This window comes from Pleurodeles waltl, chromosome 6, assembly GCF_031143425.1.
Source record: "Pleurodeles waltl isolate 20211129_DDA chromosome 6, aPleWal1.hap1.20221129, whole genome shotgun sequence".
Classification (NCBI taxonomy): domain Eukaryota; kingdom Metazoa; phylum Chordata; class Amphibia; order Caudata; family Salamandridae; genus Pleurodeles; species Pleurodeles waltl.
In genome coordinates this window covers 26,464,496-26,669,582 of record NC_090445.1, presented here as the reverse complement: position 1 = coordinate 26,669,582, position 205,087 = coordinate 26,464,496, and the positions used below count along the sequence as shown (strand labels likewise).

The 205,087-nt window shown below is 48.7% G+C and overlaps 1 protein-coding gene across 4 annotated transcripts; it reads right to left on the bottom strand.

Annotated features, from left to right (window-relative positions):
- Positions 1-23,292: 23,292 nt before the first annotated feature.
- On the bottom strand, positions 23,293-128,763 carry PRRT1B (proline rich transmembrane protein 1B). 4 transcript variants are annotated; one of them, XM_069237090.1, is made up of 5 exons: positions 128,587-128,763; positions 105,402-105,538; positions 36,514-36,932; positions 27,514-27,651; positions 23,293-24,774 (listed from the first exon to the last, which is right to left on the bottom strand). In XM_069237090.1, exons 2-5 carry the CDS (start codon positions 105,451-105,453, stop codon positions 24,628-24,630), a joined length of 756 nt encoding a protein of 251 aa, XP_069093191.1. In that variant the 5' UTR covers positions 105,454-105,538; positions 128,587-128,763; the 3' UTR covers positions 23,293-24,627. The 4 variants fall into 4 exon arrangements, with proteins under 4 accessions (XP_069093191.1, XP_069093190.1, XP_069093192.1 ...); XM_069237089.1 differs by lacking the exon at positions 128,587-128,763 and adding an exon at positions 122,961-123,124; XM_069237091.1 differs by lacking the exon at positions 128,587-128,763 and adding an exon at positions 123,016-123,124.
- Between the last annotated feature and the right edge of the window lie 76,324 nt (positions 128,764-205,087).

The window sequence follows — 205,087 nt, the reverse complement described above, 5'->3', positions numbered from 1 at the left end:
CAGCTGATCTAACTTCCAAGAAATAATGGAAACTTACCTAAATGTAATTTTTGCCCATCTTCTGCAGATTCCCAATTATCCTTTGCCTAATTTTGAATTTGTCAGACTGAGTAGTGTCCATCGGGATGGCAAAGAACATTACTTCTGCCATCCCAAAGGTACACTGTCCACCAAATTTAGTGATGATCGCAGGTCCAGTGGTCATTTCTGTAAATTGAAAGGAACCGCTGTAAAGGCCTTTTATTGTAGTAAACATTTGATGGGTGGCCACTGTTGGTTTTGACTGCCATCCACCAAACGTTTTACATATTTTATTGTTTCACAGAATATCACAGTAGGAGTTTGTTGCGGATATAGTTTTTTCTGTCCCTCACCCCCAGGATTTTCCTGGCAGTGACAGACAAGAAAAAAATACATTACACCGTCCAGTCTAAATAGGGAAGGGACTGTAATGTCTTTTCTCTGATGGCCCAACTCTAAGGGCCCGTTGGCAGAAGAATCCCTTCAATAGCATACTTAAGATCCAACCATCTCTAAATGAGGTGGGCGGACCGAGGGTTTGGTGAGCAGGGTACTCCATTTATTTTTGCTATGGACTAAGGTGACTTTCAAACTCTAAATCAGGCCCATAGTTTCAGAGGTCCTAGATCTCCCTAAATTACACTATCCTTCCAAAGACCTACCGCCAAGATTCTGTCACCTGATGGTGAGCTAAAAGGACTAAACAAAGCCCACATACACCTTCTCCATCTTAACCCTCAATTGACCAGGTACCTCATTGTGCTTTTGAGAGGGACCTCCTGGGAAAGCTCTGTGGATCTACACCCCCCATGCATCCCAGTTCAACACTTTAGTAGCGGGTCTTCTGAAATCGATCAGCTAACCTCCCCTTCTCTTCACTGATCTGCCCCAGTGGCTTCCAGGAGTTTTCCAGCCCCCACCCTGGTGCCTGTTGTGATTTGTCCTCAGTGCTCTTTGGCTTCAGCCTCATCTTCAGTATTCCCAAGTTCCTTGGTATTTTCAGTGGTTGATACTGTTATATCCTTGTCTTTCCTTTTGAGCTGTATGTTCCTTAGGTGTATCTGCTGCTGTCAGATATGCCGGTTGCTGAGCCCTGTATGATTTGAAGGATCACTCTTCTCCTCTGGGTTGTGCTGTGGCTTGGCTGTTGCTGTAGACTATTTTCCCAATGGACTTTTCCTGAGTTTGATTCTCTCTTTAGATGGTAGATAAGCATCTTGGCTAGAACATCGCCTGGACAAACCTCATCGATTTCATTCAACAATCAGCCGACAGAGCTTTCTGTATAAAGGTGTAAGTAAAAAAACGCAAGACAACATTTTGGGGTACATCCTAAACATATAGAGATCAATGATGAACAAGTGTTGAATGTTGGTTCTTCCAGAGGGGTAGCAAGGAGGGACACTTTGTTTTTTTATTTTTGTTTTAGATGACCAGTGCCTCAGGGTGCTTGACAATTGCTTCATGTCTGAGGTAGCAGCATAATTTCTCTGGCTTTTTCTCGAAAAAATCCAAAAGGTTACTGTTAGCAGTTTGTCGAACCATGCATTCACCATTGGGGCCTCAATTTTCTGCGGTGACCCTGCTTCCATACTGAAAGTCCTGAGTCCCGATGAGGGTGTGGCCAACCTTCTCGTCTAGTCTGCTTAGTGCTTTGCACCAGAGAGCTTCCAATGGTTCCTTTGGCATGGCTGTGGGCACTTTAATGAGCACAATATTCTTTGAGTTATCATGAATTGTCTTGAACGTCTTCTGATTGACACCATCAGTGGGTCTGGGGAGTCACAGACCTGTTCATCACCTTCTGGTCCTGACCATGTTCTGAGCATAGCATCATTAAGATCCTAGCATCCTTCAAGCGGTTGTGAATTTTAATGTTCCCCATCATCCCATTCTCCAGAGACTTCGCTTGGGAAAGTCTGCTGTGCAATCAAGGTCTGGGTAAAGGTGGTATGGGATAGCTATTAACAGACACCGGGGCGGGGGTTGAGAGAACGAATGTGTGCTTATCCTTAGCGTGCTTCCCATGCCACTGGATTCAAGCTAGCCTGGCTGATGAGGGGTGAAACCCCGAAACCGGTCCCAGGATGCTTGTTTCCAGTCCAGGGAAGACCTGGCCTAGCAGTTCGGGCTGGACTGTTCCCATGGGGAACAGGGTCAAGACTGATTTGCATATGGCTGGGTCCAAACTGGAATGGCATGGGCAGCAAAAAAACGATGGATTAAACCCAGATCTGTGACTGGGGGTGAATGTTTGACAATGTTCAGCATTCCGTCCATCACTTGTTGTTTTTGCATTTATCCTTAGCGTGCCCATTCGTGGTAGTTGGAGGGTGATCTACCTGAGCAGGTGGGAGAGCTTTCTTCGAACTTGAGAGGCTTTTTTGAGTCACTTTGATCTGGGAAGCCCTAGTCGTTTGAGATGGTTTTGCCACCAGCTGTTGGTGGATGGTACTGTTTTCCTTCTACACCTTATGGCAGGGCTGGAATGTTGTTGTTCATGCTTTGTGGGATCTGAGCCTTGGTCTGTGATAGGGGCTGCAATGGAAGAGGTCCCCTGCCCCTGCTTTAGGGGCATATTTGCAAAGAATTGGCGTACAGCAAAGAATTGGTGCATAGCAGCACTGCAAGCCTGTTTGCTGTGTTGCCCTTCGCTAATTCAAAAGGGCAGGAATGCACCATAACTACGAGATATGGTGCATTCCTGTCCTTTCAGCCAGCTCCGGTGCACAATTATGGACCTAGCACCAACACAGGCACCTTGCACCATGGTGCAAGGGTCTCTGCGTTGTTGGCAGGATTGTTTTTGTGCAGGAAGGGACAACGAGGAGAAAGTTTTGACACATTCCCATGTTTACAAATCCTTTTGAATTCTTCAAAATCCAGTGAGGTTGTGTGGGAACACCTACTTCAATGCCCATGGTACCCCTCCCTGATGCAGAGTAATGCAACGCATCGACTTGTGCCGTGTTGCCTTACTCCATATCTACGAGACCATGAAAAGCCAAGCAGAGTGGCTTTGTGTGGTCTCGTAGATATGGGTCTGCACTCTGCGTCACCGGTGCATCAAAGAAAGGGACGCTCCAGCAGAACAAGCGGTTTGTAGATGTGCCCCTTAGTCTATCTGGACCGGTGATCCACCCTGGTGATTGTATCCTTAGTAGTTTTTTACAGGCGCCCATGGAGGTGACCTAACAGACGGACGGGTCACATTCCAGAAGAGGAGCCCAAGGCCCCACTGTGCACGTCCTAAGTCCACTAGCTGTGCTCACTGTACCGCTCAGTCCCCCACTGCGCCTTCCCAATACCCGGCAGGCCTCCCTGGCTGTCCACCACTTGACCCAACTCTTGGATCCCCTGCCAGACTGCTCCTTCTGGCCTTTACTCCAGGGATCATTGTTCATCCTCTGCCAGGAAGTGCAGTCTGTCCCCCAACATGGCGTCATGCTGGGCCTCCCCTTCGGGGCACCCATGTCAGTACAATGCAGTTGTTGACCTGAGTCAGGGATGGAACCTTCCATCTTGCCTCTTTGGTGTTCTAGGCGTTGACTGCCTTGCTCCTGCCGGTGCAACCCAGATTCATGAGACACCTCCTGGGAGCATCCATTAGCCCTCATTTTGTCTTTGAGTTAAAATGAAGACAGGGGCTTTAAATTCCAAGGGCCCAGTCACAAACTGCATTTTATAGTATTTAAAGTAGTTCTACTCACACACTACAGGAATGCATATGACAAACCTACGGCCCCCCTTCTCCTATCTTTTCTGTGCATAGATCTCTGCATGCGTAGGTCTGCAAATGAGTAGTAAATGTGGAAGGCACAAGGGAGGATGGTGGAAACGAGGAATAATCAATACTAAGTGGGAGGGTTTAGGGAAATTTAAGTCGGGCTTGGGAGAGAAACGCTAATGCAAACATACAGCCTCAAATGAGTAAGACCATTGCTGTTCCAACACAACACTTCTAAAGTTACTACAGCCCCAAAGGTGTCAAACAGGAGTAAATTTACTCCAGCCATGCTTTGGAGTAAGTCGATCACTAGACATGGCAATTCATATGTACACACTTCCATACACAATAAAGGAGGCAGGGAAATAAAAAACACCACATACGATCTATGGTGAAAATAATTAGATTATTGTAACATTTCAATTATATATATATTTTTTAATATATATATATATATTTATATCTATATCTATATATAAAATACTCTATAGTTTAAACGATTAATAAGCATATTTAAAAAAATCAAATTAAATCTTAAGACTTTAATTAAAGTAATTTAAATTAATTCAACACATACAATTCAAAACAATTTGTTGAAAAAAATAATTCTTTTAAAAATATTTATATAGTCAATTAATACATTAAAAATAATTATGTAATGCACACTTTAGTTAATATGCTGTAATAAATAGTATGTGATAGATTATATGGCAAATGTGGTGAATCGATATTTATGTGAAAAACACTGCAGCCGCATAAATGCATATTTCCTGTGGCCCTGGTATTAAGTCCCATGACTGTTCCATATTTTTCCATCATCCAAGGGGGAGCTGTGTTCCAGTGTAGCAGAGAAAAGATGCAAGGCAGGGAAAGGGCCATGGTGGTGGACGTCCTCTGTCCAGAGTGAGCAGATGTCTTGGCCTAACCTGAAGTGAATGCTGATGTTGCTACTGTAGGAAGAGTAAGACCTGAGGAAGAAGCTGTTTTGCCCATTTTAGGAGGAGTGATCGACTGCAAGCAAGGTACAGAGCCCAGCTGACCGAGAGGACCTGTGGGAGACGGCTGCCGGATTACACCTGCTCCAGGAAGATGAGGCTGTCCCCGCCCAGCTGGTCAGGAGTCATTGACTGCTGCCTCATGGTGACATGGCCCAGGAGAAGGGCCTTCACACTCTGCTTCCATCAAGGGAGAGCCTACTTTGTCCCCATCACCCTACACCATCAGCTCCCCCCTCCTTCCCCAAATTGTGGCGCAAGGAACCTGTGCACCTTTAAGTTACCCCAAAATACATTACATTTTAATTAATTTGACCATGCCCCCCACCCAAAGATTCAATGGGTAGCTGTAGAAGGTTGCCCTGATTCAGGAACTTTTAGAATTGTGGTTCTGGTCCAAGTGGTTCCAGAGATATCGACAACTGAACACCCAGGTCATAGTTGGCAGTGTTGTCCTGCTCATCCTGTGCCCAGTGGGGAGTGCCACTACTCTAGTGGGTACCCCACCATAGGATTTTGTAGACTTTACTTATGACACACAATCTTCCTCTGTTTAACTGCTTTGTCATCAAACCTCCACTCTTATCCCTGGCTGTCTTGCCACCCTGAGGCAATAGAGGGCGTTTCTGAGGCAGCAGTTGTTGCATGCACAAAAACCACCTGGAGGACCTAACATAATCACTCAGTTGCAGTTTTAGCTTAAGAGGGTATTTCATCCCAGATTTACAGGTCTGAATGGGGAATAATGTGTTATTGAGGTGTACTGCGTGCTAACTTCGCATGCTTTCCTCTGCACAGAGTTGGACGTGGAACATCTGGTAATGGTGCAAGTTTTTTCTAATTAAGAATGAGCCTGTACATGTGAGAGCTCTCCTTCTAGAGGCCATGAGTTTCCTCCAATTTTTGACCCTTCTTCCTTCCTTCTCCCATCCTTTTTTTGTCTTGCCAACAGACAGCCTTTAGCTGTGATTTCAGAAGACCTGTTGTTGATGATACCAAAAACGTACAGTTAGCTTAAAGTCAGCCGTTTGCTTACCATTAGTTGGCTTTCTTGTCACTTTCATTTGCTTGCTTCTTATTTGATGGCTTTCCTTCCTCTTCTGCCGTTCCTCCCCTGGAACAAAGACTCTTTACCATCCTTTTGATTGGCTGACTTTTATCCTTCTTCTACTGTAGTTACATTCAGGGAACTACTTTTTCGGTCTCATTGCAAAACATTTTTTTACATTGCAGTGGGCATGGAGCCTGTCCAATACTTACCAATGCTTGCTTTGTCGGGGCTCTCATTTGTATGCATTCAAATTCATCAGCTTCCATAGGCTTTAATTCCTTTTCTTGTGTTTATCCCTCCCCTGGAGCATGGATTAATTACGGTGTCCTTCTACTGCTTGCTTCTTCAGTTGCAACTTTTTTCTTCTATTTAAGCACTCTGTGAGAGTATGTGTGCTTTCTAGTCATCTTCCTTGTCTATTTTCTCCAACCTCCATGTTCCTCCCTCATTCCCAGCATCCACCTTCCATTGTCTGTGTGCTTCCCCCAGCCCTTCATGCCCACTCTCATTTGTTTGTGTCCTTCCTCTAGCCCCTCCGCCACTCTCTGGTTTCCGTGTGCTTCTGCGCTTGCTTCTTCTACCCTCTGTTGTCCACGTGCTTGCCCCAGTCCCTCGTCTACCCTCTGTTGTCCGTATGGTTGTCCCAGTCCATCCCGCCTACCTTCTGTTGTGTGTGTGCCTCCCACAGCCCCTCCCGCCAATCTTCTGTTGTCCATGTGCTTGTCCCAGTCCCTCCCGCCTACCATCTGTTGTCCGTGTGCTTGCCCCAGTCCCTCCCGCCTACCCTCGGATGTCTGTGCATTTGTCCCAGTCCCTCACCTACCCTCTGTTGTCTATGTGCTTGCCCCAGTCCCTCCCACCTACCCTCTGTTGCCCGTGTGTTTGTCCCAGTCCCTCCCACCTACCCTCGGATGTCCGTGTGCTTGCCCCAGTCCCTCCCGCTTACCTTCTGTTGTCCGTGTCCTTGCCCCAGTCCCTCCCGCCTGCCCTCTGTTGTCCGGGTGCTTGCCCCAGTCCCTCCCGCCTACCCTCTGTTGTGCGTGTGGCTTCCACAGTCCCTCCTGCCAATCTTCTGTTGTCCGTTTGCTTGCCCCAGTCCCTCCTACCAATCTTCTGTTGTCCGTTTGCTTGCCCCAGTCCCTTCAGTCAACCTCTGTTGTCCATGTGCTTGCCCCCGTCCCCCGCCTGCCCTCTGTTGTCCGTTTACTTGACCCAGTCCCCCGCCTACCCTCTGTTGTCCGTGTGCTTGCCCCAATCCCCCGCCTACCCTTTGTTGTCAGTGTGCTTGCCCCAGTCCTTCCCGCCTACCCTTTGTTGTCAGTGTGCTTGCCCTAGTCCTTCCCGCCTACCCTTTGTTGTCCGTGTGCTTGCCCCAGTCCATCCCGCCTACCCTCTGTTGATCGTGTGCTTGCTCCAGGCCCTCCTGCCCACCAGCCCCAGCCCCTCCCACACATGATCTGTAGTTTGTCTGCTCCCCCAGCACCACCCACCCATCCTCCATTGTCTGCATGCTCTCTCTCCCATCTCCCCCGTCCTCTTTTCCCACCTGCATCCTTCATCCAAAGAAGAGAGGGCAGGAGAGAAAGCAGCGGGAGGGGAGAGAGGACAGGCGAAAGGGGATGGAGTACCACACAGCTAAAAATAAGAATGATAATAAAAAAGTGCTGTGACGCGGCCAGCTCGAATTCACTTTAAAAAAAAAAAATCACATTAGCACTGATCGCACCATACCTCGTTTAAAAAAAATATGTTTAGCACTGCTGTACAACGCGGCCACAAATCATTGCCAAAGCTCATGGCTCTCATAGACGAGACCTATTGGTTTTGTCGAATCTTGTTTCTTTTGCTTTTAGCACTCCATGGATGTGAAGGTGTTTTTTTTCTCTCTCCCACTCATTTGTTGCTTCCCCAATGAAATGCGAGACTCCTTCTCTCCAGGGTAGTAACATCTCCTTGAGAATGACCCAACAGACAGACCCCCAACAGCTCACCACCACAGAGTGCATCACCAAAGCATCCTCCACCCGACCGAAGGCAAAGAAACATCCCTTATGTGTGCTCCCAAACGATGAGTGACATGTATGTGCTGTATATTCACCAAGTTCCCATGGAGACATCTTTTTGAGGATTGCGTTTTGGGGAGGGGCACAGCGATCTGTAAAATCACAGCCTTTTAAACTTACTTCATTTCACCCCAAAACTGGGGTATTGTAACTATGGAAATGCAGTGTGCGGCCTTGGAAACCCAGGGAGCAGGGTTCTCCCCTGACGCGCGGTTTGCTGGAATTTGTGGAGATATGTACGAGCCCCTTTGCGTCGCTTGTGCACCACACAACGTGATGCAAGAGTGACACAACTTAAAAATAAGATTTATGAAGCCACGCACGACTGCTTTGCATGGCCCTGTGTGAATTCTGAAATCTTGAGTAATGTATCACAGCACAAATCGCGTTGCATGGATGTTCCCATGCAACACCCATGGATTTTGATGCATTCTGAGATTTACCAGAAGTGGTAGACCCGGGAATGCTCCAAAAACCTATGCCTCCCCAGGTGAGGCGTAATGAGGGGAAATATCTTTGTTTCTCCTCGTTTTTCCTCTTTCTATGTGTACTGCATTCTGCAGCCAGAAGGGTGCCCGCGCAGGGGAAAAGGCAGGAATGCGCTGTATTAACTTAAATACGGGGCATCTCTGCCATTGTCATGTCACACAGCAGAGCACAGCAAGGTGGCTTGCTGGGCTGCATGTCTTGGCCATAAATATGCCCCTCTGTTTGCAGCCCGGGGTCTCCAGCTCTGCTCCCAGCTGCATGCTTTCCCTCCCCCACCCTGCAGGCCTCACTGGGCGGGGGAGGGAGAACGCCTCTGTTGCAGCCCGGGGTCTCCAGCTCTGCAGGCCTCACTGGGCGGGGAGGGAGAATGCCTCTGTTTGCAGCCTGGGGTCTCCAGCTCTGCTCCCAGCTGCGTGCTTTCCCTCCCCCACCCTGCAGGCCTCACAGGTGCTGCTAGGAGAACAGGCATTACAAGGCAGATAAGAGGCCGGCTGTGGTTTCACTGCTGTAAAGAAAGCACCAGTACAGACAACAGTGTGCAGCATGTTATCTGCACAGATATAATGCAGTGTGCTTTTAAATTACACCTTTTGTGCAAACGTTTCTCAAAAACCCAATAACGCAGATGAAGCGGGGATTGCGTGTGCCAGCTGATCTGTGCACAAGAGGCAGCGAACAATTCATGTTTGGATAAAAGACGTGCGCTTTGAGGTAGAAAAACACCTGCTGAGTTCCGCCCACATTTGGGTTGACAAATACCCGCCACGTGCAGCCTTTTGTGAGTACAGCGGAAAGCTGCCCTGCCAAGTTTCTGAGTTCCATGCGCGATTTGCTGCTCGAGTCCAGCATTTTTGTTTGATTTCTGGGACGTGTAGTTTTATTTATTCCATCATAAAACAGGACTACAAGTCCCACAATTCAAAGGAAAAAACGTGCATTGAAGAAGCATATCATGCATGAACCTGGGAAACTTGGCAGCTATGGAAAGGTTTACTCAATTTAAGGCACAAGCAGATATATGGTTGGGAGGTAAGCCCCCTCACCCTCCCTGCCGGAGAGCAAGACACTCCCTGACACTTTATTTAGCCAACAACACAGCTCATGCTGAGACTGAAGATCTTTCCTTGCACGTAGCTGGAAAAGCAAAACTACAAGTTCCAGATTTCAAAGAAAAAACCTGGATTGAAGCAGCACAGCTCACATGTACCTGGGAAACTTGGCAGCGCTGGCTGAGACTACAGATCTGCCCGGCACATAGCTGGAAAAGCCAAACTACAAGTCCCAGAATTCAAAGAAAAAACCTGGAGTGGAGCAGCACATCTCTCATGGACCTGGGAAACTTGGCAGTGCTGACTGAGACTGCAGATCTGCCCGCACACGTAGCTGGAAAAACAAAACTACAAGCCCCAGAATCCTCTGTCATGTTGGTGCAAAACATCTGTGCCGGATGGCCGTGAATATCATAAGAATATGTACACTTGACAGTGATGAAGATGTCCTGTTCGTGACACTTTATAACCTTGTGTGCAGCCATCTCTGTGGTACAAGACATGCTTTTACATACATGCTCTCATCTCCCTAGCAACCCATCCATGGGGCAAAGTAGTTTAAAAAGCAGACGTCCTCGCACACTGACATTCATCCTTCTTTAAGTTCTTTTCTTCAGTGTGCACCAGCCCAATTGTCTGCAAGGTTGCACACCTTGTTCTGATTTCACTATATTGTAGAACTACATCTAATTGTTAATATCTGACTATGAATTAATGAGGTCAGTACTAAGTAAGTACATTACAGGCTTTTCAGTGGCACCCTGCGCTCAGAAAACAACATTCTTTCTCTTTTGTCTCAGCCCTGCCAAGTTTCCCAGGTCCATGTGTGATGTGCTGCTCCAGTCCAGGTTTTTCCTTTGAATTCTGGGACTTGTAGTCTTGTTTTTTCCATTATTATAACAGGACTACAAATCCCAGAATGCAAAGAAAAAAGCTGTAGTGGCGCAGCACATCACACATTAACTTGTGAAATGTGGCATCTATGTTGGCTATCCCACCTCTGAGAATGAATTCAGCCTCAATACTTGTTCAGTGGCTTTCTCTCCTCTTCTTGTGTTTGTCCCTCCTCGGAAGCAGCTCCTTTAACAGCCTTTTCATTGGATGACTGTAAGCGTTCACTGCTTACGTTCAGGACACTGTTTTTTTCTTGTTCTATCAGTACTGCACAGGAGCGCGTGTGTTTTCTTGCTCTCTCCCTCGTGTGTTGCTTCCCCCCTCAAATCTAGGCGCCCAGCGCTCTCAGTGTTGCTTTCCCCCCCTGACTCCAGCTCGCCTGTTTCTTCCATCACCCCTCACTTTTCTGCATTTGTTTAAACCCCTCAGTTTTTCTACTGCTTCCCTGCCCCACACGTTTCTTCAGCTGCTCTGCAGCGGTAATTTGCTCCATGTCATTCCTTTCTTCTCCTTTGGTGTATGTTGCTCCCCCGCTCAATTGCTTTATTTTAAATGCAATTTGCTACTAGATTACTCTTTTCCCTATGATGTGCTTTTGCAAACTTTTTTTTATTCACTGCTCCAAGATTGTTGTCAGCCATCTTGGAATGGTATATTAACCGTAATAGCAAAGTGTCCGCTGCTTCTTGACTCATCAGTGCGCGGTGATGCAGGCACGCATATACGTTATCACCCTGCAGTGTCTTTCTATCTTTTTTGCCAGTGGTGTTAGACAATGGCAAACAAGCATTTTTTTCTTTTTGTCAGTAGTGGACAGCATGCGGCAAAATGTACTGACCTAGCCAGAAGATCTTGGAATGATATTGAAGGTGAGACCTAAGAGCTTTCTTTCTCCTGACCCACTCTGTGTGTCCCGCAGCATAACAAATCTAGGAGCTGGTTTTGATGCCAGGATGCAGTTCAAATCTTTTGCCTCTAATTGACATCACTTGCATACCAAAAACAAGCATTGGTATAGGCAATAGGTCTCGCCTTTGGGACCTTATATGTATTTACCCATGCAGCACTTTAACCCTTTGTCAGGAACAAATTGTGTTTGGGACCTTATAAGGACTTAGCCATGCGGCACACTAAACGTTCATCAGAAATAAACGGTTTGTGCATTCCTTCATACACTTGGCATTAGACACTAATGGTCAGAACATCCCCTAGAGGACACCACAATAAAAATAACATTTGGAAGAAACATGGTCATGTAACCATATAGTCAGCCCCTAGAGAGGATAACCGCAGGAAAAGAGAAGAGAGGATCACATCGCATTCTGACACTTGTAGGGTACAGGAGAGAAAACTGTTGCAGTCTCCCTCTACCAGCTGACAACCCCCCACCCACCCCACACACAGATGCTTCCAGGCCAAGTGGAGAGAGACAGTTTAGATAGGTAGAAAAGGCGAGAGGGGGAGAGGGAGAGACAGGGAGGGAGGGAATGAAAGAGAGAGAGAAAGGGAAAAAACATGATTTGCCCACAAACACACAATATGGAGCAGCTGAGATTAGAACTCAGATTTCCCATTTTCCGACGTGACAAGGTAGACCGCAGCTGGTCATTCATTTACAGCAATAAAAGTAAAATGAAAAATACCACAGCAGGGTGCTGTGAACTGAGGCAATGCCTGGCTGACCACCACACACCGAGGTGGAGGTGGAGTGTGGTGGTGCCACGCTCTGTCTGTAAAATACCCACAAGATGGAGTAAAAGAGGGGGGGCTAAAGGGGTGGAGCTTCCATCTGCAGTGGCATAACGAACCTTGAGGGGGCCCCCCTGCAAAGTACATGGAGAGGCCCCCTCCAACCTCACTCAGGAGCGCTCAGGTCAGGGCACTATGCTGAGGGGGCCCCGTGGAGCTCGGGGGCCTCCCCACACCGCAGGGGTTGTGGGGGCCTTTGTTATGCCACTGTTCATCTGTTAAGAATTTCACCTAGAACCACTGTGATGCTTTAAAACAGAAAAAGTGGCCTGTGTGTGACTGAAGGAGAAGGGACAGCAGGGCACGTGTGCGCAGACCATCAAAATCACTCTGTTCCAAAGCTTGGGTTTCAATGATATCAGCAGGGAGGGATGACGTCATGCTCTGCGGCACTGTGATCCACAGACTGCTAAAAGATCTCTTCACAAGGCCCAGATCATTGAGAAGGACAACCTGAGAAGTTCATGTCACCAGACTCATCCTCGACCTTCCCCCACAAACCCACATCACTCCCCACCTCAGGCAACTCCACTGTCTCACCATACAGAAGAGATGACAATTCAAGCTGCTGACCCATGCACACAAGGCTCGACGCAACCAAGGACCCAGGTACATTAACCGCCGCTTGAACTTCCACCAACCATCGGGAAGACTACGCTCTGCCTCCCTTTCACTTGCCCATACTCCCCGCATCTACCAAAGCAGTAGTGGAGAACGCTCCTCCTCTCACATCACAGCAAAAACCTGGAACAGCCTCCCCACGCACCTTGACCATCACCCACTTCTGGAATTCTGAATACCCCTCAAGACCTGGCTGTTCGAATAAGTCTCTAGGAACTGCAAGCACCTGGATACCCTATTGGGTGATTAGCCACGCTTTATAAATCCTGATTGATTGCTTGAGGATATAGCTCTTCAAACCCTCGCCTTTCCCTCCATGGAGGCCTCCTCACCCCACCTCACCATGGCCCCTATTTCCCATCCAGGGCTTTCGGTGTCACCCTTACACATTCTGAGTGATGTGGACTCCGCCTGCTTCCACTGAGGCAACCAGACTAACACGCCTGCTGGCAGTGAGTGGCAAGTTCAGGGCTGGTAATGGTGCCCGCGGTGACACGGAGAAAGATTGCCTTCTTACTTTTAAAGGACAAACCATTATCAGACATTTCCCAAAAAAATATTCCTGTCAGAAGATACTGCTTTACAAAAAATTAATTACTTACATGTTTTCCTCCCTTTTCTTCAGCTGAACTGAACCAGGACTACGATTCCCAGAATGCTTTGATTTATTGACTGACAGCTCCTGCTTTTCTGGCATGGGGTCATCTAGCGACCTTAGTACTGAGGAAGCTGGTACAGCTGGCAACCATGCAGAGTTTGCGAATAAAGAAGTTGACTTTATATTAAAGAGCCTAGTGGGAAGACGACCTGCTTAGTTTATGAAAGGCAAGTCAATGGTTAGCTCTCGGTAGGTGTACATTTTATTGTGTGGGATTAAAGCAATGTTACAATAACCACAAAGTAATGAGTCAATTTAGAATAATCTATAATTAAAACCAGCCCAGGGCTCCATCGCTGTAAGTCTTGTCTGTGAATGAATCTGGACTACCATTAGCCTGTTCTACTGAGACTTTCTGTCAGCTGTCTTTCAAACCTCATTAGACAGCTAATGATGCAATTGTTTTTACAAGAACATCCAAGTTGGACAGCGAATTAGAGAGAATTGCATGACTGGTCAATAATATCTAGACGCAAATATATTTTACTGGGTCCTAGAAGTGCTGGGTAGATGCAAGTTATGTGACTTTAGGTTTCTAAAGTTCATGCTCGAACGAGACGATGATGACTTTACTTTGAAATTCTGCTCCAAGTGCTTTCATGTGCCAGGGCTGGGATATGCCGGAAGTAGAAATAAAGAAACCCCCACTCTACGTGTGTGCGAGTTTAGATATGTGCTGTCCGATCCATACAGCATCCCATTTGCATACAGTGCTTTAAATTGTCGCTAGCCTCTTTCTAAGCACCTCAAAATGTTCTCATAATGTGCTGAGGCATAGGAAAATCACAAGATGTGCCCAGGATCAGACAACTTTGTGAAGTGGTGACGTCAGATTGTCAATTAAGGCTCTTGGCTCTACCCTCATAACATCCACCACAAGACAAGGGGCACACCCTCCAGATTCACCGCAGCTCATTAAAACCAGCTGCTGGCTACTCGTTTCATAAATATACTGTTAACATAAATAAATATAAAGAAGACACGAGAAACACTCCAATCACGGAAGCCAACGGGACCTGCCCTAAACACTAAGGCTGGAATGCCCATACAGGAGGAGGGAGGACGGGCCTATCACACGCTGTAACAAGAGGAAGCGTGAACGTAGTGTGATGGCCAACAAAGATGTTCTGTTAGTGAAATAGCCTGGGAGGGAACTAAGCACATAAAGGAGGGACATTTAGAAAAATGCACCAATAAAAAGGAAACATTTAAGACAAGCACAACAAAGAAGGAATGGCAGTAGTGGGCGTGGTTAAAGATGGAATACAGCATGTCTTGCAGACAAGGCATGCGCGCTGCCTAGGCTCGACCTAATGATGGCCCCTCCCCGCAGAATGTGGTGGGGCTACAGGGGCCTATGTTATCTCCTGGCCACCACAGATATATCAGCAAAGTTTAATCTGTGAAGTTTGCCCTCACCTGTCCTTCCCCTCACATGTACAGGGACTAGCTGACTCAGAGGCGCACACCTCGAAGGACTGACAGGATCCTATGTACACAGACCAAGAGACATACAGGCACACACCTTGAAGGACTTACAGACACTCGTGTATACAGACCAACAGACATACAGGCACACACGAAAGACTTACATGTACACGGACCAACAGATATACAGGCAAACACCTCAAAGGACTTAGAGACTCCTGTGTACACAAACTAACGGACATACAGGCACAGACCTCAAAGGGCTTACAGGCTCCCGTGTAGACAGACCAACAGGCACACACCTCGAAGGACTTACATGTACACAGACCAACAGATATACAGGCAAACATCTCAAAGGGCTTACAGACTCTTGTGTACATAGACCAACAGACATACAGGCACACACCTCAAAGGGCTTACAGTCTCTTGTGTACACAGACCAACATATAAACAGGCATCCATGCACACAGGACAACAGACATCCACATATGGATACAGGCACATAGACTCCCAAATACACAGACCAACAGACATATACCTCAACAGACTTACAGTCTCCCACGTAAAACAGAGAAACACAGGCATCTATGTACACAGGATGAAAGACAGACACCCATGGATACAGATATGTAGGCTCCTATATGCACGGACTAATAGACAGACAACAAAATACAGATGCCTTCTGGTACGTAAACTCGACCCGAAGGTATTGGAGCACTGTACATGAGCACCAGTTACATCACACAAGGACACATTCATTTTTGTAGGCAGAGGGAGATTGGGTGATTTGCCCTGAATCACAGGGTGTTGAGCTGACACCGAGACTCGAACCTGGTTCCCCAGTATCAAAGTCTGCAGCCCTAGCTGTAATGTGATATCCTCTCCCCTTCCATCCTTGGCCTCTTTGCTAAAACCATACACCTTTAACACTACAGTTCAATACGTCATCTCTCTGGAACACTCATGTAACACACAAAGGCCAGCACGTGTGCCGAACAACGTGTATCCAATGCTGAGACTTACTTTTACATACATCTGCTACCTTGTTTATTAGTCCACCTCAAACGAATGACTTAGATAATAGCAGAGAACTAAAACATGAAGGTATATGACATTTGGTAACCCTAGTTATACTACACTCTCCAGATTATACTGTATCTGCTTTAACTTTCTATACAAATCCCACTTCTGTTTTTTATGTTCTCAATGTCACCCTCTTTCACAGAAATTAAGGGGCATATTTAAGAAGAATGGTGCTGCACACAGTGCAGCGTCACTTTTCTTGCACCCTTTACCCCCCCCCCCACCATGTGTGCGCCGTATTTAAAATACGCCGCAGGTTAGGGGGCAATAGCACCATTTTTTATGACCCTATTGATGTACTCTGCAGGAGTAGTGCCCAAATTTAGGCGCTACTCCTGCAGTAAAAAGTGCCGGAAAAAATGACGCAAGGAAATCTGTTAGATTTCCTTGCGCTATTCTTTGAGCCCCCTAACAGGGGAACGTCCCCTTTGCATACATTATGCCTGGCCCAGGCCTAATGTAGCACAAAGGGTTATAAAGTGTCTCAGTGCATGCATTGTGCCACTCTGTAAATATGGTGCAGGGATTTTGGCCTCGTTGGACCACATTAGCGTCAAAAATTATGACGGTGATGTGGCGCAAGGAGGCGCTAGGGGCTCATAAATATGTCCCTAAATGTTTCCCATTGCCATTCTGCAGTGGCACAGATGAAAATGGCAAACAGATTCACAATGCCTTTTATTGGCCTGTTTTGCGTTTTGCTGCCTCCATCTGCCATGAAATAAATTGGTTTAATGGGACCCGTGGAATAAGACCATCTGAGCTACTTTTAAACTAGTGACATGTCATTAAGGCAGTGCAGTGGAATACAGGCAGCCCAATAGACTCCTTACCAAAATGTTTTTAGGCGTAGCCTAGAGAAACCTTTCTCAGTATGGCCAGCCTTATGCTGTCAAAGCTAATCCAATTGAGGAATACTGAGGCTTTCAGTCAGCCTTCCTAACCCATTGGTCTGTTTAGGTGTCGTTCTCATTTAGCTTCCACCCACCACAGCTTACATCATGAGTCACCCACTTCAACCATTATCAGCTCCCTTCACTGAGTGACAGCATTTTGCTTGTCCGTATGTGAACATCTGCCTAAAATGCAGTCCGGTCCCGTGCCAGGGCCAATCTGCACTTTCATCTCATGTTTTGTTTTGCAGACACATGCATGGCACTTTTAGGCAACAGCACTTTTACGTTTTATAATTATTGCACTCTGAATGAACAAGGTGCTTTCCTTTGGTAACGCTCATTCTGGGGGATGCTCTATCTAACCACAGATTCCTCACCTTGTGAATACCTCCCGGCGCCAGACTGGATCTGGAGATGTTTCTTCAGCAATTCTCTCACATGTCGGTAGGTGGTATTGTGCTGCACCACATCACATCTTTCTTGCGTCAGATGTGATGTCGGCGTCCTTACATAGTCACCACTTCCACATGCTGACGTCAGTTTATTTCTGATATCTGCCTGCGCTGTCGGGCGTGGAGCAGTAGTAATTGGATTGTGCCAGTGCGTTGATCTCTCGGATGGAATGGTATGAGCATGGACTAGGAGAGCCCATTCCATAGAACGGAGAGGAGGATGGGTCTATGAAATATCTGCTGTTAGATAGAGTACACATCAGGAAGACTGTTACCAAAGGTAAGTAATGTGTTCTTCTGTGGGATACTTCTAACTGCAGATTCCTCACCTTGTAAATAGATACCAAAGGAGTAATCCCCAGGTAGCTGGTCTGTAGAATGGCTCAGACCTGCAAACTATGCAGGACAGATCAGGCAAAATGCCCTCCCATTGGACCTGGCTATCCAGACAGGAGAGCTTTGTGAACATGTGAACTGACACCCATGTAGCAGCCCGGCAGATGTCTAACGCTGGTACATTGCACACCAGCACAATGGTTACAGCCTCTGTTCTGGTGGAAGGAGCTCGTAGGACTTCCGGAGGCTCTTTCTTGGCCAATCCAATGCGGAATTTCATACACATGACGCATCTATCTAGGGATGGTTTCCTTTTGCACAGCTTTTCTCTTCTATGCCCAAAAGAACCTCACAAAAAGCTTATCGTCCATCTGGTAGACCTTGGTATGATCAATGTGATAGCACATAGCTCTCGTTGGGTCTAGGCGATGGAGTCTCTCCTCTTTTGATGGGTGAAGCAGGGCGAAGAAAGCAGGCAGGATAATGAACTGTCCTATGTGGAAAAGTGTTAACATTTTCAGAAGAAATGTCGCTTTAGTCCTGACCATGTCTTGTCCAGGAAGAAAGTTGTATATGCTTGCTGGATAGAGTACCTGTAATTCACTGATGCGACGAGCTGACATTATTGCTAATGAAGAATGCTGTCATTCAGGTGAGCAGTCTGAGATGGCAGCTGTGTATTGGTTCAAATGAGGTGCATATACCAAAGGTGAGAACCAGATTGAGATCATACTGAGGCATCACAAATGCTGTTGGTGGGAACCTATCAGTCAGCTTTTTTAGAAAACGCATCACAACAGGTTGTTTGAAAAAAGATGACTGATCGGTTAAGAGTAAACAGGCCCTGTGCCAGCTCTGTCTGCAGTTGCCATTCACGATCCACACAAGGACGTTGGCTAAGTTTGTCCGCCTTGGTTTTTGAAGATCCCTCCAGCTGCTGTATGAACAAGGGAATTCCCTGATGACCCAGCCATTTCTAGAGGTGCAGGTCCTCCTGGCACAGGACCTATTAATCCACTAAGTGGTGTTTTCCATAAGAACCTACACACAGTCCCCCTCAATGGATGGGAGAAACGCTTTCAATGCCAAGTGAATTGCCAGCAAATCCATCAACTTTATGTGAGGGCAGGATTTTGCCGGAGACCAGAGGACTCTGATCTCCACCTCTCTCAGGTGACCTCCTCAACCCAGCAACGATGCAGCTGTCACAACCATTAGCTCTGGGTAGTGTGTTATCTTGTCTGCAGCTGTTCCAATAGTAGTGCAGAAGCCAGTACTCCTGATATCTTGCAGTCCCCTCAGACAGATAGAATCCAACAGCTTCCCTTGGTGCTGGGCCTACTGAGACTTCAGATCCCACTGGAGGGTGTGCATGTGCCACCCGGTCTGCTCCAGAAATAGGAGGCCAAGATGCCTCCGAGCCAAGCTCACTGAGACGAAGGTTGAAACATCTGGATCATAGCCGAAATGTCCTTGACTTTTTAAGGTGGAGAGAAGGCTAGGAAAAGCATAGATGGAGGGTGGCACTAATGAGGGGGAGCCTCTGTGAAGTAGCCAGGTGTAACTTCAATGCATCAATGGAAAACATAGGCAATGTTAACAAGTTGGCCATCATATATAGGTGGTTCCCGACCATTAGGGTCAAACTTGCTTTTAGCAACCAGGTGTTGAGGTATGGTGAGACTGCTATTCCCAACCTCAGAAGGTGGCCAGGAACTGCCACCATCCCTTTTGGGAAGTCCTAAGGTGGACTAGTAAGGCTGAAGGGGAGTGCTGAGAAATGAAAGTGTTTGCCACCTACCTGAAATCACAGGTAAAACCTGTGGGACTGCAGGATGGGGATGTAGAAATAGATGTCCTAAAGATCCCGTGCCAATCAGTCATTTTCCTGGACAGACAGAGCTTGGGCCAGAGTAAGCATCTTGAACTTGTCCTTCCTCAGGATGATGTCCACAGGGTGTTGATCAAGGATAAGGTGGAGGTCTCTGTCATTCAACACCTAGAAGTAACAGGAGTACCCAGCAGTCCCGACTTCTGGTGCTGGCATGCTCCCTAAGGCTTCCCTATCCACCAAGTCCTGAACCCCCCTCAGAACGGGCAAGGGGTCCTCCAGGAGGTATTGTGGATGATGTGGAGCACCCAGTGGTCTGATGTGATGATCTCCCACCAATGGAGGCAAAGGTATATCTGCCCTACTAGCGGACTGTGTGCCCAGAAGGGAAAATAAAGGTGGCAGATGTGGAAGGGGCTGGGAACTGACTAGTTTGTTACCCTTGGGAGACTGGATGCTGGTGGCTGGATCCCCGACCTCTGCTGCGAAAGACCTGTGAGGTATGCTGGTGCTGAGGCAAGGTCCGACATGGCCTCTGCTGGAACCCTCTTCTGAAGTCTTGAAAGAGGTGAAATTGTTGGGGTAACTAAACTGATGTGGTGCCAGTCAGAGTGAGCATGCTGTTGCCTTGCTCTCCTTAAAGTGTTCCAAGGCTGAGTCCATCTTGCCTCTGAAAAGACTGGTGCCATCAAATTTGCTGTCCATTAGGGATTGTTGTACGTCAGTCGAGAACCCTGTTAAGTGAATCCAACTGTTGCGCCTAAGCACCACACTGGTCCTACTGCTGTCTCAACCACTTGAGAGTGCCCAGTCCCAACGGTATGACACATTCTGTTGCATCCTGACCATCATGCATGTTTCTTGAAGTTTGGTTAGAGTGTAAGGTGAGGCTGGTAGAGGAGAACATACATTAGGAAAACTTCATGCATTTTGACTCTATATGGTGGGGGGGGGGGAATGTTGGGGTTAAGCCTGGTGGATGAGGCCTCGACCACCAGACTGTCTGGTGTAGGGTGTTGCAGGAGAAAGGCTGGGTCTCCAAGAGCAGGCCTGTGTCTCTTATCAATCTGTCTATTAACTAGTGGCAAGATGGCAAGATCACGACTTCGCCCTGCTGTCCAGCAGTGTGTTGGTTAAGGGCTTGTTAGAATGCAGGAGAAGCTCCTTTGTCTGGGTTGCCTACCCCCTGCAGCTGCCAATTCCTGAGGTCCAAATGTCTATTTTGACCTCAGGGTGGGCCACTGTAGGTCTACGACCTCTCCTGCTCTCTGAAGTACCAGGGCAAAGGAGGCAGACTCTTCCGGTGATGTACCAAAGTTAGATGATTGAGTGCCAGTGTCATAGGAGGTCTCCAGGTGACTGGCATCTTACAGGTCTAAAAAAAGATTCTGATCATGATAAATTTGTGAAGTATTGTCATCATCAGGGTCAGGCAGTCTGTATTGTAAAGGAATCATCTCCAGTTCTGAATAAGCAAAGGGCAGGGCGGTTGCTACTTCGGTGGAGCTCACTGCGGATTAGCCTCCATGTCTGAAAGAGGCAAATCTACTGAGTCAGCGGTGTCGGTGCCAGCATCAACACTCGGGTCTCTGGTATCAGTTGTGACATCGGAAGGGGTATCAGTCTTGGTGCCGACCCCGGGGTCCGGCTGACCCAGGAATGGGATTGAAGGGCACAGTCGGCATCAGGGATGAATCCATGTGGGAGGGGGGTGGGAGGCCTCCTAGGGGGGCCTCAAATGATCCCAGTGGGGTGCCAGGCTCTGGCCAAGAGAAGTATTACGCTTATAACAGGGCTTTGTTTCAAGCTGAAAAAACTGAGCAGCAAAAAACTACTCAAACAATCAGTGATTTCTAAAGCGCAGCTAATCACCCGTAGGGTCTCAGGGTGCTCTTTGTGGGCGTGCTGCTCAATCGAATTGCCAGCTCTTGAGGTCTTTCCTGAACTTCTTCAGAGATGCGGTCTGTCTGAGTTTGAGAGGGAGCGTGTTCCATGTCTGGACTGCGAGGTAGGAAAAGGATCTTCCTCCTGCTGGGCTTTTCCGGATTTTGGGGATGGCTGCAAGGGTGAGCTGGGAAGAACAGAGTTGTCTGTTCAGTACTTGAAGGCGAGGTGGTGGTTGATGTATGCCGGTCCTAGGTTGTGTACTGCCTTGTAGATATGGATCAGGAGTTTCTATGTGATGTGCTTGTTGACCGGGAGCCAGTGTAGGTCCCTGAGGTGGGAGGCGATGTGGCTGTGTCGGGGATGTCCAGGATGTGTCTGGCTGCTGCATTCTGGATTCTTTGTAGTCTTGATTGTAGTTTCTTGGTGATGCCAGCATAGAGTGCGTTGCTGTACTCCAGCTTGCTAGTGACGAGTGAGTGGGTGACTGTCTTCCGTGTGTCAGAGGGGATCCACTTGAAAATCTTTCGCCGGAATTGGAGGGTGTGGAAGCATGCCGACGAGACAGTGTTGACTTGGCGGGTCATGGATAGAGAGTAGTCCAAGATGATGCCCAGATTGCGTGCGTGGTCCGTTGGAGCGGGGGCGTTTCCCAGTGTGTTTTCCAACTGTTCTGTAAAGGGCCATCATTACCATGTTTTGTCATTTATATCCAAGCTGGGAGTATGTGTCAAAAAGGAAGGGCCTCCAAATACTCTTCAGTCCCCCCCCACTTCTAATAATTGCACTCTGGATACTTTTATATGTTAATAAGACCTGACAGAACAGAATAATACGTTTGGCATCATGTATTTGATTGCATTTTTAAAACAGAACTTAACTCAAATAAGTCTAGACATATTTAAACTTTGCCAATGTAATAGAATAATTGTGAAAAATTCGGGGAAGGGGCAATGATTTATTATTTTCCCTTCAGGATCAACATTAAAAAGTTTTAAGACCACTGCTCTAGAGGGATCTGGTAGGGTACCAAACAACCCAAGCATGGTTTCTCTAAAACTTTGGATTTGCTGAGGCATCCCCTACGGACCTGGGAACTCAGGTTGCAGATGGACCAGGGCTAGGATCGGTTTCGAGGTTGGGGACTGAGTCTGCAGATTGGGAGCTCCCTGGATGGGAGTCACGCGGCACCTTGTGGCAGGAGAAATAGGAGCTGTGTTTTGCCTTCTCATGTTTCTTCATTTTAAACTTAACTGATGATTTGATCTTGAGAATGACCTTGGGAATGAGAAAGTGGCCGAACCTCAACTTTGAGCCGGGCAGGACCTTTCACACCTTTTGGCGATGTTCTCCAAAGTAGAGTTTGGCTTCTTGGTCCTAGAGTCAAGTGCACCACGCTGAATCGTGTGAGGAGCCCAAACACACAAGACAGACCTCATAGAGGTCCTCACCGACATTTGTTCATGACAGTCCTTATAAGGTGTGAATCTTATTGCTTTTGAAGGAAACTTGTTCCTTGCACACTGGAAAAAAGTTTTAAAATAGTGCTTGTCAAGCCTGACAGAATTCAAGGGAGCAAGCTCCCGATCCATGCTGGAAAGCACGGAAAGAAAGGAACTGACTTCAGCACCCTGGAGTGGTGACTACGTAGTGGCCCTGATGTCACCTCCAGGGCAGGATGGATCTGTCGCAGAGCTGCATGACGCTGCCTACTGAGGCACAAGGGAATTGCTGAAGAACGTTAACTGGATCCAGTCTGGGGTCCGGGGGGTGAGGAATCTGCAATTAAAAGTATCCATCAGAAATCTATTGCGTATTTTTGCAAAACAAATTGCACAGTTGCCAAAACCAGACCTATTGGCTTTGACAATGCTTATTAAAGAGTGCCAGTTATAAAAACAGCATATATCAGATTAGTATGGTGCAAACTCCATGCGCATTGAATGCCTTCTGCGTACCTCTTGTGCTGCAATTTCACAATGCACAAGCAAGCCCATTCTTCAAGTGGTAATCACTGACCACCTAAATATTTGAATAGGAAAACAACTTGTGTTTGAAATCTGAACACAGTTGTTCACTTTCCAGTGGTTTATTTTACAGGAAGATGACAGAAACATCAGAATGAAATGCATGAAAACTCTTAACATTGAACTGGCTCCAATGCTTATTTGAATGTAGTTGTTTGTGTTCTGCAATATATATCTCTCTATATACATCCTTATATACAACTGGTTCACTAACATAAGAGGCTTGCTTTTATGGAAACAATGTGATGTGTTTTAGACTGAGTTTGTATGTCCTGATTTCCTCTACCTCCTGCTGCTCTAGTACTGGGATGCAGAGTGCAGGTGAAGCATGCATCTGAAAATCTACCTCAATTCTGACCCCCAGCACTCCTGTCCTTCCAGTACTAGACCTCAAAGTAAGGTGTGATAGCACGTGTCAGCCCTCATCTGTAGCCCTCACTGCTGAGCTAGTAGTAAGACTCACCCACTGCCCTGCCAATGCACCTCAGTCCTGACCTTCAGTGTCTCTTCTTATTCCAATACTGAGTCACATACAGCTCTGCAAATTCATCTCAACCCTCTAGTGCAGTATCCACTGTTGTGCCAGTGATGGGAGCTCCCAGTACCCCGCATCTCAAGCTTTTCTGTGCCCTCTACTGATTTAGTCCTGGTGTCCTACACAAAACAGTAAATGTGCTTTACAGAGAATCCTAGACCTGACCACAGCAAGCTACGCTGACACAGTTCTGATGAGAGCCACATGTTCTTCAGTGTTATAAGACTCACAGGATGGAGGTGCTAGGCCAAAGACTAGTTGGGTAGATGAGGGTCTCTGACATCAGGAGCACAGCTGTTGAATACCTGTGAATCCCAGTGCTACACTGCGCTTCACCACTACGGTGGACTCTACCACAGCAGGCTTGCAGCAGGGCTTACTTCTCTCCTTTCCCAAGTGATGAAGTTGTCACCTGTTTTGTGCGCCACAGGGCAGCAGTGTCCTTACTTTTCACAATTCAGCACACTTCTGCTGGCTGTGTACACTGATTCTGCCAGAGGTGGTGCACATGTATACCACAATCAATACTATTCTTCACTAGGGAGGACGCCACTAAGTTCATGGTAGAGGTGGAGGACCATGATGGTCCAAGGAGCGCTCCTTTTTGCTCACCACGTAGAGATGAAGCCACTGAACTCAGGAGCCCATGGGCCTCACTTGTTGACCCAACCTGCACTGGATGGTCAAGGAGTAGGGTCTTGTAGGTTCTTCCTTCCATAACAGTCCATGCTGGGATGGTGGTGTTTGCTGCTTGTGACCTTCAAATGTGGACATTGTCACCTCTCCAGAAGCTGTGTACATCACCCCATTTATGTCTCCAAAGCTGGGGTATAACCCCTCAGACGTAGAGTGCAACAACAACATAGATCACCCAACTGATGGAGACGAAGACCCCAAAAAGAAGACTGAAGAGGACAAGGGAGCGTGCCTTCCTGGAGGCCTCATTCGCCATGTTGATGTCACCACGGTTCAGGGCGGCACGGGTCTGTAGGTAGGAGAGAGGACAGATGTTAGTTATGGTAGACAAGGAAAGGGATGGTTGGCAGCAGGGTAACCTTAGAGTACCAGCCAAGAGGGGGCTGGCACAGACAGGCTGGGCAGTAGCTATTGCTTGCACACAGAGTTTGTAGTTATTTATTGTCTGAGCATTCTGAACAGAGCTGCAAGACTGTGGCTACTGCAGAGGGGATCTAGGAACCCGGCTGTTGATGGCAACGAAAACATTGTTAGGTTTAAGAGAGAAGGTGGAGTATGCAGCGCAACTAGGCACCTGCTACAGACACAACAGACATTTTGCTACGGAGTGCAAGTACTGCCAGTGATGTGTTCTGCACTGAAGATGTAGCCTGCGGTTGTGGGTGGGCTGAATGTGTGGGAACTCTAAACTGAACAGGGCTTGGGCAGGGAGGGTTTGAGGACCTCTTTAAAGGACCTGTAGGTGCTGGTACATCAGAAGCCCATCAGGGTGCAAGATCGAAGCTTAGTGAGATAAGGACAGGTTTGTAATACAAGGGGCAGCAAGTGGGGTTGAGTGTCTATCCCCTTGCAAGGTTAAGGGCTGTGAAAGCATGCATGGAGTAATAACACCTGTGTAAAAACCTGTAGAGGGCCCTGTGGGTAGCATACATGATCCCTCTAGCCAGTATCATCTGCTCTGAGGACATCAGTGTCCTCTCTTACGCTGACTACACACGACTCAAGATCAGTGCCTGAATGACTGAAATCGCCCACTGGATAAAGACCAACTGTCGAAAGTCAAACATCGACAAGACCGAAATCACGCGGAACAGAGCTGCCACCGATACCCAACCCGACCACCCATACCAAGAGCCTTGGGATCATCATCAACAGCCAACTAAACATGACCATCCAAGGCAATGCCGTCACTCCCTCGTGCTTCTATACCCTGAAGATGCTGAGGAAGATTTTCAAATGGCTCCCAATCAACACCTGGAAAACCGTCACACAAGTAAGCCGGACTACGGGACGACCCTCTATGCCGTGATCAACAAAAACTCACTATAAGGCTGGGAACCATTCTGAACCTGGTGGCCAGAATCACTCTTAACCTCCCACGCGGCACTCAAATCACACCACACCTAAAGGAGCTCCACTGGTACCGCATGCTCAAACTAGCACAATTTAAACTCACTACCCACAGTTTCAAGGCACTACATTACACTGGCCCAGCATACCTCAACATTAGCATCTGCTCTCACAACCTCCCAGACACTTCCACTTGTCTGGACTCCTACTTCCACAAATCTCCATGGAAAATCAGATCTCGTGGTCGAGCTTTATCCTACACTGCTCCTAAAGTCTGGAATGTTCTGCCTTTACACATTATAGCCTACTCCTCACTTCTTGAATTCTGCAAGATGTTAAAGACCTGGCTTTTCGCGTAGAGCCACTAGGCCCTAAGTATGCCTAGACTCACACCTGCTCAGTGCCAGGATAGCCTCCCAGGTGATAGTGTGCTCTACAAATCTGCATAACATAACAACATATTGTAATAGGGTGTCCGCAGCCTGATATCTGTTGCTGAGGGCAGTGAACCTGGAAAGGGAGGGACCCGTTGCAAGTTGAGGTACTTTTGAGGGTTTTAGGAGATCCAAGGGAGGTCCATGCGGAGGGTGTAGCAGAGGAATGATTGTGGAGGGTTGGAGTATTGCAACTAGCTATTCTTCCCTCATAAGAGGTGTGCCCCTCTTACCTTGAATAAGGGGCCCCTTGACACCCCATGCAGGGAGCCCCTCCCCCCTGTATGTTAAGAGCCCATCTTGACCTTGTTCAGACATCCCTTCTAACCTGTCTACAAGGAGCCTGTTTTGCCTCCTACAAGGAGTTCCTCTAACCCCCTACAAGCAGCCCTACTTACCTTGTATGTGGAGCTTTTTCCACCTAGTGTGAGAAGCCCTTCCCGCCGCATGCGAGGGACCCTTCTAACTGCATTCAAGGACCCATCATACCATGTGTCACAATTCATTCTCACGATTCATTCTCACCTCAGTCAAGAAGCCCTCCCACACCTGTTTGGAGGATCTCTCTTTGTGCAATGAGTGATACCCACCTCCTGCGGGCACCCTTCATTGCTCAAGCAAAGAGTCTTCCTCTTGTCGTGCAAGGAGCCCTTCCCAGCTCATGCAAGGACCTGCATCCCCTCTTACCTTGTGTGGACTTCATTTACCTTGTGAGGACCCCCTCTTACCTCGAGCGAGGATCTATCCACACCTCATGCAAGCACCCCTCTTATCTCGTGCAAGGACTCCTTTATCTCGTGAGGACCCCCTCTTGCTTTGTGCAAGGAACCCTCCTCACCTCATGCAAGCACCCCTCTTACCTTGTGTGGACCTCCTTTACCTTGTGAGGACCCCCTCTTACCTCGAGCGAGGAGCTATCCACACCTCATGCTAGCACCCCTCTTATCTCGTGCAAGGACTCCTTTATCTCGTGAGGACTCCCTCTTGCTTTGTGCGAGGAACCCTCCACCCCTCATGCAAGCACCCCTCTTATCTTGTCCAAGGACTCCTTTACCTCATGAGGACCCCCTCTTACCTCGAGCGAGGATCCCTCCACACCTCATGCAAGCACCCCCGTATCTCATGCAAGGACTCCTTTACCTCGTGAGGACCCCCTTTACCTCTAGCGAGGATCCCTCCACACCTCAAATGAACACCTCTGTTATCTCATGCAAGGAGTCTAACTCGTGAGCACCCCCTCTTACCTCGTGAGAGTACACAATGGCGATGATCCCAGTGAGCAGGCAGCAGAAGATCATCACCAGCACAGACTCCACCATGTAGTCCTTGGGCGGCCGCCTACCCTCTGGCCTGGGTGCGTGCCCCATTATGTGCTCGTGGTACTGCAAGGAGGAGGGGAGAGGGACACCTGGTTAGTGGCAGGGGCAAAACAAGAGCACCACAGTAGCCCCAGACAGGAGTCTGTCTGTGATCCAAGCCCTTTAAATTTCTCTGAGGCGGTCACTCACCATGCAGGGAAGCCCCTCTGATCCAAGCTCTTCAAATGTCTCTAAGGTGCCCTCCACATGCAGGGGCCTCCCTCTCTTCCACACCATTATTTAAAGGTCTGTGAGGGGGACACTCACCATGCAGGCATGTCCCTGTGATCCAAGCCCTTTAAATGCCTTTGAGATGACTCTCCCCAGGCATCCTTTCTCCTGCGATCCAAGCCATTTAAATGTTCAATACAGGGGCCTCTGTCTGATCCATGCCCTGTAAATGTCTCTGAGGTTGCCCTCCCCATGCAGGGTCCTGCCTCTGATCCATGTACTGTAAATGTCTCTGAGGTGCCACCCCCCCCCATGCAGGGTCTTGCCTCTGATCCATGCACTGTAAATGTCTCTGGGGTAGCCCTCCCCATGCAGAGCCCTCCCTCTGATCTATGCTCTGTAAATGTCTCTGAGGTTGCCCTCCCCATGCAGGATCCTCCCTCTGACCCATACCCTGTAAATGTCTCTGAGTTTTCCCTTCCCATGCAGGGACCTCCCTCTGATCCACACCTTTTAAATGTCTTTGAGAAGGACACTCACCATGCAGGGGCCTCCCTCTGAACCAAGCCCTTTAAATGTCTCTGAGGTAGGGAGGGCACTCACCATGCAGGGGTCTTTCTCTCTTATCCAAACCCCTTTAAATGTCTCTGAGGGGTGCATACCATGCAGGGGCCTCCTCCTGATGTGAGCCCTTTAAATGTTTCTGAGGGGGACACTCACAATGCAGGAGCCTCCCTCTGATCCAAAACCTTTAAATGCCCTCTTCTGATCTATGACCTTTAAATGTGTCTGAGGAGGCCCTCTCCATGCACCTCACCTCCGATCTAAGCCCTTTAAATGTCTCTGCAGTGGCCAAACCCATGCAGGAGCTTTCCTCTAATCCAAGCTCTTTAAGTATCTCTGAGGTGGCCTTACGCTTACAGGGGTATCCCTCTGATCCATGCCCTTTACATTTCTCTGAAGTGGCACTAGCCATGCAGGAGCCTCCCTCTGACCCGAGCCCTTTAAATGTCTCTGTGAGGGACACTCACCAAGTAATGTTCTCCCTTTAACCAAGCCCTTTGTAGGTGTCTGAGGGGAGACCTGAGGGGGACCAGAGAAACCTCCCTCTGATCCAAGTCTCTGAAGTAATCCGAGTGCGGTGAACAAAGCGAAAGAAGTATACAAGCTTCCTGTACACAAGTGGGTGATCTCCTTGAGTGGAGAATGGGGCACCCTTGAGTACAGTACGTAAACGTGGGATCTGCCAGATTATAGCGTTTCTCAGGTCAGGATGTCTGTTGTGCAGTGAGGATGCCCGCTTCCTTCTGGCCACCACTGTTGGCAAGCACAATGTTAATAAGTTAAGAATACAATCTTGACTCCACTTGTGACATGACCAGCTTGCTTTGAACTTGGTTCAATGAGTTTACCAAGTAAGAGAGCCCCTGACCCAGCCTTTTCTTTTGTTTGGGTGTGCCAAAGACACCGGGTGCCACTGGGCCAGCCTAGGTCTTATTTGACACTAGGTCATGGGGTGGACATCAGGAAGCTTACCAGCAGTGGTTAGGGCCAGACTCGACTAGTAGTGAATATTAGTAGGTATGGACAACAGTGTACGTCAGATGGCTAGACTACTAGTATATGTCAGGAGGATCGACCGATAGTGAATGTTGGGGCGCTCGACTAGCTGTGAATGGAAAGGACTTTACTAGTAGTCATCATTGGTGGGCTTTACTAGCAGTGGACTTCAGCTGGCTTGACTAGAAGTGTATATCAACAGGCTCAACTAGTACTGGATATCGATGGGTTTGACTAGTAGTGGACGTCAGCAGGCCCAACTAGTAGTGGATGTCTGCAGGCTCAACTAGAAGTGGATGTTGGCAGGCTCGGCCAGTACTGGATATCAGCAAGCTTGGCGAGTAGAGGATATTGGCAGTCTCAACTAGTGGATTGATATAGGCAGACCTCACTAGTAGTGAACATTGGTAGGCTTTACAAGCAGTGGGCATTGAGTGGCTAGACTACTAATGGATGGCAACGGACTCTACTAGTTATCAGTGGATGTCATAGGCTCAACTAGTATTGTATGTCAGCAGACTCAGCTGCCAGGAGGCCTTACTAGCAGTAGATATTGAAACACTCGATTAGCAGTGGACATTGGTAGGCTTTACTGGTTCTGGACATCGGCAGGATCAACTGACAGTGAACATTGGTAGGTTTTAATAGTAGTGGACATCAACAGGGGTGACCAGAGGTTGCTATCTGCAGACTTGACTGGCACTGGACATCAATGGGGTGTGGACACCAGCATGCTCAACTAGCGCTGGACACCAACAGGCTCGACTACCAACAGGCAAGGCAAGATCAACTAGCTGTGGACATCTGCAAGCTTTACTACCAGTGAACATCAGTAGGCTTCACTAGTAGTGGATACAGACTGGCTCTACAAAAAGTGGCCATCTGCAGGTTTGGCAAGTAGTAGGCGTCTGCAGTAGACTGGCAGTAGGCGTTGACAGGGTCAACTGCGTGTGGATATCTGCAGGCTCAAGTAGCATAGGACATCAGCAGGGTCAACTGCCTATGGACATTGGCAGGCTTGACTAGCATTGAACATCGGCAGGCTTGACTTGCAGGGGAGATCGGCAGGGTCAACTGCCTGTGCACATTGACAGGCTTGACTCACAATGGATATCGGCAGGGTCAACTGCATGCAGACATCGACTAGCTTGACTCGCATTGGACATTGGCAGGGTCAACTGCATTGGACATCGACAGGCTTGACTAGTATTGGACATCAATAGGGTAAGCTGCCTATGGACATCGGCAGGCTTGACTAGCACTGGACATCGACTTGGTCAACTGCATTGTACATTGACAGGCTGTAAGGAAATGCCTCCTTGGCATGGTTACCCCCTGACTTTTTGCCTTTGCTGATGCTAAGTTTTGATTTGAAAGTGTGCTAATGCCTGCTAACCAGGCCCCAGCACCAGTGTTCTTTCCCTAACCTGTACTTTTGTTTCCACAATTGGCACACCCTGGCATCCAGGTAAGTCCCTTGTAACTGGTACCCCTGGTACCAAGGGCCCTGATGCCAGGGAAGGTCTCTAAGGGCTGCAGCATATCTTATGCCACCCTGGGGACCCCTCACAGACACACTGCTTGCCAGCTTGTGTGTGCTGGTGAGGACAAAATGAGTAAGTCGACATGGCACTCCCCTCAGGGTGCCATGCCAACCTCACACTGCCTATGCAGTATAGATAAGTCACCCCTCTAGCAGGCCTTACAGCCCTAAGGCAGGGTGCACTATACCATAGGTGAGGGCACCAGTGCATGAGCACTGTGCCCCTACAGTGTCTAAGCAAAACCTTAGACATTGTAAGTGCAGGGTAGCCATAAGAGTATATGGTCTGGGAGTCTGTCATGCACGAACTCCACAGCACCATAATGGCTACACTGAAAACTGGAAAGTTTGGTATCAAACTTCTCAGCACAATAAATGCACATTGATGCCAGTGTACATTTTATTGTAACATACACCCCAGAGGGCACCTTAGAGGTGCCCCCTGAAACCTTAACCGACTATCCGTGTAGGCTGACTGGTTTTAGCAGCCTGCCACACTAGAGACATGTTGCTAGCCACATGGGGAGAGTGCCTTTGTTACTCTGTGGCTAGTAACAAAGCCTGTACTGGGTGGAGGTGCTTCACACCTCCCCCTGCAGGAACTGTAACACCTGGCGGTGAGCCTCAAAGGCTCACCCCCTTTGTTACAGCACCACAGGGCACTCCAGCTAGTGGAGTTGCCCGCCCCCTCCGGCCACGGCCCCACTTTTGGCGGCAAGGCCGGAGGAGATAATGAGAAAAACAAGGAGTAGTCACTGGCCAGTCAGGACAGCCCCTAAGGTGTCCTGAGCTGAGGTGACTCTGACTTTTAGAAATCCTCCATCTTGCAGATGGAGGATTCCCCCAATAGGGATAGGAATGTGACGCCCTCCCCTTGGGAGGAGGCACAAAGAGGGTATACCCACCCTCAGGACTAGTAGCCATTGGCTACTAACCCCCCAGACCTAAACACGCCCTTAAATTTAGTATTTAAGGGCTCCCCAGAACCTAGGAACTGAGATTCCTGCAACCTAAGAAGAAGAGGACTGCTAAGCTGAAAAACCCTGCAGAGAACACGGAGACACCAACTGCTTTGGCCCCAGCTCTACCGGCCTGTCTCCCCCCTTTTAAAGACACTGCTCCAGCGACGCTTTCCCCAGGGACCAGCGACCTCTGAATCCTCAGAGGACTGCCCTGCTCTAGAAGGACCAAGAACTCCTGAGGACAGCGGCTCTGTTCACCCAAGACTGCAACTTTGTTACAAAGGAGCAACTTTAAACCAACTTGCGTTTCCCGCCGGAAGCGTCAGACTTGCTACTCTGCACCTGACGCCCCCGGCTCGACTTGTGGAGAACAAACACTTCAGGGAGGACTCCCCGGCGACTGTAAGACCGTGAGTAGCCAGAGTTGCCCCCCCTGCGACGCCTGCAGAGGGAATCCTGAGGCTCCCCCTGACCGCAACTGCCTGCTTCTCAGATCCCGACGCCTGGTAAAGACTATGCATCCCCAGCCCCCAGGACCTGAAGGATCGGAACTCCAGTGCAGGAGTGACACCGAGGAGGCCCTCTCCCTTGCCCAGGTGGTGGCTACCCCGAGGAGCCCCCTCCTTGCTTGCCTGCATCGCTGAAGAGACCCCTTGGTCTCCCATTGATTTCTATTGAAAACCCGACGCGCGTTTGCACACTGCACCCGGCCGCCCCCATGCTACTGAGGGTGTACTTTCTGTGTGGACTTGTGTCCCCCCCGGTGCCCTACAAAATCCCCCTGGTCTGCCCTCCGAAGACGCGGGTACTTACCTGCTGGCAGACTGGAACCGGGGCACCCCCTTCTCCATTGAAGCCTATACGTTTTGGGCACCACTTTGACCTCTGCACCTGACCGGCCCTAAGCTGCTGGTGTGGTAACTTTGGGGTTGCTCTGAACCCCCAACGGTGGGCTACCTTGGACCCAAACTTGAACCCCGTAGGTGGTTTACTTACCTGCAAAAACTAACAAACTCTTACTCCCCCTAGGAACTGTTGAAAATTGCACTGTGTCTAGTTTTAAAATAGCTATATGTGATTTATGTGAAAGCTGTATATGCTATTTTGCTAATTCAAAGTTCCTAAAGTACCTACCTGCAATACCTTTCATTTGAAGTGTTACATGTAAATCTTGAACCTGTGGTTCTTAAAATAAACTAAGAAAATATATTTTTCTATACAAAACCCTATTGGCCTGGAATTGTCTTTGAGTGTGTGTTCCTCATTTATTGCTTGTGTATGTACAACAAATGCTTAACACTACTCCTTTGATAAGCCTACTGCTCGACCACACTACCACAAAATAGAGCATTAGTATTATCTCTTGTTGCCACTATCTTACCTCTAAGGGGAACCCTTGGACTCTGTGCATACTATTCCTTACTTTGAAATAGTGCTTACAGAGCCAACTTCCTACACAGGCTTAACTAGCATTGGACCTCTGCATGCTTTAGACTTTAGAAGAGGCAGGTATGACTGGCTGTTTTTTTTCAATATTTAGTGTTAGTCTCAGGAGCATGCTATCTGTAAGCATGGAGTGAGTCAATGTTGACCAAGATGCCATCTATATATGGAAAGGGGCATAGCTATTTACAGATTTTTGAAGTTATTGCTTATTTTTCACTCACTTTCAGATTGCCCAGTGACAGAGACCAGTCAATAGGATACTTTCTTACTTCTTTATATTAGATCCAAAGATTGAGAACCGAATATTAAATGAAATCACTATGAAGGAATTTATTACTAGTATTGGTACCCATGACTAAGTATGTATAATCTATACCATTAACATATATCATAAATTAGAGGCCTTGTGAAGGGAAAGTCTATGTATTGGGCCTGATTCACAAAGGTAAACGTAGACCAAAAGTCTAATTTCAGATCAAAAGTCTACGTTTAGACCTAAAGTCTAACTTTACTCGTAGTAAAGTTACACTTTTGGTCTAAGTTTAGACTTTTGGTCTAAACTTAGACTTTTGGTCTAAGTTTACCTTTGTGAATCGGGTCCCTTGTGTTTTCCTGTATACGTACCTCATACAAGAAAGCACACTAGAAAATTGATACTTTAATTGTTTTGGAGTAATATTGAGGTTATCATGCCTGGTAATAACAATTGCCAATGTTAAACTCTCACTTAGATGAGCAACACCTTTTTCACCTATAGATATAGTTACATGATATGTAATTTAATGACTTGGTTCTTCACCCCATTATTGTTGGTTTAATAAATCAAATTGTAATACTTGATACAACGAGAAGGACTATGATTTGGGATAATTACATAGGATACTGTTTTTAGAAAAGTATTGTTGACATTGCTTCTGGATATCTGTTAATATTCCAACATAAAAGCAGGGTATTGGTTGGTGGATCTTGTAAGATAGACTTGAAACAGAAGCTGAATTTTTTAACTTACATTCATATTGGTTTTTGTTTCTTTTATGTATTGTTTTGTGTTTTTAAATGTTATCAGCCTTGAGTGAGCAACCCTAAGCCTCAAAAACATGTAATACTTATACCTGGAACATGTATTTCAATTGCTTTTGATGAGAACATTGTTTAACATTATATTTTTGAATGAATTGCTTATGTGTTTATTAAAGAATACTGTATAAGGGAATAGAAGAATTATTGACTGGATAAATAAAATCAGTAGATATTGATATCATCTTTCTAGGGTCATACTTCCATGTGTAGAGTTTCATCAATGGTGTCTTTTTAATGTCTTTTGTAACTTGTAAAGTCCAGAAGAGGAATTTGGCTTACTTGACAGCATTGCTGAACTTTAGCAATCCCTTATAACTAAACCTATTGATTAGCCTTAAGTTATAAGACAACTGTATTCAAACTCCACGTTTCTGCACATTCTTGGGTGTTTTTGGTGTTTATCCTCATAAGTCCTTCTTGGAGGCTGGGGACCTGCTGGTCGTGCCTTATTTACATGCATGGTATAGATTTCTACACAATTTGCTGCTCGTTGTAGGATCTCACAAAGCTTCAGTTCCTTTTTAGGATTAACTTGTAAGAAGGACAGTGAGAGTAAGTCCACAGACCTCACCAACCCATGAACCTGGTATGTACGATGGTGTAGGTCTGTAATTCCTTACTCAGCCCCTCGCAGTGGTACATATGATAGTGTAGACCTGCAATCCTTCACCCAACACCTCATCCTGGTATGTACGATGGTGTAGGGCTGTAATTCCTTACTCAGCCCCTCGCAGTAGTATGATGGTGTAGACCTGCAATCCCTCACCCAACACCTCATCCTGGTATGTACAATGGTGTAGGGCTGCAATTCCTTACTCAGCCCCTCGCAGTGGTACATATGATAGTGTAGACCTGCACCCCCTCACCAAACACCTCATCCTGGTATGTACGATGGTGTAGGGCTGTAATTCCTCACTCAGCCCCTCCTAGTGGTACGTATAATGGTGTAGACCTGCAATCACTCACCCAACACCTCATCCTGGTATGTACGATGGTGTAGGTCTGTAATTCCTTACTCAGCCCCTTGCAGTGGTATGATGGTGTAGACCTGCAACCGCTCACCAAACACCTCATCCTGGTATGTACAATGGTATATCGATGCAATCCCTCACTAAGCCCCTCATTCTGTCATGTATGATGAGGAGGGCTGAAAGCACTCACCCAACCCCTCATCCTGGTACTTACGATGAAGTAGAGCTGCAATACCTCACTCATCCCCTCATCCTGGTACTTACGATGAAGTGGGGCTGCAATCCATCACCCATCCCCTCGTCCTGCTATGTATTATAGTGTGGAGCTGTGATCCCTCACCCATCCCCTCATCCTGATAGGTTCGATGGAGTGGGCTTCAATTCCTCATTCAATCCCTCATTCTAGTATGCACGATGGTGGAGGCCTACGACCCCTCACCTAGCCCCTCATACTGGTACTTACTATGAAGTAGGGCTGTAATGCCTCGTTCACCACCTCATCCTGCGATGTATGATGGAGTATGGCTGCAATTCCTCATCCAACCCTTCACCCAGATATGTATGATGAAACAGGGCTGGAATCCCACACCCATCCTCTCATTCAGCTATGTCTGATCTCTAATCTCTCACCCAACCCCTCATCCTGGTCTCTACGATTGTGCAGTGCTGCGACCCCTCACCAAACCCCTCATCCTGGTATGTACCACTCTGTAGGGCTGTAACCCCTCAACAAACCCCTCATCCTGGTACATAGAATGGTGTAGAGCTGTGATCCTTCATCCAACCCCTCATCTTGGTACTTATGAAGGAGTAGGGCTGCAATCCCTCACCCATCCCCTCATCCTGGTATATACGACTGTGTAGGGGTGTGGCCCCTCACCAAACCCTTCAACTCGATGTGTACAATGGTATAGTGCTGCGATTCCTCACTCAACCCCACATCCTGGTATGTACGATGGTGTAGGGCTGCGATTCCTCACCCAACCCCTCATCCTAGTCTGTACAATGGTGTAGGGCTGCAATCCCTGCCCAACATCTCATCCTGGTACGCATAATGATGTAGAGCTGTGATCCCTCACCAAACCCCACATGCTGCTATGTACAATGGTGTAGCGCTGCGATCCCTCACCCAACCCCACATCCTGGTACGTACAATGGTGTAGGGCTGCGATCCCGGTGGGAAGTTCTGGTTCTGGAACATGACCTGGTCAGAGGGGCCTGGCTGGTACATGACGGGCACTTGACCTGCATAGTGGCTTTGGAAAGGTGGGTACAGTAGGTGAACAGTTTTGGGGTCTGGAGGGGAGTAAGGGGGTGGCTCGCCTACAAAACTTGGGTTTACAATTCCGGTGGTTGCCTTGGGGACTTGAGTTGTGTCTTTGGATTCCGTGGAGGGACTGAGTTCAGCATTTCCATCGATCGACGTCCCAGCACTGCCTGTGGGCACTGGCAGGCACTCAGGTGGTGCAACATGAGGAGCATGACCACTGTCTCCGCTGGCCTCGGCGACTGTCCGGTCAGGGCCAGCAGCTTCACTCGGAGTAGACGATGGACCAAGACCAGCTGCAGATTCTAGAGAAAGAAAGACAGAATCTTCAGTCCATTCTTGCGGCAGAAAGACATACATGACCTACACAATATGTTCTGCTATGACCAATTGTAGCGCATGCGTCCCATCCAGGAGGGTATCAAGGCGTTAGATAAGGAGGTAAGTGTGCGAGCTGAGTCTGTGACCTAGGGAAGAGCCAAGACTTCAGTTTCTTGCAGAACTCAAGGACTGAGGAGGATGCTCTGATGTGTATGTGGACGTCATTCTAATATTCTCAAACTACACCAAAAGGCACCACTGGGGCAGCCGCGGTGTCTGGATTTTCATATCCCTGCTAAAATGACACTTTGTCATTTGGGCGCTGACAATCTCCTAGAACCAATGGTAATTTTGAGACTATTTAGTCTAGTTTGGTGCCCTCTTCTGGCCTTTTGTGGTGTCACCATAAGGCAGCTGCCACAGTGACTGTAACGCATCCCTACCCATGCGTCGGGGTGACAAGATTGGGCCTCGGGGAGCACCTTAGGTACGAGTATCTCCACACAAGAAGCTGACCGCGTGCAAGAGTAGGGAGACACTGGCGGACATCCAACCAAGGCCCTGTTCAACAGTGAAGTGATGAGTGAGGCAGTAACAAGACATGAGGACATGGGAGGAGATAGTTCAAAGACAGCGGAATAGATAGTGATGTGTCTGATGTATTGTCATTGGCTGATTATCACAATTCTGACATCCAGATACTTGAATCAGAGAAACACTGTAAATATGCTGCAGTGAAGGACCAATCATGTGAGAAGGTTGACTAAATTATGAGGCAAGGAAGTGCAAGTTATGCAATATGCAATGGAATTAAAAGCACATTTTGTATCAATCTTATTTGCATTTTAGCACACAATTACATGAGGAGTTGCAGTACAATTTTGTGTTAACTTTTCCGGAGTCTCGGGGCAATTAGTGGAAACTGGGCTCATTTGGTAGCAATGGAGGCCTATTGTCCAGTGCTTATTTTGAGACGGTGGTTTCCGGTGCTCGGCACCAGCACTTAATTGTCAACACCTGGACACTTATGACAGCTGCCACATGGTGGTGCTGTTGGTCTAATTTAGAGTTAAACACAACAGCAGTTGTTTATTAGTTCACTGTACGTTAAAAATGACTGATACATGCAGCCCAAGCCGTTCCTATAGTTGTGGGGGCCTGGAATTGTCTGAATTGTCGCACTTTTCGGAGTGATATGACTAGTGGTTGTGTTGGTGCTGTCATTTGGCAGCGCTGGCAGGGGCAATGGGTGGTACAAGATGCCAAGTCTTCTTGATGAGGGTCCTGGCACTTGTAATTTTTTTTTTTGCAAATCAAGCGCTTCTTTTACCACAGGGCTTTACCTTACCCAGGAACACAAAACTGAGCAGCATGTACAATTCCTTAGTACTAGCTGCTCAGGGTAGTGCAGCTGAGCAGGCAGAGGCTTACTCAGGGAGGCGGTGTAGTGTAGAAACTCAGAACGCGCCGAAGCATATAAGACCATTCAATCACCACCTGCCCGCCACTGCATTCACTTGAGAAGACACTACACATGAAATGCTCCAGGCAAAAGCAATCTACATGGCTAATCCTGGGAAATGACTGCTGCTCTGATATTACTGCAAGGGGTCACAGCAAGATCTGGGTGCAGAGACATCCACCTCCTGAGTCTATGGTGAGGGGAAAGTTCCTGAGTAGCTTCCTTACACTTTCCCCACGCACTGGTAAGCGCTAGAAATATGATCACAGTGGAGGGGCGTAGCTTCCATTGGTGCAGTAGGTGCAGTGGCACTGGGGCCCAGAGGCCTGGCGTGCCCGCTGAACCCTGATTAGTGTGTATTTCATAGTCCAAGAAGTGGTTAGGGGCCCATTTCTTCCTTTCGCTAGGGCCTGTGGCTTTCTGGCTACTGCACTGTCACGGTCAGTGGCTTCTGAGTTCTGTTATAGCTACACCAGGGTCTGTCGATTTATGTGTCCTCAGGTCCCGGTTGCGTAAAGCACTTTCTTTGGTCTGGTGAGTGTGGACCTCCTGTGATGCCTCCATCTCTGGGCCTGGTCTTTGCTACTGGCCATGTGGGCATTTTCACACAGTCTCCAAGAGAGTGGCAGCGCTTGTCTCTGCTCTGGTCAGATGGTCTCCCCCGCTGCCTTCTGGGCGGTCATGTCTTAGTGTCTGATGAGGAGATGTGGCACGGACACACCTAACAAAGGGACCATGTTCACTGATACCGCCTAGGGGGAGTGATAGCTCCCTACTGGTCCTTCCTCAAGCTCAAACCTCAAGCCCACCACCCAAACAGCCCACCCTGGGTTGCAACTGTGATCTTGCTGATACTAAGAAGCACCAAACATGGTCACGGATTACTGTAGCACCAAGTCATCCTCCATGCTGATTCGCCTGGTTAAACATAAAAACCCCTGAGGCCGCGGCGAGTTTTCCAAGCACAAAGTCATCGCTGAGCTTCTTTGGCAATTCTTTCATCAGTCGCAAAGCTCTGCGGACCGGGCTGAGAAGTTCATGACCCCAGTGTAAGCACAGAAAGTGTTCTTGCTCTGCAGTACACTGCAGGGCACCAGGTGCATTAAGACCCCACCGAAGGGCCCAAGGGTGCAGATCCTTCCCTTGCTATAGTGGGCCAACTTCAGCTCTTCCTGAACATCTTCTAGGCAGCTTTTCCTTCATGGAAGGGCATCTCCAGCTCCGTCTTTGGCAGTCAGTGGGCTCCTTCCTTCAAGGTAGTCTGAAGGCAGCTCTCCTGGTCGGGATGCAGAACTTCCAGGTTCCTGTTCTCAAACCCTGGCAAAAGGGAATTGGTAGTGTGCGACCTCAGCCCTGGGGCACAGATGTCTTTCCTGGTCCCCACTGTGTGGAACCCTGGCACTGGTCAGTGAGAAAATCCTGGCACACACTTACACCAAGTTCGCATGCAGTGATTATTTCACAGGTCCAGTTCTGGGACCTGGGTCAGAAACTTTCTGAAATTTGCATATTCCTGGAAACCCTTGCCATACTAGGCTTGTTCTCTAGGCGCAGCAGGAAATGACGGATGTGTCCAGGAGTTCCCTGTCAGTGGGCCCCAAAACAAAGGCTCAAAAGAGGGAGAGGTTTCCCCATTCAGCCACCTCTGAACCAGCTGGGGGTACTGTGGCAGAATGCACCAGGAAGAGGTGTGGTCTGTACCATCACTTCAGAGGGACCGTCTGTCTCCTACTCTCTACACCCTGTTCCCGCAGCACAGCAAGTCACCTTGCAACGCTGTCCTGCGTCAAAGGGAAAGGGAAGGAATGCATCGTATCTATGCAACACCGTGCATTCCTGTCCTTTCCCACTACGCTGGCGCCATTTTGGCTGCCTAGCGCTAACACAGGCAGCCTTGCACCATGGGGCAAGGGTGTCTGCGTCATAGGCAGGATTGTTTTTGTAGAGGAAGCAGCACCTTCCTGCATAAAAACAATCCTGGGAGGCTTTTTCCTTTTCTAGGTGTGCTGCAGAATGCAGCACACGTACAAAGAGGAAAAACCAAGGAGAAAAAATTATATTTCTCCTTGTTGCTCCTCCCCTGGGAGGTGTAAGGTTTTGGCGCATTCCCAGGTTTACAAGGTCTTGTAAATCTGGGGTGCGTCAAAAAATCCATGGGTGTTGCATGGGAACACCCACAGCAACGCCCATGGAAAGCCTCCTTTGCGCAGAGTAAGATAATGCAGCGATTTGCGCTGCCTTGCCTTACTCCATATGTATGAAGCCGTTCAAAGTCACGCAAAGTGGCTTCATACATGAGTTCAAGGTTTGCTCCACGTCCCATCACTAAGAGTGACGCAATGGCAGTGCAAGGGGCTCATACCTATGCCCCTGGATGTCTGGCCCACCCACGATAAGGATCTCAGGAAGGCTTTTGAAGAGCCCCGCTATTCACACCACTGTCTGGGAGGTTCTCTCCAACCTCGGGGTGAACATGGCTTCCTGGACTGCAATACTCAAAGACAGCACAACTCTCCAGGCTCATCCGACCACATGGGTGCACACATAAACATTCATGTACCCAGGGGGCATCTTCAGGTTTCAGGGGTGCTCTCTGGGGGTTACATGCCCCAAATAACTGTATTTTCAGGAAAATGATTGGGTAGAGGGGCTTTCAGTCAGATATTGTGCGGTGCTAGTTGGATTTCACCAGGAAGTTTCCCATACACACAGATAAAAACCCACACACACCCCTCTCCTGTCTATATTCTGAAAATCTTCAATTTTTTTTGTTATTTTGCAAACTATTCTTTAGTTTTCACTCACTTAGGAGCAGATTTATGAGAAGTGGTGCTGCACCGAGTGCAGTGCCACTTTCCCAGTGCCCCTTAGCGCCCCCCTACCGCCACCATGTGTGTGCTGAATTTAAAATACGGCGCACCATGGCGCAGTGTAGGGGGCAATAGCATCATTTCTCATGAGGCTATTCATGTACTTTGCAGGAGTAGCAACAAAATATTGGCCCTTCTCCTGCAGAGAACATAGGGGCCCATTCTAAAGAATGGAAGCCCCCTTTTAACGCCTGCTCCTGAGCAATCGTTAAAAGTGCCGTAATAAATGCCGTAAGGAAATCTATGAGATTTCCTTACGGCATTTTCCCAGCTCCCCTAATGGGGGAACGCCCATTTGCATATATAATGCCTGGCGCAGGCATAATATAATGCAAAGGGTTACAGAGTGGTGCAATGCATGCATTACGCCACTCTGTAAATACGGCGAGGGGATTTCGGCCTCGTTGGGCCACACTAACGTAAAAAATAATGAGCTTAATGTGGCGCAAGGTGGCGCTAGGGCATTATAAATATGCCCCTTATTACCTCTGCCAATCTGCATTCATTTCTCTTTCCACTGCCCCCTTAGTCCCTCTCATGTGCCCTGCTTGTCATATAATGTATTTTAACATTATATGGCGGCATGATTGTTGGAAAACCTGCAGCTCATGCCTCCCCACCCCCAAACACACATCTTACTGACCATGCTACACCCCTGAATGTATCAAATGTATAGAGTAAACCTGGCTGTAGAGGAAGGTGATGTAAAACAGAAGAGGCCTATATTTTATAATGGAATAAATAAAACTACAAGTCCCAGAATTCAAAGAGAAACCTGGACTGGAGCAGCACATCACGCATGGACCTGGGAAACTTGGTAGGGGTGGGTTGTCTCCAGGCAGAACAGCTGGAGCATGTACTGCCCTCGGGGCAGGGCAGAGGTCAGAGATGGAGTGAAGGACAGCTTTCTTCACACCTGAGGACTTCCTTCCCTGCCCGCTGTGACATATACCTACACATAAAATACAAAACGGTAACCTAAAGTGCCCGGACTGGAGAAAGCCCACATAAACCGACATGCAGGGTGCCTCTATTGTGACAAACGGTGGAGTCTCGCGATACCGAGAACCTGAAGGAAGGTACCGCCCATGAAACCCACGGCAGAGAGTGTAGTTTACATCATCACCAGGCTGTAAAAGTCTCATTACACATGCAGAGGAGCCCTGATCGTGTATCATTATCCCGGATTCAGTGGTGGGGCCATCGGCCGCCACCAGTGCTGAAACACTCCAGCAGTAAAGTGTGCAGTGCAGTGGTAATCCCGCAGTGGAGTGGTAATCCTGCAGTAGAGTGGTAATCCCTGCAGTGTAGTGGTAATCCCTGTAATGTGGCGTTAATATCTGCAGTGCAGTGATAATCAGTGCAGCGAAGCAGTAATCCAGCAGTGCAGCATTAATTCCTACACGGCAGCAGAGTGGTAATCCCTGCAGTGCAGTGGGAATCCTGCAGTGGAGAGGTAATCCATGCAGTGCAGCAGTAATCCCTGCAGTGCAGCAGAGTGGTAAATCCTGCAGTGGTGCAGTAATCCTGCTGTGCAGTGGTAATCCCTGCAGTACAGTGGTAATCCCGGCAGTGCAGCGAAACTGTAATCCCGTAGTGCAGCAGTAATTCCTGCAGTGCAGCAGTAGTCCCTGCAGTGGAGCGGTAATCCTGCTGTGCAGTGGTAATCCCTGCAGTGCAGAGGTAGTCCTTGCAATGGGGCAGTAATCCCTGCAGTGCAGCGGTAATCACTGCAGTGCAGCAGAGCGGTAATTCCTGCAGTGGAACGGTACTCCTGCTGTCCAGCGGTAATCCCTGCAGTGCAGCAGTAATCCTAAAGTGGAATGGTAATCCTGCAGTGGAGTGGTAATTCCTGCAGTGCAGCGGTAATTCCTGCAGTGCAGCACAGCGGTAATCCCTGCAGTGTAGCAGTAATACCTGCAGTGTAGTGGTAATACCTGCAGTGCTGTGGTAATACTTGCAGTGCAGTGGAGAAGTAATCCCCGCGGTGCAATGGTGATCCCTACAGTGCAGTGGTAATCCTGCAGTCGAGCAGTGATCCTGCAGTGCAGCAGAGCTGTAATCTCTGCAGTGCAGCGGCAATCCCTTCTGTTCAGCGGTAATCCTGCAGAGCATTGGTAATTCCCGCAGTGGAGCAGTAATCCCTGCAGTGGAGCGATAATCCCTGCAGTTGCACAGTAATCCCTGTAGTGGAGCGGTAATCCTTGCAGTGCAGCCGTAAACCATGCAGTGGAGCGATGATCCCTGCAGTGCAGCGGTAATCCCTGCAGTGAAGCGGTAAACGCTGCAGTGCAGCAGGAATCCCTGCAGTGGAGCAGTAATCCCTGCAGTGCAGAAGGAATCCCTGCAGTGGAGCAGTAATCCTGCAGAGCATTAGTAATTCCCGCAGTGCAGCAGTAATCCCTGCAGTGGAGCGATAATCCCTGCAGTTGCACAGTAATCCCTGCAGTGGAGCGGTAATCCTTGCAGTGCAGCAGTAAACCCTGCAGTGGAGCGATAATCCCTGCAGTGCAGCGGTAATCCCTGCAGTGGAGCGGTAAACCCTGCAGTGGAGCTGTAATCCCTGCAGGGCAGCAGGAATCACTGCAGTTACATGTAATCTCTGCAGTGCAGCGGTAATCCCTGCAGTTGCACAGTAATCCCTGCAGTGGAGTGGTAATTCTTGCAGAGCAGCAGTAAACCCTGCAATGGAGCAATAATTTCTGCAGTGCAACAGTAATCCCTGCCGTGGAGCGGTAAACCCTGCAGTGCAGCAGGAATCCCTGCAGTGGAGCAATAATCCCTGCTGTGGAGCGATAATCCCTGCAGTGGAGCGGTAATCCCTGCAGTGCAGCAGTAAACCCTGCAGTGGAGCAATCATTTCTGCAGTGCAACAGTAATCCCTGCCGTGGAGCGGTAAACCCTGCAGTGCAGCAGGAATCCCTGCAGTGGAGCAATAATCCCTGCAGTGCAGAAGGAATCCCTGCAGTGGAGCAGTAATCCTGCAGAGCATTGGTAATTCCCGCAGTGAAGCAGTAATCCCTGCAGTGGAGCGATAATCCCTGCAGTTGCACAGTAATCCCTGCAGTGGAGCGGTAATCCTTGCAGTGCAGCAGTAAACCCTGCAGTGGAGCAATAATTTCTGCAGTGCAACAGTAATCTCTGCCGTGGAGCGGTAAACCCAGCAGTGTAGCAGGAATCCCTGCAGTTGAGCAATAATCCCTGCTGTGTAGCGATAATCCCTGCAGTGTAGCGGTAATCCCTGCAGTGCAGCAGTAAACCCTGCAGTGGAGCAATCATTTCTGCAGTGCAACAGTAATCCCTGCCGTGGAGCGGTAAACCCTGCAGTGGAGCAATAATCCCTGCTGTGGAGCGATAATCCCTGCAGTTGAGCAGTAATCCCTGCAGTGGAGCAGTAATCCCTGCAATGCAGCAGGAATCCCTGCAGTTGTACGGTAATCCTTGCAGTGCAGCAGTAATCCCTGCAGTGCAGCAGGAATCTCTGCATGGAGAAGTAATCCCTACATTTTTGTCCCCAGTTTGCAGTTTTTTCATGAATAAATTGTTTCTAAATGAATTGATTGTCCTTTTTCACAAATTATTTTCTGCTTGTTTGGGTGCGTTGTTAGGAGAAAAAGAGGGCTATTCTCAGATGGCATCAAAGTGAATTCGGTGGCAAAATTGCACTGATTTCTCTATTGTGTGAGTGTTGCCCAGCACTTGGTGGTCCTCCTGCAATCTACAAGAAACCACTGGGGCAAGCTGAGGAGACTCTGATCCCCAAAAGAACCGAATTAGTCTGAGCTCACATCCACTTATGGCTGCCTGAGGCAGAAACTGTTCCTTAAAACACGCTGTCGCAGAAGGTACCCCCTGACCCTAACACTGGTGTGACATTCTAGGGTCCATCTTCAACGTGGTCTCCTCACTGGTGACAGGAAGCTCTCAAGGCTTCTCGGGCCATCTAGGGCTGGAAGCCAATGAATCCCTGAGTTGTGACGCCCTACAGGTTGAGTCGCCAACAGCACCGATTGCTGATCCTCCGTGATGGCGGCTGGTTGACCTGGTAGCCAGCCCGGCACTCACTCAAAAGGCCGTAATCACAATCAGCTCTTGACCGAGTCTCCATCTTGGTGGAAACCACATGGACCTTCTGGTAAATGTTACATGGATACCCTGGAGTAAAGTACATGGACATCCTGGGTGCAGGCTATAGGGACATCCATGGTGCATGCTACATGGAAGTCCCAAGTCAATGCTACATGGACATCCCGGGTGCAGGCTACAGGGACATCCCTGGTGCATGCTACATTGATGTCCCAACTGCATGCTACATGGACATCCCAGGTGCAGGCTACAGGGACATCCCAGGTGCAGGCTCCATGGATGTCCCAAGTGCATGCTGCATGGGCATCCCGGGTGCAGGGTACAGGGACATCAGTGGTGCATGCTACATGGAAGTCCCAAGTCAATGCCACATGGACATCCTGGGTGCATGTTACATTGACATTTTGGGTGGAGATGACATGGGCACACTGGGTGTTAGTTCAGTTTCATCACAGAAGTGTGTAGCCCCCCTTCCATTCCACTGGTTCCAGCACTGCACTATCCCCGGCCCCGCACCCCTCTGAGCACACCAGCTCTTACTAAGACAAACTACTCATCACCCCTCGATTGCCCAGAATATTTTAGCACTCGGTCCAGCCCACCACCCAATGAAAATGCCTGTTACAACCTTTCCCTTAGCCTTGCAAAGACAGTCAGTCTTAGGGCTTTAGTAACTCAAACCCTAAGGTGCCTATTCAGAAAAGTAAATTCTGTCCTAAATGTGTGTACATTTTTGGGCATCCTAGAAGTCCTCTCCGGACTCTTCCCACCCTGGAAATAGTCAGAAATGTACTGTGTCACAGGGCTGGAGTAACTACCGTTCTGAGGTGCGATGGAAGACAGATCATTTCCAGATTTGTTGGGGTACAGACGAAGTTCTTATTCTGCAGAGAAAATATTTTCCCCATGAAGAAAAAAAACAGGCTCTAATGCCCCCCGTGCGAACATCTCCTTTATGGAAAACTCCAGAAAGCAGGGATAGGAGTCTGTGGAACAAGTCGCATAACCTTTCCACTAGTCCAGAAATCTCCGCCTGCACTTTTACATTTATTTTTGTGAATAGGTCTCTTAGCATTCAACAAGAGATCTAACCAGGGGCCTGATTTACAAAGCTCTGTTCCTGTCTTAAGACTGTCTTACGTCAGGACAATTACTTAGTAATTCACACCCATCTTTGCTATTGTGAAAACTAATCTAAAAAAAACTCTGTGAATCCAGTTAAAATTTCTTTCCTTAAGATAGTCTTAAAATTGCCTTAAGCCAGAAGTAAGGTTTTTCAAAATAGGCCCAAAACGTTTGAGTATTTATCCGCCAGCCTGAGATTCAAAGACAACCCATGGTGGGCTTGGTTGCAAGAGGCGTTTTTAGGTTGAAGCCTTTGAGACAGCCCAGCTGTCTGGTTTGCTATAGACATATTGGGAACATTCAGAAAGCTGTCCTAGCAATACTTTCCACAAATTTCTTACCATTGGCTTTGTAGTTTGTAACTCACATATCCTGGCTTTCTGTTTGCTGTCTTTATTTGCTGTAGGCTGTCCAGTTTGAGTTTGTACCTCCTGTTGCCCAAACCTTGTTTTCTGTATTGCTTCACAAACTTGCTTTCTGTAAACAGGCCTTTAAATTTTGTTGTTATCAAATTTGGTATACATTCAGACACAGATGTCAAGTGTCAATCTATCTTTTCCCAAGGGAGCTAGGTGTTTAATTTTCTTTCTCTTACTTAAAGTGAGAGAACTTGTGTGACAATCCTGCTGAGTGTCCATGTAGGAGTAGAGGGTATGGTATTTATTTTTTGTAGCACACAAAAAATGAACTGTGCTGATGTTTCACAATATATTAGAATTATTACAAATGAAGCAAATTTTTTGTAATTCTGATGTGTAGTAGAAACAAGTATTTAAACACAATCAAAACAAATCACTAGGTGATGACATCTGCACACATTATCGTTTGTATGCAGTAAAACTGTATGTTGGTGCAAATATAATGGTCATTTCAATTGAAAATGTGTTGTCTCTAATGGGAGTGTGATTCTACACCATGTATACTCCACTCTATGTCCTTCCAGTCTGTGCCACGCCACTCCATTCTATGACACTCCACTCCACTCTACAACATGCCACTCAACTCTATGCCCCTAAACTCTAAGACACTCTACGACACTCCATGGTACTCGACTTGACGCCGCTCCAGTCTATGCCACTCACTCCACAATACACCACTCCACTCTACGCCTCTCCACTACACACCCCACCACTTGCGCCACTCTACTTTACCCCACTCCAATCTACCCCTCCTCTCCAATGTACCACAATCTACCCCATCCCACTCCCCTTTGCTACAACCTACCCCAATCTACTCCACTCCAATCTACCCTACTCCAATCTACCCACCCAGCTTACCCACCCCAATCTACCCTACTCCAATCTACCCACCCAGTTTACCCACCACAATCTACTCCCACTCCAGTCTACCTCAATCCATCCCACCCCACTAATATGCAGTCTACCCCCCTTCACTACAATCTACTCCACTCCACCCCACTCCAGTCTACTCAACTCTACCCCACTCCATTCAATCTAACCCAGTCAACCCTCCCCCACTCCACCCCAATGTACAGCACTCCACTCAAATCAATCCCACTCTGCTCCAATCTACACCAGTCCACCCTACTCCACTCCAATCTACCCCACTCCAATCTATCCCAATCCACCCCACTCCAATCTACCCCATCCAACCCACTCCACTCCAGTCTACACGACTCCACTCCAGTCCAATCTACCCTGTCCAATTTACTCCACTCCAGTCCAATCTACCCCGCTCCATTCTACTCCACTCTACCCCACTCCATTCAATCTAACCCAGTCAACCCTACCCCACTCCACCCCAATCTACAGCACTCCACTCAAATCAATCCCACTCTGCTCCAATCTACGCCAGTCCACCCCACTCCACTCCAATCTACCCCACTCCAATCTACCCCAATCCACCCCACTCCACTCCAGTCTATGCGGCTCCACTCCAATCGGCCTGACTCCACTCCAGTCCAATCTACCCTGTTCAATTTACTCCACTCCAGTCCAATCTACCCCGCTCCATTCTACTCCACTCTACCCCACTCCATTCAATCTAACCCAGTCAACCCTACCCCACTCCACCCCAATCTACAGCACTCCACTCAAATCAATCCCACTCTGCTCCAATCTACGCCAGTCCACCCCACTCCACTCCAATCTACCCCACTCCAATCTAACCCAATCCTCCCCACTCCACTCCAGTCTATGCGGCTCCACTCCAATCAGCCTGACTCCACTCCAGTCCAATCTACCCTGTCTAATTTACCCCACTCCATTCCAATTTACCCCACTCCAGACTCCAATGCAATCTATCCAACTCAACCACAATCTACCCCACTCCGATCTATCCCAATCTACTCCACTCAAATCTACCCACTCTAACCCAATCTACCCCACTCCAATCTACCCACCCCATCACAATCTACCCCACACCACTCTACCCCACTCCACTCCAATCTACCCCACTCCAATCTACTCCACTTCAGTCCAGTCTACCCTACACCCAATCTATCCCACTCCAATCTACCCCACTCCACTATACCCCACTCCATCCTAATCTACCCCACCGCACTCTACCCCATTCAACCCTAATCTACCCCCCTCCAATCTACTCCTCTCCACTCCTCTCCAGCCCACTCCACTCCAATCTACCCCACTTCAATCTATTCCACTCCATTCTACCCCACTCAACTCCAATCTACCCCAGTACATTGCACTCTATTCTTCCCCAATCTACCCACTCCCATCTACCCCAATATATCCCACTCTTCTCTACCCTGATCTATCGCATTCCAATCTAACCCACCCCACTCCAATCTACCACACTCCGCCCCAATATATTCCACTTCACTCCAGTTCAATCTGCCCCACTCAGCCAACTCCAATCTACCCCAATCTACTCCACTTCAATTTAATCCACTCCACTCTACCCCAATATATCCCAGTCCACCCCAGACTACTACACTCTACCCCACTCCAAACTACCTCAATCTACCCTCCGTCCATTCCAAATCTATCCCACTCTACTACAGTCTACCCCACTCCAATCTACCCCAGTCCATCCCACCCTTCCCCAGTCTACCCCGTTCCATTCCAATCTACCCTAATATAACCCATCCCACCCTTCCCCAGTCTACCCCACTCCACTCCAATCTACCCCAGTCCATCCCACCCTTCCAAAGTCTACCGTGTTCCATTCCAATCTACCCTAATATAACCCATCCCACCCTTCCCCAGTCTACCCCACTCCACTCCAATCTACCCCAGTCCATCCCACCTTTCCCCAGTCTACCCCACTCCATTCCAATCTGCCCCAGTCCATCCCACCCTTCCCCAGTCTACCCCGTTCCATTCCAATCTACCCTAATATAACCCATCCCACCCTTCCCCAGTCTACCCCACTCCACTCCAATCTACCCCAGTCCATCCCACCCTTCCCCAGTCTACCCCGTTCCATTCCAATCTACCCAAATATAACCCATCCCACCCTTCCCCAGTCTACCCCACTCCACTCCAATCTACCCCAGTCCATCCCACCCTTCCCCAGTCTACCCCAGTCCATCCCACCCTTCCCCAGTCTACCCCACTCCAATCTACCCCAGTCCATCCCACCCTTCCCCAGTCTACCCCACTCCATTCCAATCTACCCCAGTCCATCCCACCTTTCCCCAGTCTACCCCACTCCATTCCAATCTACCCCAGTCCATCCCACCCTTCCCCAGTCTACCCCACTCCATTCTAATCTACCCCAGTCCATCCCACCCTTCCCCAGTCTACCCCACTCCAATCTACCCCAGTCCATCCCACCCTTCCCCAGTCTACCCCACTCCAATCTACCCCAGTCCATCCCACCCTTCCCCAGCCCACCCCACTCCACTCCAATCTACCCCAGTCCATCCCACCCTTCCCCAGTCTACCCCACTCCATTCCAATCTACCCCAGTCCATCCCACCCTTCCCCAGTCTACCCCACTACCCCAGTCCATCCCACCCTTCCCCAGTCTACCCCACTCCACTCCAATCTACCCCAGTCTTACCCCACTCCACTCCAATCTACCCCAGTCCATTCCACCCTTCCCTAGTCTACCCCACTCCACTCCAATCTACCCCAGTCCATTCCACCCTTCCCCAGTCTACCCCACTCCATTCCAATCTACCCCAGTCCATTCCACCCTTCCCCAGTCTACGCCACTCCACTCCAATCTACCCCAGTCCATCCCACCCTTCCCCAGTCTACCCCACTCCAATATACCCCAGTCCATTCCACCCTTCCCCAGTCTACCCCACTCCACTCCAATCTACCCCAGTCTTACCCCACTCCACTCCAATCTACCCCGGTCCATCCCACCCTTCCCCAGTCTACCCCACTCCAATCTACCCCAGTCCATCCCACCCTTCCCCAGTCTACCCCACTCCATTCCAATCTACCCCAGTCCATCCCACCCTTCCCCAGTCTACCCCACTACCCCAGTCCATCCCACCCTTCCACAGTCTACCCCACTCAACTCCAATCTACCCCAGTACATTGCACTCTATTCTTCCCCAATCTACCCACTCCCATCTACCCCAATATATCCCACTCTTCTCTACCCTGATCTATCGCATTCCAATCTAACCCACCCCACTCCAATCTACCACACTCCGCCCCAATATATTCCACTTCACTCCAGTTCAATCTGCCCCACTCAGCCAACTCCAATCTACCCCAATCTACTCCACTTCAATTTAATCCACTCCACTCTACCCCAATATATCCCAGTCCACCCCAGACTACTACACTCTACCCCACTCCAAACTACCTCAATCTACCCTCCGTCCATTCCAAATCTATCCCACTCTACTACAGTCTACCCCACTCCAATCTACCCCAGACCATCCCACCCTTCCCCAGTCTACCCCGTTCCATTCCAATCTACCCTAATATAACCCATCCCACCCTTCCCCAGTCTACCCCACTCCACTCCAATCTACCCCAGTCCATCCCACCCTTCCCCAGTCTACCCCGTTCCCTTCCAATCTACCCTAATATAACCCATCCCACCCTTCCCCAGTCTACCCCACTCCACTCCAATCTACCCCAGTCCATCCCACCCTTCCCCAGTCTACCCCACTCCATTCCAATCTGCCCCAGTCCATCCCACCCTTCACCAGTCTACCCCGTTCCATTCCAATCTACCCTAATATAACCCATCCCACCCTTCCCCAGTCTACCCCACTCCACTCCAATCTACCCCAGTCCATCCCACCCTTCCCCAGTCTACCCCGTTCCATTCCAATCTACCCAAATATAACCCATCCCACCCTTCCCCAGTCTACCCCACTCCACTCCAATCTACCCCAGTCCATCCCACCCTTCCCCAGTCTACCCCAGTCCATCCCACCGTTCCCCAGTCTACCCCACTCCAATCTACCCCAGTCCATCCCACCCTGCCCCAGTCTACCACACTCCATTCCAATCTACCCCAGTCCATCCCACCTTTCCCCAGTCTACCCCACTCCATTCCAATCTACCCCAGTCCATCCCACCCTTCCCCAGTCTACCCCACTCCATTCCAATCTACCCCAGTCCATCCCACACTTCCCCAGTCTACCCCACTCCAATCTACCCTAGTCCATCCCACCCTTCCCCAGTCTACCCCACTCCAATCTACCCCAGTCCATCCCACCCTTCCCCAGTCCACCCCACTCCACTCCAATCTACTCCAGTCCATCCCACCCTTCCCCAGTCTACCCCACTCCATTCCAATCTACCCCAGTCCATCCCACCCTTCCCCAGTCTACCCCACTACCCCAGTCCATCCCACCCTTCCCCAGTCTACCCCACTCCACTCCAATCTACCCCAGTCTTACCCCACTCCACTCCAATCTACCCCAGTCCATTCCACCCTTCCCCAGTCTACCCCACTCCACTCCAATCTACCCCAGTCCATTCCACCCTTCCCCAGTCTACCCCACTCCATTCCAATCTACCCCAGTCCATTCCACCCTTCCCCAGTCTACCCCACTCCACTCCAATCTACCCCAGTCCATCCCACCCTTCCCCAGTCTACCCCACTCCAATATACCCCAGTCCATTCCACCCTTCCCCAGTCTACCCCACTCCACTCCAATCTACCCCAGTCTTACCCCACTCCACTCCAATCTACCCCAGTCCATCCCACCCTTTCCCAGTCTACCCCACTCCAATCTACCGCAGTCCATCCCACCCTTCCCCAGTCTACCCCAGTCCATTCCAATCTACCCCAGTCCATCCCACCCTTCCCCAGTCTACTCCACTATCCCAGTCCATCCCACCCTTCCACAGTCTACCCCACTCCGCTCCAATCTACCCCAGTCTTACCCCACTCCACTCCAATCTACCCCAGTCCATTCCACCCTTCCCCAGTCTCCCCCTCTCCATTCCAATCTACCCCAGTCCATTCCACCCTTCCCCAGTCGACCCCACTCCACTCCAATCTACCCCAGTCCATCCCACCCTTCCCCAGTCTACCCCACTCCAATATACCCCAGTCCATTCCACCCTTCCCCAGTCTACCCCACTCCACTCCAATCTACCCCAGTCTTACCCCACTCCACTCCAATCTACCCCAGTCCATCCCACCCTTCCCCAGTCTACCCCACTCCAATCTACCCCAGTCCATCCCACCCTTCCTCAGTCTACCCCACTACCTCAGTCCATCCCACCCTTCCCCAGTCTACCCCACTCCACTCCAATCTACCCCAGTTTTACCCCACTCCACTCCAATCTACCGCAGTCCATTCCACCCTTCCCCAGTCTACCCCACTCCATTCCAATCTACCCCAGTCCATTCCACCCTTCCCCAGTCTACCCCACTCCACTCCAATCTACCCCAGTCCATCCCACCCTTCCCCAGTCTACCCCACTCCAATATACCCCAGTCCATTCCACCCTTCCCAGTCTACTCCACTCCCCTCCAATCTACCTGAGTCTTACCCCACTCCACTGCAATCTACCCTAGTCCATCCCTCCTTTCCCCAGTCTACCCCACTCCACTCCAATCTACCCCAGTCCATCCCACCCTTCCCCAGTCTACCCCACTCCACTCCAATCTACCCCAGTCCATCCCACCCTTCCCCAGTCTACCCCACTCCATTCCAAGCTACCCTAGTCCATCCCACCCTTCCCCAGTCTACCCCACTCCATTCCAAGCTACCCTAATATAACCCATTCCACCCTACCACAATCTACCCTGATCTACACTACTCCTATCTACCCCACTACAATCTACCTTATGCTACTCTACACCAATCTACTCTACTCCAAACTACCCCAATACAATCTACCCCACTTCAATCTATCATGCTAAGCTGCCCAACTCCCCCACTCCAATCTGCCCCCTATGTACCCCACTCCATTCCACCCCACTATACCCCAACTTTACTCTGTGCCAATCTACACCGCCCTACTCTACCTCAGTCTGTCCCATTCCACTTTACCCCAATCTGTCCCATTCCACTCTACCCCGATCTACCCCATCCCACCCACTCTGTGCCACTAACTTTTAACCATGCTGACCAGCAGCCACACTGGTATACATATTGACTAAAACACATTGCCAAAGCCAATATCTCTTGCGTAAGTGAGACCTATTGGCTTTGTCAGTGCTGGTTTACTGAGAGTATCCAGATCTCCCCAACTGTTATACTTGGGGGTTGCCTGCAGACACGGGTCCAGCAAAAATTTATATTTGTACGCTCAACTTATATGTTTTTCCTCCACAACGAAATGTATATTTCCATGGGAAGAAAAGTCTTTGTCTACAGCCCCTGAAAGGTCTGAGGCAGTTTCATACTCTATTTCCACATTTGCTCCAGCATTTCTGCACTAGAGCTGAGTGCACAAAATATGTGTGAAAAGCTACTAAGAAGATTAATGAATATGCAGTTTTTGTGTTTCCCCCAAATCCCGAAGGTCACCCTCTAGGTATGTATGTATGTATGTATGTATGTGGTATTTCTATAGTGCACACCTAGCCAAACCCCATCTCTGGGTAAAACCAACGTTCCCCCAACTATCACTGAAGGATGTCCACAATTTAGTAATATTGGATTGAATTTGGAGTCAGAACATTTGAGAAATCCTAATAATACGAACCAGGATGTGGCAATTCCAAGGTGTCTTAAAACCACAAAATGTTGTGGGAATCAAGCGAATAACATTTCTCAAATTGTGCCAAACTTGCGGGGATTTCTGGGCCTCAGTGTGCTTTAGGGGGTCAGAGAGAGCGGGGAATGGAAGCGAACCAAATTAAAATGACATACACAAGAAGTGTCAATATAGATAAGGCGTCACGGCTTACGTCACTATCTGCACACTTACGTCAGGTTTGTGTCCGCCCAATGGTGCGTCGGTCTGTAAATGTTTGCGCACGTAGAAATCTTTGACACGGTTTCCCAACATTTGTTGGTAAGACGCCTTCCGGAGTACTCAGTACTTCAAACAGTGACAGGTAATAGTGACAACTCGTATTTTATACATAGACCACCTTACTGCCACAAAGGGTGGCAATCAGTGGCGTAACAAAACTTGAGCGGGCCCCCTGCAAAGTACATGGAGGGAGGGCCCCAACCCAGTCAGGAGCTCTCAGGCCCGGGGCCCGCCGCCCAGTGCACTCTGCCAAGAGGGCCTCCCTGGAGATGACCCCCATCACTGACTGGTCTGCGGGCGCTTTTGTTACGCCAGTGATCACAATATTACTCTATTTAGAACCTTATTACAAGTTGCATAGCAACTAAATACCGTGCAGTTAGGGGGTAAACTACATGTAATTAAGAATTACCACAGAGGACCGGAATAACTGGTCAAAAAACGCAGAATTCCCAGTTCTGTGCGGTTTACCGCATACATTTACTAAGTGCTCTGAGCTGGTGGCAAATATCTGTGTGAGGTGGAGAGGAGGGTGGTCAGTGTGGGAAGGAGAAGCAGAGAGGTAACTGATCTGTGGGGGCATGATATGCACATAGTTTTTTAGTTTAAAAAAAAACAGCTCCCCTACTTTTTGTTAAAAGAGAACCATCCCAGGGTGGTTAATTCAGGCACTGAAGATGCTTCACTTTATTGGAAGTGAGAGAGCCTCCTGTGCTGTGAAGCTGAGTGGGTTTTCTAAATCGGGGTAGAGCCCTTGAACCCCACTAAGCCTAGATTATGAAGCAAAAACAATATCAAAATGTCATGTAGTAGGGAAAAATACACCAATAATTACAGCATCAGTGAAAACCTCAATTAACCACTGGGAAAAACTCTCATTGCTTCCATCAACAATTCTTTTTGGAATTTATTGCTTGTCACCCACTGCCCCACCCTTTACCACGAAGGCATAACTAGGGTCCTATATATGATACAAAAACACGTTTTACACATAGAAAATCCCATATCACAAAAACTTACAATACGAACACATTTATGTGCCAAAGAGATGGCTTTAACATACAAAATGAATAAAACATGGTGGCACAACCACCGCACTTCAGTCTTTCTGTGCTACACATACATGGAGTGGTTGTAAGTCCAGTTTGCCAAACACAGTCCACAAAACGCGGTATTAGTGAGTACCGCAGGTGGGAGATATTTTTAATCTGTAATGATTAAATGCAGATCAATCTTATTTCATGAATCTCATTATTAAATTCAGAATACTCCTCAATGTATGTGAAGCTGAGTGGGGGGAAACATTTAAAGAAGAAACAGCATTCTTGCCCGGGTGCCTGCTGTCCGGAGGAACTGTAAATGTGTGCAATTGGCAGGGACGTAGCTTGGGGGGGTGTTTACACCCCCCTAACATGTATTTTCTGGTACATAGTTGGATGTAGGTGCTTTCAGTCAGGTATTGTGAGATGTCAGTCCTATTTCACCAGGAATTTTTACACACACACGGACAAAAACGCAAGCACACTCTCCCACCTGTTTGTAAAGTCCTCAAAAATAGTTATTTTGCAAAATATTGTGTTTTCTCTCTTAGTACTCCTACTAATCTGCATTCCTCTCCCTTCCATTGCCCCTTAGGCCTCTCCCATGCACTGTGCTTGTTGTATATTGTATTTAAACATTATGGGGGTCATTATGACCCCAGCTGTGAGTGTTAATGTGGCGGTGGTACCGCCAACAGGCTGGCGGTACACACCGCCACATTATGAGAATGGAAGGTTGACTTCTCCACTCATACCACCATGGTGGTATCAGCCGCCGGGTAGTAGATGTCAATCTCCAGCCCTGCGGCCGGCACAGTACCGCCTGTGGCATTATGAGCCTGTCTACCACCATGGTTGCGGTAGGCCCTACCGGTGACAGGGAATTCTGTCCCTGTCACTGGTAGGCGGCTCCCCCACCCCCCTAACACTCACCAGATGCCCCCCACCCCCCTCAATCCAAACTCCCCCTCACCCCTCCAATCAACACCCCCACCCCCTCCGATCCACAAACACCCCTCCACCCCCTCTAATCCACAAACACCCCCCACCCCTCCGATTAACAAACACCCCTCCAACCCCCATACACGCACACACCCGTAGACACGCACACACCACACAACTGACCCCATAGCAAAACACGCACACATCACCTCCCTCCCCCCACCCTCACCAGTCACAGCCCCCCACACCCATCTCCCCACATACACGGACAGACACTCACATGTACCACGCATACACCCATTCACTAACAAGGCCATACACGATTCATACACACACTGCATACACGCATTCATACACGCATACTTACAGACATACTGACACACATTCTTACACATTCACACTGACATGCAGACACGCACTCACTTCACCATTCTTACACGCATTCACTCACACGCATACAAACACGCAAACTACACAAGACACACAGATGCATTCACACACGCACTCACACACTCAGACACCCCCACCCTCCCAGCTCCCTCCCCTGTTGGACGCCCGACTTACCTTGTCGGGTGAGGAGGTCGTCCGTCAGGGAAGGGGCACTGCTTCCACCAGCAGCGCCCCGCCAGCAGAACACCGCCAGGCCGTGTGAATTGTCATAATATGGCTGGCAGCGTTCTACTGGCGTGGCGGTGCTGGTGGTAGCAGCGCCAGCTTACCACCATCCACCAGCATGATCACTGCCGGATTTCCGCCCTTCAGTGATCATAATATGGCTGACGGATGGTAGCCGCAGTGACGGTATTTTGGCGGCCATCACCGCGGTGGTAGGCGATTTTCACCGCCAATGTCAAAATGACCACCTTTATGTCAGCATGATTGTTGGAAAATCGGAAGCTCACGCCCCTGCCCCCAGTCTTACTGGCCAAACCACGCCCCTGGCAATTGGTTACTCTGCAAATGTAAAAGCTGCTTGGGAGTCGGTGTTGGCTTTAATTGAGAGAGTCACTTGCAGCTTCCTGATGACAAACTCTTTTAGAGAGGTGTTGTAAGCATGTTACCAGCTGAGCTGTGAAGTCTGTGCTTTTAATGGGCAATTATAAAAACTGTTTGCACTAGATACAGTCTAAATATTTCTAAAATCTAGAAACACTTTTTAAAATCTTAAACCTAATTTTTTTGCACATTTTGTGGCAGCTTATCTTATATTGTGTTAATGCAACTTTAAAATAATAACATATATATTCACTGTGCTTTCTGCCACAGGCTGCGACCTCGTAGCTTCAAAAATACACCAGTCACTAGTCCCCACTGCACAAATCAGAGTTTGACTCCATGGCTATCTGGCTACCGACACAGACATCTGCAGTGATCACTTAAACAACAGATGTTTCATCATATAAAACAGTGCAGTTCCCACTGACTAGCTGAACTTGCATTAATTTTTCAAAGAATGCGTGCAATGTTTCACATTTAGTTACCTGAAGGTGAAAGACCAAAAAAATAGTTACAGAATATTCTGGGATTCTTTTAGCCATGCTTTTGATCTCATGCCCACACTAACTGACCCTGCCCCAGTTACACTCAGCATCCACAGTTCCATACTTTTTTTAATGCATTTCGCTGTAGGGAAGGGAAGTCTAAGTTTGGGTGGGGTGAGGGAGAGAAACTGAGGGGGCACCCCAGTTCTTCCCCCACACAGTAATATCAGTTCAGTGTTTTATCACCCAGCAAAACTAGGTGAAAGAACACTGGCCCACTCAAATTTAGGAGGAGTGAATTCCATCTGGTAATTCCACTCTGCGTGATACATAATCAGGGGCTGACTGATACTCAGTTCAGTGACCTCAGAAGGATGACAGGTGGAGTTAGCCATGCTGGGATGGGAGCAAGTGACTAGGATAACACAATCTGCAGACATTACTGAGGTACAATAAGTTTAGAAGGAGCTGCTTTGGCTCTTCTCTTACCCGAGATACAGATCTTGAATTGTATGTGTATGTAGGACAGAACTCACTTTACACATCCCTTGCTGAGGGGGAGCAGTGGTAGGGAAGGGGACAGAGGGGGAGTGGGCAGAAGGGATGAAGAGTTACCATTTAGGACATGGGGCATGGGTACAGTAGGGGAGTGGTTGAAAAGGATGGGATGGTGCTATCGCAGGCTCCTCCAACCAGCAGCTCGTGTGCTACCAGTAGCTCTCCAGTTACTCGTAAGTAGCTCTCCTCTGTGCAGCCAGCTACATTAAAAGCTTTTGCTTAGCTGAATTATTATATTTACACCAACATTAAAAACTGTGTAATTAAGACAAAAATGTGTATATTGTCAGATCTCGTAAACTGATTTTTGGAGAAAAATAGTTTAATTTCCAAGATAAATTTAAAATCGATATTTCAGTGATAAATCATGTGGCGTTGGGGAGACTTATTACTAATGTTATTACCTTGGTGCCAGGTGTGTTTCAGCAACTGCCGTCGTGTATCACCCATGTAAACAAGTTCCATATTGACAAAGCCTTTTGTACATTAGTGTCAGGAACCTTGCCTGATGCACTGAGGTGATTGCTTCTGGTAATCTCACATATAGGCCCTAATTATAACATTGGCAGTAAGTGCCGCCTACCGCCGCGGTGACGGCCGCCAAAAGATCGGGGGGAGCGTGGATGGAGGGGGGGCGTCTGGCGAGTTTAAGGGGGGGTTGGTGGGCCTCCTACTCGTGACAGGGAAGGAATTCCCTGTCACTGGTAGGGCCTACCTCCATGGTTTTCGTATCATGGCGGTAGGCAGGGTGAAAATGCCGCCAGCAGTACAGTAGCAGCCGCCGGGATGGAGATTGTTATCTCCAGCCTGGCGGCTGCTACCGCCATAGCGGTTGGTGTGGTACATTGGCGGGTTGCAGGGTCATAATGCCGCCGCCGGTACAGTAGCGGCCGCCAGGTTGGAGATTGTTATCTCCAGCCCGGCTGCTGCTACCACCATGGCGGTCGGTGTGGTATATTGGCGGGTTGGCTTCAGCCAACTCACCAATGTAATAATGTGGCGGTATGTACCGCCAGCCTGTTTGCGGTACTACTGCCACATTTACACTGATCGCCGGGGTCATAATGACCCCCATTGTGGCCACTAATATAATCTTTTCTAATATAACTCTAACATTATTAGTAGCTCGGGATGATTTTCATTGAACATAAGTAGCGTGTTGGAGACGCCTGTACTAGAAGGTGGAGGATAAGGGCGACTCTAGGTGGGTGTGAGGCCTTTGCTAGGGGTTCTGCACAGTTAGTGGTTACTGGGCAGTGTACGTGGTGGGTACGGTTATTTATCACTCGTATCCCAGGGCACATTACTACTGCACCCCAACTGGATAACCAAGTTACTCCCTGTGAGCACTCAGAATAGTGACACCGAGTAGTCAAGGCTTACTCGATGTTGAGGTAGTGCTTAGAAACCCAGGAGCTGCTTCACACAGTACATAAAGCTCTATGTCACGCAGGAGCTACATTTTAAAAGAGAATGTTTATACAAATTAAAGAGCAGTTAACTAGGTAACAGCAGAAGGCACCAACAAGAAAGAAGGGTGTTAGCACCTTCTAGGGCCAAGATATGTCTCCAGTCTTCATGGACTAGTCACTTGCCCCCGTGACAAATGTCATCCTCAGGCTGCTTTAGGATGCAGGACTTCAGGACTTTTTAGTTTTACTACAGAACATACTAACTAGTCTCAGTCAATGGGACGAAGGTGCCTGACAATGTGATCTGTGTATCACTCTCTTTCAATGGTCCTTGGCCACACCTGGGCTGAATGCTCAGCTGAGGAGCGACTGCTAAAAACACAGAGTGAAAGCCCCTGGACCACCTCTTAAACCACTTTTGGTGGGTGCATTAGTTAAAGGAGGTGAGACCTGCCCCCTTTGTTGTCACTAGATGGGCCTGCTCTGCCCTCTGCTACCGTTCGAATGTGTCAGAAAAGACAACTGCCCCAGCTGACCGGTAATGTATATTGTCTGGCTGCTCCAAAATGGGTCAGATACATTACAAGCAGAGACAGCAGGCGCTCCAGAATGTGTCAGATGCACGACAAGAAGGGCAGAGACAGCTGCGTGTCAGACTGTGTCAGATACATGACGAGAAGGGCAGAGACAGCAGGTGCTCCAGAATGTGTCACATACATGACAGGAAGGGCAGAGACAGCAAATGCTCCAGAATGTGTCAGATACAAGCACTCCAGAATGTGTCACATACATGACAAGAAGGGCAGAGACAGCAAATGCTCCAGAATGTGTCAGATACATGCACTCCAGAATGTGTCACATACATGACAAGAAGGGCAGAGACAGCAGGCACTCAGGAATGTGTCACATATATGACAAGAAGTGCAGAGACAGCAGGCGCTCCAGAATGTGTCACATACACGACAAGAAGGGCAGAGACAGCAGGTGCTCCAGAGTGTGTCACATACATGACAAGAAGGGCAGAGACAGCAGGTGCTCCAGAATGTGTCACATACATGACAAGAAGGGCAAAGACAGCAGGTGCTCCAGAATGTGTCACATACACGACAAGAAGGGCAGAGACAGCTGGTGCTCAGAAATGTGTCACATACATGGCAAGAAGGGGAGAGACAGCAGGCTCTCCATAATGTGTCACATACATGACAAGAAGGGCAGAGGCAGCCTGTTCTCCAGAATGTGTCACATACATGACAAGAAGGGAAGAGACAGCAGGTGCTCCAGAATGTGTCACATACACGACAAGAAGGGCAGAGACAGCAGGTGCTCCAGAATGTGTCACATACACGACAAGAAGGGCAGAGACAGCCAGCGCTCAGGAATGTGTCACATACATGACAAGAAGGGCAGAGGCAGCCTGTGCTCTAGAATGTGTCAGAGACACAACAAGAAGGGCAGAGGCGGCAGGTGCTCCAGAATGTGTTACATACATGACAAGAAGGGCAGAGACAGCAGGTGCTCCACAATGTGCCACATACATGACAAGAAGGGCAGAGACAGCAGGTGCTCCAGAGTGTGTCACATACATGACAAGAAGGGCAGAGACAGCACGTTCTCCAGAATATGTCACATACATGACAAGAAGGGCAGAGACAGCAGGTGCTCCAGAATGTGTCACATACACGACAAGAAAAGCAGAGACAGCAGGTGCTCCAGAATGTGTCACATACATGTCAAGAAGGTCAGAGACAGCAGGTGCTCCAGAATGTGTCACATACATGACAAGAAGGGCAGAGACAGCAGGTGCTCCGGAATGTGTCACATACATGACAAGAAGGGGAGAGACAGCACACGCTCCAGAATGTGTCACATACATGACAAGAAGGACGGAGACAGCAGGCGCTCCAGAATGTGTCAGATACATGAAAAGAAGGGGAGAGACAGCTGGTGCTCAGGAATGTGTCACATACATGACAAGAAAGGCAGAGACAGCAGGTGCTCCAGAATGTGTCAGATACACGACAAGAAGGGCAGAGACAGCAGGCGCTCCAGAATGTGTCACATACATGACAAGAAGGGCAGAGGCAGCAGGTGCTCCAGAATGTGTCACATACATTCACTAGAAGGGCAGAGACAGCCGGCGCTCAGGAATGTGTCACATACATGACAAGAAGGGCAGAGACAGCAGGTGTTCCAGAATGTGTCACATACATGACAAGAAGGGCAGAGACAGGAGGCGCTCCAGAATGTGTCACATACATGACAAGAAGGGCAGAGACAGCAGGTGCTCCAGAATCTGTCACATACATGACAAGAAGGGCAGAGACAGCCGGCGCTCAGGAATGTGTCACATACATGACAAGAAGGGCAGAGACAGCAGGCGCTCCAGAATGTGTCACATACATGACAAGAAGAGCAGAGACAGCAGGTGCTCCAGAATGTGTCACATACATGACAAAAAGGGCAGAGACAGCAGGTGCTCCAGAATGTGTCAGATACATGACAAGAAGGGCAGAGACAGCAGGCGCTCAGGAATGTGTCACATACATGACAAGAAGGGGAGAGACAGCAGGCGCTCCAGAATGTGTCACATACATGACAAGACGGGCAGAGGCAGCAGGCGCTCCAGAATGTGTCAGATACATGACAAGAAGGGGGAGACAGCAGGTGCTCCAGAATGAGTCACATACATGACAAGAAGGGCAGAGACAGCCGGCGCTCAGGAATGTGTCACATACACGACAAGAAAAGCAGACACAGCAGGTGCTCCAGAATGTGTCACATACATGTCAAGAAGGTCAGAGACAGCAGGTGCTCCAGAATGTGTCACATACATGCCAAGAAGGGCAGAGACAGCAGGTCTCCGGAATGTGTCACATACATGACAAGAAGGGGAGAGACAGCACACGCTCCAGAATGTGTCACATACATGACAAGAAGGACGGAGACAGCAGGCGCTCCAGAATGTGTCAGATACATGACAAGAAGGGGGAGACAGCAGGTGCTCCAGAATGAGTCACATACATGACAAGAAGGGCAGAGACAGCAGGTGCTCCAGAATGTGTCACATACACGACAAGAAAAGCAGAGACAGCAGGTGCTCCAGAATGTGTCACATACATGTCAAGAAGGTCAGAGACAGCAGGTGCTCCAGAATGTGTCACATACATGACAAGAAGGGCAGAGATAGCAGGTGCTCCGGAATGTGTCACATACATGACAAGAAGGGGAGAGACAGCACACGCTCCAGAATGTGTCACATACATGACAAGAAGGACGGAGACAGCAGGCGCTCCAGAATGTGTCAGATACATGAAAAGAAGGGGAGAGACAGCTGGTGCTCAGGAATGTGTCACATACATGACAAGAAGGGCAGAGACAGCAGGTGCTCCAGAATGTGTCAGATACACGACAAGAAGGGCAGAGACAGCAGGCGCTCCAGAATGTGTCACATACATGACAAGAAGGGCAGAGGCAGCAGGTGCTCCAGAATGTGTCACATACATTCACTAGAAGGGCAGAGACAGCCGGCGCTCAGGAATGTGTCACATACATGACAAGAAGGGCAGAGACAGCAGGTGTTCCAGAATGTGTCACATACATGACAAGAAGGGCAGAGACAGGAGGCGCTCCAGAATGTGTCACATACATGACAAGAAGGGCAGAGACAGCAGGTGCTCCAGAATGTGTCACATACATGACAAGAAGGGCAGAGACAGCCGGCGCTCAGGAATGTTTCACATACATGACAAGAAGGGCAGAGACAGCAGGCGCTCCAGAATGTGTCACATACATGACAAGAAGAGCAGAGACAGCAGGTGCTCCAGAATGTGTCACATACATGACAAGAAGGGCAAAGACAGCAGGCGCTCCAGAATGTGTCACATACATGACAAAAAGGGCAGAGACAGCAGGTGCTCCAGAATGTGTCAGATACATGACAAGAAGGGCAGAGACAGCAGGTGCTCAGGAATGTGTCACATACATGACAAGAAGGGGAGAGACAGCAGGCGCTCCAGAATGTGTTGCATACATGACAAGACGGGCAGAGGCAGCAGGCGCTCCAGAATGTGTCAGATACATGACAAGAAGGGGGAGACAGCAGGTGCTCCAGAATGAGTCACATACATGACAAGAAGGGCAGAGACAGCCGGCGCTCAGGAATGTGTCACATACATGACAAGAAGGACAGACACAGCAGGCGCTCCAGAATGTGTCACATACACGACAAGACGGGCAGAGGCAGCAGGCGCTCCAGAATGTGTCACATACATGACAAGAAGGGCAGAGACAGCCGGCGCTCAGGAATGTGTCACATACATGACAAGAAGGGCAGAGACAGCCGGCGCTCCAGAATGTGTCACATACATGGCAAGAGGGGCGGAGACAGCAGGTGCTCCAGAGTGTGTCACATACATGACAAGAAGGGCAGAGACAGTAGGTGCTCCAGAATGTGTCACATACATGACAAGAAGGGCAGAGACAGCCGGCGCTCAGGAATGTGTCACATATATGACAAGAAGGACGGACACACCAGGCGCTCCAGAATGTGTCACATACACGACAAGACGGGCAGAGGCAGCAGGCGCTCCAGAATGTGTCACATACATGACAAGAAGGGCAGAGGCAGTAGGCGCTCCAGAATGTGTCAGCTACATGACAAGAAGGGCGGAGAAAGCAGGTGCTCCAGAATGTGTCACATACATGACAAGAAGGGCAGAGACAGCGGGCGCTCAGGAATGTGTCACATACATGACAAGAAGGGGAGAGACAGCAGGCGCTCCAGAATGTGTCACATACATGGCAAGAGGGGCGGAGACAGCAGGCACTCCAGAGTGTGTCACATACATGACAAGAAGGGCAGAGACAGCAGGTGCTCCAGAATGTGTCACATACATGACAAGAAGGGCAGAGTCAGCAGGTGCTCCAGAATGTGTCACATACATGACAAGAAGGGCAGAGACAGCCGGCGCTCAGGAATGTGTCACATACATGGCAAGAGGGGGGGAGACAGCAGGAGCTCCAGAGTGTGTCACATACACGACAAGAAGGGCAGAGGCAGCAGGTGCTCCAGAATGTGTCACATACATGACAAGAAGGGCAGAGGCAGCAGGGGCTCCAGAATGTGTCACATACATGACAAGAAGGGCAGAGGCAGCAGGTGCTCCAGAATGTGTCACATACATGACAAGAAGGGCAAAGACAGTCGGCGCTCAGGAATGTGTCACATACATGGCAAGAGGGGCAGAGACAGCAGGTGCTCCAGAGTGTGTCACATACATGACAAGACGGGCAGAGGCAGCAGGCGCTCCAGAATGTGTCACATACATGACAAGAAGGGGAGAGACAGCAGGCGCTCCAGAATGTGTCACATACATGGCAAGAGGGGCAGAGACAGTAGGCGCTCCAGAATGTGTCACATACACGACAAGAAGGAAGGAGACAGCAGGTGCTCTGGAATATGTCACATACATGACAAGAAGGACTGACAGCAGGTGCCCCAGAATGTGTCACATACATGACAAGAGGGGCAGAGACAGCAGGCGCTCCAGAATGTGTCACATACATGACAAGACGGGCAGAGACAGCAGGTGCTCTAGAGTGTGTCACATACATGACAAGACGGGCAGAGGCAGCAGGTGCTCCAGAATGTGTCAGATACATGACAAGAAGGGCAGAGACAGCAGGCGCTCAGGAATGTGTCACATACATGACAAGAAGGGGAGAGACAGCAGGCGCTCCAGAATGTGTCACATACATGACAAGACGGGCAGAGGCAGCAGGCGCTCCAGAATGTGTCAGATACATGACAAGAAGGGGGAGACAGCAGGTGCTCCAGAATGAGTCACATACATGACAAGAAGGGCAGAGACAGCCGGCGCTCAGGAATGTGTCACATACACGACAAGAAAAGCAGAGACAGCAGGTGCTCCAGAATGTGTCACATACATGTCAAGAAGGTCAGAGACAGCAGGTGCTCCAGAATGTGTCACATACATGCCAAGAAGGGCAGAGACAGCAGGTGCTCTGGAATGTGTCACATACATGACAAGAAGGGGAGAGACAGCACACGCTCCAGAATGTGTCACATACATGACAAGAAGGACGGAGACAGCAGGCGCTCCAGAATGTGTCAGATACATGACAAGAAGGGGGAGACAGCAGGTGCTCCAGAATGAGTCACATACATGACAAGAAGGGCAGAGACAGCAGGTGCTCCAGAATGTGTCACATACACGACAAGAAAAGCAGAGACAGCAGGTGCTCCAGAATGTGTCACATACATGTCAAGAAGGTCAGAGACAGCAGGTGCTCCAGAATGTGTGACATACATGACAAGAAGGGCAGAGACAGCAGGTGCTCCGGAATGTGTCACATACATGACAAGAAGGGGAGAGACAGCACACGCTCCAGAATGTGTCACATACATGAGAAGAAGGACGGAGACAGCAGGTGCTCCAGAATGTGTCAGATACATGAAAAGAAGGGGAGAGACAGCTGGTGCTCAGGAATGTGTCACATACATGACAAGAAGGGCAGAGACAGCAGGTGCTCCAGAATGTGTCAGATACACGACAAGAAGGGCAGAGACAGCAGGCGCTCCAGAATGTGTCACATACATGACAGGAAGGGCAGAGGCAGCAGGTGCTCCAGAATGTGTCACATACATTCACTAGAAGGGCAGAGACAGCCGGCGCTCAGGAATGTGTCACATACATGACAAGAAGGGCAGAGACAGCAGGTGTTCCAGAATGTGTCACATACATGACAAGAAGGGCAGAGACAGGAGGCGCTCCAGAATGTGTCACATACATGACAAGAAGAGCAGAGACAGCAGGTGCTCCAGAATGTGTCACATACATGACAAGAAGGGCAGAGACAGCAGGCGCTCCAGAATGTGTCACATACATGACAAAAAGGGCAGAGACAGCAGGTGCTCCAGAATGTGTCAGATACATGACAAGAAGGGCAGAGACAGCAGGCGCTCAGGAATGTGTCACATACATGACAAGAAGGGGAGAGACAGCAGGCGCTCCAGAATGTGTTGCATACATGACAAGACGGGCAGAGGCAGCAGGCGCTCCAGAATGTGTCAGATACATGAGAAGAAGGGGGAGACAGCAGGTGCTCCAGAATGAGTCACATACATGACAAGAAGGGCAGAGACAGCCGGCGCTCAGGAATGTGTCACATACATGACAAGAAGGACAGACACAGCAGGCGCTCCAGAATGTGTCACATACACGACAAGACGGGCAGAGGCAGCAGGCGCTCCAGAATGTGTCACATACATGACAAGAAGGGCAGAGACAGCCGGCGCTCAGGAATGTGTCACATACATGACAAGAAGGGCAGAGACAGCCGGCGCTCCAGAATGTGTCACATACATGGCAAGAGGGGCGGAGACAGCAGGTGCTCCAGAGTGTGTCACATACATGACAAGAAGGGCAGAGACAGCAGGTGCTCCAGAATGTGTCACATACATGACAAGAAGGACGGAGACAGCAGGCGCTCCAGAATGTGTCAGATACATGAAAAGAAGGGGAGAGACAGCTGGCGCTCAGGAATGTGTCACATACATGACAAGAAGGGCAGAGACAGCAGGTGCTCCAGAATGTGTCAGATACACGACAAGAAGGGCAGAGACAGCAGGCGCTCCAGAATGTGTAACATACATGACAAGAAGGCCAGAGGCAGCAGGTGCTCCAGAATGTGTCACATACATTCACTAGAAGGGCAGAGACAGACGGCGCTCAGGAATGTGTCACATACATGACAAGAAGGGCAGAGACAGGAGGCGCTCCAGAATGTGTCACATACATGACAAGAAGGGCAGAGACAGCAGGTGCTCCAGAATGTGTCACATACATGACAAGAAGGGGAGAGACAGCAGGCGCTCCAGAATGTGTCACATACATGGCAAGAGGGGCGGAGACAGCAGGCACTCCAGAGTGTGTCACATACATGACAAGAAGGGCAGAGACAGCAGGTGCTCCAGAATGTGTCACATACATGACAAGAAGGGCAGAGTCAGCAGGTGCACCAGAATGTGTCACATACATGACAAGAAGGGCAGAGACAGCCGGCGCTCAGGAATGTGTCACATACATGGCAAGAGGGGGGGAGACAGCAGGAGCTCCAGAGTGTGTCACATACACGACAAGAAGGGCAGAGGCAGCAGGTGCTCCAGAATGTGTCACATACACGACAAGAAGGACAGAGGCAGCAGGGGCTCCAGAATGTGTCACATACATGACAAGAAGGGCAGAGGCAGCAGGTGCTCCAGAATGTGTCACATACATGCCAAGAAGGGCAGAGACAGCAGGTGCTCTGGAATGTGTCACATACATGACAAGAAGGGGAGAGCCAGCACACGCTCCAGAATGTGTCACATACATGGCAAGAGGGGCAGAGACAGCAGGCGCTCCAGAATGTGTCAGATACATGACAAGAAGGGGGAGACAGCAGGTGCTCCAGAATGAGTCACATACATGACAAGAAGGGCAGAGACAGCAGGTGCTCCAGAATGTGTCACATACACGACAAGAAAAGCAGAGACAGCAGGTGCTCCAGAATGTGTCACATACATGTCAAGAAGGTCAGAGCAGCAGGTGCTCCAGAATGTGTGACATACATGACAAGAAGGGCAGAGACAGCAGGTGCTCCGGAATGTGTCACATACATGACAAGAAGGGGAGAGACAGCACACGCTCCAGAATGTGTCACATACATGACAAGAAGGACGGAGACAGCAGGCGCTCCAGAATGTGTCACATACATGACAAGAAGGGCAGAGACAGCCGGCGCTCAGGAATGTGTCACGTACATGACAAGAAGGGCAGAGACAGCTGGCGCTCAGGAATGTGTCACATACATGACAAGAAGGGCAGAGACAGCAGGAGCTCCAGAATGTGTCAGATACACGACAAGAAGGGCAGAGACAGCAGGCGCTCCAGAATGTGTCACATACATGACAAGAAGGCCAGAGGCAGCAGGTGCTCCAGAATGTGTCACATACATTCACTAGAAGGGCAGAGACAGACGGCGCTCAGGAATGTGTCACATACATGACAAGAAGGGCAGAGACAGGAGGCGCTCCAGAATGTGTCACATACATGACAAGAAGGGCAGAGACAGCAGGTGCTCCAGAATGTGTCACATACATGACAAGAAGGGCAGAGACAGCCGGCGCTCAGGAATGTGTCACATACATGACAAGAAGGGCAGAGACAGCAGGCGCTCCGGAATGTGTCACATACATGACAAGAAGAGCAGAGACAGCAGGTGCTCCAGAATGTGTCACATACATGACAAGAAGGGCAGAGACAGCAGGTGCTCCAGAATGTGTCACATACATGACAAGAAGGGCAGAGGCAGCAGGCGCTCCAGAATGTGTCAGATACATGACAAGAAGGGGGAGACAGCAGGTGCTCCAGAATGAGTCACATACATGACAAGAAGGGCAGAGACAGCCGGCGCTCAGGAATGTGTCACATACACGACAAGAAAAGCAGAGACAGCAGGTGCTCCAGAATGTGTCACATACATGTCAAGAAGGTCAGAGACAGCAGGTGCTCCAGAATGTGTCACATACATGACAAGAAGGGCAGAGACAGCAGGTGCTCCAGAATGTGTCACATACATGACAAGAAGGGCAGAGACAGTCGGCGCTCAGGAATGTGTCACATACATGGCAAGAGGGGCAGAGACAGCAGGCGCTCCGGAATGTGTCACATACATGACAAGAAGAGCAGAGACAGCAGGTGCTCCAGAATGTGTCACATACATGACAAGAAGGGCAGAGACAGCAGGTGCTCCAGAATGTGTCACATACATGACAAGAAGGGCAGAGGCAGCAGGCGCTCCAGAATGTGTCAGATACATGACAAGAAGGGGGAGACAGCAGGTGCTCCAGAATGAATCACATACATGACAAGAAGGGCAGAGACAGCCGGCGCTCAGGAATGTGTCACATACACGACAAGAAAAGCAGAGACAGCAGGTGCTCCAGAATGTGTCACATACATGTCAAGAAGGTCAGAGACAGCAGGTGCTCCAGAATGTGTCACATACATGACAAGAAGGGCAGAGACAGCAGGTGCTCCAGAATGTGTCACATACATGACAAGAAGGGCAGAGACAGTCGGCGCTCAGGAATGTGTCACATACATGGCAAGAGGGGCAGAGACAGCAGGTGCTCCAGAGTGTGTCACATACATGACAAGACGGGCAGAGGCAGCAGGCGCTCCAGAATGTGTCACATACATGACAAGAAGGGCAGAGGCAGCATGTGCTCCAGAATGTGTCAAATACATGACAAGAAGGGGAGAGACAGCAGGCGCTCCAGAATGTGTCACATACATGGCAAGAGGGGCAGAGACAGTAGGCGCTCCAGAATGTGTCACATACACGACAAGAAGGAAGGAGACAGCAGGTGCTCTGGAATATGTCACATACATGACAAGAAGGACTGACAGCAGGTGCCCCAGAATGTGTCACATACATGACAAGAGGGGCAGAGACAGCAGGCGCTCCAGAATGTGTCACATACATGACAAGACGGGCAGAGACAGCAGGTGCTCTAGAGTGTGTCACATACATGACAAGACGGGCAGAGGCAGCAGGTGCTCCAGAATGTGTCAGATACATGACAAGAAGGGCAGAGACAGCAGGCGCTCAGGAATGTGTCACATACATGACAAGAAGGGGAGAGACAGCAGGCGCTCCAGAATGTGTCACATACATGACAAGACGGGCAGAGGCAGCAGGCGCTCCAGAATGTGTCAGATACATGACAAGAAGGGGGAGACAGCAGGTGCTCCAGAATGAGTCACATACATGACAAGTAGGGCAGAGACAGCCGGCGCTCAGGAATGTGTCACATACATGGCAAGAGGGGGGGAGACAGCAGGAGCTCCAGAGTGTGTCACATACACGACAAGAAGGGCAGAGGCAGCAGGTGCTCCAGAATGTGTCACATACATGACAAGAAGGGGGAGACAGCAGGTGCTCCAGAATGAGTCACATACATGACAAGAAGGGCAGAGACAGCCGGCGCTCAGGAATGTGTCACATACACGACAAGAAAAGCAGAGACAGCAGGTGCTCCAGAATGTGTCACATACATGTCAAGAAGGTCAGAGACAGCAGGTGCTCCAGAATGTGTCACATACATGCCAAGAAGGGCAGAGACAGCAGGTGCTCTGGAATGTGTCACATACATGACAAGAAGGGGAGAGACAGCACACGCTCCAGAATGTGTCACATACATGACAAGAAGGACGGAGACAGCAGGCGCTCCAGAATGTGTCAGATACATGACAAGAAGGGGGAGACAGCAGGTGCTCCAGAATGAGTCACATACATGACAAGAAGGGCAGAGACAGCAGGTGCTCCAGAATGTGTCACATACACGACAAGAAAAGCAGAGACAGCAGGTGCTCCAGAATGTGTCACATACATGTCAAGAAGGTCAGAGACAGCAGGTGCTCCAGAATGTGTGACATACATGACAAGAAGGGCAGAGACAGCAGGTGCTCTGGAATGTGTCACATACATGACAAGAAGGGGAGAGACAGCACACGCTCCAGAATGTGTCACATACATGACAAGAAGGACGGAGACAGCAGGCGCTCCAGAATGTGTCAGATACATGAAAAGAAGGGGAGAGACAGCTGGCGCTCAGGAATGTGTCACATACATGACAAGAAGGGCAGAGACAGCAGGTGCTCCAGAATGTGTCAGATACACGACAAGAAGGGCAGAGACAGCAGGCGCTCCAGAATGTGTCACATACATGACAAGAAGGCCAGAGGCAGCAGGTGCTCCAGAATGTGTCACATACATTCACTAGAAGGGCAGAGACAGACGGCGCTCAGGAATGTGTCACATACATGACAAGAAGGGCAGAGACAGGAGGCGCTCCAGAATGTGTCACATACATGACAAGAAGGGCAGAGACAGCAGGTGCTCCAGAATGTGTCACATACATGACAAGAAGGGCAGAGACAGCCGGCGCTCAGGAATGTGTCACATACATGACAAGAAGGGCAGAGACAGCAGGCGCTCCGGAATGTGTCACATACATGACAAGAAGAGCAGAGACAGCAGGTGCTCCAGAATGTGTCACATACATGACAAGAAGGGCAGAGACAGCAGGCGCTCCAGAATGTGTCACATACATGACAAAAAGGGCAGAGACAGCAGGTGCTCCAGAATGTGTCAGATACATGACAAGAAGGGCAGAGACAGCAGGCGCTCAGGAATGTGTCACATACATGACAAGAAGGGGAGCGACCTCTGACCTGTTTCAGGTCCTGAGCTCGCCCCCCACGACCGCAGCACCAACCTGCTGCCTCCTGCCTCTGTCCCCTGACCACACTGCTGTTTGCGTGTTCGAGGCCCTCCTCCACCCGCAGGCATCCTCCTGCGCCTCATCCCTGGGGTCTAGTGGGCTCTGAGTAGCTTCGCTTGACCCGTGTGCCGCTTCCGCCGTCCCGTAAGTGTTTTTTCAGTTTTCTCGCTTTTTCAGCGCCTCGCCGCCGGCGCTTCTGCCCCCTTTGTGCCCCCCTGATTGCTGTCTCCCCGATCGTAAATTGTGCCATACTGTTTTTCTGTTTGTGTGATTTTTCTTATTGTATCTGCTCGTATTTTGCTCGTTTTTCAGTGTTTTTGCCCCTTGTGCGCTCCTCGTTCCCTGCCGCTGCCTCCCTGCGGCCCGCCCCCCTCGCGCCCCCATTTGCCGCTCCCTCCCGCCTCCCGCCTCCCAGCTGCTCCTCCCTCCCCCCTCCCTTCTTAATGGCTGGCGCTGCACGTCGCGAGTGAGCGACCTCTGACCTGTTTCAGGTCCTGAGCTCGCCCCCCACGACCGCAGCACCAACCTGCTGCCTCCTGCCTCTGTCCCCTGACCACGCTGCTGTTTGCGTGTTCGAGGCCCTCCTCCACCCGCAGGCATCCTCCTGCGCCTCATCCCTGGGGTCTAGTGGGCTCTGACTAGCTTCGCTTGACCCGTGTGCCGCTTCCGCCGTCCCGTAAGTGTTTTTTCAGTTTTCTCGCTTTTTCAGCGCCTCGCCGCCGGCGCTTCTGCCCCCTTTGTGCCCCCCTGATTGCTGTCTCCCCGATCGTAAATTGTGCCATACTGTTTTTCTGTTTGTGTGATTTTTCTTATTGTATCTGCTCGTATTTTGCTCGTTTTTCAGTGTTTCTGCCCCTTGTGCGCTCCTCGTTCCCTGCCGCTGCCTCCCTGCGGCCCCGCCCCCCTCGCGCCCCCATTTGCCGCTCCCTCCCGCCTCCCGCCTCCCAGCTGCTCCTCCCTCCCCCCTCCCTTCTTAATGGCTGGCGCTGCGCGTCGCGAGTGAGCGACGTCTGACCTGTTTCAGGTCCTGAGCTCGCCCCCCACGACCGCAGCACCAACCTGCTGCCTCCTGCCTCTGTCCCCTGACCACGCTGCTGTTTGCGTGTTCGAGGCCCTCCTCCACCCGCAGGCATCCTCCTGCGCCTCATCCCTGGGGTCTAGTGGGCTCTGACTAGCTTCGCTTGACCCGTGTGCCGCTTCCGCCGTCCCGTAAGTGTTTTTTCAGTTTTCTCGCTTTTTCAGCGCCTCGCCGCCGGCGCTTCTGCCCCCTTTGTGCCCCCCTGATTGCTGTCTCCCCGATCGTAAATTGTGCCATACTGTTTTTCTGTTTGTGTGATTTTTCTTATTGTATCTGCTCGTATTTTGCTCGTTTTTCAGTGTTTCTGCCCCTTGTGCGCTCCTCGTTCCCTGCCGCTGCCTCCCTGCGGCCCCGCCCCCCTCGCGCCCCCATTTGCCGCTCCCTCCCGCCTCCCGCCTCCCAGCTGCTCCTCCCTCCCCCCTCCCTTCTTAATGGCTGGCGCTGCGCGTCGCGAGTGAGCGACCTCTTACCTGTTTCAGGTCCTGAGCTCGCCCCCCACGACCGCAGCACCAACCTGCTGCCTCCTGCCTCTGTCCCCTGACCACGCTGCTGTTTGCGTGTTCGAGGCCCTCCTCCACCCGCAGGCATCCTCCTGCGCCTCATCCCTGGGGTCTAGTGGGCTCTGACTAGCTTCGCTTGACCCGTGGGCCGCTTCCGCCGTCCCGTAAGTGTTTTTTCAGTTTTCTCGCTTTTTCAGCGCCTCGCCGCCGGCGCTTCTGCCCCCTTTGTGCCCCCCTGATTGCTGTCTCCCCGATCGTAAATTGTGCCATACTGTTTTTCTGTTTGTGTGATTTTTCTTATTGTATCTGCTCGTATTTTGCTCGTTTTTCAGTGTTTCTGCCCCTTGTGCGCTCCTCGTTCCCTGCCGCTGCCTCCCTGCGGCCCCGCCCCCCTCGCGCCCCCATTTGCCGCTCCCTCCCGCCTCCCGCCTCCCAGCTGCTCCTCCCTCCACCCTCCCTTCTTAATGGCTGGCGCTGCGCGTCCGCGCGCAGCGGGCGCGCCGCTGGCGCGCCAGAGGCGCGCCAGAGGCAAGCCCGTCTGCGCCCGTCCGCGCCTGGACCGCGCCCAGCGCCACACTCCCTGGCCCTCGCGCCCCCCGCATCCGCTACTCGATCAACGAACTCCGCGCCTTCAACCCCGGCCCCTCCACTGAATGCTACCGGGCATCCCTGAAGCACACGAAAGGACCTTTTTCCTGCCGTACCTGCAACTTCTCCTGCACCAGAATGACCATTCCAACTACGAAAACATCCAACCCCAACCACCTGAACTGCATCCTCATCAACACCCGCTCCGCACGAAAACACGCCATCGAGCTCTGGGATTTGCTCGACACCACTGCTCCTGACGTGGCTTTCCTGACCGAAACCTGGTGGAACGACTCCTCGTCTCCGGACATCGCCATCGCCATACCGGACGGCTACAAAATCACCAGAAGAGATCGAACCAACGGAATCGGCGGCGGAATAGTCATCGCTCACAAAGCTACCCTCAAAATCCACACCCACTCGGACGACACCCTCAGGACAGCAGAACACCTCCACTTCCAGATCCACACGGACCCCAACACGACCCTCAGAGGAACCCTCATTTACCGCCCACCAGGACAAAGAGCCCCCTTCAACGACACCATCGCCGACCTTGCAAGCACCCACGCCCTCGCTTCCCCGGATTACATCCTCCTGGGAGATCTGAACTACCATCTGGAAAATGCCAACGACGTCAACACCGCGTCACTGACCTCCAACCTCCTCAACCTCGGTCTCCGACAGCTAGTCAACACGCCTACCCACATCGCCGGTCACACCCTTGACCCCCTCTTCACCTCTAGCAACCACATTTCCTTCAACCACACCTCCGAACTCCACTGGACTGACCATCACTGTGTCCATTTCACCTATAAGAAAACCACAGAGCAACACCGCATCCAGCTACCTCCCCACCGCCGCTGGGGCAAAGTCACCCAAGAACAACTGACCAGCACCCTCAGCAACAACCCTCCACCCGACGCCATCGACTCGAGCACAGCCGCCATCAACCTCCATCAATGGATCCTCGACTGCGCCAACACCCTTGCCCCTCTCAAGAAACCCACCACCATCCAAGGAAAGAAAAAACCAGCCTGGTTCACAGACGATCTCACCACCTCCAAAAGCAACTGCCAGAAGCTCAAAAAGAAATGGATCCAAGAACGCACACCCGACAACCTCGCCGCCCTCAAAAACGCCAACCGCGAACACCACCAACGGATCCGCACCGCCAAGCGCGCCCACTTCACCGAACGCATCAACAACAACGCCCACGACTGCAAAGAACTCTTCGGCATCGTGAAGGAACTCTCCAATCCGAAAGCCAACTCCAACGACATCCCGCCCTCCCAGAAACTCTGCGACGATCTCTCCACCTTCTTCCACCAGAAAATCACCACCATCCACGACAGCTTCATCACCGGTCCACCGCCAGACCTCACCCCTGACGTCTCCTCCCGTGACTGCCGCCTCACCGCCTGGACCCACGTGGACGAGGCAGAAACCATAGCAACCATGAACACCATCCACTCAGGCTCCCCCACGGACCCCTGCCCCCACCATGTTTTCAACTCAGCCAACGCCACCATCGCCCCCGAACTCCGCAAGATCATCAACCTATCCCTCACTTCTGCCACCTTCCCGGACAGCTGGAAACACGCAGAAATCCAACCCCTCCTCAAAAAACCCAAGGCTGACCCCAACGACCTCAAAAACTTCCGTCCGATCTCTCTCCTCCCTTTTCCAGCGAAAGTCATCGAGAAGATCGTCAACACCCAGCTCACCCACTTCCTCGAAGACAATTCCATCCTGGACCCCTCACAATCCGGATTCAGACGAAACCACAGCACTGAGACTGCCCTCCTCGCCGCCACAGATGACATCAGACATCAAATGGACAACGGCGAAACCTCAGCCCTCATCCTCCTCGACCTATCAGCCGCTTTTGACACCGTCTGCCACCGCACCCTACTGACCCGCCTCCAAGAAGCCGGCATCCAAGATAAAGCCCTCCACTGGATCTCATCCTTCCTCTCCGACAGAACGCAGAGAGTCCGTCTCTCCCCTTTCCGCTCCAAAGCCACCAACCTCATCTGCGGTGTCCCCCAAGGTTCCTCCCTCAGTCCCACGTTGTTCAACGTCTACATGGCCCCCCTCGCTCAACTGGCCCGCCAACACCACCTCAGCATCATCTCCTACGCCGACGATACCCAGCTCGTCCTCTCCCTGACCAAAGACCCGCTCACCGCCAAAACAAACCTCCACGAGGGACTAAAATCCATCGCCGATTGGATGAACAACAGCCGCCTGAAACTCAACTCCGACAAGACGGAAGTCCTCATCCTCGGACGCACTCCCTCGGCCTGGAACGACTCATGGTGGCCCTCCGTCCTCGGACTCCCACCCACCCCTGCCAGCCACGCAAGAAACCTCGGCTTCATCCTGGACTCCGCCCTCACCATGTCCAAACAGGTCAGCGCCGTCTCCTCCTCCTGTTTCAACACCCTTCGAATGCTCCGCAGAATCTTCAAGTGGATTCCAACAGAAACCAGAAAGACGGTGACCCAGGCCCTCGTCAGCAGCAGACTTGACTACGGCAACGCACTCTACACAGGCATACCAACCAAAGACATCAAACGCCTCCAACGTATCCAAAATGCCTCCGCCCGACTGATCCTCAACATACCTCGCCGAAGTCACATCTCCCCTCACCTAAAGGAACTCCACTGGCTCCCGGTAGACAAGAGGATAACCTTCAAACTCCTGACCCACGCTCACAAGGCACTTCACAACACCGGACCCTCCTACCTCAACACCAGACTCAACTTCTACACTCCAACACGTCAACTCCGATCCACCAACCTCGCCCTCGCCATCGTACCCCGAATCCAGCGAAAGACATCCGGCGGCAGATCCTTCTCCTTCCTCGCCGCCAAGACCTGGAACTCTCTCCCCACATCTCTTCGCCAGACCCAGGACCTCCTCACATTCAGAAGGCTCCTCAAGACCTGGCTCTTCGACCGCTAATCCAGCAGCGCTCCCCCCCCCCCCCCCCCCCTCAGCGCCTCGAAACCCTGACGGGTACATAGCGCGCTTTATAAATACCATGATTGATTGATTGATTGATTGATTGGAGAGACAGCAGGCGCTCCAGAATGTGTCACATACATGACAAGACGGGCAGAGGCAGCGGGCGCTCCAGAATGTGTCAGATACATGACAAGAAGGGGGAGGCAGCAGGTGCTCCAGAATGAGTCACATACATGACAAGAAGGGCAGAGACAGCCGGCGCTCAGGAATGTGTCACATACATGACAAGAAGGACAGACACAGCAGGCGCTCCAGAATGTGTCACATACATGACAAGACGGGCAGAGGCAGCAGGCGCTCCAGAATGTGTCACATACATGACAAGAAGGGCAGAGACAGCCGGCGCTCAGGAATGTGTCACATACATGACAAGAAGGGCAGAGACAGCCGGCGCTCCAGAATGTGTCACATACATAGCAAGAGGGGCGGAGACAGCAGGTGCTCCAGAGTGTGTCACATACATGACAAGAAGGGCAGAGACAGCAGGTGCTCCAGAATGTGTCACATACATGACAAGAAGGGCAGAGACAGCCGGCGCTCAGGAATGTGTCACATATATGACAAGAAGGACGGACACAGCAGGCGCTCCAGAATGTGTCACATACACGACAAGACGGGCAGAGGCAGCAGGCGCTCCAGAATGTGTCACATACATGACAAGAAGGGCAGAGGCAGTAGGCGCTCCAGAATGTGTCAGCTACATGACAAGAAGGGCGGAGAAAGCAGGTGCTCCAGAATGTGTCACATACATGACAAGAAGGGCAGAGACAGCGGGCGCTCAGGAATGTGTCACATACATGACAAGAAGGGGAGAGACAGCAGGCGCTCCAGAATGTGTCACATACATGGCAAGAGGGGCGGAGACAGCAGGCACTCCAGAGTGTGTCACATACATGACAAGAAGGGCAGAGACAGCAGGTGCTCCAGAATGTGTCACATACATGACAAGAAGGGCAGAGTCAGCAGGTGCTCCAGAATGTGTCACATACATGACAAGAAGGGCAGAGACAGCCGGCGCTCAGGAATGTGTCACATACATGGCAAGAGGGGGGAGACAGCAGGAGCTCCAGAGTGTGTCACATACACGACAAGAAGGGCAGAGGCAGCAGGTGCTCCAGAATGTGTCACAGACATGACAAGAAGGGCAGAGGCAGCAGGGGCTCCAGAATGTGTCACATACATGACAAGAAGGGCAAAGCCAGCAGGTGCTCCAGAATGTGTCACATACATGACAAGAAGGGCAGAGACAGCAGGTGCTCCAGAATGTGTCACATACATGACAAGAAGGGCAGAGACAGTCGGCGCTCAGGAATGTGTCACATACATGGCAAGAGGGGCAGAGACAGCAGGTGCTCCAGAGTGTGTCACATACATGACAAGACGGGCAGAGGCAGCAGGCGCTCCAGAATGTGTCACATACATGACAAGAAGGGCAGAGGCAGCATGTGCTCCAGAATGTGTCACATACATGACAAGAAGGGGAGAGACAGCAGGCGCTCCAGAATGTGTCACATACATGGCAAGAGGGGCAGAGACAGCAGGCGCTCCAGAATGTGTCACATACACAACAAGAAGGAAGGAGACAGCAGGTGCTCTGGAATATGTCACATACATGACAAGAAGGACTGACAGCAGGTGCCCCAGAATGTGTCACATACATGACAAGAGGGGCAGAGACAGCAGGCGCTCCAGAATGTGTCACATACATGACAAGACGGGCAGAGACAGCAGGTGCTCTAGAGTGTGTCACATACATGACAAGATGGGCAGAGGCAGCAGGCGCTCCAGAATGTGTCACTTACATGACAAGAAGGGCAGAGGCAGCAGGAGCTCCAGAGTGTGTCACATACATGACAAGAAGGGGCGAGACAGCAGGTGCTCCAGAATGTGTCACATACATGACAAGAAGGGCAGAGACAGCTGACGCTCAGGAATGTGTCACATACATAACAAGAAGGGCAGAGACAGCAGGCGCTATAGAATGTGTCACATACATGACAAGAAGAGCAGAGACAGCAGGAGCTCCAGAATGTGTCACATACATGACAAGAAGGGCAGAGACAGCAGGCGCTCCAGAATGTGTCACATACATGACAAGAAGAGCAGAGACAGCAGGTGCTCCAGAATGTGTCACATACATGACAAAAAGGGCAGAGACAGCAGGTGCTCCAGAATGTGTCAGATACATGACAAGAAGGGCAGAGACAGTAGGCGCTCAGGAATGTGTCACATACATGACAAGAAGGGGAGAGACAGCAGGCGCTCCAGAATGTGTCACATACATGACAAGACGGGCAGAGGCAGCAGGCGCTCCAGAATGTGTCAGATACATGACAAGAAGGGGGAGACAGCAGGTGCTCTAGAATGAGTCACATACATGACAAGAAGGGCAGAGACAGCCGGCGCTCAGGAATGTGTCACATACATGACAAGAAGGACGGACACAGCAGGCGCTCCAGAATGTGTCACATACACGACAAGACGGGCAGAGGCAGCAGGCGCTCCAGAATGTGTCACATACATGACAAAAAGGGCAGAGGAAGCAGGTGCTCCAGAATGTGTCAGATACATGACAAGAAGGGGGAGACAGCAGGTGCTCTAGAATGAGTCACATACATGACAAGAAGGGCAGAGGCAGCAGGCGCTCCAGAATGTGTCAGCTACACGACAAGAAGGGCGGAGAAAGCAGGTGCTCCAGAATGTGTCACATACATGACAAGAAGGGCAGAGACAGCCGGTGCTCAGGAATGTGTCACATACATGACAAGAAGGGGAGAGACAGCAGGCGCTCCAGAGTGTGTCACATACATGACAAGAAGGGCAGAGACAGCAGGTGCTCCAGAATGTGTCACATACATGACAAGAAGGGCAGAGACAGCAGGTACTCCAGAATGTGTCACATACATGACAAGAAGGGCAGAGACAGCCGGCGCTCAGGATTGTGTCACATACATGGCAAGAGGGGCGGAGGCAGCAGGAGCTCCAGAGTGTGTCACATACACGACAAGAAGGGCAGAGGCAGCAGGTGCTCCAGAATGTGTCACATACATGACAAGAAGGGCAGAGGCAGCAGGCGCTCCAGAATGTGTCACATACATGACAAGAAGGGCAGAGGCAGCAGGTACTCCAGAATGTGTCACATACATGACAAGAAGGGCAGAGACAGCAGGTGCTCCAGAATGTGTCACATACATGACAAGAAGGGCAGAGACAGCCGGCGCTCAGGAATGTGTCACATACATGGCAAGAGGGGCAGAGACAGCAGGTGCTCCAGAGTGTGTCACATACATGACAAGATGGGCAGAGGCAGCAGGCGCTCCAGAATGTGTCACATACATGACAAGAAGGGCAGAGGCAGCAGGTGCTCCAAAATGTGTCACATACATGACAAGAAGGGGAGAGACAGCAGGTGCTCCAGAATGTGTCACATACATGGCAACAGGGGTGGAGACAGCAGGCGCTCCAGAATGTGTCACATACACGACAAGAAGGAAGGAGACAGCAGGTGCTCTGGAATATGTCACATACATGACAAGAAGGACTGACAGCAGGTGCCCCAGAATGTGTCACATACATGACAAGAGGGGCAGAGACAGCAGGCGCTCCAGAATGTGTCACATACATGACAAGACGGGCAGAGACAGCAGGTGCTCCAGAGTGTGTCACATACATGACAAGACGGGCAGAGGCAGCAGTCGCTCCAGAATGTGTCACATACATGACAAGAAGGGCAGAGGCAGCAGGTGCTCCAGAGTGGGTCACATACATGACAAGAAGGGGAGAGACAGCAGGTGCTCCAGAATGTGTCACATACATGACAAGAAGGGCAGAGACAGCACACGCTCAAGAATGTGCCACATACATGACAAGAAGGGGAGAGACAGCAGGCGCTCAGGAATGTGTCACATACATGACAAGAAGGGCAGAGACAGCACACGCTCTAGAATGTGCCACATACATGACAAGAAGGGGAGAGACAGCAGGCGCTCAGGAATGTGTCACATACATAACAAGAAGGGCAGAGGCAGCAGGTGCTCCAGAATGTGTCACATACATGACAAGAAGGGCAGAGACAGCAGGTGCTCCAGAAAGTGTCACATACATGACATGAATGGCAGAGACAGCACATGCTCCAAAATGTGCCAGATACATGACAAGAAGGGCAGAGGCAGCAGGCGCTCAGGAATGTGCCACATACATGACAAGAAGGGCAGAGACAGCAGGCGCTCCAGAATGTGTCACATACATGACAAGAGGGGCAGAGACAGCAGGTGCCCCAGAATGTGTCACATACATGTCAAGAGGGGCAGAGACAGCAGGCGCTCCAGAATGTGTCACATACATGACAAGAGGGGCAGAGACAGCAGGTGCTCAGGAATGTGTCACATACATGGCAAGAAGGGGGGAGACAGCAGGTGCTCCAGAATGTGTCACATATATGACAAGAGGGGCAGAGACAGCAGGTGCTCCAGAATGTGTCACATAGGTGACAAGAAGGGGAGAGACTGCAGGCGTTCTAGAATGTGTCACATAGGTGACAAGGATGGGAGAGACAGCCTGTGCTCCAGAATGTGTTTTATAGTTGGCAAGAAGGGGAGAGACATACAAACAAAATGCAATGTCAGAGGGTAGGGGCAGCATGGAATGATGACATGAGTTGCAGAGGAGCACACAGTTTGGTTAAGTGGAGAATGGGGCATTGGAATCCATGGCCTGTAGTTCACAGGTGACAAGCCAGTCGATCTCTTATCTTTCCCAGTGTATTACCTCATGCTGCCTTTGGGGTATATAAAGACCCCCCTGCGTAGGAAGAGGATAAGCGAGAGAGGGTAATAGGGCAATTGGGAATGCGCACAGATGCCCACTATGCAAGACCCAGAGATGCTGCATAACTGAACACAGGACAGAGAATCACAATAACCACAGTTAATTTTGAGTATATTAAATCCATCCAAAAATTAGCAGGGTGGGGGGGCAGACGGGCAAAGTAGTGGCTCGTTCCTCAAGCGACAAGACCCTGCATCACCTGAGGAACAACACTGCTAACTGAGGCCTGAACCTTTAATATCTCTGAAAACTGAGAGATAGCTCTGCTGTTGAGTGTCAAAGCCTGAATCTTCTGTGTTACTTGGTGGACAGGAGACTGCTGCATGAGGTATAGGACAGTGGGATTTTTAAAACCTAAGGTATAACTGTGGGGTGTAGGACCTGTCTAACCTAGGGGATAACTCTGTTGTCGAACTCCAACACCTATACAACCTGTGTAACCTGAAGGAGTGCTGTGGTGCATGAGGCCATATCCTGTAGATTCTTAAACACCTTGCTGATAGCTCTTCTGTGTGATGCTTGAGCCTGTCAAATCTGTCGGTCTTGTTTAGACTTCAGTGGAGAGGGTACTCTGTCACAGCGACAACAGAACACCCCCTCTGTCAAAGCGAACTTCCGCCAACCTCCTTTAGAGATGGGCAGACCTTCAATAAGTAGATGGCTCTCCGCGCCTATATACACTTCTGACGGCCCGACAGAGAAAGGGCCGTCGGAGGCTTGGTTGTTTGTCCGTCCTCCCTATTTAGAGTGGGTGACCACATGGCCAATTTTCACTGCTCGTCACCGCCACGTAAAACCTGGCAGTAAGGGACACAGAAAACTGCTAAATGACCCCCACGCCTTGGGAGGGGACAATTTTTTATTTTATTTTCAAAAATATATTCCCACTGTAGGATTTTACTTTTGAAGATTGAAGTTTAAAAAAATTCTCCATCATGTTGACAGAACCGTTTGTCATACTTCCAATGCAATAACAGAAACTGTTGTATCAGTGGTTACTATAACTGCAAGAGATGTCCACTGGGCAAGCAACCATCTATGAATTTGGTGGGATGGGTGGAGTACCCTTGCCATGCAGGAGTAAAGTCATCAACCATGACAACGATGCTTGATCAAAGTCAAAATCAGTCCCCGCATCCTGAAGGACAGCTCTGCTGTCCCAGGCTGAACCCAGGAGGTGCGCCTGCTGTCTGATGACAAAGGTCCAGATTTACTCAAAATCAGGCAACGCAAAGCTGCATGAAAATCTGCAGCGCTGCATTGTTCAAACTGCAGCAAATTATACAGTGCGATATGTACAAAAGCCTTTGTGTCAATGATGTCATCGTCCCGAGAGCACAACAAATATTTTTTAGAGCAAAGGTAAGCGTCGGGCCACACACACAACGCAAGACTGCAAGGTCTTGCATGATGTCTGTACTCAAAGCACACCCTCCAGCAGGGCAGTGCTTAATTTGTTAATATATAAGTGCCAGGGCCCTCGTCAGGATTCCCGTAGCTTGCACCACCCATTGCACTGCCGATGACAGTACCTACACAACTACTAACCATCACACTGCTACAAGTGGGACCATTCAGACTGTTCGAGACCCCCAAAGATATAAGAATGGTTTGCGTTCCAGGTATTAGTTGTTTTTAATGTATATTGAATTAATAAACAACTGTTGTTCTGCTCATCTCTGAATTATACAAACAGCGCCACCACGTGGAAGCTGACATAAGTGCTGGTGTTGACAATTAAGTGACGTGCCGAGCACTGAAAACACCGGCTCAAATGAAGCACTGCAGCGGGATGACAAACATGTCTGAAGGCAAGCCGCATAAAATCTGCAACTCCCTCGAACTTACACGTTGCACATGGGAATATCACACAATACTCTTGTGGGTAGCTTGTGCATAGTTCCATTTGTCAGTATGATTTCACACAATGCAGGTTGTGACACTTTAGTAGAGCTGTCTTTTCATAACTTCCTAGAGCTATTCAAGCAGTTCACGCCCCTCTATGCCCCTTGTGCATTAATTACCAGAGTTTAGGCGCTACACGACTCGAAGCCCTTTGGAGTTGTGTTTGCATCAAATGTTCGGTGTAAAACATATTTAGCTTGGTAAGGATGATTAACGCTGCTGTTTGCAATGCTTTGTGTCACACAAGCACTTGCTCAAACCCGTAGTGAATCTGTCAACTAGTTTGTAAGTTATATGCAGGGCCACTGAAATTGTGCAATGTGCGGCTGCAGTTATTTTCGCATAACTATACATTTGCCACATTTGCTGCATAATACATTATCTGATGCATAACCTGCAGATTTTGACAAACAAAAAATTGTTTCTAGCTCAGACGGATCAAAAGTTTAAAAAAATGCTACGACACATGTTGCAACACAGTGGAACCGTTTGCAAAGCTGGACTGGCCCCCTTTCTGTTGCTTATTGCTCTATTTTGGTGTTAAACTGGTACTAATGAAGTGCAACCAATGCCCAGACAGTGTTACTAAGTTTAGAAATGGCAAAATGAAGTAATACTATTATGAAATGTGCAGCATTATGCTGCATAATTAGCAGTTTCTTGCTGCATAATCTACTCAACCCTGCGGCATAATTTGGCCCTCTCCTGCTGCATAATTCCAGTGGCTCTAGTTATATGACATCTGGGGGTAACTCTTGTGTAAGGGGCCTGCATTCAGAGGTTCATGCACAGCTGTGCATCACACATCAATCATCAATTATCAATGTTCATCCACTGTTATCAATATTATCAGATATGTTATCAATAATCTAATATGAGGTGTCATCATTGGTGCCACGTGGGAAGTCATGAGCAGGCCATGCCATGGACATGAGCCATGATGTGCACAGCATATTAGAACTGTAGAATTTCAGTGGATTTTATATTTTGCACTGTAAACGTGACAAACCATCGCTGTGTTATGGAAGAAAATTTCTGAGATTTTTTATTTTTATAGATAAGAATTCATGTTTATATTATTGGTTAGGAAACAGCTACCTTTTCCATGCCTAAAGCCTCTGGAGGCCCATTTGCATTTGCTCTCCCACTTCAGTCATCCAGGAATTAGCATTTGAATAGGTGTGGATGGGTGTGAAATTCGTCCCAGGAGCAGAGAATAGACTGACCTGATTGGGCAGAGATGACTCCTCAGAACCCAATAGAATATGCAGGGTGGGGCTGTGAGCATCCTTCAGCTTGGTAATGAGAACCATCATTTATCACAAAGATTTATGAGTGATTTGTTTGTGGCACACTGCACCTAGCCCTTCCCACCCACCACGTATATTACTCCTTGTGAACTATTGATTTTTAGATATTTACGCTGCTGCATTTGTGCAACTTTTCTATAAAGTGTATGGAGATGTGTACCGTGTAATATGGTATAGTTTTCATTGTGAGTGTGGAGAGGTGCCATGACCTGGCGATCCAGCGAGGGCAGATATCACAGCCCGCCACACTTATCCTGCCATTGCACCCCCCTGCATGATACACATATTACGCCTGCTGTCTACACCGCAGCACCATCCGCTTTTATTTGAAGAAGAGACCAACTTGAGGCCATTGTCAACATATTCTTTTACACATCGCATACTCCACAGATACCTGCTTTGATTTTGCAGAGATACAAAGCGGACTAAAGCTTTTATATGGCCGCCTGGGCCATACCGGTGTTACTTGCTTACATCCATTGTCCTGAACCTCGCCCGCCAAGAACACATCTAACAAAACTACTCACCCACACGTACGAGGCCCTGTACAACATCGGACTGGCCTACCTAAATCATCGCGTCTCTTTCCATAACCTCACCAGACCTCTCCACTCCGCCCAGCAGGCGGTAGCTACCATCCCACGCATCTGGAAAACCACAGCCGGAGGAAGATCTTTTGCATACCTTGCAGCTAAGAGCTGGAACAACCTGCCCACGCACCTCAGACAAAGCCCATCTCTCACCATCTTCAGGAAGAACCTCAAAACATGGCTCTTCGAATAAGGCCCAGACTCACCACTAGTGCGTTGAGACCCTCAGGGGTGAGTAGTTGCGCTTTACAAAAACTGATTGATTGATTGATCCATTAGGAATCATTTACATGGGGATACATTGCGAGGGTCCCCTTGTATGGAGGTTTTATATTTCTGCACCATTGGTGTTGTGCACTTGGTGATTGGTTTTCGTTGTTAAAATCAGATGTCCTTCTTATTTATTTAGTCCTGATGAGACCCCACATTAGTTAGAGGGTTGAAACGTAATTGACTATGCTTTAACGAACCTTATATTGTGACTCTTTGAATCTAATTGGGTCAAGTGCATGGACGTAGGTTTCGGGAGCCAGAATACCGCCAGTGCTGGCGGTATGGCTGGCTCCGTATTTTGACTTTTCCACTGGGCCAGCAGACGGTAACAGAGTTACCGTCCGTTGGCCCAGCGGAAAAGGCACATCAACATTGCCGCCGGTTCGTAATTGAGCCGGCGGCAATGCTGATGTGCAGCGGGTGCAGTAGCACCCGTCGCGCATTTCACTGCCCAAAATTCGGGCAGTGAAATGCGCGAAGGGGCTCTGCCTGGGGGCCCCTGCACTGCCCATGCCAAGTGCATGGGCAGTGCAGGGGCAAACCGCCAGAAACAGGCTGGCGGTAGGGGAGTCATAAGCTTGCAGCGCTGCCCTGGCGGATTATCACCGCCGGGGCTAAAATGGCGGAATACCGCCGGCCCCGGCAGTGCGACCGCGGCGGTACCGCCGCGGTCAAAATATGGGTTTTTGTACCGCCAGCCTGTTGGCGGTACGAACGCCACTTTAACCCTGGCGGTCACCGACCGCCAGGGTTGTAATGACCCCCTTTGTCTTGTGTGTCATAATTTATATATGTGTCATTTTTCTGTAAATTGTAGGTTTCAATCCACATGGGACATTTTGCAATTGTATATGTACCTTGCACAAATATATTTGTCTGAAGATTGATCATATAGCCTGATTTGCTACTAGTGGGTGAGGTTGGCTTCCCTTCTTATCTTTCAGCTGTTGTGTTAATAATGCAATTTGACAAGAACCACTGTTTTCTTAAGAATAATGACTCGTGAGGCGAAGCCTTTAGCTGTTTATGTTATGGTATTTTAATGTATATTTGTATTAAAACAAAGCCAGTGTGCAAGACAACAGATCTGTGCAGAAGGTGAAAGCACACTGAAGAGGCTATTCCCTGTTCCCTTTTGAAAAGTCATTGCAGTGTGCCATATGGGATGCAGTAAACAATTATTTTCTCTCATCATTTCCCAGGACTGTGGTAGTAACACAGAATCTAACCTTCACACTCTTGTTATGAATGTGTGAATCTGCGTTTATTAGTACAGCTGCTCTGGAAGCCTTGGTATTGGGTCACATTTATTTTCACTCCGATGGCAAAAATGTGTGTTTATTTATTTGCTGGCACTGTAGGTAGGCTCTCACCTGTCCCCAGAAGGTGGCAGGGGGGCATTATATCCTGACACATAGGGGGTCATTCTGACCCCCGCGGGCGGCGGGAGCCGCCCGCCTGGAGGGAGCCGCCATATGGCCGCTCTGCGGTCGAAAGACCGCGGAGGCCATTCTGGCTTTCCCGCTGGGCTGGCGGGCGACCGCCAGAAGGCCGCCCGCCAGCCCAGCGGGAAACCCCTCTCCACGAGGAAGCCGGCTCCGAATGGAGCCGGCGGAGTGGGTATGTGCGACGGGTGCAGTGGCACCCGTCGCGTATTTCAGTGTCTGCAAAGCAGACACTGAAATACAAAGTGGGGCCCCCAGGGGCCCCACGACACCCCTCACCGCCATCCTGTTCCTGGCGGTCGGAGCTGCCAGGAACAGGATGGCGGTGAGGGGGTCGGAATCCCCCATGGCGGCGCAGCAAGCTGCGCCGCCATGGGGGATTCCCAGGGCAGCGGAAAACCGGCGGGAGACCGCCGGTTTTCCTCTTCTGACCGCGGCCAAAGCGCCGCGGTCAGAATGCCCTGCGGGGCACCGGCAGCCTGTTGGCGGTGCTCCCGCATCCCCGGCCACGGCGGTCCTTGACCGCCGGGGTCGGAATGACCCCCATAATATTTAAAGTCAGTGTTACATCTTTCTTTCCTGTGGGAAACAAGCATATCAGACAGGCAGCTTTTCTTTAGAGGCATGCATATATTTGGTCCATTGCAACCAGTGGGCTATTTAATTACATTTTGCGCAGGGCCCAGTCCTTAATTTGTGCCAGTGATTGCCATTGGTCAACCCCAGCACATGTTAACACCAGCACGTACTTATGACAGTCCACCACATGATGGCACTGTCTGTTTATTTGTGTACGGGGCACATACGTTTCAAAATTAAATACAAATTAAAAAAACTAAGGGCCAGATTTTCAAAACTTTTTGCATGTCGCAAACAGAGAATTTAGCTGTTTGCGACGTGCAAAAAGCACATCGTGATGCCCAATCCCCATTTTGCGAGTCGGTAACCTGGTTACTGATTCGTAAAACGGGACTGCGAGTCACAATTAGGAAGGGGTGACTCCCAGCCCATTCTTATAGCTTTGGGTGGCCTGCCTGAAATTGTCCAAACTGTTACATTTATAGGAGTGTGATGTTCAGTAGGGAGCATTTATACCGTCACATGGCAGTGACATCAGTTCCAGTCAGTAGTACAACCTACAGTGGACTCCAGAGCAATATCATGGGCCATGGCACTTGTTTATTTCAAAATGCAGCACGCATGCGTGCCCTTGCGTGACACAAAGGGACCAAAAGCATTGCGATGATTTACTATTAATAAGGCTCGTGGCCACACAGAGCAAAGCTCTGCAGTTCCGCGCAAGAGTCCACACAACCCTTAGTAAACATAGCCCTTGTATCCAACACACAGGCTGCTCAGAAGCACATGCCTGATTCACTGCTATGGAGAATGGGCTCATGCTGAGATATTGTTGTGAAATGTGATGTGAGAGGCACCTTCACCTTCACTGAGGTGAGAGCTCTCCCAAACCCCTCAAGAGCAGGGCTTGCTCACTACTCCTTGCTGGGTCCTCTGTGGGTGATATGAACTTACCAGAATCTATTAGTCATATTGTTAGACACTGACATATAATTTCCATATGTGTCAGTTAGAAGTCCTTCACCTCAATCTGTGTCTGATTCCAGAAAGCGCACTGAAGCACTGGCCGCTAGGAACTCACCAAAACTTACACTGTGATTCCGAGACCTGGGCCTGCGGTAGACAGCATTTAACAAAACCAGACTTCCCAGAGACCTGGTGCTTGCAGCATGCGCTCTGTTCAGAAGGGACCGGGAGCAGAAGCCTTGTCCAGGGCCTGCGGTCTGTGGTCAGCAGCACAGGGACAACCTTTTCCAATGACCATCCTCTGAGCTCCTACATCAGACACTTCCTAGAGCTCGACTACTGCAGGCCTCCTCCCAGCATGCACTAAGCTCAGACGTCTGACCAATCAGCTGCGTCCGCCTGTCTATGATAGTACTCTTGGACAGGGCTCAGCACCCTAGAACAGTGCGAACATTATCAATGACAGAGGCAACATGCATTTACAAAGCCAATAGGTCTCACCTATGGCAGAGCGATTGCCTTTGCCAATATGTTTTAGTCATGTTGTGTACCAGCGTGGCTGCTGTTCAGCATGGCTAAAAGTTAGTGGCGTAGAGGAGAGTCGCATGGAGTGGAATGGAGTGGAGTGTCGTAAAGAAAGGTAGAGTGTACTGTTATGGAGTGGTCTAGAGAGTCATGAAGTGCTCTAGAGTAGAGTAGACTTGAGTGGTGTAGAGTGCATTGGAGTGGTGTAGAGTGCTGTGCAGTGTTGTGTAGGACGTAGAATGTCGTGGAGTGAGGGATAGAGTGGAGTAAAGTTGAGTGGCGTAGAATGAAGTAGATTGTCGGAGTGAAGTAAAGTGTTGGAGTGGAGTGTCATACAGAGGAGTGGCACATAGAATGTCATGGAGTAAATACAGAACAGAATGGAGTGTCAAAGAAGGTGCTGTGTAGAGTGGCGTAGAGTGTTATAGAGTAGAGTGAAATTGAGTGGAGTAGATTGTCGTAGAGTGGGTTGGCATACAGTGGAGTAGTGTAGGAGAGTGGAATGGCATAGAGTGGAGTAGATTGTTGTAGATTTGAGTTGTGTAGACTGGAGTGGCATAGAGTGACAGAGCGAAGTGGCATAGAATGGTGTAGTCCAGTAGTGTGTTGTACAAAAGAGTGGAGTAAAGTGGCATGGAGTGGCATAGAGTGAGTTGTATAGACCGTTGTAGAGTGAGTAGTATTGTAGAGTGGAGTAAGGTAGTATTAGAGTGCAATGGCATAGAGTGGAGTAGATTGTCGTAGAGTGGGTTGGCAGACAGTGGAGTAGTGTAGGAGAGTGGAATGGCATAGAGTGGAGTAGACTGTTGTAGATTTGAGTTGTGTAGACTGGAGTGGCATAGAGTGACAGAGCGAAGTGGCATAGAATGGAGTAGTTGAGTAGTGTGTTGTACAATAGAGTGGAGTAAAGTGGCATGGAGTGGCATAGAGGGAGTTGCATAGAGCGTTGTAGAATGAGTAGTATTGTAGAGTGGAGTAAGGTATTGTTAGAGTGCAGTGGCACGGAGTGGAATAGAGTTTAATGAAGTAGAGCATCATCGAGTGGAGTGCCATAGAGTAGAGTAGAGTGGCCTAGAGTGAAGTAGTGTAAAATACAGGGGTGCAGAGTGGCATAGAGTGCAGTGGCATAGTGTGCATTGGCTTTGAGTAAAGTGGTGTAGAGTTCATTGGCGTAGAGTGCCGTGACATAGAGTAGAGTGGTGCAGAGTAGAGTGGTGCAGAGTAGATTGCAGTTGCATGGAGTGCAGTGGTGTAGAGTAGATTGTTTCAGAGTAGAGTGAAGTGATGTGGAGTGGAGTGGAGTGGTGCAGGGTAGAGTATAGTGCAGCGGTGGCTAGTAATTCCAAATATGAGGGGGACAGGAATGGGGAGGCACACACACACATGCACACTCACTTAGAACCATGCATTTACATGCAGACCCGCACACACACTAATTCACAACACTCACTCAAAAACACACATACATCCATACATACACGCGTACACCAAACAGTCAATAAAAAACAATACTTACCTGCACTGCAGCTCAGGAAGAAAAGTCTCCTGGTGCCAGGAGGGATGGGACTGCTGCCCCCCCTCATTGCCCAACATTATGTCAGCCAATGAGGGGAGGCTGGAGTCCCTACCTCATCACAGAGCAGGAAGAGATCAGAGAGACTGCTGACCCCACCTACTCTGTGATGAGGCGTCAGTGATAGACACTCAGCCCTGGGCACTTTAAGGGTTAAACCTGAAGAGCCCAGGTACGAGGCTATCACTGACGCTCTCCCTCTTCAGGAGGAGGAGGGCCTTTGAGTACGTTTGCTGAACTGAGGAGGTCACGCCCGCAGGAGCTGTGACCTCCTCAGCCCAGCATTCAGCTCAGGCAGCTAGGCGTCTCCCCATTTAGCGCATGTCTCGCTCCAGGCTGCCTGACCAGACAATAAAGAGTGTCTGTCAGGCCGACCTTTGCTCAGCCTGACAGGCAATCTTTATGTCCAAAAGGTGCAGGGGTGTGGCCCCTTCGCCCTTAAGGACGGGCCGCTGCTAGTATAGTGACGTAGAACGTAGTGGTGCAAAGTAGATTAGCTAGAGTGCAGTGATGGATTGGTTCACTGATTTTGAGTAAAGTGCATTGGAGTAGAGTGCAGCGGCATAGAGTGCAGCAACGTAGAATAGAGTGAAGTAGCAAGGGTAAATTGCAGTGGCATAGAGTGGAGTGGCGTGGTGTAGAGTGGAGGGATGCAGAGTACAGTGGCTTAGAGTGGAGTGGCATACAGCGCAGTGTTGCAGGCTGGCGTGGTGTCGAGTGCAGTAGCAAAGAGTGCAGTGGTGCACAGTAGAATGGGGTGGAGTAGAGAGCATTGGCATAAAGTAGAGAGGCATAAAGTGAAGTGGCGTAGAGTGGAGTGGTGCAGAGTAGAGTACAGTGACACAGTATGGAGTGGCGTAGTGTGGAGTGGTGCAGAGTGGAGAGTAGGGTGCAGTGACATGGAGTGGTGCAGAGTAGAGTGGAGTGGTGTAGAGTGGAGTGGCGTTGAGTAGAGTGGTGCAGAGTAGAGTGCAATGGCATGGAGTGGTGCAGAGTAGAGTGGAGTGGTGTGGAGTGGTGTAGATTGGAGTGGCGTAGTGTAGAGTAGTGCAGAGTAGAGTGCAATGGCATGGAGTGGTGCAGAGTAGAGTAGAGTGGTGTAGAGTGAAGTGGCATCGAGTGGAGTGGTGCAGAGCAGAGTGGAGTGATATAATGTGGAGTGGTGCAGTGTGGAGTGGTGTAGAGTGGAGTGGCGTAGTGTAGAGTGGTGCAGAGTAGAGTGCAATGGCATGGAGTGGTGTAGAGTAGAGTGGTGTAGAGTGAAGTGGTGTAGGGTGGAGTGGTGCAGAGTACGGTGCAGTGACACAGTAGGGAGTGGCGTAGTGTAGAGTGGTGCAGAGTAGAGTGCAATGGCATGGAGTGGTGCAGAGTAGAGTGGAGTAGTGTGGAGTGGTGTAGAGTGGAGTGGCGTAGCATAGAGTGGTGCAGAGTAGAGTGCAATGGCATGGAGTGGTGCAGAGTAGAGTAGAGTGGTGTGGTGTAGAGTGAAGGGGCATAGAGTGGAGTGGTGCACAGTAGAGTGCAGTGACACAGTAGGGAGTGGCATAGTGTGGAGTGGTGCAGAGTAGAGTGCAGTGGCATAGAGTGGTGCAGAATAGAGTGGAGTGATGTAGTGTGGAGTGGTGCAGAGTAGAGTGGAGTGGTTTGGAGTGGTGTAGAGTGGAGTGGAATAGTGTAGAGTGGTGTAGAGTAGAGTGCAATGACATGGAGTGGTGCAGAGTAGAGTAGAGTGGTGTGGTGTAGAGTGAAGAGGCATAGAGTGGAGTGGTGCAGAGTAGAGTAGAGTGGTGTAGTGTAGAGTGAAGAGGCATAGAGTGGAGTGGTGCAGAGTAGAGTAGAGTGGTGTGGTGTAGAGTGAAGAGGGACAGAGTGGAGTGAGGCAGAGTAGAATGCAGTGACACAGTAGGGAGTGGCATAGTGTGGAGTGGTGCAGAGTAGAGTGCAGTGGCATAGAGTGGTGCAGAGTAGAGTGGAGTGGTTTGGAGAGGTGTAGAGTGGAGTGGAATAGTGTAGAGTGGTGCAGAGTAGAGTGCAATGGCATTGAGTGGTGCAGAGTAGAGTAGAGTGGTGTAGAGTGAAGTGGCATAGAGTGGAGTGGTGCAGAGTAGAGTGCAATGACACAGTAGGGAGTGGCGTAGTGTGGAGTGGTGCAGAGCAGAGTGCAGTGGCATGGAATAGTGCAGAGTAGAGTGGAATGATGTAGTGTGGGGTGGTGCAGAGTAGAGTGCAGTGGCATGGAATTGTGCACAGTAAAGTGGAGTGATGTAGTGTGGAGGGGTGCAGAGTAGAGTGCAGTGGCATGGAGTAATGCAGAGCGGAGTGGTGTAGGGTGGAGTGGCATAGAGTGGAGTGTGCATGGTGTGGTAGGACACTGCCATTTTAGACAATACATCCTCAATTGACATGATGATTACATTTGTACAGCCATACAGTTTAACTGGTAAAAGTATGCAGCGCACAAATGATGTGTGGAAATGGCATCACCTTGTGTATTGATTTGGTTTAAATATTTGTTTACACCACACATCAGAATTACCAAAAATGTGCTTCATTCGTGTTTTTCTAATTCAGATATAGCTAAGAACAAGATTTAAAGGCTTGTTTACAGAAAACGAGTACTAGTGGAAGAATACAGTAAATGGGGTTGGACAACAGAAGGGGCGAACTCAAGCTGGACAACCTAAAGCTAGTACAGCCAGCAAATGAAAAGCAAGCAAATGTGAGTTACAAACCACAAAGCCATTGGTAAGCAACGGGTGGATGAATTCCCAGGGAAGCTTTCCGAATGTCCCCAAGATTTTGACAGCAAACCAGATAGCCCTGCTGTCTGGTAGGATTCAACCCAAAGATGCCTGTTCATCTATGAAGCTCTTTCTCTCCTCCACTCCAAAGTTCACCAGCCTTTGCTGCCGCCTGGTGGTGTGCACTTGCTGTTTATTTGTTTTAATGAACCTGGTGTAAGCTACATACGTATTGTCAGATTAGGGACAGTAAGTATGTTTTCCCCATTTTGGCAGAGCAGCTGACCAGAGACTGCAGTGCTGCTTGCTGGAAAGGATATAACTTTACCACATGTTACACTTTGGTAAATACACCATGAAAGCCGGTGTGATGAAACACACAGCGTCACAGGTACAGCAAACAGTGTCAGGTCTCCCAGTGCAGCAGGCGGTAATACTGTAAATAAACAGAAGCCTGTAGTGCTCTATGTACACATCCGCCCCCTAGAAGGACATTCTCGAAAGGACTCGCAGTAGTAGTATTTGTAATAAGTCTAGCAGCAGTATTGTGATAAGTGTAACAGCAGTACTATTTGTAATAGAAGTACCAGAAGTATTATTTGTAATAATAATAGCAGGACTAGTATTTGTAATAAGTGTAGCAGCAGTATTGTGATAAGTGTAACAGCAGTACTATTTGTAATAGAAGTACCAGAAGTATTCTTTGTAATAAGAATAGCAGGACTAGCGTTTGCAATAAGAGCAGCAGCAGTGGTATTCGTAATAAGAGTAGCAGTAGTAGCATTTGTAATGAGAGTAGCAGCAGTAGTATTTGTAATAAGAGTAGCAGCAATAGTATTTGTAATAGGAGAAGCAGCAGTAGCATTTGTAATAGAAATACCAGAAGTATTATTTGTAATAAGAGTAGCAGTAGTATTTCTAATAAGAGTAGCAGCAAAACTAGTATTTGTAATAAACATAGCAACAGCAGTATTTGTAATAAGAGTTGCAGCAGTAGCATTTGCAATGAGTAGCAGCAGTAGTATGTATAAAGAGTAGTAGTATTTGTAATACCAGTACCAGAACTATTATTAGTAATACGAGTAGCAGCAGTAGTATGTTTACTAAGAGTAGCAGCAGACATTGTATTTGTACTAAGAGTACCAGAAGTACTATTTATAATAAGATTAGCAGCAGTGCTAATAAGAGAAGTAAGTTTGAGTATAGTTTCAGTTTAGTGGGAGTAGCAGCTGTAGCACTAGCAGCCCAAGCAGTAGTAACTGCAGTAGTTGAATCAATAGTAGTAGCAGCAGTAATACTAGCAGCCCCACCAGTACTATCTGTAGTAATTGAAGTAATCGTAGAAGCAGCAGTAGTACTAGCAGCTTCACCAGTAGTATCTGTAGTAATTGAAGTAATAATAGAAGCAGCAGCAGCAGCCACAGCAGTAGTAACCAAAGTGATTGAAGCAATAGTGCTAGCAGCCCCAGCAGTAGTAAATGTAGCAACTGAAGCACTAATAATACCAGAAGTAGCACTAGCATGCCCAGCAGTAGAACCGGTAGAATTTGGAGCAATAGTAATAGCAGCAGTGGCAGCCTCAGCCGTAGTAACTGTAGTAATTGAGGTGATAGTAGTAGCAGTAGCAGCCACAGTACTAGTAACTGTTGTAATTGAAGCAGTGGGAGTAGCAGCCATAGTACTAGCAGCCACAACAGTTGTAGTTATAGTAAAAGTTGTAACAATAACAGTAGCAGCTTACTTTCTGGTTGTTTTAGCAATTCTAGAGGCAGTAGTACTAGAATTGCACAATAAACAGAATCAATGTACACTACTGTAATATTAGTACTAATTATATTAATAGGAGTACTTGTGTTACCGGTAAGAGAAATACTAGTAATAGTAATAGTAGCAGTACTTATGGTGGTAGCATTAGTAGTGATGCTAAAAGCATTAGCAGCAATAGTAGTAACACCAGCAGCAGTATTTGTAGCAATGGTCATAGTAAAATAATAAGAGATAGTATTGCTAGTAACTGTGTGGTAATAACACTAGGAGTAGCATTAATAGTAACAGCAGCAGTAATAACATAGTAAAAGTTGTAGCATCGGTATGCATTGCAGCATTAGTAGCAATAGTAGTAGCAAAATTAACAGCTGTGCTTGTTACAGTAGTAGTATTTGTAGTATTAACAGTAGCAATAGTGTAAACAGTTGGAGCATTAGGAATAGTAGCATTAGTATTTATAGTGGCAGTTGGCAAAGCAGTAGTAGTATTAGGAGCAGTAGTAGAAGAAGTAGTATTTCTAGTGTTAGTACCAGCAGTTTATGCAGCAGTATTAGGAATAGTAGTAGTAGTAGTATTTCTAGTGGCAGTACCAAGTGCAGTAGTAGAATTAGGAATAGTGGTAGTAGAAGTAGTATTTCTAGTGGTTGTACCAACAGTAGATGCAGCAGTGGTAGTATTAAGACTAGTAGCAGTAGAAGTAGTATTTCTAGTGGTAGTGCCAACAGTAGAAGCAGTAGTATTAGAAATAGTAGTAGTAGAAGTAGTATTTCTGGTGGTAGTGCCAACAGTAGAAGCCGTAGAATTAGAAATAGTAGCAGTAGAAGTAGTATTTCTAGTGGTAGTGCCAACAGTAGAAGCCGTAGTATTAGAAATAGTAGCAGTAGAAGTAGTATTTCTAGTGGTAGTGCCAACAGTAGAAGCAGTAGTATTAGAAATAGTAGTAGTAGAAGTAGTATTTCTGGTGGTAGTGCCAACAGTAGAAGCTGTAGAATTAGAAATAGTAGCAGTAGAAGTAGTATTTCTAGTGGTAGTGCCAACAGTAGAAGCCGTAGTATTAGAAATAGTAGTAGTAGAAGTAGTATTTCTAGTGGTAGTGCCAACAGTAGAAGCAGTAGTATTAGAAATAGTAGTAGTAGAAGTAGTATTTCTGGTGGTAGTGCCAACAGTAGAAGCCTTAGAATTAGAAATAGTAGCAGTAGAAGTAGTATTTCTAGTGGTAGTGCCAACAGTAGAAGCCGTAGTATTAGAAATAGTAGTAGTAGAAGTAGTATTTCTAGTAGTAGTGCCAACAGTAGAAGCAGTAGTATTAGAAATAGTAGTAGTAGAAGTAGTATTTCTGGTGATACTGCCAACAGTAAAGCAGCAGTATTAGAAATAGTATTAGTAGAAGTAGTGTTTGTAGTGGTAGTACTGACAGTAGAAGCAGTAATAGCAGTAACAACAGGAGCAGCAGCAGAATACTACGTGCTGGAGCAGAGGCATTAATGTTCTTTTCGGTGTAAGGCGCTGTTGCCAGCTCTGTGTGCCCTACAGCCCTAGGGCAGAGCTGTACGTTGATTGCGTTTATTGTGTATGCGTCATTAGTGAGACACGGTGCAGAGTGCCAGGCTGGCTCTGGGGTGGAAGTCTTATCAGTCTGGTTAGGCATTACTCAGTTATTGCTCCAGTGACAAGTACCAGGCAGTATCGAAAGGCTGAGGTTACTGAACCCCCACAGCCACCACCAAGACGGTTCAGTGACTGACCACATGCGTAGGATCAATGGGACCGAGTCTTGCAGGACTGACTTTCATCCTTTGCGATTGCTAAAAAGGGTGTTTCTAAGCTGCCATTTAGTAGTGCTCTACATTGATTGCTAATTTCCTCACATCCATTATAATTAGCTTCGTTTGATTTCATTCTTTCTCCTTTTAACTAATACTTGCTGGTTTGCATTGATCCTGCCTTAAGCTACACCAGCTTTAAACTACAGATGCCTCAATGCCTCCAAAACGTAATTTCTCTTTGCTTTCAATAAACCTCCTCCCATTGCCTCCAAAAACCCAACTTTCATCACATCCAAGAATTTACCTCTTGTTCACAACATCGCACCTCCCTTTGCCTCCAATAACACACCTCTCATTACCTCTAACAACTTTACTCTTGGAACCTCCAGCAACCCAGCTCTTGAACCCCTTCAATAACTCACCTTTCGTTGCCTTCAACAATCCAGCTCTTGTTGCTTTCAGTAACTTGCCTCTTGTCACCTCCAGAAACCCATATCATGTCACCTCCTATAACTCACCTCTCGTCACCTCCAATAACTCAACTTTTGTCGCCGTCAATAACCAACCTCTCATTGTCACCCAATAACCCCTCTTTCTCCACCTCCGGTAACTCATCTCTTGTTACCTCCAATCCAAAAACCCACATCTTGTCATCGCCAATAATTCATCCCTGGTCATGTCCAATAACTCAGTTTTCACCACCACCAATAACCCACCTCTTATCCCGTACAGTAACCCACCTCTCATCGCCTCAAATAACTCACCTTTCATTATCTCCAATAACTCACATATTGTCCCCTCAGATAAGTCATCTTTTGGTGGCTCCAATACCCCAGCTCTTGTTGGGTTCAGTATCTCACCTCTCTTCACCTCCAGTAAACCATTTCTTGTCACCTCCAATAACTAAATTTTCATCACCTCCAATAACCCACCTCTCCTTGCCTCCAATTACCCACCTCTTATCCCCTTCAATAACTCACCATTCATTGCCTCCATTAACCCACCTTTTATTGCCTCCAGTAACCCACCTCTCATCCCCTCTAATAATTCACCTTTTGTTGCCTCCAATAACTCACTTATCATTTCTCTCCAACAGCTCACCTTTTGGTGACTCTAATAACCCACTTCTCATCACCTCCTGCAACTCACCATTCGTCACCTCCAATGACTCACCTCTCGTCACCTTCAATAACTCACCTCTCATTGCCTCCAATAACCCATTTTGTCACCTCCAATAACTCACCTTTTGTCACCTTCAATAAACACATTTGGTCGCCTCCAATATCTCATCTCTCATCACCTCCAGTAACTCACCTCTCATTGACTTCAATAACCCACTTTTTGTTGTCTTTAATGACTTACCTTTCAATGCTTCCAATAAATCATCTTTCATTGCCTCCAACAACTAACATTTCATCACCTACATTAACTCATGTAGTATACCCTTAAATAGCTCACCTTTTGTCACCTCCAATAACTCACCTCTCGTCACCTCCAATATCCCACTTTTGTCACTTCGAATAACTCACTGTTAGTCACCTCCAATATCTCAACCTTTGTCACCTCCCAATAAATCACCTTTCATTGCCTCCAATAACTCACCTTTCATCACAATCAATAATCTACCTCTTAGAACCCTACTCTCACCTCTCGTTGAGTTCATGAATCCACATCTTGCCACTTATAATAACTCACCTCTCATCCCCTCAAATAGTTCACCTTTTGTCGGCTGCAACAACCCACCTCTTGTAACCTCCAATAACACCTGTTGTCATCTCCAATAACTCACCTCTTGTTGCCCCCAATTACTCACCTCTCTTCACCTGCAATAACTCACCTCTCATTGTCTCCAGTAATGTACCTTTCACCCCCTCATATATTTCACCTCTCGTCCCTTCAGATAACTCACCTCTCATAATCACCAGTAATTCCTCTCTCACCATCTTTAGTAACTCACCTCTCATCCCCTCCAGTAACTTCTCATTACCTGCAATAACCACTTCTCATCCCCTCCAGTAGGTCACTTCTTGTTACCTCCAGTAACTTACCGCTCACCCCCTTCAAACTCCCACTTCTCAATTCTTTAATAGCTAATAACCACCCTTAGAAACTACACAAGTGCAGTTGGAAGCAACATATAAAAGACAAGTTCTTATTTTTACCAACCACTGCTCTGAGAACTGAGTGCTGTGGTTGATTACTTGTTGTGTAACAGTGTCAAGGAATCTATTCATGCAATCATTTACAGACAGGTGTTGCCAAGAGGCGTGCATCAACGCCACCACCTCTGTAACACAAGTGTGTGCCTAGCAATCCCTACTTACCCAGTCTGGCAACAGACAACAGTTAACCAGGTCAATAGATAAATTCCACCATAAGTACACACTAGACAACTGTCTCACACGCTGATCCAAACAACACCACACCAGATGCGGTGTATGTCAACCTGAAGTTCTCTGAGCACAATATAACACAAGTCTGATACAAATTCTGCCCAGATCCAAATTAAAGTCAGTGGTAACAGAGGTCTGCCTGGTCACCCCTAGCTAGCACAAGTTCACGAAAAAAATAAAAATAAAAGTTCAGTGAATTAACCTATGGCTGAAACATGTCGACGGCCCTGAAAAGAGGATTGATAAATGGGAAATTGAGATAAAGTACCTCACATTTTTTAAAGAATGGAGACAAACGTTGTAGTCCAAGGTAGGTATAGCCTCTATAATCTGTCAAAGCCGCAGAATTTTTGGGTTGTGCTATGAACAACTTGACAAGGACTCCATTTGAAATAAGTTAAAAAACCACAGAATGTATTTTGAAACATGCCTGTGTTATTTAAGTACAGCTGTCTCAGCTTGTGCAACTGAAGATGAATAGACCTGTTCAATGAAGGCAAAGTGTTTGACATGGTGTTTAGCAGAAGTAAGGCGATCCAATAACTGCTGTATTTTTTTTTTTTAATTACCCATTGACAAAATGTGCAAGAGATAACAACTAATAGTTCATATATATTAAAAAAGAGAGACTGAGTCTCAAGAACTACTCTTATTTTTATTTTATTCTGAGCCAACTTAACCCAGCAAACAGGTGATGCCACACAACACACAAACAACACAGCACCAAAGAGCCGTACTGCTGGCCAAGTAATGCTCATCAACAACCCCACATAAGCAGGCAACACACTGGTGTTGCCTAATGGAAATCAGATGGTAAAGTACTATAAGGTAAATTTCGCACAAAGCAAAGACAGCACCAAAGGGCATATAGAAGGCAACATGGTGCTCTCCAAAAGCACAACCCAACACAGCCAATCTGAAACCACCCAAGGTGCAACACAGCACAGGATGCAGATTATCCCGCTTCTTCGCAAAATAACGCCACACCACACCACACCACACAGGGATGTTATTGGGTTACACAGCATAACTTGCACTGCAGTGGACACCCTAGATCCAGAGAGAAACTCCTAGGGGCACATGCAACAAACAACATACCAGCAAAAGCCATGTCAATGACAGAGTGGCATACCCAGCACTACAAAACCCACCAGGCAGTGAACAATCATCACCCTTGTGGCAGAAAAAATTAAGTGGTAAGGTTCTTTGACTTACATACACAAAAACAGATTCACCCCCTCTCCCCCACATAAACACACACAGACACACCCCTGTGCACCTAAACAAACATATGGGGGCACAAACATATGCACACACACTCCACAAAGATTAAGGGGGTCATTCTGACCCTGGCGGTCACCGACCGCCAGGGCCAACGACCGCGGAAGCACCGCCAACAGGCTGGCGGTGCTTCCATGGGCATTCTGACTGCGGCGGTACAGCCGCGGTCAGAAACGGGAAACCGGTGGTGTCCCGCCGGTTTCCCGCTGCCCCAGGGAATCCTCCACGGCGGCGCTGCTTGCAGCGCCGCCATGGGGATTCCGACCCCCTTACCGCCATACTGTTCCTGGCGGTCTTCACCGCCAGGAACAGGATGGCGGTAACGGGTGTCGTGGGGCCCCTGGGGGCCCCTGCAGTGCCCATGCCAATGGCATGGGCACTGCAGGGGCCCCCTAACAGGGCCCCACATTGATTTTCAGTGTCTGCCAAGCAGACACTGAAAATCGCGACGGTGTCACTGCACTCGTCGCACGCCTTCAACTCCGCCGGCTCCATTCGGAGCCGGCTTCCTCGTTGAAGGCGCTTTCCCGCTGGGCCGGCAGGCGGCCTTCTGGCGGTCGCCCGCCAGCCCAGCGGGAAAGCCAGAATGGCCGCCGCGTTCATTTGACCGCGGTGCGGTCATTCGGCGGCTCCCTCCGGGCGTGCGGTTACCGCCGCCGGCGGGAGTCAGAATGACCCCCTAAATGCTAGTCCAGATATATATGCACACAGGCTGGCGGTGCTTCCATGGGCATTCTGACTGCGGCGGTACAGCCGCGGTCAGAAACGGGAAACCGGTGGTGTCCCGCCGGTTTCCCGCTGCCCCAGGGAATCCTCCACGGCGGCGCTGCTTGCAGCGCCGCCATGGGGATTCCGACCCCCTTACCGCCATACTGTTCCTGGCGGTCTTCACCGCCAGGAACAGGATGGCGGTAACGGGTGTCGTGGGGCCCCTGGGGGCCCCACATTGATTTTCAGTGTCTGCCAAGCAGACACTGAAAATCGCGACGGTGCCACTGCACTCGTCGCACGCCTTCAACTCCGCCGGCTCCATTCGGAGCCGGCTTCCTCGTTGAAGGCGCTTTCCCGCTGGGCCGGCAGGCGGCCTTCTGGCGGTCGCCCGCCAGCCCAGCGGGAAAGCCAGAATGGCCGCCGCGTTCATTTGACCGCGGTGCGGTCATTCGGCGGCTCCCTCCGGGCGTGCGGTTACCGCCGCCGGCGGGAGTCAGAATGACCCCCTAAATGCTAGTCCAGATATATATGCACACACACACACAGAATATACCCTCCCCCACACACACATACACCCACCACACACACACACACACATATTAGTATTTACATGTATTTTAGTGGTTTAAGTAACAATGACACAAAGGGGGTCATTCTGACCCCGGCGGGCGGTGGGAGCCGCCCGCCTGGAGGGAACCGCCGAATGACCGCACCGCGGTCAAAAGACCATTCTGGCTTTCCCGCTGGGCCGGCGGGCGACCGCCAGAAGGCCGCCCGCCGGCCCAGTGGGAAACACCCTTCAACAATGAAGCCGGCTCCGAATGGAGCCGGCGGAGTTGTAGGGGTGCGACGGGTGCCGTGGCACCCGTCGCGATTTTCAGTGTCTGCTTTGCAGACACTGAAAATCTTTATGGGGCCCTGTTAGGGGGCCCCACGACACCCGTTCCCGCCATCCTGTTCCTGGCGGTAAAAACCGCCAGGAACAGGGTGGCGGGAAGGGGGTCGGAGGATTCCTTGGGCCAGGGGTAAACCGTCGGGAAACCGCTGGTTGCCCTTTTCTGACCGTGGCTTTACCGCTGCGGTCAGAATGGCCCAGGAAGCACCGCCAGCCTGTTGGCGGTGCTTCCGCGGTCGTTGGCCCTGGCGGTCGATGACCGCCAGGGTCAGAATGACCCCCAAAGTTGCCATTAACACATCATCTGCTAATGGAGAAGTTCAGGGGAAGTTGCCATCCTGGGTGCCACGCACCTACACACACACCACCAAGTTTATCACTCTGATAGGCAAGTCCCCGTTTTGGCAAGCGAAAGTTCTCATAAGTGCATTCTAGTTCAGCCCAAGGAAACGTCAACGGGTTTGGGTAGCATAATAGTGATGGATGGAAATGATTGAATCAACATGAAAACTTATCATTTCTGGGAGTGCCACCCATTCAATAGTTTTTTCCTCATCTGTGTCATTACTTGGCCCTGTCCCGAAAAGAACAGTTAACCCAGAAGCACCAGGTCCTCTCTGGCACAGAAAACAATCAACCTTCAAAAAGTGTCTCCACATTATTGAGCCTCATCCATGAGGTGCAACTTGTGCCCTACGGCTCATTGAGTTATAGGTGCACATCTGGGGTATCACAGGGATTTGAGCCAGCCCTCTTTCAGATGTAACGTATCTCTCTTCACAATTTGCACCCTTCAACTGCCCTTTATTGCTCTTTAACTTGCCTCCTGAGTAAGGGTGGGCAGAACTCGCAGAGTTTCACTCCACGAATTCCACGGAGTTACATGAAAACTCTGCGAGATTCCATAGAGTTCCATGATCGGGCAGAAATCAGCACGTTGCGCTACTCACACTGATTTTTAGAGCTGGGACTCATTCCGTGCTGAAAAATTAGTGCAAACAGCACCATGCAGCGCACCAGAGGACACTGCTGCTCAAGTTAATTTTGCTGCCACTTGAGTAGATTTTCTTCTCGAGCGGCAGCTTTCTCACCGTGAACGGTTGCAACAACCCGCAACCATTCGCTATGAGAAAATCTTGCCTGGTGCCCTCCTAGCATCCAAAAATCACGTTAGGAGATGGCGGTTCTCGCTCTTCAGCTTTCCACTGGAGAGCTGCGTGAGAAAAAAACTCCACATGCAATGGTTGGCAGAATTTGGCAAAAACTCTGCGTTACAAACGTAATGCGGAGTGGCCAAAATTCATCCAACTCGTAAGGCGGAGAGGAATATATCGCCCACTCATACTCCTGAACCAGGTCATATCAAAGTTTAGGATGATAATCTACAAAGCATCAAAAAACTATTTACAATGCTTTTTAGTGCTTGAAAACTGGAATCATTACAATCCAACAAAGCAGTACTCACTTCATTAAAAGAAGGCACATATTGAAATATTTAATTTAAACAATTGTCACAATGTTATTTTAAAGAACACACTATTGTTAGGTTACCTGAGATCCTAAAGCACTTGTTCCATGGTGTTGGAGTGGATTCTGATAAATGACATTCTCCAAAGGACATGCTTTAAAAAACTCGAGGAGTTTTGTGGATGTCCCCCCTTCTACTTGAAGTACAAGAGTTTCCAGACAGACCTGATTTCGCTAAACAGACTGTCTAATGTAGAAGTGATGCTGTACAAGGAATAGCTGAATTTCTAAAATAAATGTGGGCTTCCACGTACAGAATCTAAGGCCAGACGTGCAAAGGTAGGACATTATTACAGGTCACTGCACACTGCACTCACAGCAGTTATTAAAGAGATCCTCTAAGGCAGTTCCTATCTCCTTGCATGAGAAGGATTTCACTAAATATTTATGCTTACAGGAGAGTTTAACACAAAAATCAGACATAGACGACCCCACATGGGACCTCAAAGTAAAGGGAAGGAGAGAGCAGAGTGAAGTTGACGGAGCAGATCATCAGGTAGAGGTTCCTCAGCTTACCGCAGCAGGTCCCTGGGCTGGCCATGGGTTCTCCAGCGCAGTCTGGTCTCATCAGTACGGTCCTAGTCACCAGTGCACTCTACAGTGAGTGTCGCGCGTCTAGTCTGGCATCATGGATCTCGACAGATCAGTGGCATCTGAAACAAAAAGAGATATCAGGAGCCTGCTTTACCACTGTGTGCACTGGGGGCAGACCTTCTGTAAGAACCATTCCTAGTCCAGAACATTCCAGTTTCTTTGCCAGAATGCCCAGCACTTGAACAAACATATACCCTGCTCCATAACTCCTCTCTATACCCCTTGTAGGCCTAGAGCTACTTTCTGTGCCCCATTCTAGTCCTCTCTATGGTCCCTCTGGGTTCAGAGCTCCTGTCAATGCTTTCTTCTGGTTCAGAGCTCCTGTCTACACACTCTCCTGGATCTGAGGTACTCTGTATGCTGTCTTCTGGTCCGAAGTCCCAATGTGTGAACTGAATCCCTCTCAGATCTCCTCTTGATGCCCCGTCTTGGTCCAGAACACCTCTCTATGCCTTCTCACCATTTAGAGCTCCTTTCTATGCCCAATCCTGGATCAGACCTCCTCTCTATGACCCCTTGTTCATCTCTATGCCCATTCCTGGATCAGACCTCTTCTCTATGACCTCTTGTTCACCATAGAGCCTCTCTATGATCAGTCCTGGATCAGACCTCCTCTTTATGACCTCTCACTCATCAGACCTCCTCTCTATGACCGCTTCGGAATTAGAACTCCTCTTCATGGCCTCTTGTTCAACAGACCTCCTCTCTATGAGCACTCCTGGGTCAAACCTCCTCTCTATGACCTCTCTTCATCAGAGCTCCTCGCTATGGCCACTCTTGAATCAGACCTCCTCTCTATGACCTCTCGTTCATCAGAGCTCCTTTCTATGGCAACTCCTGAATCAGACCTCCTCTCTATGACCTGTTGTTTATCATAGCTCCTCTCTATGACAACTCCTGGATCAGACCTCCTCTCTATGACCACTCCTGAAATCTGACCTCCTGTCTATGCCCAGTCCAGGATCAGACCTCCTCTCTATGACCTCTCGTTCATCAGAGTTCCTCTCCATACCCATTCTAAGTCAGTGGTTCCCAAAATGTGGTCCGAGGACCCCTTGGGTTTCACAAAACCTCCTCAGAGGATCCGCAACTGCTTACAAAATGTAGCATTGTTAACAGATTACTAATGTGTATATAAATAAAGTCCCTAAATATACAATTGAAACATTGAAAACATACTGTAAATGTCAAGGAATTTGACACTGGAAGCTAAAAATTAAATTAGTATCCTCAGATTGTTTCGTGGGAGCCGTGCAGGTGCAGCAAACCGAATATAGTACGGACGATGTGTGGCTTCAATTGAATTTAGAAAAGCTCCAACCTTCCTATTAAAATAAAAAATGTTATTTTTTTATTTGTATTTGTTTGCAAATTCAATGATGTGTTATCATTTGTGTATGTGTTTTATGAATGCTTGTTTTGGTATTTTTGTGTATTGTTTTGCAGTTTAAATCATTGACAATGTTCAGGAAGGGGTCCCCGGCTTCCAGTAATGACTCATTGGGGGGTCCCCGGCTTCCAGTAGTGACTCAGTGGGGGGGGGGGTCCCAGATTCCAATAATGATTCAGTTGGGGTCCCTGGTCTCCAGTAATGATGAAGTGGGGGTCCACAGAAGTCAAAAGTTGAGAACCACTGTTCTAGTATATGAACTGCATCCCTGTCCCAGGCGTGCCTCCATGCCCCCTTGTAGTCTACAGATCCAGTCTGAGTCCCTCCCCTGGCCCAGAGATCTTCTCTTTGCCCCTCTCTAGTCCAGAGTTCTTGTGTTCTGTGCCCCTCTCCTGCCTGGTACAGCAGTCCTAATTATGCCTCATCAAGGTATAGAGCTTCCCTCTGTGTTTTGCCAAACCCAGAACCTCCTTCCATGTTCCATTCTGGCCCACAGGTCCTCTCAGTGATCCTCCCTGGGGCCAGAATAGCTCTATTTGCCTCCAGTACATGCCTGTGTTCCTGGTAAAGATCTCATGCCTGTGCCCCTCCCCAACACCTCCATCTATGAACCCTCCTGGCACGGGGCTCCTGTTTAAGCTCCTTTCCTGGTTTAGATCTCCTTTCTATGTTCCCTCTTTGCACAGGTTCCCTCTGAATGCCTCCCCTGACCCAGAGCTCCTGTCTATGCCCCTCGCCTGCCACAGCACACCTGCTATGAACCCACTCACCACAGAACTCAAGCCTGTGCGCCTCCCTTGGACCAGAGGTCCTTACTATGCCCCTGCCCAGAGCCAGAGCACCTTTCTATGCCCCCTCTTGGCTGAGGATTCCTCCCTATGCTGCCTCCTGGCTCAGAGCTCCTGTCTATGCCCCTACCTATGCTGGATCAAAGCTCCTGTCTATGCCCCTAACTATGCTGGATCAGAGCTCCTGTCTATGCCCCTACCTATGCGCCTCCTGTGGATCAGAGCTCCTGTCTATGCCCCTACCTACGCACCTCCTGTGGATCACAGCTCCTGTCTATGCCCCTAACTATGCCCCTCGCCTGGATCAGAGCTCCTGTCCAATGTCCCGTCTTGGCTAAACACTCCTCTCTGGGCCTCCTCTTGGCTCAGAGCTCCTGCCTATGCCCCTGCTCCAGCACTCCTGTCTCTGCCCCTCATGGCACAAAGCTTATACCTATGCACCTCCCCTGGATCAGAGCTCCTGTCTATGCCCTCCCCTGTCCCAGCACTCCTACCTATGCACCTCCCTTGAATCAGAGCGCCTGTCTATACCCCTACCTATGCGCCTCCCCTGGATCACAGCTCCTGTCTATGCCCTCCCCAGTCCCAGCACTTCTGCCTATGCCCCTCATGGCACAACGCTTCTACCTATGCACCTCCCCTGGATCACAGCTCCTGTCTATGCCCTCCCCTGTCCCAGCACTCCTACCTATGCACCTCCCTTGAATCAGAGCGCCTGTCTATACCCCTACCTATGCGCCTCCCCTGGATCACAACTCCTGTCTATGCCCTCCCCAGTCCCAGCACTTCTGCCTATGCCCCTCATGGCACAGAGCTCCTACCTATGCACCTTCCCTGGATCAGAGCTCCTGTCTATGCCCTCCCCTGACCCAGCATTCCTGTCTATGCCCCTCATGGCACAGAGCTCCTACCTATGCCCCTCACCTGGACCAGAGCTCCTGTCTATGCCCCTACCTATGCACCTCCCCTGGATCAGAGCTCCTGTCTATGCCCCTACCTATGCACCTCCCCTGGACCAGAGCTCCTGTCTATGCCCCACCTATGCACCTCTCCTGGATCAGAGCTCCTGTCTATGCCCCTACCTATGCACCTCCCCTGGACCAGAGCTCCTGTCTATGCCTCACCTATGCACCTCTCCTGGATCAGAGCTCCTGTCTATGCCCCTACCTATGCACCTCCCCTGGACCAGAGCTCCTGTCTATGCCCCACCTATGCACCTCCCCTGGATCAGAGCTCCTGTCTATGCCCCTACCTATGCACCTCCCCTGGATCAGAGCTCCTGTCTATGCACCCTCTTAGCTGAGGACTCCTCTCTATGCCTCCTCAATCATCGTTTTGCACACTTGCAAACATTCTCGATTTAGGAAGGAGACTAGATTTTTTAAGCAAGAATTGGTTCTATTTTAGTATTTGCCTGCTTAGACACCCGGCTGAAAAGCAACAGGGAAAGCACTGTTCACTGATGTTTTTTTCCTTAACCCCCCTCTCCTGGTCGGAAATGTTGGCCTGCATGTTGCAGATAAAGGTATTTGGACATTTTTGTGCATCATCCCTAAAAACGTAGGGACAGATGTATCAAATCTCACGCAACGCAGCACAGCAAGACGCCTTGCTGCACTGCGTTGCGTGACAGGGAGAGGGTGCGAATGCCCCATATTTAACATTATACGGCGCATTCCTGTCCTCTCGTTGTGCTGCTGGAGTATGTGCCGCCTCAGCTCTGAGCTTCTGCTCTATGTACTGCCTAGCGCCAACGCAGGCAGCCTTACAATATGGTGCAAGGGTGCCTGTGTTGCAGACGGGATTGTTTTTGTGCAGGAAGGGGGCACCTTCCTGCACAAAAACAATTCCTAGAAGCTTTTTCCTCTTTCTATATATGCTGCAAAATGCAGCACACGTAGAAAGAGAAAGAAACAAGGAGACATAACCATATTTCTCCTTGTTACGTCTCCCCTGGGAGGCGTAGCATTTTGACGCATTCCCGTGTCTACCACTCTTGGTCAGTCTGAGAATGCGCCAAAATGCATGCGTGTATGTGTGAGAACATTCAAACTCCACACACTTAATGCCTCCCTCAGGCAGAGTAACGCAAGGCAGCAACTTGCGCTGCCTTGTCGTACTCCAGAGTTACCAAGGTGGCCTTGCGTGGCTTGGTAAATCTCGTTCTAGGATTGCGTTGCCCTGCACCCCCTTGCGTGGTGCAAGGGCAACACAAAATCCTTGATAAATCTGGCCTCTAGAGGCAGATTTACTAAGATTTTGCATCAGATTTGCATCACTTTTGTGATGCAGCCTAGATGAAAAATCATTTTTGTTATTTACTGAGCCATACAAAGCCACTTTGTGTGGCTTTATGTGGCTTTGTGTGGCTTAGTAAATACAAAGTAACGCAAGACAGCACATAGTGGTGCTGTGCATTATTGTGCATTGAGAAAGCATTCCATGGATGGAGCATTGGTGTTCCCAGGCATCCACCTATGGATTTTGGCACAGTCCCAAATTTACAAAGATTTATATACCTGGGAATGCATAAAAAATTATGCCTTCCCCAGTGAGACCTAACGAGGAGAAGTATCTTTATTAAATGCTCATTATTTTCTATTTCCATAGAGGTGTCCCCCTATAACGCAGACACACTTGCACCATGGTCCAAGGGTGCCTGTATTGGCGCTAGTCAGTACGCAGTGCACCCGCGCAAGGAAGCAGCAGAAATGTCTGATATCTTAGTTGAAATGGTGCAGTTCTGCTGTCTCACTTTCATACAGCATAGCACAATATAGCACAGTATAGCGCAGCAATATTGCATGCTGACCTGTGTTGCATGAAATGTTAATAAATGTGCCCCTTAGGTTTTAAACATATATATTTAACGATCACAATAAACATTGCACCCCTGTTTGACTACAAAAGCAAGACGCAGCATTATGAGCATGTGATGGGCCGCCCCATGTTAACAACAATGGACGCTAGGACCTCGCGGTGGGGAGGTCCTCAGTTTCGGCTGAGCCCTGCCTGCCACTTACGCATTCAGGATTACTCCTGATTCTAGCCTTCCTCTCTCTCATCAGCTCAAACTGTGAAGACCTATTGATATCATTGATGGTGGTCCTATATATCTACAGAGTTTTAAAGAACTTTGGGCCTGATTACGATCTTGGCGTTAGGGGGCGCAATGGGCCACAAGAAAAGTGGCTTTTCATGACATGTAGCACCACTTTTCATAAATCTGGGCCTCATCCCTGAGCTGGGAGTGGGGCAGGGACACCTTATCGGAGCTCAGGTGGCAGATACAAAGCTGTAAATGAGCTGATAGGAGCCCAGGATAAGCCAGCTGGGAGTGGTTTATCACAGAAGCCAAGGGGTCAGGAGGACAGAGATAGGCAGGCGTTGTAAACTCAGTGAAGAGCCAAGGAGGGATTAGGCAGCTTTGAGGGACAGATACAGGTGCTGTAAACTCATTAAAAGGCACTTATAGCCAGAGGTGGGAGAGCCAACAACTGAACAGGGAGGCCCAGCCAGAGCCCAGACGAGGGCCTTGAAAGTATTTCACATGAAAATCAAGCAACAGATATCACGTGACATATGAGAGTCTCTTTAAAAAAAATGTAAAAAGTGTATTTCTCTAAAATGCATTTCACCTGAGTAAATCACAGTATATAAGAGGCGCTTATTAAAAATGATAGTTTTTTTTAACATGAACTTAGAAACATTTATTCCCGTCGTGACCACAATACCACTTGTGAACTAACAGACATGTCAGTTTTCATGTGGACCCTATTTGTGGCCTAGATTCTTACTTGAAGGGAGCAATATTATAATCTTCTAAATGAAACAGGAGAGTTTTTTTGCACAGCACACACCCTCAACTCACATATTTAAAGGTGCTGTCACATGGCATGCTAAAGAAAAAGGACGTTCGATTAAATAAAATATTTGCGTAGGATCACACAATTTGGCCAAGCAGTGAAGCCAGTTGAGCCCAGGTTTTTTGGTTTCACATTGTGCAATTCAGCCACTAGAATGGCATCTCTCTTTACCTCCTTTGTTACATCAAAGGTCGTTGCTTTGTTTTTAATTCCTTCTGTGTACGGTTAGAGTCTGAGTGGCAGGCACAAACCACATACAAAGTCAGCATTTTTTGGCTCAAGTGTCCTTGAGGACCTCAAACCAAGCCTAGACCAGGCATGACTTGATCTTTTCAAAAATATAGATAAGAACAGACTTTTCAAATTAACGTTACAAATTATTAAAATAAGGAAAACAAAAAATATACACTTAGAAAAACTATATATTTTTAAAATATCAAATGTATTTAAATAAAATTAAGTTTAAACTTAAAAAAATTACAAACACACCAATAAAATATATAATTTAAAAAATAAAGTTAATACTGTAATTTATAAAATATATTTATATTAAAAATAAATATTAAATACAGAAAATATTATCATATAGGCAATTTTACAGTTTCATAAAAGACTAAAACATTTATATCTTATAAATGAAATATAGTCAAATTTAATTGAAAGGTTAAAAATAAAAATTAATGTATTTAAAATATACAAAAATTATAAAGATATAAAAAATATATTTTTCAAAAAATTAACATATGTTTAGTGGGGAAACATCAATGTCTGTGGGAGAATATTGACTGAAATGGAAAACGGTCTTGGGCTGCTTATGTTCTGGTTCGGGGGGGCCTGGCCTGGCAGTTCGGGTCAGGCTGTTCCTATTGGAGCAGGGTCAAGGCTGATTTGCATGTGGTTAAATCCAAGCTGAGGTGGCATGATGGGCAAAAGAACAATAGGTTGTGCTTAGAGTAGAAAGATCGGTTGCTCCTTTGGGTCTGAGAAATAAGATGGTTGAACAGGGTCAGGAAAGAGATTTGGGATTTTTTTTTTTTTTAACTAAATATGTTATTGGACATTTACATCAGTAGCCTGGTATGCTTATTGCTGTAGGCAAAATTATCAGAGAGTGTACGCTTTGTTTGAGACCTGACAAGTCTTTGAAAGTTTTTAAACCCTCCTGTACACCCCTCACACCAGTGGCCAATCTGGACATTGCAGGGAACACTAGGGAGGTTGTTGCTATGATACAGATGCTGTGTTAGAGTTTATGGATGATGTTTCTACAATGAGGGTTTAGGTTTATCTACTGTTGAGGTTAGCAACAAAGGAGTGCAATTTTTATCTAACAAGTCCAAGGGCCTGAATACGAGTTTAGCGGCCAGAAAACCCAGCCGCCAGACCTGTGTTGAGGAGACTGCCGCAGAACTGGCAGTTTCCCCACCGGCCCCATTAAGAGTTTTCCACTGGGCTGGGTCAGGACAGTAGAAAACCTGCAACAGTCCAATGCCGTTGCACAGGAGGCCCCCTCGCACCTTGGGAATGTGCACTGCCTGCACAGCAGACAGCACGCATTGTGACGCGCATTCTGATCGTGCTGTGGAGGGGGGCCCCTGCGCTGCCCACAACAATGTCGTGGGCCGTGCAGGGGCCCTCCTGTGGCCCCCTGCACTTGTTCTCCACCCGCCTTTTCATGGCGGTTGACCTGCAATGAAAAGGCTGGTGTAGAACATGGTTGTAATCAGCATGGTAGCGCTAACTTCAGCGCCGCTGTGGCTGATTACAACCACAACCACAGTCATCCCGTCGGGATCAGAGATCCTGGCGGAGACGGCGGTCTTTTGGCAGCACGACTGCCAATCTTGTAATGTGGCAGTCGGGCCACCACAGCTGTGGCAGTCTGGCCTCCACCACAAGTCCGGCGGTCTTTGGACCGCCAGACTCATAATCGGGCCTCACGTCTTATTTCGCGTGAGATGGTGTTAGGCACAGAATGACTTCACTTTACAAGCCTAGGGGTAACAGTATGGTTGAAAGAATTAATTGTGTTTTGAAGGGGGGCTGTTCAGCTGGCCAGGGCTGGTGGAAATGACTGGGAAACTAAGGGCCTGATTACGATCTTGGCAGATGGAATACCCTGCCACAAACGTGACGGATATTCCGTCTGCTGTATTACGATATCCATAGGGTATAATGGGATCGCAATACGGCAGACGGGATATCCAAGCTCTGTACCTCTGAATCTGTACTCTCCCCCTCCTGAGCCAAGTGCCTCTATGTCTGCCCCACCTGAGCTTCTGCACCTGCACCACCCGAGCTCTGTGATCCTCTACGTGCACCACGTGAGCTCTGAGCTCCTGTACCTGTCCCACCCGAGCTCTGAGCTCCTGTACCTGCCCCGCCAGAGCTCTGAGCTTCTGCACCTGCACCACCAGAGCTCTGTGATCCTCTACCTGCATCACATGAGCTCTGAGCTTCTGTACCTGCACCACCCGAGCTCTGAGCTCCTGTACCTTCCCTGCCAGAGCTCTGAGCTTCTTCACCTGCACCACCAGAGCTCTGTGATCCTCTACCTGCACCACGTGAGCTCTGAGCTTCTGTACCTGCACCACTCAAGCTCTGAGCTCCTGTACCTGCCCCACCTCTGTCTGTCTCACCTGAGCTCTGATCTTCTGCACCTGCACCATCTGAGCTCTGATTGTCCATACCTACACCACATGAGCTTATCTACCTGCACCACCTGAGCATGAGCTCCTGTACCTGCACCAACTGAGCTGTCTCAAGTACCCTGCCCTGCAGCTTTTGTGTCTCAAGTGTCCTGCCCCACAGTTTTTAAGACTCAAGTGCCCTGCCCCACAGCTTTTATGTCTCAAGTGCACTGCAGTTATGTCTCAAGTGTCCTGCCCCACAGTTTTTATGTCTCAAGTGACCTGCCTCAAAGCTTTTATGTCTTGGGTGCCCTGTCCCACAGTTTTTATGCCTCGAATGCCCTGCCCCACAGCGTTTATGTCTTGGGTTCCCTGCCCCACAGCTTTTATGTCTCAAGTGCCATGCCTCACAGCTTTTATGTCTCAAGTGTCATGCCTCACAGATTTTAATTCTCAAGTGCCCTGCCCCACAGCTTTTATACCTCAAATGCTCTGCCTCACAGCTTTTAAGTCTTGGGTGCCCTTCCCTGCAGTTTTTATGCCTCAAGTGCCCTGCCCCACAGCTTTTATACCTCAAATGCTCTGCCTCACAGCTTTTATGTCTTGGGTGCCCTGCCCCGCAGTTTTTATGCCTCGAATGCCCTGCCCCACACCTTTTATGTCTTTGGTTCCCTGCCCGCAGCTTTTATGTCTCAAATGCCCTGCCCCACAGCTTTTATGTCTCGAGTGCCTTGCCCCGCAGCTTTTATACCTCAAGTGCCCTGCCCCACAGCTTTGTTACCTCAAGTGCCCTGCCCCGCACTTTTTAATCTCAAGAGCCCTTAGGAGTTCCAGGGGTGTATATGCCTCTGTTCTGAGCCCCAGGTGTGTATATACCTCCCTTCTGAGTCCCAGGTGTATATATGTCTACGTTATGATCCCCAGGTGTGTATATGCCACTGTTCTGAGCCCCAGTTGTGTATATGGCTCTGTTCTGAGCCCAAGGTGTGCATATGCCTCTGTTCTGATCCCCAGTTGTGTATATAACTCTGTTCTGAGCCCCAGGTGTGTATATGCCTCTGTTCTGGGCATAAGGTGTGTATATGACTCCATTCTGAGCCCCATGTGTGTATATGCCTCCGTACTGAGCCGCAGGTGTGTATATGCCTCCGTTCTGAGCCCCAGGTGTGTACATGCCTCAATTCTGAGACCCAGGTGTCTATATGCCTCCGTCCTTAGGTTTATAGATGCCTCCCTTCTGAGTCCCAGGTGTGTATATGCCTCCGTTCTGAGCGCACCAGGTGTGTATATGCCTCTGCTCTGAGCCCCAGGTGTGTACAGGCCTCCCTTTGAGTTCCAGGTGTCTATATGCCTCTGTTCTGAGCCCCAGGTGTGTATATGCCTCTGCTCTGAGCCCCAGGTGTGTATAAGACTCTGTTCTGAGCCCCAGGTGTGTATATGACTCTGTTCTGAGCCCTAGGTGTTTAAAGGCCTCTGTTCTGAGCCCCAGGTGTGTATATGCCTCCGTTCTGAGCCCCAGGTGTATATATGCCTCTCCTCTGAGCCCCAGGTGTGTATATGCCTCCATTCGGAGCCCCAGATGTGTATATGCTTCTGTTCTGAGCCCCAGTTGTGTATATGCCTCCGTTCTGAGCCCAGGTGTGTATATGCCTCAGTTCTGAGCCCCAGGTGTGTATATGCCTCTGCTCTGAACCCAAGGTGTGTACAGGCCTCCCTTATGAGTCCCAGGTATGTATATGCCTTTGTTCTGAGCCCCAGATGTGTATATGCCTCTGCTCTGAGCCCCAGGTGTGTGCAGGCCTCCGTTCTGAGCCCCAGGTGTGTATATGCCTCCGTTCTGAGCCCCAGGTCTGTATATGCCTCTGCTCTGAACCCGAGGTGTGTATACAGGCCTCCCTCATGAGTCCCAGGTATGTATATGCCTTTGTTCTGAGCCCCAGGTGTGTATATGCCTCTGTTCTGAGCCCCAGGTGTGTATATGCCTCCGCTCTGAACCCCAGGTGTGTACAGGCCTCCCTTATGAGTCCCAGGTGTGTATATGCCTCTTTTCTGAGCCCCAGTTGTGTATATGACTCTGTTCTGAGTCCCTGGAGTGTATATGCCTCCATTCTGGGTCCCAGGTATGTATATGCCTCCCTTCGGAGTCCCAGGTGTGTATATGCCTCCGTTCTGAGCACCTGGTGTGTATATGCCTCGGCTCTGAGCCCCAGGTGTGTACAGGCCTCCCTTATGAGTCCCAGGTGTGTATATGCCTCTTTTCTGGGCCCCAGTTGTGTATATGACTCACTCTGTTCTGTGTTCCTGGAGTGTATATGCCTCCATTCTGGGTCCCAGTTGTGTATATGCCTCTGTTCTGAGCCCCAGGTGTGTATATGCCTCTGTTCTTAGCCCCTGGTGTGTATATGCCTCGGCTCTGAGCCCCAGGTGTGTACAGGCCACCCTTCTGAGTCCCAGGTGTGTATATGCCTCCCTTCTGAGCACCAGGTGTGTATATGCCTCTGCTCTGAGCCCCAGGTGTGTACAGGCCTCCGTTCTGAGCCCCAGGTGTGAGATGCCTCCGTTCTGAGCCCCAGGTGTATATGCCTCTGTTCTGAGCCCCAGTTGTGTATATGCCTCCATTCGGAGCCCTAGGTGTGTATATACCTCCGTTCTGAGCCTCAGGTGTGTATATGCCTCTGCTTTGAACCCGAGGTGTGTACAGGCCTCCCTTATGAGTCCCAGGTATTTATTTGCCCTTGTTTTGAGCCCCAGGTGTGTATATCCCTCCGTTCAGAGCCCTAGGTGTGTATATGCCTCCGTTCTGAGCCCCAGGTGTGTATATGCCTCTGTTCTGAGCTCCAATTGTGTGTATGACTATGTTCTGAGCCCCAGGTGTGTATATCCCTCCGTTCTGAGCCCCAGGTGTGTATATGCATCTGCTCTGAACCTCAGGTGTGTACAGGCCTCCGTTCTGAGCCCCAGGTGTGTATACGCCTCCGTTCTGAGTCCCAGGTGTGTATGTGCCTCCGTTCTGAGCCCCAGGTGTGTATATGCCTCTGCTCTGAACCTGAGGTATGTACAGGCCTCCCTTATGAGTCACAGGTATGTATATGACTTTGTTCTAAGCCCCAGGTGTGTATATGCCTCTGCTCTGAACCCCAGGTGTGCACAGGCCTCCCTTATGAGTCCCAGGTGTGTATATGCCTCTGTCCTGAGCCCCAGTTGTGTATATGACTCGGTTCTGAGTCCCTGGAGTGTATATGCCTCCGTTCAGAGCCCCAGGTGTGTATATGCCTCAGTTCTGAGCCCCAGGTGTGTATATGCCTCCGTTCTGAGCCCCTGGTGTGTATATGACTCTGTTCTGAGCCCCAGGTGTGTATATGCCTCAGTTCTGAGCCCCAGGTGTGTATATGCCTCTGTTCTGAGCCCCAGTTGTGTGTATGACTCTGTTCTGAGTATATATGCCTCCGTTCTGAGCCCCCGGTGTGTATATGCCTCCATTCTGAGCCCCAGGTGTGTATATGCCTCCATCCTTAGCCTTAGGTTTATATATGCTTCCATTCTGAGTCCCATGTGTGTACAGGCCTCCCTTCTGAGTCCCAGGTATGTATATGCCTCTGTTCTGAGCCCCAGTTGTGTATATGACTCCGTTCTGAGCCCCAGTTGTACATATGACTCAGTTCTGAGCCCCAGGTGTGCATATGCCTCCGTTCTGAGCCCAAGTTTTGTATATGACTCTGCTCTGACCTCCAGATGTGTATATGCCTCCCTTCTGAGTCCCATGTGTGTATATGCCTCCCTTCTGAGTTCCAGGTGTGTATATGCCTCTGCTCTGAACCCCAGGTGTGTTTATGCCTCCGTTCTGAGCCCCAGGTGTGTACAGGCCTCCCTTATGAGTCCCAGGTGTGCATATGCCTCTGTTCTGAGCCCCGGTTGTGTATATGACTCTGTTCTGAGGCCCAGGTGTGTATATGCCTCCGTTCTGAGCCCAAGGTGTGTATATGCCTCTGTTCTGAGCCCCAAGTGTATATTTATGTATATTTTCCTCTTAAGCCCCCCACATGTACTTAAACCCCCCTCACAGCACAGGGTGTGTACAGAGTGTGTAATACGTCTTCTCTCAGTCCTCAGGTGTGTGTTTTCCCTCCAAGAGCCTCAGGTGTATATAAATATCCTGCCAGAGCCTCAGGTGCCAATGTGCCTCACTGTTGAGCCCCAGGTGTGTATAAACCATATCTCATGTGCACAAACACCTTTTCTCAGAATTTCCCTGGAATGTATATGGTTCTTGCAGCCCCCAAGTGTGCATATACCTCCACTCTAAGGCCCACACATGTGCATATACCTCTTGATAGGGTTCCCAGGTGTATGCTCCTCACCGAGCCCCAGGTATTGATATGCCTTCTTTCTGAGCCATGGGTGTATATATGTCTCACCTTTAAACCAGTGGCGTAACAAAGGACCCCGCAGTCCCCGCAGTGCGGGGGCCTGCACTCCAGTGGGCCCACCTCAGCACAGCACCTGGCCTGAGTGAGTCTGGAGAAAGGGCCCCTCCATGTACTTTGCAGGGGGCCCCCTCCAGTTTCGTTACGCCACTGCTTTAAGCCCTCATTTGCTCCAATAACCCCCTCAGAGCACCATGGGGGTCATTACGACCCTGGCGGTCGGTGGTAAAGCTGCGGTAAGACCGCAAACAGGCCGCAGAAAAAAAACAATGGAATTATGACCGCGGCGGTTACCGCTGCAGTCATCTGCCACTTCACCATTCCGACCGCCATGGCGGTGAAGACCGCTGGGCTGGAGATTGCGGTCTCCAGCCCAGCAGTCGTCACTCGACCGCCGACGGTATCAGGACCCTGCATACCGCCATGGATCTCGGGTGGTTGGGAACCGCCATGAGATCCATGGCGCTAGGCACTATCAGTGCCAGGGAATTCCTTCCCTGGCACTGATAGGGGTCTCCCCCACCCCCGCTACCCCCCACGAATCCTCCCCCCTGCCACCTTCCAAAGGTGGCACAACCCCCCTCCCCACGACCCCCAACATGCACATATACACACCCCTACACACACACACACCCAAAATGCACATATACACACCCCTACACGCACACATACACCCCGACAACACATACCCGCACACATACAAACAGACATGCACACCGTCCAACTCACTCACTCACTCACCCCCCCTACACTCTCACACGCACACCCCCATGCACGCACACAACACACAACACCCCCCCACCCCCTTCCCTAACGGATGATCAACTTACCTTGTCCGTTGATCTTCCGGGAGGGGACGGGATCCATGGGGGCAGCTCTGCCATCAGAACACCGTCACCAGAACACCGCCACACCGAATCATGGGACGTGATTCAGTGGGCAGTGTTCTGTTGACGTGGCGGTGGAGGTTGAGCAACCTCCACTTTCCCGCCGTCCGCCAGTATGGCTGCTGGCGGCTTTCCGTACGAAAAAGGGCGGCGGGCTGCCAGCGGTCATAATACGCGGCGCGGAAGACCGCCACCACTGGCAGTCTTCAGCATGGCGGTACCTCGGCGGTCTTGCGAAAAGACCGCTGGGGTCGTAATGACCCCCATGTCTGTAATACCGCCTCTCCGGGTCCCCAGGTGCGTACTTCCCCCTCTCGGAGCTTCAGGTGTGTACATCCCTTTCCCAATAGGATCAGGCATATACCTCCTTTTAGAGATCATGTTTTTATATGCCCCCAGTGTGCAGGTGAGTATTTCCCTCCTCTCAGAGTTCCCCAGGTGTGTATGTACTTCTCGCAGAGTCCCAGGTGAGTACATACCGTCTCCCAGAGTTCCTCAGGTGTGTATCCTCTCAGAGGCCCAGGTATATCATACCTCTTCTGGGAGTCCCCTAGGTCTGCCAATGGTCTTCTCAGAACCCTAGGGGTGCATATATCTTGTCTCAAAGACCCGGGAGGGAATACACCTCATTTCAGAGCCCTTAGTGTGTATGTATTCATCACAGAGTCCCAGATGTGTAGGTACCTCATCTCAGAGTACCAAATACAAATATACACTCCTTACAGAATACCAGGTGTGTATATATCTCATCTCAGAACCCTAAGGTGAGTACGTACTCCTTTAAGAATCTCAGGTGCGTATATGGCTCATCTTAGAATGCCAGGTGTGCATATACTCCTCGGAGATTCCCAGGTGTGTATGTACCTCAGAGCAGAGCCGCCCCACGTGTTTATGTATTCCTTGCAGAGCCCAAGGTGTGTACATACCCTCTCCGGGCCTCAGGTGTGTGTAACTCCTTGCTCAGCCCAAGGTGTGTGTTTGCTCCTCACAGAGTCCCAGGCGTGAAGTACCTCATGTCGAAGCCCCTGGTGTGTACGTACCTTTCTAAGAGTCCCAGATGTGTGTATGCTCCCTGCAGAGTTTCAGGTATGTAATACCTCCTCTCAGAGCCCCAGGTGTGTAGTACCTCCCGTCGGAGCCCCAGGTGTGTACGTACCTCTCTCACATTCCCAGGTGTGTGTAGGCTCCCCGCAGAGTCTCAGGTATGTAATACCTCCTCTCAAACCCCCAAGTGTGTAGTACCTCCTCTCAGAGTCCCAGGTGTGTAGTACCTCCCGTTGAAGCCCCTGGTGTGTACAAACCTCTCTCAGAGTCCCAGGTGTGTGTATGCTCCCTGCAGAGTCTCAGGTATAAATTACCTCCTCTCAGAGACCCAGGTGTGTAGTACCTCCCCTCGGAGCCCCAGGTGTGTACGTACCTCTCTCACAGTCCCAAGAGTGTGATTGCTCCCTACAAAGTCTAAGTTTGTAACACCCCCTCTCAGAGCCCCAGGTGTATAGTACCTCCTGTCGAAGCCCCATGTGTGCACGTACCTCTCTCACAGTCTCAGGTGTGTGTATGCTCCCAGCAGAGACTCAAGTATGTAACACCTCCTCTCAGAGCCCCAGGTGTGTAGTAAGTCCTGTCGGAGCCCCAGGGTTGTACAGCCCTCTCTCAGAGTTCCAGGTGTGTGTATGCTCCATGCAGAGTCTCAAGTATGTAATACCTCCTCTCAGAGCCCAGGTGTGTATGTACCTCCCGTCAGAGCCCCAGGTGTGTACGTACCTCTCTCACAGTCCCAGGTGTGTGTATGCTCCACGCAGAGTCGCAAGTATGTAATACCTCACAGAGCCCAGGTGTGTAATACCTCCTCTCAGAGCCCCAGGTGTGTAGTACCTCCCATCAGAGCCCCAGGTGTGTACGTACCTCTCTCAGAGCCCCAGGTGTGTACATACCTCTCTCAGAGTCCCCGGTGTGTGTGTGTATGCTCCCTGCAGAGTCTCAGGTATGTAATATCTCCTCTCAGAGCCCCAGGTTTGTAATACCTCCTGTAGGAGTAGATGTATATGTAATTTTTTCAGTGTCCTAGTTGTGTATGTACCTTTCTTAGAGCCCCAGGTGTGTACGTACCTCCTCTCTGAGCCCCAGGTGTGCACGTACCTCTCTTAAAGCCCCAAGTGTGTGTAGACTCCCCATAGAGTCTCAGGTGTGCACGTACCTCTCTCAGAGCCCCAGGTGTGTGATGCTCCCCGCAGAGTCTCAGGTGTGCACGTACCTCTCTTAGAGTCCCAGGTGTGTGATGCTCCCCGCAGAGTCTCAGGTGTGCACGTACCTCTCTCAAAGCCCCAGGTGTGTGTGGGCTCCCCGCAGAGTCTCAGATGTGCACGTACCTCTTTCAGAGCCCCAGGTGTGTGATGCTCCCCACAGAGTCTCAGGTGTGCACGTTCCTCTCTCAGAGCCCCAGGTGTGTGATGCTCCCAGCAGAGTCTCAGGTGTGCACATACCTCTCTCAGAGTCCCAGGTGTGTGATGCTCCCTGCAGAGTCTCGGGTGTGCACGTACCTCTCTTAGAGTCCCAGGTGTGTGTATGCTCCCCGTAAAGTGTGAAGTATGTAATACTTCCTCTCAGAGCCCCGGGTGTGTAGTACCTCCTGTCGGAGCCCCAGGTGTGCACATACCCCCTAGGTGTGTGATGCTCCCCGCAGAGTCTCAGGTGTGCACATACCTCTCTCAGAGCCCCAGGTGTGTGATGCTCCCTGCTGAATCTCAGGTGTGCAGGTACCTTTCTCAAAGCCCCAGGTGTGTGTAGGCTCCCCACAGAGTCTCAGGTGTGCACGGACCTCTCTCAGAGCCCCAGGTGTGTGATGCTCCCCGCGGAGTCTCAGGTGTGCACGTACCTCTCTCGGAGCCCCAGGTGTGTGATGCTCCCCGCAGAGTCTCAGGTGTGCACGTACCTCTCTCAGAGCCCCAGGTGTGTAGTACCTCCCGTCGGAGTCCCAGATGTGCACGTACCTCTCTCAGAGCCCCAGGTGTGTGATGCCCCAGGTGTGTGATGCTCCCCACCGAGTCTCAGGTGTGCACGTACCTCTCTCAGTACCCCAGGTGTGTGATGCCCCAGGTGTGTGATGCTCCCCGCCGAGTCTCAGGTGTGCACATACCTCTCTCAGAGCCCCAGGTGTGTGATGCTCCCCGCGGTGTCTCAGGTGTGCACGTACCTCTCTCGGAGCCCCAGGTGTGTGATGCTCCCCGCAGAGTCTCAGGTGTGCACGTACCTCTCTCAGAGCCCCAGGTGTGTAGTACCTCCCGTCGGAGTCCCAGATGTGCACGTACCTCTCTCAGAGCCCCAGGTGTGTGATGCTCCCCACCGAGTCTCAGGTGTGCACGTACCTCTCTCAGAGCCCCAGGTGTGTGATGCCCCAGGTGTGTGATGCTCCCCGCCGAGCCTCAGGTGTGCACGTACCTCTCTCGGAGCCCCAGGTAGGTGTATGCTCCCCGCAGAGTCTCAGGTGTGCACGTACCTCTCTCGCAGCCCCAGGTGTGTGATGCTCCCCGCAGTTTCAGGTGTGCGCGTACCTCTCTCAAAGCCCCAGGTGTGTGATGCTCCCCGCAGAGTCTCTCTCCCAGTGCCAGCCCATGCCAGCCCGCTCGGTCTCCTGCCCCCGGTCCTCCCCGGCCGGGTCCAGTTTCCTGCTGCCGTGTGCCTTTTCATTAATAATTCACGAGGCTGTTTGCGGATGGCTGTGTAAACAAAGGCATTGCCCTGGGACTGGCTCCTGGTCCGACCAGGCGGTACCAGCGTACCCTGCTCCCGGGGGACCGAAGGCCGCTGGGACTGGCCCGGGGAGCCTGGTACCGACTCAGGATATGGGGCAATCACTCCTCAAAGCCGAGTCCTTATCGGTAGATAAGAGAAGCCGGGGGAGATAAATCATTGGTGAAACAGGTGCCTACCACCGGCGGAACCCTCACCCAGCCCGCCGGGCATAGGGCAGCGCCCAGAGACCACCGAAGTACTGCACTACTGCAACACCAGGAGCAGCCCACCAACACCGGTGGAATATCACACACGCTCACATAAAGCGGCAAACGGCAACCACAAAGTTCCCACGCCCACCAACACCAGTGGAATACCCACACACACACATAAAACGCCAGACAGCAATCACATGGTTCAAACACCCCCCAGCACCAGTGGAATACTCACACACACACATAAAGCATCAAACAGCAATCACATACCTCAAACACCCCCCAACACCAGTGGAATACCCACACACTCACATAAAGCATCAAACAGCAATCACATGGTTCAAACACCCACCAGCACCAGTGGAATACCCGCACACTCACATAAAGCATCAAACAGCAATCACATGGTTCAAACACCCCCCAACACCAGTGGAATACCCGCGCCCTCACATAAAGCATCAAACAGCAATCACATGGTTCAAACACCCCCCAGCACCAGTGGAATACCCGCACACTCACATACAGTAAAGCATCAAACAGCAATCACATGGTTCAAACACCCCCCAACACCAGTGGAATATCACACACGCTCACATAAAGCGGCAAACGGCAACCACAAAGTTCCCACACCCACCAACACCAGTGAATAACCCTCCACACACACATAAAACGCCAGACAGCAATCACATACCTCAAACACCCACCAACACCAGTGGAATACCCACACACTCACATAAAGCATCAAACAGCAATCACATACCTCAAACACCCCCCAACACCAGTGGAATACCCACACACTCACATAAAACATCAAACAGCAATCACATACCTCAAACACCCCCCAGCACCAGTGGAATACCCGCACACTCACATAAAACGCCAGACAGCAATCACATGGTTCAAACACCCCCCAGCACCAGTGGAATACCCACACACTCACATAAAGCATCAAACAGCAATCACATGGTTCAAACACCCCCCAGCACCAGTGGAATACCCACACACTCACATAAAACGCCAGACAGCAATCACATGGTTCAAACACCCCCCACACCAGTGGAATACCCGCACACTCACATAAAACGCCAGACAACAATCACATGGTTCAAACACCCCCCAGCACCAGTGGAATACCCACACACTCACATAAAGCATCAAACAGCAATCACATGGTTCAAACACCCCCCAGCACCAGTGGAATACCCACACACTCACATAAAACGCCAGACAGCAATCACATGGTTCAAACACCCCCCAGCACCAGTGGAATACCCACACACTCACATAAAACGCCAGACAGCAATCACATGGTTCAAACACCCCCCAGCACCAGTGGAATACCCACACACTCACATAAAACGCCAGACAGCAATCACATGGTTCAAACACCCCCCAGCACCAGTGGAATACCCACACACTCACATAAAGCATCAAACAGCAATCACATGGTTCAAACACCCCCCAGCACCAGTGGAATACCCACACACTCACATAAAACGCCAGACAGCAATCACATGGTTCAAACACCCCCCAGCACCAGTGGAATACTCACACACTCACATAAAACGCCAAACAGCAATCACATGGTTCAAACACCCCCCAACACCAGTGGAATATCACACACGCTCACATAAAGCGGCAAACGGCAGCCACAAAGTTCCCACACCCACCAACACCAGTGAATAACCCCCCACACACACATAAAACGCCAGACAGCAATCACATACCTCAAACACCCACCAACACCAGTGGAATACCCACACACTCACATAAAACGCCGAACAGCAATCACATACCTCAAACACCCCCCAACACCAATGGAATACCCACACACACATAAAACGCCAAACAGCAATCACATACCTCAAACACCCACCAACTCCAATGGAATATCCCACACACTCACATAAAACGCCAGACAGCAATCACATGGTTCAAACACCCTCCAAACCCAGTGGAATACCCGCACACTCACATAGAGCATCAAACAGCAATCACATGGTTCAAACACCCCCCAACACCAGTGGAATACCCGCACACTCACATAAAACGCCAAACAGCAATCACATGGTTCAAACACCCCCCAACACCAGTGGAATACCCACACACACACATAAAGCATCAAACAGCAATCACATACCTCAAACACCCCCCAACACCAGTGGAATACCCACACACACACACACATAAAGCATCAAACAGCAATCACATACCTCAAACACCCCCCAACACCAGTGTAATACCCACACACACACACATAGAACGCTAGACAGCAATCACATAGTTCAAACACCCCCCAACACCAGCGGAATACCCACACACACACATAAAGCATCAAACAGTAATCACATACCTCAAACACCCCCCAACACCAATGGAATACCCACGCACCCACATATAACGCCAAACAGCAATCACATACCTCATACACCACCCAACACCCGTGGAATAGCCCACACACACACGCTCACATAAAACGTCATACAGCAATCATATACCTCAAACACCCCCCAACACCAGTGGAATACCCACGCACCCACATAAAACGCCAGACAGCAATCACATACCCCAAACACCCCTCAACACCAATGGAATACCCACGCACCCACATAAAACGCCAAACAGCAATCACATACCTCAAACACCCACCAACTCCAATGGAATATCCCACACACTCACATAAAACGTCAAACAGCAATCACATACCTCAAACACCACCCAACACCCGTGGAATAGCCCACACAAACACACTCACATAAAACGTCATACAGCAATCACATACCTCAAACACTCCCCAACACCAGTGGAATGCCCACAGACTCACATAAAACACCAAACAGGCAGCAATAACGTAGTTCACACACCCACAACACCCATGGAATATCCCACACACTCACATAAAACGTCAGACAGCAATCACATAGCTCAAACACCCACCAACGCCAATGGAATACCCACACACTCTTATAAAGCATCAAACAGCAATAACATAGCTCTAACACCCACCAACTCCAATGGAATACCCCACACACTCACCTAAAATGACATACAGCATTCACATAGCTCAGACACCCACCAACTCCAAAGGAATATCCCACACACTCACATAACATGTCAAACAGAAATCAAATAGGTCACACACCCACCAACACCAATGGAATATCCAACCCACTCAGATAACACGTCAAACAGCAATCACATAGCTGACACACCGACCAACACCAGTGGAATAGCCCACACGCACACACTCACATAAAACGTCAAACAGCAATCACATACCTCAAACACCCCCCAACACCAGTGGAATGCCCACGCACTCACATAAAACACCAAACAGGCAGCAATAACGTAGTTCACACACCCACAACACCCATGGAATATCCCAAACACTCACATAAAATGCCAGACAGCAATCACATAGCTCAAACACCCACCAACACCAATGGAATACCCATGCACTCTTATAAAGCATCAAACAGCAATCACATAGCTCTAACACCCACCAACTCGAATGGAATACCCTGCACACTCACCGAAAATGACATACAGCATTCACATAGCTCAAACAACCACCAACTCCAAAGGAATATCCCACACAATCACATAACACGTCAAACAGAAATCAAATAGGTCACACACCCACCAACACCAATGGAATATCCAACCCACTCAGATAACACGTCAAACAGCAAATACATAGCTGACACACCCACCAACAGCAATGGAATATCCTACAAACTGACATAAAACATCAGACAGCAATCACATAACTCAAACACACACCAACACCAATGGAATATGCCACATACTCACATAACATGTCAAATAAACAGCAATCACATCACTGACACACCCATTAGCACTAATGGATTATCCCTCTAACTCACATAAAACGTCAGATAGCAATCACATAGTAAACACCCACTGTCGCCTAAACAAAACTAATGTCATCAACTACACAATATCTGAAAAACCCTCCATCAATGACACCCAGTGTGACCTGTGAAAACTCTAGAACAGAAGCAAACAGTTACAAAAGATCTCAAATACACACAAGCACTTACACAATACCCCAAACACACAATTATACGTGTGCAACACCATAAGCAACCAACAAAGAAATACCACAAACACGCACCTACATGGTATCTTAGGCATTCACCAAACCCTTAAGAAATACCCCAAACACTCTTCTCAAACTACAAATACCCCAAACTCCCAATGGCTACACAATACCTAAGACACTTACTACCAGCTACAATAGACCTCAAACATTAATGACTGTGAAATACTGCAAAATCGCACTACTTCATTTCCAGAACTTCAAGCATGTGGCAACCCCAAACCCCACCAGCACCTATGCAATACCCCCAAACATACACAAATGTCAAATGAATACCTCAAACACCACTATCAACAAACAACCCAAATGACCAGCATCTATATAGTATTTCTAACACCCTCTAAACCCTATTCACTACACTAAACTCAAATCAGCAGCTTTGAAATGCTACAAACACCATCTCCTGTGGGAAATTTGAACCCTGTAGCATTACCCACCCCCACCCCCTCACACCTTTTGCCTGGTTTCTAGATGCAACTTGGAAGGAGTGCACTGGGATCCTTCTAACTAGGACCTCAGTGCCAGTTTTCTTTCCCTAATAATTGCAAAGGTATTGATTGATACAATTGGCAACACCTTTAGCTGCCACTGTTAGTCCCTTGTAAATGGTGCTTACGTACCCAGGGCTTGGGGTACTAAGGGTAGGCCTCTGAGGGCAGCAGCACAGATTGTGCCACCCTCAAGGACCATGCATCCAGATACCCCCAGCACTGCCATTGCAGGCTGAGTGTACTAGTGCCAAACCTGGGACATAGGCCCTCATTATGGACACGGCAGTAAACACCGCACCGCCGGCGGTGGTGGTAACAACCGCCAACAGACGTGCGGTCCGAACCGCCAAATAATGAACCAGCTGAAACACAGGCATCCTGAAAACCACTCACCGCCAGCAGAGGAGTGCCGACAACGACGGCAGAGCCCCCCCACAGGCCGACGGAAAGGCCCTACTCGCCCATCAAATAATAAAGCACTAGACCGCCGTCAGTTCCGGGGTGGGAACCACCACCACGCAAAGCCAGGCGGAAACAAACCAAATATAAGGAAACACTCACCGGAGGCTTACACAACACGCCGAAGCAGACATGGATAGAGAGTTGCAGATCATGCCAGCCCTGCTCCTTGCCATATACCTCCACGACCGAGACCGCTGATGAAGACCATGACGGTAAGTACTGCAACCTACTAAAAAAGGGAAGAAAAGGCACAGTTACATACCCACCCACTCCACCCACCCTGCAACGCTCCCACAACCCTTCACACCAGCACAAGCCATACGCCCCACAGCAAGTGGTACTTACCTGACACAAGGCAAACCCAACCTGCCCAAAGTACACACATGTGTTGAACACCCCCAAACAATGAGACGATAAACCACGGATCCAGAGTGTGCCATAAACAACACAGGCCACACATTGACTTTTTTTCTGCTCAATGAGCAATATAAGTGCATATAAGGCCAATGGCCAGTCCAGAGTAAAAGTAGTCCAATGGGCCACAATGGCCCCAACTTGACTCCCACAAGTGCAACCGTACTCCACCTCATAGGGGCAACAATGGGGCATCCAGGCACCTCAAGGAAAAGGGGTAGGGGGTGGGGACTTACGACTGGGAGCGGGGCCTTAGATTTACGTTTGGAAGGTGGAGGAGGCTTGGATTTTGTGCTTGCAGCTGGTGGTGCAGACTTGTGAGGGGTGGACAGGGCAAGGAGGTGGGCACGTTTAGGGACAAGACGGGGTGGGCCAGTGGGTTCAAATAGGTCTACACGGGATAAGAAAAGTTTCTTAGGTGCAATTGGGGTGGACCTGGAGAAAGGCCTGGGAGTGGAGGTAGAGGATGTGGTTGTAAGAGGTGTAGGTGTGCGTGACATGGGTGCAGGTGACTGGACAGTATGATGAGGTGTGGTGGATGTGTGATGGGTGGGTGTTTTGGTGCGTTTGAGTGTCTTGGGAGGAGGGGGTGGACACAGTGGGACAACACAGGCTGCCAGTGTAAATGTCTGTTGTCTGGGGGTCTGCAAGTCTGGTGAGTGTGTTGCATGTGTCAACTAAAGTCTTTGTGGTGAGTGCAGGTGTGGTGTCTGGGATGCATGAATGGATGTCTGATATTGTGGTGACTGCAAGAATAGGGTCAGCAACATTGAATGAGGGTGCAGTGCCTGGGGGGGTGCATGTAGAGGGGACAGACAGGGAGGCGGAAGAGGTGGACACACTAGGGGGAGTAGATGTTGGTGTGTGTGCATGTGTATGTTGGCTGTGTGAATGCCTGTGGTGGGAGGTGTGGTGCTTGTGTTTCGAAGTGTGCTTCTTGTGTGTTGAGGTGTGGGCCTGCTTGTCAGAATGTGTGGTTTAGACGGGTGAAGGGAGTGGGGTGCTGGAAGGGGTAGAGGTGGTTGGAGGAGGGGCGGAATTACCAGGGACACTGGCAGCCATCAAAGAGGAGGCCAGAGCCTGAAAAGATCTCTGTAGGCCAGACTCGGCACCGTGAATGCTATCCAGATACGTATTGGTCTGCTGCACCTCTGATGCTAGGCCCTGGATGGCATTGACGATGGTTGTCTGCCCTACAGAGATGGTTCTCAGGAGGTAAATAGCCTCCTCCACGGGGGCAGCAGGGCTGACTGGGACAGAGGAGGATGTGCCTGGGGCGAAGGAGACGCCCGCCCTTCTGGGTGAGCGGGCACGGGCAATTCGGTGGGGAGCAAATGGGAGCAAATGGGAGGGCAGTGATGGTATGGGGGATAGAGGAAGATGACACAGAAGGGGTGGGCCCACTAGGGTCACCACAGCCAGGGAGCTCCCATGGGAGGAGGTATCAGAGTCACTACCTCCAGTGGTAGTTGCCTCCCCCGTGGTACTCCCCTCCAACCCACTGGTCCCCTTGGCGTCGAATGACTCTGCCTCCGAGGAACCATGGGCCGCTGCATTCCCACTCGCCGGTGCCTCCGCTCCCTTGCCACATGATGCTGATGTACACAGACCACACAAGAGAACAGGGATGTGGAGACAAAACAGGAGAGACACTTATAAATAGCTGAATGGAGGTACATAACTGGTTCACATACACCCACCCTGAAAATATTCCACCAGGCAGCACCTACCACTATACACATGGCTATGCCCCTGACTAGTGGCCACAACCCTGCTCTACAGCCATTCCCCACAGCATTGAAGGACCTAATGTACTGCAGACTTGACCCTTACATCCCTATTCCCCACGGGGCCATTATGTAGTTGGACATCAGTCAGAGTCCCTGCCACTAGACAGCATAAATACGACCACACACACACACATTCATCAAGGAGCCAAAGTATGGTATTTGTACTCGCCCCCTTGTGACTACTGTGCAGCCTTCAAGCGCCCATCCAGGTCCGGGTATGCCACCGCCAGAATGCGGTGCATAAGGGGGGTCAGTGCCCGATGGGCACTCCTTCCTCGTTGGGAGGACTTCCCCAGCTGGGCCTCACAGATCTTCCTCACCCAGCGCTGCAGGTCCTCCCACCTCTTCCTTCAGTGGGTGCTCCACCGGTTGTAGACCCCCAGGGTCCGCACCTCCCTGGCGACGGCATGCCAAAGTCCCCTCTTCTGGTGGGCGCTTACCTATAAGGGACACACAGAAAAAGTAACACTGAGATCAGACAATGGGCAATAATATACAGCTGGCTATACGTCCACTATGGGACGGACATTTCAAACAGCCTAACAGCACACACACACGCAGCATGTCAGGAACCCAGGACTATACAGTGTCACACGTACACACATGTATGCAGCCATCTACCACCATTACACACATCCATGCCCCCCAATCCTCCTTCTCACCTGTACCTCTGGCCGACCGTAGAGCTTGGCGTACAGGGACAGGACCCCGTCCACGAGCTTCTCCAATTCCTCGTTGGTGAAGGCCGGGGCCCTTTCCCCTGCAACACGAGCCACTTCCATGACCAGAGGCAGGACACAGCAGTACACTCAGTGGAGTACCTGCATGCACAAGATCCGGGAGTCAAGTGAAGTTGGGGTGACGAGTTCGCATACGCACCGCAGTGGTGTGCACCGTCACCGCTGATCATGATACACTAAGAATGCCCATTGACAACCATGTTAACCAATGAATTTGCGTACGGCGGTAAACACCATGACGGTAAGTACCGCAACTTACTAAAAAAGGGAAGAAAGGGCACAGTTACATACCCACCCACTCCACCCACGTCAACCGCTAGCGGTCTGAGGTCACTTCCACCACGACACTTCTGGATTACAGGGGGCAGACATTTTGCCCATAACTACGCAGTTGTAAAACCCTCATCAGCACCATGCAGGCCCTATTGTCCTCTAAACACCCATAGGCATGAAACAATATACATTACCTCACCTGAACAGTCCTGATGTAGCATTGTGGTCATGTTGCTGTAATGTCACACATACTAAACATTTATGTCATCCACAATCATGCCAGCAGTGCTGAATAAGATACTCCATGTGCAGATGTATGTGTGTTCCTCATATGTGTTCTCCACTCCTCCTAGGAACAGACCCTTGTGGCGAGGGAGGGTCCCATCGGTGTACAGACCACTTGTTGATTTGCGGACCATGGTGGAGCGTCACATCATTATCAATTACAGACTCACTCGTCTACTATTCATGAACTGTAGGAGGCTGGACTGGCTTGTAGTGAGTACCAAGGGGTACTTACACCTTGCACCAGGCCCAGGTATCCCTTATTAGTGTAGAGGGGTGTCTAGCAGCTTAGGATGATAGAAAAGGTAGCTTAGCAGAGCAGCTTAGGCTGAACTAGAAGACGAGTGAAGCTCCTACAGTACCACTAGTGTCATATGCACAATATCATAAGAAAACACAATACCAAAATATGCAGTAATAGCAATAGAAAACAGTGTAAACAATGTATAGTCACAATAGAATGCAATGGGGGCACATAGGGATAGGGGCAACACAAACCATATACTCTAGAAGTGGAATGCGAACCACGAATGGACCCCAAACCTATGTGACCTTGTAGAGGGTCGCTGGGACTGTAAGAAAACAGTGAGGGTTAGAAAAATAGCCCACCCCAAGACCCTGAAAAGTGGGTGCAAAGTGCACCTAAGTTCCCCAAAGAGCACAGAAGTCATGATAGGGGAATTCTGCCAGAAACAACAACATCAGCAATGCAACAACAATGGATTTCCTGACGAGAGTACCTGTGGAACAAGGGGACCAAGTCCAAGAGTCACGATCAAGTCGGGAGTGGGCAGATGCCCAGGAAATGCCAGCTGTGGGTGCAAAGAAGCTGCCACCGGATGGTAGAAGCTGTGGATTCTGCAAGAACGACAAGGGCTAGAAACTTCCCCTTTGGAAGATGGATGTCCCACGTCGTGAAGAGTCGTGCAGAAGTGTTTCCGTGCAGAAAGACCGCCAACAAGCCTTGCTAGCTGCAAAGGTTGCGGTTAGGGTTTTTGGATGCTGCTGTGGCCCAGGAGGGACCAGGATGTCTCCAATTGCGTGAGGAGACAGAGGAGGCGCCCAGCAAGAGAAGAAGCCCACTCAGGAGCAAGCAGCACCTGCAGAAGTGCCGGAACAGGCACTACAAAGTGGAGTGAACCGGAGCTCACCCGAAGTTGCACAAGAGGGTCCCACGAAGCCGGAGGACAACTCAGGAGGTAGAGCAATGCAGGTTAGAGTGCCGGGGACCCAGTCTTGGCTGTGCACAAAGGAAATCCTCGGTGAGTGCACAGGAGCCGGATTAGCTGCAAAACACGCGGTTCCCAGCAATGCAGTCTAGCGTGGGGAGGCAAGGACTTACCTCCACCAAACCTGGACTGAAGAGTCACTGGACTGTGGGAGTCACTTGGACAGAGTTGTTGAGTTCAAGGGACCTCGCTCGTTGTGCTGAGAGGAGACCCAGAGGACCGGTGAAGCAGTTCTTTGGTACCTGCGGTTGCAGGGGGAAGATTCCGTCGACCCACGGGAGATTTCTTCTGAGCTTCTAGTGCAGAGAGGAGGCAGACTACCCCCACAGCATGCACCACCAGGAAAACAGTCAAGAAGGCGGCAGGATCAGCGTTACAAGGTCGCAGTAGTCGTCTTTGCTACTTTGTTGCAGTGTTGCAGGCTTCCAGCGCGGTCAGCAGTCGATTCCTTGGCAGAAGGTGAAGAGAGAGATGCAGAGGAACTCTGATGAGCTCTTGCATTCGTTATCTAAGGAATTCCCCAAAGCAGAGACCCTAAATAGCCAGAAAAGGAGGTTTGGCTACCTAGGAGAGAGGATAGGCTAGCAACACCTGAAGGAGCCTATCAAAAGGAGTCCCTGACGTCACCTGCTGGCCCTGGCCACTCAGAGCAGTCCAGTGTGCCAGCAGCACCTCTGTTTCCAAGATGGCAGAGGTCTGGAGCACACTGGAGGAGCTCTGGGCACCTCCCAGGGGAGGTGCAGGTCAGGGGAGTGGTCACTCCCCTTTCCTTTGTCCAGTTTCGCGCCAGAGCAGGGCTGAGGAATCCCTGAACCGGTGTAGACTGGCTTATGCAGAGATGGGCACCATCTGTGCCCATCAAAGCATTTCCAGAGGCTCTGGGAGGCTACTCCTCCCCAAGCCCTGACACCTTATTCCAAAGGGAGAGGGCGTAACACTCTCTCCCTGAGGAAGTCCTTTGTTCTGCCTTCCTGGGCCAAGCCTGGCTGGACCCCAGGAGGGCAGAAACCTGTCTGAGGGGTTGGCAGCAGCTGTAGTGAAACCCCGGGAAAGGCAGTTTGGCAGTACCTGGGTCTGTGCTAGAGACCCGGGGAATCATGGGATTGTCTCCCCAATACCAGGATGGCATTGGGGGGGCAATTCCATGATCTTAGACATGTTACATGGCCATATTCGGAGTTACCATTGTGAAGCTATACATAGGTAGTGACCTATGTATTTTGCATGCGTGTAATGGTGTCCCCGCACTCAAAAAGTCCGGGGAATTGCCCTGAACAATGTGGGGGCACCTTGGCTAGTGCCAGGGTGCCCACACACTAAGTAACTTTGCACCCAACCTTCACCAGGTGAAGGTTAGACATATAGGTGACTTATAAGTTACTTAAGTGCAGTGGTAAATGGCTGTGAAATAACGTGGACGTTATTTCACTCAGGCTGCAGTGGCAGGCCTGTGTAAGAATTGTCAGAGCTCCCTATGGGTGGCAAAATAAATGCTGCAGCCCATAGGGATCTCCTGGAACCCCAATACCCTGTGTACCTCAGTACCATATACTAGGGAATTATAAGGGTGTTCCAGTATGCCCATGTAAATTGGTGAAATTGGTCACTAGCCTGTTAGTGACAATTTGTACAGAGAGAGCATAACCACTGAGGTTCTGGTTAGCAGAGCCTCAGTGAGACAGTTAGGCATCACACAGGGAACACATACATATAGGCCACAAACGTATGAGCACTGGGGTCCTGGCTAGCAGGGTCCCAATGACACATAACAAACATACTGAAAACATAGGGTTTTCACTATGAGCACTGGGCCCTGGCTAGCAGGATCCCAGTGAGACAGTGAAAACACCCTGACATACACTCACAAACAGGCCAAAAGTGGGGGTAACAAGGCTAGAAAGAGGCTACTTTCTCACACAACCCCCCCCCCCCCAAACGAAGGACAATAAGGCTAACCTTGGCCAGTTGAGACTTTATTGTCTAAGTGGTGATAAGTAGAGAGTAGCTCTGCAATAGACTGGTTACTCCCTTTATCATCCACTATATGGTTACTTCCCTGTGGGGATGTAAACCAACATGTTTGAAGTTTTTTAGCTAAGCAACAATATGAAGATGTATTTTCAGAGTTTCTATCAGTAAGTTTTAGTTTAGAGCAGTGGGAATTGTCCACTGAACCTATTTGTAGTGATGAAAATGCCAGACAGGGATGCTGTCTCAGTAAAGCCATAGCTGGGCAAAAACTTTGTCCATATGGCTGGAAGAGAGAACAGGGATGCTGTTTCTCCTGAGTTGGAGCAGGGCAGGGATGCTGTCCTATGAGCTCCACACTAGGGCAGGGATGCTGCCTAAGTGTTGTGAGGCAGTGCAGGGTTTCTGCACCAAAGTTTCTCTGGGAGGGTTGGAGGGATGCTCCATGTTAACTAAAATGGTGCTGTTTTTCTCACCAATGTTAGTTATCCCACAGAGAGGTACTTCCACCTCAGGGAGTACAGCTATGCCAACTGATGTTTCCCTTGGAACAGGTGCCACCCCAGGAGAGGTTTCTCCCACCACAGGAATGGTATCCTGAATGGCAGGGTGGTTAGGGGATACTGTGATTCCCTTTTTACCTGTTGATGGAGAGGGATCCTGAGTTTTCAAGCCTTCTCTCCTTTGCTTTTTCATTTCAGTAGAAATGAGAGGGACCAATTCCTCTGGGATGCCCAGCATGGCTGCATGGGCATAAAACTCTACATCAGCCCAACCTGAGGCCTCTAGGTCATTACCTAAGAGACAATCTACAGGTAAGCTAGGTGATACTACCACCTGCTTAGGGCCAGTAACTCCACCCCAACTAAACTGAATTATAGCTAAGGGAAGAAACTTAGTAGAGTTATGGACATCAATAATCTTATACTGTTGTCCAATGATGTGTTGTTCAGGATGCACTAGATTTTCAGTCACCAAAGTGATACTGGCACCTGTGTCCCTGTAGGCCAACGCCTCAACACCATTTATTGAAACTGTCTGCCTGTACTTATCCATTGTAAGGGGACAAGCAGCCAGTGTGGCAAGGACAATGCCACTAGGTGTGACAGAAACTGTCTTGGGACTGACTACCCCAGTTTCTATGATGGACCCATAAGTGAACCCAACTACACCCTTAACTTGACTGTTGCCAGCAGTCCCACCACTAGTACCACTACTGCTAGGGGCACTAGAGCTTGATGTATTAGTGGTGGTAGGCTCAAGGGGTTTACCTGGACAGTACTTATCCCCTGGCCTATGGCCTCTGTTTTTATACACAAAGCACCAAGGCTTTTTAATGTGTGCGGGTTGAGAAGAAGAGGAAGAATTAGTTTTATCCCCACCCTCTGAAGAGTGTTTAGGATTTGAAGAAGGATCTTTGGTTTTACCCTTATCCCCATGCTTATCCTGAGATTTCTCACCATCTTTCTTCTTGCCATCCTTGTCACCCCCTGTATGAACTTTTCTGTTCACCCTTGTTCTGACCCATTTGTCTGCCTTCTTTCCCAATTCTTGGGGAGAGGTCAGATCAGAGTCTACCAGGTACTGGTGTAACAAATCAGACACACAATTATTAAGTATATGCTCTCTCAAGATTAAGTTATACAGGCTTTCATAGTCAGAAACTTTACTGCCATGTAACCACCCCTCCAAGGCCTTCACTGAATGGTCAACAAAGTCTACCCATTCTTGTGAAGACTCCTTTTTGGTTTCTCTAAACTTCATCCTGTACTGTTCAGTGGTTAAGCCATACCCATCTAGGAGTGCATTCTTAAGAACTGTAAAATTATTGGCATCACTTTCCTTTACAGTAAGGAGCCGATCCCTACCTTTTCCACTAAATGATAGCCATAGGATAGCAGCCCACTGCCTTTGAGGGACATCCTGTACAACACAGGCCCTCTCAAGTGCAGCAAACCACTTGTTAATGTCATCCCCCTCCTTGTAAGGGGGAACTATCTTGTGCAGATTCCTAGAATCATGCTCTTTTGCAGGATGACTATTGGGAATACTGCTGATGCCACCATGGGGTTCAAACCCCAATTTGTGTCTTTCTCTTTCTATCTCCAAGGACTGTCTATCTAAATCCAGCTGTTGCTTCTTGAGCTTCAGCCTGGATTGTTCCACTCTCAATCTATTGAGCTCCCTTTCTAACACTCTGTCATCAGGGTGGGTGGGTTGGGCATGCCTTGAAACAGAAGAATGGTGAGAATGAACAGAGGGAGACCTGGCCCTAACAGATGGCACACTAACATTCTGGCCTACAGAAGTGACACTTCTACTGTGATGAGAAGCAACACTATTACTCTGATGTGAAGCAACACTTTTACTGTGATGTGAATTCACATCAGTACCAGCTATGCTAGGTGGCCTGCTAAGGGGCAGGTTGGGAAGGTTCCCTTCTAAATCCTTTGCTAGGGGTGCCCCAGGGTCAGATTGGGAACCATCAGCTAATTTCTCAACAGAAGTGCCAACTCTGGTCTTATCTTGTCCAATGAGCATATTAACCAACAGTTCTCTACAGGGATTCTTCCCTACCCCTAAACCTCTTTCTATGCAGACTCCTTGCTCCTTTCCAGCTAAGGTGATCATAAGCAAGTTTGGACAAATCAACAGTTTGGCCTGTGCCAGACATTTTAAAAAGTGTTTAAGGGATAGAAAAAGAAAGAAAACGTTTTTAGAACTTTTTAAAGAATAGGAAAAAAAAAATTAAAACTTTTTAAGAACTTTTTGAAAGTTTAGAGGTATTTTTCAGCACATAGTAAAAGAAGTGAGAGAAGAAAAGCAAAACTTTTTGTTTCGGTGTACATACACTGAACTTGTTTTGTATATTTTTCTCTTATGAAAAGTACAATGACAAAAGTGGTAAGTAGTTGCAAAGTACTTATCCCGTCGCTGCTTCCAATGTAGGAGGCTGGACTGGCTTGTAGTGAGTACCAAGGGGTACTTACACCTTGCACCAGGCCCAGGTATCCCTTATTAGTGTAGAGGGGTGTATAGCAGCTTAGGCTGATAGAAAAGGTAGCTTAGCAGAGCAGCTTAGGCTGAACTAGGAGACGAGTGAAGCTCCTACAGTACCACTAGTGTCATATGCACAATATCATAAGAAAACACAATACCAAAATGTGCAGTAATAGCAATAGAAAACAGTGCAAACAATGTATAGTCACAATAGAATTCAATGGGGGCACATAGGGATAGGGGCAACACAAACCATATACTCTAGAAGTGGAATGCGAACCACGAATGGACTCCAAACCTATGTGACCTTGTAGAGGGTCGCTGGGACTGTAAGAAAACAGTGAGGGTTAGAAAAATAGCCCACCGCAAGACCCTGAAAAGTGGGTGCAAAGTGCACCTAAGTTCCCCAAAGAGCACAGAAGTCGTGATAGGGGAATTCTGCCAGAAACAACAACACCAGCAATGCAACAACAATGGATTTCCTGACGAGAGTACCTGTGGAACAAGGGGACCAAGTCCAAGAGTCACAATCAAGTTGGGAGTGGGCAGATGCCCAGGAAATGCCAGCTGTGGGTGCAAAGAAGCTGCCACCGGATGGTAGAAGCTGTGAATTCTGCAAGAACGACAAGGGCTAGAAACTTTTTCTTTGGATGATGGATGTCCCACGTCGTGAAGAGTTGTGCAGAAGTGTTTCCGTGCAGAAAGACCGCCAACAAGCCTTGCTAGCTGCAAAGGTCGTGGTTAGGGTTTTTGGATGCTGATGTGGCCCAGGAGGGACCAGGATGTCGCCAATTGCGTGAGGAGACAGAGGGGGCGCCCAGCAAGAGAAGGAGCCCACTCAGGAGCAAGCAGCACCCGCAGAAGTGCCGGAACAGGCACTACGAAGTGGAGTGAACCGGAGCTCACCGAAGTTGCACAAGAGGGTCCCACGAAGCCGGAGGACAACTCAGGAGGTCGTGCAATGCAGGTTAGAGTGCCGGGGACCCAGTCTTGGCTGTGCACAAAGGAAATCCTCGTGAGTGCACAGGAGCCGGAGTAGCTGCAAAACATGCAGTTCCCAGCAATGCAGTCTAGCGTGGGGAGGCAAGGACTTACCTCCACCAAACATGGACTGAAGAGTCACTGGACTGTGGGAGTCACTTGGACAGAGTTGCTGAGTTCAAGGGACCTCGCTCGTCGTGCTGAGAGGAGACCCAAGGGACCGGTAATGCAGCTTTTTGGTGCCTGCGGTTGCAGGGGGAAGATTCCGTCGACCCACGGGAGATTTCTTCAGAGCTTCTAGTGCAGAGAGGAGGCAGACTACCCCCAGAGCATGCACCACCAGGAAAACAGTTGAGAAGGTGGCAGGATCGGCGTTACAAGGTCGCAGTAGTCGTCTTTGCTACTTTGTTGCAGTGTTGCAGGCTTCCAGCGCGGTCAGCAGTCGATTCCTTGGCAGAAGGTGAAGAGAGAGATGCAGAGGAACTCTGATAAGCTCTTGCATTCGTTATCTAAGGAATTCCCCAAAGCAGAGACCCTAAATAGCCAGAAAAGGAGGTTTGGCTACCTAGGAGAGAGGATAGGCTAGCAACACCTGACAGTGGCGTAGCGTGGGTTGTCAGCACCCGGGGCAAGGCAAGTAATTTGCGCCCCCTAAGAGCTGCGAGTGCGAGCTGTGAGTGCGAGCGCGCCCCCCCCGATGTTGCGCCTGGTGCGGCCGGCCCCCCCTGCACCCCCCACGCTACGCCACTGACACCTGAAGGAGCCTATCAGAAGGAGTCTCTGACGTCACCTGCTGGCCCTGGCCACTCAGAGCAGTCCAGTGTGCCAGCAGCACCTCTGTTTCCAAGATGGCAGAGGTCTGGAGCACACTGGAGGAGCTCTGGGCACCTCCCAGGGGAGGTGCAGGTCAGGGGAGTGTTCACTCCCCTTTCCTTTGTCCAGTTTCGCACCAGAGCAGGGCTGAGGGATCCCTGAACCAGTGTAGACTGGCTTATGCAGAGATGGGCACCATCTGGGCCCATCAAAGCATTTCCAGAGGCTGGGGGAGGCTACTCCTCCCCAGCCCTGACACCTTATTCCAAAGGGAGAGGGTGTAACACCCTCTCCCTGAGGAAGTCCTTTGTTCTGCCTTCCTGGGCCAAGCCTGGCTGGACCCCAGGAGGGCAGAAACCTGTCTGAGGGGTTGGCAGCAGCTGCAGTGAAACCCCGGGAAAGGCAGTTTGGCAGTACCCGGGTCTGTGCTAGAGACCTGGGGAATCATGGGATTGTCTCCCCAATACCAGGATGGCATTGGGGGGGCAATTCCATGATCTTAGACATGTTACATGGCCATATTCGGAGTTACCATTGTGAAGCTATACATAGGTAGTGACCTATGTATAGTGCACGCGTGTAATGGTGTCCCCGCACTCACAAAGTCCGGGGAATTGCCCTGAACAATGTGGGGGCATCTTGGCTAGTGCCAGGGTGCCCACACACTAAGTAACTTTGCACCCAACCTTCACCAGGTGAAGGTTAGACATATAGGTGACTTATAAGTTACTTAAGTGCAGTGGTAAATGGCTGTGAAATAACGTGGACGTTATTTAACTCGGGCTGCAGTGGCAGGCCTGTGTAAGAATTGTCAGAGCTCCCTATGGGTGGCAAAAGAAATGCTGCAGCCCATAGGGATCTCCTGGAACCCCAATACCCTGTGTACCTCAGTACCATATACTAGGGAATTATAAGGGTGTTCCAGTATGCCAATGTAAATTGGTGAAATTGGTCACTAGCCTGTTAGTGACAATTTGTACAGAGAGAGCATAACCACTGAGGTTCTGGTTAGCAGAGCCTCAGTGAGACAGTTAGGCATCACACAGGGCACAGGGAACACATACATATAGGCCACAAACTTATGAGCACTGGGGTCCTGGCTAGCAGGGTCCCAGTGACACATAACAAACATACTGAAAACATAGGGTTTTCACTATGAGCACTGGGCCCTGGCTAGCAGGATCCCAGTGAGACAGTGAAAACACCCTGACATACACTCACAAACAGGCCAAAAGTGGGGGTAACAAGGCTAGAAAGAGGCTACTTTCTCACATGTACTTTGTGCATTACTGGATCCAGCACTGAGACCGGATAATCGTAATCAGCATGCCATCCCTACTGAAGTGCAGGTGCTCTCTGCACTCCATTTCCTGGCCATGGGATCATTTCAAGTGACAGTGGGCATGGGTGCAGGTTTTTCACAGCCAATGTTTAGCATTATACTGTCCAGATTCCTGAATGCATTTGTACGACATCTGCAGTCCTATGTGAGGTTTCCCCAAAGTACTGACCTCCCTACCATCAAGTCGGACTTCTATGCCTTTGTCAACATACCCCATGTGATAGGTGCCATCGATGGCACCCACATAGCTCTCATCCCCCCAAGAGTCAGTGAACAGGTGTACAGAAACAGGAAGAACTTTCATTCCATGAAAATTCAATTGGTGTGTACTGCAGACCAGTACATCTCACATGTGAATGTCATGTTCCCTGGATCAGTCCATGATTCCTTTGTGCTAAGGAACAGTAGTGTGCCACAAAAGATGGAACAACTACAAGGGGACAGAGGATGGATCATAGGTAGTTGTGTCTGACACTTATTGCCACATAGCAGACAGCCAGGCTGTCTGCCACTGAGAGTTGTCATTGACAGTCCTGTTTTGACCCCTTTTTTAGGTGATTCTGGCTACCCCAACATGTGTTGGCTCCTGACACCAGTGAGGAATCCGGGAACAGATGCAGAGAGGAATTACCATGAGGCCCATGGACGGACTATGAGGGTGATAGAGCACACAATAGGTCTCCTGAAGGCAAGATTTTGTTGCCTACATGTCTCTGGCGGGTCCCTGGCCTATGGGCCTGAAAAGGTGTGTAGAATAGTGGTGGTCTGCTGCATGCTGCACAATGTGGCTGTGAGGAATTCTATCCCCCTCTTGGAGGAGGTAGGGGCTGTATATCCAGACCTGCTTCCTCAGAGAGGGGGTGAGAGTGATGGTGATGATGAGGAGGGGGGAAAATGTACATTCCAGGACCCAACTGATACAACTCTACTTCCAGTAGCTATGTGGGACTAATCGATGAGATTGCTGTCTGTGCAGCATACTGTCAGTGTGCCTTTTCATCTAGGGGGGTGTTGGGTCAATAGTCATTGCCACTGTGACCAGGTCTGCATAGGACAGGTAACATTATAATATAATAGTTCGACACATCTGTAAGCACAACAACATGTTATGTGTGTGGTGCAATTCCTGCTACTCAGATAATAATAAATGATTTATAATACAGTTGCATCCATACCTCACTTTGTTGAAACATAATGACAGGGGACATTGTTATAGGTGAACTGGTGTTTTATTTGGTGCAGGGATTACATTGTGCAGTTTACAGTGATGGGAGTGGGCTACTGGTGGTTGTACAATATGGCAACATGGTTGCAGCATTTGTTGGCAGTAGTGGTATGTCCATCTATGTTTTCAAGTGTTTGTTGTTGTTTTCACACGGTTTGGTCGTTGTTTCAGTGGGACACTTGGAGGACAGTTCTTGCCAGAGTCACTTCTTTGAGGGGGCCGTGGTCTTGGCAGTGGCGGTACCACTTGTACTGGGGCCGTTGTCTTCCTGCCTGTTGGTAGGGGGTGACTGTGGCCTCTGTCCATGTGTTCCACCAGTCTGTGGCTTGGATACACGTGTGTGGGGACGGGCACCCCGGTCTGATGTTGTTGGCTGGGTGGTAGGGGTGTCAGTGGTGTCCTGGGTGGGGCTGCTGGATGATGACAGTCCAGGACTGTGTGAGGGGACAGGGTGATCGTCAATGTCCAGGGTTCCATCCTCAGTGTCCTGGGAGGTGCCTCTGTCTCCCTGTGGGACACTGCCACTCCTGGTCCTGCCCATCAGGGTGGCATGGGTGGTGGTGCCTGTTTGGGGGGAATGGACATGTCTGTTACAATTGCATGATCGGATAGGGTGCACAGGACTGGGCTGTTTTGTGCAGGTTTTCACACTTTGGGGCCATGCAGGGTGCCTGTGTGAAGTTTGCATTGCATTTTGCTTTGGATGTGGGGGTGCCTTGTGGGTGGTGTAGTCCCTTTGTGATTCCTTGCAGGTGTAGGTGGCTGTGCACAGGGGGAGGGATGTGGGCCTGTTAGTGGGTTTGTGGGCATGCAGGGTGACTGGATGTAGTGATTGTGGCCTGGGTGGGGTAATGGTCCTGGTGGCTGTTGGAGGGGTGGGGTGGTGCATGCATTACAGGTGTGATGGATATGGGGTAAATGTAGACGACTTACCCGAGTCCATTCCTCCAGTGAGTCCAGTGAGTCCCTCAGGGTGCAGGATGGCCAGTACCTTTTCCTCCCAGTAAGTGTATTCGGGTGGTGTTGGTGGAGGTCCTCCCCCAGTCTTCTGGACTGCAATGTTGCCGGGATGCCATGGACCTGACCTTCTCACACAGGTCGTCCATCTCTTGCGGATGTCGTCTCTGGTGCGTGGATGGTGTCCCACTGCATTGGCCTTCTTGACTATTGTCTGCCATAGCTCCATCTTTCTGGCGATGGGTGTGTGCTGGTTCTGTGCACCAAATAATTGTGGTTCGACCTTCAGTATCGCGTCCACCATGGTCCTTAGCTCCCTTTCTGTGAAGCGGGGGTGCCATGATGTGTGTTGTGAATGGTGTCTTGTGTGGATCTAGGTGAGGGTGCTCTTGTGTGGTTGGGTGTGTGAGTCGTGTGATGTGGCGTTCAGTGTCTGCCTGTAGTGTTGTCCATCTGGCTTCTCCTATTGGCGATGCAAAGGATTGTGGGGTGTGTCTGTGAGTGTTTTATAGTGTTGTGGATGTGTGTCAGGTGTGTGGGTTTCAAACTTGCTAATGTATGCATTTTTTACTGTTGGGTCCACTTGCCGCCTGTGGCGGTCTGTACTGCCAATGGTCGTTCGGCTTCCACTGACCGCGGCGTTGATTTGTGATTCATTATTTGGAGGGTGGGATGTTTGTGTGCTCGGTGGTGGCGGGGTGGGAGGTCCAGCATTTCCGCCGCCATGGTCCTGGCGGTGATTGGTGACATGGAGATTTTTGTCAGTTTCTGATTTTTTCATCATTATGTGGCGGGTTTCTGTTCACCACCAATGGCGGTCTTCTGTTCGTCGTCGCCACGGCGGTCGACGGTGTTTACCGCCGTGTTCATAATGGGGTCCATAGTAAGTGAAGAGAGCAGCCATTAGACTACATGTGCTATACACTGGTCAGTACGAGTTTCACAGCTACACGGTGGCTACGCTGAACCCTGGGTTATTTGGTATCAACCAACTCAAAATGATAAATCCAAACTGGTACCAGTATTGGAATTATTACAAAATGTACCCAGGGGTCACCTTAGAGGTGCCCCTGGAAAAGCTAAATACCCTGTCATGGTTGCTGGCCGGTCACAACCAGCCTGCCACCGCCAGACAAGATTCTGGAACCCTGGGATGAGAGATCCTGCTCTCTGGGTCCCAGAACAAAGCCCTTCCTGGGGAGAGGTGCTATCACACCTCCCCCCAGGAATGTGCACTGCCCTGCCAGCGAGCTGCAAAGGGCTTACCGCCCTTGAAACTCGACCCCCAACCCTGCTGCTAGCAGCAGATGGCCGTCCCTGTTGCAAATCCCCACTTTTGGCAGGAGCAACAGCTGGAAAACACACAAAGGACAGGGGGAGTGGTCACCCTCAGCTTGCACCACCCCTAAGGTGTTGCATGTGAGGTGACCCCTCCATTTAATTTTCCTCCATCTTTCATGGAAGGAAAATAGCCAATGAGGTGTAGGGAAGTGACCTCTGCCCACAGAAAGTGGTTACTTAGTGGGTGTAGCCACCCTAAGGTAGATGACCCATTGGTCGCTACTAGGTACTCCCCTAAATGTCCACTAAATACAGTATTTAGTGGGTATCCCTAGACGAAGCGAATCAGATTCCAAGGACAAAAGAAGACCAGCTACAAAGAAGACCAAAGGCTTGAGAACTGAAGTCCTGCTGCACCATGAAAAGGCACCAAACCCTGCCTGCTGCACCCAGGACTCGACGATCACCACTGAGGGGTTGCTTGGACACTAGACAGACTCTACAAACCCCAGAGGACCGCCACACTTTGAACATCACCACAAATCTCCCTCCAGAGTGAAGGCATCACTCTCCTGCAACAAAGACCAAAGACCCAGTGAAGTCCACTTCACTGACTAGCTGTTGTCCAAGGAACCGGACACCGCAGCCAGACCAAAATCCACCAGATGGACCGTGAGGACAAACCCTGCAAGTGTGATAATATTGGTAGCACTGTGCCCTTCAGTGGCCGAACCGCACCATTGCCCCAGGTAGTGGTCACCTAACGTGGGACAACCAAAAGGACAATCCATTCCAGATTGAAAAAGGAGCAGGAGGAAGCCCCATTTGAGGGACATCAGAAACCACCAGGACCTCCCCTCAGAGTGCCCTTGCTGACCTGCAAGCAACCCTCCAAGTAACCGACCTCCTGTTTCCAGGGGCACCTTTGCGCACAGCTCTTGGCTCATCAATTCGCTCTTCACCCAGCTGCCGTGTGCCCTGCACCAAAGAACCAGCAGTGTCCCCCACCCCTTGCGATCTCGATACTCAAAGGGGACCCTTCGAACTTACCTTTAAGTTCACCTGTGCAGTGCCTTTCCAAGTGATCCCCTACGTGGCCTGGCACCAGCTCCTTTCTGCAGCTCCTCCCGCTGAAACCGGGAGCTGCCTGAATTTCTCCAGCTGGCCCATGGTGCTCACCATCAATCTCGACATACCTGCAAAAGGAGACATTGGTAAACACACTGCCTGCTTTTTTATGCATTTTTATTTATTTCTCCATTGATTCCTATAGTGCGTAATTATGCACACAAAGACTATTTTTGCTAAACTTTACAAATGTATAACTTAAAAAGTACTTACCCGATTTTGATGATCTTGGTCTTAAACATTTTATAAAAATCTGAAGTATTTTTGTAAATTGGTCTTGAGTTATTCTTTTGAGTGTGTGTCTTGCTTCATTGATACTGTGAGTACAGCAAATGCTTTGCACTTCTCCAAGATTAGCCTAACTGCTCGACCAAGCTACCATAGAAATTAGAGCATTAGGAGGTCTAATTTTTACCTGTAAACCAACATGTGGTTGCCCAGACCCTCTACACAGTGTGCCTCGTTTCGCACACTGCATAGAGGGACATCTCCTAACATCGCAAACATCCACATACTTTTGCAAAATACCCCAACACCTACACAAGACATCAGACACCCGCCGCCACCTGCAAAATATCTCAATCACCACTCCCTACAGTGTATTCCAAATACCCACAATCAATTATGTAACCCCTGACAACCCCAGTACTATTACGTAGGTACACAAATGATTACAGGTACCCATCCACAAACTATTTTTAGCATGCGGTCATTTAATCCCCTTAAACACCGCCACCAAACCACCTCCACCACCCACTACCAAACCACTTCCAACATTCACCACCAACCACCTAAAATACACGTGACCAATTCCCACGCACACCCACTAACGAGCAACCTCTAAAAAGCCTCCTTTCTACCTTCAGCAAATACCACCATACCACTTCCAACAGCCATCACTTAACTACCTGAAACGTTGATCACTATATCTAACATCTATCACCATATTCTCTGTCAACCCCCTCCAACACACACCATCAAACATTCAACACCCACACCCAAACCTAATCTGTCACCATGGCTCCTCGCACACAAACCATAAAAACACATTAGACAATCACCGTCACTAAGCCAACTCACTGTTGTGAAACATAAGTGTTAGGCCCTATTAGAAGGGAGAATGTTGTACTTTACCTTCTGGTAAAACGTATGCCCACACAGGAGGTCTGAGTTGGTTATGGTTGTTAATAGACCTGATTGTTAGTGTTTACAGTAAATGCAGAAGGCCTGATGTGTGCATAGTGAACAGCGTATGTTAAAGCCAATAGGCATTTAAGGGTGGATTGCTATCACTCTATATTAAACCTACAGATGCGTGGAATGGGGTTTTAGCGTTGGCTACCCTCTCTGACACACACAGGGTATAGAAGATTTGCACTGCGAGAATCCTTGTTAGACGCTCTTACAAGAGATAATATTATGGTTTACCAACCATAATTTTGCATACTTTTGTAAATTTAGGACTGTGTGCCTGGTTGCTGCCTTGTAGGAAAGCTTAAGCCCAGCACCTAACCCCTATTCATTTAATCATCCACAAAGAGATTAGAGTGAATGCTGAGAATGGGTTTGCCTTGCGAACACATCGCTAATCCCAGTAAACAGCAATATCAAAGAATACTGAACTCGCTGCCAACCTTGGGTTCTGGGGCAGCATGCTGCCCGCTGTTAAAGAGAGCGTCAGTGCCTTGTCATGGGTAGCCAATGGTAATAGTTGTAGGTCTGATTCGTTCACTAGGAAAATATATTACAGATGCCTTAGGTCTGATGTGTTTACTGTGAAAAAGTTAGGACAAAAGCAGGATGCTTCATGCATTTACTATATAACATTTGTGGGAAACATCCTTTTTTACGACTTTTTTTTTCCGAAAGTCGTGGTTAACGAAAGCACAACAATGCTTTTTTTAACCACGACTCCGTTTTTTTGTGCCTTAACTACGTATGTTCTGAACAACGAACATGCGTGGTTAAGGTACAAAGAAGGGAGTTGGCGAAGGTAAGTGGTGAGTTTAGGTTTTGGGGAGGGGGTGGGGGGTCAGGGGGTTTTAGGTTTTGGGGTGGGGTTGGGGCGTTTTTGGTTTTGGGGAGTGGGTGGGGGTTAGGGGGTTTTAGGTTTTGGGGTGGGGTTGGGGGGGTGGGGCGTTTTTGGTTTTGGGGAGTGGGTGGGGGGTCAGGGGGTTTTAGGTTTTGGGGTGGGGTTGGGGGAGTGGGGTGGGGCGTTTTTGGTTTTGGGGAGTGGGTGGGGGGTCAGGGGGTTTTAGGTTTTGGGGTGGGGTTGGGGGGGTGGGGCGTTTTTGGTTTTGGGGAGGGGGTGGGGGGTCAGGGGGTTCTAGGTTTTGGGGTGGGGTTGGGGGGTGGGGCGTTTTTGGTTTTGGGGAGTGGGTGGGGGTCAGGGGGTTTTAGGTTTTGGGGTGGGGTTGGGGGGGTGGGGCGTTTTTGGTTTTGGGGAGTGGGTGGGGGGTCAGGGGGTTTTAGGTTTTGGGGTGGGGTTGGGGGGTGGGGTGTTTTTGGTTTTGGGGAGGGGGTGGGGATCAGGGGGTTTTAGGTTTTGGGGTGGGGTTGGGGGGGTGGGGCGTTTTTGGTTTTGGGGAGTGGGTGGGGGGTCAGGGGGTTTTAGGTTTTGGGGTGGGGTTGGGGGGTGGGGTGAGGGATGTAGGGTGAATGGTGCCTATTGCTAATGCTTTTATCAGGAATGCCTTTACAACGAAATATCGTTGTTAAGGCATTCGTGGTAAAATCATTGGTAGTAGCAACGAGGTCGGTGTTCCGACCTCGTTGTTAAGGCAGTAGTTGTTTTTGAAGTCGTTGTTTCGTCGTACAATCAACATATGTTAAAGCCAATAGGTCTGTAAGGGTGAATTGTTTTTGCACTGTGTTAAAACCTGTAGTCAGGTAATTTGTTATATGAAACATCACAGATTATCTTTGTAAGGATTTCGGTGTTGGTTACCCACTTTGTGAAATCGTAGGGGAAGAAGATTTGATATGTAATAATACTTGCTAGAATCTCTTCAGAAGGCCTGACAGGCTTAACTAGCTGCCTTGATGTAATAAAAAGCATTAAATAATACATACATCCATACATACATAAACTTATATCTATATTGAGACGTAGAGGCTCTTGGGGCCAGCCCTCTTTTGCCATTGGTTTTCACTCACACTCTGCGTCCTACCATGACCGTGTACTCCATGGGTTAATGGTCATTTCACATCAGTCATTGGCTTCCCTGCCTTGTGAAGGGCTCCATGCCTCATAACCTGGGCATATCCACCTGAAAATGAGTGCACATCACTGTCAGGACTGGTTGGCCAGACCTTTCGGCCCATATTTATACTGTTTTTGTGCTGCATTTGTGCCACTTTTTGATACAAAAGCGGGGCAAACTTGCAAAATATAATTCTATGTTGTACGTTTGCGCCGCTTTTGCGTCAAAAAGTTACGCAAATGTGGCGCAAAAAAGTGTAAATATGGGCCTTAGTTTTCAATTTTCTCCTTTTACAGTTTCCTTTTCGTTTATTTGCTTCTCCTCTTATTTTTTTAAATTTCTTAGGCGGATACTACAGCTCCGCAGGCACTGCTTATGAGCTGCGTGCTAGCTGCTCGTTTCATCTGCATCACATGGCCACTTCCTCTAAACCAGATGACCTTTAAAGAATGCTGTTGTCCATCGTGTGCCATTGTATCAGTATTGCAAGATGGCCAACATAGAGGTTGTAAGGTGGCCGCCACACTGGAACTTTAAAATGTTAGACTATGCACATCACCAATGCAAGTCAGACACTCACTCCTGTGTTTAGTTTTATTACAAGCAAATGCCTGCCGCGGCTGGATGGCAGCATGTTCTATTTTCTCTACTTCTATTTTTTTAATTTATCTTGCATATGTTGTTCGGTTTGTTTGTGTTTGATTGTGGTTGTGTTAGAGGGAGAATGCAAGAAAGAGCCAGTGGATGGATGAATGGATGCATGAGTGGCAGTGTGCATGTTTGATTACTTGATGAGTGCTCAGACCAGTCAATGACACAAATGGCACTTTCATTCATTAGCTAGGCCAATTGTCATTGCCAGTGTTTGTTAGTAATTTAAAGGAGCTATGCTTTATAATTACCTGTACAAACAGAATTACCTAATTCACAAGCAGTTGCAGGTAGATGAAACCGCCCCAGAAAATAATTCCTTTAATGTTTTCACTTCTTAATTCAAGTTTAAATGCTCTTGGAGGTTTTACGCTAGTTTATTTTTAAAAACAAATGCCATCAATTTGTCAATCAATCAGGTGTTATTTGTATAGCACGACTTTTCACCCGAGTGGGTATCCAGGCGATTGCTGCAGGTGTTTATTCGAGAAGCTACGTTTTCACTCCTTTTCTGAAGTGGGTCAGTGAGGGTGTGGTGCGCAGGGGGAGGGCATTCCAGGCTTTGGCGGCAAGATGGGAGAAGGAGCGTCCTCTGGTGGGGAAGCGGCGTATGCACGGTATCTTTGTGAGGACGATGTATGCCGAGCTGAAGTTTCTGGTAGGTTGGTCCAGGTGAAGGTGGTGGTTTAGGTAGGTGGGTCCTTGGGTATGGAGGGCTTTGTAGGCATGGGTCAGGAGTTTGAAGTGGCATCTTTACTGGATCAGGAGTCAATGGAGGTCCTCCAGGTGCTGGGTGATGTGGGTTCACTTGGGCAGGTTGAGGATCAGTCTGGATCCTCTAGAGTCTTTGCATGACTTCGGTGGTGGTGCCTGCGTAGAGTGTGTTGTCGCCTGCGTGACTGTCTTCCTCGTGCTGATGAGGAGCCACTTAAAGATCTTGCACAGCATTCAGAGCATGTGGAAGCAGGCTGTGGAAATGGCGTTGACCTGACGTTTCATGGCGAGTTCGATGTTGAGAATGATGCTGAAGTTGCAGGCGTGATCTTCAGGCGTGGGTCCAAGTTCTGCTGGCCACCAGGAGCCCTTCCAGAGGGTTGAGTGTCTGCAGAAGATCGGAACCTCCGTTTTGTCTGTGTTGAGCTTCAGGCAGTTGTTCTTCATCCAGTCGGAAACGTTCTTCATACAGTTGTGGAAGTTGGTCTTCGTCTTGGTGGGGTCTGTTGAGAGCGAGAGGACAAGCTGCATGTTGTCAGCGTAGGAGATGGTGTTGTTGTTGTGTGATCTCACAATGTCTGCGAGACTGTTGCATAGAGACTGTCTTATTTGTAACAAAAATAGTTTCTAATAATTATTAATTTTAATATTACTTTTGATTTTTGAACCAGTGAGGTAGTTTTAATTATCCACCATACAGTACACCCGTTACATTATATAAATATATATATAAATATATATATATATATATATATATTAACTATTGTTGACCTGTTTTTATGAGTGAATGTCTATCTTTACACCCTTATGTTGGTTATTGTGCAAATCTGCTAAGATGTACATATCGTTATGGTGCTATTACCCTCAACATAATATATGAACCATTTTTACAGAATCAGTTCCTATCTGGCAGACCTCATGCACACCATAAGTTCCTGGCTATGTTTCTCGTGACGTCAGACCATACTACTTATAGCAGAGTATTTGTTTTAATGTGAAGTTGTTTTAATTTTTTTACAAATTTGGTAGCACTTTTATGAACACTAAGCCTGGGAGTAATTTTAATTACGTCTGAGTAATTGGAGTAATTATGGTAATTTCACATTACTCTTGTGATTTAAAATTACAGAAATTACTCAAATACGCCTGCTCAAATAATTAAGAGTAATTTGGGGCAAAAATCCTATCTCCGGAACACAGGAACAACAAACGTGGAGAGCAAGAGTTGGCTGCTAGCTGGCCCTGTTCATGTCCTGTGGCGTTTAGCGCTATTATCTTAGCACAAAATGCATCCTCGGCCCTATTTTAGTCACAAGGGTGCAACGAAATAGCACTAAATGCTTGATTATGCTTCTCACATAGTTAAGAGTAATTTTGTGGTACTTATGCGTAATTACACTACAGGCAGTTGTGCGACTTACTAACACCCCTAGTTAACACCTCTGTTAACATTTGAGTCTGATTGGACTCTAACATCCTCAAAATGGGACATAACTCTTGGACTCTAGATCCCTTTGTTTGAAAAGGTAGGGGTGTGCGGTAGAGGGGGAGCTGAATGGAAGGGGGTATGAGATGCAGTTTCACCCACTGCATACTTATAAACCTATACTACTCAGGTGTAGTGTGACATGTGGATTGACCTGTTTTACTGGTAATATTCAATAAAATTAAATTAAAAATAAAATGTAAAAAACATGTCCTCGTAAGACTGGTTTGATGTTAATAACTATGGCTCCATAAAGTCGCTTCTAGCACTCTTGCAAAGACTTTAATCAGTCAGCACTCTCTCCTTTTCTTCCGGCACCTCAACTGCTGCCAGTAGTGTAGAAGCACTAGCACTCTTGCCCGCAAAACAAGAACTTTAGTGGTTTGACTTTCTGGTGGATTTGCTTAGTAAATGTCAAAGAAACCTCAGAGCATCCATTGTTTGTGCCAGGCTGCTCCTGATCCTAGACACAGTCTTGCGAGTGGCCCCCGTCAGTCTCTTGCGTTGACCATTTCACGGGTTCGCGAATACAGATGGCAGCCAGTTCTCCTTCGTTCTGTAGTTGGGTCAGCCAAGGAAAAAAAACAAGGCAACTAGTCTTACAAGTGAGGACTTGGCTGAGTCTACGTTCTGTAGCTTGGCTGGGCCAGATTGGAGTCCCACCACGTGAAGTTCCAAGTGTGAGCTAAAGAAGCAAGGGCTTTCATTCACCTATGGTTGGACAGTTCTGGCAAGTCCAACCCTGGTTAGAAACCTCTTTAGATTATATTCATGGAAACAGGCTACCCAGCACTGGGACAAAATGAGAGCTATTCCCTCTGCGTAGTAAGGGCAGGCCCGTACAGTGAAGTTCTATGCCAAGCCTCATGCAACGCAGGTGAGATTAGAATTTAAAAGGGCCCTCTGGGATTAGCTCCTGTTGAGAACCCTAAGATTTGCCTGTAGTACGGCTACTATTTACAACACTACGGGTTCCCCATTATTCCACTCCAATTTAGAACCTAAAATATTCTCCATGGTTTAGCACCTATTTGGAACCATAACACACCCGCTTGGGTTAGCTTTTACTTAGTACCTTGCGGGTCCCTCATTGTTCAGTTCCAATCTAGAACCCTAAAAGTCACCCCTGCTTTATCTTGATATAGCACCTGAAACATTTTCACAGGTGCGCTCCTATTCAGAATCCGAGGGGCTCTCCTGGTTCTAGGCAATCGTGACCAGTTTCCTTCTGATGCGCCACATTCCTCCAAGCAATTTGGCAACTGCAGTGGCAATGGGCAGGCTAGAGTCTGATTTTAAAATCCTCATGGCTGCAGCATGATCTCGGGCCCCCAGCCGTTTGCAGGTTGGAGCAAGCCATTTCCTATGTAAAGGAGTGTAAGATGGGCATACGAGGAAGTCATGGGCGGCTGATTCCTGAAACAGGTAGCAGCTGGGATATGATTTATTGGCAGGGGCCCTATTCTGCCATCTATTAGTAAAAGTTTTAGGAGGGAGGGAACCAAATCTGAATTTCACATAGAGCTTCCTGTCAGTCAGAACTAGAATGCTATCGAGGTAAGGTTCTAGCAACCAGCTAGACTTAAAGTCCAGAAACTCGCTAGTTAGTCGCCCTAATGAGAGCGAGCGGGATATAGACCCACTCCCAGTAACAAGACTTCACTCTTTCTTTAGTCGTGGTGGCCATGTGTATGAGGAGTTCCATGAGTCTCCCATCCCAATGGCAATCAATGATGGCTTGACTGAGTTTATCCACTGGATCTTGTTGGAAGTATCCAAAGAACAAACTTCCCTGAACGCGGTGGCGTAGGAGGAAAGTTCAGGAGTTGCCATGATTCTCCTCCAAAACAGCAACGGTCTAAGACCAACTGTGGCAGCTAGTGGTTTACAGGCCAGATCTAAATGCAAAGGAAGAAGCGGGGTACTCGGGGGAGGGGGGGTGAGCTTTCTCATGAACGTGTTTTCTACATGGGTAAGCTCCTTTACATCCTCGAAGCCCCAGAGCTCAGCCCCGTAAAGTGCTGCACTGACAGACTTCATGTTGTAGATCTGGAGAGCAGCAGCTATTGGTCGTGTAGTGGATGCATGGTGCTCCCTTAGAGGGACGCCTACCAGCTGGCTACATTTTAATAATATAGAATTAATATGGGCTTTCCAGGACATTGAGTCTGATAGTTTGATCCCCAAATATTCAAAGGTGTTAACTCGTTCTAAATTAGACCCACCTAGGGAAAGGTTCCCCCTGTATAATCTCTGTGGGTTAATAACCATGAACTTGTTTTTGGAGGTGTTTATTTCTAAGCCTCTCTTGGAACAGAAATCGTCAAATCGATTCAACAAGTATTGAAGGCCCATCAGGGGTTTGGATACTATCAGGGTATCCTCTGCGAACGGAAGTGTTGCAATCTTTTCTTTGCCTAGGGCTGGTGCATCAGAGGGCTGCAATATGAGGTGTTGAACTACCTGCTTCAAATATATGGAGAAGAGAGTTGGAGCTAGTACACAACCCTGGCGAAAACCCCTGACTACCTTGATCAGATCGGTGAGGTCACCCTGGTTCCCCCAACGTACTTTTGCAAAATTGGCTTTGTGTAATTGAATGATTATGGTCAGGAGCCCTGGAGGCATTCCCATCTCGTTGAGGACCTCCCAGAGTTTACCTCTGGGGACCAGGTTGAAGGCGGATTTAAGGTCCATAAAGGCTACCTAGAGACTCCCCTTCCCTATCACTACAACCTTCCAATACAGGAGAAGAAACCAAAACACCTGACCTATGGTGCTTGTTTTGGACCTAAAGGCAGCCTGGAATGGTGACAAGATGTTATTTTTAGAGATCCAGTCGTGGATTTTTTATAGTAGGGCACGACATAATACCTTTTGCATTGTGTCAACAAGGCTTATGGGCCTATAGTTGGCGGGTAGAGACCTATCACCTTTCTTATAGATGGGTATTACCTCGGCACCCCTCCATGACTCTGGAATGGGGGCTCCCCTAGCAACTGCATTGGATAAAAGGAGGATGTACTCAGCCCATTTGTCGATGTTATGGAGAAAAAGGTCCCTGGGAATGCCATTGGGCCACCAGCTTTCAAACGTACTATGTTATTTATTGCATTAAGGATGTCTCCCAGGTTAAACAAGCCGTCCCAATGGATGGTATTCAGCTGGGGTGGGAGTAAAGGGGCAGAGGTGGTTGCGAATTGGCTTTCAACATTTTAAAGGGAATTGACATGTTGGAACCAGTCTGAGGGCTGGATATTATTGCCAGTTGTGGGAAATCCCCTCTGTTCACAAGTGACCTTCATAAGTCTCCATCTTTCCTCCTCCCAGTCCTTCCTGGCTTCGTTCTGCATCTGCTTATACAGGTTCTGCAGAGTCCTAACTCAGGCAACATCTTTTTGCTTGATGGCACTGATTAGATTTGTCAGGCCAATGGGCAGTCTAGATTAAACCAGTTATCTCCCTCGCAGGGTAGAGCTCTACGAGTATTGTGGGCAGCTGGCATGGTTAGTAGATGTTCCAGTCTTTTGAAGAACCCAGTGTGTACATCCAGCAGAGAGGAACAGTTTCCCTCTTCCTCTTCCATCGTTGATATCAATGCTATGAAGTGTGTCAGATCTTGATTGATGGTAGAGAGAATGTCATCTTGCAGGACGACCTTGCTCCATCTTAGATGCTTTCTGCTGTTCTTGGTCTGAACCACCTTGGTTACTTTGGCGGTAGTTGTCACGATAGGTGCCCTTCCCCAAGGGGACTCTAAACTAAGGCAAAGTGGATTGTGGTCACTGTCCATTTGGGTCCGGACTACCATGTCATCTACCAAATGCCAGTGTCTGAGGTCCATCAGGATATAATCAATGCGACTCTTCTCCTGTGTGCCAATGAACGTGTGGGTGGCATGCCTGTCGGATTTGCTTCTCCTTTGACTGCCCTCAGGCCTTGGCTGAGGGTCAAGGCATTTAATTGCAGGGCAGCCTGGTGCCACTTCTTAATGGGGGGAGCTCAAGCCTAGGTATATTTCATAGGTTATCTTCTTCCAGGAAATTGCCCATATTATCCAGACCAAGGGGTTCGAAAGTGGCATGGAAGTCCTCTGCTACAATGAGGGCATGTTTAGAGGGTCTCTCACCCAATTGGGCCTCAAGAGACTGCAAGGTGGCAGAGTGGTTGGGATCCCTTATCCCCCAAGCATAGATGTTGACTATGTCTGTGACAGTGGTCCCAGATCCCTTGAGACTGATACCAAGAATATCAGAGCTGTCAGTAAGTAGCAATTTCACTACACACTGTAGTGTGGTTTTCACCCATATTAGGAGGCCCCCGATGGACGACACACCTTACTGGAAATAACAAGTATGTGGTAGGTTGGATAACCAGGTTTGTAGGTAGGTTCGATTAGCCAGGTTTCCTTGAAAATAGATATGTCATATTGGTCGATAAGAGTATTCCAGTGAGGCAATGGAAGTTTGGATTTAATACCTGCCACATTCCAGGAAACAATGTTTGCTTTCCGACCGGTACTCATGGAGTTAGGCAATGGGGGAAGATTTGCCTGGAAATCTAGGGAACCTGTAGAAAGTCGAAAGGCTTCCGTGGTGGCTGGTGCAATGACATTAGGTGGTACAGTAGGGGCCTTCTTGTCTCTCTGGTCAGGCATGTCCGCTGAGTAACTGATAGTGCAGAGACAGTTGTCGGAGCTTGCACAGCTATTGAGTCTATCAGAGGAGGCCTGTGCCTAAGGCTCTAAGGGGTCAATCTATCTTAGAACAAACAATGCCATTGTCTACAACAGCGTGGAGGGGAGACACACAAAAGGGAATGGGTGGATCAAGGTTGAAGTGTATAGTAGACACATCCGGAGGGTTGGTCCTTCGGTCTAGGGTCAGTAAGTCATAAGCTAGATGCCCATTTTCTAAAAGAAGCTCAATACAGTCAGACAATGAGCTCTGAGACCGGTACCGTCTGGCACTAAGGATATCTTTTCTGATTACTGAGAGACATCCTCTACTGTGTCAAATCCAATGGGTGACTTTATTAATCAAGGAGTCTTCCCCTTCCCTCCCCCGAGAGTTAGGTTTGGACACATTAGTCATAAAAACCTTTTGATGACGAGGGGTGGTGGTCTTGACAACGTGTGTTCTACTAAAATGATGACCCTCCTCTAGTATAGGGAGATGGAAGGAGATTAATTTGGCACACCTGCAGGTGTTCAGGAACCCGTGGTGCAGGCTCCGACCGATGTCCTAAAGATAGTATCCTCATGTGGTAGACCTGAGTGGCCTCCAAGGTGTTTTGCATGAGGGGGCATAGTAGGAACAGAGGCTGCCAGAGCAGGGTGTTGGTCAAGACTGGGATGGCGGCTCCATCCCTAGGTGTTCTCCCCCTCTCTTCCATAAGACACCCCACTGTAACCACAAGATCTTCTATCATACACTTTAGGGCTGCTATTTCTGACCTGGATGTTTGTATACAAAGTACCAAGTTGTCTTATGGAGAGGAGGGACATAGCTGGTTGTTTGGGAGGCCACCTGCCCCAACTTGAGCGGGAGAAACTACAGGATCCTGAATTGTGGGTGGATCTAGGATGCATGTTAGCTGTAGAAAGCGATTGGTAATGGGGCTGGAAGAGGGAGGAGGCACTATTGCTGTGTCAAGAGAGGAGCCATAACTGAAAACTAGATCTACAGGGTTTCGGGGCTCTGTACTGGTCTTGTTCTCGCATCCGTACCCTAGCTTTATTAAACATATTGGATATACTTTCCTGCTTGTTGGTCAGCGGTTGGATTGCTAAACACAATTTGGGACTCATTGGTTGGTCTACGCCAGATGGTGGGGCTAGTATGGAGGTTGCCAATTCAACCAAGCACATCATTACAGCCTGACTTTTTAGAGTTTTTCTTGTGCTTCCCCCCCACCCCTGCATCACCTTCAGTCGCTTTCCTTTTACCCATCACTGTCGCAATATGTTAGGACAGAACAAGGGGCCTGAGATGATACATTAAGGAGGAACTAGAGGAAGATGAAGCTATTCAAAAGTGGCCAAAAAAGAACCAGACTCAGGGAGGTGGCTCAGCCCAGCCTTGGTCGGCCACAGACGGGAGTGTAGTGAATCCTAGTTTGTTTTAATGGGATAACAGGAGTTCGCTTAGCCTTTGGCTTGCAGACTCGTGCCCCGTTACCTAGTCACTTTTAACCTACTTAGCTTGCTCTGTCTTAGCCTATTTAATTATTTAATTCATCTAAGATGGCTGCCTTGTTTATAGTTAGGCCGCTTGTTATGCTTTCCATTATCAGTGGCACCGCGCTAAGGCGTCAAGATCAAGTGACAAAGACAAACAAACAGTAGGTGTTCACACTTAGGGACTTTCCCTCTCTATACTTTCGAGGGATTTGTTTATAATAATTGCTGCCCCAAGCATGTCTGTTATCTATTGTTTGGGAACACACCTACGTCAAGGGTCCTGGTAGATCTGTTTGAATACATCACACTTTAGACAGATAATCAGAGGGATTCCGACCAGAGGGCATCGCCACCATCGCTGATACCGATGCTGCCGTCGTCTTTACGCTGACCCAGTCTTCGTGTCCCTGCGGGGTCTGAGACAGAGACCTCATTCCAAGGTAACGAGGGTTGGGGGCTCCTCTCATGGACATAGCATTGGCAGATTAGGTTTAACAAACCCAGCTCTCCTTTAGGTAGGAGGTTAGGCCTATCATATTAGGGTATTAGGACATATTACACATCTTATGTCTTTTATATGCTATTGCAAGATGGTGTGGGTCTTTGTAATAATGACTCTTGTCTTACAATTCTGTTTCTTGCACTGTTCATTATCCTAATCATTGCAGCCCATGCAACATATCGCAGATTGCAGTTGTGTTAAATAAAAACTATTGAAACTTTACTGCATCTTCGTTATTGCCTGTGTTTGGTTGAGACATGATGTATCTGTGAGAAAGGGGTAATCTCCGTTTAACCACGACACTCCCTGAGATGTCTTATTCTCGAGTCCATGCGTAAAGGCTGCCACAAATCACCTTTTACTATTTGTGTTTTTGGTGAGGTGCTGCTAGTGAGCCAGAAAGGGTTGGGACCACAGTTGCGACTTGTAGGATAGGCATAGTCGTCTACAAACATAAGTACTGTCATCCTTAAACCAGCAGTCTTGCCCAGAACAAGAGTCCAAACTACGACAGGAGCAGACGGGCCCGCCCTTGGCCTGGGCTCGTCCGGCGCGCATCCCGCTTTATAGTGCTCTTTGGAAATGGCAAGGGGGGCAGGTGATGCAGAAGATGGCCGCCTCCTGAAGCCAAAAAGCAGTCTGGGATATGTAGTCCCTCTGGTCTCAGTAAGTGTGTCCCGTGCTGCGGTGTGCCCCCTCGCGCTTTATAGGGCTCGTTGGAAATGGCAAATGGGAGCAGGTGATGCAGAAGGTGGCCGCCTCCTGGGGCCACAAAGCAGTCTGGGATATGTAGTCCCTCTCATCTCGGTTAGCACGTCCCACGCTGTGGTATGCCCCCTCGCGCTTTATAGCGCTTTTTGTAAATGGCAAGAGGGGGTAGGTGATGCAGAAGATGGCCGCCTCCTGGGGCCACAAAGCAGTCTGGGATATATAGTCCCTCTGGTCTCGGTTAGCACGTCCTGCGCTGCGGTATGCCCCCTCGCGCTTTATAGCGCTCTTTGGAAATGGCAAGTGGGAGCAGGTGATGCAGAAGGTGGCCGCCTCTTGGGGCCACAAAGCAGTCTGGGATATGTAGTCCCTCTGGTCTCGGTTAGATTAATTCAATCTACCACACAGAAGCTGGAGTAAATGCACGGAATAGTTTGCAAAGGGCACAAGACTAATCCCAATAGCCACTGAAAAAAACACAAACTTTGGGATCACGAGCAGCATGATCCTCAGCGTAAAGCGCTTCAATTCCTCATCAGGGGTAGGAAGCACTATATAATTGCAATTACAGTGCAATGTATAACCACACTAATATTAATACCATAACATTCCGCGTCAGGCAGTCGATCATAGTTCATACAGACTGGATAATAATTCCCTTTTACTGCTTGACACGTTTTTACTCACATAAGATAAAACTGATACATGACCGGACAAAAGGCAACAAAACAGTAACAGAATGTTTTGTTCTTTTTAGCTACGTTGCTGACCCCACCCCTCACTCATTGACCCTGCCCCCCATTGACCCTGCCCCATTGCACTCAGTTCTTGTTTTTTATGCACTTTGACCACTAACTGTAACCACTTCAGCTGTCCATCTTTCTTGTGCCCTGTTGCCTCTCAGACACAAGACACACGTGTGTGACTGGAGGAGGAATGAAGACTTCCACAAACACAGCACGTGCCAGTGTCTCAGGATATGTGGAAGGCGATGACCATTGGTGGTATTTGATACATTCTCGATATTAGGGAGCCTCTGCACAAGTAAAAACCACCAAACCACCCTTAAGCTTAGAGTGACACATACATGAAATACACACATATACAAATATATATATATTCTTTGAATTTTTCACACACGCTGTCCGTATAGTAACGGTCCGGCATTTGAGTTTGGTTGAACTATTTATTTTTGTTTTGGATTCTAATTTTTGAATGAAGCGTTTGATTTTTTCTTTCTTCTTCGTTTTTCTATCTGGAACTCTGTATTGGGACTGATTCTGAATAGACGACAGTTTTTTCACATATTTTCACACTGGTAACCTGGTACAATTTTTTGGACTCATTTTTCAGTTTTTGAATTGTTTAATGCATCATGGCGAATCGGAAAGCCCTGTGGGAACAAGCTGCCACTACTCTATTTGATAATGTTTCTGGAACCTCAATGCCTTCGGACTTATCTACACGCACAGCAACCACCATTATTTCTGAACTAGAAAAGGCAAGAATCTTAGAATTAAAAAAATTGTGGGAAATGACCTCATTGACCAAATATATACAAAATGGTCGTGTGCCACGAGGTCTCAGAATTCTAATATTGCCTACCCTGGGTGATATAGATCCTGATCTTCTAGAACAATGGAGATTGCATACATCTGAATGCTCAGTTAAATTGATGGACACTTTGATTATTCAATCAAAACGTCGTATGGAAGAACAAACCCATAAAATTGAACTTCTTACTAAAGAACTAGAAAAAATGGGTACCTCCTCAGAAATACAACAATTGTTAATGAAGATGGAAGAACGTATAACTAAAAAAGAGGATGAAATCAAGCTCCGCAAGGCCTCTAAATTCAATAGAGACAAGAAAGATTATGAAATAGGTAGAATTTATACATTTGCTCGTAAATATAATACACTTAGAGCACAAGACAAAGTTATGATGATGGACAGTCCTAATATAACAACTAATACAGCAGAAGACAGCTCGGATTTGAGCTCATCAGCTGACGAAGCTTCTGCTAATAAACTGGATTTTCACGGGGAAATGAGACTACTACGATCAATCACGCCACAATCAAACAGAAGTCGAGGACGAAGTCGAGGAGGTTCAAGACGCGGAGGGGGAAGAGGCAGAAATCACAAATATCATGTCTAGAGAGGACCTTTCGATCTGACAATTCCAATATCATTGTAAATCTCTCTAAAGTACAGCTCACCTCTAATCAGGAGCGAATTCTAAATTTAGGATTAAGTTTTTGTCCTGATAATCATTGGGATTATGTTGACACCAGAATAGAATTGTATAAATATACACGTAAGTTGCGGCTGTTGAAATATTTTTCCAAGACAACACAGGCCACTACATCTTGTTCCAACATTAATGTAGACACTTTATCTGGTTTTCATGTCAATGAAGCGCCTGACTTAGTAGAAATTGGCAGGTTGGGTTGTTTGGATGATGTTAGCAATGATATAGGTGAAGACAATAACACTTTGACTGATATGGGATTTGTTACTAATAAGACCGTTGCCAGTAGGCTTAAGCCCTCCAGCAGATTTAATCCCCAATTACCGACTGGTAATATGATTGATTTGTTCTATGAATTGGTAGTTGATGACGTTGATCGGTTTCGGAATGATTGGAAAAGGGTTAAAATGAAAAAAGCCCAAAGAGTGAATTTCTCAGCCTCAGATTGGAAAGATCTAAATGAGCTTAAATCCAATAACACAATTATCATCAAACCCTCCGATAAAGGAGGGAATATTGTTATTATGGATATTAATAGCTATATGAAGGAGGCTAATCATCAACTTTCCAATAAACAACATTATCAAAAACTAACTACTAATCCCACTAATGAATATCAAACCATCTACTGGGAGATGCTTGATAGCTGGCACACTAAAGGGCTAATTGACCAAAATGAATATCTTTATCTCAAAGTTTTGTTTCCTAGAATCCCTTGTATTTACTTTCTACCAAAGATTCATAAAAATACAAAACATCCTCCTGGTCGACCTATAGTTAGTATGAACTCATCCCTATTAGAAAATACCTCCCGTTTCTTGGACCTTTTCTTATGTCCTTTTGTCACCGAATTGCCGTCTTATCTTCGAGACACCAATGACTTTCTTGCTAAGATTCACAATGTTCCATGGCAACCCAACTATCTATTGGTAACCATGGATGTGACTGCATTATACACTTCCATCAAGCATGAATTTGGCATTCAAGCATGTTGTCACTTCGTGGGCACTCGTAAAATTGAATTTCTTCAACATACTAACATGCTAATTAGCATGTTAAGATTTTGCCTCACCCACAACGCCTTTCTATTTGATAATCAACATTACTTGCAGAAACAAGGGACTGCAATGGGAGCTTCATTTGCTCCCACGTACGCCAACCTTTACATGGGCTGGTGGGAAAAGGAGATAGCTTGGTCTGACTCTAATGGTAAATACATGGAACAAGTGATACTATGGGTCAGATATATTGATGATCTCTTTCTTATCTGGGATGGTGACGAGATTTCTCTCAAACAATATGTTGATATCTTGAACAACAATGAGCTGAACATTCACTTAGACTTGAAATATAGTGCACAAACTATAGAATTTCTTGATGTCCAGATCTCTATTGAAAAAGATGTCTTACAGACAACCATTTTTCGTAAACCAACAGCCTGTAATTCAATCTTGCATGGCAATAGTGGTCATCCAAAAGCTTTGAAATGGAGTATTCCATATAGTCAATTTTTACGTGCTCGTAGAATCTGTTCTAATGATGATTGCTTCAAGACTGAAATCATGACGATGACACAGAGATTTTTAGAGAGAGGATATCCTTTGAAGATCCTTAAAGATGCACACTTGAGGGTCTTGAATATGTCTCGAGAAAAATTGCTTTTCAAGCCTGATAATATTCATAATCAAGATCACAATAAGGTATCATCACCTAGACTGTTCTTAGAGTTTAATTCTCAACATTCGCATTTAAATAATATCATACAGAAAAATTGGCATGTTTTGAGACATGATTCTGCCATCAAGGACAGTATAGGTCCACATCCATGTATCACATATCGCAAAACTCAATCTTTGGGTAACCATCTTACCAGAAGCCTATTTCAGAGTCCCAAAACTAATATGTCATGGTTGGCTAAAAAAAGCTTGGGCTTTTGGAAATGTGGACATTGTAAATCATGTTTGTATGCACAGAATACTCAGACATACACCACGTTCGAAGGAAAAATTTGTGACATAACTGAACGTATCACATGCGAAACTGAATACGTTGTATATGTCATTGAATGTGGGTGTCGCAAAAAATATGTGGGCAGTACCATTCATAAACTGAAAGTCAGGTTCCTGCAACATCTCAGAGCCATTAAGAATCATGATCCATCTTATCCTTTAGCTAAACACTTTTGGGATGTACATGAAGGTAACTGTAGTTCCCTAGCATTTTATGGTGTTAAAACCATTGCGGCCCATCCCCGAGGAGGCAATAGAATTGCACATTTGAGACAAATGGAGTCCAAAACTATTTTACTTTTAGGTACAGAACACCCTTGGGGTCACAACTTGGACGCAGAGCTTCATGTACATCTGTAAGTTTTTAGATTTTCCCATACAGATATATACAAATTTTTTTACATTTTCTCACACATAGATTTTGTCCAATAGAAAACATGAAATGAAATTGATGATTTTTTTAGAATATTGTGTTTTGTTAGGATCCTTACTGATTGATTTTATCATTATTGTTATTATTATTATTATTAGCATGTTGCCGGATTGAAACTTAGTGTATTTTGGTAATAATTTTTTATTAATAATTTATTCACTTTTAGGGTGTTATACTCATCTATTTTATTGCTATACTGTTGCATAGGTCCTTGGGGAGGATAGCGGCGCACATATACATTCTCCTGTTGCTGAATTTGTGGGGTTTATTTACAATTTCCTAATCGATAACAATTTGACCTATGATATGGATCTATTAATTAATCTCTTCAGATTCCTTTTAGAATATATTAATTTATAGGACTATGACTAATTTAATGAATTATGATGATGAATATCCATTTATTTATTTATTCCACGTTGAAATCGCTTTTACCTGTATTTTATTTTGTATTTTTAGAATTGACTGAATTTACTCTATTTATTTGTCATCATTTGTCATCTATTTATAGCCTGTATATGAAGTGGATGTATTGCAATCAATTGGCAGTACATATATTTATATATTTATATATTTATATTATTAATTAATTACATTTATATATCAGGCTTTTAAAATTAAAACTAAAATCAAAATCAAAATTAAAATTATTAGGTATAAGTGGGCAATATGTGGACATCAAGAGTAAAAGGAAAAAGGAAAAAGGAAAATTGAAAAAGAGAAAGAGAGAAAGAAATAGCATACATGGGATTTGTTTTGTATTCAAGAATTGTAGACTGTGATTACAATTAATTAATTTTTTAGTGTTCACAGGTGACCAGACTATATTTGTGATAATGTATTATAATATGAGAGAAATATATAATGTCACATTTTTAGTTCATAGTTTATTTCAAAACATGCACAGGATTAGGAGTTTCTCATTTTTAAGTTAAAATTGTGACGTTATAAAATGGCCGCTCCATTTGCACTTCTCTTGAGCTATGCAATGAACATCAAAGAAGGACTATATGGTTTAAATAGTTGAGTGTAAAATGTCTGCCAATGTCCTGTTGAAGGCTTCGGCCGAAACGCGTAGACATTTGGTTGGGACAGTGTGTGTGTCTTTTGAATGGTGGGCACATTGTCGATCTTTTTTTTGTGCTTTTTGTACCAACTTTTGCTGGTGTGATTTACCTGCAATCTAATCTTTTTTCAATAAATAGCAGCCGATGAATTTATCGAGAATAAGTGGTTTTTTGAGTATTTTACCAGCTGGTATTGAATGATGTGCAGCCCTTGGTGTGCGATTTAAATACACCATTTTTCTGGATATATATATATATATATATATATATATATACAGTACGTTGTGGTGGTCATTACTAGTTAGTTATAGTTGGGACCTATTTTCTATAGAAAAAGCTGTTTTTCACTTGCCTATATCTTTGGTGCCGCTTGACGACTCTTCATGAAAATCTCCCAAAAAATATGACAGTCACATGAGCTGCTGTCTGGAAGGTTTCAGTGTGATCCATCAAGCGGGGACTGAGAAAAAGTCAGTATGAAATTTAGAGTGTTTCCAATGTTAACTCTAATAGGCAAAATTGAACAGCGATAGCACCAAAATGACTGGACAGAATTACACCAAATGTGGCAGAAAGGTAGCTCTTGTTCTAAAAAGAGCCCTTTTTGTTATTTGGTGTAAATCCACCCAGCCCTGGGAGATAGCTGCTTGCTGTGGCTTAGTAGACACTTGAGTTACTTCAGCGGGACCTGCCAAGCAGGTCCTCAAAAACTGAGCTTTCATCTCTGTTCTACCTAGACAAAGGTATGCGTGCAGGGAACAGGGATGAAAGGGTTGCTTTAGCAACCACAGAGCTGCTACTTAAAGTAGCTCCTTGGTTGCTGAAGCAAAGGGACCATGAGGGAGGCCTGGAGGCTTCCCCTGCGGTCCCAGATAGCCTGTAAAGGACTTTTTCTAACATCACATTTTTTTTTTTAAACTTAGGGACCACGGTGGAGCCCATAAAGGGCTAAAAAAATATAAACTAAACAATAGACACTTACGCACCCACATACAGACCCTCTCAGACACTCACACACCCACTCAGACACTTACGCACCCACATACAGACCCTCTCAGACACACACACCCACTCACAGAAGCACTCAGACCCTTGTGAACCCACCAACAGCCCCAGTCAGACCCTCACGCACCCACCCACAGACCCACTGACATCCTTAGGCACCCACTCACAGACCCGCTCACACACTGATACACCCACTAAAACACTGATGTATGCACTCTCACACCAAGACACTCTCACAGCCACCCTCGCCTCCAGATACACCCTCTCACACTTATTCTAACACCCATAGAGGCTGCGGCTAACTCCCACCACGCACGGCCAAAGGGCTGTGCACAGCATAGGGTTGGGTGGTTGGTGGGGTTGGCTGCACAGTCTGGCTGCAGGCCAGGTTTTGCGGGCAACCTCTGCGGCGCATGGGTGGAGCCATGCACGGTGCAAGGTTGGGTGCTTATAAGGGGTTGGCCTCAGGCTGATGGCACTGACCACGTCATGAAAGATATAATATATGTGAGGTCATCAGCAGTGTATTACGGGGGCGCAAGTTATAGTTAAGTGCTGAATTTCACAGGTTTTGTACGTGTGAAATGTGAGCCTAACTATAACTTCCCTGTAACCTTTTTTTCAGTGAATATACACACATATATTATTTTAGATTATATCTAATTTAGATTATAATATATTATATATCATAATATATTTTAATCCATCAATGATGCTCTAGTCGATCTATGTTCATTGAAATGAAGCTCATTGAACAAGAGAACATTTGTGCATCATGCAACACTCTGTAGAGAATGTGTAGAAATAGAAGCATAGTTCAGGCTCTTACACAAAGCAAGGCAAGAAAAAAACTATACCCCCTGATGATGAAGTAATTCATACAGAGAAGGCCAAGCTCCAGTGAATTACGTTTCCCGCTATGCATATAATGAGATGGAAATTTGGTCTCAGGGGCTTTGGCAGGTTGTGGCACTGCAAGGGTTAATGCAAGTGGACGCGGGCCTGCAAGCTGAGTGCAGGTAAGATCGTCCAAGATGGAGGCCATCTATAATTCAGAGGCTTGGGAGGGCTTTGCAGGTAAATTGATTCCATCAGGGAGACATTTCACCTGGGGTGCAGCTAAACATAGGCGCTACTCCCTGGTGGGGGCACCACTGTAGATCCCTGGTGGGGGGCAGGGGTTTAGTTTCAGGCAGGAAGAAGCTTGGGGTGTGGCACCCCCCAAATAAATCTATCGGTAGCTTGGTAGTTGGGTCTGGGGGCCCTGAGTCGGGTCTGTTATGTGTGTCTCATTTTTTCTCATCACCCAGATTTTACTAAATTTACTAATTTTTTGGGATCTGACTTTGAATATATATAGTGACCGGTTTACCAAAAAAGTAGTAAATCTGCACCCATAGAATGGATTAACATGTGCTACTTTTAAGAATTTGTAAACTTTGTCAGTAGTAGGGATGGAAAGCTGCATCAGTATCAGATTTCTAGGCATACTACTGGCAATGAAGTACCCAAAATATGATGGGATGAATGCTTACAGAGTCTAACTATAGGCAGTCATTCAGGGTAGTTTTATAAGCAGGCTTTTGTTTACTCACTGTGCCACTCTAGACAGAGAGCCTGATTTATGGATTGGCAGACTGAGTACCATACCACAGGGTGGTGGAGGAATTTATATCTGCCATCCTGGCTTTAATCTGCCTGCCAAAATTAGAGACATCCGCCGGCCACAAGGTAATTTCTATACATTGGCAGGAACCGCCGTCATGAAGGTTCCTGTCAATCAGAAGCAGCCTGTCCTTAAAGGCGATGGGGCCACACCCCTCCATCCTTTGGCCAATATAAAGAATGTAAATCAGGCTGAGCAATGGTCAGCCTGGAAGACACTATGGGCCTCATTATGACCCTGGCGGGCGGCGGAGGCCGCCCGCCAGGATGCCGCCCTCCATAACACCGCTCCGCGGTCAGAAGACCGCGGAGGGTATTATGAGTTTTTCCCTGGGCTGGCGGGCGGTCTCCAAAAGACCGCCCGCCAGCCCAGGGAAAAACTCCCTTCCCACGAGGATGCTGGCTCGTAATCGAGCCGGCGGAGTGGGAAGGTGCGACGGGTGCTACTGCACCCGTCGCGTATTTCACTGTCTGCTATGCAGACAGTGAAATACTAGCGGGCCCTCTTACGGGGGCCCCTGCAGTGCCCATGCCATTGGCCATTGGCATGGGCACTGCAGGGGCCCCCAGGGGCCCCACGACAATCCTTACCGCCATCCTGTTCCTGGCGGGCGAGCCGCCAGGAACAGGATGGCGGTAAGGATTGTCAGAATCCCCTCGGCGGCGCAGCTCGCTGCGCCGCCTTGGAGGATTCTTAGGGGCAGTGGAAAACCGGCGGGAGACCGCCGGTTTTCCCGTTCTGACCGCGGCCAAAGCGCCGCGGTCAGAATGCCCAAGGGAGCACCGCCGGCCTGTCGGCGGTGCTCCCACCCCCGTTGGCCCTGGCGGTTCTCTACCGCCAGGGTCATAATGAGGCCCTATGGGGGTTATTCCAACTTTGGAGGAGGTGGTAATCCGTCCCAAATGTGACGGATTTACCACCAGCCGCATTACGAGTTCCATAGGATATAATGGACTCGTAATACGGCTGGTGGTATATCCGTCACTTTACCGTCACTTTTGGGACGGATTACCACTTCCTCCAAAGTTGGAATAACCCCTATTTGTTTTCAGGTCAGCCAGCCAGGAACTAGGCATGTGCTAAACTTCCAGGCACCTAGCTTCCTGGGCTGAACTTTGCCAGGCTGTGGATGTCACAGCTCCTGTGGGTGTGACCTCTCCAGCCTGGCAGAGCACCTCGAGGCCCTCCCTCTCATGAGGAGGGGAAGCATCACTGATACCCTCACACTTAGGTACTTCATTTTAATGCCCTGACGTGCCCAGTCCCAAGTGTCTATCCTGACACCTCATCACAGAGTGGGATGGAGTCAGCATCTCTCACTGAAGCCATCCCACAGTGACAAGAAAGCGACTGCTGCCTCCTATCATTGGCTGACCTAAGGTCAACGATTGGGAGGAGGTGACAGCCCCAGCCCTCCTCGAACCTCCGAGGCCACCTCCTCGAGATGCTGAAGAAGGAGAGTGTTTTGTAATCTTTGGCGCGTGCATGTGTGTGTGTAAGTGTATGTATGAATGTATGTTTATTTGTAAGTGAAAGCTGTTTGTGTTTATGAATGGGGGTGAATGTGTGCACACCTGTGAATACATGAGGATGTGATGTGAGTGTGCATGTAAATAAATGAGTGTATGTATGTGCGTGTGTGGCCCGCCCACACCCCACCCTCCTGCTTGAATGACAGGCCACCACTGCTGTCAATGTAGGTAAAGTAGGTAAAGTTTGGCAGATGACTCCATCAAACATGATGGTTGGTCGTTAAACTTTTACATCGTTTTTTATTTTTCAAAAACAAACTCCCAAAAAAGGGAGTGGTTTTTTTTTTTTTTTTTTTTTTTACTCTTTCTCGCGGACAGTATATACGTGGACAGTAAAAAAAAAAGCCATTCCTACCATCCACTCTGAATAGGGTGTACATTCGAATGGCATACTTCTACTGCCTCCTATGCTGTTGGGCCATCAGAGGACGTTTTCCACCATCTGCGTAAATTTTATTCCTTCAGCGTAAAACTTGAAGTTCACCCGACTTAAAATCAGATCGGTGAATCTTTAGTTTTGCAGATATTTAGTAGGGAGTACCTGTCTGCAAAATCCTAAATCAGCCCCAGAGGCCCTCCTATTGCAAATCAGTACTAGACCTGCTTCTCATGGGACCAGTCCATGCTCAACCCTGGGCATTTAAGCCATTCACCCTGAAGCCCACTGCTATTAAGTTGGGAAATTTGAGATTCATACGCCCTGAATCTCACAAACTAAACTACGTCCCTGGTGAGGGCACAAGTGTAGCTCCCTGGTGATGGCATTAGATTCAGCTAATACCACGACCAGCGGGTGGCAGAGAACAGGGCAGCTGCTGTAAAAATACTATAACTAGGTAGTGTTGTTACCCATTTTTCATATGGTGGCCATCCACCAATCATGTGCTTCTCAACACTTTTTTTTACAGTGCTTCATACTTGGAGCTGTCCATAGACGAGCCGCGGATACCATCCTAGGGGGGTGTTGCATTGGACATTGGGCGGTTTCCTGTAGTTGCGTGCCAAAGGGGCAGAGGGCGCAATCGTGTCAGCAGCTAAACCTTTGTGAGGGCAAGATATTCTTTGCTATGCAGATAACATAGGCAGTGCTCACAGGGAGGCTTTAAGCACAAGTATCTTGTGGGGGTGCTCATCATGTCCCCCCCAACCTGTGCCAGCAGTGCCAATCAGTCTGTATTCTTCAGTTCTTGGTACACGCACAGTATAGAGCCATTAGCTGTGCTTTCCTTGGGATCAGGGGAGTGTTTGACCAGAGTTTATGTTGGTTTTAGCTTCAAGCACGTGGGAGTTTGAGTTGTGAAATTACAGAGTAAGGATTATCATTTGTTTTGTAGGTCAATGGAAGATGGTACCTGTGATTTGGTCAGAGCAGCACTATCCAGGTATTCTATTCCCCTCGTCCCCTCTTCGGTTATCTCCCTACACCCCAATATCATCTCCTATCTATCTGTATCTGTCTCTCTTCTCTTATCTCTCTGTACCTATGTCTCTTCTCTTATCTCCCTGTATTTGCATTTCTTCTCTTAAATCTCTGTACTTGCGTCTCTTCTCTTATCTCTCTGTAGCTGTCTCTCTTCTCTTATCTATCTGTACCTGTCTCTCTTCTCTTATTTCTCTGTACCTGCGTCTCTTCTCTTATCTCTCTGTACCCAGGTCTCTTCCCTTATCTCTCTGTACCTGTGTCTCTTCTCTTATCTCTCTGTATCTCTGTCTCTTCTCTTATCTCTCTGTACCTGTGTCTCTTCTCATCTCTCTGTACCTGTCTCTTCTCTTACCTCTCTGTACCTCTCTTTTCTCTTATCTCTCTGTATCTGTGTCTCTTCTCTTATCTCTCTGTCTCTGTGTCTCTTCTCTTATCTCTCTGTCTCTGTGTCTCTTCTCTTATCTCTCTGTACTTGCGTCTCTTCTCTTATCTCTCTGTACCCGTGTCTCTTCTCTTATCTCTCTGTACTTGCATCTCTTCTCTTATCTCTCTGTACCCGTGTCTCTTCTCTTATCTCTCTGTACCCGTGTCTCTTCTCTTATCTCTCTGTACCTGCGTCTCTTCTCATCTCTCTGTCTCTGTCTCTTCTCTTATCTCTCTGTACTTGTGTCTCTTCTCTTATCTTTCTGTACCCGTGTCTATTCTCTTATCTCGCTGTACTTGCGTCTCTTCTCTTATCTCTCTGTACCCGTCTCATCTCTTATCTCTCTGTACCTGTGTCTCTTCTCATCTCTCTGTACCTGCGTCTCTTCTCATCTCTCTGTACCGGTCTCTTCTCTCATCTCTCTGTACTTGCGTCTCTTCTCTTATCTCTCTGTGCTTGTGTCTCTTATCTCTCTGTGCTTGAGTCTCTTCTCTTATCTCTCTGTAGCTGTCTCTCTTCTCTTATCTCTCTGTACCTGCGTCTCTTCTCATCTCTCTGTACCTGTCTCTTCTCTTATCTCTCTGTACTTGCGTCTCTTCTCTTATCTCTCTGTGCTTGCGTCTCTTCTCTTATCTCTCTGTGCTTGTGTCTCTTCTCTTATCTCTCTGTAGCTGTCTCTCTTCTCTTATCTCTCTGTACCTGTGACTCTTCTCTTTTCTCCCTGTACTTGCGTCTCTTCTCTTAAATCTCTATACCCGTTTCTTTTATCTCTCTGTACCGGGCATCAGGCATTTTCCAATGAGGTTGAAAGGGTGTGGTGGAGCTATTGTTACTGGGGGGCAGTTTTGTAGCACTGCAGCATCTTTAAGAGCTCTGCAGAGTTTCTCGTATATCCAACAGTTTTCAGGCAACAATAAATGTGTCAAGCTCGCTCTGGCGATTAATGAAACTGCTGGAGAGTGATCATGGTTTTGTCTAGTGGCAGTTCTTACTCATCTAAGGTAGCGCAGAGGGTTAATATGCCTACAGCAAAGAACCTGTACTATGCAGATCACAGAACAGTATTTTATGTGCATTGCTCAGTGGGATGCTGCTTTTGTCACAGAGATCCTTTTGTTGCTGTGCAGCTCATAAATTGCAATCATAGGGGGTTATTCCAACTTTGGAGGAGGTGTTAATCTGTCCTAAAAGTGACGGTAAAGTGACGGATATACCACCAGCCGTATTACGAGTCCATTATATCCTATGGAACTCGTAATACGACTGGTGGTATATCCGTCACTTTTAGGACGGATTAACACCTCCTCCAAAGTTGGAATAACCCCCATAATCTAGCACAGTGAGCTATGAACTGCCATCAAAGCGCTGCATGCAAACTGCATGGTACAGGTTAGAAATGTATCAGATATTGTCCCAAGGAAGGCAATAACACTCCTGTATGGAGCCCTATCTGCAACTGCAACCACGCACATGGAGGCGGCATTCACTAGAGGGAACTCCATTCTCCCACAACCACTGACACCCAAAATATGGGCGGTAGCTCTCCAACAAGTGAGGAGGGAGTCTTGTAATCACAGATTCCTCTCTACATAGTTTAATTTCATCCGCCAGGCATACCTATCTCAACAGCGCATTAAACATATGTTCTGTGGCCCTACCTCAGATGCCCGCAGTGTGGACTCGATGAGGCGGGTTTTTACCACATGGTATGGGGCTGCCCCCCACTGTTGAGTGTGTGGCATAGTGTTGCTGCTGAAATTTCTGATATATCAGACTGCTCACTGGCCCCTACCCCAGAATCCTGCCTACTGGGAATCCGTCCCAGAGCCAGATAGGACAAGTATCTTTACAGATTCGCTGACCTACCATTTATTTTGTATAAAAGACAAATTGCCATGCAGTGAAAGGTGCCTCTGGCACCAATTGGTACTGAAATGGGCGCGAGGCACGTGTGCTGAGATTCCTCCGTGATAGTGGCCAGCTGCGTATAGGATACGAAACTTCGGACATCCTTGCGGTGAAACTTGAAGGCAAAAACTATCCTCGTCCACCCTGTAGAGGATAACACCCAGATTGATCCCATATCACACGTACACACCAGTGCTTAATTTGTAAATAAAAACCTGCTGGTGCCCTAAACCCTCCTCTTAAACACGCGGCTGCTGCAATTAAATGTGCAAACATGGAATACTGAGGCAGCGTAATCCTGAGGCCATCTCGAGCCTCTTTCATCCATTTACAGCCACTCCCTGCCCCTTAAGCGCACTCTTCCAGCTTTATGCTTTCTACCATTGTGACGCTTGTAGGAGGCTGGACTGGCTTGTAGTGAGTACCAAGGGGTACTTGCACCTTGCACCAGGCCCAGTTATCCCTTATTAGTGTATAGGGTGTCTAGCAGCTTAGGCTGATAGATAATGGTAGCTTAGCAGAGCAGCTTAGGCTGAACTAGGAGACGTGTGAAGCTACTACAGTACCACTTAGTGTCATATGCACAATATCATAAGAAAACACAATACACAGTTATACTAAAAATAAAGGTACTTTATTTTTATGACAATATGCCAAAGTATCTTAGAGTGTACCCTCAGTGAGAGGATAGGAAATATACACAAAATATATATACACAATAGCAAAAATATGCAGTATAGTCTTAGAAAACAGTGCAAACAATGTATAGTTACAATAGGATGCAATGGGGAAACATAGGGATAGGGGCAACACAAACCATATACTCCAGAAGTGGAATGTGAACCACGAATGGACCCCAAACCTATGTGACCTTGTAGAGGGTCGCTGGGACTATTAGAAAATAGTGAGAGTTAGAAAAATAACCCTCCCCAAGACCCTGAAAAGTGAGTGCAAAGTGCACCAAAGTTCCCCTAAGGACAAAAGAATTGTGTTAGAGGAATAATGCAGGAAAGACACAAACCAGCAATGCAACAACTGTGGATTTCCAATCTAGGGTACCTGTGGAACAAGGGGACCAAGTCCAAAAGTCACAAGCAAGTCGTAGATGGGCAGATGCCCAGGAAATGCCAGCTGCGGGTGCAAAGAAGCTTCGACTGGACAGAAGAAGCTGAGGTTTCTGCAGGAACGAAAAGGGCTAGAGACTTCCCCTTTGGTGGACGGATCCCTCTCGCATTGGAGAGTCGTGCAGAAGTGTTTTCCCGCCGGAAGGACGCCAACAAGCCTTGCTACACGCAAATCGTGCGTTTGGCGTTTTTGGACGCTGCTGAGGCTCAGGAGGAACCAGGAGGTCGCAAATTGGACCTGCAGAGAGAGGGGACGTCGAGCAAGACAAAGAGCCCTCACTGAAGCAGGTAGCACCCGGAGAAGTGCCAGAAACAGGCACTACGAGGATGCGTGAAACGGTGCTCGCCGAAGTTGCACAAAGGAGTCCCACGTCGCCGGAGACCAACTTAGAAAGTCGTGCAATGCAGGTTAGAGTGCCGTGGACCCAGGCTTGGCTGTGCATGAAGGATTTCCGCCGGAAGTGCACAGGGGCCGGAGTAGCTGCAAAGTCGCGGTTCCCAGCAATGCAGCCCAGCGAGGTGAGGCAAGGACTTACCTCCACCAAACTTGGGCTGAAGAGTCACTGGACTGTGGGGGTCACTTGGACAGCGTCGCTAGATTCGAGGGACCTCGCTCGTCGTGCTGAGAGGAGACCCAAGGGACCGGTAATGCAGCTTTTTGGTGCCTGCGGTTGCAGGGGGAAGATTCCGTCGACCCACGGGAGATTTCTTCGGAGCTTCTGGTGCAGAGAGGAGGCAGACTACCCCCACAGCATGCACAAGCAGGAAAACAGTCGAGAAGGCGGCAGGATCAGCGTTACAGAGTTGCAGTAGTCGTCTTTGCTACTATGTTGCAGGTTTGCAGGCTTCCAGCGCGGTCAGCGGTCGATTCCTTATCAGAAGGTGAAGAGAGAGATGCAGAGGAACTCGGCTGAGCTCATGCATTCGTTATCTAAAGTTTCCCCAGAGACAGAGACCCTAAATAGCCAGAAAAGAGGGTTTGGCTACCTAGGAGAGAGGAAAGGCTACTAACACCTGAAGGAGCCTATCAGCAGGAGTCTCTGACGTCACCTGGTGGCACTGGCCACTCAGAGCAGTCCAGTGTGCCAGCAGCACCTCTGTTTCCAAGATGGCAGAGGTCTGGAGCACACTGGAGGAGCTCTGGACACCTCCCAGGGGAGGTGCAGGTCAGGGGAGTGGTCACTCCCCTTTCCTTTGTCCAGTTTCGCGCCAGAGCAGGGGCTAAGGGGTCCCTGAACCGGTGTAGACTGGCTTATGCAGAATTGGGCACATCTGTGCCCAACAAAGCATTTCCAGAGGCTGGGGGAGGCTACTCCTCCCCTGCCTTCACACCATTTTCCAAAGGGAGAGGGTGTCACACCCTCTCTCAGAGGAAGTTCTTTGTTCTGCCATCCTGGGCCAGGCCTGGCTGGACCCCAGGAGGGCAGCTGCCTGTCTGAGGGGTTGGCAGCAGCAGCAGCTGCAGTGAAACCCCAGGAAGGGCAGTCTGGCAGTACCAGGGTCTGTGCTACAGACCACTGGGATCATGGAATTGTACCAACAATGCCAGGATGGCATAGAGGGGGCAATTCCATGATCATAGACATGTTACATGGCCATATTCGGAGTTACCATGGTGAAGCTACATATAGGTAGTGACCTATATGTAGTGCACGCGTGTAATGGTGTCCCCGCACTCACAAAGTTCAGTGAATTGGCTCTGAACAATGTGGGGGCACCTTGGCTAGTGCCAGGGTGCCCTCACACTAAGTAACTTTGCACCTAACCTTTACCAGGTAAAGGTTAGACATATAGGTGACTTATAAGTTACTTAAGTGCAGTGTAAAATGGCTGTGAAATAACGTGGACGTTATTTCACTCAGGCTGCAGTGGCAGGCCTGTGTAAGAATTGTCAGAGCTCCCTATGGGTGGCAAAAGAAATGCTGCAGCCCATAGGGATCTCCTGGAACCCCAATACCCTGGGTACCTCAGTACCATATACTAGGGAATTATAAGGGTGTTCCAGTAAGCCAATGTAAATTGGTAAAATTGGTCACTAGCCTGTTAGTGACAATTTGAAAGTAATGAGAGAGCATAACCACTGAGGTTCTGGTTAGCAGAGCCTCAGTGAGACAGTTAGGCACCACACAGGGAACATATACATGCACACCTATGAGCACTGGGGCCCTGTGTGACAGGGTCCCAGTGACACATACATATAGGCCACAAACCTATGAGCACTGGGGTCCTGACCAGCAGGATCCCAGTGACACATAACAACCATACTGAAAACATAGTGTTTTCACTATGAGCACTGAGGCCTGGCTATCAGGATCCCAGTGAGACAGTGAAAACAGTGACAAACACCCTGACATACACTCACAAACAGGCCAAAAGTGGGGGTAACAAGGCTAGAAAGAGGCTACCTTCTCACACAACCCCCCCCCCCAAATGAAGGACAATAAGGCTAACCTTGGCCAGTTGAGACTTTATTGTCTAAGTGGTGATAAGTAGAGAGTAGCTCTGCAATAGACTGGTTACTCCCTTTATCATCCACTATATGGTTACTTCCCTGTGGGGATGTAAACCACCCTGTTTGAAGTTTTTTAGCTAAGCAACAATGTGAAGATGTATTTTCAGAGTTTCTATCAGTAAGTTTTAGTTTAGAGCAGTGGGAATTGTCCACTGAACCTATTTGAAGTGATGGAAATGCCAGACAGGGATGCTGTCTCAGAAAAGCCATAGCTGGGCAAAAACTTTGTCCATATGGCTGGAAGAGAGAACAGGGATGCTGTTTCTCTTGGGTTGGAGCAGGGCAGGGATGCTGTCCTATCAGCTCCACACTAGGGCAGAGATGCTGTCCTAAGTGTTGTGAGGCAGTGCAGAGTTTCTGCACTAAAGTTTCTCTGGGAGGGTTGGAGGGATGCTCCATGTTAACTAAAATGGTGTTCTTTTTCTCACCAATGTTAGTTATCCCACAGAGAGGTACTTCCACCTCAGGGAGTACAGTTTTGCTAACTGATGAGTCCCTTGGAACAGGTGCCACCCCAGGAGAGGTTTCTCCCACCACAGGAATAGTATCCTGAATGGTAGGGTGGTTAGGGGATACTGTGATACCCTTTTTACCTGTTGATGGAGAGGGATCCTGAGTTTTCAGGCCTTCTCTCCTTTGCTTTTTCATTTCACTTGAAATGAGAGGGAACAATTCCTCAGGGATGCCCAGCATGGCTGCATGGGCATAAAACTCTACATCAGCCCAACCTGAGGCCTCTAGGTCATTACCTAAGAGACAGTCTACAGGTAAGCTAGGTGATACCACCACCTGCTTAGGGCCAGTAACTCCACCCCAACTAAACTGAATTATAGCTAAGGGAAGAAACTTAGTGGAGTTATGGACATCAATAATCTTATACTGTTGTCCAATGATGTGTTGATCAGGGTGCACTAGGTTGTCAGTCACCAAAGTGAAACTGGCACCTGTGTCCCTGTAGGCCAAGGCCTCAACACCATTTATTGAAACTGTCTGCCTGTACTTATCCATTGTAAGGGGACAAGCAGCCAGTGTGGCAAGGCCAATGCCACTAGGTGTGACAGAAACTGTCTTGGGACTGATGACATCAGTTTCCACTATGGACCCATACGTGAACCCAACTACACCCTTTGCTTGACTGTTGCCAGCAGTCCCACCACTAGTACCACTACTGCTAGGGGCACTAGAGCTTGATGTATTAGTGGTGGTAGGCTCAGGGGGTTTACCTGGACAGGACTTATCCCCTGGCCTATGGCCTCTATTTTTACACACAAAGCACCAAGGCTTTTTAATGTGTGCAGGTTGGGAAGAAGAGGAAGAATTTGTTTTATCCCCACCCTCTGAAGAGTGTTTAAGATTTGAAGTGGGATCTTTGGTTTTACCCTTATCCCCATGCTTATCTTGAGATTTTTCACTATCTTTCTTCTTATTGCCATCTTTGTCACCCCCTGTATGAACTTTTCTGTTCACCCTTGTTCTGACCCATTTGTCTGCCTTCTTTCCCAATTCTTGGGGAGAGGTCAGATCAGAGTCTACCAGGTACTGGTGCAACAAATCAGACACACAATTATTAAGTATATGCTCTCTCAGGATTGTGTTATACAGGCTTTCATAATCAGTAACTTTACTGCCATGTAACCACCCCTCCAAGGCCTTCACTGCCTGGTCAATGAAATCAACCCAGTCTTGTGAAGACTCCTTTTTGGTCTCTCTGAACTTTATCCTGTACTGTTCAGTGGTTAAGCCATAACCATCCAGGAGTGCATTCTTAAGAACTTGGAAATTATTAGCATCATTTTCTTTTACAGTAAGGAGCCTATCCCTACCTTTTCCACTAAATGATAGCCATAGGATAGCAGCCCACTGCTTTTGAGGGACATCCTGTACAGCACAGGCCCTCTCAAGTGCAGCAAACCACTTGTTAATGTCATCCCCCTCCTTATAAGGGGGAACTATCTTGTGCAGATTCCTGGAATCATGCTCTTTTGCAGGATGACTATGGGGAATACTGCTGCTGCCACCATGGGTTTCTAAACCCAACTTCTGTCTTTCCCTCTCTACTTCTAAAGACTGTCTATCCAAATCCAGCTGTTGCTTCTTGAGCTTCAGTCTGGTTTGTTCCACTCTCAATCTATTGAGCTCCCTTTCTAACAATCTGTCATCAGGGTGGGTGGGAGGGACATTTCTAGATACAGAGGTATGATGGGAATGAACAGAAGGAGACCTGTCCCTTACAGAGGGCACCCTAACAGCTTGGCTACCAGTATAATGTGAGAGCACACCATTAGTATGGTGTGATTCAACCTCTGTACCAACTATGCTAGACTGTCTAGTAATGGGCAGGCTGAGAAGTTTCTTTCCTGAACCTTTTCCTGGGGGAGTCCCTGGATCAGATTGAGAACCATTAGCTACTTTTTCTACAGATTGGGCACTTATGGCCTTATCCTGTACTCTAAGCATATTAATTAACAGTTCTAAGGAAGGATTCTTCCCTACACTCAAACCTCTCTCTATGCAGAGACTCCTTGCTCCTTTCCAGCTAAGGTGATCATATGCAAGTTTGGACAGTTCAACATTTTTGCCTGTGCCAGACATTTTTTAGAGAGAGTTAAAGTGATAGAAAAAGAGAAAAAAGTTTTCAGAACTTTTTGGAAAGACAGAAAAAAAAACTTTTTAAACTTTTAAGAACTTTTTGAAAGTTTTAGAAGTACTTTTCAGCACTTAGAAAAGAGTGAAAAGAGGAAATGCAAAACTTTTTGGCTATGTGTATATACACTGACCTTGTTTTGTATATTTTTCTCTTATGAAAAGTACAATGACAATAGTGGTAAGTAGTCTCAAGCACTTATCCCACCACTGCACAACCAATGTAGGAGGCTGGACTGGCTTGTAGTGAGTACCAAGGGGTACTTGCACCTTGCACCAGGCCCAGTTATCCCTTATTAGTGTATAGGGTGTCTAGCAGCTTAGGCTGATAGATAATGGTAGCTTAGCAGAGCAGCTTAGGCTGAACTAGGAGACGTGTGAAGCTACTACAGTACCACTTAGTGTCATATGCACAATATCATAAGAAAACACAATACACAGTTATACTAAAAATAAAGGTACTTTATTTTTATGACAATATGCCAAAGTATCTTAGAGTGTACCCTCAGTGAGAGGATAGGAAATATACACAAGATATATATACACAATAGCAAAAATATGCAGTATAGTCTTAGAAAACAGTGCAAACAATGTATAGTTACAATAGGATGCAATGGGGAAACATAGGGATAGGGGCAACACAAACCATATACTCCAGAAGTGGAATGTGAACCACGAATGGACCCCAAACCTATGTGACCTTGTAGAGGGTCGCTGGGACTATTAGAAAATAGTGAGAGTTAGAAAAATAACCCTCCCCAAGACCCTGAAAAGTGAGTGCAAAGTGCACCAAAGTTCCCCTAAGGACAAAAGAATCGTGTTAGAGGAATAATGCAGGAAAGACACAAACCAGCAATGCAACAACTGTGGATTTCCAATCTAGGGTACCTGTGGAACAAGGGGACCAAGTCCAAAAGTCACAAGCAAGTCGTAGATGGGCAGATGCCCAGGAAATGCCAGCTGCGGGTGCAAAGAAGCTTCGACTGGACAGAAGAAGCTGAGGTTTCTGCAGGAACGAAAAGGGCTAGAGACTTCCCTTTTGGTGGACGGATCCCTCTCGCATTGGAGAGTCGTGCAGAAGTGTTTTCCCGCCGGAAGGACGCCAACAAGCCTTGCTACACGCAAATCGTGCGTTTGGCGTTTTTGGACGCTGCTGAGGCCCAGGAGGAACCAGGAGGTCGCAAATTGGACCTGCAGAGAGAGGGGACATCGAGCAAGACAAAGAGCCGTCACTGAAGCAGGTAGCACCCGGAGAAGTGCCAGAAACAGGCACTACAAGGATGCGTGAAACGGTGCTCGCCGAAGTTGCACAAAGGAGTCCCACGTCGCCGGAGACCAACTTAGAAAGTCGTGCAATGCAGGTTAGAGTGCCGTGGACCCAGGCTTGGCTGTGCACGAAGGATTTCCGCCGGAAGTGCACAGGGGCCGGAGTAGCTGCAAAGTCGCGGTTCCCAGCAATGCAGCCCAGCGAGGTGAGGCAAGGACTTACCTCCACCAAACTTGGGCTGAAGAGTCACTGGACTGTGGGGGTCACTTGGACAGCATCGCTAGATTCGAGGGACCTCGCTCGTCGTGCTGAGAGGAGACCCAAGGGACCGGTAATGCAGCTTTTTGGTGCCTGCGGTTGCAGGGGGAAGATTCCGTCGACCCACGGGAGATTTCTTCGGAGCTTCTGGTGCAGAGAGGAGGCAGACTACCCCCACAGCATGCACAAGCAGGAAAACAGTCGAGAAGGCGGCAGGATCAGCGTTACAGAGTTGCAGTAGTCGTCTTTGCTACTATGTTGCAGGTTTGCAGGCTTCCAGCGCGGTCAGCGGTCGATTCCTTATCAGAAGGTGAAGAGAGAGATGCAGAGGAACTCGGCTGAGCTCATGCATTCGTTATCTAAAGTTTCCCCAGAGACAGAGACCCTAAATAGCCAGAAAAGAGGGTTTGGCTACCTAGGAGAGAGGAAAGGCTACTAACACCTGAAGGAGCCTATCAGCAGGAGTCTCTGACGTCACCTGGTGGCACTGGCCACTCAGAGCAGTCCAGTGTGCCAGCAGCACCTCTGTTTCCAAGATGGCAGAGGTCTGGAGCACACTGGAGGAGCTCTGGACACCTCCCAGGGGAGGTGCAGGTCAGGGGAGTGGTCACTCCCCTTTCCTTTGTCCAGTTTCACGCCAGAGCAGGGGCTAAGGGGTCCCTGAAACGGTGTAGACTGGCTTATGCAGAATTGGGCACATCTGTGCCCAACAAAGCATTTCCAGAGGCTGGGGGAGGCTACTCCTCCCCTGCCTTCACACCATTTTCCAAAGGGAGAGGGTGTCACACCCTCTCTCAGAGGAAGTTCTTTGTTCTGCCATCCTGGGCCAGGCCTGGCTGGACCCCAGGAGGGCAGCTGCCTGTCTGAGGGGTTGGCAGCAGCAGCAGCTGCAGTGAAACCCCAGGAAGGGCAGTCTGGCAGTACCAGGGTCTGTGCTACAGACCACTGGGATCATGGAATTGTACCAACAATGCCAGGATGGCATAGAGGGGGCAATTCCATGATCATAGACATGTTACATGGCCATATTCGGAGTTACCATGGTGAAGCTACATATAGGTAGTGACCTATATGTAGTGCACGCGTGTAATGGTGTCCCCGCACTCACAAAGTTCAGTGAATTGGCTCTGAACAATGTGGGAGCACCTTGGCTAGTGCCAGGGTGCCCTCACACTAAGTAACTTTGCACCTAACCTTTACCAGGTAAAGGTTAGACATATAGGTGACTTATAAGTTACTTAAGTGCAGTGTAAAATGGCTGTGAAATAACGTGGACGTTATTTCACTCAGGCTGCAGTGGCAGGCCTGTGTAAGAATTGTCAGAGCTCCCTATGGGTGGCAAAAGAAATGCTGCAGCCCATAGGGATCTCCTGGAACCCCAATACCCTGGGTACCTCAGTACCATATACTAGGGAATTATAAGGGTGTTCCAGTAAGCCAATGTAAATTGGTAAAATTGGTCACTAGCCTGTTAGTGACAATTTGAAAGTAATGAGAGAGCATAACCACTGAGGTTCTGGTTAGCAGAGCCTCAGTGAGACAGTTAGGCACCACACAGGGAACATATACATGCACACCTATGAGCACTGGGGCCCTGTGTGACAGGGTCCCAGTGACACATACATATAGGCCACAAACCTATGAGCACTGGGGTCCTGACCAGCAGGATCCCAGTGACACATAACAACCATACTGAAAACATAGTGTTTTCACTATGAGCACTGAGGCCTGGCTATCAGGATCCCAGTGAGACAGTGAAAACAGTGACAAACACCCTGACATACACTCACAAACAGGCCAAAAGTGGGGGTAACAAGGCTAGAAAGAGGCTACCTTCTCACAACGCTTTCTCGTTTTTGTCTTCCTCCGTGTTGCCCATGTGTGTCTTTTGCTCGCAGTAAATGTTTGAGGCAGACATATAAGCCCCGGCCCTCACAAATAAGTGCCGGTGCTCAGCACCGGAAACAACAAGCACAAATTAAGCACTGCTACTCACCTTTCTCCCCCGGAACAAAGGGTTGCCCGTAGAGGCCGTATTCAGTTACTGGGACATTCTGGGCAGACTTGCACACGCTGGTGATCGTGAGGGTTGGTCCTCATCCATGCTGGGCTTAGAACACTCCGGACACACATAGCTTGGTCTTTTGTGCCCCCGTGGATCTGGTTCATCTGAAGTATAGCCATGTAATATTTACACCCATCTTATTCACCTCCAACTTTGTGCCAGCGTTATTGCCTGGGTATTGTGATAATGAGAGTTATCTGCTCCTCCTTCGATTGTATTGTAGACAGTGACACAACTGTGTCCTCCATTAAACTGTGAGAGATTCCCCCTGACTGTGCCTGAAACGTCCCGTGACACCACCCCCGATACTGCGATTGCTACTGTTGATGTATTATAAATTAATAAAATAGATTTTTTTTTAAAAGAGAGGTGCTATAAAACAAATGAAATACACATGAGAGAGGGGCTACGGAGAGAAGAGAGGCACTGTTAGAGGGACCCACTCTGGACCCACTAGCCCCAATCTATCTATCGCTGGCCCCACTGTATTTGTGGAATTACTGTCCACTCCTCCCACCTCCCCTCCACCCCAATGTACTAGCATGCATTCTTTACATAGTTCAGTTGATCACCCTGGATGGTCTTCTTCCCAAGTGTTTCCATAGGTTGCACAAAACGCAATCAGGTGGTGTATCACAGCGCTCAATATATATGATTGATTGCTCACCGCACTTGAGGCAGACACTGATTCTTACGTCACTTACATTACACCACAGAGAGTCCTTATATACTGAATTAATAAGTAAAATGTAGTAACAAGGGAAAAATAAATGAGAAGAAAGGTGGTAGTCAGTGCTTTCCAGGGGTGGAAGAGGTAGGGTCTCTAAAAGGGGTGGGGCCAAAGAAGAGTAACTAGGAATCCTTTCCAAGAGGCATGGCTTGCGTAATTAGGGGCATGGATTAAAGCACATGACCTAGAATCCTATGCTTCATGCACTTTTCCACCTCAAAAGTATTTCTCTGTCTCTCTGAGTTTTTTGCATGTCTAAAACGCAACACCTGTTGTCTCTATCAATGCTTGTTAGGGGTATCAGGTAAATGAGTAATGGTGATATTGTAGTAAAAAATCATAATTGACAAATATTTCAATTCTGAAAATATGAGACTGTGAATTAAACATTGCTAAGGTCTATGGAAAGGGTAGTGGTCTTCGGAGTGTCTCAGTAACTCATGTTCTCTCCTTCACACCACTTTCCATTGCTGTCTCTCATTTCTCCCCACATCTTTCTGAAATCCTCCATCTGCATGTCTCACTCATGCTGCCTTCGGCCTGAGCTCCAGAGCTCTCAATCTCTCCCCTCATGAACAGCCAACCACAGTCTCAACTCACCCCCACACCTAGAGGCAACGCAGTTCATGCACTGTGCAACAGAAAGACATCTGGGAAAATACAGTACTCTCAGGGAAAATAGGAAGAAGGAAACATGTGAAATGCAAAAAGGGACTGCATGGTTGGCGTGGATACCTTAAAGGGTTTTACAGTCATTGTACAGAAATACCAGGTTACTTACAAGTGATTTTCAAAACTTCGAGTCCAGGTCTACCTGTCACAGTCCTGAGCACCATCCTCCTTCCCATGTTGGTTGAAATGGTGTAGGAAGTTGGCTCTGTATGTGCTATTTCAAAGTAAGGAATAGCATGCACAGAGTCCAAGGGTTCCCCTTAGAGGTAAAATAGTGGTAAAAATAGATAATACTAATGCTCTATTTTGTGGTAGTGTGGTCGAGCAGTAGGCTTATCCAAGGAGTAGTGTTAAGCATTTGTTGTACATACACATAGACAATAAATGAGGTACACACACTCAGAGACAAATCCAGCCAATAGGTTTTGTTATAGAAAAATATATTTTCTTAGTTTATTTTAAGAACCACAGGTTCAAATTTAACATGTGATATCTTGTTTGAAAGGTATTGCAGGTAAGTACATTAGGAACTTTGAATCATTTCAATTGCATGTATACTTTTCAAGTTATTCACAATTAGCTACTTTAAAAGTGGACACAGTGCAATTTTCACAGTTCCTGGGGGAGGTAAGTTTTTGTTAGTTTTACCAGGTAAGTAAGACACTTACAGGGTTCAGTTCTTGGTCCAAGGTAGCCCACCGTTGGGGGTTCAGAGCAACCCCAAAGTTACCACACCAGCAGCTCAGGGCCGGTCAGGTGCAGAGTTCAAAGTGGTGCCCAAAACGCATAGGCTATAATGGAGAGAAGGGGGTGCCCCGGTTCCGGTCTGCTTGCAGGTAAGTACCCGCGTCTTCGGAGGGCAGACCAGGGGGGTTTTGTAGGGCACCGGGGGGGACACAAGCCCACACAGGAATTTCACCCTCAGCGGCGCGGGGGCGGCCGGGTGCAGTGTTAGAACAAGCGTCGGGTTCGCAATGTAAGTCAATGAGAGATCAAGGGATCTCTTCAGCGCTGCAGGCAGGCAAGGGGGGGCTTCCTCGGGGAAACCTCCACTTGGGCAAGGGAGAGGGACTCCTGGGGGTCACTTCTGCAGTGAAAGTCCGGTCCTTCAGGTCCTGGGGGCTGCGGGTGCAGGGTCTTTTCCAGGCGTCGGGACTTAGGTTTCAGAGAGTCGCGGTCAGGGGAAGCCTCGGGATTCCCTCTGCAGGCGGCGCTGTGGGGGCTCAGGGGGGACAGGTTTTGGTACTCACAGTCGTAGAGTAGTCCGGGGGTCCTCCCTGAGGTGTTGGTTCTCCACCAGCCGAGTCGGGGTCGCCGGGTGCAGTGTTGCAAGTCTCACGCTTCTTGCGGGGAGTTGCAGGGTTCTTTAAAGCTGCTTCTTGACACAAAGTTGCAGTCTTTTTGGAGCAGGTCCGCTGTCCTCGGGAGTTTCTTGTCGTCGTCGAAGCAGGGCAGTCCTCAGAGGATTCAGAGGTCGCTGGTCCCTTTGGAAGGCGTCGCTGGAGCAGAGTTCTTTGGAAGGCAGGAGACAGGCCGGTGAGTTTCTGGAGCCAAGGCAGTAGTTGTCTTCTGGTCTTCCTCTGCAGGGGTTTTCAGCTAGGCAGTCCTTCTTCTTGTTGTTGCAGGAATCTAATTTTCTAGGGTTCAGGGTAGCCCTTAAATACTAGATTTAAGGGCGTGTTTAGGTCTGGGGGGTTAGTAGCCAATGGCTACTAGCCCTGAGGGTGAGTACACCCTCTTTGTGCCTCCTCCCAAGGGGAGGGGGTCACATCCCTAATCCTATTGGGGGAATCCTCCATCTGCAAGATGGAGGATTTCTAAAAGTTAGAGTCACTTCAGCTCAGGACACCTTAGGGGCTGTCCTGACTGGCCAGTGACTCCTTCTTGTTATTTTCTTTGTTCCCTCCAGCCTTGCTGCCAAAAGTGGGGGCTGTGGCCGGAGGGGGCGGGCAACTCCACTAAGCTGGAGTGCCCTGCTGGGCTGTGACAAAGGGGTGAGCCTTTGAGGCTCACCGCCAGGTGTTACAGTTCCTGCCTGGGGGAGGTGTTAGCATCTCCACCCAGTGCAGGCTTTGTTACTGGCCTCAGAGTGACAAAGGCACTCTCCCCATGGGGCCAGCAACATGTCTCTAGTGTGGCAGGCTGCTGGAACTAGTCAGCCTACACAGATAGTCGGTTAAGTTTCAGGGGGCACCTCTAAGGTGCCCTCTGGGGTGTATTTTGCAATAAAATGTACACTGGCATCAGTGTGCATTTATTGTGCTGAGAAGTTTGATACCAAACTTCTCAGTTTTCAGTGTAGCCATTATGGTGCTGTGGAGTTCGTGTAAAACAGACTCCCAGACCATATACTCTTATGGCTACCCTGCACTTACAATGTCTAAGGTTTTGCTTAGACACTGTAGGGGCACAGTGCTCATGCACTGGTACCCTCACCTATGGTATAGTGCACCCTGCCTTAGGGCTGTAAGGCCTGCTAGAGGGGTGTCTTACCTATACTGCATAGGCAGTGAGAGGCTGGCATGGCACCCTGAGGGGAGTGCCATGTCGACTTACTCATTTTGTTCTCACTAGCACACACAAGCTGGTAAGCAGTGGGTCTGTGCTGAGTGAGGGGTCTCGAGGGTGGCATAATACATGCTGCAGCCCTTAGAGACCTTCCCTGGCATCAGGGCCCTTGGTACCAGAGGTACCAGTTACAAGGGACTTATCTGGATGCCAGGGTGTGCCAATTGTGGGATCATTGGTACATTTTAGGTGAAAGAACACTGGTGCTGGGGCCTGGTTAGCAGGGTCCCAGCACACTTCTCAGTCAAGTCAGCATCAGTATCAGGCAAAAAGTGGGGGGTAACTGCAACAGGGAGCCATTTCTTTACAAATGGTGATTGTTTTATTCGGTTTTTATCTTGGTATTACAGGATGTGGTAATGATTAGTTCCTCCCTTTATGTATCATGGGTAATGGACAACATCTTGGGGGAACTTTCTATCCCCTTTCGAATTGTAAGTGCCCTGGGCCCCTGCTAAACAGGTTCCCAGGGCCAGGTCACCTTCTCCAAAAGTCTTGGCCCTCCAGCCACCCTTGCAAGTCCCCAGTAAATGGGACCCCTGGTACCTAGGGCATGTTTACTGAAGAGGGCCGCGCAAGCTGCAGCACCAATTGTGCCACCCTGAGAGGCCTCATGCAGACTACCATTGTAAGTGCATGACAAGGTGTACCCCAAAATTACAAACTCGACATGGCACTTACCAAGGGTGCCATGTCCACTAACACTACATGCAATATAGGTAAGTCACCCTTCTAGCAGGCCTTGCAGCTCGAAGGCAGAGTGCGCTATAATGCATGTTAGGGCATATGTGTGAATGAGCAAATATGCCCCTACTGTGTCTTTGCAAACCCTTAAGACATAGTAAGTGTATAGGGAATCCATAACAACTGCATGTGCTGGACACTGGTTACTAAGAGTTCCCCAGCTACATGATGGCATCTATGAATGCTGGGTTGTTTGGTACCAAACAAGAATGATAAACCCACACTGATGTCAGCGTGGGATTTATCAAACAATTTACCCAGAGGGCACCTTAGAGGTGGTTGCTGACTGGTTTTTACCCGCCTGTCACCACCAGACACGTGCCTGGACTACTAGGGTGAGAGTCTTTGCTCTCAGGAGCCAGAACACAAAGCCTTTCCTGGGTGAAGGTGTTACCGATCCTCCAGTAGGTAGGCACTCTGCACCAGCGGTCAGCTTCAAAGGCCTTACCTCCTTTGAAACCTGACCTCTGCCTCTGCTGTAGCAGCAGATGGCCACCCAAGGGTTCCTCCCTCACTTTGGGCAGGAAAACCGGTGGGAAAACTAGCCAGGTTAGGAGGGGTGGCCATCCCCAGCCTGCATCACCCCTCAGGTGTGGCAGGCGAGGTGACCACTCCATTTCATTTTCCTCTATCTTGGATGGCACGAAAATAGCCTGTCAGGGTTACAGAAGTGACCCCTTCACACAGGAAGTGGCCACTTAGTGGGTGTAGCCACCCTAAGGTAAGTGGCCCACTGGCCACTACCAGGTACTCCCCGTAATGCACCCTAAGTGCAGTGTTTAGTGGGCACCCCTAGATCAAAGATTCAGATTCGACGGACATAAGACCAGCAACAAAGAAGATCCGAGGCAAGAGAACAGAATCTCTGCTGCAAGAAGAAAAAGGAGCCAAACTCCGCCTTTTGAACCCAGGACTCGACAATCGCCACTGAGGGGTCGCCTGGACACTGAAGGACTCTAAGAAACCCCGGAGCACCTCCAGTCTTCTGAAAATTTCCAAGAACCTCCCTCTGACTGAAAGCATCACTCCCTGTACTCCACTGGCAAGAAACCGTGAAGTCCAGTTTATTGACCGGTTGCTGACCAACAACCCAGACAGAGCAGCCCAACCAAAATCCACCCAATGGACTCAAAGGACAAGCCTACCAATGTACCAAGTTTGGTGGCACTGTGACTTTCAGGGCCTGAGAAGACCCAATACCCAGGGTGCTGGACCCCCAGCATCAGACACCCAGAAGGAAAGTCCACTCCGGACTTCCAAATGCCCAAAAACCAAAAACAACCCCCCATAGTGGCCCTGCTGACCTGCAATCTACCCTCCAAGTGACCTGCTCCTGGCTCCAAGGACCCTAAGACGCACAACTCTTGGCTAACCAGTCCATGCTTCACTTGGCCTCCCTGGCCCCTGCATCAACAAACAGCTATGCACTAGGGGTTCCTAACCCTTGTGACCTCTACCCTCCAAGGGGACACACTGGACTTACCTTTAAGTCCATCTGTGCAGTGTGTTTCCAAGTGGTCCCCTTCTCTATTGTACACCAGCTCCAAGACTTTCAACCGCTACTCCTGCCAAAACAGGGAACCGCCCGAACTTGTCCGGGTGGCCCACAGGACATCTCAACAACCTCGACCTAGAAACAAAAGGTGGCACTTGTCAGAGCATTGCCTGATTTTATATGCAATTTTAAAGATTTTCTGATTGATTCGTATAGTGCGCAATTGCGCACAGAAACAGAACAATTTTTGAAGAATCATAACTAAAAAAGTACTTACGATTACGATTTTGATGATCTTGGTTTTAAAAATTATATAAAAATCTGAAATATTTTTGTAAATTGGTCTCAAGTTATTCTTCCAAGTGTGTGTCCACATTTATTGATACTGTGAGTACAACAATCGCTTAGCACATCTCCTAGATCAGCCTAACTGCTCAACTACACTACCACAGAAAAAGAGCATTAGATGGTCTATTTTTACCTCTGGCTACCAAGGTAGGGTTGCTCTGACTCTCTGCACAGTGTACATCACTTTTGTACACTATATGGAGAGCCAGCCCCCTACACCTGCCTGCTGACTTCAACAATTGTGACAAAGACGCCTCGTCCTGCAGCTGCTTGTGCCTCTAAGAGCCCAGGAGGACGGCCAGCCTTCACCCAAGAACCATGAACTCCTGTGGAGTAAAGTAGCATCTTGCAAGCACCCTAAGAAGAACTGAGAGGACTCTGGACCGTCAAAACCTGACACCGGACAGCACCAAAGCACCTGTGCCCCATAGCCTGAGTCGAAGTAGGTCAACGGTGCCAGCAAAATCTCCAGACCCTCCAGAGACGAGGTCCACCCTGTACTCTTCCCACTGTGACCTTCACAATGACGCCTGCACTCTTTGTGCAGGCACCCCTCTAATGCGAGTGACCTGGAGCCTCAGAACACTTCTACCCCTGGCCGTCCCAAACCAAGGAGACTGCAAGGTATACCTCATTTTGGTGTACTATATAAGGAGCCAGCTTCCTACACTCTTCTCTTGCCGCCCTTAAATGGAACTCTCTGCACTTTCGTCTTTGGGCCATGAAGGATGAGGGCTCTTTTAAAAGCAGTCTTAAAACCTGGTTGTTTAGTCTGGCATAGCAGTAATTTTCTAGCTCAGGTGGTCAATTAGCCTTAGCGCCAGGGCACTCGCTGAGTAGCCACGTGCTCTATAAAAACCTTGATTGATTGATTGATTGATATTAGAGGTGGGGGAGCCACTGAAGGCTCGATCCAGACTTGAGCACGAGGCCTGACTCTGGCTCTCCTCGATGACCTCCCCTCGAGCCCAAAGGGAGCCGAGCTGTGTAGCAATTACACAAAAGGAAAGACAGTGAAGAGCAGTAGAGCCCATCTGCACAAAGCCCCTCCTGCAGGGGGTAAATACAAATGCAAAAGGGTCTCACAGTGGGGGCCCAACCACTGTACTTCACTTTTATTGGTAGGAAGAGGTGTCATGGTGTTGGATCTCCCCACGTCGTTTGTTTTGCTTAACATTTTAGGAGTAACTGCCCTTCCCTTAACTTTGTTATTTTACCCAGAAGGGCTAGTTTGTCAATTTGACTGAACACGTAATATGGTACATTTGTAAAGTGTGTAATGGTTTTAGATCCTCAAAGAAGTAAACAGAAAGCACTAACCTATGAAGGAAAACAGGAAACATACCTATCTAGTGGCTGAATTGCATTACTCTTAACCAGGAAAATTGTGATCAATCGAGGCTTCTTCACGGCATCAAATTGCATGATGCTAGCTATTTACTTAAAATACAAGACTTCAGGGTGTGCGCTGTAAAAAATACTTTCTTGTTGGTGGTGTAATAGACTGAAATGTTGCACCACTTATATTAACACGCTAGGCCAAATATAAGGGGCTTATGATACCTTTCTTGACTTGCAAATGGCATTATCGTCAGGGCAGTAGGGGGTTGTTCCGAAGTTCATCTTTAGAAACTCACTTCTAATAATTGCCATCCAATGCACTGATATGGTCCATTGTATTAAAGTGACATGCTCCCATAAGTCTTATCCTATGTTTACTTGGTGTTTGTTGCATGATTTACATGCCGAATATTTTCATGGCTCGGCTCGTGCACAGGGTCTTAGAGCTAAGTCAGACCATTGGCTTGGTTCTGGCTCGGCTCTTTCTATTACTTTGCTGCCTCAACCACATCTAGGCCATACATGCATCACAGTCCACATTTGTGTCTTTATAATGTCATACAGTGCGCATGACTGCGGTACAGTTATGCTAGCTTTGCTGCATGCTTCTAAGGTGTCATGGTGCTTGAAAAGACTGTTGATTTGGCAACGCTTTGCCAACTATATGTCTGTGGGACTGTGTTGTATGCATGATGGTGAAAGGGGTGTCTAGTTAGTGTGTTCTTTAAGTTTGACCATTTGTAGGTGAGAATGAAATTATGGTGCATGGTGTTATTGTTGGATATTGAGGAGCTCATTCACGAGGCCTATGGTGGAGGGCAGCGCAGCAAGTCCTTTGCTGCCCTGCCCTGCACCACCGTGAATGGGCTGAAATGCACTGTATCTACAAGATACAGCACATTTCTGTCTTTTCTCCCTGCACTGATGCACAAATTGCTGTCATGCACCAAAGCAGGCTCCCTTGCACCATGGTGCAAAGGTGTCTGTGTTGTGGGGATGATTGTTTTTGTGCAAGAAGGCACACCTTCCTGAACAAAAACAATCACAAGAGGTGTTTTCCTCTTTCTATGTGTGCCTCAGAATGCAGCCCACATAAAGGGGACGAAACAGGGATATTTCTCCCCTTTGCATCACTCTTACGTCACGCCTGAGGTGATGTAGGAATCTGACGCAGTCCCAGACTTGTAAATCTGAGAATGCGTCAGATTCCATCAGTTTCCATGGAACGCCCCTTTCACGCAGTGTTATGCGTGAAAGGGGTCCATATTTACAAGCCCATATAGAGCCACCCAAGGTGGCTTTGCATGGCCTTGTAAACATGGGCCGGCACACTGCGCCACTAGAGTGTAAAAAAGAATGACGCTGCAGTGACACAGTGTGCCGCTAGGGCCTCACAAACGAGGCCCTGAGTGTCGCTGGATTTCCCATGAAAATCACAATACTTTGGTGATGAGTGTAACTAGAGAAACACCTGTTTATTTTATATAGTTGTGAGTTGATGAATGATGCCCCCTGGGGTGAGTACTCAGTCTTGTAGGGGAGAAGTGAGGGCGGTAAAAAAAAATTATGGTCACTTCTGTATGGTTAGATGAAGCAGGGTAAGCAGTTGTCATGAATAACGGCTGCCTGATATACATAGAGTGTGCATTAGGTAGGCAAACATTGTTCTCTTAGGACGCGCTGAACTCCAGAGTGGGATTACATATCCCAGACTGCTTTGTGGCCCCAGGAGGCGGCCATTTTCACCAGCACCTGCATCCACTTGACCAGACCAATAACCGCTATAAAGCACGAGGGGGCACTTCGCAGCCCGGGACGCGCTTAACTCCAGAGTGGGACTACATATCCCAGACTGCTTTGTGGCCCCAGGAGGCCGCCATTTTCACCAGCACCTGCATCCACTTGACCAGACCAACAAGCGCCATAAAGCGCTTGGGGGCACTTCGCAGCACGGGATGCGCGCAGGCAAAGCCCGGGCCAAGGACAGGCCCGTCCACGCCCGTCAGAGCCCGGAGGAGACTGGGCTGGGCCACCCCCCTGACATTTACTTTTCAAGCAGACTTTGTAAGCGCTTTTGCATTTCTATAGACTCTGGGTACGGCCATATTGTCTTATCCGAACGTAAGGGATCATTCTGTGATGGGCAAAAGAAAAGCGAACGAGGGCGGGGTTGGAATGGCACATAGTAAAAAACATAATGGACAGGATAGACGACCTCCTAGTTGACTGTGAGGATATTTTGACCTCCTCTCAGGACAGAGCCCCTAAATGTATTCAGAATGAAGGTGCCCCAGTAAAGCCAAGGGGGGGGCGCAGAAAAATCACAGAGATGTTCAAAAAATGTGGGGCCCCAGTTTTAACTCCTACAGGGCAGGGCAAAGCAAGTAAGGCTAATACTCATTCACCATTGTCACCAGTGAGTGTGCCTACACCGTCCGGAAGTGAGCCCGTTCATTGCACCAACCGCTTCAGTCCCTTAATTGACATATCACATGACGATCCTGACCCAAGTGTTTTAATGGGTGGGACAGCAGACAAAGGAGCAACAGACACAAGCCCAGTCCTGCCTGATGCTCAGTACTTCTCATGTATAAAAGATCTACAAGATGAGGTGTCTGAGCTCAGATCCGTGGTTAAATCCCTAATCATAATGGTCAAACAGTTAACTTCCGTATGGATCACAACGGTAGCACCACGCTGAATCCCCCAGGGCCCTTAACACTCCTGACCAAATTGGCCTCAAACACCGGCAACAAGACTTGCAATTGCACTCCTCCTCCCGTTGCTGTAGACCTGGTGCCTGGCACTGGTCACTCTACATCAGCCGGTGGGATCATGAATTCCAGCCAGGCCCTGACGTACAAATACCTAAACAGGGGTGACAAACCAAGTCTTCACCTTCAATTGCCTAGATTAATGAAAGATAAAGTTCTAAATTACGTTGGACAGCCTGCTCCCAACCGGGCTAATCCTAACAACACTGTCCTAATGGTTAATGTCCCCAAACTACGCCTACCAGCCCACAGGGGAGGGGGTGATTCTGTGAGAAACAAGGTGGTGCACTGGATCCGTCATGTGAGGGTCTGTTACTCCATAATACGTGAGGACATAATTGATGCAGTTAGAAGGCCAGATCTGGTCACCTGTCTTGACACTATTGAGCTGACACTTAGGGATAGGAGCTTGGTTGATAAATTGGTGGCCTTAGATGCAAGGACAAGCGCCCCAAGGTATTCATACATACAGTTTAAGAATCCCCGTCTCCCCCCGCGTGACAGGGCTGGGTTCACCAACCTCTTAGCGGGCACTTCTTCTAATCTAGATGAGAATGACTGACTCAGTGCACCACCCAACATCCCTGCTGACCTACTACCCCTTCCATGCGACATAACTACTCTTGGTTCGACTGCATCTCCTACTGCTGACCCTAAAAAACACCCTCGTCCTGGACATACCCAATCCACCGATTTAGGAGCACTTGGTTAATTCCAAACATACCGCTCCTCAGGGGAATACAAGGGTAGCATTCTGGAACATGGCAGTTCTACTATCTAAGGTTGTTATAGCAGACTGGTGTGACTTTGTTAATAGCTTCACCGTAGTCTGTGTACAAGAAACATGGGCAGTAAACCCAATCCACCTAAATGGTTTCAGAACCTATCATACCCCAGCGGAGCCATCCAACTCTGAGAGAGCAAAGGGGGGGATCTGTACCTACGTTTCAAACACCCTGAGAGCAGCTAGTATAACTATGCTGGCTCAGCAACCCTACCATCACATCATTGTTGTTAAAATATCAGCAAAACGGGCGCTGGCCTTAATTCATTTCTATAACAACATCCCGAAAGCTGAGTTAAAAACTCCCTTGACTCTACTAAAAAGGGATATTGAAGCTCTCAGGAATAGAAAATTCCAGGATTTGGTATTACTATGGGGGGGGATTTCAATATGGAAGTTTGCACTAGGGCTTCAGAAAAGGCCTGCGGTTTAAGCAAAAGGGGGAACGCTGGGCACTCACACTTTACACACTCTACCTGTGGGGAACAACTGAATGATCTTATATCCAATATTGGACTCACATTCTGTAACGACATTTGCTGCCCGCCAATCCCATTCACACCCATGTTCAATGGGCCTGGGAAAAATTCAGTGATAGATTACATATTGGTCACAAACAGACATGCCGCAAGGGTTGGAAATTTCATTACCCACACAACTGCATGCCGTGACCATTTCCCCCTGAGCATAGACCTGGATTTGGCATCAAGAGATTTTTTTATCCCAAGAGCCACTTCCAAAGTATTGTACGGTGGGAGCTATGGACATTAACAGGCTTAACGGGTACACCTTGCGCTGGTCAAAGATTGATCCCCAAGAGTTTCTAAAAAAGTTGATCTGTGGTTGTACACAGGCTTTCGAAAGCTGTCTAGACCTGGGATCTGACCCCGAGAATATCATTGAGAGTTTCCAAAAGATTGCTGGGTACGCTAAGGAGGGACTAGTTATTACATGTAGGGACAGCAGCAACAACAGGAAGAGAGGGTGGTTTGATGAACATTGTAAGAAGGCCCATAGAAAGGTGAAACTAGCACTACAAAAATGACCACCCTGTGCAAATGAAGTCAGGGCGGCTAGGAAACACTACAAGCGTGTTTTAACACAGTGGAAGTCAGCTTTAAAATAAGATCTATGGGAGAAACTGCATGATGCAAGCACGAGTAAAGACCCTGCAGCTTTTTGGCAGGCAATTAATTCACCCTACCACCAGCCTGATACCGGCCCACGCCTTGAAATAGCCATTAGTGAGGGAGACTGGATTAGTCCCTTTTCTAATATTTATTCCAATCCAACTAACAGATCAGGTCAGGGCTGACAGTAGATGCTATGTTCGATAGTGATCTCCCCCTCTGTTACCTTCCCTATCAAGCTGGCATTCATCTTGAATGAGATCATGGCTGCCTTGAATGCTAGAAAAGCCGGCAAAGCTCCGGGCCCGGACTTCATCCCTGTAGATCTGTTTAAAGCCAACATGACCCTATGATGGCCACTGCTTACTCAAGTCCTGAATCCGTGTTGTCAAGTTGGCCTACTGAAATCCTGGAGGGAATCAATTATAGTACCTATCTTCAAAAAGGGAGATAGACATAGTCCAACTTGCTACCGTCCTATCTCTCTCCTAAACTCGATGCTAAAAGTGGCAGGCCGCGTTATCTTGAACAGACTACAGGAATGGGCCCAGGACAAGAATGTTTTATCGGACTTACAGTACGGGTTCTGGGAGGGAGTAGGCATTGTGGAACAGAGTCTAAACCTAAGCATGCTGATCGAGAAATACACCACTATCAAACAAAGGAGATTGTACCTAGTTTTTGTTGATTTAACTGCTGCCTTTAACTGCGTAATTCATAGCAAATTGTGGGATATTATGGGGAACATGGGTATGGAACTACCGATTATACAATTTCTCAGGGAAACATATCATGGATGCAGTGCCAGAGTGCGATACAGACTCAATGGTGAATGTACTCAGCCATTTAGAATAGAGAGGGGTGTAAGGCAGGGTTGTGTTCTGGCACCCTTTCTCTTCTCCCTATACATTAATAGTCTGGGTAACGTATTATCTGCCAATTGTAACAAACTGCCCCAAATAGGTTCTCGGCCCGTCCCCGCCCTTTTATACGCTGATGATGCGGTCCTAATGGCCCGAACCCTTCTTGCACTGCAACAGTTACTAACATGTTTTGTGTCCTATATGGAGGAACTGGGGCTACTAGTTAACAAAAGCAAGACATTTGCTATGAGGTGCAGGAAAGTGTTACCGAAAACTCACAGTCTCATGATAAAAGACACCAGAATAGATTACGTTACATCCTTTTCCTACCTGGGGATCATGTTTGAGGTAAAAGGGTTGTGGCAAGTGGCAATTAGAACCAGAGGGATACACTTCCAGAAAACTATTGCAGCCTTACGCAATTTTGTTTGCAAGGTTGGTAAGAAACCCCCAAGGGAGGTACTAACAGTGTATAAGGCCAAATGTATGTCAACAGCCATGTACGGGGCTGGCCCCTGGGGGCATGTAAACAATGTCTTCCAACAGTTGATAGAGAATGCCTTCCTGAAGTATCTTCTTTCTCTCCCACAGAGTAGTTCATCACACGTATGCCACTCGAAATTAGGGGTCCCACTAATTTTAAACCTAGTGAAAACCCAACCGATCTTGCTGTGGCACAAGATATGGACTTCTGTGTATACAAAGCTGAACCAAGAGATTATACGGGATTGCCTTAGGTCCTCTAAATTTTATGAGTGATCTAGGACACCCAGACTACTACTACAAACCAGAAACACTACGAGCTGTCACTAGAAAAAACCTAAAGAAAGACTGCTTGTTACATCTAGAGGAACTAAGGGGGTCATTCTAACCCTGGCGGTCGGCGACCGCCAGGGCTAAAATGACGGAAGCACCGCCAACAGGCTGGCGGTGCTTCCTTGGCCAATCTGACCGCGGCGGTAAAGCCGCGGTCAGAAAAGGGCAACCAGCGGTTTCCCGCCAGTTTACCCCTGGCCCAGGGAATCCTCCATGGCGGCGCATGGGGATTCCGACCCCCTTACCGCCATCCTGTTCCTGGCGGTTTTCACCGCCAGGAACAGGATGGCGGTAACGGGTGTCGTGGGGCCCCTGGGGGCCCCACTAAGATTTTCAGTGTCTGCAAAGCAGACACTGAAAATCGCGACGGGTGCCACTGCACCCGTCGCACCCCTTCGACTCTGCCGGCTCCATTCGGAGCCGGCATCCTCGTAGAAGGGGGTTTCCCGCTGGGCCGGCGGGCGGCCTTCTGGCGGTCGCCCGCCGGCCCAGCGGGAAAGCCGGAATGGCCGCTGCGGTCTTTTGACCGCGGTGCGGTCATTCGGCGGTTCCCGCTTGGCGGGCGGCGACTGCCGCCCGCCAATGTAGGAATGACCCCCTAAGTCTAATCGCCGAACTGCCTAAGCCAAGTGTTCTTAAAAACCAGCTGATCCTAACCTCACCTGGGATGCAACTATATCTAAAGGAGGTGAGCAACGAACAGCACAGATTTGTTTTTACCAGGTTTAGGCTTGATTTTTTCCATCACTTGATGAGTTTTCCAACCATAAACGACTGATCGAGGCCTATGGCCAAATGCTTGTGTGACACGATCACTGAGCAAAGTTCTTTCCATACGATTCTATTCTGTTCAGTGTATAACTCGCCAAGAAAGATACTATTGCTGCCATTACTGAGATCCATGAACTTGAGACAACGTCGACCAGCTTATGTGTTCCTACAGTCTTTGCTAACCATATACATCTGTAACCTCATGTCTAAATTCCTATGGACACAGAAAAATAATTTTGCTACATTTTGCTAGCGACTGAGAAGTAAATTCCATAACTATTGCCATATGCAACATGCTTGGTGATTCTTAACCATTGTTACTGTTTTATTCCTTGCTTTTTTATGACATTATTCTTAACACATAGGCCATCATTAAGACCCTGGCGGTCGGCGGTAATTTGGGGGAAGGTACTGCCAACAGTCTGGCGGTACCTTTTCCCAAATTATGACATTGGCGGTTTGGCTCGAGCCAAACCGCCAATGTACCACTCCCTCCGCCAGGGTGGTAACGGCCGCTGGGCTGGAGACTTTGGTCTCCAGTCAGGCGGCCGTCACAATCCCACCCTTGGGATTATGACCCCACCTACCACCATGGTTTTCGAGGCAAGCGTACAGCCACGCAAACCATGGCAGTAGGCACTATCAGTGGCAGGAAATTAATTCCCTGACACTGATAGGGGTCTCCCCAACCCCTCCCTCCCTCCCCAGAGTCCTCCCCCACCATCCCCCTACCTCTCCTGCCCCCACACATTTACACACCCAAACGCGCACACATACACAATCATACACACATGCATACCCACATCCACCCACGCATGCATACATATTTACACACACACCAACATACATTGTAGCACACACGCATTCACAACACACAACATACACGTACACTCACATTCAGTTATTCACGCACGCATTCAACGCGACTCACACCCGCATGCACGCATTCAATAACAGACACACACACCACCCACACACACACAACACCCCCACACATGCACACAGCAGCGTCCGCCAGCAAAACACCACCAGGCCTTATCATGGCTCATGATACGGTCAGCGGTGTTTTGCTGGCGTGGCACTGCTGCTGGCAGCAGCGCCACCTTACCGCCGCCCGCTGCCATGACCGTCGACGGTATTCTGCCAGCCTTCTGGCGGAATTCCGTCTACGGTCATGATGCGGGTGGGCGGCTTGTAGCCACGCCGACCGACGGTAAGTTGGTGGCCGTTGCCGAGGCGGTAGGCGGTAGTTACCGCCATAGTTGTAATGAGGGCCTTAATGTGTATATATATACATATATATTTTATTTTCCTTAATATTTTTTGCACAGTTTTTAATTAAAAAAAAACCTGTATTTCAGTTTTATTCTGTCTCAACACCATCCATTCTACCTGAGTCTTTAATGTTTTACTTATATGTTTGGTTTGTGGTTAATGTATTGATTTTGTTTTCTGTATGTATGCTTTTATGGCATATTTCTGTCGAATAAAGCTTATTTGGTTTGATTTGATCTCTTAGGATCACTCCCTTATAGCATGAAGATTAGGCAATTGTTATAAATACTATGCGCCTTCCCAACAACTCTGTGGTGGGGATATTTAGGATGAACAAACATGTAAAGCTAGAAAGTATCATTTCAATAGCCGTGATCTGTCGTAAGTTGGCTCTGTATATACTATTTCAAAGTAAGAATAGTGTGCACAGAGTCCAAGGGGTTCCCCTTAGAAGTAAGATAGTGGCAAAATTAGATAATTCTAATACTCTATTATGTGGTAGTGTGGTCGAGCAGTAGGCTTATCAGAGGGTAGTGTTAAGCATTTGTTGTACACACACAGGCAATAAATGAGGAACACACACTCAAAGACTTACTCCAGGCCAATAGGTTTTTATATTGAAAAATATATTTTCTTAGTTTATTTTAAGAACCACAGGTTCAAGATTTACGGAAAACACTTTAAATGTAAGGTACTTCACTTAGATACTTTAGGAACTTTGAATAAAAGCAATATCATATACAGTCTTTGTAAAAAATGGCAATACGCTATTTTCAAAGTGGACACTGCAAAAATCAACAGTTCCTGGGGGAGGTAAGTAAAGGTTAGATTAGGAGGTAAGTAAAACTCTTACAAGTCTCAGTTCTGGAGCATAGGCAGTCCACCGTTGGGGGTTCAAGGCAACCCCAAAGTTACCACACCAGCAGCTCAGGGCCGGTCAGGTGCAGAGGTCAAAGAGGTGCCCAAAACACATAGGCGTCTATGGAGAACAGGGGTGCTCCGGTTACAGTCTGCCAGCAGGTAAGTACCTGTGTCCTCGGGGGGCAGACCAGGGGGGTTTAGTAGAGCCCTGTGGGGGACACAAGTAGGAACACAAAACACATCCTCAGCAGCACAGGGGCGGCCGGGTGCAGTGTGTAAAGCAGGTGTCGGGTTTCAGGTAGAAAACAATAGAGGGACCCGGGGGTCACTCTAGCGGTGCAGGCAGGCACAGGGGAGGGCTTCTCGGGACAGCCACCACCTGGGCTAGGCAGAGGGTCGCCTGGGGGTCACTCCTCCGCCAATGTACCACTCCCTCCGCCAGGGTGGTAACGGCCGCTGGGCTGGAGACTTTGGTCTCCAGTCAGGCGGCCGTCACAATCCCACCCTTGGGATTATGACCCCACCTACCACCATGGTTTTCGAGGCAAGCGTACAGCCACGCAAACCATGGCAGTAGGCACTATCAGTGGCAGGAAATTAATTCCCTGACACTGATAGGGGTCTCCCCAACCCCTCCCCCCCTCCCCAGAGTCCTCCCCCACCATCCCCCTACCTCTCCTGCCCCCACACATTTACACACCCAAACGCACACACATACACAATCATACACACATGCATACCCACATCCACCCACGCATGCATACATATTTACACACACACCAACATACATTGTAGCACACACGCATTCACAACACACAACATACACGTACACTCACATTCAGTTATTCACGCACGCATTCAACGCGACTCACACCCGCATGCACGCATTCAATAACAGACACACACACCACCCACACACACACAACACCCCCACACATGCACACAGCAGCGTCCGCCAGCAAAACACCACCAGGCCTTATCATGGCTCATGATACGGTCAGCGGTGTTTTGCTGGTGTGGCACTGCTGCTGGCAGCAGCGCCACCTTACCGCCGCCCGCTGCCATGACCGTCGACGGTATTCTGCCAGCCTTCTGGCGGAATTCCGTCTACGGTCATGATGCGGGTGGGCGGCTTGTAGCCACGCCGACCGACGGTAAGTTGGTGGCCGTTGCCGAGGCGGTAGGCGGTAGTTACCGCCATAGTTGTAATGAGGGCCTTAATGTGTATATATATACATATATATTTTATTTTCCTTAATATTTTTTGCACAGTTTTTAATTAAAAAAAAACCTGTATTTCAGTTGTATTCTGTCTCAACACCATCCATTCTACCTGAGTCTTTAATGTTTTACTTATATGTTTGGTTTGTGGTTAATGTATTGATTTTGTTTTCTGTATGTATGCTTTTATGGCATATTTCTGTCGAATAAAGCTTATTTGGTTTGATTTGATCTCTTAGGATCACTCCCTTATAGCATGAAGATTAGGCAATTGTTATAAATACTATGCGCCTTCCTAACAACTCTGTGGTGGGGATATTTAGGATGAACAAACATGTAAAGCTAGAAAGTATCATTTCAATAGCCGTGATCTGTCGTAAGTTGGCTCTGTATATACTATTTCAAAGTAAGAATAGTGTGCACAGAGTCCAAGGGTTCCCCTTAGATGTAAGATAGTGGCAAAATTAGATAATTCTAATACTCTATTATGTGGTAGTGTGGTCGAGCAGTAGGCTTATCAGAGGGTAGTGTTAAGCATTTGTTGTACACACACAGGCAATAAATGAGGAACACACACTCAAAGACTTACTCCAGGCCAATAGGTTTTTATATTGAAAAATATATTTTCTTAGTTTATTTTAAGAACCACAGGTTCAAGATTTACGGAAAACACTTTAAATGTAAGGTACTTCACTTAGATACTTTAGGAACTTTGAATAAAAGCAATATCATATACAGTCTTTGTAAAAAATGGCAATACGCTATTTTCAAAGTGGACACTGCAAAAATCAACAGTTCCTGGGGGAGGTAAGTAAAGGTTAGATTAGGAGGTAAGTAAAACTCTTACAAGTCTCAGTTCTGGAGCATAGGCAGTCCACCGTTGGGGGTTCAAGGCAACCCCAAAGTTACCACACCAGCAGCTCAGGGCCGGTCAGGTGCAGAGGTCAAAGAGGTGCCCAAAACACATAGGCGTCTATGGAGAACAGGGGTGCTCCGGTTACAGTCTGCCAGCAGGTAAGTACCTGTGTCCTCGGGGGGCAGACCAGGGGGGTTTAGTAGAGCCCTGTGGGGGACACAAGTAGGAACACAAAACACATCCTCAGCAGCACAGGGGCGGCCGGGTGCAGTGTGTAAAGCAGGTGTCGGGTTTCAGGTAGAAAACAATAGAGGGACCCGGGGGTCACTCTAGCGGTGCAGGCAGGCAGGCACAGGGGAGGGCTTCTCGGGACAGCCACCACCTGGGCTAGGCAGAGGGTCGCCTGGGGGTCACTCCTGCGCTGAAGTTCAGTTCCTTCAGGTCATGGGGGCTGCGAGTGCAGTGCTGGTTCCAGGCATCGGGTCCCTTGTTACAGGCAGTCGCGGTCAGGGGGAGCCTCTGGATTCTCTCTGCAGGCGTCGCTGTGGGGGTTCAGGGGAGTCGTCTCTGGCTACTCACGGGCTCGCAGTCGCCGGGGAGTCCTCCCTGTGGTGTTTGTTCTCTGGATCTCGAGCCGGGGGCGTCAGGTGCAGAGTGTGAAGTCTCACGCTTCCGGCTGGAAATGTGCAGTCTTTGAAAGTTGCTTCTTTGTTGAAAAGAAGTAGCTGGTTTTGAGCAGGGCCGCTGTTCACGGAAGTTTCTTGGTCCTTTAGTCCAGGGCAGTCCTCTGAGGCTTCAGAGGTCGCTGGTCCCTGTCGGATGCGTCCCTGGTTGCAGCTTTTCGAAGTTGGAGACAGGCAGGTAGGGCTGGGGCCAAAGCAGTTGTCGTCTTCCTCCTTCTCTGCAGGCTTGTAGGTCAGCAGTCCTTCTTGTTTCTTCAGGTTGCAGGAATCTCATTTCCTGGGATCTGGGGTGCCACTAAATACTGAATTTAGGGATGTGTTTAGGTCGGGGAGGGCAGTAGCCAATGGCTACTGTCCTTGAGGGTGGTTACACCCTCTTTGTGCCTCCTCCCTGTGGGAAGGGGGGCACATCCCTAATCCTATTGGGGGAATCCTCCAAACTCAAGATGGAGGATTTCTAAAGGCAGGGGTCACCTCAGCTCAGGACACCTTAGGGGCTGTCCTGACTAGTGGGTGACTCCTCCTTGCTTTTCTCATTATCTCCTCCAGCCTTGCCGCCAAAAGTGGGGGCAGTGGCCGGAGGGGCGGGCATCTCCACTAGCTGGGACACCCTTAGACGCTGTAACAAAAGGGGTGAGCCTTTGAGGCCCAACGCTAGGTGTTAACGTTCCTGCAAGGGGAGGTGTGAAGCACCTCCACCCAGTACAGGCTTTGTTCCTGGCCACAGAGTGACAAAGGCACTCTCCCCATGTGGCCTGCAACATGTCTGGTGTGTGGCAGGCTGGCAGAAACTGGTCAGCCTACACTAGAAGTCGGATTGGTATTCAGGAGGTATCTCTAAGATGCCCTCTGGGTGTATGTTACAATAAATTGCACACTGGCATCCGTGTGCATTTATTGTGCTGAGAAGTTTGATACCAAACTTCCCAGTTTTCAGAGTAGCCATTATGGAACTGTGGAGTTCGTGTTTGACAAACTCCCAGACCATATACTCTTATGGCTACCCTGCACTTACAATGTCTAAGGTTTGCTTAGACACTGTAGGGGCATAGTGCTCATGCACATATGCCCTCACCTGTGGTATAGTGCACCCTGCCTTAGGGCTGTAAGGCCTGCTAGAGGGGTGACTTACCTATGCCACAGGCAGTGTGAGGTGGGCATGGCACTCTGAGGGGAGTGCCATGTCGACTTAGTCTTTTTCTCCCCACCAACACACACAAGCTGTGAGGCAGTGTGCATGTGCTGAGTGAGGGGTCCCCAGGGTGGCATAAGACATGCTGCAGCCCTTAGAGACCTTCCCTGGCATCAGGGCCCTTGGTACCAGGGGTACCATTTACAAGGGACTTACCTGAGTGCCAGGGTTGTGCCAATTGTGGAGACAAAGGTACAGTTTAGGGGAAGAACACTGGTGCTGGGGCCTGGTTAGCAGGGTCCCAACACACTTTTAATCAAAACTTAGCATCAACAAAGGCAAAAAGGTAGGGGGTAACCATGCCAAGGAGGCATTTCCTTACATGATCCTTATGAGCTTTAGGTCAAAGGAAGTCTGATTTGCAATTTCTGAGTTGGGTACCTAATGTGCTGTGGGTTACAGGAACCTTTTTTGTTATAGAAGGTGTTATCAGGTTCGTCTGGAAGTTGGCTGTTTAGATGTGCGTGTGTAGTTTCTGAATGTGGTAACTAATGTGTTATGGGTTTCAGGAACTTGTAATGTCCTTTGGGTTTCAGGAACCTGCTATTGAAGGTGCGATCAGGTTCTTCTGGAAGTTGGCTGTTTAGGTGTGCATGTGTGGTTTCTGAATGTGGTCCCTAATGTGTTATGGGTTTCAGGAACTTGTAATGTGCTTTGGGTTTCAGGAACCTCTTATGGAAGGTGCTATCAGGTTCTTGTGGATTGTGGCTGTTTAGGTGTGCGTTTGAAGTTTCTGAGTGTGGTACCTAATGTGTTATGGGTTTTGTGAATTCGCTTTGTTATGGAATATGGTGTGAGGTTCTACTGAATTCAAGTAACGGACACCTAAATAGGTTGGCAGCTAAACTATCAGAATTACTGTAGGGAAGGATGTTCCCCCTTCTCCAAAGATCCCATTGGGCTCCGATGACCAGCCCCCAAAAGAGGGAACCAGAAAGCTTGAAACAGGGCACCTTAAAGGCTTCGAGAGATTACAAGAAACCGCTGCTAAGAGTGTGCACACACTTAAACATAC

Coding starts and splice junctions, on each gene's coding strand:
- PRRT1B (XM_069237090.1), bottom strand. CDS start 105,453: ATGAGACCAGACTGCGCTGGAGAACCCATGGCCAGCCCAGGGACCTGC. Junction 36,933..105,401: donor CAGCCCAGGGACCTGCTGCG/GTAAGCTGAGGA, acceptor TTCTTTCTCTAG/AATCTGCAGCTGGTCTTGGT. Junction 24,775..27,513: donor CCATTGTGTACTCTCACGAG/GTAAGAGGGGGT, acceptor TCCTACCTACAG/ACCCGTGCCGCCCTGAACCG.